This window comes from Mixophyes fleayi, chromosome 4 (genome assembly GCF_038048845.1).
Source record: "Mixophyes fleayi isolate aMixFle1 chromosome 4, aMixFle1.hap1, whole genome shotgun sequence".
Classification (NCBI taxonomy): Eukaryota; Metazoa; Chordata; class Amphibia; order Anura; family Limnodynastidae; genus Mixophyes; species Mixophyes fleayi.
Window position 1 is genome coordinate 127,715,848 of NC_134405.1, and position 288,358 is coordinate 128,004,205.

At 41.8% G+C, this 288,358-nt stretch overlaps 4 protein-coding genes and 2 long non-coding RNA genes across 11 annotated transcripts; 3 read left to right on the forward strand and 3 right to left on the reverse strand.

Annotated features, from left to right (window-relative positions):
* Positions 1–23,397: 23,397 nt before the first annotated feature.
* On the reverse strand, positions 23,398–60,532 carry PPCDC (phosphopantothenoylcysteine decarboxylase). Of its 4 annotated transcripts, none has more exons than XM_075208182.1 (6): positions 60,290–60,532; positions 59,269–59,437; positions 58,772–58,872; positions 55,774–55,902; positions 49,174–49,257; positions 23,398–23,813 (listed from the first exon to the last, which is right to left on the reverse strand). In XM_075208182.1, the coding sequence occupies exons 2-6, from the start codon at positions 59,425–59,427 to the stop codon at positions 23,642–23,644; spliced, it is 645 nt and encodes a 214-aa protein (XP_075064283.1). In that variant the 5' UTR covers positions 59,428–59,437; positions 60,290–60,532; the 3' UTR covers positions 23,398–23,641. The 4 variants fall into 4 exon arrangements, with proteins under 4 accessions (XP_075064283.1, XP_075064284.1, XP_075064285.1 ...); XM_075208183.1 differs by lacking the exon at positions 49,174–49,257 and adding an exon at positions 41,066–41,234 and having other exon boundaries at positions 58,777–58,872; positions 60,290–60,528; XM_075208184.1 differs by lacking the exon at positions 49,174–49,257 and having other exon boundaries at positions 60,290–60,531.
* Positions 60,508–65,796, forward strand: LOC142152005 (uncharacterized). Its single transcript, XR_012691278.1, has 2 exons — positions 60,508–60,621; positions 65,430–65,796. It is a non-coding gene; the product is annotated as an uncharacterized LOC142152005 (long non-coding RNA).
* Positions 65,797–84,408: 18,612 nt separating this feature from the next.
* Positions 84,409–212,868, reverse strand: SCAMP5 (secretory carrier membrane protein 5). 3 transcript variants are annotated; one of them, XM_075208189.1, is made up of 7 exons: positions 212,859–212,868; positions 95,838–95,893; positions 95,572–95,700; positions 89,138–89,294; positions 88,234–88,335; positions 87,362–87,479; positions 84,409–87,235 (listed from the first exon to the last, which is right to left on the reverse strand). In XM_075208189.1, the coding sequence occupies exons 2-7, from the start codon at positions 95,842–95,844 to the stop codon at positions 87,041–87,043; spliced, it is 708 nt and encodes a 235-aa protein (XP_075064290.1). In that variant the 5' UTR covers positions 95,845–95,893; positions 212,859–212,868; the 3' UTR covers positions 84,409–87,040. The 3 variants fall into 3 exon arrangements, with proteins under 3 accessions (XP_075064290.1, XP_075064289.1, XP_075064291.1); XM_075208188.1 differs by lacking the exon at positions 212,859–212,868 and adding an exon at positions 102,605–102,714; XM_075208190.1 differs by lacking the exon at positions 212,859–212,868 and adding an exon at positions 102,477–102,584.
* Positions 102,779–121,776, forward strand: LOC142152009 (uncharacterized). The gene is made up of 2 exons (XR_012691279.1): positions 102,779–102,963; positions 121,463–121,776. It is a non-coding gene; the product is annotated as an uncharacterized LOC142152009 (long non-coding RNA).
* LOC142152006 (uncharacterized) lies at positions 144,149–154,399 on the forward strand. Its single transcript, XM_075208187.1, has 5 exons — positions 144,149–144,297; positions 148,092–148,203; positions 148,309–148,435; positions 150,283–150,387; positions 153,280–154,399. Exons 2-5 carry the CDS (start codon positions 148,123–148,125, stop codon positions 154,269–154,271), a joined length of 1,305 nt encoding a protein of 434 aa, XP_075064288.1. The 5' UTR covers positions 144,149–144,297; positions 148,092–148,122; the 3' UTR covers positions 154,272–154,399.
* TERB2 (telomere repeat binding bouquet formation protein 2) lies at positions 156,298–181,698 on the reverse strand. The gene is made up of 7 exons (XM_075208191.1): positions 181,607–181,698; positions 178,921–179,002; positions 177,359–177,498; positions 161,232–161,293; positions 158,816–158,877; positions 158,219–158,307; positions 156,298–157,220 (listed from the first exon to the last, which is right to left on the reverse strand). The coding sequence occupies exons 1-7, from the start codon at positions 181,668–181,670 to the stop codon at positions 157,123–157,125; spliced, it is 597 nt and encodes a 198-aa protein (XP_075064292.1). The 5' UTR covers positions 181,671–181,698; the 3' UTR covers positions 156,298–157,122.
* Positions 212,869–288,358: the final 75,490 nt, after the last annotated feature.

The window sequence follows — 288,358 nt, forward strand, 5'->3', positions numbered from 1 at the left end:
CACTGCCAATATAGAAAGTCTCTAGAAGGAATCCAGCACGAGATAACACAGTCAATGATGGCAATAGACTCAGCGGATAGCACACTCCAGAGAAGAACCAACACAGTCCAGCAAGGTATGCAATACACAGCACAGTCAATGGGAAGTATGCATACCGTGGTTCAGGAGAAGGCAGTCAGACAGGAGTGCAGAGATACCTGAACGGCAGGAGGCCGGCAGGATGCAAAGTCCCTGGATGGGTGAAGCGGTGGTCTAGCAGGTGCAGAGCACAGGTAGGTAGACCAGCAGGGAACACAGGAAGGCGTGGAGAGCGGATCAGCAGTAGATGGATGAGTAGCGCTGAGGAGTAACAGCAGCGGGTCTCTGCGGGAACACGGAGGTAGCCAATAGCAACCAGCAGGTGCAGTAACGATGGGACACGGGAGAGCAGAGTTGAACTGGAACTGTTGATCACGGAGAATAGCGGGTAGCAATAGTGGCAGCAGACTCAAGGAAACACGGGAGAGTTGACAAGGACTGAAGACTGAAGCGCACAGAGGCAGCGGATAGGAATCAGCCAAACAGTCACGATGAAACACAGACGGGATGCAGGTTGAAGACTGTAGTGCACGGAGGCAGCGGATAGGAATCAGCTAGCAGTCACGATGATGAAACACAGACGAGTTGCAGGTTGAAGACTGTAGTGCACGGGGGCAGCGGATAGGAATCAGCTAGCAGTCACGATGATGAAACACAGACGAGTTGCAGGTTGAAGACTGTAGTGCACGGAGGCAGCGGATAGGAATCAGCTAGCAGTCACGATGATGAAACACAGACGAGTTGCAGGTTGAAGACTGTAGTGCACGGGGGCAGCGGATAGGAATCAGCTAGCAGTCACGATGATGAAACACAGACGAGTTGCAGGTTGAAGACTGTAGTGCACGGAGGCAGCGGATAGGAATCAGCTAGCAGTCACGATGATGAAACACAGACGAGTTGCAGGTTGAAGACTGTAGTGCACGGAGGCAGCGGATAGGAATCAGCTGGCAGTCACAATCATGAACAGGTGAGTGGATGTGAATGAAAGACTGTAGTGCACGGGGGCAGCGGATAGGCATCAGCTAACAGTCCCAATAATACATGGTAGAGTTGAAGTGGTTAGAAGACTGTAGTGCACGGAGGCAGCGGATAGGAATCAGCTCACAGTCACGATGATACAGTAGATGGTAGAAGTGGTATGGGAACCACAGTAGTAGAAGTGGTTTGGAAACCACAGAGGTAGAAGTGGTTTGGAAACCACAGGAATCAGCTGGGCTGAATAAACGAGGAAACACAGGAACACCTTTAGAGACTCATGGGGAATGAGACTCCAAGATCAGGCAACGTGGTGTTGACCACAGGTGCTTAATATAGGGAGGTTGCCTGATCTGCCAATTAAGTTAAAGGAACATACACTGAAGGTTTAGAAAGGGCTGCGCATGCGCAGTCCCTCAGGATGGAGGACGGCCACGGTTCCTAAATGTCCGGGAAGAAGCACTCACAGTCCGGTGAGTGACACTAGTCTTAGCAGCCCCTATCCCGCAAGTCGCGGTCCCCTGAGAGAGTACTGTGCAAAGTGGTAGGAGGAGCCAGAAGCGGAGGAGACAGGTGATAGCTGGACACTAGGAGGTAAGTTGGAATAGTGGCAATAGAATCACTGGTACAGCGGTGGTTCAATATAGGCAGCGAAGAGGAGAAGTACTACTATAGCTGACACTCTGATGGTAACTCAGGATAATAGCAATAGAGTCACTGGAGCATCGGTAGTTCAATATAGGCCGGGGCATGGAGAGGTAGAACCGTAGCTGACACGATGGCAGTAACTCAGGAGTAGTAATGGAGTCACTGGGACAAAAGTAGTTCAATATAGGCTGCGGCGTAAAGAGGTAGATCCGTAGCTGACACAATAGGAGTGACTCAGGAGTAGTAGTGGAGTCACTGGAACAGCAGAAGTTCTATATAGACAGAAGAGAGCCAGGTCCTTACTACTGCAGGAGTGAGCATGAAGAACAGGCATCTGACAGGAAAACCAGGTGATTTAAGTACCCCTCCATGATACTGTGACCAATGAGGAGCGAGTGGCAGGTCTGAAGAAAGAAGCGCAGATCTGCACATGCGCAGACCTGACGGCAAGATGGCGGACGCCATCCAAGGATGTAGCCAGAACACCGGATTCACCGCCTGACAATCCTGCAGACGTGGCAACACCTCTAAATGTATTGATTATCTGAGTGTATTAACTGTCAAACTGTTTAGCCTTATATAGCTGATGCCTTACAGAGCTAATGTACACAGATAAGGTCTCATCTATTATCTGTTATGTGACCTGGTCATATTCTACCCTAAGCTATATAAGCTGTAGGAGACTCACATTATGTGTCTCTGTTACCGAGACAGGGACCCATGCTGCATGATTAAATAAAATGTCTTGCTTTCATGTGATCTGAGCAAAGATGTTTTATTGCTATATAAGTTGGTGTTTCTGCTTGGTTTGGATACTCTGTGACCTAGGGATTTGATGATTATTGGAAATCTCCATGCAGAAACTGATGTGGCGACTACGGTAAGACTTTTAACTTGTACTTTCTGGATGATGGGACAGTACTGTAATTATTCCCAATCTCTGATGGAGTCGGCTCCAATCACTGACTCGTTTAAGGGGCAGATATCCCTAACGCTATTTCAGTTGTTGAATCAGGACACATTATCTTTGCCTCCTTTGTTGGTCTGCCGGCCCAGCAAAAGAACAAGATAGAGAAAAGCCATTTTCCCATAAATGTAAAAGACAAATTATGCCCACTGTATAGAAGAGTGTGTTAAGTGTGTTTGTTTCAAGGAGATGCGCTTACTGGACTCAGTTACAAGGGTGCACCAAAGTGTATAATTTTCTTTTATCCCTGACTCTAGTTTCACAAAAGTTGTCAGGTAGAAGGATAAATAGAAATGCAACAAAGGGCAGAATCAGTGGAAATCCCAAAGGATACACTGCACAGCGTTATATATTACAAACAGTCTGATTACTGTCAAGTATTTTAAAAAATGGAATAAGACAACACAAGATTATTTAACTTTTCCCCTTACTGAATATTTGATAGGCATATTTCAAACAAATTAGAAAATCATTTTTAGGTAAAGATATTAATAAATGGAAGTCATATTGTTTATGGATCTCAGAATCAGTGACTATATCCCCACAGTTCGAATAATCCCCCCCCTATGGTCATAAAAAGAGACATAGAAAAAAATGAATCAAGGGCAAATTGCCTAAATCCTTTATTACCGCAACTACCTGCACACACTCTTAATCCACAAGTGCGTCATCCTCCACTACCACCTGTGTTAATAGCAAAATGAAATAGCCTTATTTGTACCTAACAATCTTATTATTCAGCATTGCACGGTTTTAAACCCTGCTACACCTCTCCCTTTAAATGATGAGACTTTACAGCAGGGGTATCCAACCTTTTAGCTTCCCTGGGCCACATTGGAAGACGACGAGTTGGTTTGGGCCGCACATAAGATACACTGACAATAACGATAGCTGATCATCCAAAAAAACCATAGAAAACATAGTTAACATATATATATGAGAAAAAAAGTGATATATATATATATATATATATATATATATATATATATATATATATCACTTTTTTTTTCAAATCCCCCTATACTTACCTTTCAATCGCCATGTTCAAAAAATCCTCTCTAGTTATTATACTATAATCACTTTTTGTATTGTTTCGATGCAATATCTATAAAGTGCATTTAAGCCAGGCATTGTATATCAGGGTGCCCTGACCAGGCCTGCGGTACCTGACATATACATCACTGTGACCCCAAATTGTGACCTGTTTTGCTAATTACACCACTATGTTAGTTAAGGGATACAAACTTATAATGGGCCAAAGAGAATAATATATAATGCCCCATTAGTATTACAAGTAGAAGTATGTAGCAGGGAGATAAGGTCCATGATGCTCCAGGACCAGGTGACTTTTATTCACTGGTCAGCGTCCCTTGAAATAATAAAAAAAATCCCCCTTAACTTACCTTTTAATCGGCTTGTTCTCCTGTCCTCTTCTCTTCTTTTCTCCAATTCTGTGCTGCTGATTGTTCTTCTCACGCGGGTGACTCCTCTGTGCTGCGCTCCGCAATGGATGTTGGGCGCGATGACATCACACCCGCATTCACTGCGAGCACCGCACGGAGGAGGAGACAAGGGAGGGAGCCGGAGTACCAGCTGACGTGACCGCGTGATCGCAAGATAAGTATTTTCTTTTCTTTTTTTTTGCAGGATTTTTTTTTTCCATTAACAGTGCTGCCCCCTTGCCACAACACAAACTCCTTCTGGGCCACATTTACAGGCGTGCTGGGCCTCATGCGGCCCGCGGGCCGCGGGTTGGACAACCCTGCTTTACAGTCTCAGAGGGAGGAAGGTGAGGAGGGGAGTCACATGACTGTCTTTCTGTTGTTCTATAAAAAGTTTTCCCCACAACCTGATCTGACAGATGAACCTCGAATTAAAAACTGATCTGGTTCTATTTGTAGATAGCATTGGCCTACAATGGGAAGATAGCAGCCTAGAGTGTGCATATGCTGTATGCACAATCACTGACACTATAGAAGTTACCATTGTCACATTCAGGTAGCTAAAATTACAGCCCTATAGGGTCTTTGACATAGCAGAAGGAAAAACTGCTCATATCTATTACCAGTCTTTTAACAGTCAGTTACGCTTTTGGGATATTATGGAAAATTAGGCATTTTTCACATCCAGTACCATACCTGCTGCTAGATGCTTTTGAATGCACTAATGAAACCTACACAGTTAGCAGTTATTAAATGTCAGACACACAGTACTGGCAATGATGAAATTAAAATAGGAAATGCAAGGTCTGAAGAGCCAGCTAAATAGGCTACAATGATTATTTCAAAGGATAACAATGAAATGTATATAATGTCTGTCACTTGTATACCTGAACATATGATATTATATATGCAATCACCCTCTTGTCCACAGAAAATCTCCACCTGGAAGCAGGAAGGATGTCAACCTGATGGTGAAGTTTGTGGCACAGTAAAGAAGCTTAACCAGTCCCACCAAAGTCAATTTTACCTGCATTGACACAAGTGGCGCATACTTGTACACCGCTGGGATTACTTCCAAAACAGCCAAATTTTACCAGAGCTGCCTGAGTTGCCAACCCAGGATGACCAGTCCCAACCATATCCTCACACCTTCCTGATACACAGGGACCATTTCAGGTGGTATAAATTGATTTCCGTTTCAGACAGGTATGACAGTTACAATATGTGTTGGCTTATGTGGATTTATTTTCAGGATGGGTAGAGGCCCGGCCACAGCCATAACTGAAATTATGGCTAAACAGATTGTACAGAACTGGTTTGGAAATACAGGTTGCCACAAGTTATATCCTCTGATCAAGGAGCATATTTTAAGGTGTTCAGGGACACGAGTGATAAGATGGGTATAAAACAACAATTGCCAGTCCAGTGGTAAGGTTGAAAGGTATTATCCAAATATAAAAACAGACAGGTATGAAACAAACTGGACTTGTTTGAACAGATGCCCTGCCCTTGGTTTTGAAATTAATTCAAACTACACCCAGTATAACGTACTATCCAAATTTTGTTTGGAAAATGTCCCAACCTTATGTTAACACTGGCTCCTGACCTCCCCAAAGCACGGGAAGTTACTGTCAAGTATTTAGTCACCACGAGTAGGCAAATTAAGTAAATACATGAAGCTGTAGCCTCCACCCAACCTAACAATCCAGTGGCCTGTCATGATTTAATGCCTGGTGCCTTTGTGCTGATAAAGAACTTTTTGTATTCCAGCTCCTTGTTGGGGCGGTGGGAAGGACCCCACCAGGTGCTACTCACAACCTCTACAGCTGTCAAGGTGGGATAAAATCCACCTGAATCTCACATTGTAAGAAAGTGCTTGGATGGATCTTCCATCCAAACACCAACCAGAGAATATTTTACAGACAATCGCAGCTTATCCATGCCCAAATTCCCAGTGAGCACACTCACCCTTTACTCACTAGAACACAATAATGCCACTGTGTGCATCACTACCTAAGCAGCAAATGAGTACTTTCTGTGACGATGAGTCTACTTTGAGTACTGTTCACTTTGTTAGCCTTAATTGCTGCAGAGAAATAAAGTATGCACATTGGAATAGAGCCAGAGAAGAATGCAGTTTACAGTATTCACAAGACCTTTGCAAAGGTCAACAATGAGACTAATTGTTGGCTATGTACCCATACACCCATGGATTTAAGGTAGTGTTGCCCGTGACCTGGGATGGGACTATCTGGTTCAACTGGCAAGAGAGAACAGTGCAACCAACCAGAAATGTTACTTTTAAAAGTCTATTCAGCTCACCCCAAAAAAAAATATTTGCCAGGTTTTGCCTTCCTAAAATATGTACACGTTAATATGACACCTACACCAAGGGAGTATCAGTATATGAGGCAGTGGTAGTCAGTTTAACGGTACTGACTATCCGGACAAAGAACGACAGGAGGACACCAACTTGATACTACAGCGACCTGAAAAAAAAACTACTTGCCAGGGTGCAGATGTCTTCATGGGACAACTCGCTGTGTTGCCTATATATAGTGACATAATTAGGGGATACAGGTACCATCTCCTGGGAAAGATGGCCACTCTCTTTGCGGTTACCAGAGCTTTTGCCTGCTCTGTCCTCAGATTATCTTGTAGCTCATTTATTTCTCTTCCCATTTTCTCCATATGCTGCTGGTATTTAAAGCATTTTACTTGTGCGGCTTCAAACTTTGTTTCCGCAGTTTCATTTTCTTGTTTTAGCATTTCTATGGCTTGATCCTGAGACTTTTCTTTCGCTTTAATAGAGCTCACGTTTTTACGGAGGGCTTCAAGGTCTTGTTGCTGTTCCCTCTGAGACTCCTGCTATTGCCTCTGGGTCTCGCCAATATCCAACTGCTGTTGCCTTATGGCTGATTGCTGGGCCATAGCAGAGTGTAGTAAGTTTTTAAGCATGTCCTTCTTTTCAGGGCATTGCAACACCACCTCTTCCAAAAGTCCAGACAAATGTGTATCCAGCCCTTTATCAGACATAAATACAGCATCTTGTAACAGCGGTTGCCTAACGGCTGTCTGCTGGGCCATAGCAGTTTGTAGTAAGTCTTTATCAGAAGCATCCTCCTCTTTTAACCTAGCACAATGATAAGGGTCATAAACTACCGCCACACCAAGTTCCGATTTTTGTCTCTCTCCATATCGACACTTCGACACCCCTGTATGCACTCTTTCTGGTTTGACACAGTAGGCTTCTGCTTTTTCTTGCTCATTGTAGCTTAAGACGCAGCCACTTTTATTTTTATATGGACAAAGCACTTTCTTTATAGAAGGAGCACCTTACTTGACTTAAGATGTGTGGCACTACAACACCCAGTATACGTCTTAAACTTTTCCTTGCAGAGCAAAATGTTTGTTTTGGGTTTTTCTTCTTCTTTAAAACTGCTGCTCAATAGTTTTGCAAACACATTTGCATACTTCTGTTTCAACACAGAAACATCCACTTTACACTGACAAAAAAATCTCAAACTTCTTCTTTGCTTATGCACAGAACAAGGCCACACCCAACTTGAGCTTTGCAGAAATACACATTTCCTGGACTTCAGCAACATAAACTTGGTTTTTTTTCTTAGTCTTAATGAACACACCTGCTTTAGAGCACTTAACAGACTCAGTCCATGAAAACACTTGATTTCTTTGCCTTTAATCTGTCTCTCACTGGCCTTTGCATATAACTTCTGTTTTTCCAACACAAATAGCCAGTTTTCACTGACAACATTTAACTTCTCTCAAATCTTATACACTCAGCAAATCTGTTTAAACAGTATTTCATAGTAGGATTTATTACTCACATCAACGTGGTTCTCTGTTTCTTACTGTTGCTGTGCACAAACACTCCAATTTATTGTTGCTTTTATCCACATGACAAGACATGCACGTATTTCTCCACGGTGTCTAACCCTTTTAAACTTTCCAAGCACACACACAGAGTTGGTTTCTTCAAGTATCTCCAAAACTGCTGCTATTCTTGACATGTGCAGATCTTTGCAAGCCAATTCTCCACCATATGTGACATAATCAGTTTGAACTTCATCAGTTCAACTGAACGAAACACGCTGAGGCCCACAACTGTACTATCTGAGACCCTGTTTCACTGATCTACCCTGGGAGTAACAAATTAAGATATCACCCTTTCCTGAGCTTTTGTATGGAGCCTATAGAGGGACATCTTTAACTAGCTCCAGGGATATGACTACCAGTGATCTCGCCTGTATATTATACAGATAAGCTTATATTTATTATCTTCATTGTGAGTTTGCATTTTATATTTTTAATCTGCTGAATAAATTGTTTGCAAAATCACTACACCATATGGCTTTCTTATATCTTTCCTACTATTGAGCGGTGATGCAGCAGTTATTAATAGAACATACTATATTTGCATCTTGTCTCTGCGAGCAAAGGAAATCACCACCTGGGATGACTGAGGAGCCTATATACAGATAAGCTGTTATTTTACTTATTTCTGGTACGCACACTACTACACTATTAATCTGCACAGTGTCTCACCTGATTTGCTGATATATGCTGCTATATGCTGATATCCACCTGCATTACTATTTTTCTCAGGATTTTATGTTCTCTGGACTTTCTGAGCTTACTGACTATATATACACAATTATCTGTTTGTACACCTGAAGGCGCCGTCCTTCCATAACTTATCATTTTGATATATATATATATATATATATATATATATATATATATATATATATGTATATGTGTGTGTGTGTGTGTGTATATATATATATATATATATATATATATATATATATACACATATACACACACACACACACATATTTATATATATATATCATACTTGCCAACTCTCCCGCATTTTGCAAGAGTCTCCCGGACGAGTGTGGCAATCTCCCTGATAGGAAGGGGGAAAAATTTAGTTTAAACGCCGCGATTCACCCGGAATCGCGGCGTTTAGCCCCGCCCCCACTGTAAAATGACGCGATTTGCGTTATTCCGTCACGGGGGCGGGGCCAAAATGACGCGATTTCGCAGCCCCGCCCCCTGCACGCCCACGTCCCAGCCGGCATCTCCCTGAAAAAGAAAAAAAAATGTTGGCAAGTATGATATATATATATATATATATATATATATATATATATATATAATTTTATATTTGTCATAAAAGTTCCAGAGAAAGGAAATTTGTGTTACAAAGTTCCAGAGAAAGGTTTACATAAACATGTACGTCGTATGTACCTAAAGAGCGAATATTATTACTAGTAAGATGGGGTTTTTTGACAATAATCCATAAGAACACACAATTAAAAACATATATAAATAATAAAATAAAAACTCAGGAAAAATCTGCAGCCTCTTCGTATCCAGTTTTTGTGTATTGTAGTTAAAGCTGTTTATTTATTATCTATTATACACTTTGTCTAATGCCTGAGACAAATTTCTAAAAACATGTAAAAAGCTTGCATACCAGGAAGGGACACAATAACACATAGTATTTTGTGATTCATGGTGGTTGATGTATTAAGACCTTGAGGTTTATAACTTTTAACGTGTAGTCCCTCTGCTCTCTAGTCTCATGTGTAATGATCACATATTGTATGCATAGGTAGCTTTATACTGCTATCTTAGAGGTCTTGTTATCAGTAAAAAAAAAAAAAAAGACTGGCCCAAACAGATGTTATTTAAAATCTCTCCAGTGGACTTAAATACAAGTGTCCTGGTGCCCTTTTGCTAAAAGGTCCTGGAGCATTTTGGTTGAATTGTCTGGCATCTCCAGCACTGGTTTTGGATGATTGTACCTGTTTGATAACCTGTGATGGATGCTAAGCAAATAATTTATCTCTGTAATCATTACCTCTGTGTCTGTTATCATTCTTTCTCTGTGTCAACATATCATGATTGTTCAGTCGAACCGAAGTTCAAGTGAAACTAAAAAATACACTTACAAAAAATAACCCACAAACCACAAACTATATACACTGACTACAGGGTGAATGTTCTTTGACTCTGCTATAAGTCTTAACAGCTCTAAAGATATCACTACCATGCTTGGACATACTCTGAAGATATTAATCCCATTACTATATGTTCTACATTACTAGAGATTAACACTTACCTTTATAATAAATACTTATCTATGGCGTGCAGATGGCAGTTCTAGATAGCTGCATGTTTAGATCAGATATATGCCTTACCTCCCACTTAATACTAGTCTTAAAAATGATGATAAATTTCACAGTAGCATCTTGTCTCTGTTTGCCTGCTGATCTCCCAACATCATGAACCATGTGGTGGAGGTTGCATACACCATTATCCCAGGCAAGGGTTGGCAAAGGACCACCTACCTTCCAAACCTCCCTGCACTAACCTGGATTAAATGCCCCCCCCCCCCCCCCCCCAAAAAAAAAATCTCTCAACACCTATCCCAACATTTACTAAATGTAGTGGTGTTAATCGCTTCATCGATGACGAGAGATCCGACACAGACAAGACCTACAAAAAAAACGATTTCAGGAAAAAACGACTGCAATATACACAGACTTACCTGAAAACCGACTCTGCAGATATCCGATGGCAGCAGAAGGCTGACAGGACCTCCTTCCGAATGGACAGCTCTCCGGCAGTAGTATCTGACGTCAGTGCAACCTGAATGAAGTTTAATTTAAAGCAGCAATGTCGAGACCTCGTAGATTAACTGTAATCTGCGGGGTCCCGACATTGCATACTGGTCACCCTGCAGTCTGTTTCCTGGGAATCTCCTAACTGGACCACTACACACATTGCATTGTGTAGCCCTGGACATACAGTTTCTGGATATTAACCCCTGCAGGCTGTACTCTCTCAAAGTCTCCTCAGTATTGCCAAACCGGCTGGGACTTTGGACAGTGACTTTATTATCGTGACATTAAGCCTTCAGCTTTCCTTCACATCTGTTTCTGTGTCTGGATAATGCCTTCTTGGGATCATCACTTCTACAGCCTCAAGGATCACTTTCAGCTAAGCTTCATCAGGAACTCCTTTCTGACAAGCCAACTTGCAGCCTGTGGGAATACGATTGTCAGAATAAGGTAACAGATAATATTACTTATACTGTTATTGTGACACACACCTTATTTAATGCAGTACTGCAAGGAGATCAGTTTCCTAGATCTATGCTGAAAGCCCGTATAATGGTCATCCACAAAGAAGGGAATGACCCCTGTGATCCTTCTTAACGTGGATATTAGGTTGTATTCCAAGATCTTTGCCACCCACTTAAACACGGTTCTCCCGTAACTGGTTCAATATGACCATGTGGGATTCATTCCAGGACACCAGAGACAACACCTGTAGGGTGATTGACCTCATACAGATTATCAACCACTTGGGCTCCCTAGCGATATTGCTTTCTCTAGATGTCAGCTCTCCTGGAACTTCATGTTTCAGGTTTTGAAGGCTTATTGCTTCTCTTCAAAATATCTAACAGGTGTATCGGCTTTACATGACTCCCATCGGGCAGGGTCCTAATTAATGGCGCTTTATCTGACCCACTTTCCCTCTTCAACGGCGGAAAACAGGGCTGCCCTCTGTCACCACTAGCTTTCACATTGGTTATTTGGTGGCACTGATCCGGCAGACGGCCTCAACACGGGGTGAGGTGATGGGGCCACAGGTATTAAAGATCTCTCTCTTCACAGACGATATCCTGTTGCCTCTCACGTATCCCCAGGAATCTCTGCATTTCCTATACCAGCTTATGGATGAATACGCCACATACGTGAATGGGAAAGGGACTTGGGTTCCCCACTCGATGAGTCATGTTGGGAGGTTAGAGAGTGGATAGCCAAAAGTTCCATCTCCACGCAAATGAAAGAAACAGTCTACAAATTGTACTACAGATGGTAATACACCTGACAGGCTCTCCAAGATGTTCCCCATATCCACTCCAAGTTGCTGGTGGAACTGTGGTCGGAGGCACACTTCTCCACATTTGGTGAACATGCCTGCGTATAGTCTCCTTCTGGAACATGGTGCTCCCATCAACTTAACTCTCCAAGCAACAACCAGGACTATTAAAAACTATAAAAGGATCCCAGGACTATTCTTCTCCCTTGCCCTCTACCTGATGAAAGTGCCGCCTCATCTAATAAGTTGATTTCCATATCCTAGCAGCTGCAAAATTTCTGATAGGCAGTCATTTGAAGAACCCCGACCGTCCATGTATGCAGGCTTTATGAAATTATGTATGGAGAACATCACCAATTCCTACATTACAAACTCCACAATTTTGACCAAGTCTGGGCTCCTTGGTACCTTTGGGAGAGCTGTAGCTGTCTCACCACTTCTGACACAAAACCAGAGGAAAAACAAGCCTGCGCTCGACATAATATTATATATGGTACCAGCTGCGTGGCAATATAAATGCCCATTTATGTATATAAAACAAAAAGATAGTTGTCAGGTATTAGTTCATATATTGATTAAAACTTTTAAGCCTGCATCCCAGCGTCAAGGGTACCTCATTATATGCAGGTCCTACACTGACCTATATGCTTTAAACACCATTAAATTTCAGCTAAAATCAGATGCACTCGCCTCCCAGGTATAGGGGTTTATATCTAGCAAGGGCTAGCTTGTGAGCCAAACCCAAATGTGCTTTAAAATGGCTTTATGGACTGCTGCTATGACAATAAGGCAATATTTTGAAACAAAACCAGAGATAAAACAATCCCGTGCTTGATATATCCCATACAAGGGCAGATCCCCCTAGCACACTGCTGCCTCCAGAGTTTTAACAAAAATCCAGAGCAAAGTAAAAAAAAAAACGGAAAGGTACAAACTGGAAATGACAAACCGGAATGGACATCAATCTGAAAACCCTCTATACAACTAATAGAGGTCAGTTATACTAGAAACAGCAGGCAGACAATACAAATGGCATACTTTTGTTTAGTTTTATCATCACAATTAGCTTGTGTTGCTTGCACACCTGACAATAACATTGGAGAGGTGCAAACATTTCATATATGGATAATTGGATTTCCTTTTTTAAGGAAAATTTCCCAGACAAAAATATTGTCATTCATTTTAATGAAAGAAATCGTAAGCATTTGTCCTTTTATTAGTTTTTAAATAAACTTAAGAAATCCTATAGTAATACAAATCTAAATACAAAGAATAAAATTAAATGTACAATATGAAAATAATATATATATCTAAGGCTCATTAACATGCATCCACAGTGCTTTTGCAATCCAGCACATAGATTTTAACTTGCATTTCACCTATTTGAAATAAAAATTTGATGAATTAATAACGCATTGGGAGCACATTTTCAGTGTATTTGATGGGACCCATGTAACTTTGGTGTGACCTAGAGATCTTGGCTGCTTATTACCAGAGAGAGCAGAAACACAGCTCCTGGATTTGACTTGCTTTAATTGCAATATTTAACAGCCAAATAGGCATCAATAATAGTTGTTCTTTATCTATATATTGTTAAAGAAAAGGCATTATTGGGTCCATCCAGTTCTGCCGCTAAGCCCCAGCAAGGGTCACTTAAAGCTCATTTGTGGGTGGTTAAGGAATTTGTAATGGAAATTGATGGATTACATCTGGATCATCATCATCTATTTATATATTGCCACTAATTCCGCAGCGCTGTGCAGAGACTCACTCACATCAGTCCCCGCCCCGTTGGAGCTTACAGTCTAAATTCCCTAACATACACACACGACAGAGAGAGAGAAAGAGAGAAACTAGGGTAAATTTGATAGCAGCCAATTAATCTACTAGTATGTTTTTGGAGTGTGGGAGGAAACACCAGTGTGATGAAGGTGGGAGCAGCGTGATGAAGGTAGAAGCAGTGTGATGAGGGGGACAGTGTGGTGAAGGTGGGATGAAAGGGGCAGAAGTGTGATGAAGGTGGGATGAAAGGGGCAGCAGTGTGATGATGGGGCGTACATATCTGTTATTTGTTGCGATTTTATAGCTATATAGTGTTTTATTTAAAATAAAGCAATGAACAAACCTGACTGTTACTACGGTAACAATTACTACGGTAATAGTGCTCATTATTACTGTTAGTACGGTAATCTTTAACGCTGACTTTTGCAGGAGCCGAAATCTGGGTTAAAATTACTGTATAAACGTTAATACTGCTAGCGTTGCGTTATTCCTAGAATAACGTGGCTGAATTGAATCAGCCCCATAGTGTTGTAGGGCACAGGGCCTACAGGAATTGAGACTGGAGAGGGGGAGGAGTTGGGACTGGAGAAGGGAGGGGCTGAGACTGTAGAGGGGGATGGGTCAGGGATAATCTATAAACCGTACCCCCTAAAAGAAGAAGAGTCTAGATCCGCCCCTGATCCCATATCATATATGATACCAGCTGCATTACAATAAGCCCGTGCTCGGTATATCCCATATTGTATATGGTACCAGCGACATGGCAATATAAATGCCCATATATGTATACAAAACAAAAAGACAGTTGTCAGCGCTTATCCTTTACACTGCATATGTGTGTGTATGTAGCAAATTGAAAACATGAGGTATTAGTTCATATTTTGATCATGCAGCTGGTACCATATATAATATGAGATATACCAAGTGTGGGCTTGTTTTTTTTCTCTGGTTTTGTTTCAAAATATTGCCTTATTGTCATAGCACCTGTCCACAAAGCCTATTTAAGGCACATTTGGGTGCCTTAAATAGACAAGCATTTTATAAGTGTCAAAAGCTTTTATTGACAATTACATTAATTTTATGCAAAGAGTCAGTATTTGCAGTGTTGACCCTTCTTTTTGAAGACCCCGGCAACTTGCCCTGGCATGCTGTCAATCAACTTCTGGGCCACATACTGACTGATGGCCGCCCATTCTTGCCTAATCAATGTTTGGAGTTTGTCAGAATTTTTGTGTTTTTGTTTGTCCACCCGCCTCTTGAGAATTGACCACAAGTTCTCAATGGGATTAAGGTCTGGGGAGTTTCCTTGCCATGGAACCATTTGATGATTTGATACCCGAGCCACTTAGTTATCACTTTTGCCTTATGGCAAGGTGCTCCATCATTCTGGAAGCGCATTGTTTGTCACCAAACTGTTCTTGGATGGTTAGGAGAAATGGCTCTTGGAGCATGGTTTGGTACCATTCTTAATTCATGGCTGTTGTTAGGCAAAATTGTGAGTGAGCCCACTCCCTTGGCTGAGAAACAACCCCACACATGAATGGTCTCAGGATGCTTTACTGTTTGCATGACACAGAACTGATGGTAGCACTCACCTTTCCTTCCCCAGACAAGCGTTTTTCCAGATGCCCCAAACAATCTGATAGGGGATTCATCAGAGAAAATTACTTTACCCCAGTCCTTAGCAGTCCAATCCCTGTACCTGTTGCAGAATATTAGTCTATCCCTGATGTTTTTTGTGGAGAGAAGTGGCTTCTTTACTGGCCTTCTTGACACCAGGCCATCCTCCAAAAGGCTTTGCCTCACTGCGCGTGCAGATGCACTCACACCTGCCTGCTGCAATTTCTGAGCAAGATCTGCACTGGTTGTGTCATTCTTAAAACTTTTGCCCAAAACTGTATATACTCTTCATTATGTAATTTCACATATATATTTTTGGGCTGCCTTCCCAGAGCAGTATATACTATCCCAACAAACAAGAGACAACAAATTCTAATTTGGAGGCACTCTTAAAACCTACACCACTATTATAGATTCAAAAATTATTCTTTTTTAATTACTAGTTAAAAACAATCTTTTCAGACTTTTATTTTCCCTATCAAAATATTAGCTTACAATTAATATAGAAGTTATACAAAAAACAAAATATTGTGTATTAAAAAAGGTATAACCAAAAGCCCTTTAAGGGTCCTCAACACCTAGTCAGGGTACAAACAGACTAAAAAATTTCATAATTGTTCAATTGTGTATGTTATATATTATATTTCCATGTATATAGTCAGTATTTGTCATGGGTTAATACCAAATATTGACTCAATTATTTTATCAATTGTCATTCTGTATAATCTTTTGTGTAGGTTGGTGGTATCACATTGAATTCTTTCCCTCTAACATATTTATTCACATATCTATTTTGTATGGACAAAAACCTCAGCCTACAAATAAAAGGAACAAAAAAGGCAGAAGTTGTCAAGGTTAATTTCTTTACCCTTCTTTCTTCTGTAACAACTTTATTGCAGTTTGTCATTGATTGCATATATATATCTCTCTTGAACAAAAAAAGGAGGTTCACCAAACACAAATTAACTGTGAGCCTATTCCAATTGTTATGGATATATGTATGAATTTAACACATTTATTTTCCCCATAAGTATTATCCCATTGTTGTGCAGATCCACATCCAGGGCCGGACTGGCCTCTGGCCCTTCTGGCAAATGCCAGAAGGGCCGATGGGCAGAGGGGCCGGTCTGGTCCTGGGCAGTCAGTGCACGGTGTACTGACAGCATTCACCATGCACTGACACAGCATGCACTGACAGCCTGGTGGCTAGCTCCTCCCAGGAACCAGCCACCAGATCACATGTGCAGCGCTGGGCGCTGCATTGTCAAGTTGGCCGGGTCAGAGGAGCGGAGAACAGAAAAAGAAAGAAGGCAGAAACAAGAAGAGAAAGAAGATGAAAAGGTAAGTACAGTAAATCGAGAAGGCGGGGGGGATAAAGGGTGAAGGATGCCACACAGAAAAAGGGAAAGGGGGAGAACGAATGGCACACAGAAAACAGGAAAAGGGGGGAGAGAATGGCACACAGAAAAGGGGAAAAGGGGGGGAAAGAATGGCATACAGAAAACAGGAAAAGGGGGGAGAGAATGGCACACAGAAAAAGGGTAAGGGGGGGGACAGAATGGCACACATAAAATGGGAAAGGGGGGGAAAGAATGGCACACAGAAAATAGGAAAAGAGGGGGGGGAGAATGGCACACAGAAGAAGGGAAAGAGTGGGAAAAAATGGCACAGAAAGAGGTGAAACGGGGGGGGTGGGGGGAAGTATGGCACACCGAAAACAGGGGGGAAAGAAAAGTGAGGATGCCACACAGGAAAGGGGGGGAGAGAAGTGAAAGGATGCCACCCGAGGGGGGTGCTGTATATTCCTACTGGATATTTATATAAACTCATTTTATGCAAGTATAATTTAGTGTTGTTAATATGTTTACTATGTGGTATAATAAGATTTGGGGCACTATTATGGCATATTATGATTTTTGGGCACTACTGTATAGCATAATATGATTTGGGGCACTACTGTACGGCATAATATAATTTGGGGACACTATTGTGGCATAATATCAACTGGGGCAGTATAATATAATTTGGGGGCTGTATTGTATGAACTGGGGCACTAGTGTGGCATAATATGATTTGGGGGCTATTAATTTAAAGTGGGACTGTTTGGGAAAAAAATAACATCTATTTATTAAATGTGAATAGGATTTTTTAATGGCAGTGATGGTTGCGAGAAATAGGTATATTTCTTAAACGTAAATGCGATTTAATTTATTGCTGGGGTTGTTTGGAGGGAGGTATATAGGTTTATTTATTAAACGTGAATACTAGTATTTTACTGTTGAGGCTGGAGGGAGGCCTAATTATAAAACATGGGTTGCATTGATTAAACACCAGGGGGTAAATGTATGAACCTCCGATTTTTTCAACTTGCAGGAAATCGGCGACTTTGCAGGTAAAATTTAAAGCGGCGATGGCTTGTAAAGGCAAATTCAATTTTATCTGAGTACTGGTGAGCAATAATTGTCATTAAGATACAATGCTGAATTTGTAATAATCCCACCTGTGACCCCTTACTAATTGACAACCAGAGTGTTATTGTATATGTGCTTTGAATAAGTTGCCTCTCATTCATGCCCTTTCCTACCCCATTCAAAAATATATTATATGTTATTCAAAATATTGGCACTGCGACCAGGGCAGCCTATTCTATAAATTTGTTTCCATCTCCAAATCCCATAGTGATTCCTATTAAGCAGTACCTGCTATTAGGGACTGTGTGTGTCCTAGACTTACAGTGATCACACTTGCACTGCTTGACTAACTAGGTGTTGAGCTGTCAGATTGTATGAAAAATGATGTGCCCAATGTACATTTCACCATGAGAAGTTCAGAAGTGATCAGCAACCAGCACTGCAGTAGCAGCTGTCTCTCCCCTAGGGACCTCTAAAAGCCAATCAGAGTTAATGTAGTACAGGGCTTTACATTTTAGACCAGTGATGGGCTGTATGTGGACCTGCAATCCTCAGATCCTTCCTGATTTATTGTCAAATTTGTTTGTTATAGCTTGTAACACTTTGTGACAGGATGGACCGCCTTTGCCACCCTGTCTGTTGTTGCTTGGAACCAGCTGTGCTTACTTTGCCACCGTGCCCTTTCGTTATTCCGAATATGCCCCTACTGCCGTAGTAGGAGGATCCTGCTGCCACCACTGGGCTCCTTTATGGCGTCCAGAACCACGTTCCTTCTGGGTAACTGTCACTGCTAGTGTACTCCTGTGCTGGTACACTTGGGCTGGTATCCCTGACCGCTTTCTATGGATCAGAACAGAACTGAGTGTTGGCCCAGGTACTTTAAATAGTGACGTGACGACAGGCTGGACGAATGGGAGCAGAGAGAAGGAGTTCTATCTGACAGGACACATCTGCGCATGCGCAGATCTGGAATCAAGATGGCCGCCACCATCGGACGGACGCTGCGTCCGACGCTCGCGGGGATCCTCAATTTAGCAGGTGAGAGTATCGAGCCCCTTGTATTAGGGCAATATGTGATATGCATGCTGATGTGTTATTGCTTATATGTCTCTTTCTTTGATTAAATATATTGCTTTAACATATTAATGAGATTAAAGATAATGTGCAGCCCTTTTATTTTTTTTACTTCAATAAATTTTCATTGAGTTTTTCAAAGTTAAATGGGGTACAGAAAAAAGAAAGGGTAACAAACACAGTTGGGGGAACAAACAAAAGGGTAATAAAAAAAAATAAAAAAAAAGTGGGTGGGGGGACCCCCACGCAGGGAGGGGTGGGGTTCACTCAATTGAAACAGCGATCTTATAGCATGCACATTACTTTGAGAAACAGAAATAAAATATACACATTGGTCTTTCTCATGGTACACCAGATGGGGAGATATTAATACCTAGGTAGCTCAGATAACACACAGGCAGAGCCTATTCGTTAGGCTGGGGTTCCTCCATGAGGGCTGCTGGGGAGGGAGGGAGTGAAGTAGTTGAAGCTACTCGTGCTATACCGGAGCCCTCTGTAACATATTCGTGCCAGCTAAACCATTTGAAAATTGGATTGGAGGCGGATGACATATAGGGCACATCCGTTGTTTCCATTTCAAAACGATACTGGATCTTAGACACGACCTTAGTGATGCTGGGGGGAGCAGGGGACTTCCAGTTCTGAGCTATTGCTGCTCTAGCGGCTATTAGTATGTGTCCTAATACATAGCGCTTATAGCTAGGAATCACAGGCTGATATATATGTAGGAGGGCTACCTTCGGGTCAAGAGAGACAGAAACTCGCAGGACCTCCGAAATCAAAGCGGATACCTCGCCCCAGAACGTCTGGATCAATGTGCAGCCCTTTTAAAGCTTAGAGGACCGCCGTCAAGGCTGACCCAGAATTGTAACAGGTTGCCAATCACTGTTGTAAACAGATATAAAGCGTCTGTAAGTATAAGATGTGAAAATGCCAGTGGCTTTACTTGAGAACGTTTTGCTGATCAAGATTATTAAAACAGTGTCAATATACAATGGACATGTGGTTTCTCTTAGGTTGGCCTCCTGAAATTCCAACACAGTTCCTTATTAAATGAAAAGGTCAATAATTTATATTCATGGCTAGCAGTTGTAAAATGTATCTGCATTATATAAAATTATGATTAAAATATAATTTATCACTTATCACATTGAAGCATTTCTTAAATAAGCTATAGAAAATGCAAAACATTGCATATGTGTTTGGCTCTAGCCTTTAAAAATCGGTCAAGGCCAAGCTTGTGACAGTGTTTATTCTTTCAAAAAAAATAATAATAAGATATTTTCAAAACCCAAACATTAGTACAGCCCTGGCATTGGAGGCATTTTTACAGAACAAACAGGTAAAAAGCTATAGAATAGACTTCTATAAATGTTATGCAGATAAGAGTACCCTTTTCAAAAAAAATCTGTCTGCCCTACATCTTCTATGCCAGTTTAATTATAACAATTATATCGTATCTGTGGGAACAGAGCACTTCTGTGGGTATATTTACTGAACCGCGGGTTTGAAAAAGTGAAGATGTTGCTTATAGCAACCAATCAGAATTTAGTTATTTGTTCAGTACATTCTACAAAATGACAGCTAGAATCTTATTGGTTGCTATAGGCAACATCTCAACTTTTTCAAACCCCCAGTTTAGTAAATATACACCGTGGTCTTAAATGCCCTACAACTTAAAAGTAGGCTTTAAAAACATGTTCATTGTAGACTGTCTCTTTGCTTACGTTTTTTTTTTGTCTGTATCATCCTGCCATGCCCCAGGGCCATCAGTTGAAGAAATGTTTGTTTTTTAGGAGATGTTTTGGAACTATTCCTGTACCAATTATATAAAAAGCTCATTCAAAAACTGTATCCTGGACTTAGTGCCAGGTTATTAAATCAAGACACTAAGCCACTATAGACAATACATGCAAATATGAGAGCTCAAAAGAGAAGTTTGCAACAGCAACTTAGGTATGGCTAAATGGATCACAATGCAATGTAAAACAAACCAGTAGCACTGTGTTCAGCATTGCTACTTTACAGGAATGTTGCCTTGTGTTCAATTTTAGCTCAGTACATTCTTTACTATATGTTCACCTATGTTTCCTCCAGTTTTCTCTGACAGTCCAAAGAAATATTGGTAGGTTAATTGGTTTCTGACTGTACAGGCCCTGATGTATTTGTGTGTCTGCAAAATCCATGAGGAATGGAAGAATGTGCCTACATTAATCAATCTTATTGTAGGCACTGTGAAATATGTTGGCGCTACATACATTATAAAGACAATATAACCCACTGACCATTTTTACTCAAACTAAACTTTCCATTTTTAAATAGAAAACTGAAGTATTTTTTCCTATGTGTATGTGACCATGATATTTATTTTTATTGGCATAAATTACATAAGTGTGTAAATAAAACAAAGTTTACTCCTGTCTCCTTACGACAGGAGTGATTTTATACAGTGAGCATAGCGGTTATTCAATATGATAACTGATATATGGGATGAACACTGAACACAATTTATACAAGCATACAATACATGAATTCCTGGTTCCTTTTTAGGGCCACCATCAGGGAGTATGGGAACCGGACAGACCTGGGGACCCGCCCTCCAAGGACAGCGGTTTTTTTTTTTATGTTCAATAAACTGATGAGGCACTCACTTGTTTTGAGTGGGGTTCCTGGTTTGAAGAAGACTGTGCAGGACCTAAAAGTCCTGGTCTGGGAGGTGCAGCATTATCAGAGCCAGCCTGACAGCAGTCCTGCTTACAAGAGGTTGAATCAGAAGGACTGGTTTTAGTCTGGAATGACTTCAAAGCTATGACCAAGACCCCTTCTACTTGTATTCTATAGCCCTAATGAGGCAGCAATAGATGGCCTACTTGTTGTAGCATGTTGACAGAATCATTTTTTTAAAAATGTGCACACCAAGGCAAGAATTTTTCTTAAACACAGGAAAACATATAATATAGACTATATTCTCTACAGCCTTCATTGCCCAAGTGGATTAGTATGTGCGCAAAACTTTGTATCTTCTGATAGGAGTGTCTGGACAAATCTAGGGTAATCCTTGCTAAGTGCTTGCTAGTTCTGAACCCACATGCAAAAAGTAAGTATTTATTTCGAGGGATAAGATTATTTAAATGTGGGTCAGAGGGTAGAGCATTTAAAACCAAGCAATATTTTAAGAGAAAAAGTGAAAAATTGTTCTGAATAAAAATGGAGTTTAAGGTGACGTTTTACTCTTTTAATCATGCACATATTCAGTCTGAGCTGCAAATTGATGCAATACAAAAAAAAACAAGCATTGATGTTTCAAAGAGATGATAAAACACACAGTGCAAATCCACCTCTCTATGTAGAGAAGACTATCACTATATAAATCCAGAATATTAAAATCATCTCTGATTTTGATTAAAAGTTGTGAATTCCAGTTACATTGGCAGCAGTCCTATACAATTATTTGGGTATTGACGAGTGAAGTAATGCACTGAATGTAATTTTTGTTATTATATTATTATTGATGTTTCAAAGGCAGTTACAAAAACGGGGATGAGTGTGTGCACCTCTAGATGTGCATGGATAATAAGGCAAAGTTTGTGCAAATAACAAAGCTCTGCACCCTGCATTTTCAGAAATGACCTTTATTATATTCCTTTTAATACTGTAACTACTGTTGATATGTTTACTTTAATTTGATTTTTCAAAGGTTTTTTTTGGACAATTAGGTTACATAAAAGGTAATAACTGCCCAGAAAATGTGCCTGTTTCTGTTTTATTATAGTGACCCCTGAAATCGAGAGAAGGGCAACCTGTGGTGGTATCACTGTGTGCAATAATTGTGGGAAGAAATTATACCTCACATAACCTACTGGAAACATGCTTCCAAGAGCAGTAATAAACCAGGCTACCTTTAGCATGGTTACATCAGCTGGTGTTTGACTCCTCCACAGCACTAACTACTACAAAGTAGATAACTCCCAAGGCTGAACAGTAGTATCTGTTACAGAGAACAATGCTCACTTATAGTACTTTGTACTTGCAAATATGTGTTTTGACCTAGTAGAATTGAAGCCACATGCTTGAAAACAAAGATATACTTAAACATTGCAAACTGCAGTAAGTTGATGAGATAGAGTCATCGTCCAAGTTTTGTCCTGCGTTGCTTTCACAATAAATACTACAATGGTGTTCTTAAAGATTCACTTATAAATATGTTGCAGCATTTTTTTTACACTTTGCTTTCCAGCCCAGAAGCTCTAATATCTGTCCTCCCTAATGCGGTCAATGAGTAAAAACATAACTTTACCTTTTGATTATTTACCATACTTCCACCTTTACTCACACTCTGACTCACTTGAATGGAAAGTGAATAGGGAAGGGTCATTAACACCAGCAAAACTTATTTTAAGCAGTTGGAGTTATCCTTTCAATTGCAGCTTACGCTGTTAGTCAAAGAGCAGGTAGGGAAAATAAATCTTCTAGACGGTTTACTTTACTTACTTTTCATTTATTTAGAATATGACCCACTGTACAATTAGGAAAGAACTGCCACACTAATACAGACTGATACATGTAGAAAGGTCCCTTTTTGTGAGATCTCCTAGTTTAACGCAGCCATAATAATATTCTCAGAGACAGGGCTGCCCTAGGCTCTAAAACAACAATATATCTTCTCTTACTTACTGTTTGTTTTAGGATTATATAATTAATGCCATTAATCATGTCTGAAATCACTCATTAACCCTATTTTGTCTGCTAGGTAGTGAGAGTGTGATGTAAACATAACATAAGCCGCACAGTGTTGTTCTGCCCATCATGGACTTCTTTTCTGCAGCTGGTGTTTGGAAAGGACTTCCCTGACCTTGTCTAGGATCGTGCCAACCTCTGCCATGGCGCCAAGTCCTGTGGATAGAAGGGGAGGCCTTATATATTTACAAAATGAAAACATTTACGTAATCATATAATTACATATATGCAATTACATAAAATTACCAAACTTTATATAAGAAAAAGATCCCTTTATGATGAAATGTAAGGGCTACAGCCAGGGGCACTAGAGTAAACAGAACAGAGACTGTACGTAGGAATTTCACACTGTATCTGAAAGACAAGGACATAGCAAAGAACATGACAGAAGCCAGATAGGACTGATGTGACCAAGGTAGTAAATCAAATGGAACGGTTCGTAGACACATCAGTGTCACTAATGCTAGTAGAGGCAGTCAAATATGGCAAACCAGAACATAAAGGTATAGACACAACATATACAGAAGCAGCACAGGTACTAGGAATGAAGAATGGCCGGCTATTCAAACCACTGCTAGAGAGCCAAATTCCTGATATCAAAGTGCATTTGAGCCTCCTTTCCCTTTATGATGTTGTTTTGGATATTCCCACAGGGCTCAACTGCACAAGAAACTCTGAACTATAAGAGGCGAGTAAAGACCAGGACTAGGAAATAAAATAAGGACGGTAAGACCGTCCAGGTGGCAGTATAAAATTTGGTGATGTGGCATTTGCATTTGATGTCAGAGTGGGAGGCAATGCTTTGCCTGAGCTTATGCTTTTCTGCTTCCTTGTGCTTTAAAACCCCAATTAATGATCAAGTAGGCCTGGGCCCAAGAGAAGAAGTCCAGAGCCAATCCCTGACCTCCATCATGCAATCAGGCTCTAGGTTTAAAAAAAAAAAAAAAAAAGCTTGGGGACCAGCGCAGAGAAAAAGTCCTGCCTCACCTCACTAGAGCACAGGCTAAGGTGCAGCAATCCAGTCACAGGTTCTAAAATTAAGCAAGACGTCTGAAGCCCAGTCACCAGTGAACCGATGACTCAGTGTACATTCTAAGGAATATTTCCTCACCTGATTTAAGTGCTGGTGAGGTAGCTAGTAGTCCAGATAAAATGCAATTATATTATTAAGTGATAATAAGACAGGGAGCATGTAATAAAAGCCTACAACAGACAATGTGTGGTAAATAAAAAATACCTTAAAAATGTAAGTGATATAAATAAAAAAAACAAAAAAACACACACAACAAGAGAAAAGAAATGAGGGTAACAAAAATACGGTGGCAAAAAATCTAATCTTGCAATGGTTTCTCAAATTTAGCCAATTTCAACTACTCCCAGCAAAATCTCAAGTGTGGGATTATTCACAGCAGCAAATCACCAGAGACTTTTTATTGGAAGTGATCCAGAATCTGGAGTCATCGAGGTTAAATGAACATTTTTTTCCCTTTGAAGGTGAGAACTTAAAAAGACTCCACATAACTGAAAGGTACAATGAAAATTTTATTTTTCTCCCTTTGTCTAGTCTTCCATGCTCCAATAGTCTAATGTCTTCTGCTACAACATGGCAGTGACAAAATGTGCTTCCAAAATCTCCAAGTGGGTCACATCATGTGGAGAATATGAGTGGAAGTGTTAAGAAGCTCTATGAAACACAAACTATCTGGTAGAGTAATCCATGATTAGTGGTATGGAAAGGGGATATATCTAATCCCCACTACATCGATAGGATAACCAGTCGGCCTGATTTTGAGTACCATCTATACTACACGTTTCCCCTTTTCATTGGGCTAATAATACTCCGGAAATCATGTGTGAGGAGTCCAGTCCTATATACATATATTCCATATGTTATATGAATTTTCCACCTCTCTCCAATACCTTCTATCCCCTATCTCTACATTCTCATCCCCTGAGATGGCAGTACCCCATTTTCACCAAACCTTAGCAACGGCCCTTGATAAAGTGGCTCCAGCGACACTACATACTACACGTCGACTTCAATGTCAGCCGTGGCACACTAAAGCAACACGAAATCTTCAAAAACTGTCCCGTAAAGCAGAACGTCACTGGCGTAAATCTCGAAGCTCTAATGACTTCTTCACATATACTTCTGTCTACCACTCCTATCGGAATGCTATGGACACTGCAAAACAAACATACTTCCAATCTCTTATCTATGCTCAGGCTTCTAACCCCAAACGCCTTTTCAATACATTTAAATATCTTCTCAATCCTCCCACCCCCAACCCTCCATCTACTATCAGTGCTCAGGATCTTGCTTCCTACTTCAAGGACAAGATCAGACTAGAAATGATATTCTCTTCCTCGACAAGCAATCAGATCAATTCCTTCCCACTACCCTCTGACACCCTCTCTTCATTTGACCCCACAAATGAAGAGGAAATTTCTACGCTCTTCTAATCTTCCTACCCTACCTCCTGTCCTCTTGATCCTATTCCCTCGCAAATTGGTAGATCCCTGTCTTCTGTGCTTATTTCACCTCTAACTCAAATCTGTAATCTCTCGCTCTCTACTGGCATCTTTCCATCACTATACAATCATGCAGTGATTACTCCTATTCTAAAAAAACAAGATTCCGACCCAAACTCTCTATCAAATTACCGTCCCATCTCTCAGCTGCCGTGTCCCTCCAAGCTTCTAGAGAGACTTGCTTACACTCGCCTCACACGCTTCCTTTCCGCTAACAACCTGTTGGATCCTCTTCAGTCTGGCTTTCGTTCTCAACACTCCACAGAGACTGCGTTGACCAAGGTTGTCAATGATCTGATCACTGCTAAAACTGAACGCCATTACTCTCTCCTAATTCTCCTGGATCTCTCGACTGCATTTGACACCGTTGACCACTCTCTTCTCCTACAAACGCTGCAATCCCTAGGTCTTCAAGACACTGTTCTATCCTGGTTCTCATCTTACCTTTTAATTGCTCTTTCACTGTTAATTTCTTTGGAGCCACCTCTGCTCCGCTTCCCCTATCAGTTGGAGTACCACAAGGCTCGGTGCTAGGTCCTCTGCTGTTCTCTATCTATACCGCTTCTCTTGGAAATCTAATAAGTTCCTTTGGCTTTCAGTATCATCTCTATGCGGATGATACCCCATTCTATCTATTCTCTCCTGATCTCTCGACATATGTGTTGTCCCGTGTAACTGACTGTCTTTCTGCCATTTCATCTTGGATGTCCTCTCGCCAACTCAAACTTAATCTTTCTAAAACAGTTAATAATATTCCCACCCACCAACAAGAGCATACATGACTTTTCTATCTCTGTTGATAACATGACCATAAATCCCACACCTATCCTTTGTTCCCCACATTGACTCTATATCTAAATCCTGCTACATACATCTAAAGAACATTTCCAGAATTCGCACATATCTCACGCAAGACACTGCAAAAACCTTAATTCATGCACTCATCTCCCGCATTGACTATTGTAATTCCCTCCTTACTGGTCTTCCCAAGAACGGACTCAAACCTCTACAATCTATTTTGCACGCTGCGGCAAGACTGATTTTCCTTGCAAATCGTTCTTCCTGTTGAATCACTCTGTATGTCTCTACACTGGCTACCTGTTTTGTACCGAATCCAATATAAAATACTTTTACTAACCTACAAGGCCATCAACAAAGCTGCACCAACATATATCTCCTCTCTTGTCTCAAAATATCTCCCAACTCGGCAACTCCGTTCTACACAAGATCTGCGTCTCTCATCCACCCTCATTACTTCCTCCCATTCCCGGTTACAGGACTTTTTTTGGGCTGCACCCACTCTATGGAATGCTCTCCCTCGCACAGTAAGACTCTCCTCTGGTCTACAAACTTTCAAGCGTTCTCTGAAAACCTACCTCTTCAGACAAGCTTATAATATTCCTCAGCCATCCTCTTAACCTCGCTACCTTTAGCCTGTTACACAATTTCACACAAGACAACTACCCCCTGACCAACAGTGTTGTGTGACGGGATCATTTAGCTTATGAGTCACTTTTACCTTTGCAGTCTGGCTGGGCCAAAATGCATAATCTAGACTTAACCTCATGTGTCAATCTCCCATTGTCCCATAGATTGTAAGCTTGCGAGCAGGGCCTTCTCACCTCTTTGTCTGTTTTACCCAGTTTGTTTATTAGTTTTTTATGTTTGTCCCAAATTGTAAAGCGCTACGGAATATGTTTGCGCTATATAAATAAATGATGATGATGATGATGATCACAATTCAATTATAATACAATCAATTATAAAGACATACAAATATCTTTCCAAAACATTTACATTTTCAAAAAGCAGAGCGAAATCAAAATAATCATTAAACTTTTGGGGGAGATTCAATTAGCCGCTATGTTCTTCAGAACATCGTGGCCATGGGATTTTTACAAGAAATCTCCACTGATATTTCCTTGCGCCCCATAGAGGTGCAAGGAAGAAAAAAAAAAAATCACTGAAGAATTTACTGCAGTAACTGTAACAATGGTAAAAATGCACAGCCGCAATGTTCTGAGGAACATCGCAGCTAACGGAATCTCCTCCTTGGTTTCAACATTAACGATCCATTATGTCTCACATTTTTTATTTTATTTTTAAATAATGAATATATCCCTCCCCTCAACTCTTGTTTAACCCTTAATTACCAAATCATGTCATAAGTTAAAGATACCCATTATGTATCTCATTAAAGTGCCTATATATCCCATGGGTTGTGGCTTTAACCGTAAAACACATTTGATGGTCGTAGATCCATCTTTTAAAAAAAAGGCCTGCTTGTCAACTGAATATATTGTGTTCCAAAATAGGTATAAGCATACTGTATATACTACACATTCAGTGTAACCTGTTATCTCCTTTAATGTTGAACACTTAACTGTAGGATTTAATTTCAGTGGCAGTGTCAATATTTACATATAGTGCACTTATAATAGGAGAGGGAATTAATATGTGGAAAAATTTAATAAGGAGCAATTATCCTTTTAAGATTTGCAGTCTTATTGTACATGAGAAGCTTCCTGTACAAGGTTGGGTGATTTTACCCATGTTATAGAATAGTCAATTAATATTTTATAAATTAAGTAAATTAGACGATAACATTTTGTATTCAAGACAATCAAAATAACTGTAGGTATACTCTCTATGTAATATCTCTGGCATTCTAGTTTAATTCAACAGGGGATATCCTGTAACATTTATTGATAACATTTTTCTTTAAAGAGGTTAAACAATATTTAAGAAGGCAAGCCTGTATACTATAATCCTTCTATTGTGCACACTTCTTTTATATTTGTATTAATAGACTTTTAGGGATACTTCTAATTCATTAGAAGTAATAAACGGATTGGGACACTCCTTTTATTATATAAAAGCATAATACAATAAAATAATAACAAACAGATTTATTTTGGATCTATGAAACATGATCTAACTCTAGTATAAAAAAACAAACAAAAAAAATGGGAGTTTCTATGTATTAGAAGATAATCATGTGTCTAGTTCGGCGGTTCCCAAAGTGTGCGCCGCAGCTCCCAGGGGTGCCACGGCGCTGTCACTGGGGTGCCGCGGGCCAGCTCTAGAAAAAATAAAGCAAACAGAAACTTACCAATCCGCGCGGCGCTAGGACCCAGCAGCCTCCTCTCTCCCACAGCTGTCACTGAATATCTACGTCAGTGACAGCTGGAGGAGGGGGACAGAGGGCAGAGGAGGAGGGTGACGGTGTGCGAGAGGGCAGAGGAGGGTGACGGCGTGCGAGAGGGCAGAGGAGGGTGACGGCGTGCGAGAGGGCAGAGGAGGGTGACGGCGTGCGAGAGGGCAGAGGAGGGTGACGGCGTGCGAGAGGGCAGACAGTTGAGGACACAAAGGAGTCTGTAGCGGGTATGGGAACCCCAGGTGAGCAGAGCAGGTAATCCAGCAGGAAGCTGAGGACACTAGCAGAACACAGGAGACACTTTCAGAGACTCACAGGGAATGAGACTCAAGATCAGGCAACGAGGTAATGAGCACAGGTGCCTTAAATAGGGAGAGGTGCCTGATTCACCAATGAGATTAAAAGCAAAGGTCATAAGTTCTTGGATGCTGCGCATGCGCAGTGCATCAAGATGGCGGACGGCCGCGGTTCAGGACAGGCGCCGGCAGGGAGGCTAGAGAACCACGCACCAGTGCAGAGGCACTCACCGTCCGGTGAGTGACAGTACCCCCCCTTTTAAAGGTGGGCACAGAACACTTGGAGCCGGGTTTGCCCGGATACTTGGAGTAGAATTTTTTTAGAAGAGCTGGAGCGTTGAGATCATCTGCGCGGATTCAAGAACGTTCCTCTGGACCAAAGCCCTTCCAATGCACAAGAAAACGAAGAACTCCTCGCGAAATTTTAGCATCTAAAATATGAATAATTTCAAACGCTTCCTCTTGATGAACTTGTACTGGCCGAGGTGCTAAAGGAGGAACAGAGAAACGGTTGATGATAAGAGGCTTGAGTAATGACACGTGGAAGGCGTTGGAGATACGAAGGTTCTTAGGTAATAGTAGTTTGAAGCACACCGGATTTATCACCTGAGTGATCTTGTAAGGACCAATGAAACGGGGAGCGAACTTCATGGACGGAACCTTAAGGCGAATATTTTTGGTAGAAAGCCATACGCGGTCTCCAATCTTAAGTGGTGGAATAGCTCGCTTCTTTTTATCAGCAAAACACTTGTATTTGGCAGATGTCTTCTTTAGGCAGGATTTAACCTGAGACCAGATATTTTTGAAACTCTGACAAACACTCTCCACTGCAGGAACTTGGGTGGGAGGGAGGGCAGGAAATTCTGGGAAAGACGGATGGTGACCGTATACCACAAAGAATGGACTTTTTGAAGATGACTCGTGATACATGTTGTTATGGGCGAATTCAGCCCATGGAAGTAAATCTACCCAGTTGTCTTGGTTGGCTGAGGAGAACATCCTTATGAAAGTCTCAAGATCTTGGTTGACTCTCTCGGTCTGTCCTTTTGATTGAGGATGGTAGGAGGATGATGGCGACAATCGAATACCCAAGGACTTGCAAAGGACTCGCCAGAATCTGGAGACGAATTGCACTCCTCTATCCGAAACAATCTCAGATGGACATCCATGAATTCGTAAAATCTCCTTGATAAAATGGTCAGCCAGAGTAGATGAGGAAGGTAAACCGGTCAAAGGAACGAAATGTGCCATTTTCGAAAATCTATCCACCACTACCCAGATGGTATTGCACTTTTTACTCGGAGGAAGATCAGTGACAAAGTCCATACTAATATGGGTCCAAGGCTTGGAAGGAATGGGTAGTGGTTGAAGTAATCCCGCCGGTGTTCTGCGGGGAGTTTTAAACTGGGAACACACCTCACATGCGGCCACAAATTCTTTGACATCTCTCCTCATAGAGGACCACCAGTAGCTTCGAGAAAGGACTTCTAAGGTCTTGTGTTCATCCGAATGTCCAGAAAAGCGTGAGGAATGATACCAGAACAGTATTTTCCTCCGTAGAGATGGAGGCACGAGGGTTCTCCCAAATGTTAGCACCTTGGTGGAAGAAGTGGCCAGAGTCACACATTTGGGATCTAATATAGGATGATTAGGACCATCTTCAACGTCTGAGGATGCCACAAACGCCCGAGACAAGGCATCTGCTTTTCTATTCTTGAAAGCTGGTTTGAAGGTTATGATAAGCTCAAAACGGGAAAAGAAAAGAGACCAACCATCTTGCTTGACGAGGATTCAAACATTGGGCTGACTGCAAATATGACAGGTTTTTGTGATCCGTAAAAATAGTTACAGGATGACGAGCTCCCTCCAGCAGATATCTCCACTCCTCTAATGCTGCTTTTATGGCCAACAACTCCTTGTCCCCGATCGTGTAATTTCTCTCCGCAGGTAGAAGACCTCGAGAGTAGAAGGCACAAGGATGGAATTTTTGTTGCTCCGATCTTTGGGATAGTATGGCCCCTAGGCCAACATAAGAGGCGTCTACCTCCAGGAAGAAAGGAAGGGTCACGTCAGGCTGTCGAAGAACAGGAGCGGAAGAGAAGGACTCCTTGAGGAACTGGAAAGCTTGAAGGGCCCTGGAGGACCATTGTTTAGTGTTAGCTCCCTTCCGGGTCAGAGCCACTATTGGAGAGGCGATGGATGAAAAACTTTGAATGAAACGTCTGTAGTAGTTTGCAAAACCTAAAAAGCGTTGGATTGCTCTGATAGTAGTTGGCTGGGGCCAACGTAGTACAGCGTTCACCTTTTCAGGATACATCTTGAGACAAAGTCCGGACACAATATATCCCAAGAATGGAATCTGGGATAACATAAAGGAACATTTTTCTAACTTGCAGAATAAAGAGTTTCTCCGGAGTCTGGAAAGGACCTCTGCCACATGTTGATGATGAGTGGGCAGATCCTGGGAAAAGATTAATATATCGTCCAGGTAGACGACGACACAGACATACAACAAGTCCCGGAAGATCTCATTCACGAAACCCTGGAAGACAGCGGGCGCGTTACACAACCCGAAGGGCATAACTAGATATTCATAATGGCCATCCCTGGTGTTAAAAGCTGTCTTCCATTCGTCTCCAGACTTGATCCGGATTAAGTTATAAGCGCCTCGAAGATCAAGCTTGGTGAAGATCCGGGCTCCCTTGATGCGATCAAAGAGCTCGGTAATTAGTGGAATAGGATACCGATTTTTGATGGTAATGCCATTGAGTCCACGATAATCTATACAGGGTCGTAATGATCCATCCTTCTTCACAAAAAAGAACCCGGCTCCAGCGAGAGAGGTGGAAGGTCGGATAAATCATCGCTGGAGGTTCTCCTTGATATACTCAGATGTTGCTTGAGTTTCTGGTAGCGAGAGTGGATACACACGACCCCTAGGAGGGTTCTTGCCAGGTTGTAAGTCAATCGGACAATCCCACGCCCGATTGGGAGGAAGGCGTTCAGACTGAACCTTATCGAATACATCCGCGAAGGAAGCATACTGTGGAGGAAGACCCGGCGGGCAAGGTGAAATGGAAGACTTATGTATTTTGAGTGGAACAACTTGAGAGAGACATCTATGACGACATTCGGGACCCCAGGAAGTGACTTGAGGAGTGTTTCAGTCAATCTGAGGGGAATGAAGTTGAAGCCATGGAAGGCCAAGTACGATGGGACTGGTGGTAACAGGAAGGACCAATAAAGAAATTTTCTATTGGTGTAAGGCTCCAATTTGAAGGGTCAATGGAGACGTACTTTGAGTAAGGAGTCCATTAATTATATGTGACCCATCGATAGCAGTAACAGCTATAGGTGCTTTTAAAGGAATCACTGGTAGGGACCATTGATTCACTAGGGAACTAGAGATAAAATTTCCAGCAGCTCCAGAATCTAGAAGTGCTTGAGACATAAATGATTTGGTAGCAAAGGAAACGGTAACATCAAAAGCACAGACTTTAGCATCTGTAGAACATGGAGAGGACTCCAGGGACCCTTACCTTACCTCTCCAGAACTGGTTAGGGCCTGGCATTTCCCGACCTTCTAGGGCATGAGTTCAGCATATGAGTAGAGTCAGCGCAATAGATACAGAGTCTATTCTTCACTCGTCGCTCTCTCTCTTCAGATGTTAATTTAGAGCGACCTACCTCCATGGGTTCTACTGGAGGTGGAAGATGACGAACTTGGGATACTGAGCGAACAGGCGCTTTGGAGGAAGTTACTCTTTCGGAATCTCTCTCACGAAACCTCATGTCTACACGATGGCATAGAGAAATCAAATCGTCCAAGGAGGAGGGTAACTCTTGTGAGGTCAGTGCGTCTTTGATCTTGTCGGCAAGCCCCTGCCAGAAGGCGGCTATCAGCGCCTCAGTGGTCCACTGAAGCTCAGAGGCAAGAATCCGAAATTGTATGACGTACTGAGCTACAGACCAAGATCCTTGGCGTAGTAGGAGAATACTGGAAGCTGCAGAGATAAGACGACCAGGTTCGTCAAAAATTCTTCGAAACGTAGAAATAAACATGGCACTATCTTCCAGTAAGGGGTCATTTCTTTCCCAGAGAGGGGAGGCCCATGCGAGAGCCTGTCCGGACAACAAAGAGATGAGATAGGCCACTTTGGAACGATGAGTAGAAAAGTTATGAGGTTGGAGTTCGAAATGAATGGAACATTGGTTAAGAAAACCCCTACAGGTTTTGGGGTCTCCATCATACTTAGAAGAAGGAGTAGGCAGGTGTAGCGTGGAAGCGGCAGACACCTGGGATGGCACTCGGGAAGAAGATGGAGGTACTGGAGGATAAACAGTAGCTGCTACATTTTGCTCAGGGATTCCTCGGGCGGCTAAAGCCTGACAACATTGAAACAACTGTTGCTGTCGAACATCTTGTTGTTCAATCCGAGTAACCAGGTACAGCAGTATCTCTTTAGCTGTTGGTTCCGATCCTGGGTCTGTTATGGCCTGATCTTACTGTCACAGGCACTAGGAGTCTTGCCCAGGATTTCACCAGTTGACTATGCTTACCAGAGAGGCGGAGTTTGCACAGCGGTCCTCTGGCAGCAGGGTGAATAGTGGAACGTATATAACAACAGATGGAGAGAGGATGCCAATGGAATTGATGATAGTCAATGACTTGCAGCTATACTGGTAAATGAGTCAGCGACTTGCATCTATAGTGGAAAGGCAGGTTTGAACCACGAAGACCAGGGTGGACGTGAGCAGGTGAAGGAAGGTAACAGGAGAGTCAGTGGTCTGCGGATAGCAAGTTGTACCACTGCTGTGAAGGGAAGACTTGTCCAGGTGCAGGTGGGTAGCGGGGAAGTCAGTGGTCTGCGTACAGCAAGTTGTACCACTGCTGTGATGAGAAGACTTGTCCAGGTGCAGGTAGGTAGCGGGGAAGTCAGTGGTCTGCGTATAGCAAGTTGTACCACTGCTGTGATGAGAAGACTTGTCCAGGTGCAGGTAGGTAGCGGGGAAGTCAGTGGTCTGCGTATAGAAAGTTGTACCACTGCTAGTAAGTGAGGAGTAGTTCAGGTGCGGATGAGTGGAGGCATGAAAAGAGTCAATAACGGTATGAAGACACTGAGAGCACAGAGGAACTTGTTCCAAACAGATATGCAGCGTTTACAGCTAATAGTCTATAACGGTATGCATACCGCTGCTGAGTAGAGAGGCTTGCACAAAGCAGATATGCGGGATAATAACTGATAGTCAATCACAAGTATGCATATCTCTGCTGAGTAGAGAAGCTTGTTCCAAACTGATATGCAGCATAACAACAAATAGTCTATAGCGGGTATGGATACTGCTGCTGAGTAGAGAAGCTTGTCCACGAGGATATGCAGGTACAGCGGGAGCGCTGAACGGCTGTAGCAGGTATGGGAACCACAGGTGAGCAGAGCAGGTAATCCAGCAGACAGCTGAGGACACGAGCAGAATACAGGAGTCTGTAGCGGGTATGGGAAACCCAGGTGAGCAGAGCAGGTAATCAGCAGGAAGCTGAGGACACTAGCAGAACACAGGAGAGACACCTTCAGAGACTCACAGGGAATGAGACGCAAGATCAGGTAACGAGGTAATGAGCACAGGTGCCTTAAATAGGGAGAGGTGCCTGATCCACCAATGAGATTAAAAGCAAAGGTCATAAGTTCTTGGATGCTGCGCATGCGCAGTGCATCAAGATGGCGGACGGCCGCGGTTCAGGACAGGCGCCGGCAGGAAGGCTAGAGAACCACGCACCAGCGCAGAGGCACTCACGGTCCGGTGAGTGACAGGTTTATTTATTTTCTTGTCTATGTTCAGCGAAGTAGGAATGTAACCCATTGATGAGGGCTGCCAGGGGGTTGGAGGAGGAAATAGGCATTTTGCTTCTTACACTGAGAGGTTTTGACGCTGGAACAAACTAAGAAAGAACATAACCAACTAAAAAATCTGCATGTTCTTCCCATATGTCCAAAAAGCCTTTGAACTTATTTCCATTTGTTTTAATTAAACACATTTTGCTGATAATCGGTTGCCCATCAAACTGGATTTGGTTGTCATTATAGTGATGCCAATTGTTAATCTCAATAGACATATTTGGATTCACATAGAATATCCAATTGTCATATGTTCGTTATATATCAAATTCCATCAAACCAGAACGGCTTAGTACAATAGCAAGACCAAACAAGATGCATAAAAGGTATCGCCACCTTTCTCACATTTTGGGCATAGTGAGGATTTTCTTACTATGCTCTTAAATATTTGCATAGAAATCAAATAAGTCCTGTTTATAAATGCTAAATATAGATTTTTCATAGACACTAATCTTGGGAGTTTGGTCAATGGTCTAGTATTTATACTTATTCCAAAATGTCCCCCACGTGTACCCTCAAAGTCTAACAGCTGGGATGTTCTTCAACCCCCCAGTAGAACACCGCTTCCAATAGATTCTAGGAATTTCCTTTTGGCCAAGGCATTGCAGATAGCATATATTTAAGTGCAGCGTTCGAAGTGGGAATTTAGAAGTGCTGGTACAGATATGTAAAGAGGGGGGCTAGGCACCCAGAAGCTTTAGAGATTTTGATCATGTGAAATTAATTTTAGATACTTTTTAGCATTATATAGTATAGTATAAAATATATTAAATTATGTAAGGCTTATCTGCCCTGTGCCACCCTCCTCCCCTCTGTCCACCTCCAAGTATACTGTGTTAACCAACCTTTCCTTAATCTCCTGATTTCCTACATTTCTTTAATGTCTCCCTTGTTTTCCTTATGTCTTCCATGTGGCCCTTCTCCTTCCCCTTATTCCTCTGGCCACACTCCCCCATACACCGCATCTCTCCCTCCCCGCCAGCTCTCCTTTGTGCCTGGTCACCTGCTTCTCTCTCTTCCTTACTTACCCTGCTCGCATACAGTTCAAACTAATTTGAACCCACACCAACCCAAATCAACCTAGGGTTAAGCAGTAAAAAGCAATACAAAAACATTTTGTACATAATTTGGTGTTTAATTGTACTGGAACCCTAGACACCGTTGTAATTCAAAAACAAGTTTCAAGTGTATAAAGAACTTATACAAAAATAGTTGAAAACAAATTAGACACTTACTGCTTCCATTTTAGCGCCACAAAGCAGCAGACCATGGATTGCAATAACCTAACAGGACTGTCCCTGGACTGGCATGGCAACAGGGAACACCAGTGACAGGACTGTCTGAGTGGCACCCTGGTAAGTAAGCCTGCGTTCAACATGCTCCATCCAGGAAAGTGTGGCGTCCTTCATCCGACACTCACATGTACCGTATTTGCCGGCGTATAAGACGACTTTTTGGACCTGAAAAACATGCCTCCAAGTGGGGGGGTCGTCTTATACGCCGGGTGCCAAACTCAGGGGTCTCAGGGGTGCCGCGGGCCAGCCATAAAAAAAAAAAAAATAGAAACACTTACCAATCGCGCGGCGCCGGGACCCAGCATCCTCCTCTCTCACGCAGCCTGTCATCAGTGACAGGCTGCGTGAGAGAGGAGGATGCTGGGTCCCGGCGCCGCGCGGATTGGTAAGTGTTTCTGTTTTGTTTTTTTTATGGCTGGGGCGCGGCAGAGGGGGCAAAGTGAGAGAGGGAGAGAGGGACAGATGAGAGTGACAGGAGGGGGACAGAGGAGAGTGACAGCAGAAGAAGGTAAGTGTTATTAGTATGTGTTATGTTATGTTTGTTTTATGTTATGTCATGTCAATGCAGAGTGTGTGATCAGCATATATGAGTGTGTGTGTGATCAGCATATATGAGTGTGTGTGTGTGTGTGTGGGGGCCAGTGACTTCATGCAGTGTGTGTGTGGGGGGCAGTGACTTCATGCAGTGTGTGTGGGGGCCAGTGACTTCATGCAGTGTGTGTGTGTGGGCCAGTGACTTCATGCAGTGTGTGTGTGTGGGCCAGTGACTTCATGCAGTGTGTGTGTGGGGGCCAGTGACTTCATGCAGTGTGTGTGGGGGCCAGTGACTTCATGCAGTGTGTGTGTGTGGGCCAGTGACTTCATGCAGTGTGTGTGTGGGGGCCAGTGACTTAATGCAGTGTGTGTGGGGGCCAGTGACTTCATGCAGTGTGTTTGTGGGGGCCAGTGATTTAATACAGCGTGTGTGGGGGCCAGTGATTTAATACAGTGTGTGTGGGGGCCAGTGATTTAATACAGTGTGTGTGGGGGCCAGTGATTTAATACAGTGTGTGTGGGGGCCAGTGATTTAATACAGTGTGTGTGTGGAAGGTGTGTAGAAGGTGTGCGGAAGAGGGGGTAGTCTTATACGGCGAGTATATAACAAACTCTATAATTTTGAGTGGAAATGTTGGGGGTCGTCTTATACGCCCAGTCGTCTTATACGCCGGCAAATACGGTAGTTATTCTTAATGACTGGAGAGGAGTAGACAAGAACTCACTGCACTCCGCTTATTGTGCTCAGTCATCTGTTAACGCACTAGTTTTGATCCAGACACCTCCGATCAATGTCACCACAGAAGCACTGCTACTTTCCCTCATCAGTCCCGGATCACCAAATACTGCTCATAGTGGGATGAAGTAGTGCTGGTATTTCATACAGGCACACATTGCCCCACTTATAGCATTGTTTGAGTCGGTATGTGACTAAATCTGAACCTCCAGGGTGTCTGTCAAATTAGGGTAACAACAGATTTTTGAATTCCATTAATTCCACTATGAATTCCATTAAGCTTCCAAAGCCCCTCTGCTTCTACATCTTTAAATTTCCTTAAGTTATTTGTGTAATATTGTGTGTGTGTCAGAGGAAGCAGGAATTCTTGGTAAAGCCATACAGTCTGACAATGAACCCAAGAATGGAAATGCTGATGAATGTGGGAAGAGCATGGTTTGAAAAATTTGGAGACAGGTTAATACTGATCTATATCTCTATAATATATCAAGCTTCACTAGTACACCCTTATGTGTGGCCTTTTTGCAGGACTAAAAAAGCCATCCTCGATCATTTCCCATTTAAAAGATGTTAAGGAGGAATATAATTTTTTAAATCTTCCTACAGAATACTGTTACTGGAGGGTGAAGACATACAGGGGGAATTTAATTCCCATCAAAAACAGCTGTGAAGGCTCTTTGCAGCAATGTAACAGCACAGATTTTTCTTTGCACCCCATAGAGGTGCACAGGACAATCAGAGATGTTCGTGTAACGTAGTACATGGAAATGAGCAGGGGCGGATCTAAAAATGTATTGTACAGGGGGTGAATTAGGGAAGGGGGAGGGGGGGGGCGCTTTAGCCTCCTTTTTGATTGTTTAGGCTGCCTGCGGCTGCACACTGTTTGCGGGTCCGTTCGGTAGAGACAGGCAGGGAGAGTGTGCTGCCCTGTGGCTCCAATTGTATTTAAACACAATCAGAGTGGCCGGGCAGCACACTCTCCCTTGCCTGTCTCTGCCGAACGGACCTGCAAACAGTGTGCAGCCGCCGGCAGCAAGCCCCTGTTAGAGGAGGGGGAGATCGCCCCGATGCTTTCCCCCCCCCTTCCCGGGTCCGCCACTGGAGATGAGTGAAGCCGGAATATCACGGTGATTTCTGGTGGCTCACTGCAGGTAACGGAAGTCCCCCCGTAGTGATTGTGGCAAAATACCACATTTTTATATGACACTGCAAAAGAGTTAGCAGAAGAAAGTGCCAAACCTTCGTCTTATAGGCAATGGTCCCAACTATTGGGATATTAGGGTTTTTTTGTATATGGAAAACTATTATAATGGATTTCCAGAAAAAATACTAGATTTCTCAATGAGCACAAAGCCAGTTAATTTAATTTCCCTGTCTTGACTTATAACGTTATCCTGTCCCCAATGTGATAGACATGTGGAACGTAGGCGGTATAAAACTTTTCCAAGAAGAAGAAAGAGTCCTTACATACTTCATACTATAGAAACAGATATAGTCCTTGTCAGGATGAGGGCCGAAATAGATGATTAAATGTCAGGGCCCCAAATAAAATATCAAATTGATAAGCAGAAATGTACAGTACATGCCTTCCCCCAAGATATACGTTTTTTTTTTCTTCTTTCTTTAGTCCAGTGGGAGCTAATTAGGTTCAGCAGACACTCTTTCAGGAAGTCAACTTAAAATATGCAGATCACAGCCATGTTGATCCTGTATTTCCTATTTAGAGGAGACTGTCTAATTAGGCAAGGTAAAAACAAAAGGTGCAAGGTGTAAATTAGGAAAGATATGTGCTAGGAGAACTGTTTAAAGTTAATATTTCTATATTTTGTATTGGCCTAAAGAGAATGCCTTCAAATTTGGGAAAGAAGTCAATGGTTCGCTTAGAGCTATATTAATATGCAGCTTGAGAAAGTGGTAATGATCTCCACATTAAAACATATAGGTTTACATAGGAAAAGCTTCAAATATAATCTGCTTAGCTATAAGAAATATAGAAGTGTTTGTACTTCAAGGCTAAGGTTTCCTGAGAAATTCGAGAACATGTTCTTGCAGGATTGACTAAGAAAGAAAGCCTTGAGCAGATATGTTTAAGAACTTATAAAGGTCATAGGGGTCTATGGATTAAGCTAATTTGACACTTAAAGATGCAGAAACGGCAGTTTCCGCGTCTTAAGTATAGTTGCCATGCATTAACTGTCTAATAGAGGAGACTTCACAGAATTCTCCTACGTTTAGGCAAATGCAGTGCAGCATCACAGTCTCCTTAGATTAATATGGGGACAGCGATGTTCTGCAATGCGAAAAGTTTTTTATTGCGCAGATAAGTAACACCGCCGTAGGATACAGTGAAAGTGCTGTGCGCATGCGCACAGGTAAAATGCTTGGCAACACAGGGGTTTTGCGCAAGTCTTGAAAAGGAGGGGGAAGCTTGCTGGTTTCAGTCAAATCATCAATATGTAGTGCAGCATTCTGATGCAATAAATATTGATAGATTCTGCATCCCCACTATCACCAAATGATGCATAGACCCCATAGTGTGGAAAGTGCCAATTGTCGCAAAGATATGAAACCAGGTGTGAGCAAGATATGTCAAAAACGCACAATCTGTATAAATAACTGTTTTGTCAGCTCAATAAACAGAACTGATTTTGACAGAAAACTGCTGTGCGACTTTTTAATTTTCCAGCAGATGAATATAGCTGAATCAGAAGGTGAACTTAAAAGGTGGCCAGTGGTCATCTTTGACAAGCTCCAGTTAGGGAAAGGTTGAAGAACTACACATCCTGATGATAGAGAATACCTTTGTCTTTCAAAATATATTCTAGTCTGGATATAGAGCCATTCATTTTTCCTAGTGTCTAAAATTGGTTCAGGCTACAAAAATGGTGTATAGGTGATTGGTGCACTTATTTATATACATCAAAGTCTGCATGCTAGAAACTGTTGTCTGGATCTTTTACTGACCTTTATCTCCACACACCAGTGTTTTTTCAATGCATGCAATTTCCATATAGCCAAAATTGCCAAGACGTTCAATCTGCTCTGCTGTGATTGGATTGTTCCACATGGCTGTGTTCATAGCTGGGCAGAACAGCAATGGCTTTTGTAAGTCCCATGCACGGACTACGCAGGTCTGCAAAATTAAATATATATTAAGATGGAGTCTACAACACATAAGAGTGGTGTATGTGTGTAGACCCTCCAATAATTCAACATGGTGAGTGCTAAATATGTATCACAAGGATCAAGAGAAATAAAAGCAAAAATAGCTAAATTAAAATAGATTTATATAATGTGATCTCATATACACTGCAGAAAGATCACATTTATGAAATTACTTCTCTCTATACTTTATCATACCAGGATACTGTTAATAAGGGGTTTATTATACAGCATCACATGTTAACTTAAAGGATAACTCCATGTAGTAGTATGACATTACATTAATTTTCCTGAAGCTCCTGCCATCTTCAGTGGGATGGTTGTAGGAACTGCTCGACTTTCTGTCAGCCACCTCCATCGCTTTGGCTTACCAGTAGCTTTGTATTTCAACATAGTCGTCCAAAAAGTATACAATTCAAACCCCATGTAGTCAGGTTTGAGATGCAGCAGAGGGGGCCAGCTGTAGACTGAGTACTCATTACATTACCCCTGAAGATGGCAGGAGTTTCAGAGCAGGTAAGGGGGTCTATATAGAAAACAATTAGATAAGGTTATATTTGTAAAATAGACATTTATTCCCCTTTTTATTCATATAACCTCTAAATGCTTGTTTCTCAGGTGGCAGTTCTTATTACAATTAATAAATTAGATATATTACCAATATGAAACCCAACAAGACATGCTATTTATAGAATTAATAGATTCAGAGCAGTGAGTCACACTATCATTTTGATGAATGATCTCACTAAAATATTCTTCGTTCCCCACATCAACTCTATATTTACAACATGCTGCATAAGTCTAAAAAATATTTCCAAAATACGTACATATCTCACACAACACACTGCAGAAACGTTAATTCATGCACTCATCTCCCTGACTATTGTAATTTCCTCCTTACTGGTCTTCCCAAAATCAGACTAGAAACACTACAATCTATTTTGCACGCAGCGGCTAGATTGATTTTCCTTGCAAATCATTTTTCTTCTGCCGAGTCCCTCTGTCAGTCTCTACATTGGTTGCCTGTTTTCCAACAAATCCAATATAAAACTCTTTTACGAACATAAAAAGGCAAGACAACATAATTGCACCGACATATATCTCCTTACTTGTCTCAAGATATCTCCATTCTGCACAAGAGCTGCGTCTCTCTTCCACTGTCATTACTTTCTCCCATTCTCGGTTACAGGACTTTTTTCAGGCTGCTTCCTCTAGTCTTCAAACGTTCTCTGAAAACCCATCTCTTCAGACAAGCTTATAATATTCCTCAACCGCCCTCTTAATTGCCCTAGGTTACCCTATTACCACCCTTTACACAGCTAACACAAGACAACAACCCTCTGACCAACACAGTTGTGGGACTGAACATACAGCCCATTAAATACTTTGTAACCTTTGCATTCTAGCTGGACAAATATTCAATATGATGTAGCACTTACCCTTGTGTAACTATTAAACCATTGCCCCACTGATTGTAAGCTTGCGAGCAGAGTCTTCTAACCTCTCTTTATGTATGTATTACCTAGTATTGTTTTATTACACTTTACAATTGGGAACAAGCAGTAATGGAATCTGCTGGCGCTATATAAATAAATAATGATGAATCGGTTTGGTTGCACACACACGCACACACACGTCACAGCATCTAGTGGTTTTATTACCTGAAACCACTGCTATTGTTTGACAAGTGAAGCTGCATAGTTTGATGTAGAATGTTTTGGTTTTGTTTGTTTTTTAATACTTCCTTTTAGAATGTATTCTACTTCTCATTAAATTAGCAAATTAGGAGAATGTCTGTGAGAAGACGACTACAGGAAAGTTTGTGTGGGTTTAATGAGTTTAGAGAGTGAGACATTCTGAGGAGTTGTCCGAGAAAGTTAAAATAGGGAGTCAAATAGTCTATTGAACTGAAAACTAAGCAGATGCATGAAAAAAATAAAAAAATAAAATAAAAAAAAGATAAATACGAATCTCATATACGCTATGATTTTTCCACCATAGTTTAGAGATAAATATCAGCACAAATTTCTTTGATGTACTGCAGACCACATTACCTGGCTAGAGGGTCTACCTGACAAATATGGAGTCTACAAACATTGGCAGATGCCATAAGTGAAGCATTTATATTATATTCACTCTGTCCCATAACAAATCCAACATGTGTGGTAATGTAAAACTTCTCCAGTCTTATTTTTGTATGAAACTACACTATGCACATAGGGTGAGGATGTGTGTTGTGGGAATAGTTTCTGTTTATTGTACTATTTTGCTATCTGCTGCATTTATGTCATTGAGGTCAAGATTACTAGAACAATGAGATGCTCCACTAAGTTATTTGCTAGTTTAAACATCTGCATCTGTATTAAATTTAAGTTGCATGACAAATATAAACAGAGGATAAAGCAAGGAGACTTGTGGAGTCCAAGTTTCCACTCTGAGAATACGCTCATGGAATGTAAGAGGTTTGTGTTTTTTAGTATACTAAAACTTACTCTCCTGATATAGCAGGCCTACAAGAAACACATTTGATAGAAAGACAGGATAAAACATTCAAGAGGCCATGGGTAGGATATGCATTCCATTTCTCCAATTATAACATAGGGGTCTCTATTTTGATTTTAAAAAAAATAATCACTTAGTGTATCAGATTTTGCAACATTAAATAGATATTACAGGGCGATATGTGACTTTGCATCTCACAGTCCAGGATAAAAAAAAAGTACTATTTGGAAAATATGTGTCTCCTCAATTTGCCAACAGGATCTCAGAATTTGCTGCCTGTTCTCCCTGCTACTCTGATACAGGTTATAGACTCTATATCAGTGTTGGCTAACCTGTGGCACTCCAGGTGTTGTGAAACTACAAGCCCCAGCATGCTTTTGTTAATATATAGCAGCTTATTGCTGGAAGGGTATGCTGGGACTTATAGTTTCACAACACCTGGAGTGCCACAGGTCAGCCAACACTGCTCTATATGATCTCTAATAGCAGTACCTATTTATTGGCACAGTAGCAACAGTGAACGTAGTTTGAGTTTTAAATAGCAGTACCTATTTTTTGGTACAGTAGCAACAGTGAACGTAGTTTGACTTTTAAATAGCAGTACCTATTTTTTGGTACAGTAGCAACAATGAACGTAGTTTGACTTCGAAATAGCAGTACCTATTTTTTGGTACCTATTCATATATTGCAGTCGAAATTTTTATAGATTTCTTTTTTTAAAAAATTTTTTTAATACTTTTGGTATTATTTTTTTAATTATTTTTTAAAAATTTTAAAATAACTATGGACTCAGCAGGACACAGCACAGGACACAGCACCACAGGACTCAGCAGGACACAGCACAGGACACAGCACCACTGGACTCAGCAGGACACAGCACAGGACACAGCACCACTGGACTCAGCAGGACACAGCACAGGACACAGCACCACTGGACTCAGCAGGACACAGCACAGGACACAGCACCACTGGACTCAGCAGGACACAGCACAGGACACAGCACCACTGGACTCAGCAGGACACAGCACAGGACACAGCACCACTGGACTCAGCAGGACACAGCACAGGACACAGCACCACTGGACTCAGCAGGACACAGCACAGGACACAGCACCACTGGACTCAGCAGGACACAGCACAGGACACAGCACCACTGGACTCAGCAGGACACAGCACAGGACACAGCACCACTGGACTCAGCAGGACACAGCACAGGACACAGCACCACTGGACTCAGCAGGACACAGCACAGGACACAGCACCACTGGACTCAGCAGGACACAGCACAGGACACAGCACCACTGGACTCAGCAGGACACAGCACAGGACACAGCACCACTGGACTCAGCAGGACACAGCACAGGACACAGCACCACTGGACTCAGCAGGACACAGCACAGGACACAGCACCACTGGACTCAGCAGGACACAGCACAGGACACAGCACCACTGGACTCAGCAGGACACAGCACAGGACACAGCACCACTGGACTCAGCAGGACACAGCACAGGACACAGCACCACTGGACTCAGCAGGACACAGCACAGGACACAGCACCACTGGACTCAGCAGGACACAGCACAGGACACAGCACCACTGGACTCAGCAGGACACAGCACAGGACACAGCACCACTGGACTCAGCAGGACACAGCACAGGACACAGCACCACTGGACTCAGCAGGACACAGCACAGGACACAGCACCACTGGACTCAGCAGGACACAGCACAGGACACAGCACCACTGGACATAGCAGGACACAGCACAGGACACAGCACCACTGGACTCAGCAGGACACAGCACAGGACACAGCACCACTGGACTCAGCAGGACACAGCACAGGACACAGCACCACTGGACTCAGCAGGACACAGCACAGGACACAGCACAGGACACAGCACAGGACACAGCACAGGACACAGCACAGGACACAGCACAGGACACAGCACAGGACACAGCACAGGACACAGCACAGGACACAGCACAGCACAGCACGAGAAAGAGCAGGACAGAGGACCACCTAACACACCCTCCCTCTTCCATGATCAATGCCCGAGTGAAGATGGCGGCGGCAAGCGGGGGAATTTATAGAATCAGAGTATCGCGAGATCCGACAGCGGGATTATGACGAAAAGCCTCGTTTTGAGTTTTGAAATCGGCGGGAATACCCGAACAGTGCTCGGATCAGGCTTGTATCCGCACTGTTCGGGGGGGCTCGGATTCAGGAAATCCGAGCCCGCTCATCCTTACAAAGTACATTGATACATGAAGAGTTTCTTGTGAAGGAAGTACGAAAAGCAGGGGTAATTTACATTTCAAACAAAAATTCTTAGGGGCAGATTCAATTCAGCACCAGGCGACATGAACAGTCCGCAGAGACACATCGAGTCTGACTATTTACAGAAATTTCTGCTCATTTTTCTTGCACGTCCCATAGAGGGGCGCATAGAAATGAGCGGAGATTTCTTACGTAATTGCCGCCAATATGCACATCTGAACACACACACAAATATAAACTATTTGAACATAAGAGTATAAATGGGCAAATGGCTCATGTATGTATGTATAGGGAACACTAGTTTTTAAACTGAGTGGCATTAACAAATGTTTTAAGACATTTTATGAGATTATGACATTATATGCTACCACTATACCAGATATGCCGTTAGACCTAATATAGGCCAGAAGGCCTATATCTTTTCCAAGACTATCTGAAGATAATGTAACACCATTAGATACCCCTTTGACAATAAATGAAGTCTTGGGGGTAAATGTATTAACCAGTAGATTCTGCAAGTTGCTAATATTCTGCGACTTTGCAGAGGAAATTTAAAAAACGGCAACATCTTTTAAGGTAACACTTGCCTTGAAAGCCATTGCAGTTTTAATTTCCCCTCAAAGTTACTGAATCTCGTCGACTTGCAGAATCCGAAGGTTAATATTGTGGAAATAATAATTCACAATAATCTATATTATTCCAATAAGTATTCATTATGTACATTAATATATTAACAAGCACGGAAAACATCATGTTATAATACTGGCACTTTAAGAAATAGTTTGCTAATCTTAACTAAGGTCAATATGACCCAAGCTGAAAACAAACAACATAATAAATAATGAGATAAATGTCAAAGAGAATAGCAGGATAAGGGCCTAAGGACAGGAATAAGGAGTATAGACAGGATAGGGGGGTAGAAATACAAAAATGTCAGCATAATAAGTCTGACAAAGCCAGTTAAAGAAATAGCGTGACACCTGGTCAATGCCTAAATTAGACGTGGAACTTTACCAAAATTGCTGAAACAAACATTATACGTAATTAAGAAGATGCTTGATTGGTTTAGAAAATTCATTATGTCACTTTCAGTATAAAAGATATGTGTGCTAATAATAGACTCTGTATCTTATAAAATACCAGCTGATTCTGACACCTTTAGGACAATCACACTGTAACCTGTACCGAATAAACAACAACAACTTTGCATCAAAGACTGTTCATCGCCTTTAATCGATATCGTTCGAATACAACAATATATATTTTCCCCACTGGATGCAATAAAAGAATTTTCAACAATTAAGGTACCAGGACTGGATGGGATCCCTAAACAAAAAGTATGCAGTGGATCTAGCCCCTCAGCTCGTAACCAGCTTTCATGCTGCATTTTAATTGGTTTCTTATGTCTGAAGCTTTTACATTTTTTCTCTAAAGCCACATAAGGATACTACAGAATGTGAATCATAAGGACCCATTTCACTGATTAATTCAGATACAAAAATCATTGATAATAATCTGTCCATCTTCCTAAATAAAGTCATTCAAACCATTATACACAGTTATTAAACAGGCTTTATGCCAGGTGAGACAATGGCAATACATATTAGGCATTTTATGAGTAATAAGCAAATCCCCCACGACAATACATGAACAAGGGTAATCCCATCATTAGATGCGGCCAAAGCCTTGATATCTGTTGAATGGCAATACCTGTAGGGGGTTATGGAGAGATCACTGAAAGGAGTGGTATTGACAAGAAAAAATACATTTTTACATGAATAAAAAAAAACCTTTAATAGGTTGGCAACACTATCATATACCTCATAAGTGGTTTTATACATACTTGCAGTTATGACAGGCTGTATTTGTCCAATGTGATCCTGCAGGCTCAAATATTGCTATGTCCCTACTGGTATCCTTATCGTCCGAATGTAATTGCTAGAATATACTATACTAATTATTTATGCTTTAAAAGATATTTCAAAGAGGAGAAGCTCCCCCGTATATTCTAAATGTAGTGAGGAGCATACATTCTTTCATCTTATCTCCAACAGCTTTTGGAACAAAATGATTGACTACTTAAATGATTTGCTGCAAATGGCCCTTACTTATTACTCTAATTATGTATATTGGGTTCTGACCTTTCTAGTTTGCATACTCATAATTTGATTCAAGAAGCAAGAAAATGTATTGCTCATGTTTGAAAAGCTCTAGTGAAACACAATAGATGATGTACTGCTACTTACTAAATAGCTATACAAAATAGGAGCACTCTTTCTAAATTTGAGGACTGCTGGACCAGACGGTCTCTGACTATACAGGCCTACACTACTCCTCCACCATACTTTCCCCCGCCTGGATCCTCACCAAGCCTGTTGCCTTTCCATCGGATGTTCCACTGACTCCCCAGATGCCTTAGTGACCCCCCCCCCCCTCCTTCTTAAATTTTTATCATTACACTGCGGCCCCTCATTACTGTCCCTCTCATCGCACTGTGCTCTCCTTTATCATTACACTGCATCACACTGTGGTCCCAGCAGTTAAAGAATAATGTCCATGGACCCCATATTTTGTCAAAGGATCTAGCAGAATTTGGAATTATACTGGTCATATACTCCATACGATGAATATTAAGCTCAGTGGTCGAAGTGGAAATTTAGAAGTGGCGGTATGAAAAATGTAATGAGAATGTAAACAAGTCAATAGAATTTTATTATTTTACAATGAAGGCAGTATGAGAAGTAGCGGTATGGCCTACTACCATATACACCCCACTTCCACCACTGCTTACCTTTCAAATCACACAAATTGTACTTTATCTTTAACTAAACTTAGGTATTAATCATAATTAACATGTCAAGAAACTTCAGTTCATGGTTAGCAAGCCCAGTAATAAAAAAACAGCAGTCTCCTATCACTACCACGTCACAGACTGTCCGCCACTAAAGTTACTGACTGCAGCCCTCTACCTACAGAAACATGAAAAAGTGCTGGAATGCAATAAACATGTTAATATGTCAGTCTTATGCATGAATCCCATAGTGCAACATTTAAAGCAGTCAGACCTCCTCATTATATAAATCCCACCAGATTCAGGATAGTTGGCAGACTGCCCTGCTCTCTCCTACCTGTTCTCGTCACTTTCACGGCTTGTGGCTGCTGGTGTCTTTAGATCAGCTGCCGCTTGTCTGGATCCTGGAATGACGGAGGCCCTATTTGGAAAAAAAATGGGTACACGAAATTTAGTAAACTCCAACCAGCCCCAGTGTTAAATCAATATAGCACCCACATTTTATAAGTACACCTCCCTCCAACCAAAACATTAAATAGCATACGCATTTAATAAATAGCCCTATTTCCCTCCAACCAGCTCAAACATTAAATTAATAGTGTTACTATTTAAAAAATTAACCATTTCCCTCCCACAAACAGCCCCTCATACACACACATAATATAAATACACTGGCCCCTCACACACACATATTATATTAATATAAAGGGTGCCTCTTTTCATTTTGAGGTAAGAGAGGTGTCAGGATTGAGGCAGCGGGTCATGTGAGGGAATAGATAATGAGCATGTGTCATGGGGAATATCAAAGAAAAGCTGGTGAGTGTTGTAAGGGTATTGTTGGCTGCGGATGGGCCGTGTGGGGAACAGACTTATAACTCACATGCCCCCTCTCTGCCCAGCACCTTTAGCCACACATGCCCCCTCTATGCCCTGCAGCTTCCATCACACATGCCCCCCCTGTGCCAGAGCAGCTTCCATCACACATGCCCCCCTTGTGCCAGAGCAGCTTCCATCACACATGCCCCCCTTATGCCAGAGCAACTTCCATCACACATGCCCCCCCTTGTGCCAGAGCAACTTCCATCACACATGCCCCCCCTTGTGCCAGAGCAACTTCCATCACACATGCCCCCCCTTGTGCCAGAGCAACTTCCATCACACATGCCCCCCCTTGTGCCAGAGCAACTTCCATCACACATGCCCCCTGCAGCTTCCATCACACAAGCCCCCCCTGTGCCAGAGCAACTTCCATCACACATGCCCCCTGTGCCCTGCAGCTTCCATCACAAATGCCCCCTCTATGCCCTGCAGCTTCCAGCACAAATGCCCCCCCTGTGCCCTGCAGCTTCCATCCCACATGCCCCCCCTGTGCCCTGCAGCTTCCATCCCACATGCCCCCCCTGTGCCGTGCAGCTTCCATCCCACATGCCCCCCCTGTGCCGTGCAGCTTCCATCCCACATGCCCCCCCTGTGCCGTGCAGCTTCCATCCCACATGCCCCCCCTGTGCCGTGCAGCTTCCATCACACATGCCTTCCCCCGTGCCAGAGCAGCTTCTATCACACATGCCCCCCCTTGTGCCAGAGCAGCTTCCATCACACATGCCCCCCCTGTGCCAGAGCAACTGCCATCATACATACCCCCCTTGTGCCCTGCAGCTATACACACACACGCACTTCTTACCTTTTTTTTACAGGAACCGAAAGAAGTGATGGAGCTCCTGTACCATGTGACCGGTGCGACCACATGACCCTGTGATGTCATATTGAGGTGCCTACAGTTACAGTGCCACTACAGCTTCTACACCTAGGTCTAACACTGTGCCCCTCACCTGATTCGCGGCAAGACCCCGAAAACCCCCCACCCCCCCGAGTCGAGGGAGGGGCCAAAAAGTTTTGTTGGGTTTTTTTTTTCCTCTTTTGTCCCCCCCCCCCATCTGGGCCCCCAGAGAGCCGCTATGCCCTAGGCAGGTGCCTAGGTTGCCTAGCGGTAAATTAGGCCCTGGGTGTCGAGTAGGGAGATATTTTGAGACAAGTGAGATGTATGTCGGTGCAATTTTGTTGACGGCCTTGTATGTTAGTAGAAGAATTTTATATTGGATTCTGAAATACAGGCAACCAATGTAGAGACTGACAAAGTGGCTCAGCAGAGGAAGAACGGTTTGCAAGGAAAATCAATCTAGCCGCTGCGTGCATAATAGATTGTAGGAGTTCAAGTCTGATTTTGGGAAGACCAGTAAGGAGGGAATTACAATAGTCGATGCGGGAGATGATGAGTACATGAATTAACGTTTTTTCGGTGTCTTGTGTGAGATATGTGCGTATTCTGGAAATGTTCTTTAGATGTATGTAACATGATTTAGATAGATATGGAGTTGATGTGGGGAATAAATGATAGTTGTAAGTCAAGGATTACACCTAGGCAGCGAGCTTGCGTGGTGGGATTTATGGTCATGTTATCAACAGAAATAGAAATGTCAGGCAGGAAGCTTCTGTTTTTTGGTGGGAATATTATTAATTCAGTTTTTGAAAGATTGAGTTTGAGGGAGGGGCCAAAAAGTTTTGTTGGGTTTTAAATGGCAGAAATGGCAGAAAGACAGTCAGTAACGTGAGCTAACACAGATGGTGAAAGATCAGGAGAGGATAGATAGATTTGTGTATCAACCACATAGAGAGGATACTGAAATCCAAAGGAGCTTATTAGTTTTCCAAGAGAAGTCGTGTAAATAGAGAATAGCAGAGGACCTAGGACTGAGCCTTGGGGTACTCCAACTGATAAAGGAAGCGGAGCAGAGGTGGAAGCGCGATTAGAGAGATAGGATGAGAACCAGGATAGGAGAGTGCCTTCAAGACCTAGGGATTATAGCGTTTGTATGTGGTCAACAGTGTCAAATGCAGCAGAGAGATCCAGGAGAATTAGAAGAGAGTAATGGTTTTTACTTTTTGCTGTGATCAAATCATTGACAACCTTGGTCAGCGCAGTCTCTGTGGAGTGTTGAGAGCGAGAGCCTGACTGAAGAGGATCCAATAGGTTGTTTGCTGTAAGAAAGTGTGTGAGGCGAGTTTAGGCAATTCTCTTGAGAAGCTTGGAGGGGCATGGGAGCTGAGAGATGGGGCGGTAATTTGCGAGAGAGTTTGGGTCAGAATTTTGTTTTTTTAAAATGGAAGTAATCACTGCATGCTTGAATATTGATGGAAAAATACCAGTAGAAAAGAGATAGATTACAGATTTTAGTTAGAGGGGGAATGAGCACAGGAGACAAGGACCTACTAATTTGTGAGGGAATGGGATCAAGAGGACAAGAGGTAGAGTAGGAAGATGAGAACAGAGTAGAAACTCTCTCTTCATTTGTGGGATCAAATGAAGAGAGAGTGTTAAAGGGTGCTATAAAGGAATTGAGCTGATTGCTTGTCGAGGGAGATGATACCATTTCAAGTGATATGGTTTTTAGATTTGCTGGATTTCTGTAGTGTTCAGATATATGCGTGTGGGAGAAGTGAGGGGGACCTGGATTAGGTGACATATCATCAGCTAATAGAAGCAGGGAGTAAGAAAGGTAGGAAAGAGGATTGTAAGATGTGTGTCTTTTTAGTTTCTGGCGACAGGCTGTTAAAGTTATTGAATTTAAATAGGAAAAGAGTTCATGAGTGTTCACTAGAGGTGAGTGAAGTAATGATGGGGCAATGTGGACAGAGGTGTGTGTTGCAGGATGGGTGAGGGATGATATAGTCCTAAGATAATGCCATGAAAAGAGAGAAAGAAAAATATTTTGGCAAGCATTGGGATTTAAGAGTAAAATTGCAAAAATTAGGAAATTAAAAGAATTATCTAATTGCAATGTCCTGTGTAATCAGAGAATTAGTGCAGAGTGAGGCTGCAGCAAATGTAGTTTATTCATGGATGTCTGGATAGTATAGAGCAATGATGTGGGAACCATGTGGGGGAGGGGGTGAAAGTGTTGAATGTAGAGAAATAAAGAGCAGGTGATTGAGTAGCTAAGTTTCTGGAGGGTCATGAGAGAGGAGAGTGGTTCAAAATCAGTATAATTTCTTCCTACTTGTGATGGCAGACAAAGCATTAAGTAGAATTTAAAGCACAGTGATGAGAAAGGGGACTGAAATAACTCTAGCATGGGTAGGGAGTGGCTGAGCAAGAAGTACAGCAGGCTGATTAAACAGAGGCAATGATGCAGGTAAAATAAACTGATGGAAATCTCGCTCCCTGGCAGATTTCCTTCCTTTTAATTTTATCCTCTCCTCCTACAGCTCTACCCTTTCCCTTGACAAACAATCCTTGTTTAAGTGCCTCATTTCTTCTCAGTCCTCCAATCCCTGCCACCTCTTTGCCATGTTCAACTCTCTCCCCCCCTCCTCCCTCTGACTTTTCCTTCTTTTTCTCCCCCAAAACTGAGGCTACCAGACTCGAAATCTCCTCCTGGCCTCACCCTTATGATTTACCTTCCTCTAACAACCAATTCTGGAGCTCTTTCCACCCTACTTTGGGTGAAGAAGTTCACTCCATGGATCCCATCCCTTCGCACCTCGTTCACTCCGTCTCCACCACTCCCTGCTCCTACCTTGCACACCTCTTCAATCTGTCACTCTCCACTGGCATTGATCCCTCTTCCTTTAAACATGCCCTTACCTTCCCCATTCTTAAGAAACCTTCTCTCGGCTAAATGCAGGAGTCACTTCTCCCTGCTCATCCTCCTGGACCGCCCTGTGGCCTTCGATATCGTGGACCACTCCCTCCTGTTGCAGACCCTTCTTTCTCTCTGCTTCTTTGGCTCTGTCCTTGCTTGGTTCCCCTCATATCTCTCCAACCACTCCTTCTCTGTTTCCACTTCTGATTCCTTCCCCCCCTCCCGGTAAGAGTCCCTCAGGGCTCTTGGCCCTTTACTCTTTTCACTGTACACTACCTGGGTGATCTCATCACTTCAATCAGTCTCCAGTGGTACATTTACACCAATGACAATCAACTCTACATCTCTTCTCCCGATCCCCTCCCCTCGTATATCGGACTGCCTTTCTGCCACCACCTCTAAGATGTCCTCACGTTTTCTTAAAATAAACATCATTCTTCCCTCCTTATAATCTTCATACCACTTTGATCTCTCGATCACTGTTAACGACACTACCCTCTCTTCTGTTCCCCAACTCAGTTGCCTGGGTGTCACCCTCTACTCCTCCCTCTCATTTGCCCACCCACATGGCTTCCAACTACGCAACAGCACCCACATCTGGCCCTTACTAACTCAGGCTGCCATCAAAACCATTATCCATGCACTCATTTCCAGTCTTGATTACTGTAACCTTCTTCTCACCAGCCTCCCCCACTTCGATCTCGCCCTCCTTCATTCTATACTCAACGCGGCTGCAAGATTTATCTTCCTTTCACACCGCTCGTCTTCTGCCTTGAACTACATCGGCTCCCCTTTCCCTACAGAATCCTTTTCAGACTCCTCACCTACAAGGCCCCCTCCCACTCCACTGCCCCATAGGTCTCCAACCTCCTCTCCATTCACGTACCCCCCCCCCCCCCCGCTTTTCCTTCGATTGGCCAAGGACCATCGCCGCTCCTCCATTCTGATCACCTCTTCCTAACCAAAATCGAAGACTTCTCCTGGGCTGCCCCCCTACACTGGAACAACCTCCTGGGCTCTATCCGACTATCCCCGTCCCCTAATCTGTGCACCTTCAAACAGGCACTTTATACTCATCTGTTCCTCAAAGCCTACAGCCATCCACCTAACCATCGCCTCACCTCCCTCTTCTCCTGTCCTTGCTGCTCTTGCGCGTGATCTCCTCGACTGACTCCCGTTGTCTGCAGTCTGTTTGCTCTCCCTTTAGTATGTAAGCTCTTACAAGCAGAGCCCTCTCCCCTCCTGTTTCCTACCATTTATTCTCCTCCAACTTCACTGTACTAGCTATGCTTGGGGCTATTGAAGTCTTGGTCTTACTTGTTTATTGTTCTGTACTATTTTACCCTGTATGGTTTACTGTTTGTATTCTGCGCTGTAGAAATCTTATGGCACCTTATAAATAAAGGATGATAATAATAATAATGTCCAAAAATATTCAAAATATGTTTAACCCTTTCACTGCTAAGGACGAGTGGGTCTCACCTTGCAGATATGTCCCATTACTGCTCACTTGTGATCAACAGATAACATAACCAATACATTAAGAAAATAACAAAGAGCCCAGGGATGAAGGGAGGCTCTAAAGAGTACTCAGTCTCCCCTTGGCTTTTGTGATCACAGACAATAGAACCCCACTACATTACAGCAAATAAAAAAAGCATATATAAAACACAATTTTGCTTTGCTTCTGCTATTCAAGATGAATTGTGAGTTAAATGCACTGAATATTACTAACACTGCTGTTGGAATGTGACCAGCCAAATAAAGGCCAAATAGGTAAAGGACAATAAAGACAAAAAGCCACATTAGATAAAGAGGTAAAAATGCTGTTTCTGTTCTCTCTCTGCAACGAACAGCAGAAATTAGAGGCTACACAGAACAACCAGTACAGCAATACAAAAAGTTACAGAAACTGTTCTTATATTACATTCTACATCAAATAGAACTTATAAAATGAAAATTGTCAACATTAAAAATTAATGCATGGAAATTCTAAGAAAGAATTTCAACTCATGTGAACTAAAGATGGTTTGCATGTGCAGGATGTGTAAGGCTACTTTACTTAAGAAGCCACTAAAATCCTCCTCCCTACTAAAAAAAAATATTTATTTTATTTTTTTAAATAAAAAAGAAAAGTTAAACCACTAATTTCAGTATAACTATAAAGTACCTACTCTAACCAGACAAAAGCCCTCGTGTCCTCTACACAAGTGTCTAGGTCTGTTTATGTAGGTTATAATTATTTGACATTTACCAATATTGTACACTGTTCAAATTAACCATAGATGAATTCTCACCAGTAAATTGTCGCAAATCCCACTGGAAATTTTCCCCAAAGTGTTGGCATCGAGAGGAGCGAGGAGCATGAGATCTGCCCAGCGGCGCAGTTCAATGTGTAGCACAGGGTCAGAGCGCTGGTTCCACATCTGTGTATGGAAAGTGTAAACAGTTGGTGACACATAGGTCCATGCACTCAGTGAGAAATCAACACCCAGTTCCTGCAGTTGTAAATATGGTATGATCCAAATACATATGTATGTACTGTATAGAAAATTGCACAGGACATTCTGAGGCTTTTGTATTGTATCTAAAAAGAAAAAGAATAATATGTTGCACTAGTACATTGTACGAGTAGACTTTTGCTATTTAATTATTATTTATTATTTCACAGACTATTCGGTTTGATCATTACATTAGCATTAGGTGCAACCGCCAGTGTAATTGATGATATTGTTACAAAAGCAAGAAAAAGAACGCTGGGTTTACATTGGTGTAGTCTAAGTGCACTTTGAGTGCACCAATGTAAACCCAGCATTCATTTTCTTGCTCTTGTATTATAATCAGTTATTAGTTGAATAAAATGCTGGCTGGCTAACTAAAAATAATGGACATCTTAATGCTAATGTGCTTCTATAACAAATCTATAAACCAGTAAAATTGCCTCTGTAGAGTTCCAAGAATGTCTGGATGCATCCAGCCCACCTGCAGTGCACTGTAGTTTGTACAATGTGGTCGTACTCTGAACATTGAACCAACATCATAGATAATAGACCTTTTTTCTAATAAAGTAGTTTTCAGTGGTCCAATAATGAATTTGTACTAGACGCAATACCTCTGCCTGTTTTTATAATTTGTCTCTTTTCCTTTGTAAATGTTATTAGCTCAAAATTGAATTGCTCTGTCTTTTTAAATCAGAAGATCATACATGATGAAGGCAGTCATGGTTTCAAGCAGCTGACTGTAGAAATATTAACACCATGACCAATTTACCTCATGTCTCCAACTAATGCCGTCTCTCCTCAATTTAAGTCAGTCGCTATTGGTTGTTTTAATATTGATGACTGATAAGGCTTCTGCTTTACAGTAGTGAAACATACTTTCCCCACTACCAGCTACAATTGTAATTCCAGTACTTGATGCATCAGTTGTTCCTGACAGCACTTAGATATTGAAGTTTGTTTGGGCAGGGTCATCTTTACCTTCTGTTGTGTGTCATAATATTATTTGTATGTATCATGATCCCCTCAATGTACAGCACTGCATAACATGTTGGAGCTTTAAAAAAACTAAAGGATAATTATACCACTTTAACCAGCTTTAAAATGAAGTGAACATGGCAGTGGGGGGGGATATCCATGAAAACTGGTGTAATAGACAAATGCGGTGTTGCCAACTGCAACCAATAAATTTGGCTTTTTTATAAAGCCGACAATAACATTAAACCTCTCATTCAGTCTTATTCTCTACTTTACAAAGGCAAAGAATAAGTTATGGTGGCTTCTATGTCACATGACCTCTGCACGCTGCTGGGAGATCATATGCGGTATATGGATGACATGTTGGGAGGTCTGAGTGGAATGTGAGGAGGCCTGGTTGGTATGCGAGGAAGTTTTGTAGTACAGGTAGACTCTGAAGACATGGGGGGGGGGGGCGGGCATTTTATGGCAAGTTGGGATTTGAGAGCTTGTAGGAGCATATTGTGGCAGATGGTGGAATTTTCAAGCAAGAGACATGCGGAGGCAGACCCTTCGACAGTTGGAAGGCCGCACAAGCAGCCCTTGAAGTATGTATGGTTGCCCACTGCTAAGTGCACCTAAAATTAAATTGTTTTACACGTGAATACTGGACATACAGATGACAAATAGTAAATATAGAGGTCTTACCAAAAGACTTGCCCGACTTAAACAAAAATCATATTTCGGAAAATAAATGTTTCCATGACTCAGTAGGGTCTAATCACTAACAAAGTAAAAAAAGTGCAAAGGTCCATAGCAAGCAAACAGACATATACTTTCAATATCTGTCCAAATTGCATTAGATCAATCAAAGCTAAAGACTGGTTACTATGGGTTAAGTCACATTTGCACTTTGCTAGTAAATAACCCCTAATGTGTTTAACTGTTTCAGTTCACTTTCAATCATATCGAACGCATGTTCGTACTAGCATTTTAGACTGTTTTAGTTCACAGTCAGTCCTACACAATACAACTATAGCATATTCATACTGGCATTTTTAGTGACTTGCCAAGTTTGAAGAAAACATTTTAAATGGACCTGTTTTTCCCAGATAAATTGATATTGGTGTACAAATCCAAAGGGTATTATTTCAAATATTTTTTACAGCATCTGCACACAGATTCATGTATCTGCTTATTTTCATTTTATAACATAAGACGGTGCAGACATGCTGCTTCATTGGGCACAGGTAGAGTAAAATATAACTCAAACTGCCGTGGAACAGGGTTCCCAGTTATCAGCAAAAAATGTAGGAGCGCTTACTTGACTTTACTAAACTTATTTAACAAATTTTTTATGTCATTAGACTCCATTTGGTTTACCAGCAAGTGTGCTACACAACCCCATGCTGTGGATAAGTAAACATTGCTATCCATAAATCCATCACTATCTGTCACCAGAAAAAGGCTATTTCTACTCATAGGGGGGTATTTAATTGTTCGGCTTGACGGCCGAAAAACTCGCGCTCTAAAACTTTTACCGTTAATACGGTAAAATTGCTCTTAAAAACCGTTCATACAGTAATTTACTCGCTGAATTTCAGCTCGCAGCTCAGGGAGCTGCGAGCTGAAATTCAGCGAGTAATTACCGTATTAACGGTAATAGTTTTAGAGCGGGAGTTTTTCGGCCGTCAAGGCGAACAATTGAATACCCCCCATAGTCTCTATTGAATAAATAATGTTTTATTAAAATGTCTGAAACCAGGATGAACACCTATGTTTTCACATTGTCTTTAGTCCCTCAATATACAGACATTAACAAGACGTAGAACCTCCTCACCTTACCTTCCATTCATCCTCGTCACTATAAACTGGCACAGAGATGTCCTGCACGTTGTAGAAGTGTTTTGCTTTCTCTGTGCTTACAACCTGCACCTGTACCTATAGAGAAGGGAGCATTAGTCACATATACAGGATATGTAGGATTTGACACTTATACAGAGACATATGCAGTGGCATAGATTTACGGAAACCAGTCTTTAAATAAACAGTCATACAACAAAGAGAGCAGCATTTGGAACTACACATATAATATGTAGGTACATACAAAAATACTTTATGAAAATTATATATTGTGCATTTGCAAACCTTAATTAAATGGATAACTACAAATACTTTGTTAAAACCCCTTACATTTACAGCACTAATCAACTATACTCATGTCAATTTTTATTTCATTGGTAATAAAAGAAGAATTTGTGCTAAACTTGAAAAATGTCAGTGTGTGCTTAGTAATTTCTTAGTGTGGATATATACAGTTTGCAGGTATAAACCTACTCCAGGTATTTGTAGAAGGCCAGACACTAGAAGTGGCAACTTCAGAGCTGCCACACTGCCTGTGACTCCCACAAGCACATGGGCTCCACAAGATATGGGTGAAGTCATGTCCCCAGCAGATTCACTGTCAGAATTGGTCCTCTTGGTAGAGATATCCATTGTTCACAACCTGTACAAAAATATAATAAATACAGTCCAATACAAGAGCTCACATAATGACAGTTAACAAAAATTGTGTTGGGATATAATGGTCAACTCTTCGTTAACTCAAATTGGGTATTAAATGTGTCATTTTGCATATTTAAGGGGTCTATTTATAACCCATTGCATACTGGTCATGTTCATTAAATTTTCTTATTGCAGTGATCAGAATTTAATTAATGTGGCAATTTATTAAAATAGATTAGCAGGGACAGTGGTTCTGACAAATAATCTATAGTAAAGTGATCACAATCCGAAGATCCCTCTCCTGTCCTCTCTCCTCATAGTACAGAACAGGTAACTGAACAAATTTTTGAGCTTGATAATAGACACCAATGGGGATTCCATTTCTGATCGAAGATCCCCCAATAATAAATTGCCTTGTTACATTAAAATGTGGTAATCAGCCAAAAACTGCAGTTTTCAGGGCATGTACTGTGATAAAAATCTTGGAGGTTCAAAAAATAGACCCCATAGAACTACTAAAGATCATGTGCTGCATGACAACAGAAATAACAAAGTAGACACAAACTGTAATAAATTATTATATACCAATTCCCCCTTCACTTGACTGCAAAATACACCAGCGCCTTTAACTACTGCTTCTCCAGACACGACAGCCTGGAGACGTCTACATGTGAGGGTTATCATTCCCTGCAGCCATTCAATAAGTCTCCCGTGTTGACAACCTTACACTGAGCTAGGTGGACTTCCCAACTTCTGAAGAGTGTCTTGCACGCAGGGGCTCTAGGAATCAACAGGGCAATCTCCTAAACCACCATCCGAGTATCCTCGCTGATAGGATAGTCATAGCGCTTACCTGAGAGTAAAGATGTTGCTTTACATACTTAAGCCCGTTTGAATCCCCCGAGCCCATTCACCTTCCTCAATTATTTTCACGGGCCAAAATTAGTAGTTGGTGACAACCAGAGAGCAAAGTATTCAGAGGGAACAGAATTACTAAATTTACATGGAATCAGCTCTACGCTGCTCTCTATACTGAGGGAAGTAGCTAAATCCTCTTCAGATAAGGTACCTTCCGACGTCATTGTGACATCATCAGGTCATGTGACTGCAGCGGTCACATGACACAGTGCATTCGCTGCTGCTGCTACTGGATATCTTCCTGTCTGCTGTGCAGTGGAGAAAAAGGTGAGAAGGGGTGATGTGATTGGGGGGGGGGTATGTGTGAATAGAAGTGCTGGAAAGAGAGGGGGCACGTGTGACTAAAGGTGTTGGGCAGAGAAGGGGCACCTGTGGCTAAAGGTGCTGAGCAGAGAGGGGGCACCTGTGGCTAAAGGTCCTGGGTAGAGACGGGGCACGTGTGACTAAAGGTGTTGGGCAGAGAGGGGACACCTGTGGCTAAAGGTGCTGAGCAGAGAGGGGGCACATGTGACTAAAGGTGCTGGGCAGAGAGGGGGCACCTGTGGCTAAAGGTCCTGGGTAGAGATGGGGCACGTGTGACTAAAGGTGTTGGGCAGAGAGGGGGCACCTGTGGCTAAAGGTGCTGAGCAGAGAGGGGGCACATGTGACTAAAGGTGCTGGGCAGAGAGGGGGCACCTGTGGCTAAAGGTGCTGAGCAGAGAGGGGGCACGTGTGACTAAAGGTCCAGGGCAGAGAGAGAGGACACATGTGACTAAAGGTCCTGGGCAGAGACGGGGCACCTGTGACTAAAGGTCCTGGGCAGAGAGGGGGCATGTGTGAGTAAAGCATGTGGGCATAGGGGGGGGCATGTGTGAGTTAAGCATGTGGGCGGAGGGGGGGAGGAATGTGTGAGTAAAGCATGTGGGCGCAGGGGGGGGGGGCATGTTGTGACTGGATGGACCGCCTATGCCACCCTGTCTGTTGTTCCTGGGAACTGTCTGGGCTTACTTTGCCACCGTTCCCTTTTGTTATCCCAAATGCACCCTCTTGCCGTAGTAGGAGGGGCTTACACGTGCTGCCACCACTGGACTCCTTACCGGCATCCAGTACCGGGTTTCTTCTGGGTAACTGACACTGCGAGTGTACCCCGTTACTGGTGTACCTGGGCTGGTACTCCTGACCTCTTACTATGGATCAGGGTTTCTGTGGATGGATCCCCCCTGGCCTATCACACTGACCAGGGCTGCATGGGTAGCAGGCAGAGCAGTGGTACTGGAAAAGCTTGGATCCAAACCTTAGAGACAGCCGGAGAACAGATTAGATTTAGGGTCTAATCTGCAGGTCACAGGAATACAGCAATATTGAAGATGTTTTCAAGCAGGTCTTTGAAGCAAGATGTTTATTTGCTCTTCACTGGTTAAAGGTACCAGTGAGCAGGTCAGATGAAATCAGAAGAACAAGTTTTCAATACAAGCAAGTGTCTTTTATACAGTTCAGACACAGCCTATTTTTAGAATCAGGATATAACCTGTTTACACAAACACGGATTTACATACATTGCAAAGCCAACCATATTTACAGTTATCTATGAAATTCTTAAAAACATTGCTGTGATATTCTGCATCTTGTTTCCGAGGCAGAAGACCTACTAACAAGTTAAAAGGTCTAACTGGCATGAATACTTCAGACAGTCGCAAAATACACGTTCCCAAAGAAAAAGTACAACCCTCAAACAAGTCAGTTCCCCACATATCCATACACAAAAGACTTTGTAAACAAAGGCACATTATATCAGATATACATCAGAAATGAGACATTTGCTTTAGAAAGGTTAAACAGAAAAACAAATTTTCTACCCTGGTCTCAGAAATAACGATATCATATCTCAATATACTCAATATCAAACATAAGTGTTTGTGCAATTATATAAATAAGCACCCTGCACTATTTCCTTTAAATAAATTCATACCATAACTTATTTATGAGTGATCCAGTCACACATGTGTGAGTAAAGCATGTGGGCAGAGGGGGGGCATGTTTGGGTAAAGCATGTGGGCGGGGGGGGCCATGTGTGAGTAAAGCATGTGGGCAGAGGGGGGCATGGAAACATGTGAGGGAGAAACCTCTTTTATCTAGTCAGATGATATCATTACAGGTAATGAGTATAATTCCTTTTGTCAAAACACCGTACATAAAGTACTTATCTCAATTATCTCACAAAAAAACAATACATCCAGGTTTCTACACACTTTTTTTAGGTGGCATACTTCAGACTTCTCACTTATGCATAACTTTAAATATTGCTATTTTTCAGGCATTTATTGCAGGCCACCTGGAACCATTGGAGGACAGTGTAGGGACCAGACGAAAGAGCAGTTTAAGACATCCTAAAAGTTCACCGACACTCCTGCTCTATACCCCTCTTCTGTTAGGCCTTCAGATTAGATTTATTGCCCGACATGGCAGGGCATATTTTTTATTACTGGGGTGGTCTCCAAAGTCGGTGACTGATGTGTCACAGCGCGGATGACTGTGCAACCCTCGGAGCTATAGATCGGAGGTAACGAGGTGGTGCTTACGCTAATGCTCCCCCACTCACAATGCTGGATTCCACTGCAGGACCCGGCCATAGTCACTACAGGGGTTCCCAAGCAGTGATTCCAGGAATATCAGTCACTGCTTCATAGTGCTCTGTAGGATGGCAAGACTGTGAGTGTTAACCTTTATCTGTCACTCCACGTGTACATTCACCAGAACAGCAGCCATCTCGAATCACCAGCACACCTTTTCTCTCTTCATCCATCTTAAGGTAATATGTTTTTTCGTGGTTTACTAACTGGTTAGTCCCAAAGATTTATTGGGCTCTAGGGCTGCCTTGCAGGCTTATTTTATCATATTTTTTTTGTGATTGTGTGTTGCTTCTGACTGTTCTTGTATTTTTTTCTCCTATCTGTGCTTATCATGTCAGATTGGGGGTTGATCCTCGAGGGCTGTGGCTGGGGTAACTTATATGACGAGGTTTACCTGTCCCAGCTGAAACTCTTAATCATACTTGCCAACTCTCTCGCAATGTCCGGGAGACTCCCAAAATTCGGGTAGGTCTCCCGGACTCCTGGGAGAGCAGACAAGTATCCCGCATACTGCTATTTGATGGCCAAAATGATGCGATTTGCAGTGAATCGCGTCATTTTGGCTCCACCCCCGCGACAAAATGACAGTTTTGTCGCTGGGGTGGGGCCAAAATGACGCTTTGACCGCGTCCCGCCCTCCAACCATGCCACCTGCCCGGGATCTCCCGGAATTCACTGTTCAGAGGTAGGCAAGTATGCTCTTAATGCCTGGGCTAGGTCACTAACCAACTCTATGGCTTTGATTGCTCAGCTAGTCAGTTCCCTTTGGTTCTTCAGGGAGTCTGGCTTGTTCCATGCCTGTATTGCTTTGCCAAGGTCCTGTGGCAGTAGCCTGGTTTTGGTTTCCTCCTCTGTGGAGAGGATGTTGGAATCCGCTAAGTGTAAGTGCAGAAGAGTGGGGACACCCCAACCTGAGAATGAGTCAGACTCCGACTGTTCTTCCCAGGAGGAGGGCAAAGTGCTAGATAAGGAGGACCTCTGCTTTGTGCAGGAAGTCACCACTTACTGTCATGGGGTGAAGGAGCTGATACATGCTGTGTGCCAGGTGTTAGATATCCTAGAGATAGCAGTCCCTGAGACTGCAAAGCCTTCTCTGTTTAAGCGGAGGTTGAAAAGCACATGGTTTTTTTTACCTTTATCTTCCACTGGATGATTTGTTGGGTGAGGTTTGTAACTTGCCGAATCGGAGGTTCCAAGTTTCCCCGAAGGGTACAGTTCTGTTATCTTCTCTCCTCTGAGGATATTGGTAAATCGTAAAACGCCTCCTAAGGTGGGTGCACCTGTCCAAGACAACTACCATTCTAAGTCCTAATGCAGCAATGCTTAAGGATGGTGCGAACCATAAGGTCGAGGGCAACCTTAAGTACTTTTTTGGGACAGAAGGAGCCTTCTTAAGGCCCACTTTGGCCTCAGCTTGGGTGAACAAGATTGTGAATTGCTGGTCCGAGCAGCTTACTATGGGCTTCTTAGCTGGCAATCCATAATCTGAATTGCTCCTGTTGGTGGAGCAGATTGAGAGAGCTACGGAGTATCTGGAAGAGGTGGTCCTAGGCAATGGATTGATTAGGGCATGGATATCTGCCTCTGTGATTTTAGCTTGTTGGACTCTCTGGCTTTACTCCTGGGAGGCTGATATGGAGTCTAAGAATACTTTTGAGTCACTTTCTTTTTCTGTGGGTGTCCTGTTTGGACCGTAGCTAGACAATATTATTAGTTAGGCGACAGGAGGAAAAATAGCTTTTGAAACATTAACAGGAAGGAAAGCAAAGGTTTCTCTCCTTTTGTTTTTCTCGTCTGCACCCAGGCGTGGTTTGCAGCGTGGATTGCAAGCGTAATCTGCTCGGCACCCAGTCTGCTGATACGAAATTGGCATGATGGTGTTCTGCCCACCCACAATCGTTGACGTTTGAGCCTGTCTACTCCTCTTCAGGGTTGAACATAAATTGAAAGCCTATCAGGAGAGTTGTATAGAGGGGGTAGAGCTACGGTGAACGTCTAGAATGTCGTAAAGTGCCTGCATGACAGGTCCCTACACTATACCCCAATGTTTCCCAGTGTCTCCCAGTGGACCAAAATAAAAGGATTTATCGGATGTATAAAAATCCTATTATTTCTTCTGATTTCTTTCCCTGATTATTCTTTCAGATATAAAACATTTTTTCTTGTACTGCAAAGTAATTTTTGTTACATGCTGTCCAGTCGTCTGCAATCTCCATCTTGCTGCAATGATATCTTGGTCCCCTACAATCCATTCAAATAGCTGCTGCAGGAATAACCTGTCTATTCTCCATCATTAATTACTGTTCTCCTACTGAAATCATCTTGTCTTCCATTTTAATTATTACTTTTCACTGCAAAAGTATTTTGTGCTTTCCAATCCATTTCCACGTGTTATTTCTATTGTTACAATCTCTGTACATACCAACCCAGTGCTCACGATGATGCTTTTTTTTTTTTTTTTTACAGGTTACCTCCGCTCTCAGGACTACGACCCTACTTGCATGTTGCCTGGAAATCTTCAACAAAATGTCTCTGTCAAGTATCGTCTCTAACTGCAGGACCCTGCTGAAAGTTCACCTGTTTAACGAACAGTTCAAATAGTGTCTGTGATTTGCTTCTATCCGAGTTGCACTCCAGAGAGTAAAAGGACACGTGTTGGAGGACTGTTATGTGTTTTCTTCTTTAAAGTCTCCGTTCATCAAGCAATATTAATGATGGAGAACGCAAGAAACATAATACATACAGTTTTACTTATTTTATTTCTAAAATACAAACAAAACATACTGAATATAAAGTAGTTATTTCTTTCACCATTAAAATGACTACATCTTTATTGTTGTTTTGCCTGTTCTACTTTCTCAAAAACATCCCAATTTTTAGTATATCAAGTCTATTTGTTATCTGTAATTGCTATGCCAACCAAGGCCGGACCATCATCATCAACATTTATTTATATAGCGCCAGCAGATTCCGTAGCGCTTTACAATTAGGAGCAAACAGTAATAAAACAATACTGGGTAATACATACAGAGAGGTAAGAGGGCCCTGCTCGCAAGCTTATAATCTATGGGACAATGGTTTGATACACAAGGGTAAGTGATACATCATATTGAATATTTGTCCAGCTAGAATGAAGGTTGCAAAGTATTTAGTGGGCGGTATGCTTAGTCACACAACTATGTTGGTCAGCGGGTTGTTGTCTTGTGTTAGCTGTGTAAAGGGTGGTAATAGGGTAACCTAGGGAGATTAAAAGGGTGGTATAGGAATATTATAGGCTTGTCTGAAGACGTGGGTTTTCAGAGAACGCTTGAAGGTTTGAAGACTAGAGGAAAGTCTTGTGGTGCGATGTAGTGAATTCAATAAAGTGGGTGCAGTCCGAAAGAAGTCCTGTAACAGAGAATGGGAGGAAGTAATGACAGTGAAAGAGAGACGCAGATCTTGTGCAGAAAAGAGGTGTCTATTTGGGAGATATTTTGAGACAAGTGAGGAGATGTATGTTGGTGCAATTTTGTTGATGGCCTTGTATGTTAGTAGAAGAATTTTATATTGGATTCATTGAAAAACAGGCAACCAATGTAGAGACTGACAGAGGGACTCAGCAGAGGAACAATTTGCAAGGAAATTCAGTCTAGCCGCTGCGTGCAATAGATTGTAGGGTCTCAAGTCTGATTTTGGGAAGACCAGTATGGAGGAAATTACAATAGTCAATGCGGGAGATGAGTGCATGAATTAAAGTTTTTGCAGTGTCTTGTGTGAGATATGTACGCATTTTGGAAATATTTTTTAGAAACCGAATTGGTTGCGGGAGCAGAGCAGTCAGCTGGCTAAACGCAAAGCCAAACAGTGGAAGGTCATACCATGGCCCACTGGTCCCAGGAGCAAACTCCTTTACAATTGACTTGCTGTTAAATTTGGGCTAATGAGGCGGCTGCGGCCCTCCTGGACTCGACATTGGCGCCCGCTCAAAGCCTGCCAAGGGGTCCTTCACTCAGGAGGATGATTCATGATTCTTCGGAGGGGGGCAATGACCCCAGCCATACTGGTAACCCCATCTGCTTATTAACCCGCTGACTGCCCGCTCTCCTACCTCATTACCTTAGCAAATGAGTAAAACCTGCTGTAATGGATTGTTAAACCAGCCGGGCGGGAGGGTGGAAAGCGATGCAGGAAATGAGAGACACGCCCGCCCACAGAGAGAGGATATATACTGGGGACTTTGACCCTCTCTGTGCCTTCATTGGCTGGCGACTGCATTGTCATCATTAACCCCCTTTTAATGTTAAGTCCCTGCCAGACCATATACCATTAGGTTAGGCTCGTTCAGCCTATTACCTCACTCAGCATAATGAGCTTTTTTTGGTGATATGTTTTAGAGCCTGCAAACATAGATGTGACCTTTCCATGGAAACTCTTCACCATCATGGTCAAAAATAATGAGGTTCCTTGTATTCATTAAAAGGAAAACACGCTACTTTCTTAGAGTTTGGGGATAGACCCTATGGTTTATTTTGCAAATGTAACCACTATCTGTAAGTATTTCCTATATAAACGCTCTAGTATAGTATACATAGCACTAATGTCCCTGCAACTCCTGCCATCTTTAAAAGTGCGGCCGCTATGAGTCCTTGTATGGCTATCCCCGCCACTACGTCATCTCAACATAATACAATCGAGGAAGTAATTTGTGCCATTCAGTTCAACCCTGATGACATCGAGTTATGACAAGGGGGAGAGGGACCATCATAGACAAAGTACCTACTACATCTGAAAATGGCAGGAGAGGAAGGTATTATATAACTGCTAGAGAGTCTATTTAGCACATCTAGTAAAAAATAAAGCAAACAATTTAGTCTTTCATTTTGTTCGGAGATATATATATATATATATATATATATATATATATATATATATATATATATATATACTGTTTATTGAGAGCACAACAAATAGCTGAAACAGTAAGAAGGATATAGCCACTATGGACAAGAGAAGTTAGCAGCAATGCTTAAGGTTATGAGAACAAAATAAGTAACAATAACTGTAAAGATAAAATAGAGACTACAAACTACAGCGAGGGCTAGAAACCTTTTTTGGGAGGTAGAATAATAATGGGGGATAGGTATAAAGAATGGTTAGTGGGATCAGTAACATCTTGGTAAAACATGGAGGTATGCTTCTGCGTATTTTGCTGCCACTACAAAAAAGTTGTTTACATCAATAAATACAACAGACCTTATTTTGAGAATTCATGGCTAGGACACAAGAGGGATTTGAATGGCGCAGGTTTTCAGCTAGTAACCAGTCGTGTTCCACAAGTGCCCCTTTCCCTGACAAATAAAATCATTTTGCTACCAAAGCACTTAATAATAAGACACACTGAAAGTGCTTGTGTGTGATTGGACCAGATTTCTCCAAAGTAATGTGTACCCGTCTCGCTCCTCTTCAGTCCATGCTCAATGCTTCAGTGAGCCTAATCTTCCTCTCTCGTCGGTCTACATATGCCTCCCCTCTCTGTCTGCTCCCCCTCCAATCTTGTTACAGAATCCTCTTCAAACTCCTCACCCTCACCTACAAAGCCCTCTCCAACTCCTCTGCTGCTTACGTCTCCAACCTCATCTCCATTTATAGTCGCTCTCGCCCTCTATGGTCAGTCAACGGTCGCCGCCTCACCTCCCATCTGGCTACTACGTCTCACTCCCGTATTCAAGATTTCTCCTGTGCTGACACCCTTCGTATCTTCTAGATTGCAAACTTCAAATGTTCCCTTAAAACCCACCTTCCTATGTCTAACCTGTCCCCTGCCCTCCACAACCCGCCTCTTCATGACCATTCTTCACTAATTATAGTACACCTCTCCCTCATTCTTCCTCAGCTCCTCATGCTACACATTCTAGTTCATATCTCCCTTCAAATTTCTACTCCCTTCACCTGGACTCTCCACTTTGTGTTTCTGCCAGGAACATGTGGGATAATGACTGATTCAATCAAATGCATTAGTTCATCTTTGCATAAAAAATAAAAGTAAAAGAGAGTGCTCAAAATATGGTCTGATGGTGGTACTTGAGGGAGGGTGAATGTACTTTGGTTTACAGCATCATTACTTCCAACATCATTAACTTAGGAGACCATCAGAGATTACACAATTCAGGAAGAGGAAATAACTTTATCCCTCTAACATAGAGCCAGCCTGGTCATATATTTTTGGGTTTAAATATTATAATTTTTGTATTTTTTGGACTTACTGATTCTGGGTAACAAAGTGTCACAAATGAGAGCAAGAAGTATGTCAATAAATGTCAGCTCTTACAAAGCTGTGATTTTGGAGACAACACCAACTGAAACAGCCATTCAGCTGCTTCCAGCTCTTAGTTACAGTGATAGTTAAGTTGTTAGCACCCAGCACTTTTTGATGAACGGCCTAGACTGATAAAGTACATGCAGGGCCGGATTAAGGGAATGGAGGCCCCTGGGCTAAGGGGGCCTCCATTCCACCGTGAGGGCCCCCCCCCTCCCCGTGATCAGAGCTGCCCGCGCCCCCCCCCCCCCCGACACTTACCTCCTTCTCCGGCGCGCTGTACTCTCTTTACTGGGGAGATCCCGTGAGAGTGAGACTCACGAGATCTCCTCAGTAAGGAGACTACAGCGCGCTGGAGAAGGACTGCAGGGAAAGTGCTCAGCAGCACTGATCGCGCCGGGGGCGCCCCCGCCCCCGACCGTTTAATACTGCTGCTGAGCACTTTCAAGGGCCCCCTGGATGCCCGAGGCCCCTGGGCTGTAGCCCAGTTAGCCCTATGGTTAATCCGGCCCTGCGTACATGGTAAGACTATGGAACTGCTTACCCTGACGTATACATAAACCTGTATTTCTGATTTTCAAATGGATGGCCTATAATCTGTGTAATGTTTGGCTTACCCAGTTGCAGGAAGCCCTACGTTGAAAGAGCAGTAAGTCATCACATTAAGGATATGAAGAACCGAGCATTAGGGTCACCCCTATACCTTGCACATAGGCTCAGGATAACAATAGGGAAATAAGAACAAACCACATATATAATCCTCATCTTATAATACACAGGATGAAAGTGACCTCGGGTAGACTGACTGCTGTAGTCACATGGTACAAAGTGGGGGCATGCTGCTGCAAATGTACTTGTTCCTATGTAGCTACTGAAAGTAATGGAGAATTAGGTAAGAAGATGTGGTAATGTGGAGCACACTGGTAGAAAATGATCTGTTGGTCCAGGGGCATAACATGCCCCTCTTCCCACCATTCTCTGTCTCATGTGCCACCCTTGTACACCAGCTTTTCTCTCACATACACTCTACTCAACAGGCAATATTCTGTGTCACTCACATGCCCTCCGCCCAATACCCTCTATAACGCTCCCCCACTCCCTCTGTGTAGCGTGCCGCCTCCACCCACCACCATCTCTGTCACGCGCATGTACCCTCTGCCCACCACCCTCTATGTCGCTCCTTCTCTTCCTAGGTTACTACAGCTCTCAGGACTACAACCCTTCTCGTAAGCAGCATGTCACTCGTCAGGTCTCTGGTTCCTCTAAACCGAGACCCGGTTCACTCACCCGCCATCTTAGGTACGGGTCTGCGCATGCGAATGAGGGTTAAAGACTCCCCTCTCTCCTCATTGGTCTGTAGACTGCCTCTCCCTATGTAAGGCACCCTCTACCTACACCCAGTGCCTGTTCTTGGTCCTCACTCTGCTCAGGTAGCTGTGGTTCATTCACCTCCTGGTTACCTTACCTGCAGTCCACAGACCTTCCTAGCGTCTCCTGTTACCTTACATGCAGTCCGCAGGCCATCTCAGCGTTTCCTGTTTACCTTACCTGCTGTCCGCAGAACATCTCCACCATTCCAGTGGTGATAACCTGCCACGCGCAGATCATCTCAGCATCTCCTGTTGCCTTACCTGCAGTCTGCAGATCATCTCAGCAACTCCTGTTACCTTACCTGCTGTCCGCAGAATATCTCCACCATTCCAGGGGTAATAACCTGCAGTCCGCAGATCATATCAGCATCTCCTGTTACCTTACCTGCAGTCCGCAGATCATCTCAGCATCTCCTGTTACCTTACCTGCTGTCCGCAGAACATCTCCACCATTCCAGTGGTAATAACCTGCAGTCCGCAGTTCATCTCAGCATCTCCTGTTACCTTACATGCAGTCCGCAGATCATCTCAGCATATCCTGTTACCTTACCTTCTGTCCGCAGAACATCTCCACCATTCCACTGGTAATAGCCTGCAGTCTGCAGACTTTCTCAACATCTCCTATTCATCTCTCCGTGTAGCTGAACGTCCGCAGATCCTACCATACTCTCCCGAGGGCCGCGACCTGTGTAGCGGAAGCCGCTAAACCCATACCCTCTTGCGGGGGTCGCTGGAGAAGACCAGCCACGGTGTTAGACTCCGCGTCTCAGATGAGCAAACAACTATTGGCAGGAACTAGGTCGAGACTCCTAATGCCCGTGACAGTAAGAACAGGCCATGACGGACCTTCAGCTAAGGATCTACTGCAACATCTGGTTGCTCGAGTGGAACAACAGGATGCCATTCAGCGGCAGTTATTGCAGTGCTTCCAATCTTTAGTCTCTCGAGTGGACTCCCTGCAAATTGCAACTCCGCCTCCTGCTCAGAACCCCCCGTGGTTCCTCAGCTCGCAGAGCAACCCCTGGTGCCTGCACCTTCTACGTTACATCTGCCCACTCCCTCCAAGTTTGATGGAGACCCGAAGTCCTGTAGGGGCTTTCTCAATCAATGCTCCATTCACTTTGAGCTCCAGTCTCAAAATTTTCCTATCCCTCGTTCCAAGGTAGCATATATTATCTCTCTACTCTCTGGACAGGCTCCAGCATGGGCCTCTCCTCTTTGGGAGAGGAACGATCCACTTTTAAATGATAGTGCTGCCTTCATAGCCACCTTTCGGAGAATATTCGATTAACCCTGGTGGGTCACTTCAGCTACTTCCAGCATTCTCCGTTTACGACAGGGGTCTCATTCAGTAGCGCAGTATGTGATCTAATTTCGCACTTTATCTTCGGAACTCCAGTGGAATAACGAGGCACTAGTGGCTGACTTCTGGCAAGGTCTTTCGAATAAAATCAAAGATGTGCTGGCCTCGCGAGAATTACCCTCCACTCTGGACGCATTAATTTCTTTGTGTAACCCCGTGGACCTCAGGTTTCCGGAGAGGACCTCTTCTGTACACTCACCAGTCAGGTCGGCACCCCACTTTCATCACCCCCCTTCGCCGGCATCACCCCTCTACGCCGGCAGAACCCATGGAGGTGGGGCGTTCAGAACTAATGGCTGAGGAGCGAGAAGGTCGTTTGAAGAATAAATTGTGCGTCTATTGTGCTGACCCTGGCCATATGCTTAATTCTTGTCCCAGGAGGTCAGGAAACGCAATGCCCTAACCTGCTCCGGAGAGGTCAGGCTGGGGTCTTTAGAACCCTATCCACTCTGTTTGGGCTCTAAAACTTTGTTCCTTCCCTGTTACCATCTCCACTACTACCGGATCTCGTACATCTTGGGCACTTTTGGAATCCAGGGCTGCTGGAAACTTAATTTCTCATTCTCTAGTTGTCCAGTGGTCTCTAGCGTTCATTCCCTTGGAAAGGGCCATCGTCATCACGGCCATTGATGATTCACGAATTCCCAACGGAGTCATCACTGAACGTACCACTCCCCTCTCTCTCCAAATAGGGGCATTACATCGAGAACAAATCTCCCTTTTGGTTCTTCCCTCAGCCACTAGTCCTCTTGTTCTGGGCCTTCCCTGGCTCCAACTCGACTCACCACAAATGGATTGGAGTTCACCTCAAGTCCTATCATGGGGGCCTGCCTGTCATCACAGATGTCTTTCCCGGGTCCTTCCAGTCAAATTGTCTAACTCATCTCAGAACCCTTCTGTGACAGGATGGACCGCCTATGCCACCCTGTCTGTTGTTGCTGGGAACTGGCTGGGCATGCTTTGCCACCATTCCCTTTCGTTATCCCAAATGCGCCCTCTTTCCGCAGTAGGAGGGGTTTATAATGCTCCCACCACTGAACTCCTTTATGGCTCTCAGAACCACGTTCCTTCTGGTTAACTGTCACTGCTAGTGTACTCCTGTGCAGGTACACTTGGGCTGGTAACTTCGGACCTCTTACTATGGATCTGGGTTGCTGTGGATAGATCACACTGACCAGAGCTGCAGGTAGCAGGCAGAGCAGTGGTACTGGAAACGCTTGGGTCCAAACCTCAGAATCAGCCGGAGAACGGATTAGATTTTAGGGTCTAATCGGCAGGTCACATGATTACAGCGATATTTAAGAAGTTGTCAAGCAGGTCTTTGAAGCAGAGTGATGTTTATTGCTCAAGTGTCCTGACAGGGACAGTCCCACTGATTTAAGGTATGAGTGGTCAGGTCAGATGGAACATCAGAATGATACATTTCAGTGTACAAGTCAGAGTATTTATACTTTTCAGACACATGCTATTTTTAGCATTAGGATATACTCTATTTACACAAACATAGATTTACATGCATTGCAAAGCCACTAATATTTATACTTAGCTATGAAATTCTTAAAACCCTTGCTGTGATTTCCTGGATCTTATTTCAGAAGCAGGAGACCCACTAGCAATTCAAAATGTCTGACTGACATGAATACTTCAGACAGTCGCCGAATACCCATTCCCACAGAACAACAAAAAAAACCAAGACAAGCTACTTCCCCACATCACAATACACCAAAGGTTTGGTAAACACAGGCTCATTGTATCAGATATATACATCAGAAATAGGCATATCCTATAGCAAGGTTAAACAAGAGACAAATTTCTTCCCCTGGTCTCAGAAATAACGATTTCCTATCTCACAATATCAAAAAATAAGTCCACGTGCAATTACATAAATAAGTGCCCTTGCTTTAAATACATTTTTACCAAAAGTTATTTAATAGTGATCCAAACACACCTTCTCTGCCTGCTCTTCCTCCCCAGTACGCTCTCTTCGCTGATGTATTTGATAAGCTACGTTCGGAACGGCTTCCTCCCCATCAAGCCTGGGACTGTCCCGTGGATCTGCAACCCGGTAAAATTCCATCTAGAGCTCGGATGTACCCCCTTTCTGTGCCCGAGACTCAGGCTATGTCTGACTACATTAAAGAGAATCTCCAGCGTGGGTTTATCAGACCTTCTACTTCTCCCGCCGGAGTGGGCTTATTCTTCGTTAACAAGAAAGACGGCACGTTAAGACCCTGTATCAATTACCGAGGCCTTAACGCCTAAACAAAAAACGCTACCCGATTCCCTTAATTACGGAGCTCTTCGATTGCATCAGGGGCACCCGGATTTTCAGCAAACTGGACCTCCGCAGTGCCTACAGCCTTATTAGGATTGAGGCCGGGGATGAGTGGAAGACAGCCTTTAACACCCGGGACGGACACTACGAATATCTTGTCATGCCTTTTGGTTTGTGTAATGCCTCAGCTGTCTTCCAAGGTTTTGTGAACGAGATCTTCCAGGACCTGCTCTACGTTTGTGTGGTTGTCTATCTGGATGATATCCTGATCTTCTCTCAAGACCTCTTTTCACACCGACAACACGTTGCAGAAGTTCTCTCAAGACTCTGTAGGAATCAGCTATTCTGTAAATTGGAGAAGTGCTTCTTTGAACTTCCTCAAATTCCCTTCTTGGGTTACATAGTGTATGGTATAGGCCTCAAATTGGATCCTGAGAGAGTAAGGGCAGTCCTGCACTTGCCCTTGCCCATTTGCCTCAAAGCTATCCAGCGCTTTTTGGGCTTCGCCAATTACTATTGGTGTTTCATCCAATGGTTCTTCTCCATTGTTGCGCCCATAGTAGCCCTTACTGGCAAAGGTTCCAACACCAAGCAATGGCCTCCTGGCACCCTTCAGTATTCCAGTTTCTCAAAGAAGCATTCTCTACTGCCCCTATTCTGCAACAACCCGACATTGCTCTTCCTTTCTTTCTTGAGGTTGACGCCTCCAACATCGGTATAGGAGCCGTCCTGTCTCAAAAATCTGTACGGAATAAACTCCATCTCTGTGCCTTCTATTCCCGGAGCCTACTGCCAGGGGAGAAGAATTATACAATCGGTGACATGGAGTTGTTGGCTATAAAAGTGGCTTTGGAGGAATGGAGATACCTGCTGGAGTGTGCCCGCCATCCAATTACTATATTCACCGATCATAAAATTTACTCTACCTGCATTCTGCTCCATATATGAACCCCCATCAAGCCAGATGGTCACTATTTTTATCTCTCTTTGACCTCATTATCACTTTCAAACCTGCCTCTAAGAACAGGAAAGCAGATGCGCTATCTCGGGCCTTCAGTCTCACCTCAGACTCTGAAGACCAACAGGAGCGTCCAGTTCTTGATTCCAAATGTGTCCTTTTATCTGCCTCTACCTCCACTACTCCACCTCCGGGCAAAAGATTTTTGCCTCCCCTGCTTCAGGAAAAAATCCTCTTCTGGCACCAATCTTCTCGCTTTACTGGTCATGTTGTAATCCGAAAAACTCTAGAGATCATTTCTCTGTGTTATTGGTGGCCTACCATCTGAAACGATGTCAAGGATTATGTCTCTGCTTGTGATATTTGCACCCGATTCAAATCCTCCCATCAAGCTCCGGCTGGCCTTCTTCAACCTCTGCCTATTCCTCTCAAGCCATGGACTCACATTAGAATGAACTTTATTACGGATCTTCCACCCAGCAGAAGATTTAACACCATTTGGGTAATCATGGACAGGTTCTTCAAAATGGCCCATTTTGTCCCCCTGTTGGGCCTGCCCTCCTCCTCCACATTGGCAGATCATTTCATTAAAGAAATTTTCCGACTTCACGGATGTCCTTCAGAGATCGACTCGGACAGGGGAGTACAGTTCATCTCCAGGTTCTGGCGTTCCTTATGCAAGATCCTGGGCATTCGCTTGTGCTTGTCCTCCTCCTACCATCCTCAGTCTAATGGCCAGACCGAGAGGATCAACCAGGATCTTGAGACCTTCTTAAATATCTTTTTGTCTGCCAACCAGGATGACTTGGTATATCTACTCCCTTGGGCTGAGTTTGCCAACAAAAACACGCACCACAAATCCTCATCCGCTTCTCCACGCTTTGTTGTGTATGGTCTCCACCCTCCTCTCCCAGAATTTCCCTCCCTCCCTCCCACCCAGGTTCCTGCAGTCAATTCCTTATGGCGGAAATTCCACACTCGATCCCCAACATTGAAGGCGGGAATGGTCCGCCTCTTCTTGTCGGCAAAAAAATTATATCTGGAGGATGTTCTCTTGAGGGAGGATCGGACTTGCCATGCTATAAGGTGTTGTAACATATCTTTAGCGGAAGGCTCCACCGGGGGATCAGACATTCTGGCCTGTTCTTACTGTCACGGATCCTATGGATATTTAGTGGATCCCTTGTAGCTGCCAGGCGATATTACTTATTCAGGGGTACGGAGTCTAACGGGTAGGTGTTTTTCGCCATTGACCCCCGCACGGAGGTTTTGACTTTGCTGCCCCTATTCCGCAGGTCGCACTCCTCCCGATGAGTGTCGGCAGAGTAGTAGGCGGAGCCTGACACAGAGGAGAGATGATGGCAACTCAGAGGAGTACTGGAGTAGTAGCACTGAAGCTGGCCCAATAGTAGTGCAGAGCAGCAGCAGGAGAGTTTCTGGGACAGCGGAAACTTAATGATAGAATGGTAGCTTAGGCGATGATAGCCAGTACAGAGCAATTGGAGAGTTATTGGTACTGTGGTGGTAGTATAATGAAGGCAATAGAGGAGAGGCACTATAGCGATCTGGAGAAGAAAACTCTGTGCAACAGCAGATGAGTCAGTGTTAGAACGGCAGTTCAACAGAGGCAATAGTGGGGTAGAACTAGCTGATCCGAGGATGGTAACTCAGAGCAACAGCAGGTGAGTCACTGGTACAGCGGCAGTTCAAATAGAGGCAGTAGTGGAGTAGAAATTAGCTGATCCGAATATGGTAACTCAGAGCAACAGCAGGGCAGTTACTGGTATAGCAGCAGTTCAAATAGAGGCAGAGGTGGTGTAGAACTTAGCTGATCCGCAAATGGTAATTCAGAGCAACAGCAGGTTAGTCACTAGTACAGCGGAAGTTCAACAGAGGCAGTAGCGGAGTAGAACTAGCTGGTCCGTGGATGGTAACTCAAAGCACGGCAGGAGAGTCACTGGTACAGCGGAAGTTCAATAGAGGCAGTAGCGGAGTAGAACTAGCTGGTCCGTAGATGGTAACTCAGAGCATGACAGGAGAGTCAGACCAAAGGGAGCCAGGTCCTTACAGAGATTGAATGAACTCGCAGAACAGGCATTGGACAGGAGGAAGTGGGAGGTTTAAATAGTGCTCCAAAATGCCAGAACCAATGGGGAACAAGTAGAACTTTATGAGAGAGGGGAGTAGGCTTGCACATGCGCAAAACAGATGGTAGATGCATCCAAAGATGTGATCAGGATACCGGAATCACCGCTTACAGGAAAAAGGTAACAGTGCCGGTGCCCGTCCACGGGGCCGGCGTGTGATATATATATATATATATTAGTCATAAGATCATTGGGAATACCATCTCCTGGGGTCAGACGGCTGTACTTCCCACAATTCAGCCATATAAATCACACCAGTGTTTTCATTCTACTAGCCCCAGCTAGATTTATTTTCCAGGCCTAAAAATAAACAAGCAGAAACAAAGGTCCAAGCCTGTCCATCTTGTAATGTAACACACAGGAACACCCTCTCTCATGTAATGGACTTGTTTTCCACGCACATACAAAATACAGAACTGGTCACCATTTGCAGTGTCTCTCAGAAAGCATCAAACCTCCTCCCCAGATCTGAGAGCCTTTTACCAGCACCATGCAGGTGTAACTCCTGATTACCAGCAGAGTGAACTACAACATACTCTGGTACATTGAAAGACCCGGAATGGGCCTCCTGAATGGAGCCACCCTTCTCTCTCCATTTATACCCCAGGAGCCCATAGTGGCTTTTCGTAAAGCTGAAGACAATCTCTGGAAAGTTTTTGGCAAACACCAAACATATCCCTGGGGCTTAAAAGCAGATAAGACAGAAAGCCTGGAACATATATATCTGTCATTTTCCACTTCCTCAGTGTTTCTGTCACAATTATATATATTCATAGTTAAATTCTTGAACATATTATCACCGTTATCAAACAAATGGTCAAGTCCAGTGCACCTGTGTACACCCTGCATCTGTACCACAACACGTTAACTGTTTTGGCCTTTTTGCTGGCATACAGTGAAAGCTTGGGGTAAAAGCTGCTATGTACTTGAGATCAGCCAGTAGCTAAAAGAATAGCAACCAGTGTCTGCTCTGCAAATATGGGGCCTATTAATGCCTTTAGGACCTCAAGCAGCACTTCCACTGTATGCTGGCATAGAGTGTAAGTGCTCATAAAATATACACATAGGTTTATATATGTATATATTTTTATGTTTGAGTTTTTTTCTTTTTATGTTTTGTTCACGATATATATATATATATATATATATATATATATATATATATATATATATATACTATATAAATGCCTAGTGGCGTGTGTGAAAAAAAAACAACAAGCTGCAGCGCCACCTGCTGGGCAGAGTTATACAATGACCTATATATTTCTTGAAGGAGAAGTGACAGTTGGGAGTGGTTGGTGGTTGCCAGGGGTGACAGTGGGGAGTTTTTAACACCTTAAGTAGCTTGATGAAGGATGTGGCGATGAAGATGAAGGATGAGGTGATGGAGAAAAATGATGAGGTAGTGACATGTGGACAAAACCACGTTAAAAAAGGGCGCTTGCGTCGGGAAGTAACGCTCTTCCCCTGAGGAGGCCTGGGCTAGGCCCAAATGCATGACAAGAACCTTTTTAACACCTTAAGTAGCTTGATTTGACTAGAATGCATGAGTATCATGCACGGGTTAACTTGTATATATATATATATGTTTATATGTTCAGCTCCTATTTTAATAAAACAAATTTCTATAAAATCTGAGTGTAACCTTCATATATTGTCACTGGAGGACTTGATGATGTCCTCACAGTGTTCAGGTATGATCAGACCCAGAGCTTGCTGTGAAATAGCTGTGCTGTACTTGAGATCAACAAGTGTCCTTCCAGTGGCTAAAAATGTGAGGGTAGCAACTAGTCTCTGCAGATATTGGTCTCCTCATTTTGGATAAGTGGGGTGACCAATTGAAGCAGTTCCTGGAACATAGGATCATTCATTTGCAGTGAATTCCTGAAGTCATCAGGATTCCTGTCCAATATCTTCTGTAGCAGCAGTATATGTGAAAAGGAGTCTCTCCTCAGCAACCAGACCAATTTTTTCTTCTTCTTTTCCTATAGTTCAGTGTTTGCAGCATTGTTGCCATGGCAATAAGCAACAAAGCACAATATTTTTGTTTATTTCAGCATCTCATTATACTATATTACAATAAATCATAAGTTGTGAACGGAGTTGCCAAACGTAAACTATACACAAAGCAGAACAAAGTAATGAATGACGATAATGTATTTCCTTTTCCAGGATCTTTGTTTGCGGGTGTTGTGTGTGCTGAGTATTAACCCTTTATTTAAATGTTTGCATATTGCTGCAGGGACGCCAGATATTTGTAGAGTGTGTATGGAGTCACAAACGTTTGAGCAGATGGTTATGACAGACAAAAATCACAGATCTGACAGTAAATCGTGCAAGTGTGTATACATGAATTGGCATGCTGATCGAGACTTTCAGCCAGTAAAAACAGAAGAAATTTTCTGTAATGTGTACCCAGTTTTAGCCTCAGACACAGTCACAGAATGTATAGAAAGCTTGTCTTTACAATTTATTTGTACATACAATAAAGATCAAACTTTATTTATATGGCACTAACATGCAGCATTGCTTTAGGAAGAATGTTTAATCAGTCATATCAGTCATTTCCACGGTTTAAATTATCTACCATGCACACACACTGAGCCTGAGTTATTAAGGAGTGAAGGCAAGAAAAAAAAAAGGAGTAAATTTTATCCTTAACACACCATGTTACAATGCAAGAGGTGCAAATTAGTTTATATTTTTGCTTGTAAGGAAAATACTGGCTGCGTTTTAATGTAGCACACAAATACTTGATAACTTTATTTTTACACTGAAATTTAAAGTTGATCTAGGACATGCCCTACACCCAACTATAAATCTGTCCCCACATTTTAAATTTACCTCCACCTCCAATGCAACATTGTTTTGGCAAGGTGCAAAGTTACTTTTTATTTTTGTGCTTTGCTCTCCTTAATGACTCGGGCCCACTAATGTTAATCTCACTAAAAGTCAATTAACCTATCAGTATGTTTTAAGATTGCGGGTTGAAACTAGAGCTTCCGGAGGAAACCCACACAAACAAACTTTCATCTTGAAATAGAGTGCAGTGATATAACTGTGCTTTTCTCTTTTTTAACCTATTATATATATATATTTTTTTTTCACAATGAATTGAAGGCAATACCGCCATCTACTGACTTAAAAGCTACATGTCTTTTCATGTCTGTACGTTTTTTACTAATAAAGTTTTTTTAAATTTTAATTGGCTGCAGAGGGTATTTATAACATCAGTATCAGCTACAAGTCGATCCTTGAAAAAGTCAGCGTAGGATTATACCATTGCAATACTCCCCCTCATCTTCTTCCTTTTTCTCAAGCTGCGATCCATCCACTTCCGGTTTGCGGTCTACATGCATTCCATCATCAGAGTTTACAGCCACGTTAGAACCTACAGCCTGTCTTCACAAGCGGACCACTTTGACATCTAGGGATAGCGTTAGGGTAAGTTTTTATCTGCCCCAGTGGCCTTTCTTACATATGCCCGACGCCTCCCTGCATTTTTTCCTAAAAGAGCTGTAAACATTACTTTTGTATACTAGTCCAGTGTTGTTCTTTATATTACATCTATACCAGTGGTTCCCAAACCTTTGCAGTTCGCGGCACCCTTAGAGTCTCCATAATTTTTCAAGGCACCCCTCCAAAATAATTACTGAGCAGTCCTGTTTTAGAAGTAGTTGGGTCAAAAAAATGTAATAAGTATTTAGGTCAGGACAGAAAAACTTATTTAGTTGTATGCAAAAATGTCCCCTCTGCATCCAGACACGCTGCCCCCTCTGCCCCCTGTCACGCTGTCCTCCTCCTCTGTCACGATGTCCCCCTACTCTGCCCTCTCTCACGCTCTCCTCCTCCTGTCACAATGTCCCCCTACTCTGCCCTCTCTCACGCTCTCCTCCTCCTGTCACAATGTCCCCCTCCTCTGTCACAATTGTCACTGACAAGCTGCGTGAGAAAGGAGGATGCTGGGTCCCAGCGCCGCGCAGATTGGTAAGTTTTATGTGTTTGTTTTTTCTATGGCTGCACACTTTGAGAACCGCGGATCTATACAATTTGTTCTGCGCTTCCTCTCCTATTGTCTATTATAACTGTGCTTTCGTCTGATCAGTCGGTCTAGTATCCAGTTTAGTGGCCTCATTACTACACTATAAATATATATTTGCGTTCCTGGATCTTTTTAATATTCATATGTATTTTTTTTACCAACAAAGTGACTGCCTTCAAAAAGAAATGTTACTAACCTATGTTTTGATTGATGATTTGCTATCCAAGGGTGCAACCAAAGTGCTCTACAGGCTAACACCGTTGAGGCTATGGTTCTGGCTGAAAGCATATTTGTGTCCAGGGATGCTTCACATAGGAAAAAAACTCCTTACTAGAACAGATGTTTTTAGGCTACTTTGGGGTGAGTTCCAGATCACCACTGCAGGCTATGTACTTAGACTCAGCGATGCTGTTTGCAAGAATCACAGTATGAAGCAGCTTTCACTATCAATCTTGTTAATAGTGTGTGCCTCTAATCCTATTCCATACATGACCTGGTTTTAGTAGAAGTACGCCCAAAGGTAATGTAGCTTGTAACATCACAACCTGCAAGCCCCTGCAAACAGTTCACATTTAATCTTCAAATGGCATATTCTACTGTCTTACAAAGTTAAGCATCCTTCATCCTTTCTAAAGAGCTGTATCTTTTTAGTTTTTTTCTGTAATTTAAAATATTTATTAGAAGGGATATTGGCAACTGATTGGTAGTTAGTCTATTATGAAACTATAAAATGATACACCTTGAAAAAGACCCCTGGCGGGTCAAAACGCATTGGTGGGGACCTGAAGTGTGACTCTAACTGCCATATCCGATGTAGAGATTCTTATCTTCTCAGAGGTGATCCAGCTCAAAGATCTTGTTACATGCACAGATCGCCAGTTTGTTCTGGTAGGCAGCCAATACTTACTTTTTCAGGATCCATGTTTGTCATGTTTTTATATATCTACAATAAATTCTTATTAAGGATAACACACTATGGGATTCTATATGTCTTTCTCTTTTTCCACATGCTTTGCTGCTATGAATATGGAGGAGGAATGAAATCATCTACATGAGAAAAATCCCTTAAGTGTGATGGACTGAATACCATTGATCTCTCTTAATCCATTTCATAATTCTTACTTTTTTGGGACATTATACTGTATATAATATATATTGCATATATCCATGTGTCTACCATTAGCGCCTATTTGAAGTGTTATTTTTTGGAATTCTGCTTTGTATGTGATGTAGTTGGTGACATCCTATTTCACTTCTGAGGCAGTTTTTGCTGGAGCGCTCTACTATAGCTTAATTTACAACTCCAACAAGTGATTATAAGGCATAGTTTGAAGTAGACTTGCAAGGCTGCATAGTTACAGACAAGTATTCTGAGGGTGATACTGCTTCAACGCTAAGAGATAGTACAGAATCCACATTACAGGATGTTCTTACCACAGACACAAGAGATCATCAGGCAGGGGACCTAGAACATGTATTTTGCAGAAACTTGAATGTGTGTCTGGAGCACTTAAAAATAACATATTGTATAAATATATTTAAATTATTAGCGCAGTGTGTCAATTTATATCATTGCAAATTTACTGATTTTTGATATCGCGTATTAGAAATGTACCGATTTCTGATGTATTGATTTCTGAGAGAGTATGTCACGTTTGGGTTTTGCAACTTTTCTATAGGAAATCCCAAGTAAGCATATGTGTGGAAGGGCTCTCTGGAGACAGGCACTCATATTAAGTAGACCTTTTCATCGCTGAGTGACCAACACATCTGCTGAGCCTGAAAGCACAGGACTTGATGGTAGATATCCTATGTGAGTAAGACTCGGGATGCAAGTGATCACAGATTAATATGAATTTTGCAAGTTAAATTGCGTTAAAAGCAAGATTAGGGAAAATGTTATATCCTGATGGTAAACATTCAATATAAACCCTCAGACATTGTGGTGCAGCTAGCAGCACTGTAAAAAGGTGTTAAACCCCTCCAGACTCATTTATGTGCAGGCTGCATGAAGCAGCCTGGATAAGTTAAAGGGCCCGGAGGCTAGATTACAGCCTGCCAGGGTATGTGTGTAAATCTGTATAAAAAAGAGAACTGTTTGACCATTTAAAGTATTATTCCATCTGTACTTTCTGAGATCACTATTACCACAAACTAGTGTAACTGTCCTTATTAGGACACTTGAGCTAATAAAACATCGCTGCTTCAAGGTCCTGTTTTGACGCCTACTTACCTGCAGAATTCCTGTGACCTACAGATGAGACCAATCTAATCCGTTATCCGGCTGTTCTGAGTTGGGACCCAGCATTTCAGTACCAACGCTCTGCCACTACCCTGCAACTCTGTACACTAGCAGCGAAAGTTACTCCGAAGGAACTGGTTCTAGGTGTCTAGTGGTGGCAGTAGGCCCCTCCTACTGCAGTTAGAGGGGCGCAATTTGGGATAAAGAAAGGGGACGGTGGCAAGACAAGCCCAGCCAGTCCCCAGCAACACACGTACAGTGTGGCATAGGCATGCCATCCTGTCACAATGTGCTCTTACACAAAACATGCAACCACTATGAAAAGTAGGAATGTGACCTTCTGTATAAATAATAGTGCTTAGGCAGCAATAAAGCAGAACTGATTTGACAGACAACTGTGTGTGACCGATCGCTTCTCCAGCGTTGTATTTGTACCTGAACCAGAAGGGGTCTTATAGGTGGCAAGGCTTGACATCATCTTTTAAAGGGCATCACTATTGCTATATTAAATTCAAAACAAATACCAAAATTTAGTGGTTTAGAAGCTGTGAAGCACTTCCAGTGGGGCAAGGAACGGATTTGATTTTGGGTCATCACTCGGGTTGAGAATAGCAGGTATAGCAGCTGAAAAACTGCCTGTTTGACAGTACCACTTGCGAGTATATTGGCTTATGTTCATTATGGACTTGTGCCCAAATGTTTTATTGTGACACTGTTTTTATCATGAGTTTATTAAAATAATTCAGAAGATACTAGTTTGAAAGCTTTCTTTATTTTTGAATTTAAATCACACAATTCATTTTGCACAACTCTTCTCACCAGACGTCAATAATTTAAGAGAAACTACACAAACAATGATAAAATACCAGAACTCATCATTGGGTCTGAACAGAATACCTCAGGAATCCCTTGAGCAGAACTATACATGGAAATTGTGTAACCTATGTAAGAGTGTAACCTATGTAAGAGTTTCAAGGGAATGAAGTTCACTGAGCATCTAGACTCGCCTGTAATTCTGTGTATTTTCCCAGATATAATTTAGTGGATTGAGAAGGCAGAGGTAAAGCATCAGCTAGGGAATGTTCACTAATAACTGCACAATACTGAGATCTTTGAAATTTACATTAACGGCTAATTGAAGCTCTCAGTTGTAGATGTGTTTGATGGCATCTGAACAGCTTATCTACAAAAAGAGCCAGGAAAGCATCAAAGAGCATGACCCCCATAGTGACCAAGCATCTGGAGCCATATAAAATCCTGGCCAAAGCATGGAGGAAGGAGAAAGATAAAAACAAAAACAAAACACCCAGGTAATAAAAGAAGCTTTCCACACATTTAGAATACAGAAATATAAATAGGCAGCAGTCACTGAAACTGCATGTATAGGGTTAAGAGAACCAAATTAACAGATATTGAAAAGGATATATCTATGCTGCATTAGCTAAATGGTCTTCACAACACAGGAGTATTGCAATTTGACATTAACATGAATAGGAGTGTCCGTGATTTCACTTTTATAAGAAATCTACTAAAGAGATAAAAAATGCTTTGAAGTCTAGAACAATCAGTATTATATATTTTATGCCTCACTCATTAACATGAAATAGCGGTAAAGAAAAAAAATAAAAAAATAAATAAATCACATAGCTGCCAATATATCTACAGAAAGACCGATTTCATCATAGCTGTTTTGGCTCTTTTGCAAGTAAACTATTTTAAAGGTGTAGGTCTGGAAACCATGACATTAAAAGTAGACCGCGTCATTTTAATGTTAAATTAAGACTTTTTTATAGCCTCCTTCCTAAACCAGTTTTAGAATGTAAACAAGTGCAGCAAATGGCACCAAATTATATTTTAGGGGAGGTTTGTGAATAGCGGGAAGTCAACATTTTTCACATTGGAGTCATTGTCATTATTATCATTATTCCAGTTCTGTCCTTTAGAAGCTGCCCATTTAACATTTCAAGATCTAACAATATTATATAATACATAATTACACATTGTGTCAATATTCAGTTGGTCCCACAAATATTAGTGTACTAAACATTACGATATATTACTTGACTTTATACCCACAGATGCTGTCTTACATGAACATGTAAAAAGATATGGAAAGATAGCTGTATATACACACAGACAGGTTTATTTATTAACAGGTGAAAAGATAAAAACCACACAAGCTAAGTAATCTTGTATGAATGCAAGATGCTATATTGGTTCAGTCTGGTTTTTGCAAGCGGAGGTTCTGGAGCTGCACTTGCAAGGTTTCATGGTTTTCATCCATTAATAAACTTAGACAAAGAGTGTGCACAGCCTAGTCAGCATTTCTATGACCTATGTACATCAGAGTGCATTATATAAATGTCATACTCTGCATCACACTTTCTATTAGGTCTAGAGTAAGAACAATGTAGTGTGTACTTTTCTTTTTAAATCCAAAAAACTGACAACATGATTCTCTCTGCTTTTACTTAGCCTCAAAACCTGTGTGTTAAAGGAGTGCAAAAATATAGAGTAGAGTTATGTAGTATAAATAAACAATGTAACATACATAAGTACTGTACAGATAGGCTGTATACTTCTATAGTTCAGCATTATCAGTACGTACACATAATTATATTAGGAGTTATTACACAGTAGTGTTCAAAAACCAACAAAACACCATATTCCGTACAAACAAATATGAAGAGCTCCTGAACCGGTCTTGACCATCTATTGCTGCAATATAATCCAAAGACAAATTTTGATCATAAAATGAAATATGCGGTGTGGAGTACAGAAACAAATGAGGTATAGTAAGCATACATTTAAGATGTAAGTCTTCCACTGAAACCATGTACTATTTGACAATAATATCAAAAATGTACACAATAGATGGTCAGCAAAACTAATCTGACAAGATCAGCATTTAACATTTCTCATCTTCAGTCCCTAGCAGACAGTACAATAAGATGAACCTTTCTCTGCCAGCTTGTTAGACTCACACTGCTTGATGCTACATATTTATGACATGTACTTGAATGGCCATCTGTTGTCACGTATCTACTTTTATCTATATGCATTTCTATATTTATACCAAAATCACCTTTATTTATCTCTTGCTCCTTAAGAGTCTTTTTTTTAAATTTAATGCAGTGTTTCCAAGCTGTAGCTCCAAGCACTGCTGTGCTGTATGTATATGTATGGAACTCAATTAAACACATTACCCCTGTTAATGAGGGGCTGGATTCTCTCTGGGACACCACATACACACTACAATCAATTATGCACCATATCAAAGGGAAATGGGTAGAAAGTTGGAGACAACCAAACATGAGAGGACAACAGGAATCAGAGGTCGTTGCGACCCCAGGGAATGTACTTCTCACAGTTCCCAAGGAAACCCTCACATCTGATTGGAGTAGCCATAGTTTGGTGTTGCAGAGTACTGAGGTTCATGTTGTGTCATAGCACCTTGTGCAGCCCCAACGGCTGCGTTTTGAGCCGCTTCCTGAACATGAGGGTTTTTCCAAGCACCTGAGGTCCACTCCTCCTGCGCTTTGCTCAGGCTGCCTCCAGTACCACGGTAAAATTTATGTACCTGCATAGGAAAGGCAAAACAACATTGACCTTTGTTCTGTGGCTTGCAATGCATTTTCATCCACGCCCCCCCCCCCCCCCATATCAAATCACAATGTAAACTGAAGGGTCAGAGTTTTCACTATACCTTGGTTAATGCCACGAAAGAGAAGACAGCCACAACTGTAAACATAATGGTGGGAATCAGCATCACCACTGCAGCACCTACATCTGTTCCAAAGAAGGAGATTGTTGCAATCCACCCACTAAAAGACCAAACATAAAATGAGAATGAGCAGATGAAGAACAAAGTGGACTGAGAGGTATGGTTTGTATAGTCAGCCATCTTATTTCATCTGTTATTCTATTCCTTTACGGTCAAATGATATTCCAGATAAATACACTATACTATTACAGAAATACTAATATTCAACAGCTACAGATCAGCAGGAAATATGTCAGGATGCTGCAACTTGTTGCATAGAGCAGTTGGTTCCTGATCTTTGAGAAAACCTTTGAGTCCATATCATTCTCTGTTCAGCTATCATGGTCAATGTTCAGTTGTTCATGTTGATGAAAAATGGAAGAGGCAAAATTGACTCTACTTTAGAATAGATCATTTCAATGCAAATTTTTCTTGTGTCCAATTGAGTATAGAGGTATAGTTTATAGTGCTTTTAAGACTAAGTGTCATTCTTGATGAAAACAAAAAAAGTTCTTGTTTACTGGAGTGTTAATGCCATTGTCCTATTTTATAATCCTGTCTGAGCTAAACACTGACAATCCTGCCCCATCCACTTTATTGGGGGTGATAAACTGCATTAATAAGATGGATCATGTTCAATCAGTCCATCAACATACAGGGCCAAAATTGGTTTTAATTGACGCAGTCTGTCCTATTTATGCTCTCTTCTTTAATACTAGCCTAGACCTGTGTATGTACCACCTGGCCAGGCTCCTACATTTTTCTCCCAGGTGACACTTGTTTACTGCTGCTGACAAATCTGTATTTATACTCACCAGACTCCCCATCCAGAAATACCAACAGCTTGTATTATGCTGATGACCAACTGTGCCATAAATGTGAAGAAAAAAGCCATGAAGTTAAAGGAACTGTCTGTCCTGTGAAAAGAGAAAGCCACATTTCAGACACAGATACCACTCTACACAGTACAAGTATACATGGTGGTTAAAATGGACACAAATCTGACTCTATATCATGTAAAGCAATGTAAGTATAATACATAAATGTTACTAAAGGCTGTACATTCAACGCGGTTTAGTAAACAACAGGGTAATGTAGTAAAAGAAAGACATAAGCAAAAAAAAGGAGAGATTAAAAATGACTGAAAAAATGTGTACAAAACAATGTAAAATTAAAGCAGCAGTCCCATGAAAAAAAAATGCGTTTGTTTTTTACATAACTCACTGTGGCAGGCTATAAAAAGAAGCTTGGTAATTACCATTTTTCTTATTTCTGGTCAGCTGTCTGCCATTTATGATTTATAGTTCTCATGTGATTACCATGACAACCACAATCACATGATGTTGTGAGCAGATAGGCCATTTGGAACACCCCAGTGAGCTTAGTCAGCAATGTAAAATCCTCCCCCTCATCCTCCCCTCTCTGCCATCACATGGACATAAGGGCTTCCTACACAGTATACAACTATGAGAAGGGAGCATATGAGCGTGACTGGCAGCCATTATTTGTCTACCCTCCCGAGAGATTTTGAAAAGGAGATAATGATTTGTAGGACAGTTAAGAAGAATTACTATCAGATGCATGTTTAAAATGTACTTAAGTTGCTATTTAAAGGAAATAAACTTTACGTGGGATTGCTGCTTTAAAACGCAGTATGTATGAATAAAAAACAGAAGGATGGTAAATTGTCACTTCAATTAGATAGACAGAGATACTTACTTGAAAGCTTTATAAATAGGTCTGAACCAGCACACATAGGAGCAGGGAGTGAAAAGAATGAGCCATAGAAATGCCAGGCCGAAATTAGTGGCTGAGCCTCCTCCAATCAACCATGCCAGGCAGCCAATGAGATTCACCGCCAGCGTGATGCTGTTCACTGCACGCACACGGGGTCACGCAGAGGCACACAGTGCAACAAGGAGAAGAGAGCCAAAGATCACAGTGAGATTGAGGAAAGCCAGAGTAATTAAATTGGAATCTTGTACCCTCCCACCAAAGGAATTCCATATTAAGCTATATCAAAATATATGGAGTATGAGTTTTATATTCAAAGCTTTTTAGAAAAGATCATAAAATAAACAATTGGATGTATAACTGTGAAAAGTTCATATGAGATGTGTATTATATCTAAATTTATCTTGTGATGTCAAAGGTCGAAGTAAGCAATTATTATTTTTCTCTAGAGCCAACAATATAACAGCACTTTTCAGAGAATTATCATCATCCGTACAGTAGGGAAAACAGGACATACAAGGTAGACCAAAAAATAAAATAAAAAAAAATAAATGCAGACATGAAAACAAAGGATATGGAGGACCCTGCTCATTAGAGAGCTTACATTCTAAGTGGAGGAGGACACAGCTGAAACAAGAGGAGTTAATGTGTCTCAGAGTGGAGATTGGGATATTTGTGAGGGTGCATTAGTGAATGTTTAATCATTCAGTCCCTGTCTCAGTGGACTTCATTGTCTAAATTCTCTACCTTACAAACATTAATTTACCAAAATGTTTTGTTTTTCTTCCTTATACTCCATGGCAGCCCTAACAAAGGGGTTAATCCTTAATCAGCTGGATACAGACAGGAACATTATTATTAATTGTTTTGTATTTAAGCCTTGGAAACATTTTTCGGATTAAATACATTTAATCTAGCATATTCTCCATGATTCTTTGTGAATTTACGAAGCCAAGTGAGGCTCATGCTACATGTATATGGGATTTAAATGTGAATATTACATTAATAAGTAGATTTGGTGAACGCAAGGAATCCATAGTAAATCCTTTGTGGTATTCGAAAAGGTGTATTCATTGGTGAATGACTAAGGTGACTCCAGTCACGGCCAGCTGTTTGATTGCTGTATCTGGAGCAGGCTGGGTGTTCGTGACAAACAATCTGCTTCTTCCTCAAGACACTCGTACTTATCATCCTTGCAAATAGTATGCTAGACAGTATGTGGCAAATACAGCCATGTGGGCCATTTGTTCCTTTAGAGGACAGAAGAAAAATTCTCATTAACTATTCACCAACTCAACCACCAGCTGGTTTGGTAGGTGGTAGGATTGTGAGGTATGCTGACACCCGGATGATTATTACGCAACATCGCTGGGTTCGGGACACTATAAACAAATGATACAAAATAGAGTTTCAAGTGATACCTGTGACAAAACAAGTTTGACAACATCTTAACCAGCCTGCCCTCGTTTCTTATAAAATATGGAGTATAACAAAACGTACAGGTACTGGTTATACTTCCTTGGCATAGTAAGGCACCCCTGGGTGGATGGCCAGCCAGGGGCAATAGCCATTTGTTGGAGGAAATCTGTTTTGCAATTTCTAAAAGGAAGCCTCATGCCAATTAGACTTTATTCCGACTGGGTGACAGACACTTTTTTAGCCTGAATACACAGCAAAGTCATTACCTTGTCATCCTATATGTTAGAATCTGCCTCAACAATGTAAACAGCAAGTGATTTGGGAAGTCCCAGATTGATGTATATTGTGTTAAAGTTGAAAATTGTGTTCTCAAGTCTAGAGAATATTATATCCGGATGTTAAATATCTGATGTAATATTTCAGACGTTGTGGCGCCACTAGCACCAATGTAAAAATGTGTTAACCCCTCCAGGCTGATTTTTATGTGCAGGCTGCATGATGCAGCCTGGATTGGTTAAAAGGGCAGGAGGTTGGATTACATCCTGCCAAGGTATATGTGTAAAACTGTACATAAAGAGCTATGCCTTACCATGTAGATTATTCCATCTGTAACTTCTAGATGATCACCACTACCACTAACTGCTGTGTAAAAGTCCTGGTCAGGACTCTTGAGCAAGAAAATATCACTGCTTGAAGATTTTGCCTGCAACTATTATCTGCTGGATCCGGTGACCAACAGATAAGAGTTTATACTCTAATCCGTTCCACGACTGTCCTGTCTGTGTCAATGCTCTGCCCGCTACCCAGAAGTCCTGATCCATAGTAAGCGGTCATGAGGTACCAGCCAGCCCACAACAAAGAGGCATTGATTGCAGTAGCTATACCAGATACTCAGAAGTGGTTCTAGATGCCGCAAAGGAGCCGAGTGGTGGCAGCAAGTTCCTCCTACAACTATTGTGCAGATGGCATTCGCAGTTGGCGAGTGTCTGGTGGCTAGGTGACACCAGTAGGAGTGGTCAGTAAGAGTCGTTTACCAACAGTGAGAAAGAAACCCAGCTAAACTGTGCAGAAAGAACATACCTCCATTCCAAATCCACCAAGGGAACATTACAACAAGTCAAATTATGATTCTAGTTGCGCCACAGAGATTTCAGAGCAGAGGGAATAGAATCTCTGACAAAATCTTGGAACTACAAACTTGGGTAGGCATTCCCTCCGGTTCCTCTCTTTGCACACATGCTGAAGAAGATCAAGAGAGAAGCAGTAGAGGTAATATTGTTTTTTTTGTTCTAGCCTTGCCAGCCTATGTTCACAGGGGCATGGGAGATGCTCTTTGCCTCTACTTCTGCAGCCAGATTTGCATAAATTACCTATTGTTCATCTGAATTCAAAGACTCTCTCTCCCTGATTATTTGGAGATTGAGTGATAAAGGAAACTGACAAAGTTATTGATGTATTATTCAAAGCAAGAAAGAAAAGTTCTTCTATAGTGCATTACAGAATTTGAAAGACATTCATACTCTAATGCAAGCCCAGATTGATCAATCCTGTTACTGCTAACATATTTAATGTGCTTGACTTCATTCAAGAGGGTTTCCAGAAGGGCTTGGCCCTAAGTAAATTGAAGGTACAGGTTTCGACACTGTGTATTCCTGGACACAAAGACTGATGTCAGATGATCTGGTAGAAAAATTATTTTAAGTAGCTAAAATGATTTGGCAGTGAATCAAATCTTTTCTGGCACTGTGGGATCTGAATCTCATTTTGGAGCCTCTAACATCCGAATCGTTTCAAACTTAACATGAAGTTTCAATTAAATGGCTCACACTCTACTATTCTTACTGGCAATCAGAGGGATACTCTAGCAAGGTGGAGTTGAGGAGTTATTTTACAGGCTTCAGAGGGGAATGGACGCGAGGTGCCAAAGGTATTGAGGAGGCTTTCCACAAGGGTAGCGATTGCCTCCTGGGCATACAGGGCTCAGGCTTCAGCAAATAAACAACACAAAGCAGCATGCTGGTCATCTTTTCATGCCATCTCCTGGCATTATCTTCTGGATGCCGTTGCTTTAGTTTAGAAGGAATATTCATTAAACAGCTGGCCAATAAAATATTCTGTAGGCATTGATTGATCAGTGTTGGCTTCATTTTGTGGACCAGTCATGTGCGTTATTGCTTAGGCACATCCCATTCGTGAGGGCTGCCATGTAACCTGAAGAGGAAAAAGGCATTTTACACTCATTTTTTAAAAGTACTCCATGGTAGCCTTAATATCCCCTCCCATTTTATCTATAGGTTTCAGAGACAGGTTGGTAAATTACTCAAGGACAACGAAGAGAGGAAGAGTCACACTGTACAACTTCTGGGGGTGTCATATTTTTCTACTGTCTCTACTCTGATTAAAATGAACCTAATTTATGAGGGCTGCCATGGAGTACTTCAAGAAGATGAAATTATTGGCAAATATAATTTACTCTTGTTTTTTGTGGGTGAGGGCACTGTGGGCATAAACCAATGTTAGACTGTGATTTAAATGGTACAGGTTTACCAAATTCACCTTTGCACTCCTTGATTTGATAGCTCTAGGTTACAAACCTCTGAAATGGCCATACATAAATACATAAGGATTAAAATAAGGTGCCAAAATGTACAACAAAATTCCACGCAGTGTTCATACGGCTACTTGCACTCTTGCAAAAGTAATACACTTCCACAATGCCAACTCTGTAAAAACAAACAAAATATTTAAGGCTAACAACCTATAATTACAAATACTATTTTCAACACAAAAATATATATATATATATATATCTCCAAAGAAACAATGTTGCAAAACTCCCTGCTGATTTCATACACCGGTGTGACCTGAAACGCTTGTTCCAGCAAGAACAGATTTGGACAACACAAAGTTTCAACTAGAAATCCAGGAAACAAATGAAGGAGTGAAAAGATAGTAACAAAACTACGTACACAAGGGCAATTTTGCTCCACAGGTTTCTTTCTGTCTCTTGTGCACAGTGGAGAGGAGGTGCAAAATAAGCTCACATAGATGAAATACATTAGCAAGAACACAACACTAACAAAATTAATTATGAACATGATTAGAAAGTGGAACTTGCTTGAATTTCGTGCACGTTGAACCATTTTGATAAAAACACTGGGCCTAGTTCATCAATAAACGTAAATGCCGTGTGTATAATCCTCAAATTTAATCTGCGCATGCCCAGAACTGGATCATACGAAAACTAAACACAGTAACATTCAATTCATCTTCGTAGGCAAAGGACACTTACTACAGCTTACAATTTCTGGGAAGGAATAAGACAGGGAAGGGGCGTTCGCCTGTAGTCAATGTACAGTAAGTGTGTTGTTGTTTTTTTAGATTATATATTGCACCTAATCACCGATAGTTACTTTTCCCCTGAACATTCATTTATGACCATATGTAATTTGTATATAACCTTATAAAATAATTTCAAAGTGTGCTTTGCTGAATGACATGAGTTTGACCTGTGAAAGTGACAAGAGTCTTTTGAAAGTAACCAGGCCCAGGGACAGATAACATCTCTGAGGCTTTACAGAGGGTGTGTAAACAGCCTGGACAGCCAGGCGAGTCCTGCCCTTCCAAGCCTATATCTCAGGAAATATACAACTCATTTATAAAAACCTGTCATTCTGGGAACCAGTCTGCCCTGACATTAGGAGAATTAAATTTCCAAAGGTGAGGGCGAGAGCAGTGTGAGGAAGGTTAAAATCAGCTGCGTCACCCAGTAATGATGTTCAATCTGTATGGGGACCTGCCCAGGTTGAAGTGTGCCAGTTTTCCCCCAAAGTGTACTCCTCTCCCACCAAGTCTTAAACTAGTAAGTTAGTGACTCTGGTTTTATTTCTGAAACTTATTGGTACACCCTATTTTGTATGTTTTGTTATGAACCGTTTTGTTCTTAAGCCTTGGAAACATTTTTCTGATTAAATACATTTAATCCAGCATATGCTACGTGATTCTTTGTGAACTTACAAAGCCAAGTGAGGCTCATGCTTCATGTGTATGTGATTTAGTGTGAAATATTAATAAGTGGATTTGGTGAATGCAAGGACTCCATAGTAAGCCCTTTCTGGTGGCAGAAAAGGTGTATTCATTGGTAAGCGACTAAAGTGACAAAGGGGACTCCAGCCATTGCAAGCGGTTTCAGAATGCTGTATCTGAGGCAGGTTGGGTGTTCGTGACAGGCGTGCCAAACTGTACGCAGCCATGCCCAATTTAAGCTTTGGGCATCTCAAAGGTACTTGCATATCTGACAGCAACTATAATAAAGATAGAGGCAAAACAATGTAAATGATACGAAGAATAAAAAAGGGGAAAAAAAATAAAAATAATTGAGGAAAAACAATGGAAGTGTTAACACTGGATTCTCATTTAACATTTTCAGAATCAGCCTGTACAGGATCCAGTAATGCATGACTGCAAAACTATACCGTAGAAATTAAATAAGATTCATGTCTATATTGATTGTATAATTCCACCTAAAACTGAAAATGTAGTTTAGGTGGAATGACATAAGTAAAACCCAGTCTCAAAAGATTACTTACCTGGGTAATCTTTTCAGTCCAGATTTTACTAATCCCAAACAAAACAGCATTGGTTTTTAGTTTAGAGTACAAAACAAATAGTACAACAGTGAAAAAAAATAATGGGTAGCATCATTTTTTCACAAATCTGACACAAAATGGCCTTCGTTCCTTCAAAATGTATTTTGGTTCTCAGTTCAGTTACCTAACAAAAGGAATCACGTTTAAAACACATTAGAATTTCCCTTCATTTTGTTGGAATGCTCTCTTTACAATATAGAATTACATAAAATGTCTTCACTTTTTAAGGAAATCTTATTCATCTTAACATACATAGATGCCACTTTTCCATGCCAACTGCGCATCACACAAGTAGCATGGAAAACACTGACTGACAGATATAATGACAGTTAGCCCAGGATCCATACTCACACATCCATAGATAGTAAAGGCGTTTGACTGTAGTACGATGCTGGTCTGGGATATCTGTCTCAAAATCCTGGTAAAAGCATGGCTTCAGTGGTATGAAACGAGGCAGAGGGGGGAAGTTATTCTGTTTCTCTGTGTGGAGATCAAATAAATAAATCATATTTAAAAAGCATGCACAATGAGAAGAGATATTGATATTCATTGAAATAGATTTAGTTTAAGTCATGAAATTGCATTAACATTCTTAAGTATTGTTTCCAATTTCTCACCAGACATGGTCACTGCGGATCTGTAGCTGGGATCCCTTCCTAAGTCTCAGATAAACCTAGGGAGAGAGAAAAATACAGATTTAAAGGTTAGTGAGCACATTACACCTCTATCTCTCTTCTCTCTCTCTCTCTCTGTCTGTCTTTCTGTCTGTCTGTGTGTGAGTGTGTGTCTATAGTAGGGAATTTAGACTGTAAGCTCCAATGGGGCAGGGACTGATGTGAATGAGTTCTCTGTACAGCGCTGCGGAATTAGTGGCGCTATATAAATAAATGATGATGATGATGATGATATCTCCATTCAAATTGGGAGAACTGGCATTTAGGCAGTTCTCTGACTATCAAGTGTCTACTGTGGTGCATAAGTTACCCAATATGCTTTATGAGGACTCAAACCTTGGATGAATACATCTATCTACCTACACACATCGATCAGCCACAACATTAAAACCAGACAAGTGAAGTGAATAACATTGATTATCTCATTACAATGGCACCTGTCAAGGAGTGGGATATATTAGGAAGCAAGTGAACAGTCAGCTCTTGAAGTTAAGGGGCTGAAAATTGGAAAAATGGCCGTAAGGACCTGAACGATTAGTATAAGGGCCAAATTGAGATGGCTAGACAACTGAATCAGAGCATCTCCAAAATGGCAGGTACTGTGGGGAGTTCCCAGCGTGTAGCTGTTAGGGTCTACCAAAAGTGGTCCAAGGAAGGACACGTGGTGAAGCACCGACAGACTCATGGATGTGCGTGGGGAGCAAAGACTAACCCGTCTTGTCCAATCCCACAGAAGGGCTACTATAGCACACACTGCTGAAAAAGTTAATGCTGGCTATGATAGACCGGTGTCAGAACACAGTGTATATCTTGCTATGTATGGAGCTGCATAGCAGCAGACCAGTCAGGGTGCCCATGCCGACCCCTGTCCACTGCCGAAATCACCAGGGTTTAGTTTACTAAATCCTGGAAAGTGTAGGGTATATTATAAATAAGGAACCAGAAAAGAGATATATAATAAAATATATATATATATATATATATATATATATATATATATATATATATATATATATATATATATATATATATATATATATATATATACACATACATATATACATATATATACATATACATATATATACATACACACACACACACACACACACACACACACACGTAGGCATATAGCAATGGATGAGTATATGATTATATATGAATTTTTTTTATAATCCAAAATTATTTTTTTTTGTAAAAAATAATAATATATTATATTATTAATATATACACACTACACATAAAATAATAAGTACCACTGAGAGTTTATATACACATCTGAACCACCAGTGCAAATATAAGTAAGTATAGGGAAGTAGGCAGGGTGGATCTGCTACCCAGATAATAGTTACACTCCAAATGCAAAATAAACTATCTGTTATTGCAGTTGGATTATCTAGAAATAACTTATTGTATAAATTGTTTTTAATTAGTGGCGCAGAGTGCCAATTCATATCATTGCAAATGTACCAATTTTTGTATTGGCAATGTATTGATTTTTGAGACAGTATGTCGGACAGCAATGATCCATAACACAATAAATAATACATGAAAAACAAAATACAAAGACACAAGTAAAAAAAAACAGCAACAAAAAAAACAACACCACACAGATAACATTGTGTTGTAGATAAATTTACAGGACAGTGGGGGGCGGGGAAATTAAAATCTCCCCAAAGTAGCGCCGCAATAACTCTAGTACTGTTATAACGGTAAAGTTAACCCTGCTTTCAGCTCTCTGAAAAAAAAAAAAAAAAGCAAATGTTGAAACTACCATAATATCAGTATTTCAGCTCACTATTACCGTAATAATGGTAATAGTGCGCAGGCCGCGTTACTGTAAAAAGTAACGTGGCCAATTGAATTCCCCCCAGTGAGTGAGAGTGATGATAATGTCAAACATGAAGTAGGCCTGAACTCAAGAAAACAGAGGTAGGGAAGCAGGCCTAGAGGTACAGAGGGTGATTGAATAGTAGGAGAACACGAGGAAAGAGGGCCCTGCTTATGATAGCTTATATCCTAAAATGGAAGGGGAAGACACAAATAGGGTGGTACCAAGTGAGGAAGTGAAGATGATAGCTTAGACAAGGGAGTTAGGAGGAGGGCTGATATTTCTTTATTCAAGCCTAAGTCTTAATGGCATGTATGAAGCCTTAGATAGTAGAGGGTAGCCTGACAGGGCGTGGCATACCGTTCCACAGCTGGGGGGCAGCACGGGCAGAGTCCAGGAGACGGGAGTGGGAAGAGGTAAATCAGTGAAGTGGCGAGACAGTGGTCATTGGCAGAGCAAAGGGAGGCAGCAAAGAGTGTGTGTAGAGATGAAGTTGGAGATGTATGTGTGGGGCCTGGTTGAGAGCTTTGTAGGTTAAGGTGAGGAGTTTAAATTTTATTCTGTAGGCTACAGGGAGCCAACTCAGCGACCAGCAGAGGGGGACGCTAGAAATAGTGCGGTGGGAGCAGCATAAACATAAGAGGTGCAAGGTGGTGGGAGCTGGGTAGGCCAGAGAGAAGGAGGGTACAATTATCAAGGTAAGAGATTACAAGGGAATGAGTACGTTTTGGCTGGCTTCCATGGTGAGAAATGCCCAGATCTTAGACATATTCAGGAGGTGGAAGTAGCAGGATTTTGAGGGACAGAATGTGAGGTTTGAAAGAGAGGCTAGAAAGCGGTGAAATTTCGAGGTAAAAAGGAAGGATGGAGATAGGGCAAAAATTAGAGCAAAAGACAGGGTCAAAGGACTTTTTTTTCCCTCCTTTGAGTATTGGTGGGGGGGGGGGGGGGGGGACAAATGCATGTTTGAAGGAGGAGGGGAAGGTACCAGGGGAGAGGGATAGATTGAGTAGGTGAACAAGGTGGTAGGAGGCGAGAGGCGATGGGGTCAAGTGGGCAGGTGTAGGAGGATGAGGAGGATAGAAGGTTGTGAACTTCATTGTAGATACTGGAGTAAAGGAAGAGGAGGGTGGGCTAGCAAGTGGGGGCGACAGTGGGGAGCAAAGGATGAGATAATGTCTACAGACGAAGGTGGGGAGAGAAAGAAGAGATATCATGAAGTATTTACTCAATTTTGGAAGTGAAGTGGGCAGCAGAGATGAGGACAGAGAGTGAGGGAGGAGGGGGAGGCGCAGGGTAGAAGGTGAGAAAAAAAGTGATAGGGTTTGGAGGTTCGGAGGAAAGGAGAGCCTTGAAGTAGCACTACTTAGAGCAGGCATGTCAAACTCATAACCCCAATTGGGTCAAATAATCAAAGTCTAAGATTGTGTGGGCCGCAAGAAAACTAAAGAGAAATAACCATTGTCAGCAGAAAAGGGTAATACATTTGATAAACAAACAATCGACAAGTTGTCATATAAATGTACTTGGACCAAATGAACAATGATAATGTTTTGAGCACAAACAGTCACAGATTACCAAATATCAAGCAGTTCGCTTGAATTACGAAAGTGTACTGCTCTGACTGTGTGCAATAACATACAGCGTGGGTGGAGGTGTGGGGTCTAGGTTCATATAAAGTAAGGAAAATGATGGAAAAGTTATCCTATTACTTAGGGCCTTAGGTTAATCAGAAATGAAGCTTTGAGCCATTATCAAATATAGTGCTTGGTATGCTTCAATACACACAATGTTTTTGTTAAATCAATTTAAGATGGTTTATTTCTTTAAATTTAATTCAGATATTTTGTGTTAATATCCTGTCTGGAATCAAGCAGCCAACCTCAAAAGGAACAAAGGAAGTGACCAGAGCATCTGCTAAATCAAGAAGTTATGCCAACCTCAAGGATCCTGATTCAAGAATTAATAAGGAACTTAATGATATTTAGCAATCTTTTGAAATCACTAAATTGACCGCTACAGTGTTTCATACTTATTTTTAGGATATAGAAACTTTTAATTTCCTTATTAATATTTCCACTGGCGTGGTTAATATTTTCCATTGACGTGATTGATAGGACGTGATTAATGTTTATAAAATATGAGCTATCTCAATTAGTAAAGCCAGTTCAATTTGGACACCAGACACTCTGGGGCATATTCAATTGTTGAATATTCCCGCGACGTTAAAACTATTACAGTGAGAAAACTATCATAATAACGTTTTTTATGCAAACTATTACCGTAACAACGGTAATAGTGCTCGGAGCGTGAGATTTTTGGCGTTTCCGCCAACAATTCAATATGCCCCTCTGTGTGGTATTTTATTTCTGAGCTCTGGTCGATCAATACATCAACCCTGCTGCTACTACATTTGATATATACACTAACATTGACTTGTCAATTGCAGGTAATTATACATCTGTATAGCAATACAGAAGGTCACCCCGACAGAGGGACACAAGCGGAATTGGCAAGAGCAAGTGTCACTGATGGAGATGGTTGACTGAACTCGGACGCAAACTGTTCTGTTGTATTCAGTGAACTTTTAAGCCATTTAACTGAATAAAATAAAACGCGGACTGCAAGTTTGACACGTCTAGTTTACAGAGTGATAGGGCAGTACAATAAGAGGCGAGTACGAACTTAAAGTGAAGGATGTCAGAGCCGTTCCACGCTATGGGAGCATTTTTGAAGATAGCATGCAAGTTTGGAGTGCCACGGTTGAGGCGGGAACCAACAAAGATTGATAGTGACAGCTGGGGCAACAGAATCAAGTGCAGTGGTAAGGATGTGATTATAGAAGGAGACTGCCTTATCAAGGCAAGACAGCGAGATGATGGAGGAGAGGAGCGAGACTGGGGAGGAGGAGAAAGTGGTATGAACAATAATGTCCAGGTTACACCTGGTGAGCGTAAGGAAAGTGGGAGAAGTGGGAAGATACTTGGAGAGGAGAAGGTGGTCAGAGAGGGAGAGGTGAATTGTTGAAGTCAAAGACCGTATAGAGGTGGGAAAACACCAGATCAAGGGAGTGGCCACTGCAGTGGGAGGGAGAAGAGGTCCATTGAGACTAACAAGGGAGGAGGAAAAAATGTTTGGAATCTGTAGGGTCTGAGGAATATTAAAGTTCCCATAGATGATGGAGGGAAGGTTAGGGGAGAGAAAGTGAGAGATCCAGGTGGCGAAGTGATAAAGGAATTGAGAAACAGGACCAGGAGGATGGTAAATAACGGTAACACACAGGTGGGCGGGGTGGAAGAGACAGATGGAATGTACCTCGAAGGAGGAGAGTACAGGGGGAATAACCCGGAAAAAGCAGCAGGGGGAAAGAAGTATTCCAACACCACCGCATGCCAGTCACAGTCTGGGTGTGTGGTAGAAGGACAAGCCCCCAAAAGAATGAACAGCGGGAGAGGATGTGTCCTCAGGGGATAGCCAGGTTTCAGTGATGGCAGGCGGTTAAAGGAGCTAGATATATCCTACCCAAACTGTAAATCTGTACCCAAATTTTAAATTTACCTCCCCCTCCAATGCAGCATGGTTTTGCCAAGGTTCAAAGGAATTAATTTTTTTATTTATTTTTTGCTTTACTTTCCTTCATCACCATTTATTTATATAGCGCCACTGATTCCGCAGCGCTGTACAGAGAACTCACTCACATCAGTCCCTGCCCCAGTGGAGCTTACAGTCTAAATTGCCTAACATACACACACACACACACAGACACACAGACAGACACACAGGGAGAGAATAGGGTCAATTTTTGATAGCAGCCAATTAACCTACTGGTATGTTTTTGGAGTGTGGGAGGAAACCGGAGCACCCGATGGAAACCCACGCAAGCACAGGGAGAACATACAAACTCCACACAGATAAGGCCATGGTCGGGATTTGAACTCATGACCCCAGCGCTGTGAGGCAGAAGTGCTAACCACTTCGCCACCGTACTGAATCAGGCACACTGCTTGGTTGAAATAGTTGTAAGCAAAATAACCAATGACAAGCTGCAATCTCTTTCCTAAGTGATAGCACAAACTAACATGATTCGAACACAGAGGGCTTTTACAGTTCTTAATAAAGCACTTCTTACAAAGCCTGTAATCATTTTAAGTACAATACAAAATATATATTTAAACACTTGCTTTGAACTGTCCCAATCTCTAAACAACCCTTCAATTAGGTTGGATAAGAATTCTGCAATGACAGGCTGGCACTATATATACACCAATTTTTATTGATATTGATCTTAGATATTTAATTACAATTAGCATCTGTATACAAAGGCTGCATATTTGTTACAACTTGTTACAATAAAGGGACATTCTGTAAGGTTGCACATTTGGGAACAGAAACAAATGTTACTGCAATAATGGCAGAAAATGCAAGCATAATCCATTGAAATCATAAATGATATTTAATCATGAAAAATCAGCAACTGTAAAGATGCCCTTATATTAGTTGTTTTAATTCACGTGTACATGTCATACTAAAACAAAATAAATAATATTACACAAACGGATTTAAAATGGTAAACCAGGAGTCCTTCAATGTCAACAAATGTCATTATAGCGAAAACATCTCGTGGTGTCACGATCTCCCACTGACACCCACACTGAGTGATGCAGCTTTGCATTCTCTCACACAAATCTCACCATACACAACACTCCTTGTGAACCTCACATCACACCAAATCAGCCTAATATGCACCATACCCGCTAATTATATATATATCATGACAGGGCCACCAGCACACCCGAGTAATGCACGTCGTGATCACAGCTAGAACATATAAGAAGATCATTACACGATGGACTCTCCCACGGGTCTAGCACTGACTCACCGGGAAGAGACGTCGCTCAGGCTGCTGCGGTACCCGGACACCGGTCACAATCTGGGTTTACCTCCCGGATCTGTCCACGTCCAACTCTCGCGAGATTTTCAAACGCTGCCTAACTCCTGTGAGTGTATGTGAAAACTGTCAATAAAGTTTATTCAATAAATACTTCAGTTACGTATGATACGTCCTCTGATGTGATTTGCACCAACCCCCAGGGTAGTAGCTAAATCTCCTTCAGCTAAGGTGCTTTCAGACGTCACGGTGACATCACCAGGTCATGTGACTGCAGCGTGAACATGATACACAGTGTGGGTGGGCTGCTGGCTATCTTTCTGTTCCTGTGCTATGCAGTGGAGATAAAGGTAAGAAGAGGTTGTGATGGAGAAGGGGCACGCGCGGCTACAGCTGCTGGGCAGAGAGGGGGCACGCGCGACTACAGCTGCTGGGCAGAGAGGGGGCACGCGCGACTACAGCTGCTGGGCAGAGAGGGGGCACGCGCGGCTACAGCTGCTGGGCAGAGAGGGGGCACGCGCGGCTACAGCTGCTGGGCAGAGAGGGGGCACGCGCGACTACAGCTGCTGGGCAGAGAGGGGGCACGGGCGACTACAGCTGCTGGGCAGAGAGGGGGCACGGGCGACTACAGCTGCTGGGCAGAGAGGGGGCACGCGCGACTACAGCTGCTGGGCAGAGAGGGGGCACGCGCGACTACAGCTGCTGGGCAGAGAGGGGGCACGCGCGACTACAGCTGCTGGGCAGAGAGGGGGCACGCGCGACTACAGCTGCTGGGCAGAGAGGGGGCACGCGCGACTACAGCTGCTGGGCAGAGAGGGGGCACGCGCGACTACAGCTGCTGGGCAGAGAGGGGGCACGCGCGACTACAGCTGCTGGGCAGAGAGGGGGCACTCGCGGCTACAGCTGCTGGGCAGAGAGGGGGCACGCGCGGCTACAGCTGCTGGGCAGAGAGGGGGGCACGCGCGGCTACAGCTGCTGGGCAGAGAGGGGGCACGCGCGGCTACAGCTGCTGGGCAGAGAGGGGGCACGCGCGGCTACAGCTGCTGGGCAGAGAGGGGGCACGCGCGACTACAGCTGCTGGGCAGAGAGGGGGCACGCGCGACTACAACTGCAGGGCCATAACTAGGGCTGTACGATAGGGGTGACCGCCCAGGGTGCAACGCTGAAGGGAGGTGCAGTTTAGGAATATTTTAGATTTATTTGGTTAAAATTGAGGGCTAGGGGGTGGCATTTGTCTTTCTTGCCCCAGGCGCTATAATTCTAAGCTACAGTAGGCACATGTGCAATTAAAGGTGTCGGGCGCTTTGGGGGCATGAGCGATTAAAGGTGCTGGGCATTTGCGATAAGAATAGAGACCATTACTGTCATAGATGTTGTGGTTTTGTTTCTTAAAAATACTGTATCCAGTCAGATGATATCATTATAGGCCATGAGTAGAATTGCTTTTGTCACAACACCGTACATAAAAGATTTATCTCAATTATGTCACAAAAATAACAATACATCCAATTTTCTATGTACTTCTTTTAGGTGGCATACTTCAGCCTTCTCACTTGTCCATAACTTTAATTTTTGTTATTTTTCAGACATTCTTTGCGGGACACCAGAAACCATTAGAGGATAGTGTAGGACCAGGAGTAAGAGCAACTTAAGGCATCCTAGAAGTTCACCAACACTCCTCCTGCTCTATGCCACTCTCCTGTTAGGCCCTCAGTTTATATTAAGTGGCCAGCAGGATTGGCAGTCACTGCTTCACAGTGGTCTGTAGAACGGCAGGACTGTGAGTTAACTTTCCCATCACAGTGCTGGAAGATAGGTTTAGCAAGTTGCTGTGGGCCACAGGAATGGCTACCACTTAGTGTTGGGGCAGGCTTCATGTTTCCTTAAGGGGCCTGGGTCAGGTGAGGGTTACTGGATATATGTAAGTCCCCACTAGGCACTGGACTGGTGGAGGGTGCTTCCTTTTGAACAGTTACCAATGCATTTCTGGGGGGAGGTGCTTCTTTCATTTCCCTGCACTTTCTCTCCTGTGGTCTGTCACTCCACGTGTGTGTCACCAGAACAGCAGCCATCTTGGATCACCAGCACTTCCTTTCTCTGTTCTTCCAACTTAAGGTAATAGGATTTTCCGGTTTTACTAAGTGGTTAGAGCCCAAAGATTTATTGGGCTCTAGGGCTGCCTTGCGGACTCACATTTTTTTTTTTGTATGTGTGCATGTATGCTGCTTCTGACTGTTCTTGTATTTTTTTTCTTCTGTTTGTGCTTATGTCAGATTGGGGGTTGATCCTTGAGGGCTATGGCTGGGGTAACTTATATGACGAAGTTTACCTGTCCCAGCTGATACTAAATGCCTAGGCTATGTCACTAACCAACTCTATGGCTTAGATTGCTCAGCTAGTCAGTTCCCTTTGGCTCTTCAGGGAGTCTGGCGTGTTGCGTGCATGTATTGCTGGGCCAAGGTCCTGTGGCAGGAGCCTGGTTTTGGTTTCCTCCTTTTAGGGGAGGATGTTGGAATCTGCTAATTGTAAGTGCAGTAGGGTGGTGACACCCCAACCTGTGTGAGTCAGATTCTGACTGTTCTTCCCAGGAGGAGGGTAAAGTGCTAGATATGGAGGACTCCTGCTTTGTGCAGGAAGTCACCACTTACTGTCATGGGGTGAAGGAGCTGATACATGCTGTGCGCCAGGTGTTAGATATCCTAGAGATAGCAGTCCCTGAGACTGCAAAGCCTTCTCTGTTTAAGCAGAGGTTGAAAAGCACAGGGTTTTAATTTCCTTTTTTCTTCCACTGGATGATTTGTTGGGTGAGGTTTGTAACTTGCTGGATCGGAAGTTCCAGATTTCTCTGTAGGTTACAGTTCTGTTATCTTCTTCCCTCTGAGGATATTGTTAAATGGGAAACATCCCCTAAGGTGGGCGCACCTGTAACGCAGTTGTCCAAGACAACTACCATCCCAAGTTTTAATGTAGCATTGTTTTAAGGATGGTGCGAACCATAAGGTCAAGGGCACTCCCTCCCGCTCACTGCGATCGTCCAACGATCGTCGCCTCTCTTCCCCTCTGATTACCTCCTCTCACGCACGTATCCAAGACTTCTCCCGCGCCGCTCCCCTTCATTGGAACAAGCTCCCCCGCTCCATCAGAACTTCCCGTAATCTGTCCTCTTTCAAACGAACATTAAAAACCCACCTTTTCCTTAAAGCCTTCCAGTCTCATGCCTAAACTCCCACCGGTCGGCTACCTCTCTTTCTCATCCCTTCTTCCCTTCTCCCCCTTCCTCCCGTCTCTTCGTCTCATCCATGTGTCTGTCTGTCTTCCCCTCCCTTTAGATTGTTCGCTCCTTTGAGCAGGGATCTCCTACCTTCTGTTTCCATCACTTTTAACTGCGCTCTCCAGCTACTCAGCTCACCTCCTCTCAGTCCCTCTGCCCTCTGTCTCCTCTCGCTTCTCTCCGCTCCCCTCAGTGACTCTCAACCTGTCATCCGTGCCCACCCTCTTGGGCCATAGTTACCTGCCTGTACTCACTTTTCCCCTCCCTCCCTCTCTTTCATACTGTGCTTGAGCCCCCAGAGTTATAGTGCTTACTGTTACTTGTACTGTGCTGTTTCACCTTGTACTGTGCCATTGTTTGTCCTTGTACGGCGCTACGGATACTTTGTGGCGCCCTATAAATAAAAATTAATAATAAAAATAATAACCTTAAGTCCTTTTTTGAGACAGCAGGAACCTCCTTAAGGCCCACTTTGGCCTTCGCTTGGGTGGCCAAGGTTGTGAAATGCTGGTCCAGAGCAACTTACTGAGGGCTTCTTAGATGGCAATCCGTGATCTGAATTGCTACTATTGGTGGAGCAGATTCAGAGAGCTACGGAGTATCTGGGAGAGGTGGTCCTAGACAATGGATTGATTGGGGCATGGATATCTGCCTCTGTGATTTTGGCTTGTTGGACTCTCTGGTTTTACTCCCGGGAGACTGATATGGAGTCTAAAAAGATGCCTGAGTCACTTCCTTTTTCTGTGGGTGTCCGCTTTGGGCTGTAGCTAGACAATATTATTAGTTAGGTGACAGGAGGAAAAAGTGCTTTTCTTACTGTTAATGTACCAAAATCTAAGGTGCCCAGGTTTCCCTCGTCTGCACCCAGGCCATGGTTTGCAGCGTGGACTGCAAGCCTGATCTGCTAGGTGCCCAGTTGCCAAGTCTGCTGATAAGAAATTGGCATGATGGTGTTCTGCCCACCCACGATCGTTGACGTTTGAGCTTGTCTACTCCTCTTCAGGGTTAAACATAAATTGAAGGCCTATCAGGAGAGTGGTATAGAGGGGGGTAGAGCTACAGTGAACTTCAAGAATGGCTTAAAGTGCCTGCATGACTGGTCCCTACACTATACCCCAATGTTTCCCAGTGAACTAAGATAAAAGGATTTATCGAATGTATAAAAATCCTATTATTTCTTCTGTGTTTTCTTTCCCTGGTTACTCTTTCAGAAATAAAACCTTTTTCTTGTACTACAAAGCAATTTTTTTTTCCATACTGTTCAGACTGCTCCAACCTCCATCTTGCTGTTATGATATCTTGGTGCCCTGCAATCCATTCAAATAGCTGGTGCAGGAATAACCTCTCTACTCTCCATCATTAATTACTGTTCTCCTATTGCAATCATCTTGTCTCCCATTTTAATTATTGTCGAATCTATATCAGATTGTTCACCTGTAAGTGTCAGTTTATCAGTTATGAGCTCATCAGCCGGAGAGAATTAAATACACTGCATGGTTTGAGTGTACAAATAAACTCTGCTTTATTAGTTACAAGTCCCTATCTATATAGCAAAAATCACGTATTACAGAAAACTACGCCCCAAAAGGTTTTAACCACTCATGTTCCCTTCAAACAGACGTTAGTATATTCTCTCATTATCAACAAGAGAACTCCACAGGGGGGGGCTGGCTTATCTCCTGTCTGGTATGTCCAAGGTTATAAGCATAGCCTTGCAAATAATGAATTACTCCTACAAAACAGGTGCATCTAATAGTATTTAAGCTATAACAGAACAAAATAGCTATAAGGCAACAAGATGGCATCAGCTTAGCAAAATCACATTTCTCATTTCCCATCTTTTTATTCATTATTTGCCCTAACACTACCTATCAGAGATTACATTCTTGCTGTCGCTTTTAATGGGTACTTATATGCATACACCCTTCTAACAGAACATATGAATAAGATTGCCTAAAATTGGATACATAGAACAACCCATCCCCCATCAGTAACAAGTCCATGATCCCTCTTCTAGCTGATAGATGGTCAATGAGTCGACAACCGTCTTGCACCCGACACATGTCCTGATGTCAGATCTTCACATATATCAGTGAACATGAGAAACTCTGGGGCCTCTTATGCTTCCTTTTTGTCTTTTAACTATGGATTTTTTTAGGGAAGGAAAAAATGAAAGGGAGGGAGAAAATACACAGTGCGCTCGGCAAGTGCTGTATGTCACTTATTTCACAATAGAAGGGATTGTCCATTGTGCTGTATATCTTCATAAGGATAGGCTTCAGTAACAAGCATGTGGATTCCAAGGAAAAGGTTCTTGGTTTCTGCACTGATCACAACTAGCAGTAGTACTGAGAGTTCCACAAGGTTCACACACATTAGATGGGGTGTACAGTACAGCGGTTAAGACAGATGTGGTAACTTAAATTTTTCTGGAAGAGAAACACTTAGCTTTAATAGACTTGCTAATAAGCCACATCATCAGTTTTATTAGAATATATATATAATAATAAGTATTAGTAACAGTCCTTGAAGTACAACATGTATAAAACCTGATAACCATCCTCCTATACCCTTGAACCAATCGGCCAGGTACAGCCATGAAAACTATCCTTCTAGATAAGCATCTCCAGTGTACTCCTTTAAAAATTTATATTTCATGTCTTAAATTTTTGTAAGTGTTCATCAAACATTTTCTCTGGATCATCTGCGTCACTAGTTAAAAAGGTGCAACCCTGGGCTTCAATTTATATATTTAGGGTCAGGCAGTACCCTCCAGACTAAAATGTCAGGTAGTCCAATATTAACCTATTGTCTTGTATAATTGTAATAATGTGTTGGACCACAATACTCACAAATACATTTCTGTATTGGGTGTAAACCCCTACAGTCATGGGTTGCTATTTTCTTATTTGGTTGGGTTAAACTTTCATATTAGAATTTTTCTCATTATGTATAATGATCTCTACATTACTATTGGCATGAGTCTGGTTCTTCCAGACCTAGCTTTCCTTTCTAGACTAGTACACATCTACAGCGTACAGCAAAGGAACATAATGTGCAATCAATATTCCTCCTGCTAATATCAATGAACACCACTCTCTGGTCTCCCTTGGACCTTTAAAAAACGTGTAAAATATATTTTACTCAGACTCCCCTTGTCTGAAGATCTTGCAGTGGGATGCATGTATTCAGGTGTCATTTCCCTGTACTTCCACTACCATGGGCGTCGTCAATAAGACCTGGAAAGGACTCTCATATCTGGGTTCAAAACTCTTCCTGACGTGCTTTTTCACGACCATCCAGTCCCCTGGTTGCAGTTTATGGGTACCTGCATCAAAATTAGGGCCTGGAATGGAAGAAATCACTTGACCATGTATTTCAGTTAGTTGTTTCTATAATAAAGCAACATAGTTCAACAAATCACCATGTACATGCTGTAGTTGCTATGGAAAGTAACAGCCTGTTCTGTGTGCTGTGCCAAACAGTAACTCATTTGGTGCTAAACCAGTGTCTTTCCTAGGAGTGTTTCTTACTGAGTGCAGGTAAACATGAGATCCATGGCAGACCTGTTTCAGCCATTATTTTCTGCATTTTCAATTGCAGTGTACCATTAAGGCGCTCCACACATCCCGAACTTTGGGGTCTGTGAAGGGCAGATATGATTCCCATGTCTTTTAACAGTTCCTTGAATCCTTGCCCCGTAAAGTGTGTCCCTCTGTCACTTTCAATGACCTCTGGTACCCCATATCTGCAGATTACCTCACTCGTAAATTTCATGGCTACTGCTTTAGCATTTGCTTTTTTATACAGCCATGTCTCCAGCCAGTGACTAAAGAAGTCAAGACAGACTAGCACATTCCCAAAGCCCGAGCATTTGGGAACTTGTATAAAGTCTATTTGTATCCTCTTATAGGGATAGGGATATTATGTCTGGGGTGTGGTTTTCCATAGGACAGACTTACCCGGGTTATTCTATGCACAGATTAAGCATCCTGCTACTAACACCTGTGCTGCTTGGACAAACCCTGCTGCTATCCATAACCTGTTAGTGAGTACAACCATAGCATCTTCCCCCAGATGCACTTTCTTGTGTGCTATATTGGCCATAATCGTGCACAATTACAAACGCATAACTTGAATCAATGTAAATGTTTATTCTTTGTCCTTTTGCATATATGCATGCAAGTGTCAGGGCCTTTAATTCAGCTTCTTGTGCTGACATGTGACTCAGTAGATTCTGTTGAATCACTCTTTCTGTGTGTGTGGTTACAGCACACCCTGTATAAGAAACACCATCTATGTGGTAGCGTAAGATGTCTGCATTTGGTAGCAGTGTATCTATGTCAGATAAAACCAAAGATCCTTGTCTCATTAGTTCTACACAATCATTCAGTTCAAGCTGGGATGGGAATCCCCCAAATCCCTAGGGGAACCCCGATATATACAGGTACTTCTCCCATCTTTTGAAACTTGCTGCAATAAGGCAGCAGGATTCAACATTGTGCACCACTTAAGTGTAACGCTACAGGGAGTTAGCAGTGCTACTTAGTCTGGCTGCTGAGAAGTGTTTTGTTTGTGCTTGATTTAAAATTTCTGTTACTGCATGTGGCACCATTAGGGTTACTGGGTGCACTAGCACAATATCTGTACTTTTTCCAAACACCATGGCCGCTGCAGCCATTGCTCATATGACTGGGTCTAATTGTGCAGAGTAGTATGCAAGTGACCTTAGCCTGCGACCATGTATCTGTGTCAGTACTCCTTGTGCATGAGCACTTACTTTATAACAAAATAATGTGAAAAGCTTGTCATAATCTGGCAAAGTCAGTGCTGGCGCTGAAGTTACTTCAACTTATAATTGGTTAAACATTTGGCTCTGCTCAGAGGAGAGTATAAATGGCTTGCTATCATCCAAAAGTGCTATTGCAGGCGCACAGATAATAGCTCATAAAGTCTTAAGGCTTTTTCATTTATGCACAGACATTGAATTCCCATCAATGCATTACCATACCCATGATACAAAGAGGTATTTACAGTATATGATGATTATAGCACAGTAAATAAGGGCAGTGAATGTCTTTTCAACACTGATTGACTCAAAACTATTATGAGGATAAAAGAATAAAAACCTTTGTTATCTACCATAATTTGACATTACATTGCATTACTTTCTTTCAAACCATCTGATATAAAATTTGGTTAACAAAAAACCCAAAAATAAACCTAAACACTATTTCATATTCAATTATGTTAGTCCATTTCTCCTTATCTCTTTAAAAACATCTCACCTTCTACGACTTACAGAAAAACCACCTAGTTCGTGCATTTGCTATGCGAATAGCCCATAAACTCTAATATCTCTTTCCAAAACAAGGTAATCATTACTCAGCAGAATCTACGTTCTTTAAATCCTTTATTAGTTTATACTTATGTTTGTTGTGGCTGTAGACCAAAACATATTGCAACTTCTATTCATTGGAAGTTGGATCAATGCAATCTGGATTGAAAGGGTGCTTTGTAGCTGGAGAGCTTCTGTGAAGACAAAAACTTTTGCATAGAGATTAACATTTATTCACTAGGAATTACAGTAACTGTTAATAATTCACATTTCCCAATTAGTGTGTGTTACTGCATGTAATACGCTTGTACACCATTATCAGGAAACCAGTAAACATTTTTGTGCATTGAACAGCTGCTAATACGACACTTGTTTAAAAGTTTCTCTTTATAGCTTAACTGTGACGCTATGCGTTCCATGCAATGAAAAACTGATTTCCTCAAAGGGGTAGTCCCTAATCTCACAAACAGGGAATGTCAAAGTGACGAGACCTGGGCGAGTGTTCAAAGCCACTCCTTTCTTCACTTAGTACAACCTCCTTGAATGACTCCACTGAAATTCAGGAAGAAACAATCATTCACCACCAGGAAAACTTTATAAGCATTCAGCCATTTTAAAAGCAACATTGTCTCATAAATCAGAGTACTCTCGTTAGACACCACACATTGTGTCTGTAAATCACTCAATATTTTCTCAACAAAATCTCCCGTGACCAAATATTCACACATATTTCCAGATTCTGTGATTTCCATGTTTAAAGTACAAATATATATTTACATTTCTCGCTCACAGACGACATTTTATCTCGTAACATTTCTTTATGGGCATAACAAACCCTCCTGATTTCTGAGAACATTCATCAGTGCCATTTTAACACAGATAAAAACAGCTTGTAATATATCTCTGCATGTAAAGCTCACTTCCACAATTCTCAACTTCATTAAAGAGAAAGCTATTTTTCTCAACTTCAGAAACAAAATTACTTTGTTTAAATACAGAAAACGACTTGTTGGACCCCTGCCAACTTTGTTCTGACACCAGTAATAATAGTGATAATGTACATTATTTACAGTCTTGTGACGGACCAAAGATTTTAAAACTTCTTTTGCATCTCTTCAAAAGCATTACATTTACAACTGTACAGCTTTTTCAACCTTGAAACATGTCTCTTGTAAAACGGTCAAGACAGACAAACACGGATCTCCCTCACACGTAGTAAGACGGAGATAAAACTCACATACAGAGAGAGAAAAATTAACTGTTATATTCCAGTCTATTGCTGTGGAACTACATGTCCCAGCATTAGACTAAATACACATTAGCTTCAACATGTTACTATCAATCAGCACTCCGGACATATTTTTTCTCTTGAAATATTGAAGCATACTTGGAAGAACCTTTTTATCAATGTTACATACATTGTCAGATAACAAAAAACAGCGTGCTTATCTCAACAAACTGAAATCTTTTACACAGAATAAGGGAGGGGCACATCTCACTCTTTAAGCTGCGCAGCATCAAACATACATTTTTAGTACACAACCTACTTGATTCATTGTTTTATTCATTATATCATTTAGCTTGTGATACATTTAGCCTATCTACATATTTTGCGACTTTCTAGATCTCTTAACTTTCCTTTGCCACCTCAAACTATCTCTTGGGGTTTGGGCTCAATACCCCTTTGTTCTTGTCACATTACCACTTGCAACACCCTTGTTTCTCCATTAACACATGTCAATTCCTTATTAAAGTAATTTTATTGTTTTAAAATAAGCATTGCCTAATCAATTGTATGTGTGTCCAAAGCACAAAGTAATTTATTTTAGCAGATGTAAATAGTCAACAATTCAATACATTATTATATTATGATAAAGTACAGTACAGCACAGCAAATACCAAAAGATAAATACATACCGCTGCAATCGCATGCGCTTGCTGCGCACCCACGGGACCCGATGGACAATATTCTGTATAGAATATTGTGTCAGAGTTGACTGAGGCCCCAGTGAGATGCAGCTATTATATATACAGTCAGTGTTTCATTGTGAACAATAGAGATGACGTAGATTGTTTCTATAGGTCCAGACGTTGGGTGGGTCCAGGCCAGACAGGTAATAGGTTGATTCAATCTAAGGAATCCAAAGGTGGGGGTCTTCTCTCCAGGGGTCTGCTCCTTTTCATAGCCAGTATCATACAAAGGTTTACTCTCTAATATCAATAACTAAAGTATGCAATGTGCGATCTCTTCGCCGACTGCACCGGACAGCTGCTGATGATTAGGGCTTCAATATGATATCAGGCATGACACCTTTCCTATTACCTAAACCTTTAATAACACTACAATGTACGTATAATCACTATATATATATATATATATATATATGACTAATAGTAAACCGAATACTATCTGCTCCTGAATTACAGTGTAACAGAACCAATATGAAATTATATAAAAACTAACTGTTGTAATGCGAGTGTGTGCGTGCGTAGTTTACCGTGCGAATGCACCACGTCACGTAACACGTGGCGTACGCTTCGCAATACGCACGGTAAACCAATATTAAACCAATATACTTTCGTTCATCCAATTATACAACTTTGACAGTCCACCCTTTGATAGTATGATAAACTATCACCTTAAAGATGTTATATGCAGGATCTCAGTACCACGTTTCATTGTTATGTAATACAAATCCCCCTTGGTGTATGTCCACGCTGTTTGTAGATCTAAACAAGTTATCATAAGAGAGAGTCTTAATCCTCTAAACGACTTCTTCTTTTACTATAAACCGTACACTTCTGGAGCTTGGAGATAACCTTTTGTATGCCCTTCAAGGGTGCAATAAAACACTTAATACATTATTTGGAAAGGTACAGGGTACAGTAGAACGTGTATCAGCTATACAGAATTCTCTACTACAGTTCTTCAAGTTTAACAGGTTCTTCTGTCCAACGCATGTCTTTAAGCTCAGAATACATTTAAACACTTCATGTTCATCAATACCATCATCCTATGTCTATCAATAATGTCATATACAATCTCCTTCAGCTTGCGTTAATATACATACATCTAATAATGTCACCAGTTCTTTTCATCAACACTTGTGGGCGGGCTATTGTCTGCTCGTTCTTCCCAGTCTCTCAATACTCAGATTTAACAGTGATCGGCTTGCAAAGCATTGGGAGACTTCAGACTAAGGGACCTAGGTGTTCTACTTTTTCCCTTAGTGACCTCCCGCCTATAGTTCGGGTACCTCAAGAATATTTAGTGGAAAGAGAACTTATCCTACTTGATATAATCACTGAGGCACGTGTGAGCACGCCCAGCACTTTGTTTGGTCTAAAACCTTACCCTCCCAAGAATGATAATCATTCTCAAGGATGCCTGCTCAAGTCCGAATATTACTGGACCGGCATCGCTGGGTGTGTCTCTTTTCTAACCATGGGGTACGGATGTAATGCTACTCAGACAATAGCCCCTCGCACTTTCTCCAAGCTCCAAGGTTTCTAAATTTACCTTTACCCCTGAATTGAATAGAGTAATTGGCTGGACTGATTATGCTACTAACTTCTTCCTCCCCAATACCTCCTTATCACTACCTGAACCAGTCTCTGTCACCTGCCAATAATCAAAAGAATTAACCGTCCTGAGAAGAGTGAAATGAGAGAACACAAAACAGGAAAAACTACAACTTCATGCTGGACAACAGTCTTAGCCTTTGGCTCAGGTGCTACTAACTGCATTTGAGGCCTTCCAGTACAGACTCATGAGTGCCCTTGGACCCTTCTCTGAGTGTTTGCCCCTCTGCAGTGGGTGGTATGGGCACCAGTGTGTCTCTGCTACCCTTGAAGCCGTGAGGCTGGTAGCCTACACCTGGTACCTGTCTGTCAAATAACCTAAGCTTAAGAGATTTCTGTTCCACAACTTACTCTCCCGATCCAACATCCTGACAGTTAGTGTGACCTTTCAGGAAACAGTGTTTTGGACGTTCTCGGTTACTGTCTCACTATTTACCTTCTCTCAAGGTCTAACCTAGCCTCCCAGTTACAATCTCATCTCACGAGGGGTCAAGAACATTTCAAAAACTGACAGGTTAGGAGTCTGCCCAGGAGTGATCTTTTGGTAGCGGGAAAGGACTAGTGGCACTTCAATCAAGTTCCAACTCTTATTCTATTCAATTCATTCTACCGAGTACCACTACTTTATGTTCACACTGGTTTATGGCTAACTGAAAGTATGTGATTTGTTACCACTACTCATACATTATACATCTATTATCAATAACATGAATACCCCTATCATCTATTATAACTCTAGGACTATCACATTAAATAACAAAAGCTTTGAGTATGAAACAGTAATACATTAGACACATTTCAGTACACCTCTACCTAGACATATTTCATTGGTACACCTGTGTATACTTGAGGATCCTGCATGGTGGTAATTGGATGACGTGTATTTGTTTTACCTGGAGGAAAACCCATCAGCAGGAGGGATATGGGATGGCTCTATTGGTCTACCTTGTCCATCTCTCCAGAGTCCACCAGACTCCTCACCACATCTCTTCACCTTCCAGACAGTTTATCCCTCGGGTAACACAAATCTTCCTATATCAAACCAATATGTGTATGCGTGCATGTGTGTGTGTGTTCACCTTTTTAAAACTAAAACAATACAACGAAAAACAAACAAAACATAGATTTGTTAGCTGTCACATAAAACCCTGTTGTCTATTTGACAGCTATGTTCTCCCTGGTGTGACAGCCCTGTATGGTTGTGCGTGTAAGTGTGGACCTTACTAGCAGCTACTTCAGTTGGTAACTGTGTCACTGTCTAAAGTCCTCTATGTAGTGTCCTAATCATGTGCTGGTATTGCTATAAAACGATTTCTCAGTCACCTCAACATCACCCTCTAGACTAGTAAATGCTAAAGACCAATGTATAGCAATCGATTTTCCCTCTGCCAACTCACATGTCATTCTCAGTACCTCATATTCAGCTACTTGACTAAGTGGGAAAGGCAAAGGGGTCTCTTTCTATAACACTTTCTTCAAATATAACAGTATCCAGTACATGCCTGTCTAACAGTGAAAAATATAAAACATGAAAATTCTACATTTTCTAGGGGTTCACATTATGTCGTATCTTGTGGTAAAAATCACACTGCAGTGTTCTACACAGAGATGCATATCTGTATGCCTATCCTCTAGCAATCTCCTGTCTCCACCCTTTGTGCATCCATAAAAAGGCACATTTTTGTACAGGAGGCACGAATTATAAAAAAAAAAAAAAAAACAGATATGCAATCTATAAAACATGAATCGTATTTCCACAACAGAACCTTTCTGCTTAAAATCAGCAGTTTCTATACACATGAAAACAAAACCCCTGACTGTTTCTGTAACTCATGTCAATTTAGTGTGTGTATCTCTGAATTTGTCTTATGTAAAAAAATAAAATATGTTTTAGCCCCATTTTTGGGACTGTGTCTGATTTTATCTCTACCAGAGCAGAGAGAGAGAGAGAGCGAGGGAGAGAGAGAGAGGGGGAGAGGGAGAGAGACTAGCGTTTGTGTAAAGAATGAGAAATAGGAAAGCAATGAATGATGGGAATACAAAGGTTTGAATACAAACATACATGTAGAAAGGGAGATTTTTACAACAAAATGACAGCTGGATTGGACTCTGACTCTATGGGGAAATTGCTGTATTCATTCCACTGTTCCCCTTAGCTATTTGCTAACTATGACCCCTCCCCATACTTGACTAGGGGATCTTAACAGTGCCTTCCAGTGTCGTCCGTCATTTGTTCAGTAAGAACTCGGTATCTCATTGACTACATACCTTTTCAACGGACTTTCCTAACTTATAATAGAGAAATTTAAAAATGTACTCTTAGTGACTCATATTTTCTCTGAAATACATAAAACGATATTTTGGAGCAAAGTATGTACATTGTTGGATAATGATTCCCAAACAAATTATCATGAGACACTGCAGCCTAAAACAAAAGAGTGTTCCAATTGTCTATTGTTACTCTGTCTTTCAAGAGTGATTCTTCTATTTCTCTATCTCCCCTTTTGATCACTAAGTCTATACTCCTTTTGTGTCCCCTTTACCTGTGAGAAGAAAAACAAGATAGTTATCTTAAAACAGCAAACAAAACAAACATTTCTATTCTTTGCCACCGGTCAGCGATTTAGGAAAACAAACATGTGACAACATAAAACGAACAAACAAAATCAACAAAGATTACCTTTTTAAATCCGTTCCCTGCACACTAATACTTACCACCGTTTAACTCTAGAGTCGGCTATATTTCTCCCCCCGAATTTTAGTTGTTACAGAGTGTGCAATCAATTGTAGGGGAACCTCTGAGAGAAGTGTACGCCTCCTTTGTGGATGTCCATGTGATTTCCAACCCAGGTATCCATTCTTCTCTCTACACAGTTCCTACTCATGTGTGTCTTCTTATGGCAGTAGAAGCACATCCCTGTCATGTCTGCACAATGTTTTGCTAGATGTCCTATTTTATTGCCTTGAAAACACTTCCTCAACTCATGTTGTTTCTCTTCCTTTTTACAATCTCTTGCGAAATGGCCTTCTTCGTTACACTTAAAACACCTGATTTTTCTATGTTTCTTATTATGTGGGTTGTATGCTAGTGGTCGTGTGTGCAGTCCCTCTAGTGCTGGGATACTTACTATCATTACCCTATCACTTAGTGCTTTTTCCTCTTTACATATATTTTTATCCTGTCCTATAGCTGACTCCCTGAGAACACTTACAGTGATTCCTTTCCAGTTTGGTAATGAAGTTTGCACCCTTCTTTTCAAGTTTTCCCTGAGGCCATCCATTAGAACTTTAACAGCAACCTCCCTGTAATATACATTATCTTTTATGTCTGGTACCCCAGTATATTTGCCCATTGCTATCAAAGCTCTGCAAAAATAGTCTGTTGCATTTTCACTATCTTTTTGCTGGATACTAAACATTTTACTCCAGTTCACTATCACTGGGAAATATATGGCCAACTGTGTGATTATATGTCTAATATTGTCCTGATTATCATCCTCGGTTAAGGATTCATCCTCCTCCAACATACAATCCTTAATGAACTTTTGTATATCAGTATTGAGAGGAAGACAGGCCTTCAATAATACTCGTTTTTAGTTGGCTCATACACATTACCATAATATCTAATAAACTGCTGACATTTGGTCAAATCTTTCCTAGGATCAGGGAAATCAGACAAAATTGAAAATGTTTCAGACCTAGTGCATGGATCATGCTTTGCTACATGTTTTAAGGGAACATCACTATTCCTGTCTGCTTTCCCATTGGGAACTGCTGCTGTGCAGACAGGATGTAAGTCTACCAAATCACTAAAACTAGTTGCTGAAATTGCTGCTGCAGTACAATGGATGTCTCCCCCTTTGTTAACCTTTTCATTATTCTCACCACTTTCAGCAGCTGCCCCTGCTGGTGGGACCGTTCCTCTTCTTTGTCCTGAAACATTACTTTTAACGTTACTTAAAACAACATACAACTTACTAGTTACAGTTTTCACATTTTTGGTATTGGCTGTACTATCCGCCCCGACCGAATTTGTCGGGGGCGTGTTTGCGCTCAGTTCGCCACGCTTTGCAACGCACACTTCCGGAATGCTTGTTTCCGGTACGCTTACTTCCGCTGAACACGCGTTTTTCGCTACACTCACTTCCGCTGTGCGTTCGCTGCTCTGCCACGTGTTACCTTCCATTTGCCACAATTTTAAACAGTCATCATGTTCAATTCTCGTTTTTGTTGATTTAATCAACCGCACTTTATCTCTAACATTATTTAACACCTCTGAGTCAAGAGTACCTATGTTTGGGAAAGGTTTCACACACTCCCGGGTCATCTTGACCCATTTGTCGCAATATGCCGTGGCATACGCACCGTATTTATTATACATAACATATTTTGCCGAACCAACCGGCAATTCATTAGGCAGCACAACATGAACTATCTCTAGCGTTTGCTTCATATCCATTGTGAAAACAACCTATTTCTCAACGCTACACAAAAAGACTTTTACCTGTTCTCTTTTGAAACAGAACTTACTAGAGATTTTTTTTTTTATTCCTGGACGTTTTCAACAGGCACGTCCCCTTAAAGATATCAATGCCCTTCCTAGTTTGAGTACTTTACCACTGTCAGCACCAGATATCAATCAAGAATATCAGTGGTTGCAGCGTATTTCCTCTCACATCTCCCAAGTCGCAATCACGGCTGCACTAAATCAACCATGCAGTCCGATCGCACGGCTTACGGATACTAACTATCGGTAAGCTTTGCGATTAATATTTGGGAATGCCGCGAAAACCTGTTATTTTCGCTTCGAGTATACCTGCCGAGTATACTCTGTGGTGTCTCTTTATCACCTGCTCTTTGTTAGAACAGAACACCACTCACACAAAGGTTTCTTTATATCCTGCTCAGCCCTAGAACAGAACCTTTGTTGTCAGGTCACCTTTTTTTAACATGCCCCGTCAGACACACCTGAACTACAGCGCTATGAATTTTTAAATAGTACCACACTGCCCTCCCAATACTCAATCACGGCCTTGCCATGCGGTCGATTTGCACAGCTCAATGATTCATTATGCGGACCACAGATAACACTGCAATGCTCTGTCCTTTCCAGCAAACAATACCCTTTATCAGTGAATGTCGTGATTAGTATTAGGTGCGTGTGCGAAAACCTATAGTTGCCTATAGTTACCAGTATATTTTTGCCTTTATGTATTTATTCACATACACACACATAACCTTTGTTTTCTGTACAGAAAATTACTTTCCCAAACAATGGCACTATCTTTTCAGAGACTTTACCAAGTGCTTACAGTATGCATATAACAACTATCAAAACTATTGTTCAACCACGTGGAAAATCTACCGGAAGTTCGCGTACGCACAGCAGGAACTACACATATGCACAGCAATGCAATACACTTTAAAACATAAAACGACAATAAAAAGAAACATTTTTCTTTCTTGTCCCTAGATTCTAATTAGCGTTCCTTCAGTCTATGCAATTATCATATTAATGATAATGATATCAGGCATGACACCTTTCCTATTACCTAAACCTTTAATAACACTACAATGTACATATAATCACTATATATATATATATATATATATATATATATATATATATATATATATATATATATACTAATAATAAACCGAATACTATCTGCTCCTGAATTACAGTGTAACAGAACCAATATGAAATTATATAAATAACTAACTGTTGTAATGCGAGTGTGTGCGTGCGTAGTTTACCGTGCGAACGCACCACGTCACGTAACACGTGGCGTACGCTTCGCAATACGCACGGCAAATCAATATTAAACCAATATACTTTCGTTCATCCAATTATACGACTTTGACATCCTTCTTTGGCTATCCCTGCTTTCTTGATTAATTACTTGCAGACCTTCTACTCCCCACACATCCTATAAATCTGCGCATCATTTTTATGGGGGGGGGGGGGTTGCTGTCATCTGCTTACTGTCTATATTCCCCTATATTGACAGTACTTTTGAGTCCCATTAGAGACTCTGGTCTAGTTTCTGTGGGTTGTCCCAATAGTGGACGTCCCGTTCTGTGGACTCCCAACAGTGAATGTCTGGGTCTGTGGGCTCCGTACACTAGATTCCCCTTTTGGGCTCCATACACTAGATGTCCATTTTTGGACTCCTTATACTGGATGTCCGGTTCGGTGGGCTCTGTGCACTAGATCCCCTTTGGACTCCTTACACTGGATGTCCCTTTTGGACTTTTTACACTGAGTGTCCGTGCAGAATAGCCTGACAGCATCTGGGAAACCACTCATGTTCCCTTCACACAGATGTTAGTATATTCTCTCATTATCAACAAGAGAACTCCACGGGGGGGGCTGGCTTATCTCCTGTCTGGTATGTCCAAGGTTATAAGCATAGCCTTGCAAATAATGAATTACTCCTACAAAACAGGTGCATCTACTTGTATTTAAGCTATAACAGAACAAAATGGCTATAGGGCAACAAGATGGCATCAGCTTAGCAAAATCACATTTCTCATTATCTTTTGACTAGAAAAGTATTCAGTGCTGTCCAATCCATTTCCAATTCTATCTACTATTACAATCTCTCTACATACCAACTGTCTGCTCACACTGATGCTTTTTTTTTTTACTTCCCAGGTTAACTCTGCTTTTAGGACTATGCCCCTTCTTGAATGCTGCCCCTGGAAATCTTCAACAGAATGTCTCTGTCAAGTATCGTCTCTAACTGCAGGACCCTGCTGAAAGATCACCTGTTTAACAAACAGTTCAAATAGTGCTTGTGATTTGCTTCTCCCAGAGTTGCGCTCCAGCGGTTGAAAAACCTGGAGTGTGTACCCTGCTTTATAGTCAACTCCTGTAATCAAATCGCCGGGGCGGCTTTTCATATATGTCTAATGTATGCTGATGTGCATTAAGGTTCTAGCACACAGTAAAAACTATAAATAACTTGTCTCCTGGGCTGATATCTACACATTATCCTTTACTTTGAGTTGACCCTTGCATTTTTTGCTTTCACTTCCAGCAATTTATGGGCCTGTAGCTTCAGTTTCTCAATTTGTCACTCTAAAGGGGTAATTCAATTGGCTACGTTGCTCTCGAAAGTAATGCAGCCTGCGCACTTTTACTGTTACTACGGTAATAGTACGTAATATTGCCATTCGTACATTAATTATTAATGCTGATTTTTGCTTGCGTCTTGGAGCAGAAATCCGGGTTAAAATTACCATATGAATGGGGATAGTGCACGCTCCGTGTTACTCTTAGATACCCCCCTAAGATGATCTTGTTTTTAGATGTGTACACAACCACATGAATCATTGAGTAACCACTAGAGAAATTAACTCTTAAAAGTTTGTCCTAATATGTACATTTTATCAAAATAAATGGCTAAATAAATATTATTTTGTTAGGGTGACTTGGAACACACTGCCCATATTATACTATCATGTTATTTTGTACTGATACTACCATCACTCTAAATAACCTCAGTAATATAAGACGGTACAAGTGTGGCTAAGAGCTTATCAATGCCATGAGGATTGAAAACTATCTTTCTTATTAAGCGGTGCATCTTAAATATGCCCCAGAGTGTGATATTTCCCATGCAGTAAATGTACCAGGTACTTTAGCTGAAGGGAATATAGACACACATCACTGTGAGCTGGTTAAATCCCCTTCCGATTAATTACCTGGCCAGCAGGGCACCTAAAAGGTACCTTCAGTGAAGGGGATTTTGCTGGCTCACACAAAGTGTGCTCTTTCCCATGTAGTGAATGTATCAGGTACCTACGCTGAAGGGGATCTAGTCATAACCATTTTCCCAGGGTAATACTAATGTGAGTCATGCTGCTAAAGTCCGGCTACTGCAGTATGTGATGAACAAGAGGTATTACATAGGCCCTAGCTGAATACTTGCTCTTATGCGCAGTTTATGTGGACCAAAAACATGCAATCTTGCGTGGTCCCCAGCACAGCCGATAACCAGGAGTCCGTTCTCATCCCAGCTTCCAGCACATATGTACTTTGTTATGTTATAGGTCACTGGCAAGACCTCATCTGTGTATATTTCTTCTCTCCAATAAGATAGTGATGGACTACTGATGGTGCATGGGCTGCATAACAAAACTCAGGGGAGACTTCAGGGACTGGACATGTACAGCTTAGAGGAGAGAAGGGACAGCGGTAATAAGATAGGAACATTCTATTGTATTCAAGGTATTAATATCATTCATGAAGGTATTATTTAAAAATAAATAAATAAGGATTTCTAGAATAAGGAAGGAAAGATAAAGTGTGATAGATCCACAGAATCACATCCCATAATTTGAAGTGGGGACTTATACTGTAAAAAAATGGGTATTATTGTTATTCTAAATATATTAAAAAATAAAAAATACATGATAAAACAAACACAAAAAAGGCAGACTAGATGGCCAAGTAGGTTTTTTTTTGCTTATAATTTTTTCATGTAAGCCAAACCATTTATGACTTCTCATCCACCAATGTTAATATGTAGATATTAAAGAACAAGTTAACACAACAATCAAAAGAATCATATATAATTAACAAATTCTTCCAACAGCAAGGATATTATAAATATAGTCTAGTGCAAAGCTGTGATTTGACCCATCTGCTCCTGAATAATTATATATCTACTCTGGTTCATTTATATCACAACACTATTTAATAAAATACAAAGACATATAGACTGGCCTGCGTTCTGAGATAGATGCATTGTGTTGAGGAATGAAGAAATTTGTAGAATTCTGGGAAGTTTCTAAATAAAGTTTTGCCAGATTGATTAGTTTCAGGGGAAATAACTTCTATTTTTCAATGTGTCTCAATTATTGACTAAATTAAACAATCAGCAGCCAGTTAACTGTAGACAAAAATGCACAGAAGCCTATGTAAATTGCCCACTATGGCTTCTGCATAGGAGATCAATGCAATTGTGACAACTGATGATTATGAATACTGACCCACTTCGACCATTGTATTGAATGAAAAAAATAAATAAAAATGCAAAATAACAATACATAATTTCTCTTAGTAACATTAATTTATTATAAACAAAAACATCAATTAGACATTAAGAGGGTCCAAGGTATATCTGGAACGGGTAGTGGCAATAGAGGACCAAGATGGCTTTGTCAGGGCACCTTGCATTGGGCACAAATGGATAAGGCCATAATGAATTCTCATTTCCTGATGCAGTTTGGGTCACTAATAATTTTTGGGTCTTCTTAATTCCCGCATGTTCAGTAAGTCAAAAGGCCTAGAGTAATAATTTGGGATGGAGAGACCAAAGTTTTTCAAGGAGCAGGAGTGGCAGGTAGAGAAGGCTTAATAGTAAAATGCAGTTGTCGTCCAAAATAGGTATTACTTCAGAGGTATCGAAAGACCATAGACAGGGCATCAGCCTTGTTTTTAGAGTCCAACCAATAGGTGATGGACCACTTGCCTGTCCAGAAGCCGCTGACATCCAGGATCTTGTACGGGTCCTTGATTATGGTGCCAAATGGGTTCAAGAAGGTAGCAATGTCCTTGTCAGGTGTGTGAGGATTTCTCATGGAGACTGTCACCCTTCTTTCCTCTCTCTGGATGGGACAGTTATCATAGATCTGTAAGGCCCCGCACCACCATACAGTAGGGAAAACAAAAAGGTATACAAGGCAGACAAAATAAATAGAGACATTAAAACAAAGAGTATGGAGGACCCAGCTCATTAGAGAGCTTACATTCTAAGTGGAAGAGGGCACAGCTGAAACAAGTGTGACTTAGAGTTCAGATTCAGACAATAATCAGGTATAAGTTAAGCATTAAAAGAGAGATGTGTTTTTAGAGAACGTCTAAAGTTTTAAAGGCTGTGGGAAAGCATGATTGGGCGTGGTAGGATATTCCATAAGCGGTGAGCAGCACGGGAGAAGTCTTGTAGGCGCGAGCGAGAGGTGGTTACCAGAGGCGAGACTGCTAGAACCACTTTGCGGGTTCTTAACCTTTAGTAGCCTCTCTTGTTACAGAATGCTAGGTGTTCGTCAATACTTAGTTGACCCCAGGAAGTAAATTAAAGTGCAGATTTTGCAAGTTTATTCGACAACTTTGCAGGGAAAATTTAAAACGGCAATGGTTTTAAAGGCAAGTTTTGCCTTTAAAGCCATGGCCACTTTAAATTTTCTCTGCAAAGTCGCCGAATAGCGGCAACTTGCAAAATCTACACTTAAATACATTTACCCCCAGGACTTCAGACTTCATCCATAGTAATTGTCACGGTCGTCTGAATTTCTTGATCCGATTCGGGACCCTTGGGACTAGCTGGAGCAGGAGTGAAACAGAACTTAGCAGCCTGGATGAACTTCTTGCTCATGTTCGTGCTGATTGTAGAATATAGCAGGGGAATTAGCAGTCTGGAAATGTAGACAGGAACACTGCACTTGTAATGCAGTCAGGAACACTGCACTTGTAATGCAGTCAGGAACACTGCACTTGTAATGCAGTCAGGAACACTGCACTTAGGAGTGCAGACAGGATTACTGCACTTGTAATGCAGTCAGGAACACTGGAGCCAAGAACTATCCTCTGGAGAGAAGTGTGTTGTTCTGGCAATGAACAGATCACAGCAGCAGGTTTAAATAGGATGTCCCAAACAACTATTGGCTGATCAGTTCATGTGATCACAGCTTCTGAATCTGGTTGGTTTGGAATGATCACCTGACTGCATCCAAGATGGCCACGCCCATGCTGCAGGACAGACAGTATGTGTTTATTTACAAATGAAGGTGTGGAGAACGGGAATGCTGCAGATGACCAGAAGGGACCCAGGTAGCCGTGATATGACAGCGGCGGATGAGGTAAGTGCGGCTAAGATCCCGATTTGTGACAGTACCCCCTCCCTTACGAGTGGCCACTGGACACTTAGATTGGGGCTTAGTTGGAAACTTGCGGTGAAATTTTTTGATGAGAGATGGAGCGTGAACATCAGAAGCTTTGATCCAGGCCCTCTCTTCTGGACGATAGCCTTTCCAGTCGACTAGATATTGTAAGATTTTATGTCGAAACCGAGAGTCCAAGATCTCTTTAATTTCATATTCGTCACCATGTTCAGTCTGCACTTCAGGAGAAACCAGTTTGGGTGTATAAAACCGATTTAGCACCAGTGGTTTCAAGAGAGAGATATGGAAGGTGTTGGGTACCCTGAGGTAAGATGGTAGATGTAATTTGTAGGACACTGGATTGATGACTCGGGAGATGTTAAACGGTCCAATAAAGCGAGGAGCGAATTTCATAGATGGAACTCTGAGGCGTAGATTGCGAGTAGACAGCCAGACTCTGTCTCCGGGTTTCAAGCTTGGAATGGCTCGTCGCTTTTTGTCGGCCTGAATTTTGTAGCGTTGGGACGCTTTAAGTAGAGATTCCCGTACCTGGCGCCAGTGGCCTGAAAAATTCTTTAGGAAAACTTCAGAGGCAGGTACTGAGGCTGTAGGAAGTGGAGTAAACAAGGGTACCCTGGGGTGTAGGCCATAGACCGTATGAAATGGAGTGGAAGCAGAGGATTCGTGATAATGATTATTATGAGCAAATTCTGCCCAAGGAAGCAGATCTACCCAGTCGTCTTGAGAAGAGGATATGTACAAACGGAGAAATGTTTCTAGGTCTTGATTAACTCTTTCCGTTTGCCCGTTGGATTGGGGATGATAGGCCGAAGAGAAGTTTAGTTTGATCTGTAGTGCTTGGCACAAGGATCTCCAGAATTTCGCCACAAACTGAACTCCTCTATCTGAGACGATTTCTTCAGGACACCCATGCAAACGGAAGATCTCCTTTATAAATTGCTGAGCCAGGATAGGTGCTGATGGGAGTCCACGGAGAGGAACAAAATGCGCCATTTTAGAGAATCGGTCAACGATGACCCAGATGGTATTGAAATTATTAGAATTGGGCAAATCGGAAACAAAGTCCATAGAAATATGGGTCCAGGGTTTGGTGGGAATAGGCAGAGGCAAAAGTTGACCAGCTGAAGATTGTCTTGAACTTTTATGTTGGGCACAGCTGCCACATGCGGAAACAAATTGCTGAACATCCTGATGAAGCGTAGGCCACCAGTAGCTTCTCAATATGAAAGATTGAGTTTTGCGGATGCCAGCATGACCGGCAAATCTGGAACAATGTGCCCATTGAAGCAATTTTTTCCGCAGATTCTCAGGAACAAAAGTTTTCCCCTGGGGAGGTGTATTGTCGGGTCTACTGACTGCGATGCTGAGTGGGCTGATAATAGGCCGTGGATCCACAATGATGGAATCTTCTTCTTTTACCATAGAACGTGACAGAGCATCGGCCTTGCGATTTTTGGAACCGGGACGGAAGGTGACATGGATATCAAATCGAGAAAAGAATAGTGCCCATCGGGCCTGACGTGGATTCATGCACTGTGCAGTTTTAAGGTAGAGCAGATTCTTGTGATCCGTGTATATTGTGACAGGATAACGAGCTCCCTCAAGTAAATGTCTCCACTCTTCAAGCGCCAATTTGATGGCAAGCAGCTCTTTGTCCCCTATGGCATAATTTCGTTCAGCTGGTAAAAATTTTCGGGAGAAGAACCCGCAGGGATGCCATTGCTCATCAGCTGGTTTTTGGGAGAGAACTGCCCCTACTCCGACAGATGAGGCATCAACTTTCAAGTAGAATGGACAGGTTAAATCTGGTTGCCTCAGTATGGGAGCAGAAATAAATGCTTGTTTCAGAAGTTGAAAAGCAGATTGGGCTTCTTCAGACCACTTGGCAGGATTAGCTCCTTTTTTGGTGAGGGCGGTGAGTGGTGCTACTACAGTAGAGTAGCCACGAATAAATTTTCGATAGTAGTTAGCAAATCCCAGAAATCGCTGTACTGCCTTTAGTGTAGATGGTTGAGGCCAGTTAAGAATAGCTTGCACCTTCTCTGGGTCCATACGGAGACCGGTGCCCGAGATGATATACCCCAAGAATGGAATGGATTCAACTTCGAAGGTGCATTTTTCAAGCTTGCAATACAGTTTATTCCTTCTGAGACGGCTGAGGACCTCTTTAACATGTCTGCGATGGGACTGGATATCAGAGGAGAAAACGAGGATATCGTCCAAATATACCACAATAGTATGGTACAGTAAGTCCCGAAAGATTTCGTTTATGAAATTCTGAAAAACCGCTGGGGCATTGCTCAGACCGAATGGCATGACAAGATATTCGTAGTGCCCATCCCTGGTGTTAAAGGCGGTTTTCCATTCATCGCCACGCCTGATACGGATCAAATTGTAGGCCCCGCGGAGATCCAACTTCGTAAATATATGCGCACCTTTGACTCTGTCAAATAACTCTGTGATGAGGGGCAGAGGATACCGGTTCTTGATGGTAATGTCGTTGAGACCTCGGTAATCGATGCAGGGACGTAATCCACCATCTTTTTTTTTTACAAAAAAGAACCCGGCTCCTGCCGGTGAAGAGGATGGGCGAATAAAGCCCCTTTCCAAGTTCTCTTTTACATATTCAGACATAGATTTTGTCTCAGGGATAGAAAGAGGGTAGACTCTGCCACGCGGTGGGGTTTTACCCGGAACAAGATCAATGGGACAGTCCCAATCCCGATGAGGTGGTAGAGTTTCAGCGGCCTGCTTACTGAAAACGTCTGTGAACTCTTGGTAGGCAGAAGGAACTGGCAAAACGTCCTTATCAGAGGTGGAGCAATGTGGAAGAACACGTTGTAAACAGGACCCGAAACAAGTTGGAGCCCACGCCAGGATTTGTGGAGTCGACCAGTCAATATGGGGGTTATGCGTTTGAAGCCATGGAAACCCGAGAACCACAGGGCTAGTGGCTTCTGGGATGACCAAAAAGGTAAGAGACTCGGAATGCAGAACTCCTATTTGGAGCGTCACTGGAGAAGTCTGATGCGTAATGGTACCCCCTGGAATACGGCTACCGTCAACCGCAGAGAGAAAGATGGTCACTGGAATTTTCTCTAGTGGAATGGCTAGTTCAGCAGCTAATCTGGCAGACATGAAATTCCCAGCTGCTCCAGAATCCAGCAGGGCTGAAATGTATTGGGAGCCTTGAGCGTGTTTCAGAGTGACTGGGATAATACAGTCCTTGCCTTGTGGGGAGCGAAGAGCCACTCCTAGGCTCACTTCCTCATTGTCAGCTAGGAGGTTGTGTTTACCCGGCTTACGAGGACAATGATGTAACAGATGTCCGGAACTGGCACAGTATAAGCAAAGTTTCTCTCTAACTCGCCGTTCTCGCTCGGTGGGTAAAAGACGTGCTTTGCCTAATTGCATGGGTCCTTCAGGGAAAGGAGACGGTACACGGACCCGTTCAATAGGGTGGAACTTGGGGTGTTTCAGCTTCCTCTTTTCTAGAGTTCTTTCTCTGAACCGAAGATCAACCCGATTGCAGGTGGTAATCAATTGGTCTAGCGTTGTAGGTAAGTCCCGAGACGCTAATACATCCTTAATGTGGTCAGACAGGCCCTGCCAGAAAACCGCAACAAGAGCATCGTTATTCCAAGATAGTTCAGAGGAAAGTGTTTGAAATTGAACGGCATATTGGCCCACAGACTGCTGCCCTTGCCGAAGGCGCAGAATATCTAAAGCGGCTGACGTTGTTCTTCCAGGCTCGTCGAATATTCTGCGGAAGGTAGACAGGAAGCTATCAATGTCAAATAAAATTGGGTCAGATTTTTCCCAGAGCGGTGATGCCCATGCCAGAGCTTGCCCTGATAGTAGCGAAACAATATAAGCAGTTTTGGTACGTGCAGTGGGGAAATTTCCGGGTTGTAATTCAAAGTGTATACTACACTGGTTGAGAAACCCGCGGCAATTCTTCGGATCGCCATTGTATTTAGCTGGCATGGGAAGATGGAGTCTGGATGAAGTAAGTAGTGAAGCAGGTATTACTGGCTCAGGCGGAGTATGGGATGGTTGACTGCGGAATAACTGCAAGGTATCCATACGTGTAGAAACATCCTGCAGCAATCTCAAAATTTGCCCCTGGTTAGTTTCTTGTCTCTCAATGCGTTCAGCTAATATTTGGACAGAGTCCTCCCTCGGGGTATGTTCCCCTAGCGGATCCATTAGGCCAGAACAAACTGTCACGGTCGTCTGAATTTCTTGATCCGATTCGGGACCCTTGGGACTAGCTGGAGCAGGAGTGAAACAGAACTTAGCAGCCTGGATGAACTTCTTGCTCATGTTCGTGCTGATTGTAGAATATAGCAGGGGAATTAGCAGTCTGGAAATGTAGACAGGAACACTGCACTTGTAATGCAGTCAGGAACACTGCACTTGTAATGCAGTCAGGAACACTGCACTTGTAATGCAGTCAGGAACACTGCACTTAGGAGTGCAGACAGGATTACTGCACTTGTAATGCAGTCAGGAACACTGGAGCCAAGAACTATCCTCTGGAGAGAAGTGTGTTGTTCTGGCAATGAACAGATCACAGCAGCAGGTTTAAATAGGATGTCCCAAACAACTATTGGCTGATCAGTTCATTTGATCACAGCTTCTGAATCTGGTTGGTTTGGAATGATCACCTGACTGCATCCAAGATGGCCGCGCCCATGCTGCAGGACAGACAGTATGTGTTTATTTACAAATGAAGGTGTGGAGAACGGGAATGCTGCAGATGACCAGAAGGGACCCAGGTAGCCGTGATATGACAGCGGCGGATGAGGTAAGTGCGGCTAAGATCCCGATTTGTGACAGTAATAAAGCTTATCAGCTTAATGTATTTGTGGGTGTGCATGGAACACAGTAGGATAAAGACAGTGAAAAATGCAGGGACACTGAGGCAACACAAAGACACGGACAACAGACTGAGGACAGAGACTGACAGTAAAGTGAGACAGTTGTAGTATTGGTTATGGGCAGAACAAGGTTGTGGAACAAGCTGGGGTCAGGGATGGAAGCAGACTAAGTACAATCCAGGAAAAAGCCAACAGTCAAAAGCAGAGTAAGTAAATGGTCCATATCAAACACAGGGAGTCAGTAAAATATTCAGCAGATTTGCAGGAACAACACACACTGGACCAAACAAAGCAATGCCCAGCACAGATGGTAGGGAGTGAGAGGTATATAAAGGTTAAACAACCAATAGGAATCAAACACTGCCATATATTAAATTAGCCTTTTGCTGAATAGAAAGACTAAACAGCTGCTGCTTAGCAACTAGGTAGATACAGGAAAATCAGTGAGCGGAGCTCACATTACCTAACACCTTGTAATGTATTACTCTCTAATAACCTCATTACAAACATGGCCACTTCCCTAGGCAGCTCCCATTTGGTGGAACTTTCAAACCCCATCCTATCTGCAAACTTCAAAATATTTCAACATCCCATGAAGACTCTTCTTTTCAAAGATGCCTATTCCACTACCTTTTCTCCATAACCACTGTTCTTACAATTGTGCCTTATAATAACCATTAACACTTTTGTCTGTTATTTCATCCACTAATATTTTGTTTATAGTAGTGGCATAAAAATCCTTATAATATTACCCAAACCTGCCATTAATGTCTCTGGAAAAGTTTAAAGAATGCTTGTATTTTATATATAAAACAGCCCTCTTTTTTAATCACTCAAAATTAGTACTATATCTTTAACTGCATCCACTCAGTGCATGCTGTTTGTGATTTTATGGAGTATATAATTATTCGGTACACCAGCTAATTTAGAGCCCATATCTAATATCTCTTGTTCTGCATTCCTACAATAAAATGCTATACAAGAAATAAATGAGCCCCTTTTATATAATTTTCATTTTTACAGACCAGGACGGTGACTCTTCTAGAGTATGTATTTCCCACCCAAGGACTTTTGAGATAATCTTTTACCCAGTGATATGCATTTCTAAGAATAGTAAAATTATTGGATTATATTTGTGTTAATGTTCCCAAATTGTACAGAATGCTTGAAATTATCATTAAAGCCCTATACGTTCCACAACATTACAAAAATATTATCCCTTCCAGCCAACCGGAATATAATTAAAGTAACTTAAATATGGGACATTTAAAGGCCCTTTTCACTCTATGTAGATTATTATGGCATTAGATACCATATTGGTGATAACATAAAAAACAAATCTAAAAGCATTAACAAATCCTGCAACCCCCACCCCTGATTTCCCCCTTCCTCCACCCTGCTATCTTGTCCACAATCCCAGAAGCTTGTTCCCTAATCATGAACTTAATTGTCTGGAACTTAACTAATCACCTGAGAGAGGGCCACAGAGCAGTCCCAATGTGCAAAGTGGGTAGAGCTTACACCTTAGGGTGATCAATCCACTTCGTTGGTCCCTGCAGAAACAGGATCATCTTCTCTCTTTTTAGGAATCTTACAGTTGGTTCGCTCAAGTGTCCATAATGCAACAATTCTAAGCTTTGCAGGATAAAGCAAAGAATATTTTCTATTCATTTAGCTTTGCCCATCATGAGATATGTAGTTTATGGTAAATACATTTTTTCTCTTGCCATCGCCAGTACGTTGTCCAGATCTTTATAATTCAGGAGTCTCATAAAAATTGGTCTGGAAAGGAAGCAAGCTGGTAAGACCTTCATGGGGACTTTGTGGCCAAGCATTAGGAAAAAGTATTTGACACAAAAGTATTTGTTAGCCTTCTTTCTAGAAACTCCTCTGGCACACAGCATTCTGCTTTCAGGGAGGCGTATGCTGTTACGTCTCATACTCTAGATAATCAGATTGCCTCTGAGACAAAAGGGATTGCTGTCTAAGTTCAGATACCTTTCTCACCAAGGTTGTACACGTCTTCCACCACTCTTATGTGTGATTCGTTAGTTTAGAGGGTGTTTCAGAGTACATTTGGCATCTGAGGGCATTTTGTGACAACTGGGCATCTGGGGCTATTTTGGAGCAAGTGGCAGATCTTGGGGGCATGTTGGTACATTTGGAATAGGGTACATGGGTGTCGAGGTTGGCTTTTTATTGTTCAAATTAATGTGTGGCCTTTTTGGAGAGCCGCATATGCAGTCTTTTGAAGTATATTGGGTTGCCCATGCCTGGTTTAGAAACATGACTGCAAATTGCTTTCTCAGCTCATCAATTTTTCCAGTTGAGACCATTTGGCAGTTATTGATTGCCATCAGCAGGTGTGCTAGTTGGGATCAGTAGCCAGTGCAGCTGTTTGTGCTGTGGTATCTGCTGCAGGCTCTTGATCCAAGCTGGTAGTGCTTTTTTCTTGGTCAGTCCTACAAATATATGTCGCGAGCCATAAGTAATAAGTACTCCATCTTTTACACGGGGGGCTCACTTGTATTTAATGTAATTGACAATCAGCATTGAATCAAGATATTATGCAGGATAATGACTATGACTGCTCAAATGCCCCTCTCCTGGATGCCACAATAGCAGAATTTTAAGGAAATATTTGTGAGGCAGAACTTAGTATGTACAAATAAATTGTGGAACCATGGTTTAGTGCATTTTTTCCAGTTCCCTTTTCCCTATATGGTCCAAAATAAAATAGTATTTCTTCCAATCAGTTACCATAAGCTGAAATAATATACAGTTTACATGGATAGATTAAGTACCTAAAATGTACAATTAGAATTACCAGTAATTCTCTTTCCAGGCATACTCTATGGGGCAGATTCAATTTGGCACAAGGTGACACAATGTGTCTCTGAAACAGTTCCATTAGACACATCACATCAGAGTTTTTACTAAAATCTCCTCTCATTGTCCCTCACGTCCCATAGACATGAGAGGAAAAATGAGCTGAGATTTCTGTACTGTTTCACACGGCAAGGTTCACAGCCGGACATTGTCAGGCAGCACCTTGCAGAATATGCCCCAATGATAGAACCACCACTGAGAAATCCACCTGCCTATTGGGACTGGACGTAGAGTTCTAAAAGCCCTACATGACCACAACTTCTTAGTGTATTTCTAAAGAACAACTTCAAATATTAAAAATGAAATGATCTTAGCAAGGGAAAATACAGTATATAGTGTCACAGAGGATTTCCGGAAATAAATTTCTCCCATTAAATCTGAGCTTGATTTCATTTACTTGCATTAGTTTTGTAGTGCAAAACGCTCCGATTTTGCAACAGTGCATCTAAGAATTGCATATTCGGATGAAGGCTTACTCGCTGCTCTGGGGAGAAACCCACACAAAGTACAAGTGCTCTTAGGTCTACTGAGAGGTATTAAAATATGAAAATGTACACTGTGCAAAAATCACGGGCCTCATTTAGAGTTAGTTGCAAAGCAAATCAAGGTTTAAATTACTCCTGTCCAAACCATGTTGCAATGCAAGGGGTGTAACTGCATTTACTATTTGCTTTTGTATGCACTGTACCACAGAAGCACCTTAATACGGGACAGCTTTATTTTTACACTGCAATTGAGAGTTGAGCTAGGAAACACCCCCTCCCAACTCTAAATCTGCCAGAACATTTTAAATTTAACTAACCACAGTCCAAGGTGCAAATTTGCTACTTTTTTCCACTTTGCTTCTAAATGAAGCCCCACATATCCAACCTCCTACCACTTTAGATCCACTCCTTTCATTAAATAAGTTTCAGTTTTTCTCCTAAAACACTTTTTGGTTTAGCGTCCTTTATTTTGTAAATGAAGCATTAGAGTAAAAGGATGTCTGTATTTTATTTATTAACATTATTTATAAAGCACCAATACATTACATATTGTTTTATAGAGTATAATTAATCATTCACATGAATCCCTGTCCCAGAGTAGATTACATTCTGTATTCCCGATCACAAAGACACAAACTAGGGTTAATTTATTCAGAAGCCAATTAACCTACCAGTATATTAGGCTTGATATTATACTCTTCGAATAAGAGTACCAAAAAAAAAAAAAAAAGGTTTAAGTAGCACCACAATCATATAATATATGCACAATCAATGCAGAAAGTACCTATTGAGGTGAATCCTCAATCAGCCAATCTGATACAGCTAGCTAGTGCTACCGACCGTCATCATCGGTGTGTACTTGCAAGAACATAATTTGACCGACCACACTAGAAAGTGAGGAATACAGTTATCTTATTTCAAATCCCATAATCAAGACCTAGGGATTGTAGTGTTTGTATGAGGAGAGAGTAGTCAACAGTGTCAAATGCAGCAGAGAGATCCAAGAAAATTAGAAGAGAGTAATGGTTATTTTTTGCTGTGATCAATCATTGACAACCTTGGTCAGCGCAGTCTCTGTGGAGTGTTGAGAGCGAAAGCCTGACTGAAGAGGATCCAATAGGTTGTTTGGTGTAAGAAAGTGTGTGAGGCGAGTGTAGGCAATTCTCTCGAGAAGCTTGGAGGGGCATGGGAGATAGGGCGGTAATTACGAGATAGTTAGGGTCAGAATTCAGTTTTTTTAAAATGGGAGTATTCACTGTATGCTTAAATAGTGAAGGAAAAATACCAGTAGAAAGAGATAGATTACAGATTTTAGTTAGAGGGGGAATGAGCACAGGAGACAGGGACATACTATTGTGAGGGAATGGGATCGAGAGGACAGGAGGTAGAGTAGGAAGATGAGAAGAGAGTAGAAACATCCTCTTCGTTTGTGGGATCAAATGAAGAGAGTGTCAGAGGGTGCTACAAAGGAATTGAGCCGATTGCTTGTCAAGGGAGATGATATCATTTCAAGTCTGATCTTATCAATTTTGTCCTTGACATAGGAAGCAAGATTCTGTGCACTGATGATAGTTGGAGGATTTGGGGCAGGAGGATTCAGAAGAGATTTAAATGTGTTAAAGAGGCGTTTGGGGTTAGAAGCCTGAGCATAGATGAGAGATTGGAAATAGTTTTGTTTAGCAATGTCCAGAGCATTTCTATAGGAGTGGTAGATATCAGTATATGTGATGAAATCATTAGAGGTACAAGATTTACGCCAGTGACGTTCTGCTTTACGAGGTTTTTGTAGAGTTTGTGTTACTGTAGTGTGTCACGGTTGACAAGGGATTTTACGCAAAGTATGTAGTGTCGCTGGAGTCATTGATCCAGGGTAGTTGATAGGTTTTGATGAAAATGGGGTACTGCCCGATCAGGGGAGGAGAGTGTAGAAATTGGGGAGAGAAGGTGTTGGAGAGAGGTGGAAAACTGTTGAAAATCAATAGAGTTGAAATTTCTGCGGTTGTGAGGAGGCTTGGAAGAGTTAGACACTAGGGAGGGTAAGGAACTGGGGGTGAGCGAGTAGCTAATGAGGTGATGATCGGAGGGGGAAAGGAGTGTTAAGGAAATGAGAAACTGAGCATAGTCTAGAGAAAACAAGATCAAGACAGTGGCCATCCTGATGAGTAGCGGATTCAATCCACTGGGAGAGGTCAAGTGAGGATGTTAGAGAGAGTAGTTTGGAAGCAGCATTGGAACGTGGATTAAAAATAGGGATATTGTACCAAAGAAAACGCCAATATATTGCTGCATAGATGGTACTATGTTCCCTTTAGGCTTCATATTATATACCCTCAAACAAGTCCAACATGTTGGAGCGATTGTGGCCATACTGGCACCTTCATACACACATGGAGGGATTGTTCTAAACTGCGCTCATTCTGGACAGAAGTTCTCGCATTAGCAACAGCTGTTCTCGATACTCCTGTGCCTTCTGATCCTAAGCACATATTATTGCCTCTACCCCTTCCAGACCTTCCAACACACATCCATAAGCTTTTTCGGCATATAATCAGCGCAGCTACCTGTCAAATAGCTGCCCATTGGAAGAACCCCATGCCTCCAACGCTCCAAATGGTCTGTATTTGGATCTGGCACACTTATCAGATGGAATACATCACCAGTGTGCTTAGGGGCTCCTCCTTGTCCTTTAACAAAGTCTGGTCTCCTTGGGCTTCGTATTACAACCAGTCTCTGCTCCAATTTTAGTCAAACCCGATCCGTTACTGGAAATACCAGATTGAACTATTATCTTCTGCTAAAAACATAAAAGCGTGAATTCCTCTTCCCTTCCCCTAACCCTCCCAACCTGTTCTTTCCCCTTCCCCGATTTTTCCCTGTACCACCCCTTTACCCCTTCTTCTTTCTCTTCTCCCCCTTATTTGTATAATTTAAAACAAAATAACATCTCCATGGTACCATGTTCATATGAAGCTGAATTTGTTTTATAAAAGCTCTGTGAGAGAGTGTCATACATACTGTTAAATTTGTATGTGCATTTGTCATCTCACTAATGTACCTTTCAAGAGTTTTATATTTTGTAATGCTGTTCAAGATAAGATGTTACTAATAAAACGTATTTAAAAAATAAAATAAAAAAATAGGGATGTTGAAATCACCCATGACGACGGTGGGAATGTCAGTAGATGAGAAGTGAGGGAGCCATGCAGAGAAGTGTTCAAGAAATTGTTGGTGTGGACCAGGGGGGCGATAGACGACAGCAACACGCATAGAGAACGGGTTAAAAATCCTAACAGCATGTACTTCAAAAGATGTGATGGGACATTTGGTAGAAATGTGAATGTGCACTGTGAGAAGAGAAGTAGTCCAACCTCCCCTCCTTGTCTGCCTCCCAGTCTAGGGGTGTGGGTGAAGTGGAGGCCACCATGTGAAAGGGCTGCAGGTGAGGCAGTGTCTGATTGCGTGAGCCATGTTTCTGTTATTGCTAGAAGGTTGAGGTTGTTTGAGAGAAAGAGATCATGAATGGAGGCAAGTTTGTGACAAACAGAACGTGCATTCCAAAGGGCACATTTAAAGGACTTTGGAAGAGAGTGGAGACAGGTGATACATTTGAGGTTTTCTGGTTTTCTGTAGTGTTTAGATATATGCGTGCGTGAGAATTGAGGGGGACCTGGACTAGGTGATATATCACCGGCTAATAGAAGCAGGGAGGAAGAAAGGTAGGAAAGAGGATTGTAAGATGTGTGTCCTTTTAGTTTCTGGCGGCAGGCTTAGGCTGTTAAAGTTATTGAATTTAAATAGGAAAAGAGTTCATGAGTGTTCACTAGAGGTGAGTGAAGTAATGAAGGGGCAATGTGGACAGAGGTGTGTGTTGCAGGATGGGTGAGGGATGATATAGTCCTAAAGATAATGCCATGAAAGGAGAGGAAGAAAATTATTTAGGCAAGCATTGGGATTTATGAGTCAAGTAGCAAAAATGAGGGAATTAAAGGAATTACCTAATTGCAATCTCCAGTGTAATAGCTCTAAGGTGTTTGTCTGACAGATTTCCAAGTATGTGCATACAGAAAAGAGGAAAGACGACGAAAGAGGAACAATCCCTATAAGGACAACTACAATACATAATAATTGCTGTGGCCGGGTACCTGCCTTTACCGGCCACCGTACGTGTGTGGCGACCATCTTGAACTGAACTCCAGCGCTGGGAGGGTTAATAAACGGCGCTAGGTGCTTGGAGTGTAAGTATGTGTATATTAAGTGTAAAAATGTGTGTAAAATGTGTATTTCAATGCACGATGTATGTGTATAACAAACAAAGGTACTTGTCCCTGGTGGTCCAGTGGGAACCAGGGCTGATCCTTCACCCCCCGGAAGCCAGCTTTCAGTGGCTTCCGGAGGGACTTTCACACCAGCCTCCTGAAATCAAATAGTCCCAGAAGGTGCAGCGCCTTCTGGGGGTGCCAGGAGACTAAGTCGCTTGTTGGAGTTCAGAGCATCAACTAGCGACAGGGCAGGGACTGCTGCCCCAGGATCTGGCTGCTCGCCCGTGTTACAGAGGGGAGAGCCAGACCTCTGTACAGGGTCCCTGGAAGTAGATTTAGGCGGGAGATTTAAAAAATAAATCTCTCTCCTTGGACAGACCGGCACGTGGGAGGAGAGTGGGCTGAGCCCCACTCTCCCTGGCAGCTCGTGGATAGGGGGGGGGGAAGTACACTCCCCCTGTCACTAGCATCAATGTAAAAGGTGTTAACCTCTCTGGGCTGATTCACGTGCAGGCTCGGTACTTTTGCACACCCTCTGTACTGAAAACGAGGTTAAACGTCATTGTTGCGTTGTCGGATCTCGCAAGTTTTTGATCCTATAAGTACCACCCTCCACTTTGATCCAGTGCCATTTCACAGAGAGACAGAAGGGGTAGTACAGTTCTTGTCAGTCTCTAGTGCAGTTGGGCAGCGTCATATCTAAAACAGAAAGAGGGGTGGCAGTTTTCTTAAAAGTCTCCAGTAACACTCCAAAAACATACTAGTAGGTTAATTGTCTGCTATCAAATTGACCCTAGTTTCTCTCTATGTCTGTGTGTTAGGAAATTTAGACTGTAAGCTCCAACGGGGCAGGGACTGATGTGAACGAGTTCTCTGTACAGCACTGCGGAATTAGTGGCGCTATATAAATAAATGGTGATGATGATTTTACTGAGTTATAGCTGACACAGAAACAGGAGAGGTCCCAGTTTTGTTGCCAGTCTACGTGGCATTGCTCCATTGCTAATTGTCATTGCTAAAATAGAAATAATAGGGCTGTCAGTGTTCTTCAATCTCTACAGTCACATTGTACTGTGCCATAGCTCACCCAGAGATAGGAGAGGTGGCAGTGTTTAGTGCTGAAACAGAAATTCAAATATTAATGCTGGCAGTGTTTTTAAAACTCCCCAGTGACGTTCTACTGTGCCATAGCTCATACAGAAACAGGAGGGGTGGCAGTGTCCTTGTCACTCTCCAGTCCTCAGTAACATTGTTCTTGTCACTCTTCAAAAATCATGACAGCTCTGTCGTAAAATGAACTACAAGTTCCACAAGGAAGGCCTTTACTGGCATTTAGATCAAAGTACAGATATTCTGTAATGGTGGATTCCAGCTGGGATTAATTAGTTGTGAGTGGTGATGATGTACACACTGATTAGGGTGAGGATGATGACAATGTAGATTGCAGGTGCTGGGATCTAGCTGAGAAAAGGAAGCTAGCTGATGCTGGAATGCTTATTAATATTTGAGCAAAATGACATATTGGCAATTTTATGTTTTTCTACAGTAAAGTTTCACCTTTATTAAAGCTTTTTTTCTTTAAAAAGATAAAAGGTTTTTTTATATTTTTGTTTTTGATATTTATGTTACAGAAATTTCTGCAATGAGGGTTTACTACAGGGTTGAATTAGTATTGTGTTAGGATGATGTACGCACTGATGAGGGCGAGGATGAGGCTGCAGATGACAACAACATCTTGCCACTGTAGAATTAATTGACAACATCTTAGCTTCCTCAAGCCCATTGTTACTTTGTTTTGTGGGGGTCCAAAACAAACCAAGCACTTCAGCCACAAAATTGGCACTCCTTGTCGCTGAAGTGCTTGATTTTTTAAAGTGTGCATGTCCTTTATAAGATCCATTATAAGGGTGGGTGGGAGAGTCCCAAGGACAATTTCATCTTGCACCACTTTTCCTTTCAGCCACTGCTGTGTGCCAATGTTACCTACATGTGCTGTAAGTATTGAAGTTTGTTTTCAATCATCCTTTCAATTGCTTCTCTCTCATACGTGTAATCACATACTTTTTTACTGGGTTCACCATCTCCAGGGGCACCCCAGATTGGTCTTGGTCTGATAAATGCACGCATCCTGGGGGGGTCGGTGCTCATCGCCATGTATTAGTTGTAGAATTACCATAGTTATCCAAGTAACGGATGGAGCACTCAAAGGAACCATAACTGATTTAATGAGCCATTCGCAGTTTTACTGTACCGGCTGTGTGCTCTGGGTGACGGCGATCTCCTCGTCTTCATCTTACAAATCTTCGTCTGCAGGGGCTGGAGACACAGCCAATTGTTTTCTCAGGTGTCTTAGCTGTTCTTTAAACTGTACATATTTATCATCCTGTCTCCTCTGTATTATTCTTCTAAAGCGCAGTGTATCTCTCGTGTACAAGCTCTCTTAAATCCAGGATCTCATCCGGTGGGTCACATTTTAATTTAAGTACGGTCTCAACTGCATCTATATATTGGTTTAAATCTCTGTTCAATGCAACATATTCCAACATGACGGATTCCATGCTGCCCAAATGTTCAGTGTCACAGTCTGTCTAAAGCAGATGTAATGCCACTCCAGTTGTAATATCCATTCCTGCGTCTTCATAAGTTTGGCAGTTCTTCAGGGATGAGAGGGAGGTATCCAGAGAGGAGAAAGAGATTAAAGATGCAGTACGAGCAGTCATGGTTTAATACTGTAGAGTTCATTGACAGCACTGTTGGGCTTGAGGCAGCTAAGCTATTAGTAGCTTGTTTTGTGGGGGCCCAAACAAACCAAGCACTACAGCCACAAAAGTGGCACTCCTTGTCGTGGGAGTGCTTGCTTTGTTAAAACGTACATGTCCTTTTCAATATCATACATAAGGGTGGGTGGGAGTCCCCAAGGACGATTCCATCTTGCACCACTTTTCTTTTTGGCCACTGCTGTGACAATGTTTCCTAGATATGCTATGAATTGCCGTGTATTTGTGCCGTTGCTGTCACTTGGCATTCAGTCACGTCGCTGCAGTCTTTGTCCAAAAGTGGATGAAAATAATATTGTGTGGTGTGACTGTAACTATGAGGTGGTCAAAATTGACTGGAAATTACTGTAATTGAGGTTAATAATAATGTAAGAACAAAAAAAGAGCAAAATGATGTGATTTTAGCATATTTTTCCAAAAAATACAGATCTAAAACCAAAATCAAAACACGCTAGGGGCGCTTTTGCCAAAACCAAAACACGAACTTAATCTAGATCCAAAACCAAAGCACAGGGGGCAGTGAACATCTCTAATAAAAAGAGACCTGTTTTGCACTTAAATGTATTATTGTTCCATCTGACCTTCTGATCACTGGTACCATAAACCAGTGCGAACTGTCCTTATTAGGACACTTGAGCTAATGAACATCATTTGCTTCAAGAGCCTGCTTGACGACTACTTCCCTGCATGTAATTCCTGTGACCTGCAGATTATACCCAACTCTAATCAGCTGTTCTGAGGTTTGGACCCCGTGTTTAGTACCACCGCTCTGTCCGCTACCCAGCAGCTCTGGATAGTATGTTAGGCCAGGGGGAACTATCCACAGCAACCCTGATCTACAGGAATAGGTCAGTGGTACCAGTCCAAATGCCCAGTGAAGGGGTACACTAGCAGTGACAGTTACCCAGAAGGACGCGGTTCTGGATGCTGCTAAAGAGTCCAGTGGTTACAGCAGCTTAAGCCCCTCATACTGCAGCTAGAGGGCGCATTTGGGAGAAAGAAAGGGGATGATGGCAAGGCAATCCCAACCAGTCCTCAGCACCCCAAAAGACAGGGTGGCATTGGCGGTCTATGCTGTCACAGATTATTATTATTATTAATTTTTATTTATAAGGCGCCACTAGGTGTCCGTAGCGCCGTACAGGGACAAACGAAATTACAATACAAGGAGAGACAGCACAGTACAGTAAACAATAAACACAGTAACTCAGTGAGCTTAAAGCACAGCAAGGGCGGAGGAGGGGAGAGGGGAAGGTCTTCGTACAACGGAGCCCAAGAGGGAGGGCACGGATAATAGGGAGACCCCCGGGGGGGGGGGGGGAGAGGAGGGAGGGGACAGGGGGAAGAGGGTCCTCGAGGAGGACGACCAGGTTGCTGGAGAGCAGAGTTAACAGTGGTGAGACAGGAGGAGGGGTGACCCTGCTCAAAGGAGCGTACAATCTAAGGGGTAAGGTAGACAGACAGAAAGACACGGGGGAGAGATTGCATTATCACAAGGATTTGCATTCTTTCTTGGATATTGATACACTAATTCCTTATCCAATAAGTAAAGTTTTTAAGTAGTATATAATTGACACTAGTGAAACAAACTGATACATATATTAATCAAAAGTACACATGCAGCTGTGCCTGATTTTTTTTAATCTTGTTTTAAGTTGTACCTAAGGGTGATGGCCTTTATACAGAATTGGGCAACAGTTGTCCTTAAAGCACCTGTATAAAGTTTGATCTATCATGAGGTATATCTTAAGTGTTTACAATACTGTAAAATATTTGTGTAGATATTAGCTTGTTTGACAAAGTGAATAAAAACAAAATTGTTCAATATTGTAAAAAATTAATTTAAAGTAATATGAATTTTATATTTGTTTTAGTATTTCACTACATGCATATAATTAAATATATAGTAATATATTGTCTTCTCTCAAAGTGAGTGCTATAGATAGTATTACTAACAGAGGTGCAAAAAAATAAAGCTCCTAACAGGCATATATGTTTCCATTCTGATCTGCCACATTTGCCCTTACTGTACTAGGCCTACGTTAGACAGCCCTCCTAATCATAAGGGGCTGCACATGTCAGACGCACACAACTCTACAAGCGCACATGTGCTTTTTGTGGATAATGACCTGGTAAGAGTCCACTAACTAACCTCACCAGTATTCCCTTCATTACATGTGGTACTTTGTGTGTTTGAAGGTTTGTTTTACACTGGGTGAAGTGTGCCTAGAAATTCACTTCTCCACCTACAGTAGCAGAAAGTAGTTGGTGCAATATATGTCCCGTTCAAAGCATACCATGAGCTCAGAGAAAGGGTAAAAGTTTTTACAAGATCAAAATGACCATGTACTTTTTTCGAAACGCAAGCAACACATAAAAATGTGCCCTCAACCACTTACCTAGTTTCAATAAACTTGCTCTGCAAAATTAAATCTCATTTTGCAGTTCCACAAAACAAGGCACACTGGTGGGCCAACTATATACACTCATACTTCCTAGCTTCTCCCATTTGCTGCTACAAACATATGCCCCTCCGCAAACACCGCCATTGTGCTCACCAAGCCCACACTTCGGTGTTCCCAAACGCCACAATTTCCACCAAAGCAGAATTTGCATAGCAGTGAACCCTATTCACTTTGTGCTTCACAAATGAGGCGCAAATATGGTGGTGTCAGAAGGCAGCTTGTTTTCACATAGAGAAGTGCAGTGCCTCCAAGTCATATTTCTTCATTTAGGACTGCAGCGTTCTGAAGGGATTTTAGGGGCTGTACTACACCGCCGACTATATTTATGAATGGCCTGTGTACTTTGTCCCATCGAGCACTGATGTAGGCAGGAATAATCCAGCAGCCATTGCCCGTCAGCTACACACACTCTATACTGTGAGGAGTGAGAGACCTGCGGGTGACACTCAGTGCAGGACCAATAGCCCCCGCAGAAATACTACACAGGTGGGGGAAGGTAACAGGGGTGCACCAGCTGCCGCCTGGGGGAAGCAGATTGGCATTGAACACTACTGGACGTCACGCATAGTAATCCTATTACTATGAAAAGGAAGACAACAAACGTCGCCCCAATATGACGTCAGAGCCACGCCTCTTTCTGTGTAAAGGTTTTCATAGGATTCTGTTGAACACCACCTGACAGAGCTGGCCCATGGCGTGCTCAGAGGGCTAGAGTACCCATAATGCCCGGATGTGTCAGGTATTGTATTGGAAATAACCCCCCCACCCCTGTTATATCAACTGCTTACATAGGAGAGTGATTTGCAGTCCTGGGCAATACTGAGGTAAGAGTATTATATTACTTTCAGTCATTCATACATGTAGTGTCTGAATGATCCTTAGTATTTACAGATCAATTGAAAAGCTGAATGTTTATAGCTTTTGCTTTCTCTGTATTGGAAGGGATGTATGAGGAGATGCTAATAACTGTTTGTTTATGTTGGTTTAATTGTGCATATAAAACATAAGGGCATGTGTTTTTCTACACAGCATTTTTTTCCATGTTCTATCTGCATTTCTTAATGTTTGTAGAAAGTGTCTATGCCAAGGACGTAAAAATATCTGAGCCCCATAGCAAGGTTGTGACACACCATTATAAGGTCTTACTCATCAATGTCTGTTCCATTTTTAGCGAGTATTCAATAGGGCACAGTACTAACTGCGTCATTCTAAATTATATATACATTTATTTCACCCTTGTTATTTTTCAAAGCATACACTGATCAACCTCAACATTAAAAACACTGACAAGTGAAGCCCTATTAAGTTTGTACTTTAAGGCATATTTTTTTCATGGATCAGGGGAAGGAAATATTCAAGCATGCTTTTAAAAATGCCTCTAACTATAAATTGTAAGTTATTCCAACATGAGAGCACATGTTGTAACATTGATATAGTGCACTTACACAAAGATTATGGGCCTGATGCCAAGTTGGATTTATGCCATTTTGTGTAGAGTGAAATCAGCAATTTGGTCTGTATATACCCACAAAAAAAGCTGCACACCCATGCAGATTTGTCCGCATATGACACTTGCTTGCAACTAGAGAAGCGAAACGGTGAAGGGATGGTCTAACGTAGGCCAAGTACAATAAGAACATAACTGTGACTAAAATACTAGAGATGGGCGGGCTCGGTTCCCCGAGAACCGAACCCGACCGAACTTCACCTATCCTAGTACTGAGCCGAGCAGGTTCGGTACTCTCCCGCCCATTCGGATTAGAAATCGAGGCAAAACGTCATTGTGACATCGTTGGATCTCAGTGCTCGGTTCTCGCGATATTTGAAATGCATAAATACCCACCTTCACAGCAATTCATCGTCATTTGACAGAGGGAGAGAGCAGGGTTAGGTCGCAGGCAGCATTAGAGCAGGGACAGAGCAATATTGTATAACTTATTCTTTCAATTATTATTGAAATTCTTCTAGCAATTGTTATAGCAGGAAGAGAGGAGGATAGAGGGGGCATTTTTTTTTTTTTTATATTTTTGCACTACAAGTGCTTTGGGGTGTCCCATATTCCCCAGTATGAAACAATAATTTTTCTGGCTGCAAAAAGTGTTATCTAGCAGCAGTATCTATTGAATATTTTGCACTACAAGTGCTTTGGGCTCATTAAAATGGATTCAAAGCAGTCCACATATGAGCAGGATCAGCAAGCAGGTGCTGGCACCAGTCCTGATGGTAGTCTTCCCTGTATGTCATCTGGTAAAGCCTATGAAAAAGTACATAGTCTTTTTAAATCAGGGAAAAAAACACACACCAAAAAAAAATAAGTATACTTCTAAGTATAAGTGTAGGGTGCAATCTACCCCCAAATAGGAAAGGGACTTGGGGCATTTCTATATCACGTACAGTCTTGAAAGGCTGCTGTTTTGTCAATTTCACGATAAGGGTAGGGTATCGTACACAGACAGAGACCAAACTGCCTTTGTCCATTTCTTTTTATATTTAACTATAAGTGTAGGGTGTAATATACACCCAAAGACGATGGCTGCATTGCCAATCGGCTAAGATGGAAGACAATCAGGTTTGTGTGCAGAATTAAGGACGGCCTACCAGGGATTAAACTGTTTTTTTCCTAGTTGATTAGCTTTAGAATTACCTTACTTATCCAAGAAACAGGTGGAGAACTAAATTAGGTTAATTTAGGCCAAAAAAATTGATTTTTAAACAAATTTGCAAAACAAAACCAAAACACGCAAGGGTGGTTTCGCCAAAACCTGAAGGTAACCCAGATCCAAAACCAAAACCAAAACACGGGGGTCAGTGACCATCTCTACTAAATACAGACCAGCATGGGTACTCATATTTGCTTGTAATTAGCCGTATCAATTGCCTGTGCCTAAGGGCACTCTGATGACGGTTCACAGCACTAGCTAGACTGCTTCTGTTTGTCAGACTGCTAATTCTGAAGCTGATAGGTGCTTTCTTCATTGATTGTGCATATATTACTATGTGGAAATATTTTAAAATTAATTTTTGTTACTTTTACTTGTACACCCCCAAAAAAATATTGGATCTGCTGTTTATAGAAGGTTTTATATTTAAATCAAACCAAATGGGGAATGTGTTTTTCGTTATCGAAACAAATGTTAAATATGCTTATGAAATGGTGTATCTGGGTGCATGATGTGAACCTGGCATATATGCTACTGATGCAGAGGTGGATGCATACACCACAGCATATGGGTGTAAATACACTAATAGTGCAGCTGTTAAATTATATTTTTGGGTGCATTTTCGGTCAACTCAGCATGAGTCCCTATGTGTTCTCAAACCATTATCTCATGTTTATTTTTAGGAATATTCTGAAAATTTTACTTACATATTTGTGAATGCAGGATCAGGTGGTAGGGTCTCTTTTTGGTGAGCTTACCTTGGGCGTCTGCGCTTGGCAGGAGTGTCTTTTGGGATCGGTGCTGCCGAATTTGTTGTTTGCCTTCTTGTTTTTGCCGTGGCGCAGCCTGGGGAGAGAAAAGAAAAAGAAGAAGGGAGGGAGGGGGGGGGGGGAGGAGGAAGGTAGGGGTGGTGTGTTGAGAACACAGTAGAGGTGGTACCACCAATATACTTCTGGGGCTTTAAATGTTATAGCTCTTTTGCTGGTGTTGTTTTATAGCTTTTTGCCCTGTTTATAGCCCTAAATGCAATGAATATTGGGGTGGATTGGTACCTCCTGTATGGGGTGTGACTAGTGTATCTGTAGGGGTGTTAAAAGCTCTTAGTTGGCTAGAGCTATTAATAGAGGCAGTTAGTGTTGTGTTGTGAATGCTTACTATTGGTAATATATACTAAGGGGCATATTCAGTTGTTGAATATCCCGCGGTGTTAGAACTATTACGGTTTTTACGCGCACTATTACCGTAATAACGGTAATAGAGCGCGGAGCGTGAGATTTTCGGCGTTTCCGCCAACAATTGAATATGCCCCTAAGAGTGAAAGTTATTGGTTGTTTTTTTTGTTGTTTTTTAAATCTCATTGCTTTTATACATGAAAACATCTTTTTAAGGAGATGGGAAGAAGTTGTCTTTGAGACCCTTAAACTACATGTACTGTTATATCTTTTACAACACTTAAGTGGTGTTGCAGGCATCATTTTTCACATGGGATTGCAGTGTATGTTAAAGAAAAAAATTGACACAAACTTTAAAGGAGCCTTTGTTAAGATGCCTATAAACAAATGCACATTTTAAGTGCATCTTTACAGCATAGATTAAGTGCTTTTTATACTGTAATTTTTCTTAGCAGATCACTATAAATGTCCAATCAAGATGGTTGTGACATGCATTGCTATTTCTGGACCAGTTCAGTCCATAAACGCTGGATTCAGTTTAATATGGGTTCCTGATTGTTAACCACAGTCTGTCAATTGAAGAGATATACTTAATTCATCGTTCTTCATATTCTCAAGGAATCATCCCTATCTTTTTTAAGTGACAAGACCTTGTGAAAATTACACACATAATACAATGTAATATGGTTAGTAAGATTAAAATATATTGGGAATATGCCATGTAACTAGTACTTTTTTACTGTCTGGCCAATTTTTTAGCTAATTTAATGTTTTCATTTTTAAAAGGACTTTATATCCTCAACACAATTTTCTTGACATGACTCAGCAGGATTGTGAGAGAAAATATGTCAGAAAATGTAAACAAGCAAAGATTTACAGAACAAGAAAGTCACTGAAGGTGAGAGATTCATGGGGCAAGGTGAAACCTTTTTGTGACAGCAGTTATCTGCTGCTTGTAGACTTTTTTACTCTTTTTCTGACCATCTTCAGTTCTGTGTTTCAGGAACCAATGCTCTTCGAAGATGTGGCCATCTATTTCTCTGAGGAGGAATGGAACTGTTTAGATGAAGAGCAGAAGAATCTCTACAAGAATGTAATGCTAGAAAACTATCATGCTCTCAGGTCACTTGGTGAGTACGCGGAGTACATCTTTTTAAATCGGTCCATTTCACGAGTCCATAAAGAAATTTCAGCAGTTCTGTAAGCACATTTTGATTGGCTACTGTATACCAGGAGACTCACCTGTAAACATTTTTGAGCCATATTTTGTGGCCCTTCCTTGATTGGTAATTGCCTAGAGCAGTATAATAATGTGGATGAAGCCATAAGAGGAGCAGGTTGAAAAAGAAGGTCCTGTGATTTGTTGAATATCTCTCCTTAAGCAAGTGGTACTTTGTCTTCTTGGGTTTCGGTAAAACAGAGTTTTGGGATTATGTACAAACAAGGGGCTGGCTACATGAGTTTGTATCAGAAGTTTATATCCATTATTACTTGTGTTTTAATATGCGTAAAATAACACATTGCCAATGCCAGTCTGTATGCATGGTAAGACATTTCAGTTTGGTAACTGTTTAATAACTCAATTTAAAAAAACATATATCAGAACTTACTAAAATTCTTATACTCACTGTTCACAGTATAGCTATATTTATTATGATGATGGTACAGTTGTTAGAATGTATCAAATCTAACACCAGCAACTGCATTGTCAAGTTCTAAATATAGGAATTTGTGTACACTGGTGAATTGCACATTATTATTAATTATTATTGTCTGAACAGATAGGGTTTTTAGCAGTATAATAAATCACTATACATTATACAGAGTAAGTCAAAAATAACAAATACACTTTTCCACGATTCTTCCCATTGTAATTAGAAGGGAGTTAAATTGATCATCAGTAATACTATACAATATATGTGTACTCTATGTAAAGTGTGATGCTGTTGGATCTAGAAATAATATTAGATTAATTTTTTTGCACATTTTTTGTTTAACTCTATTTTAACAAGAGAAAACTGGTTATTGAGCTGAAGCTGAACAACGGACATTAAATAACTAGTGTTTTTACCTAACTAAATATGTCCATCATACCCTAATAAGGAAAAGGGGAGCTACTACTCTCTGGTAGAAGTGAGGTTCTAATAGTGTGGCATATATGTGTGTGGGGGATGGCTGTATACAAACTCATGTTGTCCTCCATCTTGCCTAACTCATGTGAACAGAAACTTCAACAGCCTCAACATATAGATCATTGAAACTTCTGCATATATGACAAAAACTTCACAACACTATGCTGCCATTTAGAACACACAGTCCTATATCAATGCATATCATTTATTCATATTGCATACAATTACACAGACAAATCCCTATAACTTCATTCTTATCACATACAATCACAAACTATACATCTTCCATTGAAACACAGATACACAATCTCAGCCACGCATAGAGCCAAGCTGCGCTATCTCAGCCACGCATAGAGCCAAGCTGCGCTATCTCAGCCACGCATAGAGCCAAGCTGCGCTATCTCAGCCACGCATAGAGCCAAGCTGCGCTATCTCAGCCACGCATAGAGCCAAGCTGCGCTATCTCAGCCACGCATAGAGCCAAGCTGCGCTATCTCAGCCACGCATAGAGCCAAGCTGCACTGCCTCACACTCCACTAATCATTATCTATCTATCTATATCATCATCATCATCAAAAGCCACTTAAAAGAGAATGAGCCACCATATATATTGTATGTAATGGCTCTTCAATTAATTTCTGGTGTAATTATACTTTTACACATTGGGCATAATCACCGAGAAGTGAACAGTGGCATGATGTATGTAAGCTCATAATGTGCACTCGTATAATGTACTTCAAACCTTGATTAGTAAAATATTAATGAAATGCTTGAACAAATACTAGCATTGCACTCTTACTAGCATTGTACTCCTATTAAAACCAATGCTCTACTATTATTTTCAGGTTATGTCAATGGAAAGCCAAAGATAGTCTCAAAAATCCAACATGGGGAGAAACCTTGTTTAAGAGTTCAAGTTCAGCCGAAGAATCCTCAATATTTTGCTAAAGGTAAATAAGTCACATATGTGTGTGTGTGTGTGTGTGTGTGTGTGTGTGTGTCTCTATGTAAATATAGATAATTTCTTACTTTAATTTTTAAAGGGGATGTTTTCTCTACAACATATTTTTCTAACTTCCAGCTAAAACGTCCCATGACAAATGTCTCCATATTGCACTTGTCAGCTCCACCCTCTTTACAGTTTTGCAAATATCTAGATAAACCGCTTGAAAAGCCAATCAGAAAGAGACTTGAAAAGGAAGGTGCTGTCAACTACATTGCCAATACTGCTGCCGACGAACACTGTAGCTGAAAGTCAGGGATGCCAAACATGCTGAAGATGTCTCTATTTATCGTGCATGTGAGGGAATCTGTAATTTTTTGACTCCATTGGAACAGTGCTTCTCATAACTAAATGATTGTGTGAAAGAAAACATAATGGTTTTTACCAAGCAATATGTCTGTAATTAAATATCTCTCAGACATTAGAGCAATGATGGGCAATAGGCAGTCCCCCGAGCCTTTACTTGAGGTCCCCAACTCCTTCCTGCATTATTGTCCGATTTGTTTGTTATAGCTTGTAACACTTGTTTAAAATGTTTATATGTTACAGATAAGTGTCTGGCTTTTGATGGTTAGAGGGCCACCATTGCAGTCCCTGAAGTATACCAGGTTGCCTAACATTGAATTAAAGAATAATTTTTTCTAATATGTTTAGTTTGCCTTGTGTTTTTTATTAGGATATTTGGTTAGAATTGCATTAGGATAGAAGACATCTTTCTGAAAATAAAAGTACCGTGAGGGCTCATATACACCAGCTATTTTTAACAAAGCACTAATATTGCTAATAAAAAGCAATGCCACTACAGTAAATCACCTTTAATCTAGAATTAAAAAATATCCTAAAGTTTAGGAGTATAGCAGCTAGGGAGTGTTTCTGATGAAGTGTTAGCTCTATAGTGGCCATGGGTAGTAGTGTGTTTTTTGTTTTTTTTTGGTTTTTTTAGTAGGAACAATGTGAGTGGTTTACAGCTTCTTCCTTTTTTTTTTTTTTTTTTTTTACTTTAAGCATTATTTTATCTTTTAATCATTTATTAATATTTTGTTTGCAACTTTTTAAAAAAACAAACAAAAAAAACCATTCCTGTCTTCACTTGCCCTGGTTAAGAAAATCGTATGCCACATGTTGATTTCCACTTGTTGTGGAACTACAATGCCCTACCAACCTCTGATAGGCTGTACATTTTGGGACCTGTAGTTCCACAACAACTGGAAAGCCAGTAAAAGCTTCTAAAAACCTCACCACCACCCCAGTAATCTTCTATGCCGAGAGGAAAGCAGGAACTTGTTTCAACGTGTCCATGGTCATATCCACATTGCACTTCATGTACCTGGAGGTCTCCACATGTCACTACTTATTTCGGGGAGATTCCAGTAGTAGCAACCCCTCTTAATATTCTTCCTAGAGTGATGGCTGTTACCAGAACATCTACTGGGTCAGTCCTGGGTACACAAAGAACGGTGCTCCCCTGGCTCTTGACGCATTGGACAAGCTACCTACATCCTGGTGCAGAGATATTGTTCGCTAGAGTGGAGGGGTGTTAAGAAGCTTTTCATGGCTGTTGGGGTACTTAAACTATTGTTATGTTTGTCTGACAATGGGCTTTTTGCATCAAGTTCATGCTTCAGTGACATCAATGAAACATACGACATTGAGGAAAATTTTATGCAAGTGATTTCTTTAAATGCATTGTCTGGATGAGTCCTACTACTACTAAATATATATTTATCGAGTATTTTAAAATGAGGTCTTCAACAATCTTATTTCACCACTATTATTAATAGATATGACACAATTTCAGTCGTGTCCATTACACATGGTGTTGGCTGTCTTAACTGTGTGTTCCCAAGTTTGACAATCCCTTTAAAGGTAATTAAGACTAATGTTGGCCACACATGCTGCTGTGTTGTTGTTAATATTGGCCCAACATGAGCATGGTACTTGATGATCACTGGAAAGTAATTGTTTGGATTGTTATCACACATTCCCATACATTTAATGAAAACATAAGTGATTTACAGGCTTTGTCTGCTCTAACAAGCAATTTTGTTCCTGATGTCGTGAACATCAATATCTCGTCCAGTTTGTCCATATCTGTGTGACAAAATTTGAACAGTGATTCTGACAATTTGCACACACGTCCACTCTTGCAGATCTGTTTGGCCAAACTAGCTAACCGTAAAAAAAAAAGTGTGGACCATCATATTTGTTCTTATAGAAAAATAAACCAACTGCTAATGATCCCATTTAAACATGTGTGCGGATTTATCAGTTGTTTCAGAAACAGAAGTTTATTTCTGAATTGATCCCTTTAACCAGTAATCCGACATGCCCATATCTATGCTGTTTGGTACTCCCAATTGTTTGGTCATTGGGCTGAATTAGTAAATTGCATAGTGTGGTCAGAAAAAAATAATTTGTGTAACTATCATTTTACTTGTACCAATAACTTTTTTTTGTTTGTTTGTTTTTGTTAAAATTTCGAGATTGTTCCCATAACACTTTAACTATTACCCTAGTTTTCAGAAAGACTCGGTAGGTTAGCCTAGCTGTTGCATACAATCTAGATCCATGCTTTATCTTCTTGAAAGGGTTTAGTCTATTACTTCTCAATTCTTCCTTCACGTGCCAGACCAAGCCTGTAATTAATCAAGCCCTAATAGGGGATTTCATAATTTTTGCATAGGTATTGGACTATTTCTATACATTGTTTGGGTGAATATTTTCTATCAGGGACAATTCATTTCAAAGTTTCCAACCTGTTACACTACAACTGCCAGCATACTGTATCAACTGTACATTTCAGATATTTATGCTTCATTTATGCTTTATTTCTTTTTAGCGGATTCTCAAGATCTGTATTCGTTTCTGAATAAAATAGAAAACAAGTTTGTAAATGTTATGGAAAATCACAAAGCGTCAGACAGAATAGAGAACCCGATTGGACCCATAACGTTGAAGGAAGAAATGTTCTCGCCTTTATTTGTCAAGACCTATAATCTCAGAAGACGTGTAAAGATAAAGTACACATCTGATTCTGAAGATGAGGGGAAACCATTTGAAAACCTACACCTGGATGTCTCCACATATGGAAAACCTGCTATAATATTAACCAAGGTCTCTAAAGTTGGCAGGCGCACTCAGAGATCTCATTCAGGAGAGACCTCATATAGTTGCAATGAATGTGGTAAAAACTTTGTTTCCCCCTCATATTTAGTCAATCACCAGAAGTTCCACACAGGAGAATCTCCTTACGAATGCTCTGAATGTGGGAAGTGTTTCAAAAAGAACTCTCTTCTAAGCAGACATCAGGTAACACATACAGGGGAGAAGCCCTATGCCTGTAGTGAGTGCAGAAAATGTTTTACGCACAGCTCGACTTTAATGAAACATCAGCGAATCCACACAGGAGAAAAACCATACAAATGTGCTGAATGTGGGAAGAGATTTAGTATCAGCACTTACCTTATTGTACACCAAAGAACTCACACAGGAGAAAGACCCTACACGTGTAATGAGTGTGGTAAAACATTTACTCAGAGCTCAGCCCTGGTTATTCACCAGCGATCACATACAGGAGAAAAACCGTACATATGTGCAGAGTGTGGCAAAGGTTTCACTCATAGATCACACCTTGTCACACACCGGAGGTTTCACACTGGTGAGAGACCATATGCCTGCAAGGACTGCGGCAAAACATTTAAGCACAGCTCCTACCTTATAGTGCACAGGAGGTCCCACACTGGAGAAAGACCATACACATGTGGTGATTGTGGGAGAAAGTTTGCACAAAGTTCACAGCTAGCAACACACAAAAAAATCTCACATGTTTAAGAAGATTATGTAAAATTGTCTCCGTCAGTATAGCAATGTTTTGGGATAATTTACTGCTAGATCTGTTTTTCATTACATTCTCTTTTTAATTCCCATCAAGTAATTGCAATACAATATGAATTTACATTGACCCTATTCTCCGTTTTTATTGGACCACTGTCTGCGGGAGTATGTATTTTTCTTTTGTCTGTTCCTAGTTTAGCGCACATTAAAGTCCAACATAATGGAAATGTTTCATGCAGTATTTTAGTCTTGTTACTTTAATGTAAGTTTATGTTTGTGGCAGGCAAACAGCAATCCCTATTTTGCAGTCTTTGTCAAGGCAGTCTTATGTAAATGATCCCTTACTGTTATGTAAAAGAGTCTTTCTACTTACTGCCAGCTTACAAATTAGTAACCAAATTAATAGAGTAGTATACATTAATAAAGCCAGGGGGTTCGATCTATCAAAACTTCTAAAAAGGAAATGTGGATGTGTTGCCCACAGCAACTAATCAGATTCTAGCTATCATTTTCTACAATGTATTAGATAAATGATAGCTAGAATATGTTTAATTGCTATAGGCAAAACATCCACTCTTCCTTTGATAAATATACCCCAAAGTTTCATATAATGTCAGCACTATCCAAGCATTAGAAGCATTATCACGATTCTGATGATATTTTTAGTTTCACCCTTATTTCAAACGGACTGTAGCATTCATTGAGAGTGAGGTTGTGTGAGGGCCACTTTATTTAGCCCTTTGTGTTATAAAACGACAGAAACACAGTGCCATAATAACCATACTGCTTTTTTTTGAAAAATAACTCCGGAATCATCTATTATTTTACATTTTCCAAATACATGTAGCCAAAGATCTGGATAATATTCATATTAAAAAAAAAAAAATTGTTTTTTTATGTGCATAATATAAAACAATATTTATATATAATTGTATCCTATTTAGTAAGTAAATAGTATTTTCCTTTAAAGCTGCACTATCGCTTAGTAAAAGGCGTTTGTGCAGAACCCCTCTCTCCCACCTTCCTTGCTCCAGCTTTTTACAACCCTGACTGAGAATGGGGAAGGTTGCAAATCAGGAGGAGATTGCAGCTTGTGATTGGAACTCCTGCTCACACCATCCAATTAAGTTGGTTAACAAAATTAATTTGCCTGTTCTGTAATACTCAAGCGGTAGAGCCCCAGTAAAAAACTGCCTGCCTGCAGCAGCTCCAGGGAGCAGTGTGTGTTTAAGTGGAGGGTGGAGTGGGGTAAGGACAGCCCTTTTCACTAGGTGATGGTGCAGCTTTAAGTAGGCAATCATACCACATTTAAGTAAAAAGATAAACTTAGACTAGTGTCACAAAGGCTAGAAAAGAACACAACACCAATGTGACTGACACTAGCTATATTCTGCTGTGTCTCAAGTTGCTTGCATATAGACAATATAACCACACACTCTTTAAAATAACAGTAATATGCATTTATTAAACCGTTAAGCCAGTCATTACTATTATTATTAGCTGAATTTGGGTTTTTTAATGTCTATGTGCACTCCAGACAGACATCTACATGTTAGAAAAAAAAATATTAATTTATAAAATGATTTTCATTTGTAATTAAGCTGGTCTAGTGACAATGTATTTGTTAGTGTTTGAAGTTGTGTATTGCTAATACATTTGCCTATGATCAAGTTGACGTATGTTGTTGTTATTACTAATATGGAGCGCCTCAGGATATATTGGTGCAATATAAATAAAGGAAACTTATAAATAACAATAAATGAATTTCAAATATAAATACAGAACTATGTTTGTGTTTCTGTGCTTTGGCTTTGTCAGGGTATTAACTAAGCAAATTTTATATTGTATTTTTTTTCCAGAAGAGAGCGGGCTTTTTTGATAGGGTATAGGATTCCACTTATTTTATGTTATGTGTACTTTTTTCTGAATTCTTCCGATAATTACTATTATGCAGATGGAAACAGCTCCAAATAATTGATGACTTAACACTTACAACAATATACATTTTATTATTGCGAGTCATAATAAAGTGCATATGTTAAACATTTTTTATTTTACATTTCTTTTCATACATTTTTGTGGGGTGTTTATTTGCTAGAGTATGTGTTAGAATGCAGCAACAGAGCCTAGTTGTCCCTTTTGGCCTTTTATTAACAACCATGAAGTAGTGATGCAAAATATATTTGTAACTGTTGCGAATATTCTTTCTTAAGGGAGTAAATTAATTTTATTGAAAACCAGACACATATGAAATATACATTCTGCAATGGAGTATGGTCTATGCCTACTGTTACTATAAGCCATACACTATAACTAAGTCAACTGAGACCGGAGCTGGTTTTACATCATTGGCACCTGTCCTAATACCTGCCTTATCTGACAACCACAACTCTTTTACGCAGAACATGTATATAACTTTGTTGGTCACAGAACATGATATTTGTACCATTACCCTGCAGAAATCATTCGCTGTTCATTTCAGCCAATTCCTCACATAAACTTTTTTCTCTATCCAGATAATTTTGACTTATCCCACCTAATTTAAACTCGCATCAGTTTTTTTTTCTAATTTCCTAATTTGATTTTTTTTTTTTTTCATTTAATGTTAATGGGCGGCTTGACATAAACACTGTTGAGGAAATAAGACACTACTCAGCCTCTGCACTGGGTACAGACCTATTGTACTATCTGTTTCATTCAGGCATTCAGTCAGTACTATGTATTTTAGTATTTTATTAGTAGTGTACATGCATGTTATGTACTCGCATTATATAAAGCAGCTGAATAATGTAATAATTAAGCATTTTTATTGTTTACTACGGTGTTAATCCCTGAAAAATTGTTCCTTTCACCTTGAATGCAAAAAAACAAGATATTGTGACGCATTAGGTGTGAAATCATGCAGCTCTCCTGAGAATTTCTTCATTTGATCAATGGAAATGTAACCTATAGGAAGAGAAATTCCAGAAAGAACTCTAATAAATGTACCTTAATACACAGTTCTTTACAAAATTAAGTCTGATCTATTGAACGTTTCCAAATATTGATAAATTACAACTGACAGATATACTTTTTTTTTATTTTTTCAAACCTACATTTAAAAAAGTTTTTAAGAAAAAATGTAACTGAAATATGCCATTACATGCTTGTTTAAAGGTCACAAAGTACATCCAGCTTTTGCCATGAAAATATATTTTAAAGTATTTCAATGTAGGACAGCACAGTGGCTAACACAGCACTGTTTGCATGAGTTTCCTCTGGGTGCTCCTGTTTTCTCCCACACTCCAAAAACCAATTAGTAAGTTAGTTGGCTGTGTGTGTGTGACAAATATTCTTTGTAAGCGCTGTGGAATTGGTGGCGCTATATAAATAAATGGTGATGATGATGATGGGCGTCTAGCAGCTCTGCACACTCTTCAGGAGTGATGTCCAGGTTTGCTTCAGCTCACTCAAATGAAACCTGACGCAGAGTGGAAATGGCTGCGTACTCTTTCACACAGCAAGGAATGCCCCAACTATGCCCCCTCCACTCCTTTTATCTCGTATAAATAATCTTACTCAGTAATATGAAATCTAGTTTTTGCACTGTTCCGCAAAGCTAAGCACACTACTGCACTTACTCCATTCAGCCATTGCAAAGCTTTACTCCTCTGCAGACGGCAGATGCATAGTTCCTACCAGCAGAAATGTTGCATGCATATTACATGTTCGCTCACCTATTGTTTCTATCCTTGCTCCTTTTAGATTAGAAGTACTTTTAAGCAGTGTTTTTATTATTGGGTCTGTGTGTAAATGTTATATTTATGTCATTCTTATAATGCTCCGTATATACCACTTACATTTTACAGCGCTGTGTAAGATATTAACACTGTTTAAGTAATAATAATAACTTAAAATGAATAAAAAATATTGACAATAAAAAGTCAATAATCAAAGCAATTTACCTGTGCACATGTTATTTACAGGGTAACTGTGAAGGGTGTGGCACATCGCATCATCCGACAGCTCACTGCCAGACTTCAAAACCTCTTTCCTGTACCACAACAGAAAACCACCGTATTATTCAGTGATCGTTTGCTAACATTAAAACTTACACAGGGCATTGTATCTACATTAGTGCAATAGTACATACTTTTACAGGTTAAGCGCGGATAAGCACACACATTTCTGTGTTCTGGACTTCCAGACTTTTCTGGGATAGCATAAAAAGTGAGGTAATAGTGGGTGCACATCTTTATACGCATCACATGGATCAGTAACACTGTCATCAGAATCAAATGAGTTACAAGGATCCCAAAAGTCCAAGGGCTAGATTTACTAAGCTGCGGGTTTGAAAAAGTGGGAATGTTGCCTATAGCAACCAATCAGATTCTAGCTTTCATTTATTTAGTACCTTCTACAAAATGACAGCTAGAATCTGATTGGTTGCTATAGGCAGCATCTCCACTTTTTCAAACCCGCAGCTTAGTAAATCTAGCCCCAAGTGTGTTCACAGGGCAAATAAACTTGAATTATACTGATGTTGAACATTCTGTTCCTACCTTATGTCACATCCAGGACTCATGTTGTCATTTTCTTTATCTCTAAATGGTGTTCTTACATGCTGAAAGTATTAAAATCGTATATTTAATGACAGAGCCTGTTATTTGCTGTAACACACCAAAACAAATGTGTGTGAGCATGCCAAAATGAGGGTAAAACATGATTACATGCTTTGAGTGGCATATTAAATTATGGAATGCTTAGTATTTATATGGTTGTGTATATGTTGTGGTTACAGGGTCATCAGCCAAATAGTCATAAAAAAAAAAAGGAAATATGTCACACAATAGTCTAACAGGTCATTGGAGAGAGTGGAGAGTGGAGGCCACAATTGGTCTACCAATTCATCAGCTCCAAACCAGGGGATATATTTACTAAACTACTACTTTGAAAAAGTGGAGATGTTGCCTATAGCAACCAATCAGATTCTAGTTGTCATTTTGTAGAATGTACTAAATAAATGCTAACTAGAATCTGGTTGCTATATGCAACATCTCCACTTTTTCAAACCCGCAGTTTAGTAAATATACCCCAAAGACACTGTTTCTACCCTTGTTTTTTTTTTTTTTATTCCACTTTTATACTATTCATATAGTACAAGTGAGATTAATAATGGGTAGTATTATAGCATGTGTTTTACCAATGGTTTTTTCCATACACATAATGCACAAACGATTAATCTCACAAACAGTTGTGTCAAAAACATTTTCAAATTTAGAAGTTTCCTGTTTTCTATATTAATTTAACTTTGTTTCCAAACTTTTAAAAAAAAATTCCTTTAAATCCTGTTTTGAATTGTTTTTTTTAAAAAAAACAAAATTGAATGAGAGGAGCAAGGTAAAATATTTTGAACCTATCATTTTATTCTATGAAACTATTTATATAAACCACGATGCACAAATCAGATTCAAACTGTCATTATTCTAGTACAGTTTAGAAAATAAAATTAAACATTGTTGCTATAGATTAGACCTTTGCTGTCGTGCAGCCCCTCAATAACTTTGTGTTCTGATACAAGCAATATAGTATCAGAACACATACGGCTAGATTTACTAAACTGTGGGTTTGAAAAAGTGGAGATGTTGCCTATAGCATCCAATCAGATTCTAGGGGGTAAATGTATTAACCTCCGGTTTCTTCAACTCCCGCGAGTTCGGCGCTTAAATTTAAGCGCCGAAGACGCCAAACTCGCGGGAGTTGAAAAAACCGGAGGTTAATACATTTACCCCCAGATGTCATTTTGTAGAATGTACTGAACAAATAAGAACTAAATTCTGATTGGTTGCTATAGGCAACATCTCCATTTTTTTCAAACCTGCAGTTTAGTAAATATACCCCATAGTGTTACAAGATTATTTCACAATTATTATTATTATTTTTTATTTATAGGGCGCCACAAAGTATCCGTAGCGCCGTACAAGGACAAACAATGGCACAGTACAAGGTGAAACAGCACAGTACAAGTAACAATAAGCACTATAACTCTGGGAGCTCAGGCACAGCAAGAAAGAGAGGGAGGGGAAAAGTGAGTACAGGCAGGTAACTATCGCCCAAGAGGGTGGGCACGGATGACGGGTTAAGAGTCACTGAGGGGAGCGGAGAGAAGCGAGAGGAGACAGAGGTCAGAGGGACCGAGAGGAGGTGAGCTGAGTAGCTGGAGAGCGCAGTTAAAAGTGATGGAAACAGGAGGTAGGAGAGCCCTGCTCAAAGGAGCGTACAATCTAAAGGGAGGGGAAGACACACACATGGATGAGATGGAGAGACGGGAGAAATGGAGACGGAGTCGAGGAAGGGGGAGAAGGGATGAGAAAGAGAGGTAGCCGACCGGTGGGAGTTTAGGCATGAGACTGGAAGGCTTTTAGGAAATGGTGGGTTTTTAATGTTCGTTTGAAAGAGGACAGATTAGGGGAAGAGTGGGGGAGCTTGTTCCAATGGAGGGGAGCGGCACGGGAGAAGTCTTGGATACGAGCGTGAGAGGAGGTAATCAGAGGGGAGAGGCGACGATCGTTGGACGATCGCAGTGGGCGGGAGGGAGTGTGAATAGAGATAAGGTTAGAGATGTAGGGAGCAGTGGAGTTGGCGAGGGCCTTGTAAGTCAGAGTGAGGAGCTTGAAAAGGATTCTGTAGGGGAAGGGGAGCCAGTGAAGGGCTTGGTAGAGTGGGGAGACAGAGGTGGAATGGCGAGAGAGGAAAATAAGCCTAGCAGCGGCGTTAAGTACAGATCTAAGAGGAGCGAGATGAGAGAGGGGAAGGCCGATAAGGAGAAGGTTGCAGTAGTCCAAGCGGGTGATAATCAGAGAGTGGACGAGAGATTTAAGCCTATAAGAGACAATAAGCCTAATATGGCACAAAAGACTGAGTTTAACTTTCACAAAAATCTGTGATCCAGTGGACACTTTTTAGCATTATACTGACCTGTTCTACATCCAGACGGTTGTCTTGCTCCCAAATAAAGCTGCCAATTTCTCTTCTGATTTCTGTTATGTATAAATAAATCTTTATTTTAGTAGCAACATTTTACAATTCACAAAGTAAAACAGAAGCGATACACAATAAAGTGCAAGTTTTCTTCCGTTTCAGTGCATACTTTACATAGGGACCATCAATCTAGGGTAGAAGATGTGAAAAAGGCAGCAAACAGCACCAAATTCTTTTTTTATAGTTTATTTTAAAGTAAGCTTTGTAAATTGAAAATGTGTTTCGATCTAGCTGTTAACGATTCATTGCAATTTATTTCATGCTCTGATTGATATACGCTATATGGACAAAAATATTTGGATGCTTGACCAACAGAGATGTAATAAAATTGTATCCAAATTCATATACCTTAATATGGAATGGATCCCCCTTTTGCAGTGATAACAGCTTCCACTCTTCTTGGAAGGCTTTCCACAAGATGTTGGAGTGTTTCTGTGGGAATTTCATCCCAAAGGTGTTTGAGGGGTGTCAGTCGCCGTTCTGCTTCTGCTCCAGACGGGAGCCTGCCTCCACGCGATGTCTGCATCCCGTTCCTTAGGTACACTCATTCCCCGTTCTATTCGCATGCATACGCTGAGCTTGGCAACCGTTGCATAGCAACTTGACGCTGTTCCTATTTACCATCTGTACACATGCGCAAGGCACCACGGTCCATCGCACTGTGACAAGTCGGCGATTGGTTGCGGCTTTCCCGCCAATTGTGGCAGCACCTATCAGAGATCTCTTTCCTCTATTTAAGGAGCACACTGACGCCATTTGCTTGCCAGAGTATACTGTCACAATCACGAAGCTGGAGTTGGTGATACCTGCCAGCAGTTGGCGCTACTGAGGCGCGGAGTCTAACACGCCCCTGGTTTTCACCAGGGACCCCCACAAGGAGGTATGGACTTTGCTGCAAGAGACGTGCAGGTTGCGGGCCTCAGTATCTCTTAGCTGGCAAGGTAACAAATGAGGCAGCGGTGACAAAACACCAGGATGCAGCAGAACGAAGAATAGCCAGCAAGCCAGGTCAATACCAGAGAGACGAACACAGCCAAATCAGAAGCAGGAGAATGGTCAGGAAGCCGGGTCAGAACCAAGAATCACTCTAAGCCAAAATCAGGAACTAAAGGAGAGAGAAGTCAGGGACAAGCCAGGGTCAGAATCCAAATAGGTAATAACACAGGAACAAATGCTGGAGCAAGGCTGAAGACCAAATACTCTGGCAAGCAAATTGCATCAGTGTGCTCCTTAAATAGAGGAAAGAGATTCCTGATAGGTGCTGCCACAATTGGCTGGAAAACTGCAACCAATCGCTGACTTGTTGCAGTGCAATGGACCGTGGTGCCTTGCGCATGCGTATGGATGGTAAACAGGAACAGCGTCAATTTGCTATTCAACGGTTACCAAGATCAGCGTACGCATGTGCATAGAACGGGGAATGAGCATACCTAAGCAACGGGACACAGACACTGCGTAGAGGCAGGCACCCATCTGGAGACAGAAGCAGGACGGCGCCTGACAATGGGAATGAGGTCAGGGCTCTGTGCGGGCCAGTCAAATTCTTCCACACCGAACTCCTCAAATCATGTCTTTGTAGTCCTTGCTTTGTGCACAGGGGCACAGTCATGTTGGAATAGAAAAGGGCCTTCCCCAAACTGTTGTCACAAAGTTGAAGGCATAACATTGTCTAAAATGACTAGGTAAGCTGAAGCATTAAGATTGCCCATCACTGGAGATAAGGGCCCTAGCCCAAACCCTGAAAAACAGCCCCATACCATTATATATCCTCCACTAAACTTCACAGTTGGCATAATGCAGTCAGGCAAGTAACGTTCTACTGGCATCTGGGGCAGCACGGTGGCTAAGTGGTTAGCACTTCTGCCTCACAGCGCTGGGGTCATGAGTTCAACTCCCGACCATGGCCTTATCTGTGTGTAGTTTGTATGTTCTCCCCGTGTTTGCTTGGGTTTCCTCCGGGTGCTCCGGTTTCCTCCCACACTTCAAAAATACATACTAGTAGGTTAATTTGGCTGCAATCAAAAATTGACCCTAGTCCCCTCTCTGTCTGTCTGTGTGTGTATGTTAGGGAATTTAGACTGTAAGCTCCTATGAGGCAGGCACTGATGTGAATGAGTTCTCTGTACAGCACTGCAGAATCAGTGGCGCTATATAAATAAATGGTGATGATGACGATGATGATCTGGCAAACCCAGACTCGCTCATTTGTCATTCCACAGAACACGTTTCCACTGCTCCACAGTCCAGTTTTGGTGTGCTTCACACCACTCCATCTGACGCTTGGCATTGGTCTTGGTGATGTGAGGCTTGCATGCAACTGCTTGGCCATTTAAACCGATTCCATTAAGCGCGCAGTTTTTGTGCTTACATTAATGCCAGTGGAAGTTCAGAACTGTTCAGCTATTGAATCAGCATAGAGTTGGAAACTTTTTTTACGCACCATACACCTGAGCATTCGTTGATCCCGCTCTGTGATTTTACGTGGTCTTCTGCTTCATGGCTGAGTTGCTGTTGTTCCTAAACAATTCCACTTTCTAATAATATCACTTACAGTTGACCGTGGAATATCCAGCAGGGATGAAATTTCGCGAACCGTTTTATTGCAAATGTGGCATCCTATCGCAGTACCACGTTTGAAGTCACTGAGCTTTTCAGAACGACCCATTTTGTATCACAAATGTTTGCAAATGGAGACTCCATGGCTAGATGCTTGATTTTATACACCTCTGGGAACGGGTCTGATTGAAACACCTCAATTCAATAATTAATGGGTGTGGCCAAATACATTTGTCCATATAGTGTATAAGTAGAACACAGCTCACTTGGCCAGTGAAGTCACATGAATGAATATTTATAGATATACTGTATATTTATATTTCAAATGCTGATACAATTTGCATAAAAACATTTTACAAAAATGTATTGAGTCACATAAAAGCCAAGACCAGCAGTATTTTACTTTCATCATGAAGTGCAGACGAGTATTGGTAATTCTCCTATTAGGCCAATCATCTACTATGTATCGACAGCTTTTTTTAAAGAGGTATGTCTCCAATTTACCATCACATATAAAAGATACCACAATTTTAGAGCACTGTGAATAAAAATGACACCTTTTTTATTGGCATAGTTAATATTACATCCATAAACTCATTAATAGATAAACATTTAGCCTGCATAGCTGGATATTTCTTATAAACAGAAAGGTAACACATACTGAGCGCAACCTGCGTTCAGTAATTAAACACGTATTTTGACATGGTCGTATCTCTGAGTTCTGGGCATGCACAGAGTGATTTTGAGTACAATACGCTCAAAATTGGCAATTATATGCCTTGATGAATCAGGCTCAATGGGGGATATTTAATTAGAATGAAATAAAACAAATTTAATAGCATAAGTAATAAAGTTATCCCCTAAATACTATTAATTATGACAATAATTATTTTTTATAGTGTCACACTGAAATATGCATATTTATTACTGGGATATTGGAAACATAATATTATTGATCCTAGAGTGTTTTGGTGGGTACCCAGTGGTCGGGAAGTTATATATCTTTATATATATTATCATTATCCTCCACATCACTGTTGTCCCCGACAACATCATTATCTCCTTCCTCTTCACTCTCCTCGCCATCATCCTCCAGAAATACTTTCTCAGATAGTTTGTGCAGCTTGCTGTTTATTTGGAGTAAGACCAGGGGAGGGCTGGCAAATTTTAGCCCGGGAAGGGGGGGGGGGGCAAAATTTGACTCAGCAGACTATTAGGAGTGAGTGAGACTAATTCTTATTTACAGGATTTCTTAATTAAATAATAATACATATAATCTTGTGTTTGCACTTACCTATAATAATAATAATTGAATTAACTTTGTATATCTTACTAGAGATGTTCACTGACCCTGTGTTCTGATTTTGGATCCCTGTTTTTTTTCTAAATCCCTATTTTTTTTTGCTAAAATCACGTAATTTTGCTCCTTTTTTCCCCTGCATTAATATTAACCTCAATAGCACTAACTTCAAGTTATTTGCAGTCAGATTTGACCACATCGCAGGTCACAATATTATTTTCATACACTTTCAAACAAAGACTGCCGTGACCTGGCTGGATGCTAAGCGACCGAGCAATGACACAAACACTCGACAGTTCATAGCACATCTAGGAAACATTGCCACACAGAAGTGGCAGAAAAGAAAAGTGGTGCAAGATGGAATTGTGCCTCCCAGCCACCCTTATGTAAGATATTGAAAAGGACAAATGCAGATTAACAAAGCAAGCACTCCAGTGACAAGCTTTGCCACTTTTGTGGCTGAAGTGCTTGGTTTGTTTGGGCCCCCACAAAAAAAGCTAACAATGGGCTTAAGGCACCTAAGCAAACAGTGCTGTTAATGAACTCTACTGTTGCAAATCATGCACCAGTGGAAGCAATTCTTGCCAGTGATAAGGCCATTGTCATGCCTGGGCATAAGACCAAAAAATCCACCTCTTAGGTGTGGAATTATTTTTACACAAATCCTGACAAAAGTTATCTAGCCATTTGTAGCACTGTAAAGCCACAGTCAGTAGAGGTAGGGACCTTAACTATCTAGGAACCTCATCCATGTTACGCTATATGAAGCGAGTTCATGGAAAGCTTTTGTGAAAATCAGAAACTTATGCTAAAAAATAACAACAAGCAGTCTAGCATCAGCTACCTCCCTTCTCTCAGCTAGATCCCAGCACCTACAACCCCAAGACCTTCATCATCAGTATCCTCACAAGCGATCGGAGTTAGTCCTGCATCCAAGTTTCTAAGGTGAGATGACTCCTCCCATATACAGGATTCCTCAGAAGAATCCTTGAGCGTTAGGCCCACTGCTGCTGCTGGGGGTGGATCGTCAACCCAGAAGCAAACTAAGAATATTACTAGTAGTTTACAACAATTGACTGTTAAACAATCCTTTGCAAGGGGAAAAGCTGTCACCCAGTCGCAAAGCGGATCACAGACGCCATGGCGACAATGAGAATATTAGATCTGCATCCAATATCCACTATTAATCCAGCTAGTTTTAGACAGTTACTTGAGGTCTTCTGTCCCCGTTACCAAATTCCATCACAACACCATTTTACTAGAAAAGCTATTCCTGACCTCTACCAGTAGGTTCGCAAAAAATTTAATTATTGGGCTACAAAATGCCATTCTACCCACTGTACACATAACCACAGATATGTGAACAAGCGGAACTGGGCAAACTAAAGATTATATGATTGTGACAGCCCACTGGGTTGGTGATTCGTCTTCACCAGCAGGGACAGCAGCAGCATGTACCCAAGTACGTCACATTTTTCAGTGGCAGGCTACTCTGTGTATCGTCTGCTTCACTAAGAGGCATATTATTATTAGTATTATTATTATCATAGATTTGAAAGGCACCACAGTGCTCCACAGCGCCATACAGTAGGGAAGACAAGGACATACATAAAACAGAACATACGTAAAGCAAGAACATACAAGGCAGACAAAATGAATGGAGACATGAAAACAAAGGGTATGGAGGACCCTGCTCATTAGAGAGCTTACATTTTTAATGGAAGAGGGCACAGCTGAAACAAGAGGAGCAAGTGTGGCTCAGAGCGGAGATTGGGATAGTCGTGAGGGTGCATTAGTGTGAATAGTATCGAGGATAAGGTCACTTCTAAAAAAAAGAGATGTGTTTTCAAAGAGCATCTAAAGATTTGAAGGCTGTGGGAAAGTTTGATTGAGCGGGGTAGGGAATTCCATAAGTGGGGACCAGCACAGGAGAAGTCTTGAAGGCGGGAGTGAGAGGAGGTTATCAGAGACAAGACAAGGCGCAGGTCAGAGGTAATACCGCTGACAACCTGTTTGAAAAACTAAGGGATGTCATGGCTTATCCTGCTTGGACTCTCCTGAGGATATGTGATTTCTGATAATGCCACCAATATTGTTAAAGCATTACAGTGTGGGGAATTCCATCACATTCCCTGTTTTGCTCACACAATCAACTTGGTGGTACAGAACTTTTTAAAAAATGACAATGACATGCAGGAGATGCTGTCTGTGTCCCGAAATATTTTCAGGATTCTGCAACAGCATCTAGGAAAATGCAGCAGCTGCAAGAAGAATAGAATTTAGGGGGAATGTACTTTAGTCCAGCACAGTGGAGAATACTTTCCGTGTTGTGCAAGGTGCTGAAATCACTGGAAGTAGTCACCTGTGAAAAGAGTGCAGACACTGTTAGCTTGCGTCAAGTAATTCCTCTAATTAGACCTTTTGAAAAGCAGCAAGTGGTACATGCACAATGTTGTGCAGATGAGTCTGCACAACATTTTTTGACATTTGGTCTGGTCTAAAAGAATTGCCCAAAAATCATGACAGCTCTTCCTTAATATGAGCTACAAATTCGATGAGGAAGGCCATTACCGGCAATTACATCAAAGCACACAAACTTCTGTGATGGTGGATTCCAGCAGAGATGAATTAATATTGTTTGAGGATGATGTACACACTGATGAGGGTGAATATGATGCAAGTGTAGATTGCAGGTGCTGAGATCTAGCTGTGAGAAGGGAGTTAGCTGATGCTGGTATGCTTGGCAATATTTTGGGTAGAATGGCATGTTGGCAATTTTATGTTTTTCTACAGTAAACTTTCACCTTTATTAGAGAGGTGTTTTTTTAAAAAGGTACAAGCTTTTTATTTACATTTTTGTTTCCCTGACCACTATGCACTTGAACATAGGCTTTAGAACATGAGGTAGAGGGATTAGTATCATGACTGAGACTGAAGAGTGACAAGAACAATACCACCCTGCCTGTTTCTGTTTGAGCTATGGTACAGTAGAATGTCACTGGAGACTTTTAAGAACACTGACAGCCCTATTATTACAATTTCTGTTTCAGCACTGAACTCTGCCACATCTCCTCTTTCTGTGTGAGCTATGGCACAGTAAGATGTAACTGCAGATTTTGAAGAACACTGCCAGCCCTATTATTTCTATATCAGCAATGACAATTAGCAATGGAGCTCTCCTGTTTGTATGTTACCTATATAACACCGTACAATTTGACTGCAGATTTAGACCAAGACTGCCAGCCCTATTATTTCTATTTCAGCAATGGCAATTAGCAATGGAGCTCTCCTGTTTGTATGTTACCTAAATAACACAGTACAATGTGACTGCAGATTTAGACCAAGACTGCCAGCCCTATTATTTATATTTCAGCAAATACAATTAGCAATGGAGTTCTCCTCTTTGTGTGCTACCTATATAACACAGTACAATCTGACTGCAGATTTAGAAAACCAAGACTGCCAGCCCTATTATTTATATTTCAGCATCCTATTAGCAAAAGCGCCTTGGCGTGGCAGGATGGCTTAAACATACATTTGCAAATGTGTGCAACAAAGACTTTTGCATTTTTATCTACAGTAGAAATGGCAGATCTGTTGCTGGCTATAGCAGTGTGCTGGGGGAAAAAATGTTGTGTGTATGTTCCTTGCAGGATAACCCCACCCTTTCAAGCACCTGTTATGGCCTATAAATTGATTTGAGCAGCTTCCACTTTTGTATTTGTCTGAGAGGCATGTTGGTGTCAGTAGCTGAGAGGGGGTACTGGCACTGAATTGCTGTTTGGAGGCTTCTGGGGTACCTCTTTGGTAAGTTGGCTCTCAATTTAAAAACACATATGTATGGCCCAAATATATGGGACTCTCATTGTTTAGAGTAGGACCATCCTATTAGCAAAAGCGCCTTGGCGTGGCAGGATAGCTTAAACATACATTTGCAAATGTGTGCAACAAAGACTTTTGCATTTTTATCTACAGTAGAAATGGCAGATCTGTTGCTGGCTATAGCAGTGTGCTGGGGGAAAAAATGTTGTGTGTATGTTCCTTGCAGGATAACCCCACCCTTTCAAGCACCTGTTATGGCCTATAAATTGATTTGAGCAGCTTCCCCTTTTGTATTTGTCTGAGAGGCATGTTGGTGTCAGTAGCTGAGAGGGGGTACTGGCACTGAATTGCTGTTTGGAGGCTTCTGGGGTACCTCTTTGGTAAGTTGGCTCTCAATTTAAAAACACATATGTATGGCCCAAATATATGGGACTCTCATTGTTTAGAGTAGGACCATCCTATTAGCAAAAGCGCCTTGGCGTGGCAGGATGGCTTAAACATACATTTGCAAATGTGTGCAACAAAGACTTTTGCATTTTTATCTACAGTAGAAATGGCAGATCTGTTGCTGGCTATAGCAGTGTGCTGGGGGAAAAAATGTTGTGTGTATGTTCCTTGCAGGATAACCCCACCCTTTCAAGCACCTGTTATGGCCTATAAATTGATTTTAACAGCTTCCCCTTTTGTATTTGTCTGAGAGGCATGTTGGTGTCAGTAGCTGAGAGGGGGTACTGGCACTGAATTGCTGTTTGGAGGCTTCTGGGGTACCTCTTTGGTAAGTTGGCTCTCAATTTAAAAACACATATGTATGGCCCAAATATATGGGACTCTCATTGTTTAGAGTAGGACCATCCTATTAGCAAAAGCGCCTTGGCGTGGCAGGATGGCTTAAACATACATTTGCAAATGTGTGCAACAAAGACTTTTGCATTTTTATCTACAGTAGAAATGGCAGATCTGTTGCTGGCTATAGCAGTGTGCTGGGGGAAAAAATGTTGTGTGTATGTTCCTTGCAGGATAACCCCACCCTTTCAAGCACCTGTTATGGCCTATAAATTGATTTGAGCAGCTTCCACTTTTGTATTTGTCTGAGAGGCATGTTGGTGTCAGTAGCTGAGAGGGGGTACTGGTACTGAATTGCTGTTTGGAGGCTTCTGGGGTACCTCTTTGGTAAGTTGGCTCTCAATTTAAAAACACATATGTATGGCCCAAATATATAGGACTCTCATTGTTTAGAGTAGGACCATCCTATTAGCAAAAGCGCCTTGGCGTGGCAGGATGGCTTAAACATACATTTGCAAATGTGTGCAACAAAGACTTTTGCATTTTTATCTACAGTAGAAATGGCAGATCTGTTGCTGGCTATAGCAGTGTGCTGGGGGAAAAAATGTTGTGTGTATGTTCCTTGCAGGATAACCCCACCCTTTCAAGCACCTGTTATGGCCTATAAATTGATTTGAGCAGCTTCCACTTTTGTATTTGTCTGAGAGGCATGTTGGTGTCAGTAGCTGAGAGGGGGTACTGGCACTGAATTGCTGTTTGGAGGCTTCTGGGGTACCTCTTTGGTAAGTTGGCTCTCAATTTAAAAACACATATGTATGGCCCAAATATATGGGACTCTCATTGTTTAGAGTAGGACCATCCTATTAGCAAAAGCGCCTTGGCGTGGCAGGATGGCTTAAACATACATTTGCAAATGTGTGCAACAAAGACTTTTGCATTTTTATCTACAGTAGAAATGGCAGATCTGTTGCTGGCTATAGCAGTGTGCTGGGGGAAAAAATGTTGTGTGTATGTTCCTTGCAGGATAACCCCACCCTTTCAAGCACCTGTTATGGCCTATAAATTGATTTGAGCAGCTTCCCCTTTTGTATTTGTCTGAGAGGCATGTTGGTGTCAGTAGCTGAGAGGGGGTACTGGCACTGAATTGCTGTTTGGAGGCTTCTGGGGTACCTCTTTGGTAAGTTGGCTCTCAATTTAAAAACACATATGTATGGCCCAAATATATGGGACTCTCATTGTTTAGAGTAGGACCATCCTATTAGCAAAAGCGCCTTGGCGTGGCAGGATGGCTTAAACATACATTTGCAAATGTGTGCAACAAAGACTTTTGCATTTTTATCTACAGTAGAAATGGCAGATCTGTTGCTGGCTATAGCAGTGTGCTGGGGGAAAAAATGTTGTGTGTATGTTCCTTGCAGGATAACCCCACCCTTTCAAGCACCTGTTATGGCCTATAAATTGATTTGAGCAGCTTCCACTTTTGTATTTGTCTGAGAGGCATGTTGGTGTCAGTAGCTGAGAGGGGGTACTGGCACTGAATTGCTGTTTGGAGGCTTCTGGGGTACCTCTTTGGTAAGTTGGCTCTCAATTTAAAAACACATATGTATGGCCCAAATATATGGGACTCTCATTGTTTAGAGTAGGACCATCCTATTAGCAAAAGCGCCTTGGCGTGGCAGGATGGCTTAAACATACATTTGCAAATGTGTGCAACAAAGACTTTTGCATTTTTATCTACAGTAGAAATGGCAGATCTGTTGCTGGCTATAGCAGTGTGCTGGGGGGAAAAATGTTGTGTGTATGTTCCTTGCAGGATAACCCCACCCTTTCAAGCACCTGTTATGGCCTATAAATTGATTTGAGCAGCTTCCACTTTTGTATTTGTCTGAGAGGCATGTTGGTGTCAGTAGCTGAGAGGGGGTACTGGCACTGAATTGCTGTTTGGAGGCTTCTGGGGTACCTCTTTGGTAAGTTGACTCTCAATTTAAAAACACATATGTATGGCCCAAATATATGGGACTCTCATTGTTTAGAGTAGGACCATCCTATTAGCAAAAGCGCCTTGGCGTGGCAGGATGGCTTAAACATACATTTGCAAATGTGTGCAACAAAGACTTTTGCATTTTTATCTACAGTAGAAATGGCAGATCTGTTGCTGGCTATAGCAGTGTGCTGGGGGAAAAAATGTTGTGTGTATGTTCCTTGCAGGATAACCCCACCCTTTCAAGCACCTGTTATGGCCTATAAATTGATTTGAGCAGCTTCCCCTTTTGTATTTGTCTGAGAGGCATGTTGGTGTCAGTAGCTGAGAGGGGGTACTGGCACTGAATTGCTGTTTGGAGGCTTCTGGGGTACCTCTTTGGTAAGTTGGCTCTCAATTTAAAAACACATATGTATGGCCCAAATATATGGGACTCTCATTGTTTAGAGTAGGACCATCCTATTAGCAAAAGCGCCTTGGCGTGGCAGGATGGCTTAAACATACATTTGCAAATGTGTGCAACAAAGACTTTTGCATTTTTATCTACAGTAGAAATGGCAGATCTGTTGCTGGCTATAGCAGTGTGCTGGGGGAAAAAATGTTGTGTGTATGTTCCTTGCAGGATAACCCCACCCTTTCAAGCACCTGTTATGGCCTATAAATTGATTTGAGCAGCTTCCACTTTTGTATTTGTCTGAGAGGCATGTTGGTGTCAGTAGCTGAGAGGGGGTACTGGTACTGAATTGCTGTTTGGAGGCTTCTGGGGTACCTCTTTGGTAAGTTGGCTCTCAATTTAAAAACACATATGTATGGCCCAAATATATGGGACTCTCATTGTTTAGAGTAGGACCATCCTATTAGCAAAAGCGCCTTGGCGTGGCAGGATGGCTTAAACATACATTTGCAAATGTGTGCAACAAAGACTTTTGCATTTTTATCTACAGTAGAAATGGCAGATCTGTTGCTGGCTATAGCAGTGTGCTGGGGGAAAAAATGTTGTGTGTATGTTCCTTGCAGGATAACCCCACCCTTTCAAGCACCTGTTATGGCCTATAAATTGATTTGAGCAGCTTCCACTTTTGTATTTGTCTGAGAGGCATGTTGGTGTCAGTAGCTGAGAGGGGGTACTGGCACTGAATTGCTGTTTGGAGGCTTCTGGGGTACCTCTTTGGTAAGTTGGCTCTCAATTTAAAAACACATATGTATGGCCCAAATATATGGGACTCTCATTGTTTAGAGTAGGACCATCCTATTAGCAAAAGCGCCTTGGCGTGGCAGGATGGCTTAAACATACATTTGCAAATGTGTGCAACAAAGACTTTTGCATTTTTATCTACAGTAGAAATGGCAGATCTGTTGCTGGCTATAGCAGTGTGCTGGGGGAAAAAATGTTGTGTGTATGTTCCTTGCAGGATAACCCCACCCTTTCAAGCACCTGTTATGGCCTATAAATTGATTTGAGCAGCTTCCACTTTTGTATTTGTCTGAGAGGCATGTTGGTGTCAGTAGCTGAGAGGGGGTACTGGCACTGAATTGCTGTTTGGAGGCTTCTGGGGTACCTCTTTGGTAAGTTGGCTCTCAATTTAAAAACACATATGTATGGCCCAAATATATGGGACTCTCATTGTTTAGAGTAGGACCATCCTATTAGCAAAAGCGCCTTGGCGTGGCAGGATGGCTTAAACATACATTTGCAAATGTGTGCAACAAAGACTTTTGCATTTTTATCTACAGTAGAAATGGCAGATCTGTTGCTGGCTATAGCAGTGTGCTGGGGGAAAAAATGTTGTGTGTATGTTCCTTGCAGGATAACCCCACCCTTTCAAGCACCTGTTATGGCCTATAAATTGATTTGAGCAGCTTCCACTTTTGTATTAGCAATGACAATTAGCAATGGAGCAATGGAGCTCTCCTGAATGTCACTGGAGACTTTGAAGAACACTACTACCCCTCGTCTTTCTTTTCTACCCATGACACTGCCCAACTGCACTAGAGACTGCCAAGAACCGTGCTACCCCTTCTGTGTCCCTCTGTGAAATGGAGCTGGATCGCCATGGAGAGCGGTACTTATAGAATCCAAAACTAGCGAGATCCGACAACGTAACGATAACATTTGGACTCTTTCAATTCCGAGGGTGCCAAAAGTACAGAGCCAAGCCGGCACGGTACTGGAATCTGCTAAGTTCGGGTGTGCTCGGTTCTCGGGGAACTGTGCCTGAGCATCTCTATATCTTAATATTTTCATTGCGCAAGAAATGATTCTGACTAAATCACATATACAGCTAGTTGATGCATATAATTATATACTGTTTTTCAGTTGTTTTGGGTTATTTAATATTCCGTCAGGAGAGTTCTACTGTACTAGACAGAACTGCTCAAAACCGAATTTAATGATTATGATATATCATTGTTAGGGGCAGATTCAATTAATAAAACAAAACGCACAAGGACACCACACACAGAATTTTCTGTACAGAAGTAACGTCATTCTTTTTGCGAGCAAAAAGCTATGTTAACTTTTACTGTAATGTCGGTAAAAAAGTGCGTCCGCGATGACAATTGAATATGCCCCTTAGATTCATGATTAATAAGCTTAAAGGGATAGACAATTTCTTATATTATCTAAGAATTCTTTTCAACATAATATGTTTTGTTTTTTATGTCTACTTACAGTGACAACAGGCTTTTAAAGGTAATATTCATAAACACTAGAATTTACTGAAAAAATATTGTCAACATATACTTACAAGAGAAACTAAAATGTATTTACCAATAAGCTCCCAATTTAAAAATTCTAGTGGGTCCTACTGTAAAAAAAAATTAAATTAACAATAATAATAAAAAAATAATTTCCCCTTTGTGGTATGCACCAGGTGTTTAAACTCACACTAAGGAGCATATTTAGGACGCACCGCTTAATATAAAAGATAGTTTTCAATCCTCATCGCATTAATAAGGATTGAACTATCTTTCATATTTATCAATAAACTTCAGCAGGGATAGCAGTAACATTACACTGCTGTCCCTGTGAAGTTTATCACTTACATTTTCACAGCCTCTTCAGTGTGAAGAGAAAAGTCATCACGGTATCTTCCCTAAAACCCTAGCGCGCATGCGCCGATCGATAGTATGCGCACTGAGAGACATTGCAGTGTGACCGGGACTCGTGACAGGGAGTGAACATGTGATCCCTCCACACATGCGCTGTGCAGTTCTGCTCTTCGGAGCAGAGCTCACAATAATGAAAACTTTCAATTACGTTAATGTACGCCGGCTGAAGCATGATGTAAAAGAAAATGTGATTCATCAGACCAGGTCATTATTCTTCCATTGCTCCTTGGTTCAGTTCTGGTGCTTATCATTGAAACCACACCACTTGGGACATCAAAACCTAGAACTTCCACAGCAAAGTGAGTTCACCCATTGCTCCACTATAATGATCAGCTAAAACAGCTTTTTAGCCAAGGAGTTGAAAACAATGCAATGTTCATTCCACACACTACCCCCTCTACAACTTGCAAATATAATAATATTTTTTTTGGTTAGCCAATAAAGGTATCACTCCTTTAATACTTTTGTCCTTTTTGACACGAAAGTATTTAACATCACATATCATTTTCCCCAGCAAGAAATAGAAGTGTGTAAGGTTGGTGTGTAGAACAAAACACTCAATACAAGAATGTTTAAAAACACTGGGACGAGAAGAAAAAGCTTTGTATATTGAAAGCATATCTTACAAGTCGAAGTGTTTGAAGACCAAATGCGATGAAGTCCATACTCTTCTGCTGTCCTCTCCCACATCAACCTTGGATGCCATCCCCTTTCACTTTTGTCAACCCCTCTCCCCATTGCCTGCTCCCAACTTGCCCACCTCTTTAACTTATCTCTCTCCATTGATATGTTCTCCAAATCCTTCAAACATGCTCGCCTCACCCATTCTTAAAAAAAAAACAATCTTGACCCCACATCCTTGTCTAACTACCACCCTATCTCTCTCCTCCCTTTTACCTCGAAAATACTCAAGAGGCTCATCAACAACCTCCTAACCAGCTACCTCTCTAACATCTCCCTAGTCAATCTTCTCCAATCTTACTTCTGACCTCTTCGCTCCACAGCATCTGCCCTAACTAGAATCACAAATGATCCTTTTTCTGCCAAGTCAAAATGCCATTTCTCCCTGCTTATCCCCTTGGACCACCCTGTGGCATTTGACACAGTAGACCATCCTCTCCAACTGCTCAACCTTCACATCGTTGGCCTTTCTGACATTGTCCTATCTTGGTTCACCTCCTACATCTGTTTCTCTGTTTCTACCTCTGAATTCTCTTCCCATCTATCCTCTCTTCCCATAGGAGTCCCTCAGGGATCCGTCCTTGGCCTCCTGCTCTTCTCTTTGTACACCTCCTCTGTGGGTGAAGTTATCAGCTTCTTTGGCCTCTAGTGTCACCCTTATGCCGACGACACCCAAATCTACCTTTTATCTCCCGACATCTCTCCTTCCGTCCTCACAGGTGTCCTGCCATATCCTCCTGGAGGTCTCAACGTTTTCTTAATCTCAACATACCCAAAACTGAACTTATTGTCTTCCCTCCCTCAGGAGTTTCTTCCCCTCCCCACCACTGTTGACAACACCACCATCGCCTCTCTTCCCCAAATCTGATGTCTTGGTGTCTTCCTTTACTCTTCCCTTCCCTTCACCCTCCACATTCAATCTCTCGCTCCAATCCTGTCGCTATTATCTCCGCAACATCGCTGGTGTCAGACCCTTCCTCTCCCACCAAAACTGTTATCCATTCTCTGATCATTTCTTACCTTTATTACTGCAACCTTCCCTTGATTGGCCTTACCCACAACCCTCACGCACCTCTTCAATCTATTCTCAATGCTGCGGCAGGACTGATCTTCTGCTTTCATTCCTGTCTGAAATGCTATGTAATGTCTTTTGTTGTACATGCTCTGTACAGCGTTGCAGACCCCTGTCAGGCCCTATAAATAAAGAATAAGAAGATGGAGTAGAATATTGTCCCAAGCAGATGGTCCTCAGGGGTTATGGTTGCCTCAGCCAAATATGTTCCCTTGAGAGCAGGACACAGAATTTGCAGCAACTCATCAATGGGCCAGACAAACATCCTAGTAAACTTGAAGATCTGAAAAAAGCTCCTGTCAGACGATGAGAAGGCCAGGGATGTACCCAATGCCTCCTACTTGTCTGTCTTCTGGATAACACTCTTCTGCAATTCAAGAGAGCTGCTACAGCCACAGTCTGCAGCATCAATCAGAGTCACATGGGTCACAAACATAATTATCTCTCACCAGTAAACAGGATAGAGAATTAAGTAACCAGAATATAGAATGGAATTGTCGTAAAAAATCTAGGAAGACCTAAACCAGATGCTTGGTATCACTTGCCTAAAAAACAAATATTAAAAGCATTTGCAAACTTGTCAACAAATCCTGCCCATATCAACTATATATGAACCGCATATAAAACGCCATTGACATGGCGTTGACATATATTTTCAATAGTGGTTTTTAATGAAAAGAAATTGCCAATGGGTATGAGGCCTAAGGCATTACAATCTTAACATAAATCTCAGGGCATGTATTACATCCGTTACAAACCTTCATGAAGAGAGGCTGGGGGGAGAATGAAGTGCCCAAGTGACACCAGATTTTTGGTTTTAGAATTGATATATGATTTCAGGAAGCTGGCATGGAAAATGGTGACTTTGTTTTCAACATAATCCAGACTGTTATATATTCTGAAAAAAACAAAACAAAGTACTACATACTGTCATATGTACATTACTGTTTTCCGTACAATTCCACATGTAACTTTAATCTCCAGTAATAAGTTAAAATAATACATTTAATGAAAGAAAGCGACATCTCTCTCTCTAATAAAATATCACCAGGCATTTTAAATAAGTGTTACAAGCTATAACAAACCAATCTGACAATAAAGCAGGATTGATCTGGTGCTACAGGTCACACCTTGGAGGGCCGGCTGTTGCCCACCACTGCATTAGGGTCCATTTTTTTCACTAGCCAATTAACCTACCAGTATGAGTTTGGACTGTTCCAAGATTGTATATTCCATTGGAATCTAATTATATACCAAGTATTGCCTAAACTATAATTCTACCCTTTCTAAACTTCTGCCTGTTCCCCTTGCCAAGTTACCCATCTGAAACCCAAGGCGTTTGTGTTGAAGTCCTGGTCCTACTATTCTATGATAACTCTCGAAATGAAAGATGTCTGTGATCGGTTAATCCACAACCCTGTCTGGGCTCAGCTGCTGTTGTCTTCTGGTAGTATGGGGATTTAGACATACTAAACTGTGCAGTCAGTGCACTATACGTAATTGCATATATGTACATTTTTATACACATTAAAATAATACAGAGAAAACTCCCCCAGCCCACCGCTGTTAATCAGTAACAAAGCTGCTATTTCTACTTGTACATAAAAATGCAGAATTCTTAGTTTCACACATTTGCAAATGCATAACAAGCCAGCTGCCACATCACGGGACTTCTGCTAATAGGGTGGTCCTAACTCTAATCAATAAAAGTCCCTATTTTTGAGTCATACATATATGCGTTTTTACATTGAAAGCTAATTTACCCATGAACCTCCAAATGGCCGTATAAAACCAGAACTCCCCATCAGCTACTGATACCACATGCCTCCCAAACAAACAAAACAGAAAGGAAAGTTGCTCAATCAATTTATAGATTAACAGCAGATGCTTGAAAGGGCGGGGTTATCCTGAAAGGCGCAAATACAGAGAAAAATGCCCCAGCACTCTGCTTTAACTAGCAAAGGAGCTGCTATTTCTACTTGTACATAAAAATGCAGAATACTTTGAAATAATACCGACTTTATGTTAGCTACTAGAAATACCATGAAAAATGGTGGTTCATTAGAACAAAAACATGACACAATGCAAGTAACTGTTTCAACAACACTCAATGGGGCATATTCAATTGACGGCGGGATCGTCGAAAATCCCGCACTCAAAAAATATTACCATTAATACGGTAATATCTCTCTGGATTTCAGCTCGCAGCTCCCTGAGCTGCGAGCTGAAATCCAGCGAGTAAATGCAGGATTACCGTAATAACGGTAATATTTTTTGATCCCGCCGTCAATTGAATATGCCCCATTAAATCAAAACACACCTCTGGGTATCCCGATGAGACGCATCACTGCTAAAGAGATAATTGGCATGATGATGAGTTGTGATGACTCCACCTTCAGATTCTACAAAGTAAACAGATTATTATGAATTATTTAACTGGAGTACGCAGCACATTAAGGGGGTCATGTTGCGTTGGACGCATATAGCATTTTCGGTGTGTATAATACACTTCTTTACTTTGACTATGCACACAAACCAGTAGTTTCAGACCTATATGCTGGGCCTGAGTCATTAAGGAAAGTAAGGCACAAAAAAAGGAGTAAATGTTCTCCAGAACAAACCATATTACATTGCAAGAGGTGCAAATTAGTTATTATTTTGCACAGAAGTTAAATACTGGCTGTTTTTTCATCTAGCACACAAATACTTGATAGCTTTATTTGTACACTGAAATATAAAGTTGATCTAGGACATGCCCTATCCCAACTATAAATCTGTCCCAACATTTTAAATTTACCACCCCCTCCAATGTAACATGGTTTTGCTCAGGTGCAAAGATACTCCTTTTTATGCTTTGCTCTCCTTAATGACTCAGGCCCAGTATACGTTCAACTCAACATGACCTCTTAAATATACAAACCATTTCAATGCATTTTTGCTCTGGCTTTCCCTAGTTACTTTGTTCTTACAATAATTCAAGCTAAATTTGTTAACTGATTAAAAAAAAACAAAAAAACAATAGCCATTTCGCATTTAGATATTTGCACGTTGGCTTAGTGGTTAGCACTTCTGTCTCACGACACTGGGGTCATGAGTTCAATTCCTGACCATGGTCTTATCTATGTGGAGATTGTATGTTCTCTCCGTGTTTGTGTGGGTTTCCTCTGAGTGCTCTGGTTTCTCCCCACACTCCAAAGAACATACTAGTAGGTTAATTGGTTGCTATTAAATTGATCTTAGTGTCTCTCTTTCTGTGTGTATGTTAGGGAATTTAGACTGTTTGCTCCAATAGGGCAAGGACTGATGTGAGTGAGTTCTTTGTGGCGCTATATAAATAACTGATGATGACAAAGCAATAATTATAATCTGCTGTATGTATTGTACAACATACTAGTAACTCATTAGACTATGTATTTGTTTTTGATTACTGGGTGGTTGCATTAGACACAGAAATGCCTCTAATATTTTGTGTTTTTCTCAATGGGTCATTTACTAAAACTTACATGGTACAGACAGGCAGACTATTATTTTACAATGTGTCCTAGTGCCCATGGGGCCTTAATCAGGCTCTGCTGTAAATCGGTGCAGTTTCACAAAGCTAGGCATTGCGGAAATTATATTTCATTGAAATGTCTTTCCATAAAAGTGAAAATGTGGTTTTACGCATCGGGAATATCTTGATGACTATCTTGTGCCATGCCCAATGCACCAAGAAAAACGGATAACCCCAACCAGGACTGCCCATCAGATTTATACATTTATAGGTAATGGTTGGCCCAAAAATCCAAGTGCAGCACAAAACATCTATTTAGTCTGTAAATATTATTTTGTAATATCACAATGACATTTTGTGGGGATGAAGCACTAATACTCAGCTTTGTAAATTACCCTGATAAAATTATTTAAATGCATAATTCATCAAAAACATTGAAAATGTAAATAAACATTAAGATAATTAAATGTGACATGTGATCCGTTCAGTCAGACATGACATTATAGGGATTACACTTCAGTGGCACATCTCATGGTTTCTATAACAAAACTACTTTCTATCATGACATGAATTTCTTGGAGATGTCGTAATCCGGCCGCTAATCACGAGTGAAAGCCGATATATTCATATGCAATAACACTGCGACCTCAGTCTGCTCTATGTGCAGAGGTCAGTACGGGTTATTAGACATCCCCAAGTGCTGCTTGTGATGAAGGGAACAAGTCACCGCTGCACTCTGCAAGGGCGCACCTTGGGCTACCTGACTATACTGCGGGGCAGTCTGCAAGGGCGCACCTCGGGCTACCTGACTATACCTATACCCTATACCTGACTATACTGCTGGGCAGTCTGCATGGGCGCATCTCGGGCTACCTGACTATACTATGGGGCACTCTGCAAGGGCGCATCTCGGGCTACCTGACTATACTATGGGGCACTCTGCAAGGGCGCACCTCGGGCTACCTGACTATACTGCGGGGCAGTCTGCAAGGGCGCATCTCGGGCTACCTGACTATACTATGGGGCACTCTGCAAGGGCGCATCTCGGGCTACCTGACTATACTGCGGGGCAGTCTGCATGGGCGCATCTCGGGCTACCTGACTATACTATGGGGCACTCTGCAAGGGCGCACCTCGGGCTACCTGACTATACTGCGGGGCAGTCTGCATGGGCGCATCTCGGGCTACCTGACTATACTATGGGGCACTCTGCAAGGGCGCATCTCGGGCTACCTGACTATACTATGGGGCACTCTGCAAGGGCGCACCTCGGGCTACCTGACTATACTGCGGGGCAGTCTGCAAGGGCGCATCTCGGGCTACCTGACTATACCTGTACCCTATACCTGACTATACTGCTGGGCAGTCTGCATGGGCGCATCTCGGGCTACCTGACTATACTATGGGGCACTCTGCAAGGGCGCATCTCGGGCTACCTCACTATACTGCCGGGCAGTCTGCAAGCGCCTAATAACAGCGCAATAATACCAATGATGGAGGTGTATTTTCTAACCCCAAAGGTTGGTCAGGTCGCTGTGTACGCTCTGGGAAAACCAGGCCTTCAAGTCCCGAAACATTGCGCGTCACCTGGGAGCCCAGTCACTCCTGCTGCCACAAGAAGAGGAGACAACATGGCGGCCACAGGGGGCGCCCTTATTTGTCCAGCTTGATGTCCCTTCTTCATGCTGGGGCATGATCTTACTATCGGGGACAGTGAGTGTTGTGGTGAATATTGTTGATCATCTGTGTCCACAGTTGAAAGAATACATGTGTTTGTACTGTGGAACATTCAAAGGGTAAAATGTAGACCAAAATGTAATAAACTATACTGGGGATCAGTCCAGAGATATGATAGTCTTACTCGATATGCCAGAATCTCTTATATTTATGGAAAGTTTAAGTAAACAGGCAATGAAATGTATGCTCTAAAGCTAAATACTTTCAATTTATACAATGAAATACGATTCAATTTATCCCAAAATTATTCCCTCCCACACAAAAAATATATTGTCAATATAATGATTCCACGTAACTAGGTTAGGCCCCAGTTCGACTCATTCCAAATTATACAGCTTTCCCAAAATCCCATAAAAATAGCTGAGTAACTGGGGATGGACCTAGTATATATATATATATATATATATATATATATATATATATATATATGTATGTATATATGTCACTCACCGGACCGTGAGTGCCTCTACGATGGTGCGTGGCTCCCTAGCCTTCCTGCCGGCACCTATCTTGAACCGCGGCCGTCCGCCATCCTGAGGGACTGCGCATGCGCAGCACCCAAGAACTCTTGTGACTGTTGCTTTTAATCTAATTGGTTGATCAGGCAACTCTCCCTATTTAAGGCACCTGTGCTCATTACTAGGGATGAGCGCACTCGGATTTATGAAATCCGAGCCCACCCGAACGTTGCGGATCCGAGTCGGATCCGAGACAGATCCGGGTATTGGCGCCAAATTCAAATGTGAAACTGAGGCTCTGACTCATAATCCCGTTGTCGGATCTCGCGATACTCGGATCCTATAAATTCCCCGCTAGTCGCCGCCATCTTCACTCGGGCATTGATCAGGGTAGAGGGAGGGTGTGTTAGGTGGTCCTCTGTCCTGGTAGATCTCGTGCTGTGCTGTTTAGTTCTGTGCTGTGCTGTTTAGTTCTGTGCTGTGCTGTGCTGTGCTGTGTTCTGCAGTATCAGTCCAGTGGTGCTGTGTGCTGTGCTCTGTCCTTCTGAGGTCAGTGGTGCTGCTGGGTCCTGTGCTGTGTCCTGTTCAGTCCAGTGGTGCTGTGTCCTGTGCTCTGTGCTTCTAAGGGCATAGTTATTTCCCCAATTTTCCCCTGTGTTTAAAAAAATAAAAAAAAGTTTTTTAAAAAAATACCAAAAACTACTTTCATTTTTTTTAATTACCACAAAATTTGCACAACCAATCCTGCAGCATAAGCCCATTGGTACTGCAATATTACCAAGTTCACACATTCAGCAGTAAAAGTCCAGTGGTACTGCAATATTACAAAGTTCACACATTCTGCAGTATCAGTCCAGTGGTGCTGTGTCCTGTGCTCTGTCCTGCTGAGTTCCGTAGTGCTGCTGGGTCCTGTGCCGTGTCCTGTTCAGTCCAGTGGTGCTGTGTCCTGTGCTCTGTGCTTCTAAGGGCATAGTTATTTCCCCATTATTCCCAAGTTTTTAAAAAGTAAAAAAAAATAAAAAATTTAAAAAAAAAAAAAATATATAATAATTATAACCAAATTTGCAAAACCAATCCAGCAGTATAAGTCCATTGGTACTGCAATATTACAAAGTTCACACATTCTGCAGTATCAGTCCAGTGGTGCTGTGTCCTGTGCTCTGTCCTGCTGAGTTCCTTAGTGCTGCTGGGTCCTGTGCCGTGTCCTGTTCAGTCCAGTGGTGCTGTGTCCTGTGCTCTGTGCTTCTAAGGGCATAGTTATTTCCCCATTATTCCCAAGTTTTTAAAAAATAAAAAAAAAGTAAAAAAAAATAAAAAATTTAAAAAAAAAAAAAATATATAATAATTATAACCAAATTTGCAAAACCAATACAGCAGTATAAGTCCATTGGTACTGCAATATTACCAAGTTCACACATTCTGCAGTATCTTGTGCTACATATAATGGAGACCAAAAATTTGGAGGATAAAGTAGGGAAAGATCAAGACCCACTTCCTCCTAATGCTGAAGCTGCTGCCACTAGTCATGACATAGACGATGAAATGCCATCAACGTCGTCTTCCAAGCCCGATGCCCAATCTCGTAGTACCGGGCATGTAAAATCCAAAATGCCCAAGTTAAGAAAAAGTAGCAAAAAGAGAAACTTAAAATCATCTGAGGAGAAACGTAAAGTTGCCAATATGCCATTTACGACACGGAGTGGCAAGGAACGGCTTAGGCCCTGGCCCGTGTTCATGACTAGTGGTTCAGCTTCACCCACGGATCTTAGCCCTCCTCCTCCTCCCCCCCCCTACAAAAAATTGAAGAGAGTTATGCTGTCAGCAACAAAACAGCAAACAACTCTGCCTTCTAAAGAGAAATTATCACAAATCCACAAGGCGAGTCCAAGGATGTTGGTGGTTGTCAAGCCTGACCTTCCCATCACTGTACGGGAAGAGGTGGCTCGGGAGGAGGCTATTGATGATGTAGCTGGCGCTGTGGAGGAACTTGATGATGAGGATGGTGATGTGGTTATTGTAAATGAGGCACCAGGGGGGGAAACAGCTGATGTCCATGGGATGAAAAAGCCCATCATCATGCCTGGCCAGAAGACCAAAAAATGCACCTCTTCGGTCTGGAGTTATTTTTATCCAAATCCAGACAACCAATGTATGGCCATATGTAGCTTATGTAAAGCTCAAATAAGCAGGGGTAAGGATCTTGCCCACCTAGGAACATCCTCCCTTATACGTCACCTGAATAACCTTCATAGTTCTGTGGTTAGTTCAGGAACTGGGGCTAGGACCCTCATCGGTACAGGGACACCTAAATCCCGTGGTCCAGTTGGATACACACCAGCAACACCCTCCTCGTCAACTTCCTCCACAATCTCCATCAGATTCAGTCCTGCAGCCCAAGTCAGCAGCCAGACTGAGTCCTCCTCAATACGGGATTCATCCGAGGAATCCTGCAGCGGTACGCCTACTACTGCCACTGCTGCTGTTGCTGCTGTTAGTCGGTCATCTTCCCAGAGGGGAAGTCGTAAGACCGCTAAGTCTTTCACAAAACAATTGACCGTCCAACAGTCGTTTGCCATGACCACAAAATACGATAGTAGTCACCCTATTGCAAAGCGTATAACTGCGGCTGTAACTGCAATGTTGGTGTTAGACGTGCGCCCGGTGTCCGCCATCAGTGGAGTGGGATTTAGAGGGTTGATGGAGGTATTGTGGCCCCGGCACCAAATTTACTACCGGGGCCACTCCACTGTGCAGTCCATATTTAGGTGTATCAGATATTAAACAACGGTGACAGTTGATGCCCAATTTTTTAATTATATTGTGGCCTCGGTACCAAATTGTGTACCGGGGCCACCACACTACGCAGTCCAGATACTTGTTTGGTGGAATTCAGACCAGTTGAGGGTTTTATTATTATATTGTGGGGACCACTCTATCTATACCACACTACAACTCTATACCACTCTATTTAATACTTTAATTCTATTTAATACTTTAATTCTATTTCATACTTTAATTCTATTTAATACTTTAATTATATTACTAATTACCATAAAGAGGAACTGCCGCTTCTATTTAATACTTTAATTCTATTAGTAGTTACCATAAAGAGGAACAAAATAAACCAATTTTACCAAAAGTATAATATGACTTAGACTTACAAACACTACACTTGAAAGATGGTGCCTTTAAATGAAAAAGTCAGTCTTCATTGCACGACTATGTGCAACAGGGACAGTTTTTTGGTTTACAAAGTCAACCAATAACACTTGGACCCTGTCTGTCTTTAACATACTTGATGGGATCTCAATGACGAATTGTCTGTACCATGTTTGGAGGAGGTATTGTGGCCCCGGTATCAAATTGTGTACCGGGGCCACCACACTACGCAGTCCATACCCTTTTTTGGTGGAATTCTGACACGTGGAGGGTTTTTTAATTATATTGTGGCCTCGGTTTCAAATTGTGTACCGGGGCCACCACACTACGCAGTCAAGATAGATAGATGCGTATCATAGATAAAGTACATTCAGTGGTGTGGGGCAAATTGAAAAATATTCAAAATGCACTGACATTATCAAAAACAAGAGGTTGTCACACGCTAAAACTCCAACATGTATATGATGGAGAGGATGGAGGAGCAGCCGTATGTGCAGTGTAATGCAGACCTGTTGAAGGTTTTTTATATATTTTATTGTGGTGCCCAGTGCCCACTCCTCTACACAGTCCAGATACATTTATTGGTGCGAATCATAAAAGTTCAGGGTTTTTAATATATATTGTGGTGACCCACTCCTCCACGCAGTCCAGGTACATTTATTGGTGCGAATCATACAAGTTCAGGGTTTTTAATATATATTGTGGTGACCCACTCCTCTACGCAGTCCAGGTACATTTATTGGTGCGAATCATAAAAGTTCAGGGTTTTTAATATATATTGTGGTGACCCACTCCTCTACGCAGTCCAGGTACATTTATTGGTGCGAATCATAAAAGTTCAGGGTTTTTAATATATATTGTGGTGACCCACTCCTCTACGCAGTCCAGAAAGATACCTTGTTGCAACGTTTTGGACTAATAACTATATTGTGAGGTGTTCAGAATACACTGTAAATTAGTGGAAATGCTTGTTATTGAATGTTATTGAGGTTAATAATAGCCTAGGAGTGAAAATAAGCCCAAAAACTTGATTTTTAAACTTTTTATGTTTTTTTCAAAAAAAATCCGAATCCAAAACCTTAAATCCGAACCGAGACCTTTCGTCAAGTGTTTTGCGAGACAAATCCGAACCCCAAAAATAACGAAAATCCGGATCCAAAACACAAAACACGAGACCTCAAAAGTCGCCGGTGCACATCCCTACTCATTACCTCATTGCCTGATCTTGAGTCTCATTACCTGTGAGTCTCTGAAGGTGTCTCCTGTGTTCTACTAGTGTCTTCAGTTTCCTGCTGATTCCTGTTCTACTCATCGCTGGTCTCCATACCCGCTACTGTCTCCTGTGTACCCCTAGTGTCTTCAGTTCCTGTGGATTCCCTGTGCTACTCATCGCTGGTTTCCATACCTGCTTCAGTCTCCTGTTTCCTGCCTGTGCCCTCAGCTGGACTCTGATTACCGGATCTACTCACCTGTGGTTCCTACACTCGTCTCTGCCGTTCAGCGTCTCTGCAGTCCCTGCATCTTCCTGTGGACAGACTGTTCTACTGAATAGCGGTATGCCTATCTGTTATTGATTTCTACGTTTACTCTGCATATCCGCTAGGACAAGTTTCCGCTCTCAGCAGCGGTATCCATACCCGCTATAGACTGTTATTGTTACGCTGCATATCTGTTTGGAATTAACCGTACTACTCAGTCGTTATCCTTTATTGGCCTGCATATCTGTGCTGAGCAAGTCTCTACCAAGCAGCGCCACATACCGTTATAGACTTTGCTGGATACGCTGCATATCTATTGGGATCAAGTTCCTCTGTGCTCTCAGTGTCTGCATCCTATTATCCTTTGTATGCCTCCACTCATCGACACCTGTACACATCCTCACCTATTAAGCAGTGGTACAACTTGCTGTACGCAGACCACTGACTTCCCCGCTACCTACCTGCACCTGGATAAGTCTTCTCACCATAAGCAGTGTTACAACTTGCTGTACGCAGACCACTGACTTCCCCGCTACCTACTTGCACCTGGACAAGTCTTCTCACCATAGCAGTGGTACAACTTGCTGTACGCAGACCACTAACTTCCCTACTACCTCCCCGCATCTGCTCACGTCCATCCTGATCTCCGTGTTCAAATCTGCCTTTCCTCAATATCAGCTAGCCGCTGACTCATTGACCAAGATTGCTGCAAGTCACTGACTTTCCTATTCTTTATTGGCATTCTCTCTCCCTCTGCTGTGATATATGTTCCGCTAGTCACCCTGCTACCAGTGGACCGTTGTGTTAACTTCACCACTCTGGTAAGCCCAGTCATCTGGTGACTTCCTGGGCAAGACTCCTAGTGCCCGTGACAATATATATATCATCCATTAATCCAAATGTCGGTTTTCAATGAAAAACTAGCATTTCATATGCGTCCGCATCTTTGATGTTATAGACTTTCAAGCTTCAGGTGTCAATAAGACTCCTTTGTATGTCAGTTTAGGTCAGTGTTAATCCTATGGCTATGTACAATCCCACTTTATGTGTCAGCTGTATTGAGTATTAAATATGTTGCTAAAATTTTATGCAGTGGTTCAGTATGAGATAAGTCTATTATATATTGAGTTTATTATTAGAGTTTTGAACAATTTATATGTATTTTAAAAGTTTTTAGAAAATATGGGTAGCAAGATTATTGACTGTTCAAGTCTTGAAATACTAGGATGGATTTTAATTCCCTTCCACCTTAATAAAGATACTCTGGTATTGAAAAGCGTTGATGGTTACGGACCTCCTTCAGGTGGACCTCTTCTTCCATTTGGAATTCTCGAATGTGTGTCTACAACCCGGGTTTCTTTACATCTACACACCCTTTTGAGAGGAGAGCTACATGCTGATTTCTATCTCCTATCTGATAGGGGTCCTAATATACTTGAGAAAAAAAGAGTCTTTTGTTCTTAATTGTATTTTTCTGTTATTAAAGTGTAATATATTAAATGTCATTTTAAAACGTAATACACAAGGGGATTTTTCTTTTTTGCCTTTCCATCACATGTTACTGGAGTTCAATATTGTGTGACAACAAAGAAGCAAACAGAAAAAGAGAAAAGATTGACTACTTACTCTGATTCATCCTTGTATTTATGTGAGTGCAAAATTGGCAGCTGTTTCTACTTTTGATCCCATACCTAAACAAAATTACACTCGTTTATATTATTTTATTTTTTTGGATTACTTCAAAGACTTATTCAGATATTGCTACATCAATGCAAGTAGCACTGGATGCATGTTTATTGTACTATTTCTTATTTATGGAGGGGGGAACTCTGCACAGATAATACAAAAGTGTTTTTTTTGCTTATATATGACAGATGAACTGGCATTTGATTTATATATTTCTTTATACATTTTTATTTTTTCTTTATATTTTTTGAGATATTCACAAACAATAAAAGCATCATCATGAAAAGAAGAGAAGACTTTGGAGAGTGGACATTAACTTTATATTGAAAGGAGACTTTTTTTCACGTTTTTGCTAGATACATTAGTGCCATTATTCTCCTATTTTGTGTGTATAAGTGGTTAGTTAGATCACACACCGAACAGGAGAAATTGAACTTTAAAAAGCAGGGAACTCATTCATAAAAGAGATCAGAAGGGGAGCATTTTAAAGTCAGGTTAGAAAAATTGGGTTAGTTAACTTTGGTGGGGAAAGCACATTTGAGGTGACCTAATTATTAAGTTTAAAGATTTGGCAATCAAATGTTTTGTACCAAGGTATACCCAGGGGACAAGGAGTCATCAATTATGAATGACAGAAAGTGAGCACAGGCAGGGGCTGGGGGGCAGGGGGCATCTGCCCCTGGGCCGGTCCTTTAGTGGGCTACCTTGGGCTGTGTCACTGGGCCATCTGCATTTTTTTCCTTTAAAATAACTGATGAGTCGAGTCTTGCCCCCTGGGCATAAAATTGCCTGAGCACTGGAAGGGTTCTTTTCTGTAAAGATGGTTAAGCTTTGATATTCCTTTCTTTCCACATGATTACTAAAATGGATTGGACACCTTCCTTACAAGAAATGGTTTACCTGTAGCTATAGTTATTAGTGGACATTAGGGAGATGTGGAGGGGATTTATTCAAGGAATGTATGCCCTAGTGCAAGGGTCAGGGAACTTTTTTACCTTTTACTCCAAAATATAACGCCAACGTTACCCCCTTGATTTGAAAGGAAGGAAATCATATATTATTAATTATTCAAAATTTTATTGAATCTATTCACAATTTCTTTGAAAGCTTGAATTTCAAAACTTCAGGTTTTGGAGAAATGATGTTGCTTAATTTTTGATATAAGAGCATCAATATTGGGGAATTTTGATGTCAGAGCAATTTGGATACAGTCTTCAGCGTCCAATCGATTTCACTGCTTTGTTTTTATGCTCGTTAGAGTGGAAAATCCTTGTTCGCAAAGGTAGGTAGTTGCAAAAGGCAGCAACTTTGACTGTCTCCTCATGTGCAATTTTGAATGCCTTTGCAGCTGTTGACATCCAAGAATATGACAGATCTGCTTTATTTTCAAATGCAATACGTGCTTCATTATTGCATCGAAGCTCAAGAAGTGCCTCTGCCAACCCTTGAGGCTCTTCTGGTACAACAGCAATTTCACATTTAAAGGGGTCTACAATCCAACTGACAGCATGTGAATCGGCAGCATTACCCCCAGGAATTTCATATTTACCCCATTTGAGTTAATTTACCCCTGTTCTCTGACCACTGGCCTAGTGTGTTGCCTACCACTTGATTAATACCATTAGTATCTATAGAAGGTTGAACTTAATGGACCTGTGTCTTTTTTCAAACATGATTAGTTGCTTCATAAATCAATCCAAAGCAAATGTTAATTTTGAATGCAGTTATACTTTAATGTTGTTGTGTAAAATATTCCACTTGCGACAAAGGAATCCACAGTATTGCCTTGGTGGTCCAATGAGAACTTAGATTTCATTTAAGGTATGTAAGTTAAAGTGAATAATATGGTTCAAGAGTAACAACAATGGTTCAAGAGTTCAACAATAATTTCAGTCCCAGTTCCTCCATTCGTCTCTCAGGGAGACTTTCTCAAAGGATGTCAGTGATGGATTATTAGCGATTTTTATATATTTTCGTGTACCCAGTGGCAATCAAGTTAGAATAATTAAATTTTCTTGGTGGTACAATGATGACCTATTGTCACTCACCGGACTGTGAGTGCTACTTCTAAGGTAGCTAGGAACCGTGTCCGTCCATTATAATGAGGTACTGCGCATGTGCAGTCCCTTTTAACCTTCAGTTCTGTTCCTTTAACTTAATTGGCTGATCAGGCAACACTCCCTATATTAAGCACCTGTGGTCAATACCACGTTGCCTGATCTTGGAGTCTCATTCCTCATGAGTCTCTGAAGGTGTTCCAGTGCCTCCTCGTGTGTTCAGCTTATGCTGATTCCTGTTTGCCGTTTGTGGTTTCCAGACCACTTCTACTCCTCGTGTTCCTAGTGACTTCAGCAGCTGATTCCTATCCGCTGTCTCCGTATATCTACAGTTACAGATTACTTCAAACTCTCCTGTGTTTCATCGTGACTCCAGCAGCTGATTCCTATCCGCTGCCTCCGTGTATCTACAGTTACAGATTACTGCAAACTCTCCTGTGTTTCATCGTGACTCCAGCAGCTGATTCCTATCCGCTGCCTCCGTGTGTCTAACAATTTACAGATCTCTCCAACTCTCCTGTGTTACATCGCTACTGTTCCAGCTGATTCCTGTTAGCTACTTCAGCATGTCTACAGAGTCCTGCTCGTCTCAGCGCTCCAGTCTGCATTCTACCTGCCGTCAGCTGACCCGCTGCCTACTGCTTCTACAGTGTGTCCATTTGTGTCAACTTGCCTGTTAGCATCGAGTCTACGCTCCTCGGCTTCCAGCTCTGCTACATCGCTTCAGCTCTCCCGTGGTCTCCTGCTGTTCAATTCGATATACTACTGCTTCCTGAGTATTTTGTCGTCCTTGCTGGCCTACCTACAGTGCGCTGCACCTACCTGCCGCTTCCATTCTGCAAGGACTTCTCATCTCGTCAGTTCCCTGCCGCTCAGGTATCCCTGCAGCTATCTCTAACTGCCTGCTCATCTGAACTACGGTATGCATACTTCTCATTGACTGTGCTGGTGCATTGCATATCCATCTGGACTGAGTTGTTCTCCTCCGGAGTTTCCATCCTCTGAGACTATTGCTATTATTGACTGTGTTTCCTTTTGCTGGACTATTCTAGTGACTTTGTTTATCTGTGCAGTGCTGTTCATTCATTATTATTATTGTGTGCAGTTCAACGTGGGATCAAGTTCAGTGTACCCGTGTAGACTCTGCATTACATTTATCTCCTCGTGTCCTTCCTCACATATATATTCAGTGGTACAACTTGCTAGAGGCAGACCACTGATTCCTGTTTCCCTGTGTCACCAGTTGCATATATCCTCTCACATAAGCAGTGGTACAACTTGCTACACGCAGACCACTGACTTCCCCGTTACCTTCACCTGGATTCCATTCCTTCACTACAGACAGCGGTACAACTTGCTATACACAGACCGCTGACTTCCACCTCCTTATTACTCCTGGACATTCTTTCTCACTATAGCAGTGGTACAACTTGCCGTGCGCAGACCACTGACTACCCTCACGTGTCCTTGTCCATCCAGATCCTCGTGTTCAGTTACCTATTGTTTACCAGTGCTGCTAGTCATAGACTTTCTGAGCATTCTCTAACCATCTGCTGTTTCCAGTTCCATTATCACCCTGCCACCAGAGTATCATATACCAACTCTACTGCTCTGATAAGACCATCAGCGGGTGATACTGGGTAAAGACTCCTAGTGCCCGTGACAGTAAGATCAGGCCATGACAGACCCAGATTCGGAACCCACAGCTAAAGAGATGCTGCAGCATCTGGTCACCCGTGTGGAACAACAGGATGTTCGTCAACAACTATTACTACAATGTTACCAGACGTTAGTCTCCCAAAGAACGTCTGAGCAGAATATTACAGCTTCTGTTGATGCTCCTGTGCTTTCCTCCGTTTCCCCAGTGCCATGCCAGGTGTCTACGGCTTCCACGCTTCACCTGCCAACTCCGTCAAAGTATGATGGAGATCCCAAAACATGTAGAGGTTTCCTCAACCAATGCTCAGTACATTTTGAGCTCCAACCTCAAAACTTTTCTACTCATCGTTCCAGAGTGGCCTATCTAATCTCATTATTTTCCGGACAAGCTCTCGCATGGGCTTCCCCTCTGTGGGAAAGAAATGATCCGTTGTTACAGGATAGTGCCAAATTTATTTCCATGTTTCGTAATGTATTCGATGAACCAGGTCGTGTTATTTCCGCTGCCTCCAGCATTCTTCGTTTACGACAGGGTTCTCGTACAGTAGGACAGTACGTCATTCAATTTAGGATCTTAGCCTCTGAGCTTCAGTGGAACACTGAAGCGTTAATTGCCGCCTTCTGGCAGGGGCTCTCGGATAAAATTAAAGATGCACTGACTACTCAAGAACTCCCTACGTCTTTAGAAGATTTGATTTCTCTTTGTCATCGTGTGGATCTCAGATTTCGTGAGAGGGACTCTGAGAGAACTACTTCAGCTAAAACATCTCTTCGTCCCACTTCTCAAATTCGTCCTGCTTCACCTCCGGTAATACCGGTGGAGATTGGACGTTCCAAACTAACCTCTGCAGAGAGGAATCGAAGAATTAAGAATAGACTTTGTATCTATTGTGCTGATGCCACACATATGCTTCAGTCATGCCCCAAAAAATCGGGAAATGCCACGCCCTAACTAGTTCTGGAGAGGTGAAGTTAGGGTCCCTGGAGTCCTCTCCATCTTCTACGAAATCAAAAATCTGTGCATTTGACGTTACCATTTAATTTGCTACTAAGTCTTTTGAGTCCCAAGCTCTGATTGATTCAGGAGCTGCGGGAAATTTCATTTCTGAATCCCTTGTAAATCAATGGTCCCTACCAGTGATTACCCTGAAGACTCCTATTACGGTGACTGCTATCGATGGATCACGTATTATCAGCGGTCTCATCACCCAAAGTACGTCTTCAGTGACCCTTCAGATTGGTGTTCTACACCGAGAAGAAATTTTGTTTTTAATCCTTCCTGTTACTACAAGTTCGATTGTTTTAGGCCTTCCATGGCTTCAATGTCATTCTCCCCAGATTGACTGGCGCACTCCTCAAGTTACGTCTTGGGGACCTGAATGTCACCAACATTGTCTTTCTCGTGTTGTTCCTCGTAAAATACAGCAAACCTCCATTTCACCTTCCTCACCTGGACTTCCTCCTCAGTATGCTTCATTTGCCGACGTCTTTGATAAAGCTCAGTCTGAACGTCTTCCCCCTCATCATTCATGGGATTGTCCGATTGACCTGTTACCTGGCAAGAATCCACCTAGGGGTCGTGTGTATCCACTTTCATTACCTGAGACTCAGGCTACTGCTGAATACATCCAAGAGAATCTCCAGCGAGGATTTATTCGACCTTCTACTTCTCCCGCTGGAGCTGGGTTCTTCTTCGTGAAGAAGAAAGATGGATCATTACGCCCTTGCATAGATTTTCGTGGACTTAATGCTATCACTATCAAAAATCGGTATCCCATTCCTCTGATTACTGAGTTGTTTGATCGGATCAAGGGAGCCCGGATTTTTACTAAGTTGGATCTTCGTGGTGCCTACAACTTGATTAGAATCAGGTCCGGTGACGAATGGAAAACAGCTTTTAACACCAGAGATGGGCATTATGAATACGTAGTAATGCCCTTCGGGTTATGTAATGCCCCTGCTGTTTTCCAGGGCTTCATTAACGAGATCTTTCGGGACTTGTTATATGTATGTGTCGTAGTATATCTGGACGACATACTCATCTTTTCCCAAGACCTGCCTTCACATCACCAACAAGTGGCCGAAGTTCTTTCCAGACTCCGGAAAAATTAATTATTCTGTAAATTAGAAAAATGTTCATTTGAGTTGCCCCAGATTCCATTTTTGGGTTATATTTTTTCCGGAGTTGGTCTACAAATGGATCCAGAAAAGGTGAACGCTGTGTTACTTTGGCCTCAGCCAACTACTCTTCGTGCCATTCAGCGTTTTTTAGGCTTTGCCAACTACTATAGACGCTTCATTCAAGACTTCTCTTCAATTGCATCTCCCATTGTGGCTCTAACTCGCAAAGGGGCCAATACTAAGCAATGGTCATCTGAGGCTCTCCAAGCCTTTCAATTTCTTAAAGAGTCCTTCTACTCTGCTCCCATCCTTCGACAACCTGATGTGACACTTCCCTTCTTCCTAGAAGTAGACGCCTCTAATGTTGGTTTAGGAGCCATTCTCTCCCAGAAATCGGAGCAACAAAAATTCCATCCTTGTGCCTTTTACTCTCGGGGTCTTCTGCCTGCGCAGAAGAATTACACCATCGGGGACAAGGAGTTGCTGGCTATTAAAGTAGCATTGGAGGAGTGGAGATATTTGTTAGAGGGAGCTCGTCATCCGGTGACAATTTTTACGGATCATAAAAATTTGTCATACCTACAGTCTGCTCAATGTTTAAATCCTCGTCAGGCAAGATGGTCTCTTTTCTTTTCCCGTTTTGATCTAATCATAACCTTCAAACCAGCTGCAAAGAATAAAAAAGCAGACGCTCTATCTCGAGCCTTTGTGGCGTCCTCAGACGTTGAAGAGATTCCTAACCACTTTATATTAGACCCCAAATGTGTTTCTCTGGCTACTTCTTCCACTAAAGTGCTACCATTTGGGAAGACCCTCGTGCCTCCTGCTCTTAGGAAAAAAATCCTTTCATGGTTTCACTCTTCTCGTTTCTCTGGACACGCTGGTGAACGCAAGACCTTTGAAATCCTCTCTCGAAGTTATTGGTGGCCTTCTATGAGGAGAGATGTCAAAGAGTTTATCGCGGCATGCGATTTATGCTCCCAGTTCAAGACCCCCCGCAGAACTCCAGCGGGGTTGCTTCAGCCACTACCCATTCCATCTAAGCCTTGGACCCATATTAGTATTGACTTTGTTACTGAGCTTCCTCCTAGTAAGAATTGCAACACCATTTGGGTAGTGGTGGATAGATTTTCGAAGATGGCGCATTTCGTTCCCTTGTCTGGTTTACCTTCTTCTTCTACCCTGGCTGAACATTTCATTAGAGAAATTTTCCGTATTCATGGATGTCCGTCCGAGATCGTGTCAGATAGAGGAGTACAATTCGTTTCCAGATTCTGGCGGGCCCTTTGCAAGACCTTGGGCATACGATTAGCACTCTCATCTTCCTACCATCCTCAATCGAACGGACAAACTGAAAGAGTCAACCAAGATCTTGAGACTTTCTTAAGGATGTTCTCGTCAGCCAATCAAGACAACTGGGTAGAATTACTTCCTTGGGCTGAATTCGCTCATAACAACATGTACCATGAGTCATCGTCTAGAACTCCATTCTTTGTGGTTTACGGTCACCATCCGTCTTTCCCGGAATTTCCTGCCCTCCCGCCCACCCAAGTTCCTGCTGTTGAGACTTTGTGTCAAACCTTCAAAAATATTTGGGCTCAGGTAAAAACCTGTTTAAAGAAGACATCTGCCAGATATAAGTCTTTTGCGGACAAAAAGAGACGGGCTATTCCACCATTGAAAGTCGGAGACCGGGTGTGGCTATCTACTAAGAATATTCGTTTGAAGGTTCCATCCATGAAATTTGCTCCCCGTTTTATTGGTCCATATAGGATCATTCAAGTTATAAATCCAGTTTGCTTCAAACTTTTACTTCCCAAGAGTCTTCGTATTTCCAACGCCTTCCATGTTTCCTTGCTCAAACCTCTCATCATCAACCGTTTCTCGGTCCCTCCTTCAGCACCTCGGCCACTTCAAGTTCATCAGGAGGAAGACTTTGAGATTACTCAGGTTTTGGATGCTAAAATTTTGCGAGGAGTTCTTCGTTTCCTCGTGCATTGGAAATGCTTTGGTCCTGAGGAGCGTTCATGGATCAAAGCTGAAGATCTCAACGCTCCAGCCCTCTTGAAAAAGTTCTATACCAAATTTCCGGACAAACCCGGTTCCAGGTGTTCTGTGCCCACCTTTAAAAGGGGGGGTACTGTCACTCACCGGACTGTGAGTGCTACTTCTAAGGTAGCTAGGAACCGTGTCCGTCCATTATAATGAGGTACTGCGCATGTGCAGTCCCTTTTAACCTTCAGTTCTGTTCCTTTAACTTAATTGGCTGATCAGGCAACACTCCCTATATTAAGCACCTGTGGTCAATACCACGTTGCCTGATCTTGGAGTCTCATTCCTCATGAGTCTCTGAAGGTGTTCCAGTGCCTCCTCGTGTGTTCAGCTTATGCTGATTCCTGTTTGCCGTTTGTGGTTTCCAGACCACTTCTACTCCTCGTGTTCCTAATGACTTCAGCAGCTGATTCCTATCCGCTGTCTCCGTATATCTACAGTTACAGATTACTTCAAACTCTCCTGTGTTTCATCGTGACTCCAGCAGCTGATTCCTATCCGCTGCCTCCGTGTATCTACAGTTACAGATTACTGCAAACTCTCCTGTGTTTCATCGTGACTCCAGCAGCTGATTCCTATCCGCTGCCTCCGTGTGTCTAACAAGTTACAGATCTCTCCAACTCTCCTGTGTTACATCGCTACTGTTCCAGCTGATTCCTGTTAGCTACTTCAGAGTCCTGCTCGTCTCAGCGCTCCAGTCTGCATTCTACCTGCCGTCAGCTGACCCGCTGCCTACTGCTTCTACAGTGTGTCCATTTGTGTCAACTTGCCTGTTAGCATCGAGTCTACGCTCCTCGGCTTCCAGCTCTGCTACATCGCTTCAGCTCTCCCGTGGTCTTCTGCTGTTCAATTCGATATACTACTGCTTCCTGAGTATTTTGTCGTCCTTGCTGGCCTACCTACAGTGCGCTGCACCTACCTGCCGCTTCCATTCTGCAAGGACTTCTCATCTCGTCAGTTCCCTGCCGCTCAGGTATCCCTGCAGCTATCTCTAACAGCCTGCTCATCTGAACCACGGTATGCATACTTCTCATTGACTGTGCTGGTGTATTGCATATCCATCTGGACTGAGTTGTTCTCCTCCGGAGTTTCCATCCTCTGAGACTATTGCTATTATTGACTGTGTTTCCTTTTGCTGGACTATTCTAGTGACTTTGTTTATCTGTGCAGTGCTGTTCATTCATTATTATTATTGTGTGCAGTTCAACGTGGGATCAAGTTCAGTGTACCCGTGTAGACTCTGCATTGCATTTATCTCCTCGTGTCCTTCCTCACATATATATTCAGTGGTACAACTTGCTAGAGGCAGACCACTGATTCCTGTTTCCCTGTGTCACCAGTTGCATATATCCTCTCACATAAGCAGTGGTACAACTTGCTACACGCAGACCACTGACTTCCCCGTTACCTTCACCTGGATTCCATTCCTTCACTACAGACAGCGGTACAACTTGCTATACACAGACCGCTGACTTCCACCTCCTTATTACTCCTGGACATTCTTTCTCACTATAGCAGTGGTACAACTTGCCGTGCGCAGACCACTGACTACCCTCACGTGTCCTTGTCCATCCAGATCCTCGTGTTCAGTTACCTATTGTTTACCAGTGCTGCTAGTCATAGACTTTCTGAGCATTCTCTAACCATCTGCTGTTTCCAGTTCCATTATCACCCTGCCACCAGAGTATCATATACCAACTCTACTGCTCTGATAAGACCATCAGCGGGTGATACTGGGTAAAGACTCCTAGTGCCCGTGACACCTATATTTAATTTAATGCATGTTTGTTTAAGTGAATAATATGGTTCAAGAGGGGGTATATTCCGAAATAAACTGTTTTCTAGAATAAGAGGATACAATATTAAACTAATGGCAAGTAGGTTTGTAGTAATTTTGTAAAATAGCTACTGCAGACAGCATATGTATGTCTGCAGAAATTCAGGTGCAGATTACTCACCACAAAAGTGGTAAAATGTTACAGTGATAGAATTTCAGTCCATTGACTTGTGAAAATTAGCTTCAGGGTAATTAATTGGGTTTGTTTTGAAAAAGCCACCCTAACTTAGAAACTATAAGTAATATATTAACATATACCCTGCATTAAGTTTTCTAATAATAGATATGGAAAAAAAACAACTAGAAGGCACTGGCAATATAAAAAAAAAAAAACCATTTATTACAATAGTTCAAATAAAACAAAATTGTTACACTACAAACCTCTAAAATTGAATGGACTGATAAATTATACAAACAATCTCCACCTTTTTATAATAATAATAATGTGCAGTAATAGTGCATCCTTAATAAAAGGTAATATCCAAACCTTATTACACTCGCTTATAAGACAGATATTCCATTTCCAAATCCACTTTAATCCTGAAAAACTGCTAAATATTTCTATGATGCCAATATTTGATCCAAACAACAGAGTGTTTAGCTGATAAAGAAGACGAGCACTGTCAGACCTCCATTCGATCTGTGCTTTGCAGATATGCATTACTCACAGAGCTTTATGGTGGTGGCCACCTGTAAAGAGCAGTTTCCAGGTAAGTATCCTTTCACTGTCTGCAGTGAAGAGGCGAGGTATATCCTACAAGTGCGTCTGCGCTACTGCTCGAACTGTTACTGTACTGTCGGTGGAGTGCTTGCGGTGACAATGATTTTAGCCCCATTTCCTCTATTCGTCTCTCAGGGATACTTTTTTAAAGAGTGTCAGTGATGGATTGTTAGTGTTTTTTTAGATATTCATGTAACCATTCATGTAACCCGCTCTCCCCTCCCTCCTCCCGTCCCCTCTTCTCTCCTTTACATCATCTGGCCCCCTTTGTACCTGAGTCTTGTTTACCCTCCCTTAGGATGTAAGCTCATTTGAGCAGGGCCCTCTTCCTTCGTGTGTCCCTACCTACTCTTCTGCTCCGTCTTTTCTGCATTAGCCTGCCTGGAGCTTCTGAAGTGTTGGTATTTTTGTTTACTGCTCAGTAATATTTTACCCTGTACTGTCTATTGTTTGTGCATTGTACGGCGCTGCGGAACTCTTGTGGCGCCTAACAAATAAAGGATAATAATAATAACCAATGGCAATCGAGTGAAAATAATTGAGTCAATTAGTTCACACTTGTGTAGCTGTTCTAACACAAGTCAACAGAAAAATGTCTTGGCCAGGGATATAAATAACATTCATTAAATTATGATCTCTACATATAACATGCAGAAGATAATTTAGTTACATTTCATTTAAATATACCATAATAAGAGCAAAATCTGCATGCGTATATACAGATAAAATATACAGTACACCTTCCTATTGTTACTCTGTTATATCAGCAACAAAAATGTATATAATTAGTAGAGATGGTCACTGACCCCTGTGTTTTGGTTTTGGATTCGGTTTTGGATCTGGATTACCGTCGTGTTTTGGTTTTGGTTTTGGTTTTGCAAAACCGCCATTGCGTGTTTTGGTTTTGGTTTTGGTTTTGTTTGGTTTTGTTTTGCTATTTTTTTGGAAAATCCATGTTTTTGGGCCTAAATTAACCCAATTTAGTGCTCCAACTGTTTTAGAGACAAGTAATCTAATTGTTGAGGTAATAAATCATCCAAAAAAAAACAGTTTAATTCTTCGTTGGTAGGCCTATTCTACACACAAACAGATTGTCTTCCTCTCCATCTATGCATATTGGCAATGCAGCCATCGTCTTTGAATGTATATTACACCCTACACTTATAGTTAAATATGTAAAGAAATGGAAAAAGCCAGTTTGGTTTCTGTCTCTCAAGGCCCCCCTCCACTTGTATAAAATACCAAAACATTCAGCCATTATAGACTGTACAATATTAATTGACATGGAGAAAGCCAGTTTGGTTTCTGTCTCTCTAGGCCCCCCTCCACTTGTATAAAATACTAAAAAATTCAGCCATTATAGACTGTACAATATTAATTGAGATGGAGAAAGACAGTTTGGTTTCTGTCTCTCTAGGCCCCCCTCCACTTGTATAAAATACCAAAAAATTCAGCCATTATAGACTGTACAATATTAATTGACATGGAAAAAGCCAGTTTGGTTTCTGTCTCTCTAGGCCCCCCTCCACTTGTATAAAATACCCAAAAATTCAGCCATTATAGACTGTACAATATTATGAAAAATGGACAAAGCCAGTTTAGGGTCACTCTGTCTATGACACCCTACCCTTAAGGATAAATTGCCCTAACAGCAGCCTTTCAAGATGGTATGTGATATGGAAATGCCACAAGTCCCTTTCCTCTTTGGGGGTAGATTGCACCCTACACTTACATAGAAAGTTTTAAAAAGATGTTATCGGCATCATCTTCAGCTTAATCCTCACCCTCATCAGTGTGTACGTCATCATCACAGACTATCAATTCATCGCCGCTTGAATCCGCCATTAGAGAACAGTCAGTGCTTGGATGTCTTGGATGGTGAAGGCCTTCCTCGTGGAAGATGTAGTTCATTTTTATAAACATCATTTTCTCCACATTTTTGGGAAGTAACCTTCTACGGCGATCACTGACTAAGTTCCCTGCTGTGCTGAACACTCGTTCAGAGTACACACTGGAGGGTGGGCAGCTTAGGTATTGCAAAGCAAGTTTGTACATGGGTTTCCAAATGGCCTGCTTTTCTTCCCAGTAAGGAAAGGGACTGTCTGACATTTCCATATCAACTACCTCTTGAAAGTAATCCTCCACCATCCTTTGCATGTTTATACTCATATTGGATGGCGTTATGGGCAAAGTGACACATTTTTTTGAAAAATCCTTCAAACCAGCCCAGATGTTAAATTGTTCTGGTCTGCCCCCTGTGTCTTCCCTGCTTCTTTTTTGGAAATTTAATTTTTTACGAGCAACAGCTTGAGAAAGTGAAGGAGGACACGTCGTCAAGCCGAGGCCCAGTTCAGCGGCCAACTTGCTGAGCAATAGCTCCTTGCAAAAGTTCACATCTCGCTCATTTACAAGTAAAGACTCAATGTAGGTTTTAAACCTTGGATCAAGCACAGTGGCCAAAACGTACTGATCCGAGTTCAAGATCTTAATAACTCGAGGATCATTGTGAAGCGAATTAAGTACTTGATCGACAAGGCCAACATACTTTGCTGAATTGCTTGCTTTCAGCTCCTCCTTCATTTTCTCAAGCTGCTTTTCCAATAGTCTAATTAAAGGAATGACTTGGCTCAAACTAGCAGAGTCTGCACTGACCTCACATGTCACAACTTCAAATGGTTTCAGCACCTTGCACAGCACTGAAAGGATTCCCCACTGTGCAAGAGTGAAATACATCCCCCCTCCTTTCCCAATGTCATGACTTGTGCAATATGCTTGGATGGCTTTGCGCTGTTCCTCCATCCTCTGAAGCATGTACAGGGTGGAATTCCACCGAGTTACCACCTCTTGCTTAAGTTGGTGGCAGGGCAAGTTAAACTGCTCTTGGAGCTGCTGTAATCTCCTACATGCTGTGGCTGAATGCCTGAAATGGCCTGAAATTTTACGGGCCACCGAAAGCATCTCCTGCACCTCACGGTTATTTCGTAGGAAGCTCTGCACCACCAAGTTGATGGTGTGAGCAAAACAGGGAATATGTTGGAAATCACCCAGTTGTAATGCTCGCACTATATTGTTGGCGTTATCTGAAATGACATACCCTGGGGAGAGTTCGAGTGGTATAAGCCATGCATCAATCACATCTCTCAGTTTGCGTAACAAATTGTCAGCCGTATGCCTGTTAGTGAAGCCGGTGATACAAAGAGTGGCCTGCCTGTGACAAATGTTACGTAGTGGTGTACATGCTGCTGCTGTTCCTGCTGGTGAAGGTGAATGACCAACCCAGTGGGCTGTCACAGTCATATAGTCTTTGGTTTGGCCACTTCCACTTGTCCACATATCTGTGGTTAAGTGAACAGTGGGCAGAATGGCATTTTTCAGCGCAATCTCTACATTTTTACACACTTTTTGGTATAGTTGTGGAATAGCTTTACGGGAGAAATGGTGTCGCGATGGAATTCTGTAACGCGGACACAAAACCTCAATTAACTGTGAAAAACCAGCTGCGTTTATTGTGGAGATTGGACGCAGATCTAACACTAACATTGCAGCCATGGCGTCTGTGATTCGCTTGGCGACTGGGTGACTGCTGTCATATTTGCTTCCCCTCGCAAATGATTGTTTCACAGTTAATTGCTGAAATGTAGGACTGCTCATTTTATTAACCTGCCTCTGGGATGACGATTCACCCCCAGCAGCAGCAACAGCAGCAGCAGGACTAACGCTTTCTTCAGAGGAATCAATAATAGTGCCGGAGTCATCCAGCCTTAAGTGGGATGCCGGGCTAACTCCGAGCGCTACTGAGGATATTGATGAGGATGGTGTGGTGGGTGTATTTTGTAGCCGTCGGTATGTCGGTGAGCGGAGGGTCTTAGCTGATGAGGGAGTGCTTCTATTCTTTTGGGAAGAACTTTCAGCTTTTCCCAACACTTTGCCATGAACTCTCGTTAAATGGCGTAACATAGACGAGGTTCCAAGATGGTTAAGGTCCCTCCCTCGACTGACTGTGGCTTGACATACACTACAAATGGCTATACAATTGTTGTCTGGATTTGGGTAGAAATAATTCCACACATAAGAAGTGGATTTTTTTGTTTTATGCCCAGGCATGGCAATGGCCTTTTTCTTGTCACGTGCCAGAACTGCTGCCACTGGTGCAGGACTTACACAAACAACCTCATCCTCATCAACATCCTCATTAGCGCCCTCGTCGCCTACGCAAATCTCCCCCTCATCCTCTTCTAATTCCAAAGAGGCATCCTCAATTTGGGTATCACCGGCTACACTCGGGCTATTAAGGCACACATCAGCAGAATGCTCACGATTAGACATCCCACTGTTGGATGGACTCTCCACAGGGATTGTTGTCATTTGTGAATCAGAGCAAATATTCTCCTGTAATGCCTCACTGTTATCTTGCAGCTCGGCTTTGACGCGTAACAGTAGTTGTGCCCCAATAGTAGGCTGGGTAACTTTTTGGGATCTGCCACTAATAGCCAAAGGTGAAGGCCTCATTCTCTCTTTGCCACTGCGTGTGTAGAATGGCATGCTTGCAATTTTTTTTTTATCGTCACTTAACTTTTGCTCAGTTACACTTCTTTTTCGCTTCAATACAGTAAATTTTTTTTTGTTTTTGTTTTTTGCACTAATTTGAAAACACTCTGTTGTTTGACATCGCCTTGGCCAGATGACGTACTGGGAACACTAATATCAGGACTGGTGACAGAACCTGGTTGCTCATTCAGATCATATGTGGACTGCTTTGAATCCATTCTGAGCGCAAACAACTGGGGAGTGCTAAAAATTATTTAGTAGATACTGCTGACAGTTATGACTTTTGACAGCCAGAAATATTAATGCACAATTAGGGAGGACACCCCAAAAGCACTGAGGAGTGCTAAAAATTATTTGGTAGATACTGCTGACAGATATGACTTTTGACAGCCAGAAATATTAATGCACAATTAGGGAGGACACCCCAAAAGCACTGAGGAGTGCTAAAAATTATTTAGTAGATACTGCTGACAGAAATGACTTTTGACAGCCAGAAATATTAATGCACAATTAGGGAGGACACCCCAAAAGCACTGAGGAGTGCTAAAAATTATTTGGTAGATACTGCTGACAGATATGACTTTTGACAGCCAGAAATATTAATGCACAATTAGGGAGGACACCCCAAAAGCACTGAGGAGTGCTAAAAATTATTTAGTAGATACTGCTGACAGAAATGACTTTTGACAGCCAGAAATATTAATGCACAATTAGGGAGGACACCCCAAAAGCACTGAGGAGTGCTAAAAATTATTTAGTAGATACTGCTGACAGATATGACTTTTGACAGCCAGAAATATTAATGCACAATTAGGGAGGACACCCCAAAAGCACTGAGGAGTGCTAAAAATTATTTAGTAGATACTGCTGACAGATATGACTTTTGACAGCCAGAAATATTAATGCACAATTAGGGAGGACACCCCAAAAGCACTGAGGAGTGCTAAAAATTATTTAGTAGATACTGCTGACAGATATGACTTTTGACAGCCAGAAATATTAATGCACAATTAGGGAGGACACCCCAAAAGCACTGAGGAGTGCTAAAAATTATTTAGTAGATACTGCTGACAGATATGACTTTTGACAGCCAGAAATATTAATGCACAATTAGGGAGGACACCCCAAAAGCACTGAGGAGTGCTAAAAATTATTTAGTAGATACTGCTGACAGATATGACTTTTGACAGCCAGAAATATTAATGCACAATTAGGGAGGACACCCCAAAAGCACTGAGGAGTGCTAAAAATTATTTAGTAGATACTGCTGACAGATATGACTTTTGACAGCCAGAAATATTAATGCACAATTAGGGAGGACACCCCAAAAGCACTGAGGAGTGCTAAAAATTATTTAGTAGATACTGCTGACAGATATGACTTTTGACAGCCAGAAATATTTATGTACAATTATGGGGGACACCCCAAAAGCGCTGGGGAGTGCCAAATATGAAGAAAAAATAATAAACCTCTATCCTCCTCTCTGCACTAGCGATTTTGGTTAGAGCAATTGCAAGAACAATATTGTATTCTCTGTCCCTGCTCTAATTAGCCTATGACTACACCCTGCTCTCTCCCTCTGTCAAATGGCGATGGATTGCTGTGGAGGCGTGTATTTATAAAGTTGAAGTATCGCGAGAACCGAGCCCCGAGATCCGACGACGTCACAATGACGTTCGGCCTCGATTTGGATTCGGAATGGGCGGGAGAGTACCGAGCTGCTCAGCTCGGTACTCGGATACCCAAAGTTCGGGTGGGTTCGGTTCTCGGAGAACCGGACCCGCCCATCTCTAATAATTAGAAACTTTTATATGGTATTAATTTTCCATGTATTTAACAGCAGTTATCCAATCATAGCAACCAATATGGTTATGTGACCTAAGAATAAAGGATACATATAACCAATTGCTATAAATACAGAAAGGGAGACAAAGACATACTTCATTTTTACTCTCTAACTTCCCTATACCTAGCCTGCTATAATATGAATAGCACTATATATACACTGTTACTGCACATTATTATTATAAAAAGGTGGAGATTGCTTATACTATATTAGTCCAGTTAATTTAGAGGGTTTTAGTGTTATTCCACATCAAATCAAAACAACTTTCGAAAAAATTCCAAATTACATTCTCTAATTTCAATTAAACTTAGTATAATAAATGCTGCCATGGGTGTAAAGAAAACCCCCAAATCTTAGGCTGATATGTACACTGATTTTGTAGTTTTATGCCTTTAAAGCTGCAATTTTTTAATGAAAAATTTGCTTTCAACATTATCTTAAATTGCTTTTGTAGCTCACCTAATTGAGCTAGATAATTGGTTGAGGTCTTTAAACCTCTTTTTTATGGGCTTTCATATGATATATAGCACAGCAGTATGTTTCAATAAAAATTAAAAATGTAAAATTTTTAAATTTTATTACATTCTAAAACGGCCAGTTTAAAACCCTGTGTTGATTTGATGTGGAATGACCTGAATTTTATGTTTAATTTGTGCTATTGTAATTAATGGTTTTTTTTTATTGTTTTTTTTATAGTTGTTTTTTGCCATATCTATTGCTACAATACTCAGCACATGGTATATGTTAATATATTACCTGGTGTAATTTTATAAAATATTATTTTCTGAAAGAGTAGTAGATGCTTGGAACACATTTACAGCCGATATTGTCTAGAGACAGCAGTTAAGGAATATAACTTGGGTGGCTTTACACAGCTTTGCTTCAAGAATAAACACTGTAGACAGCAACTCTTTATATTCTGTGAATGTTTGAGGTTTATATTTTACTACCAGCCTGCTGTTAAAAAAAAATATTCTGCTACCTTAAATACAATGAAGTTGAAAGATAAAGTAACATGCTGCTTTGCAGGCCCTCCTATAACTCCAGAGTAGTTTCTATTTTCTTGCTATTGAAACAACAGCCAGATGGAAATCCTAAACTTTTCAAGTTGACATACAAAATAGAATGTTTTGCCCAACTGCATGTTTTCCTTTTTCCACTGGATGGCAGCACAAGAGCTATTTTCCTTAAGGCCAATCTGTATGCAAATAATGAATTTACTTAGTGCTGTTGTACAGTGCTATTATGGCTCATGTAGAGTTAGACGTATGTATCTTTGTTTTGTGTAAAATATGCAGATTCGGTTGCATCTTGTTCTTACGACTCCTTATGCTAACAGAGGTGGAATGGCAGTGAGAAAGGGTGGGTAAGGTAGGCCAAACACAGTAATGGTACGTTCACCTAATTATGACCAATGTAGACCTGGATCTCGATGCAAATGTCAGGAGATGTGTCTCTAGCAGTTGCTTGATTCCTGGTGCAAAATGTGCACTGATGATGATGACAATCGACAGCTGCTTCTGATTGGCTGATTGCGTCTGGATCCCACCTACTAATAGTAAATAAAGCATTAGTATATTATATAAAGTCGCGTCCATATATTCACATTATTTAATTGATAACAGCAGGAAATATTTTCATTTGATTTGTAAAGGGGAAGACAGCAGATGTTTGTGTTTAATTTAAACTTACTTTTATTTTGTATTTGCGTCTATTTAGGTGGCAAATGCAATGTGTGCAATGTGTACAAATCGAATAATGTAACTTTAGCATTTACTACTAACACTGCCATCTCTGAACTTTTATTACTCCTTATGTAAAACAGGCACATATGTTACTGATGCAGAGCTGGGCTTGTCTTGAGATGCATACACTCAGAATTGCACCTTTTTGATTAGGCACATTTTATGCATTTTATGTTTTTTATGTAAAATGTGACCAACTATGCATGAGTCCTATTATGTGCAAAATTATTTAATAGTAGAAAGAAACAAAATAAACTTGTATAAAGCAAGTTGTTAATATAAGCACTGCATTTCCTTCTGCAGGCAGTTACAATTTTCTGAATAAGCCTTTGCTTGAGTTTGATTTGCTATTGTTATCTAAACCGGATTCCGTGCCACTGTGTGTAACCTGGCTTATTTCTGACTACATGCTTTGTGTGCTGGCCCTTCTTATGTCTGACTACCTGTTGTGTGTGCCAACCTGGTTTACATCTGATTACCCACTTGGGTATCAACCTGGCATATGTCTGGCTACCCACTTATTACTACCCGGTTTGCATGTTGAGTATCTGCTACTCTATGCAACTAGTTTATATTTGAATACTCTTGAGTTTCTTCAATGTACTTAGTCTGTTTGAAATTGGTTCTATCAGCCATTGAACATCAGTTAAACTCACCAGCATCATGACACCATCATGCCGCAAGAAAAGTTACTCAACTGAGGCTTGGTGGATGGTGAAGGAAAATGCTGGTTTAGCTGTCATTCTCTGTGGACGGGGAATTGTCATCCTGGAGTCTGTAAGTATGATGGTAAAGATGATCACTCAGTGCCATTAAGTAAGGATTAGCATTGACCTTAATAAGTAGGGATTGGCATTGGCAATCTTAAGTGAATGACTTCACCAAAATCATACCACAGCATTATGGCACCATCTGAACCATTCACTGTTGGAAACAGGGACTTATAGCTGAAAAGTTCTTTAGGTTGGTGCCACATGTACCATCCATTTGACAAGAACTTGGTGAAGGATTATTCTTCTGACCACCATCTTCCACTATTCGGTAGTCCATTGTCTGTGATCTTTGTACTGGACTTCCAAACATACATTGCCAGCTATGATGACTGGTTTATGTTTTACAGTCCTGCTTTGTGGGGTTCTAGTTGGACCATTTTTGATTAAACTGGCTGCTTACGCCACCAATTTAAATTTGCAGTCAGGTGGTCTGCAGTTGGTTGCCTGTTTTACCTTGCACTTAAAATTAATGAACTTCTGCCCACTGCTGCCGTTTGGTAATTATATTTTTCCCTCAGAGTTCCATGCTGATATCACTCTTTGTTCATGACTCTAGCAATTTGAGCTGTCTTGGTCACTGAAGCTCCTGCAAAAATGCATATATATAGTTATATATATAGTGACACGTGCACCCTTATAGTTATGCCCACACAACCACTTTCTTGCTTTTTTACTGTTTTTACAGTTCTTCTATTGTCAGTATGGTAAAGTAAGTTGATATCATAGAGTTCCACACTGTAACACCAGATAGACAAGTACCGACTCCCTAGCTACCGGCCACTATCTGGCATCGGTCATCTTGCACAAGTACACTATACAGGTTTATATAATTGACACTCCTCCCACAGTCCTAGCTTGATCCACAGGTGACACTCCCACTTTACCTTTAATGGGAGTTCTCTGCATGTGTTTTGTTATATATATATATGTGTTATATATATATAATGTAGGGATGGGGCCTCTTCCCTGAGTATAATCCTAGTGGCTCCAAAAACCTGTCACCGTCCAAACCTTTTTTTTGCTGAGATCTGAAGTTTCAGCACCTGGGTGAGGCTCTGGCAAGGTAGTAATGTAATACGCTTTTCATCTTTAGAGGGTGACTGGGAGATCCTTGCTCCCACAGCACTTCTTAAACTTTTAAGTACAGTAGCACTGGATGAACCTCAGCTTAGGCCTTCAAAGAAAAACAAATCAGTAAATTTAATCATAACAGTCTTTTTGTGTCACTGCCCATAATGAGGCAGTAACTTTGAGGTCCTCAAAATGAATGGATTTCATGTAATCAGTAGATCTAATAATGCTTTAACATTGCAATATGTGTCCAATAAAGTGCAAACAAGTCATTTACAGAGGTTTATTGTAGGTTGCATAAGAGATGAGAGGGATGCCATTTCAATTGCCATCTCAAGCAGCAGAATGGCTAGGCACACCTCTGTATGTTTGCCAAAGAAATTTAAATACTACTGCTAACCACACAACAATGCCAGTGCCGTATTAATTTCCATGAGAAATGTACAATTTCCCATAGTGAAAATGGTGGTGACATTTTAGAACAGGAGTATAGTTTCATGTGAAAGGGCAAAATGCAGCCTAATATGTCCAAATTACCTAATCAGGAAAATTTGTAAAAAAAAATGCATACTTTACTGCCAAGTGACGTGCAATCAAAGACATTCATATGCTCCCAACATTTCCACACAGAGCCAACATAAATAGATTCAGTCAAAGGTCGTGTTCACCTTATATTCGTATACATTTTCTACACCATGATTAAACAATCTGCATTAACAGTCTGCAGTTATTCTAAATGTTATTTTTTTAAATCCAGGCTAGTTATTTTAATATTTTTTAATACTTGTGAATGTTCCATGCTGAGTAGGATATTAAACCGTAAGCAAAATAGAGTGTGGGTGGGCTTATGTTCATTTGTCTGGGAAGGGAGGGAGGCATAGCTCTGAAAATGGTCTGTCATCTAAAAAAAAATTAAGAGCCACTGCTTTAAAATAATATCTCATTAATATTTTATATGGATTGTGTAGGCAAACTGCAGCTTTTCGGCTGTTCCACAACTTGCAAGAGTAGCAGTTCACTACAGCTGGAGTGCTTTAGATTGCCTAAGCCTGCCTTAAAGAGCTACTATATAAATGTATATTATATCATATGTTATTATATGCCTTTGGCGCCCATGCTGTAATTTGCCTAAAGCCTACCTTTTAACCTACCTTTAAAATATATTAGTAACATACTATATATGTCCTTATGAGCCCAATGCTTGCAGTGCCCTGCAGTGCTGATCTGTCCGGCCGCCCACTCACCAGCAGTCTTCTGCCACAAACAATAGCCTGCCCACTGTTGATGGACTGCTCAGTTCTAAATTATTTTTACCCTTTCTCAGAACCAGTATCCTCTGATAATGCTGGCACCCTGACTGCTTGCGGTCTGACTGGGTATAGCCACCTACATCAAGCCAGCAGATCCACCATCATTGAGTTCTCCTGATCCAACTGTACTAGACCATGCCTGCAACACTTCTCTCATATTCCTCTGGTCCAATATCTCTCCTGAAGCCTTCCCTGACATCATGCTCCAGTACTCCACATAACTCTTAGGTCTACACTACATGAGTGCTCTACCTTCCAACCTTCCTTCACTCTTCCTGGACTGCTTCAGAACCATCTTCCACTATACTATAATGACTGTGTACTTATTACTTTAGCGAACTGCTCCACCGAACTGCTCCACCGCTATGCCCCTCTACTTCACTCATCACCCTCTATGTCTGCCGCATCACCAGGTCAATAGTCCAAACGTAACCTTTCCACTTAATCCTACTGTCTCTCTTCACACCCCCTCTAGAATGTTATCTCTCATGGGCAGGGTCCTGTCTACCTTCTGTCTTACGTTTGTCCCCCATTCGTCTAACTTGTACGTCCCTTATCATGTCTGATGCTGTCCTTTGTCATGTCTGCAGAATTGCAGAATGTTTCTGTATGCCTGCACTTTGTTTTTTCAATTTCTTCCGTGCATTTATTATTCTGCTCAACTGTTCCCAAGTACCTGTTATTATGCTTTCTATTTCTTGTATGTCAATTATGTCATGTCATGGCCGAGTGAATCTGTGGTGCCATACAATTAATGATGATGATGAAACTTAGGTGACTAGTTAGATGGTGTATGCCACAAAGGCAGTAGTTTGGTTCAATTTGTATAGTATTCTGTATATTTCTAATAAGTTTTACATGACCCTTTTTTTAGGGCTTGGCTGACTCCATCTGCCTCTGCCTACCGGAGCACACCAGCCCTCTGAGGGAGGAGGCGGTAGAATCTTCATAAAATATTTAGCAGCTGAGAAAGCTTCACACAGGCTGCTGCTGATCGGATGTGAAAGGTGGTTCTGTAACACATAGTCCCAAGAGAAGTGGGAGTTCAGAAACACACACATACTTATTGCCATTTTAACTATTTTTTTACATTGACAATAGTTTGTAATGCAGTTAAGGAGAACTTAACCCTTAAGTTAGGCTTTAAAGAGTGAGCACTAGACTTTGGATATTTATTAAATCACTGACATACATGTAGTTTGCAATCTACAGCTAAGCAATTTAGTGCTTTTATGTGATAAAGTTTTAGTCAAGCAGGGATCGAGTTTATGTCATTTACATTTTGGGGCTATATTGTTCGTAGTGCATTTAATCAAATAACAACTATTTTACTAGATACACAACACACTACGAGTTGAAAGTTCACATTTGAATTTCAAGAAAATGCAGTTTTGATGCCTCCAACGTAAGAAGTACTTTAATTTGCCTTACCCAAAATGTTGCCAGTCTGGTGTTTTTTGCGTTACTACAATTTATAATGTTAAATATTTATAGGCTATATTAAGGCAAGTAATGTACTTTGTTGAAGTCTAATTATAGATCATTTTTATTAACATCATTATTTAGTATTTATAAGTATTAACATATTCCAAAACACAATAAGGGAAATTGCAATATGAACAAATCACAAAAAATAAGAATACATTGCACAATAAGTATATAACATAGATCCTTACCCATATGAGCTCACAATCTAAACCTAGAGGCACATGGGCACTTTGCTTGGCTATCTGCACTCTTAGGAATTCAGCACTTACACTCTTTGCCTATACATAACTGGCTGTGTAAGCAGCCAGCTCATGCAAAATGAATGCTGATGTCCTTTATGAATGATGCTAAGCACCAATAGGCTCAATAAACACTGCATTTATATTGTTTGCAGCATGTAGACAATTAAAGAGTATTTCCAAACAAAACAAAAATCATGATTTTCATTTGGAACAAACGTGGCCTAGCATCAGCAACTACACTACAATCTGGTTTTTTGCACCACTGCAGATGCCAACATCTCCATAAATTCATTCGCTCCCCCATACTAACAGGTGAATTTGCTCAAAAATAGGTGCTTGACATCACCAAAAGTGAATTTGCACTGTGGGCCCGATTGTTTGCAGTTTTGTACATTACCTTTATTGTGTAAGAACCAGGCTCCTGGGGGCATAGATACAGGAAAACTCAATGGGCATGAGTCATTAAGGCACGCATACTAGACACATCGGGCCTGAGTCATTAAGGAAAGTAAGGCAAAAAAAGTAAATGTTCTCCGGGACAAACCATGCTACAATGCTATGGGTACAAATTAGTTTTTTATTTTGCACATAAGTTAAATACTGGCTGTTTTTTCATCTAGCACACAAATACTTGATAGCTTTAGTTGTACACTGAACTTTAAAGATGATCTAGGACATGCCCTATCCCAACTATAAATCTGTCCTCACATTTTAAATTTACTTCCCCCTCTAATGTAACATGGGTTTGTCAAGCTTTCATCACAGTTATACCAAAACCGGGAAGAGATTCCTCTACATTGCTGAAAGTTTTGCCCAATAACCCTTCTGATTTCAAACTTCAAAAATTTAAACTAACATAAAGAGCTGAACTGGAGCTATACTTATCAATAAAAATCATGTCGACTTATGGCAAGCTGAAGATACCACAGCTGGCTATTTACTTTACAAATGTTTTGAATAAGACATGGGATCGGGCACTTGTTCTTAGTCTATATTCCGAAAGTTAATACAATATAGTAGTCTTCTGAAAGGTGTTAGCCAAGTTAGGTTGATGCAATAAAATCTCTGTATTATTGGCCTTTAGCACATGTTAAATGCCTGCATGCTTCTTCCCCTCATTTTGCTGTAGCCAATTGTACAAGGCAAGGTTGCCCCATGTCCCATTTTATGTATTATTTGTATAGAACTCTTGGCAGCGATGAAACATTTATTTGTAGTTGATGTACTATTACCAAGGCCCTTTCCTAATTTGCAGAGAATTGATGATTATAGCAGGCTGTCAGGGTAAAACAAAAACAACAAAACAAATCAATGCTAATCACCCACCTTTTACTTAAATTGCTGGAACAATCAATTAAGTAGCTGACATTCTACTCCCCAATACACGCATAACTTCCCCAGTTCATTTTCAAGAAATACACTACTTGTTGCATACTGAACAATTTCTTATCCTCTTTCATTTGTGGGGTGTATAGCTTAAATCAGTATTTTACCAAAATTGATATTTTCTTTTAAAAACTCACCTAAAAGCTGTGGGAAAAAAAGGGAGAATCCCAAGAGAAAAATTGTAATACAGAAAAATAAATAAAAATGAATTATAAGGGTTTCGCAAAAAATAAATTATATACCCCCTCTCATAATTCCAATCTGATTAAACTGTAAAATACATATGAAATATCGGATTCTGGTCAACCAAAATATATATTTTTTACAAAATTCACAACAACAAAAACCGTAAGATTTTAAAAACTGCAGATTCGCCTCCACCGCTTTCGCCAATAAAGAGCAGCCCCTTTACCAGAAAAAGGACTATGCATTTAGAGAAGGAAGGGGCACACATAAATCCTCCACAAAAAGTAATTTATTGAACAAAAACAGGATCCAAATGGTTGTAAAACCTTTCTTCTGTATAATTATCAATTGATCAGGATGCGTTACTTTTTAATATGTGTAATTTTGTATTAATTTAATATATTTAATTTATATTAGAATTTTTGAATAATAGAATGAAAAATGTGGCCCTACTATACTATTGGGATTTGTACAGTTAGGACTAATTTGAGAATTTTAGCTATATTTTGCAATTTAGTTTTGGACATCGTTTTCCACAGTTGCAGTTATTTTGGTGCCAAAGGCTTGTGTGTAATTTTTATGTGGAGGAGGTTTTTCACATGCTTCCTTTTGTCAGGGCCAGGACTGGTGTGTAATTTTGTGGGGAGATATGCTGTTGTAATCGGCACACAGGCTTGTGCAATAATTTTGTGGTGGCAAAGCCTGGTGTAATGTAGGCACAGGTTCAAACAATTACCTATGGACTGAGACTGGTTATGAGTTGGGAACAGGCTGCGGTAGAGTGATGTATGAAATGTTGGGCACAGTCTGTATATGTTATGCCTATAGCTCCGGCCCTAAAAAGTTTACACGGTTTGCAGATTTTTAATGACAGTTACTGATTGCTAAATTATGCCTGTGTCGCCTAATTTTTGGGTAAATTTACTAAGACCTATTTTAATATGGATTGTGCCCTCCTACTTCTATAGAGACAGCAATATAGGGTTGTAGGAGGAGAGTGAATGATGACAGGTCCTTGTGAGAGCAGACATGAGAGTGATCAGGCGGGGTGACGTGGGTAGAAAGAGGGTAGCTTGATGAGATAAAATGTGCAAGAAGACAGACAATTAGCTATGGACAGGTATGTGATTGAAGGAAGATTGTCTTTAAAGTTTGAAAATTTGCTGTAAATAGTTTAAAAATGTCAAGCTAAAATTAAACAAAGACAACAGGTTTGTTCGATTTTTAGAAGATTCAAACATATTCAAGCTGAAGTAGCTATAATATATATTATTTTTTTATGGTTTTTCATGCAAATTGCAAGCCCGACTATCTGAGGATTCGGTGGATGATCCCTCCTAGGCGCCCGGTCTGGTTGTTTTCTCTGCTTATTGCTGTACTTGTCATGTTCCTTATTTACATACCATGTATATATATGCTTTCATTGGGTCAGGATGTTGTATATGATGGTTGTAATATGTGAAGTTTATTTCAATGTGTACTGAGCTTCATATGCTTATTTCATTGTTGTCTACTTGGGCCTATGTACTGTACATGAAATTTCAATAAAATAAATTGTTTAAAAAAAAAAAAGGCAAGCCCAAACTTTGAACTCCAACTGAAACACACTATCCAAATAAAATACTATAAGGCACAGTCATTTAAGCTTGTACATGCAACATTTATACGTTGTTTTATTGTCTTCTTTTAATTGAACTCAAACTATTGAACTTGAACATCAGAATTTGAACCACAAATTTGGCTGCTTCAGTCGAATCCAAATCAAACTGGCCCATTTGATTTTGATTTACTTTTGAACAGGTTCAAATAAATTGAGAATCTACCTGGCTACAAGCAAATTAGCACATAGATCCTGTGATTCCTAAAATAATATTGATCTCTTCTGTAGCCATCAGATCAATAAATAGTTTGTATTTTAATCCAGAGAGTAAGAAGGATTGGTCATTAAAATAAAAAGAAAACCCCAGATATAAACAATGTATGATAAAATTACAATATTCTAAAGAAATAATTATGTTCCTTATTTCTATATATGAGAATGAGAGAATGAGAAAATGGTTATTGGCAGCATTTGCTCCTATCTCTTCTGAGCTGAACCGTGGCGTGATAACTGATTACATTCCTGATTGCTTTACAGGGGTCAGTGCAGGGCAGAAGCAGCTCTTTCACTCAATGATGATGTCAGGCGCCGTCCTGCTTCTGCCTCTAGACGGACGCCTGTCTCCATGCGATGTCGGCGTCCCGTTGCTTAGGTACTCTAGTACCCGTTCTATTCTCATGCGTACGCCGAGCTTGGAATCCATTGCATAGCAACTTGACGCTGTTCCTGTTTACCGTCCGTACACATGTGCAAGGCACTACGGTCTGTCACCCTGCGACAAGTCGGCGATTGGTTGCGGATTCCCCGCCAATTGTTGGAGCACCTATCAGAGATCTCTTTCCTCTATTTAAGGAGCTCACTGACGCCATTTGCTTGCCAGAGTATTTGGTCTTCAGCCTTGCTCCGGTGTTAGTTCCTGTGTTATTACCTATTTGGATTCTGACCTCGGCTTATTCCTGGATTCCTGACCATTCTCCTGCTCCTGATTTGGCTGTGTTCATCTCTCTCATTTTGACTCAGCTTGCTGACTATTCTTCATTCTGCTGCATCCTGGTGTTCCGTTACCGCTGCCTCATTTGTTACCTTGCCAGCTAACTGATACTGAGGGCCGCAACCTGTACGTCCCTTGCAGGGAAGTCCATACCTCCTTGTGGGGGTCCCTGGTGAAAACCAGGGGCGTGTTAGACTCCGCGACTCAATACTCACTAGCGCCAACTGCTGGCAGGTATCACCAACTCCATCTTCGTGATTGTGACATATGAAAGCCGCTGTGAGTGGGATCGCATTGTTGGATAGAACCACAAGTTATATGTGAAAAACAGGAGAGGTCAGCACAGCAGGTAAGTATATTTGGCACCATATAAAGTTCTGTATATTAGTCTTGGCCCCAATAATAGCTCTGCACATTAGTCTTTGCACTAGAAATGGCTCTGCACATTCGTCTTAGTACAAAATATGGCCCTGTACATTAGTCTCACACCAGATATGGTCTCCTGTAGTCAGATCCAGTAGAACATGAGCAAGGCAGGCTCTGTGAGTCAATCAGGGAAATAGGAGGCAGGATCTATAACATTATTTCAAGTAACATGTTAAGATACCCTTTAAAACCATGTACCAATAAACTACACATGGTTAGGGCTCTGCTTAATAGGGTTCATTGTGTTAAGTTAAGCAGGTTTACCATTGCTTGCCATAAATTTACTTTAGAACTATACTCTCCCTTTTCTTCAGCAAATAGGTATTTTTTGCTGACGCAAGATATATGATACTTAACGTAATTTTCCTTTCTCTTTCTATGCTGTTCCTCCAGGTATAGAATAGGCTCCTCCCAAAACTGTAAGAGGTTATCTGGCAGGCATAGTTAATATGTGTTGAAATACATCATCCGCCCAATTGCTAAATAAGTGTGGAAAAATGTTCTTGACCCTCATTTATTCTCATTGCTTTAGAACATGTGAAATTAACATTTCCTCATCTTCAGGACTTTCTGAAGATATACAGGTAGTGGACAAAAAAAAATTAAACACCAATATGAAGCCAATTAATAGGTGTTAGGCAATACAGCTTGTATGCACCATGACATTCAGTCTACCAATGTCTGGAATTCTGTATTCCACATAAAAACTCCCTCAACTGGCACCTGGTTGATGGTCTAACCGTTTGCTGATTATGGTTTTCACTCTTATTTTCACACTGACATCGTCTGCTGTTCATGAAACATTAGTAAGTTGAACTGTCACTGAAGCTCCTGCCAAGTGTGCCCTAAAAATCACCCCTCTTTCAAATTCAGCGACTACTCATCTTGCAGCCATAGCACTCATTATTACTGGGATCCGAGTCTGCTAAAAAATTCTTAATTTGAGCTTGGCCAGGTCTTCCTATATTTTTGTATAAAAATATTACATTTTTTAACTTTAACTTATTTAAATGAATCTTTTGCTACTTGTTAACTATACAGATGCTTTTATTTCCACAAGCAGTTTCCAAGTAGAAGAAGTGGCACAGCGTCCATGGAACATATTTATAGTTTAAATATTTTGCATCTCAAAGTCTATTTTTATTTCATGGTCTGACCATGCCTCTTTAGTAGCCAGCCTTGCCTCTCTGGTGGCTAGCCACATTGATTCAGTGGTGCACACACAATATTTCATGGGCCCCAACCATAGCATTGCCCTTGGGGTGCCATTGATGCCATATTTAACAACTTACTAAACAGCATAACACAGGGGAAATACATACAATAATATATGATTCTCATCTCACCACTCTGGATCTCCCAAGGTCCATTTACAAAGACTGCTTTTGTGTTTCACTTGTTCCAGCTGCCAGCAAGGTAGTGATCAAGCCCCACTGTTATCCTGCTTTTGGTGGACACATAAAAGCACATCTAAAGTATAGTAGAATAAAGTAATGCAGAACTTTACGCCTTCCCATAGTAGTCACAGCTCGGTCAAGAATAGCATATTTTCATACATAAACATTTACTCCAAGCCACGTCACAAACACTTTTCATTATAGGATTTTGTCGGGAGGGTGGCTTGGAGTATCCCAGTGTAAGTTTATATAGGAGACAAATTGAAAATGTGCATACTTCTCAATTATGCAGAATTGCACACACAGTTTTAACAAATAAAATCTCAATACACATTTAATCATCTCTATACTTAAACATAGTATTTACTATCAGACAGTATTCACTATTTCATCACAGCTCGTGTATCAAAACTTCACCGAACTGTACCAAACAGGCTAGGGCTAGCTGACACCATGGCTATGTCAACAGCCCAGCCTGTCATGGTGCTGGTAGCAGCTTTTTCAGGGGAGGGGGGACCCCACTCTGTTTTGCTGTTAAGAGCCCAAACTATGAGTATTGATGTTGATGGGTGAGAGGGAACCACGCTATTGTTTTAAAGAAATTATTAATTTTTTTGCACACCGTGCTGATGATAATCTTTGTCCCTTAGAGACCAGCAAGAGATACGCCTACTGAAAGGCATATCTGCATGTCCCTGCAGAACAGCATAATTTGTAATTACACAAACATGCCTTTACTGTACTTCTCCTGCGTGTGCATGCCTCTTCCCCGTTCTACTTCTCCAGTCATAAGGAGGCACAGCTGTCTTATACTACTGACTCTGCAGATAGACATATGCTTACAAAATTGTGACAGGGAGAGAGAGGTATAAACTGAAATTAATTTTAAAATATAAGAGAATAGTTGTTCTACAAAGTAAAAAGAAAACATAAAGAAAAATGTAGTAAGATTTTAATTGTGATATATTCCCATGGTGGAGGATGAAGACAATGGGCCTGATTCATCTTCAGACATAAGTCTCTGCATGCTGCACATCTTTTTTAGCTATTTAATTTGCACCAGCTCCAGGACAGGTATAAGTGCTGACTGTCAGTGATGACTGTCGCGGCATTGTCTTTGTTTTAAAAGTTTTAAAAACTATAGGTATGCCTGTCACTAGGTAGCACAAAACATGTGTTTGCAAGGAACAGAGACTAAAAATGGATTGTATGTACAGTATGCATTAAGAACATCCTGATTCCTATATTTAATGTAAAACACATTTTTATTAATGATTATAGTATTATGAGTTGGTCATTTCTTCTATAATTTTTTTTTTCCGCATGCATTCTGATGAGACTTGATATTGCATGTGCTTATTTTGCTGTCTTTTCCCTCTGTTAACATATGTCAGGTACTGTTTAGGCAGAGCGTACCTATACCCATATTCAAATGGAAATGTATCTTGAGGTCCACTTAGATTTCAATACTGGCACATGTATGCTCGTTTTAAAAATGCAACTTGCATGCAAGTTGTGTGGTAAGTAAGCCTTATTTTAAATTAAGGGCTAGTTCATTTTTACCTACTGTGTAGTAGTCTGGCATGGAAAACGAAGACGGTGCTACAAGGGTGTTAGGCTAGGGTGGCCTGAACTCTTAATCAGACCCTGGGTACCCCCATCTCATCACAAGTAATGCTGAAATCAACAGTATTTAGATATCACCGGTTTACCTTAAAGATCAGCCTGACACAGTTAAAAGGCACAGACACTTCCCAGTTCCCACAGAAACTCATACTGGACTGAGAACATGGAAGTCTTCACTTTGAAGCCTCAAACTGAAATAGAGAGCACATTTATCTTGGTAACATAGAGATTCTGTGTGACTAATGTGAGGGGTGTATCCTGTTGCCTTTAAATATATCATCTCCTCATTGGAGGTGTCAGCCTTGTACCCACATTTGTGAAGTTTCTCTTGAGAGATTTGTTCAGAAGTGTGACGTTCTAATATCCAGCAAGTACAAATTTTATAATAATAATGACCACTGGGGAATGCTGTTCTATTTAAATATGTGGCTGCTTTTTCATTTTACCATGACAGCATTTTTTTTAAAAAAGTTTTACTTATTTTAGAAAATATAAACCCTGACTGCTTTTCGCCATGTGTTAATAGTTTGGTTCTGTTTTTCCAGTTTGCTTTTCAACTGCAAAAACTTGACTGAATTAGTTCATTTATGTTATTTAACATCTGTTAACACATTTTGAAAACTAGTCAGGCTGGCAGGTATGTAAATGCAAGTATAAGGATTTCTGGTCAGGATGTATGCATTTATTGTATGCTTTATTGGCTAGACAAAGTGAGAATACATCCTACGGTAGATTTCCCTTTAATACTGGGATATGAACTGCCCACTTCATGTTGATTGTCTCTGCTCTTGTATTTACAAGAAGAAAATAAAATTCTCACAGTCTCAGAAAAGCTCTGCTCCCTTCCTCCATGCCTCTTGTCATTCTAATTACAAACTTTGTTTGTTTATCCTACCCCCATATCTGCCAGAAAAAGGCCAGCTTGAGGTCTTCAGTGTGTAAAAAAGAAACTTTGTCCCTAGAGGCTGTGTTTCCATGGAATGCTGAGATCACTGTGAATTGCTATATATACTGTATATCGTCTTTTTTCATGTAAACGCACAAAATAAACTTGTATGAAATTGTATTCAGATATACAGTTTATTAGCAACATTCTGTACAGTTTTCACTTGTTATAATCCCTTGGGTCCTTTTATGTATTTATAGTTTCTTACATTTCTACAAAGAGTCTATCCCAGGGGTCACACATTTTCCCAGAATCTATTACTTATCCATTTTTTACATTAAATCTTGTGTTATGCTAATTGTACATCCTTATTTTTCTCTTAGACACTGTGCCTTACATAACTTCTAAAGAACTGACTTTACATGTCCAATATACACATTTTTCATGATTATTTCATATTGCTTCCAAACATTTCTCATGAATAGTATGTGCTACATACAGTATTGCTCCCGAGTGTAACTTCATCGTATTTCTCCAGTCCACTGCGTATTTTGTATTTCTGCTGAGTACTATTTGCTAGGTATTTCTTCCAATTATATCTCATGATTACATCCTCTCATTTATCTTGAGTTCTATATACTAAAGCAGGGGTAGGCAACCTGCGGCTCTCCAGGTGTTGTGAAACTACAAGTCCCAGCATGCTTTGCCAGTAGATAACCAGCAGATATGTGGCAAGGCATGCTGGGATTTGTAGTTTCACAACACCTGGAGAGCCGCAGGTTGCCTACCTCTGTACTAAAGGGTGGTTTCACATGGGAGGTATAAATGCTAGTGTTTTCCCTGTTAGCAGAGCACAGCGTTCATAGGAGGATTCAATTAGCTGCGGGAATTTTACAAGAAATCTCTGCTGATTTTTTCTTGTGCCTCATAGAGGTGCGAGGAAATATGAGCGGAAAATTTACCGTAGGAAATTTGATGTTTTTTAATGAGGAATCTGATGTTCCTCAGAACTTCGCGGTTAATTGAATCTCCCCCATAAGCTCTCAGTCGTTTCCATGGTAACAGTTTGAAGGACATGAAACTCACACCCCATGTCACACCACAGCGATGAATCAAGACACTACATGCAACATTCTCTGAGCTTAATCTCTCTCATGTGATAAGAGGAGGAGCAATCCCCTTTACTTCAATCTGTCACCAAGGCATTCCAACATTTGAAAATAATATTAAGGAACACTTTGTTAATAAACAGGTAAAAGTGTCATGTATAGTTCAGGTTAGGTTATCCTCAGTGAATTACAATCCCCATTATGCAGGGGTGTAACTAGACATTAGTGGGTCCATAGCAAATTTTTGTGACGACCCCTATGTACATAAGTCCAGCAATCTTTCACCACATGTTACTGACTCTCCTTCTACTGATTCCGGTTACTGTTATAGAGACCCATAGAAATCAGCCTACACCGTTAACCAATCACATGTTTACTTTTGGTTAGTATGGCAGCAGACACAGTCTGATCACTAATGGGAGCTTCCTTGAGATGGAGGAGGTGAGAAATTGTCTGCAGGTCCACTGCTTAGTAACCCCATCCCTGACATCATGTTATGTGTACTGAGCTTTGTTTTTTTGACATTTTAAAGACCCTTCATCAATAAATGTAAATGTATAAAGCCAAGATGTTAGCAATAGATAATGGGAATCGCATTCAATATATTGTTATCCTTCATTCATATAGCACCTACATATTGCAAAATGCTTTACAGAGAATGGTTATTCGTTCACATAAGACCAATTAACCTACTAGCATGTCTTTGTACTGTGAGAAGAAGCCAGAGAACCATGAGGAAACCCACACAAACATATAAACTTCACACAGATACAAGGCCATTTTAGCAACATTATAGGCCCCCGGGCAAAGCAGTGCACTGGGGCCCTAGCTACACAAGCACTCACAGGAATAAAAATTCTCAATAAAATTAATCTTATATTTATTGGTACCTCAACAAAATCAGTGTTTTAACATTAAAAACATACTGTACAGCAGATAGTAAGCCACACAAAGGTTTGGACAATATAACATGAGCTGACATGGACTGTTAAAAATATTAGAAGAACTTTATTATAGCTTTACGGCTTCAAAAAATGATGTTTGTGGATTTTGTCTTGCTTATCGACAATTAGTTTGTGTACATTGTTTTCTTCAAGGTCAATATGTATTCGCAACAGCAAAATTGCATGTACAGATAACAGCTGATACTGAGGTGATGAGTCCACCTAAACGTTTTAATAAAGAGGGTTTGTAGGTTCTGAATAAATCTCCCGGAATAATATACTGAAAAGTTGGTAAGTCTATGAGGCCCCTTTGCTTGTGGGGCCCTGGTAACTGCCCAGCATGCCCACTGTGACACTGTACTGCGCTATACAAATTGTAACAATTACAAAAGTGGAAGCTGCTCAAATCAATTTATAGGCCATAACAGGTGCTTGAAAGGGTGGGGTTATCCTGCAAGGAACATACACACAACATTTTTTCCCCCAGCACACTGCTATAGCCAGCAACAGATCTGCCATTTCTACTGTAGATAAAAATGCAAAAGTCTTTGTTGAGAGGCATGTTGGTGTCAGTAGCTGAGAGGGGGCACTGGCACTGAATTGCTGTTTGGAGGCTTCTGGGGTACCTCTTTGGTAAGTTGGCTCTCAATTTAAAAACACATATGTATTGCCCAAATATATGGGACTCTCATTGTTTAGAGTAGGACCATCCTATTAGCAAAAGCGCCTTGGCGTGGCGGATGGCTTAAACATACATTTGCAAATGTGTGCAACAAAGACTTTTGCATTTTTATCTACAGTAGAAATGGCAGATCTGTTGCTGGCTATAGCAGTGTGCTGGGGGAAAAAATGTTGTGTGTATGTTCCTTGCAGGATAACCCCACCCTTTCAAGCACCTGTTATGGCCTATAAATTGATTTGAGCAGCTTCCACTTTTGTATTTGTCTGAGAGGCATGTTGGTGTCAGTAGCTGAGAGGGGGTACTGGCACTGAATTGCTGTTTGGAGGCTTCTGGGGTACCTCTTTGGTAAGTTGGCTCTCAATTTAAAAACACATATGTATTGCCCAAATATATGGGACTCTCATTGTTTAGAGTAGGACCATCCTATTAGCAAAAGCGCCTTGGCGTGGCGGATGGCTTAAACATACATTTGCAAATGTGTGCAACAAAGACTTTTGCATTTTTATCTACAGTAGAAATGGCAGATCTGTTGCTGGCTATAGCAGTGTGCTGGGGGAAAAAATGTTGTGTGTATGTTCCTTGATGGTGAATACTACTCAGATGGGACTGTTAGATGTTCTTTTTTATATAGCTCTATGCATTTTGATTTGTAAAATACCTTGGGCCTCTTTCATATGATTCCCCCAGTCCAAAAGTTGGTAGCCCTAGCCTGCTTATCATCCAGCAACCACAGATATTCCATGTGAGCTTATACAGACTGTATGTAATAAATATACTGTATCTTATATTATAATGTATGTATTATATACCATATGATCTGTGTTACGTATGGAGTTCACGTATTACTTGGCTTTCCATATTTTATGTACCTATTGTGACAAAGTTTTCACCAGGCTTCTATTAGAGAAGATAGATATTTAGCTGGCAATCTGCAGAGAAAGGCTGGAAATAGAGTTACACATTCGTACAGTTGTTCACCCAAGTTAAAGAGATACAGGTGGAGGACATATATGTGACAGAATAATAGTAAAGAGTGTGATTTAACTTCAAGATTTTCAAGTGGTTTAAAAAGCCTCCTTTCCACAGCAAACTGCAGGCTCACGGGGTTGTCTGCAATTAAACAGAGCACCTGCAAAGATCTCCCTTTTAAAGGCAATGTGGGAGTGTCATCTGTCCATCAAGTTAGGGCTGTGGGAGGAGTGTAAACAATTTAAAGCTGTCTTTTATGTGTGTGATGTATGCCAGACAGTGGCCGATGTACTAGGGAGCTGGTCTCTGTTCCTTTAGCGTTAGGGTCACAAGAAAAGTGTGTGCAACTTTGTTATAAATTACTTTGCCATCTTGACAATAAACCCAAAGATAAAAAGCAAGAAGGTGTTCGTCTGTGCATAACCCGAAGTGTGTCTGTGTCACACTATACAATTTCCATATAGGGCCCCAATATTCTAGGATCCAGATAAGAAACCGGTAGATACTTGTAAAAGCTGCAATAACAGGGAGGACAGAGAAACACAGTTTTAATATGTACATCCCCTTAAGCAGTGCACAATATCTGTCTTAATAATATATGTAGGGGGTCCCAAGAAGTTGCTGTACTGAATCCTCAAATTTCTCCTGCTGCTTTCTCATACCTGTTCTTGCAGCTTTCACTATCTGCTGCTGCATGTGTCTTTAGCTCGTTTACCGTTTGTCTGGCTCCCTGTTTGGAAAAAGATTGTCCCAGACATTAAATTAATAGTGTTCAGGTTTAATAAATAGACCTAATTCCCCCCAACCAGCCCTGACATTAAATTAACAATGAATTCATTAACATACTTATTTACCCCCAAACAGCCCCATGTCATGCTTCAATGCAGAAATCACAGCTAAGGAGCCTGGAATATGGTGAAACACACAATGTTTATTGCAGTATGGTACAAACCGGATAGTGTAGATATAGGACATGGATTGCAGGGAGATGCAGAAAGCATATGCCAGGAACACGGCTGTTGCAGGGGAACAGGTAGTATGAAGAAATCCCTGGGAACAGGTGAACCAGGAGCACAGCAGGGTACAGCACAGCAACATAAACAACAATGACCAGCAAGGTATACTGGGAGTGGCAGGTATAAATACAGAGAGAGTAGACAGAGAATCAGATGCAAGAGATAATAGTGCAACAAGAACCCCTAGTGGTGAAAGGAAAGGCACAATAGCGGCACCTCTGGTGAACAGAGGCACTGCAGATAAAACATAAAAGCACAAGTCCAAGGTCCAGGAGGCAGGAGCTGCCAATGCAAGCAGCATGCAATGCAGAGGGCTGCAGGCATGTCCTGACACCCCAACATTAAATAATTAGTGGTCACTTTTAATAAATAGCACTCTTTCTCCCCAAACTGAATCCACTTACCAAACTGAACCCGTTTTTCCCCAAACTGAACCCCACATTCAATTTTATGTCCCTTCTCCCACCTTAAATTAATAGTCCACACCATGACCCCACTATTAAATAGCCTCCACTATAATCCCACAGATAAATAAATAGCCTCCATCTACCACTAAATGATTAACTCCCACCCTCACCCCACCATTGAATTAATAGTAATCAATTAAAATGAATTATAATAGTATACCTAAACTACAGGCCATTTTGAGTGTTTATGCTTCCCCCAAGTAATGCATATGTTGTAGTTATCCAAGATATTACTTTCTCACATTAATCATGTGTGTTGCATGCTTTTATTAATATTTCCTTACATTTCTCTTGGGAATTGTGTGCTACTTATTTTACTTGATTATTACTTCCTCACATTTCTCTTGAGTACTGTGTGCTACATATTTTCCCTGCTTATTACTTCCTCACATTTCTCTTGAGTATTGTGTGCTACATATTTTCCCTGATTATTACTTCCTCAAATTTCTCTTGAGTACTGTGTGCTACATATTTATCCTTATTATTTCTTCCTCACATTTCTCTTGAGTACTGTGTGCTACATATTTTTCCTGATTATTACTACCTCATAATTGTCTTGAGTACTTCGGACCTCCACTGAAATGCCATTTTAAGTTTTGAATGGAATTAGTTTTTAGTATATTGTTTGTTCCTAATGCACAAACTCTTAGTGAATCACCCTGAAGAAAACACATACTTGCCCACTTTTAGGCAGTGATGTCCGGGAGAGTGGTGTGACTAGAGTGGGTGGGGCACTGTCAATCATGTAATTTGACCCACCCCACAGGGGCGGGGCCAAAATGACACGATTCACTGCGAATTGCATTATTTTTACCAGGGAATTGCGGGATGCAGCTAGACTTGCCTGCTCTCCCGGGAGTCCGGGAGACAGACCCGGATTTCGGGAGTCTCCCAGACCTTCTGGGTAAGTTGGCAAGTATGTAAGCTCAGAGTAGTCTTGCATTTACCTCACTGTTAGCGAATTGCAATATGTCAGAGATTTGAGCGTGTCAAATTTAATTATTAGAACTTGATAAGTAGTGGCAGATTAAAATAGGGCAGAATGGGACAGCCTCCCAGGACCCAGAGCAATAAGTAGCCTATGGCTTTTGCCCAACCCACCCTGAATTATAGGCAAGGAAAGTAGAGGCGCTAACCTCAGAGTCAATCATATGTTTGGCTACAGCATCTAAGGGGAGATATGATTACTATGTACAAATACATTAAGGGTCAATACAGAGAACTTTCATGGGAATTTTTTACCCCAAGGACTATACACAGGACACGCGGTCACCCCCTAAGGTTAGAGGAGAGGAAATTTCACAACCAGCAAAGAAACGGGTTCTTTACAGTAACGGCAGTCAAGATATGAAATTTATTGCCAGGGAAGGTTGTGATAGCAGATTTAATGTTTAAGAAAGGGTTAGACAAATTTTTAGCGGAAAAGTGTATCCAGGGATACGACAGTTAATTATAATGAAGGATAGTAGTGGATATAAGGTAAAAATAGGACTGCAATATTAGATCTGGGGGAATTTTCACAATTGAAACAGATTGGCGGTTGCTTACTCTGGATCAATTTCAAATATAAGTGCAGAATCGCAGGAAATCCAAAATAGGTTGAACTTGATGGACTGGTGTCTTTTTTCAACCTCATCAACTATGTTACTATGTATATGTGCAGTTTGAAAAGCACTTTTTGTTTTAAACTAAGACTTATGTCTGATTTTACATAACCTCCTTAGAGCAAAGAAAGCAAGAATATGTCTGCAGAGAATAATAGGTAGCTTGCACTAACCAAAATCTACCAATTTATTCTTATTTTAATGCCCTTTTATGTTAAAAAGTGTCTGTATTGTGAACTGTTCTAAAAGTATGAAACCTGCATTTTACCTTTAATGTACTGTATTTCTGAGCGGGCCGTATGTTTTTTGATAGGTTTGGGTTCCGTATTACCTAGTTTGATACTTACCTTACATAAATACAATACTGAGCATGCATCATATTTCTGAACGTGCTTTCTGTTGAAGTTTTAGTCCATTAGCATAAATTGTTTTGGGAATTCTATATTTTTTTATTTTCTACAGTACAGTGAAGGGCAATTTGCACACATGTTATTTGAGCCAAGGGGAGATGTTCAGTAAATCAATGTCTCCTTAACTGGTAACAAATCATAAATAGTTTATATTTCAGAATGAGAGCCTTATTTTAAAGTCACTTCTGATTGGCTAAGAGCTCAGTGGCCCGTGGTAGAAATCTTACACATGAACAGATTCATTTGAAGCTCATGGTTGCCTGTGTCAGCGCACGGCAGGAGGAGCAGCTAGGGCTGTAATTTTTCATGTTAAGAAAAAGTAGGACAAAAAGAAAAAATAAGCATGTCTTATAATGTTGGGGTGATTTCAGTAAACTGATTACTTGATTAATGCATATCACAACAAATGTAGAAATTTGACTCACTAATTGTAATGTCTTCTGGAAGAAATATTGTTTTATATATGTTTTATATAGCAATACATTTAACTTTTGTTTTTTTAAATACTAAGGCACAAGACAAAGAGTTCTTACAAAATATATCTATATACATTTTTGTACTACAGAATTGTGAAAATATAAACCTTCAGGGTATAGGTGTATGCAGCACATTTCATTAGGGTGTGCATCCAGGAAATCTAGAGAGGGATGCTATGCACCACAAAAGGAGCGTGTCTAGCAGCACTTACATGCTCATCAGGCCTCCCCTCATGCCCATTAGACTGTCATGAGAGCCAGATAATGGGAATGGTCTTGATCTCTGCTCGAGTGATAGCCTACCCCCAGAGAGGTGCGTAACGGAGAATAGGTATTCACCAGGGATTCCCGCAATGGAATATGGTCTTAGATGCTCTCAAACGCAGGTCGCAGTCCTCTAGGGGGGCGCAGAGCAGATCACCAAGTAGCTGTTAGGCAGAATAGGTGTAGCATTGAGGAGATGAACTGCAGAGAGCAGAAGCACTGAGATCCACACAGGTGTTTGCAACTCAGGAACAGGACCGATGATGAGCGATGCTCTGCAATAAATCCACAGGTCTTGACTGTGAGATAAGCTGAACAGGTAATGCTGAGAAGCGATGAGCTGCAGAGAGCAAAAGCACTGAAATCCACACAGGTGTTATAACTCTGGAACAGGACCGATGATGAGCAATGATATGCAGTGAAGCCACAAGTCTTGACTGTGAGATAAGCTGAACAGGTAATGCTGAGAAGCGATGAGCTGCACAGGTAATGCTGAGAAGCGATGAGCTGCACAGGTAATGCTGAGAAGCGATGAGCTGCACAGGTAATGCTAAGAAGCGATGAGCTGCACCGGTAATGCTGAGAGGCGATGAGCTGCATGTCACGATAATGACCTTAGAGGATGCCACTGCCTAATATTAACGCAATTAATCTGGAAGGTGCGGAGTCTAACACACCCCCGGTATTCACCAGGGACCCCCGCAAGGAGGTATGGGCTTGACTGCGTGAGGTGCGCAGGCCGCAGTTCTCTCAGTTAGTAATCAGGGCAGCAGGAGAAACAGGAATGGTCGTGTGGTCCGGGTCAAAAAGTCAAATGTTGGTACAGTACAAAAGGGCGATCAAAAGGAGAGGTCAGAGGCAAGCCGAGAGTCAAATTCCAGGTAACAACAGAGCCAATTCGCAGGGCAGAGAATAGTTAGAAACGAAGCCAAAAAGTCAGGAACCGAATAACAAATTACAGGAGGAAGCAGGAAACAGAACACTGGAGCTGATGAAACCAAAAATCTGGTACCAGACTGATGGAGAGAGGTGCCAGAAATTATTATTATTATTATCTTTGACTTATAGGGCGCCACAAAGGGTCCGCAGCGCCGTACATTACATATACAGAAAACAGAACCAAGACACAACATGATACACAAGTATATACAAACACAGGTGACAGGGTAAAGCAAATCAGATAATATCTGACAGATAGTGAAAGGGATAATAGAAATCAGCAAGAAGAAGGCCGAAGCCTAATAAAACAGGGCTAGCGAAGCAGGCCAAGAGGTACAGAGGGTGAAGGAACAGTAGAAGGAGCACACAAGGAAAGAGAGCCCTGCTCATGAGAGCTTACAACCCTATTAGTGGCTCCTGATTGGTGGCAGTAGATTTTGGGGGTCAGATGCACCTGACCACCGTCAAACAGAGGGAAAAAGTGTCCCGCTGCCTAGCAACGGGACGCGGGTCTACTGCGCATGCAGCGAAAGCCCAGAAGTTTGTCCAATGGGACATGAGTCATTCGGGCATGTATGGACAGTGCAGCGGCGGCGCCTGACAGTACCCACCTCCCTTCTCTCCAGACTGGAGGCTTCTCTTTTCAGAAACTGGGCGAGAAGACGGGGAGCATGAAGATAATTTTTGTTGACCCAGGATCTCTCCTCAGGACCATAGCCCTTCTAGTGGACCAAAACTTGTGGTTTGCCTCGGAGAGTACGCTTTTTTAGAATGCGTTCAATTTCAAACTCTTCACCAGACGTGGTCTTGACAGGAGGAGGTGGGGGACAATTTCTTGGAGAACTCATTGATAACAAGAGGTTTGAGAAGGGAAATATGAAAAGAGTTGTGCACTGAAAGAGAAGGGGGTAACTGAAGTTTGTAGATAACGGGATTCAACACCTGAACAATAGGGTCCGATGTACCGAGGTGCAAATCTAATGGACGGTACACTGAGTTTAAGACTTCGAGTAGAAAGCCACACTTTATCCCCAATATGAAGTAGAGGGATGTTTTTTCGATGGCAAACTGCAAAGATCTTATAACGGTCCTGAGCCTGTTGTAACTTGGTTTGTACCTGGGACCAGATTACAGAAAAATTGTGAACGAGATCTTGAGCTGCAGGTACCGTGGAGTCAGGTAAATCTGAGAAGGAAGTCAAAATCGTGTGTCTCCTGAATAAAGTTAAAAATGGAGAGGTACCTGTGGATTCATGCAGATGATTATTGTGAGAGAATTCTGCCCAAGAGAGAATTTTACTCCAAATAGAAACATTGAATGTAAGACTTCAAATCCTGGTTCACCTGCTCAGTTTGGTCGTTCGTCTGGGGTTGATATCCAGAGGAAAATTTTAACTTCATTCCCAGAAGTTTGCAGAAGGCCCTTCAGAAACTAGAAACAAACTGCACCCCACGGTCAGAGATTATCTCCCGAGCACAGCCATGCAAACGAAAGATGTGATGAATGAATAAGGATGCCAATTCTGATGCGGAAGGTAGCCCCTTGAGAGGGATAAAATGAGCGAATTTGGAAAATCTGTCAACTACCCATATGCAAGTGTGGCCATGACTGGGGAGATCCGTAATAAAGTCCATGCTCATGCTGGACCAGAGATGTTCTGCCACAGGAAGCGGGAGTAAAAGTCCAGTGGGAGATTGTCTCGGAGTCTTATGTCTGGCACATATTTCACAGGCCTGAATAAACTTTTTTGCATCAGAGACTAGGAAGGGCCATCAATAAGAATGGGAGAGGAGTGCCACTGTTTTCCTAATACCAGCGTGTCCTGCAATTACAACTATGAGCCCATTTTAGCAATTTGCTGCGCAAACGGACGTCAACAAAGGAACGTCCAACAGGAGGAGTTTTGATGGAGGCTTGGGTTAATGCCATAATTTTCTCAAGGCTGATAATGGGTTTGGCGGGCATGGAAGTCTTACAATCCAAAGGGTCAAAGGATCGTGAAAGAGCATCCTCCCTAAAATTTGTGTAACCTGGCCGAAGGGTCAAGATGAGCTGGAAGCGACTGAAGAATAGAGACCAACAAGCCTGCCGAGAATTTAAACATTGAGCGGATTGTAAATAGGTGAGATTTTTATGATCAGTGAAACCGGTGACCGGAAAGCCAGCTCCCTCCAATAAGTACCGCCATTCTTCCAGTGAGAGTTTAATAACAAGGAGTTCTTTGTCTCCAATACTGTAGTTGGATTCTGTGGAAGAAAAGTTTTTAGAGTAAAAGCCACAAGGTCTGAGGGTACCCGAGGAATTCTTCAGGGACAAGACAGCCACTACGCCTACAGAGGATGCATCAACCTCCAGAAAAAAAGGGTTTGTGTAGGTCAGGCTAAATCAAAGTCTTCTTTGATGGTATTAAATGCAAGAACTGCTTCATAAGACCAAGACTTGACTTGGCCTCCCTTTCGTGTAAGAGAGGTAATGGGAGTAATAAGGATAGAAAATCCCTGGATAAATTGCCGGTAATAATTTGTGAAACCGATGAAACGTTGAGTAGCTTTTAACCCTGCTGGCTGGGGCCAGTCAAGGATGGCCCTCACTTTATCGGGGTCCATTTGGAGAACAAATCCGAACACAATGTATCCTAGAAAGGGTACCTGGAACTGATGAAAGAGGTATTTCTCCATTTTGCAATATAAGTGATTGTCCCGTAAGCGATGAAGCACTTTCACATGGAGATGATGGGAAGAAAGATCCTGGGAAAATATTAAAATATCGTCTAAAGCGACAACCACGGACTGGTACAATAAATCTCATAAATTTCATTGACAAATTCTTGGAATACGGCTGGGGCATTACATAGCCCAAATGGCATTACAAGGTACTCGTAGTGGCCATTTCTGATGTTGTACGCCGTCTTCCTTTCACTCAGCTTCCTAATCCTGATTAGATTGTAGGCGCCTCTAAGGTCCAATTTTGTGGATTTGAACTTCACGGATATGGTCAATCAATTTGGGAATGAGTGGAAGGGGCTACCGGCTTTTCACCGTGATGGCATTAGGCTTGCGATAGTCAATACATGGTCCAAGGAACCCATCTTTCTTCTTAACAAAAAAAATATACGCGCCATTGGGAGGAAAAGATTTGCAAATAAATCCTCGTTTGAGGTTCTCCGAGATGTAATCTGACATAGCTTGAGTCTATGTCAGCTGCACAGGTAATGCTAAGAAGCAGTGAGCTGCAGCAGTAATGCTGAGAAGCGGTGAGCTGCTTCGGTAATGCTGAGAAGCGGTGAGCTGCACCGTAATGCTGAGAAGCAGTGACGGAAGTATATGAACAGGAGTCAGTGGAGATGCTTCCTATCAGGTAGGGAGACCTAATGATCTGACACCCATTAAATGGAGGGGGGCCCTCGAAAAGGGAACTAGCTGAAGACGATCCAATCACTGAGGTTTTAAAGGTTCCCGGTGTAGACCACTAGGTAAGATGGTGTCCGATGATAGAGAAACGCCAGGCTGAACAGCAGATAGCGGTAACCAAGGGAAACCAATGAACACAATGAACCGCACAAAACTATACTGGTGAGATGTGTGATACAGACCTTCCAACATGCCCCTTACATGCCATCAGACATCCGCATATGCAATCAGAATGTCCTGCATTCAGACCTTCCTGAGATAGCGATAGGAGGACAGCAGCGGTACTTATACTGCCACTGTCTATGGTAAATAGGCTTCCCTCTACTTAGCATGGGGAAGTTTTAACCAGACCCTGTGATAGCTATCATCAGCAGTGGGGAGATGTCCTATCTCCAGTGATGACACAAGTTTTTCCTGGAGTAATGGGTTTTCTCCCTATAATAAATAGGCCCAATAGTATCATTACATTCTTGGAAACCAAGTTTAAGCATACATTATACATAACATAAACAAACATACTTATCGGATCTATTGATGCTGAAGGAACAGAAAGCCAGCTATCAGTAGACATCCTAAACTGCACAATTTCAGAGTCAGAATCAATCACATTATTAATAGCAGGTTCCAAAGTTGGGATACTGAATATATATTGTGCCTAAAAGAAATAAGGAAAGCCACAAGCCACATACAAACTTCATTGACCTCTTATGCAAGCCACTAATTTCTCTCTACATTTAAAAAATGTACAACCCTAATCTTCTTTTGAGCTCCTGAAGGTTTCCGGCAATAAGTGGCCTCCTTTATAATCTCTGGGCTCCATCTATCTAGAGGCCTGGCCTAGGCTGCCTTTCTCTGGCTCTTCGATCATGTCTACTGGAAGAAGTTTTTTAGTGGCATTCTTAGTGTCATCTATTTTTTTAGGTGCTGCCTGTGGACTGACAATAGACAAGTCAATGAAAAATCTGGAATGAGGGAGTCAAATTCTCCCTACCACGTGAGGTACCTATTATCCTGACTTTAACTGTCTCTGCCTCAAAATTACTTGACTGCAAATAGGGCGAAAAAGGAGAACTCCTACCCCCAGTAAAGTCTACTACTACTAGTCTGGCCCATGTGATGCAGCTGTGCCAATGGGAAGTATAAATGTCTTACTTGCCTGCCTAGTTTAGGTTGGCCCCTTTTGCCTGTCATCCATGTCTATTATTTTCTTACATGTAGTCTTTTTTTTCTGAGCCGGTGCAAATTGAAGCCCTCTTTTATTTCAAACCTCTTGTTATTTGATTTCATGCCAGTTCCCCTTTGTCCCATTGTTATTTGACTCCCTCTTAGCTATTGCACCTTGTCTTTTACCACAGACTTTTTGCTCCTATTCTTCACTGTCCACTTTTCACATCCTTACCTCAATATATTAGTCTATAGATAATAAAGGATTATAATAATACATGCTTACAAAATTGTTCATTTTCTTCAGTCCATGAGGTGGACTTTTAAGGAATCCCCAGGCTAGTCAACACAGGGCAGGGGCCTCTATAGGGAAATGCTAAAAACAGTGTGCTCTTTCCTCCCAGAGTCAATCAATCCCAGTGCTTCTTTACTGTGCACCCCCCCGCCCCCTCCTCCAGGCTGTGGAGTCTGTGTAACAAGATTGGGACGGGACTCAGGGAATGGAAACTTTGCCCCACAGTGCTTCCAGTATGTATAATGGACATGGGTCTGTAAGACCCATACTCATTGTACCAAAAAAAATAACAAAATGTTTAAAACAACTATACCCATGAAAACATAACCACTCCACACATTACCATCAACCAAAACAAAATTATGAAAGCCAGTGGTCCGAAGTACCCCCTTACTGACCAGCCTCGGGCTTCTTTTCACTATTTTAGTGGAAGCCCGATACTTGTAGTCTCCCTGTTATAGTGGAAACCAGCCATACTGTCTAGTACTGGTACTGAAGGATTTTGAGGGGTGAGTGATGGTACCATTTTTTATTTTTTTTTAATTGCACAATAAGGGCTGTTAGGTGACAGGTGAGAATGTTGTATATGATGTATTGTATTACATTACTGGGAGTGTGCTTATCCACGAAGTTCAACATGCAAGGCCCCATTAAAAATATAGGATGAGAACCGATCTCTGAAAGCTCTGAACTGGATCCTAAAAATTAAAGTCCTTTCGTGGAGAGAGAATGGGCATTTTTAACCAGGAACACATAGAACAGCAGCACATGCAGGAATCTGGCTTTGCAAAATATACTTCTGTTTACTCAGAGACAGAAAGTGCAGGTAATAACATAATGTGAAAATATGTCCTCTCCACTCCACTAGTGCTCTTACTGCGTACTTCGTTACACCTTCACTTCAACCAATTTCTCCCCTTTACCTGTGTAAACTGCTCTCTATTAAAAATGTGGCAATCTTGCTCCAAAGACCTATGAGCCCTGAGAGAAATATAAGCTCAATTGAGCAAATTGAGGTAAGCACTGGGTCCTAAGATGTATTTTCGCTGCAGTGCAGCCACTTTACGCTTTGTGAGGTGACCTCCACTGTAACACACACTGTGCATGCAATTATGGGAAAAACTTAACATTTATAATTATGTACGGTCCTCTATACTTGGTGCCAGCATGCACTGCATATCTGTCAGCTGAGCCTCTGTTACCACTGGTAGATCTGTAACTAAGACACAAACCCTAGTTAGAGCCCTATGGATGCAAAACCACCAATTTATATTTCAGAACAATGTTAAATTTTCCAGCTTACATAAAGTGCCAAATAGTAAAGTATATACTATGGGAGAGATCTATCACAGTTCGATTGTGACCAAATCTATTTTATCGTGATTTACATAATCATTTGCAATACCCCTAATCTACTAAAGGCAAATTGATATGTTAAGCTCCATTTTTTTAAACCTACAATCACAATAATCATTTATTTTTGCACCATGCAATGTAGTGCAGGGGGAATCTACTAAAGGGCGATTTGCAAAATCACAGTGGAAATCTCCAAAAATAATCTATGGTTTCGAGATTGCTTGCAAACCAGTGAGTTGAGAGAGATTTCGTATTCATTTGAATTTACAGTAGATTTCAATGGGTGCCGAAGCCCATAAAAATGCATTAACAATTGAAATTAATGGGATGATGCTAAGTTAAGTGAGCAAATAACAAAAAAATATTTGGAAAGTAAAGTTAAATAATTTTCTGTCATAAGAACGGCAAGCAAGCCATGCCAGCCATTGATTCCTTGGACATACTAGAGCAATTACTGGGAACTGTGGAAATACACCCACCAGAATGTCGTTCTAGCCCAGGCATTCTGGTACAGTACCAGAGTATTATTTCCTTGCTTTCCCACCAGACACATTTTTGCCTTGATGTCAATTTTAATTCGCCCTCTGCTTTATTTCTTACATCCAGTCTCTATCCCAGTGCTGTTGTCTACACTTTTGAAGGGTGCTAGAATACACCCTTTTCTTACCCAAGTTGCAACAAAAACTCATCCATTCTCTAACCATCTCCCACCTAGACTACTACAACTTTCTCCTAACGGCATTCCACTAACCCATCTATCCCTGCTTCAACCCATCAGAAATGCCACTGATCCACATCTGCCACACCACTCTGGAAATGCCTACACTGGCTCCCCATATCTTCCAGATCAATATCAAATACTCACTTACAAAGCCCTCAACATCACCAGCCCACTATTGAAAATGCATTTCAAAATGCTTTCCTATTGAATGAATTGTCTGTTCAAATGAATGGGAAAACTGATCTGTTCAATAATATAAAAACATTTTTTTTCACTATAAAGCCGTCTCTTTAAAACCCCATATTGCCAGTATGCAGTCCACAATACAACCCATTTTGTTCACTATAAAAGCACCTTTTGTATACATCCCATTTGTCTAATATAAAGCTTCCTTTTGTCTAGAATGGAGGTTTTTTTACTTATTCCCATTATTATTATTATATATTATGGTGATTTTTGGTGTCTTATGTTACATCAGCGTCATTGTCACGCTATGGGATAACTACTAGCTGGCATCTGCGCTGCTGAGCAGGGAAGCGCGAAGTTAACACACCCCCTGGAATTCACCAGGGACTGGTCCTTGAGAAACTTGGAAAGAAGACAAGGTGCATATAAGTCCTTCTTGTCGACCCAAGATCTCTCTTCTGGGCTGTAACCCTTCCAGTGGACAAGAAACTGTTCTCTGCCATGAATAGAACAAGAATCCAAGATACGTTCTAACTCATACTCGTCACCCAGGACCGACTTGATGGAAGGAGGTGGAAGATGATGTTTAGAAAATTTGTTGAGAATTAAAGGTTTGAGCAGAGAGATATGAAAGGAGTTGTGCGCATGAAGAGAGGAAGGCAGACAAAGTTTGTAAGTGACTGCATTAAATAACATGCAAGATGCTGAAGGGGCCAATGTAGTGTGGTGCAAACTTCATAGATGGTACTCTGAGTTTGAAGTTACGGGTGGATAACCACACCTTGTCCCCTACATGGAAAACTGGATGGCTCCTGCGATGGTGATTCACAAAGTGTTCGAAGCTTGTAGTAATGTATTCTGTACCTTGGTCCAAATCTTGGAGAAGTCACGGATTATTTTTTAAACGGCAGGTACGGATAACCTGGATTCGTCAGAGAAGGAAGGTAAAATAACATGTCTGCCAAAGATGATAAAGAAAGGAGATGCTCCGGTTGATTCGTGCTGATGATTATTATGCGAAAATTCCGCCCAAGAGATCATTCCAGGAGGCGTGGTGATCGGAGCAATAACAACGGAGAAAAGTCTCCAAATCCTGGTTGACCCGCTCAGTTTGACCATTGGTCTGTGGGTGATATCCCAAACAGAATTTTAACTGGATACCAGAAAATGATCTCCAAAACTTGGAGATAAATTGTACACCCCAATCAGAAATGATTTCCTAAGGGCAACCATGAAGACGAAAGATATTCTTGATGAAAAGAAGAGCAAGTTCTGAAGCAGAAGGTAACTTCTTAAGAGGGACGAAGTGTGCCCATTTAGAAAAGTGGTCCACTATCACCCAAATAGTATTAAAACCATGACTATTAGGGAGGTCCGTATTAAAATCCATAGAAATGCTGGTCCATGGTGATTCTTGGACCGGAAGAGGTAGAAGAAGACTGGAAGGGGACCGCCTGGGGGTCTTATGACGTGCACAAATGTCACAGGCAGCGACAAACTTATGAACATCGGAGCTTAAGGAAGGCCACCAATAATTGTGGGACAGAAGATCAATAGTTTCCCTGGTGTCAGCGTGACAGGCAAATTTGGAGTCGTGAACCCAAGCTAAAACTTTGGGGCAAAGGTGAACATCCACGAAGGAACGCCCAACAGGAGGAGTCTTCCATGAGGACTTGGTCAAAGCTAGGTAGAATCTTGAGTGGGCTAATAACAGGTTTAGGATCTGGAGGGCAGGAATCAGACGGATCAAAAGACCTAGAAAGGGCATCAGCCTTGGCATTCTTGGACCCTGCACCAAAGGTCAAGATTAGTTGGAATTGAGAGAAATAACGTGACCAACGGGCCTGTCAAGGATTCAGACATTGCGCTGACTGTAAATATGTAAGATTCTTATGATCCGTGAATACAGTAACAGGATGGAGGGTTCCTTCTAGAAGATACTGCCACTCCTCCAAAGCTATCTTGATAGCGAGAAGTTCCTTATTACCAATGCCATAGTTAGTTTCGCAAGGAGATAATTTCTTGGAGAGGAATCCACAGGGAGTGAAGGTTCCAGCGGGATTCTTCTGTGAAAGAATGGCCCCCACACCTACAGAGGAAGCGTCCACTTCAAGAAAAACCGGTTGAAGCTGATCCGGTTGTCTCAGAATAGGAGCATCTCGAAAGACTTCTTTAAGGGTTTTAAAGGCAGAAATTGCTTCTTGAGGCCAGTTTTTAGTATGTTACCCCTTGCGGGTGAGAGAAGTGATTGGTGCGATTAAGGAGGAAACAGCTCATCGAAAACCTTCCAAAGATTCTCGATAGAGAGGAGTTCTGCAACATAGAATCATCCCTTTCCCAAAGAGAAGAAGCCCAGGCTAGAGCTTGGCCTGTGAGAAGGGAAATAACGTATGCCACCTTGATGCGTTCAGAACTGAAATTCTTGGGAACCAGTTCGAATTGGATGGCGCATTGGTTAAGAAACCCTCAGCATCTCTTGGGGTCACCGTTGAATTTTTCAGGTGAGGGAATGCGCAGACCCCTGGAGGTAGACATACTGACCGTAGAAGCAGCGACAGTAGTGGAGACTGTGACCGCCACAGCTGCTGGACTTGCTGGCAAGGATCCTTGAAAGGTGTCTAAGCAAGATACGACCCCCTGGAGGTACTGTAGTAGCTGGGCCTGATTGGACTCTTCCTGGTCCACTTGTTGAGCAAGATGGAGCAGAAGATCTCGAGTGGAGGGTTCATCCTGGCCACTCATTTTCTTGGCCAGAGTATACTGTTATGCTGTCACATGCTGTGGGATAGCTACTAGCTGGTATCTGCGCTGTTGAGCAGGGAGCCGCAGAGTCTAACACACCCCCAGTGATCACCAGGGACCCCCACAAGGGAGTTTTGCCTAGCAACGGGACGCAAAGCATCTCTGTGCATGCGCACACAGAGTGACCCCTAGCATGAACCCGGAAGAGTCCCAATTCTAGGCAACGGAACGCAGGGTTCGGGGCGCATCAGGCGGCCGTCTCTGGCACTTAGTGAAAGTGCAGAGACAACCCTGACAGTCATCCTGTGTATAATTTGTATTTGCTGTATGATTATGTTCAATATTCATTTTGTCAGTATGAGCATTATTTTATACTGGTCATTGCTGGGTATGATTTGTTATTTGCTGAATATGGAATGGATATTTATGTAAAAACATGGACAATCCAACACAGCCAGAATTTTACATAGCCAAATCTACAGCTCTTTGCACAAAAGTGATCCAATGCAAAGATGACTGCATTAGGGATGTCCAAATATAGCCCTTCATATGAACAGTGGGTAGAGACTGTTCCTATTTGGAGGCATCCTCAATTTAGTGAGAGCTGCTAAATCCTTTTCAAAATTAAATATTTGTATGCCACCTTTGTGGTGACAGTGGAACCTAGTTTTATAATGTCCTATCAAATAAAGAACATTACAGTATATTAGAAAGGTAAATGAGTTACAATGAAACCCTGGTCTATTACTAAATAGTATCTATCCAGGGACAGTGCTGCACTGATAATAATGATATATGTTATAGGGAGTCATAAATATTTGAGGATGCGCATACCTCAATCTTAAAAGAAGAAATGTAGCACTAGACTCTGCATATACAGTATGTGCCAAATGGTAATACTGGCTACAATAGAGACACAATCTTTGGACAGGGGGAAGCCTAAATATATATAAGCTCCACTACATCCATAAAAAGGAGAGAAGAAAAATGCAAATTAAGTGAAGGTTGTGAAACACGTGGAGCATGAAAGGAAACAAGTTCCCAATGAGGGAAATTTCTGTTCCTCAGCTTGCCTATCATGCATGCATGTATCAGCAGAAGAGCCTAGGCAATTGAGCCAATCTCCTGGCAATATATTGTAAAATAAAATTTTTAACCCTCAACATCCCTCTGTCCAATTAGTAGAAGTATGGGTCATATACACCACTCTTTGTAGGTACAAACCCTTTATACCTAATAAAAGATCTGTGATTACACAGCTCATCTCAAATAGCACTGTCAATATTCAAGATTCTTCAAGCTGCCATTTTTGAAACCCACTTGTTACTGTAGTGGCAGGGGTGAGTGACTCCTGTTCTTAGAGTTTGGGGGCAGGGTTAAAAAAAAGTTGTCCTTTAATAGGGATCAATAATGTGACAGCTTTGCCAAAAATTGAGTAGTAGCAAAGACCTTCAAACTGAAATCATTGAAGACCTTCTTAAAGATAGCCAAACTTTCTGCACGTGCCTTCAAAATATAGTTACTCTGAAACGATGAAAGTTGAACTGGTATAGCTGGAGGTAAAATTGCAGTTGCTCACTCAAAACTATTAAAATCTCCCCAATAGTACTATGCTGAATCATGTGTAGGTTCTTTATACATAATTGATAGCATTTAGAAAGCATTAATGCTGTAGAAAGACATTTTGCATTCTTCTGGGCTGTAAGATCACCAGTTTATGTTTTATTACTCATTATGAAAACACAGTCCCTGCCTCTCCTTCCCCAGTCATCCCTAAGCCATATCTCTGGAAGCATGCTCCACTGCACCCGTCACTATTTGTAACTGTGAGAGAGGAGACTAAGCACTCAAACCATCACTTAACATCTTAATGTATGCTACATCATCAGCAGGACTGTCTAGTGGATAGTGCAATGCACTCTTTTGCTGTTTTGTACCTGTAGATTCTTATTTCTATATTTTTTGCTGTTTAAGATTGTATGGGATGTTTTTTGCCTGAATAAAACTGCAGGAAAACAGTTTCACATCCAGGTACCTGTTAAGAAAGTCAGCTTGAGATTAATTCGGAACCCTTTTAACAAGCAGCTCAGTTATTTTCACAGAGAAATTTGCTGGTATGCTGCCGCAGTTTCTCTTTATGAACTGAGCAATCCATATTGTTGTTATCATCTTTTATTTATATAGTGCCAACACACATTCATTGCTTTACAGATAATGCTTTAGAATTCAAATCAGTCCCTGCCCCAATTGAGCTTACAGTCTTAATTCTCTACCACACACAGACATTAGGGTTCAATTTGTCAGAAGCCACTTAACCTACCAGTATGTTTTTGCACTGTGGGATGAAACTAGAGATGGGCGGGTCCGGTTCTCCGAGAACCGAACCCACCCGAACTTTGGGTATCCGAGTACCGAGCTGAGCAGCTCGGTACTCTCCCGCCCATTCCGAATCCAAATCGAGGCCGAACGTCATTGTGACGTCGTCGGATCTCGGGACTCGGTTCTCGCGATACTTCAACTTTATAAATACACGCCTCCACAGCAATCCATCGCCATTTGACAGAGGGAGAGAGCAGGGTGTAGTCATAGGCTAATTAGAGCAGGGACAGAGAATACCATATTGTTCTTGCAATTGCTCTAACCAAAATCGCTAGTGCAGAGAGGAGGATAGAGGTTTATTATTTTTTCTTCATATTTGGCACTCCCCAGCGCTTTTGGGGTGTCCCCCATAATTGTGCATTAATATTTCTGGCTGTCAAAAGTCATATCTGTCAGCAGTATCTACTAAATAATTTGTAGCACACCTCAGTGTTTTTGGGGTGTCCTCCCTAATTGTGCATTAATATTTCTGGCTGTCAAAAGTCATATCTGTCAGCAGTATCTACTCAATAATTTTTAGCACTCCTCAGTGTTTTTGGGGTGTCCTCCCTAATTGTGCATTAATATTTCTGGCTGTCAAAAGTCATATCTGTCAGCAGTATCTACTCAATAATTTGTAGCACTCCTCAGTGTTTTTGGGGTGTCCTCCCTAATTGTGCATTAATATTTCTGGCTGTCAAAAGTCATATCTGTCAGCAGTATCTACTCAATAATTTTTAGCACTCCTCAGTGTTTTTGGGGTGTCCTCCCTAATTGTGCATTAATATTTCTGGCTGTCAAAAGTCATATCTGTCAGCAGTATCTACTCAATAATTTTTAGCACTCCTCAGTGTTTTTGGGGTGTCCTCCCTAATTGTGCATTAATATTTCTGGCTGTCAAAAGTCATATCTGTCAGCAGTATCTACTCAATAATTTGTAGCACTCCTCAGTGTTTTTGGGGTGTCCTCCCTAATTGTGCATTAATATTTCTGGCTGTCAAAAGTCATATCTGTCAGCAGTATCTACTCAATAATTTTTAGCACTCCTCAGTGTTTTTGGGGTGTCCTCCCTAATTGTGCATTAATATTTCTGGCTGTCAAAAGTCATATCTGTCAGCAGTATCTACTCAATAATTTGTAGCACTCCTCAGTGTTTTTGGGGTGTCCTCCCTAATTGTGCATTAATATTTCTGGCTGTCAAAAGTCATATCTGTCAGCAGTATCTACTCAATAATTTTTAGCACTCCTCAGTGTTTTTGGGGTGTCCTCCCTAATTGTGCATTAATATTTCTGGCTGTCAAAAGTCATATCTGTCAGCAGTATCTACTCAATAATTTGTAGCACTCCTCAGTGTTTTTGGGGTGTCCTCCCTAATTGTGCATTAATATTTCTGGCTGTCAAAAGTCATATCTGTCAGCAGTATCTACTCAATAATTTTTAGCACTCCTCAGTGTTTTTGGGGTGTCCTCCCTAATTGTGCATTAATATTTCTGGCTGTCAAAAGTCATATCTGTCAGCAGTATCTACTCAATAATTTGTAGCACTCCTCAGTGTTTTTGGGGTGTCCTCCCTAATTGTGCATTAATATTTCTGGCTGTCAAAAGTCATATCTGTCAGCAGTATCTACTCAATAATTTGTAGCACTCCTCAGTGTTTTTGGGGTGTCCTCCCTAATTGTGCATTAATATTTCTGGCTGTCAAAAGTCATATCTGTCAGCAGTATCTACTCAATAATTTTTAGCACTCCTCAGTGGTTTGCGCTCAGAATGGATTCAAAGCAGTCCACATATGATCTAAATGAGCAACCAGGTTCTGTCACCAGTCCTGATGTTAGTGTTCCCAGTACGTCATCTGGCCAAGGCGATGTCAAACAACAGAGTGTTTTCAAATTAGTGCAAAAAACAAAAACCAAAAAAAAATTTACTGTATTGAAGCGAAAAAGAAGTGTAACTGAGCAAAAGTTAAGTGACGATAAAAAAAAAATTGCAAGCATGCCATTCTACACACGCAGTGGCAAAGAGAGAATGAGGCCTTCACCTTTGGCTATTAGTGGCAGATCCCAAAAAGTTACCCAGGCTACAATTGGTGCACAACTACTGTTACGCGTCAAAGCTGAGCTGCAAGATACCAGTGAGGCATTACAGGAGAATATTTGCTCTGATTCACAAATGACAACAATCCCTGTGGAGAGTCCATCCAACAGTGGGATGTCTAATCGTGAGCATTCTGCTGATGTGTGCCTTAATAGCCCGAGTGTAGCCGGTGATACCCAAATTGAGGATGCCACTTTGGAATTAGAAGAGGATGAGGGGGAGATTTGTGTAGGCGACGAGGGCGCTAATGAGGATGTTGATGAGGATGAGGTTGTTTGTGTAAGTCCTGCACCAGTGGCAGCAGTTCTGGCACGTGACAAGAAAAAGGCCATTGTCATGCCTGGGCATAAAACAAAAAAATCCACTTCTTATGTGTGGAATTATTTCTACCCAAATCCAGACAACAATTGTATAGCCATTTGTAGTGTATGTGAAGCCACAGTCAGTCGAGGGAGGGACCTTAACCATCTTGGAACCTCGTCTATGTTACGCCATTTAACGAGAGTTCATGGCAAAGTGTTGGGAAAAGCTGAAAGTTCTTCCCAAAAGAATACAAGCACTCCCTCATCAGCTAAGACCCTCCGCTCACCGACATACCGACGGCTACAAAATACACCCACCACACCATCCTCATCAATATCCTCAGTAGCGCTCGGAGTTAGCCCGGCATCCCACTTAAGGCTGGATGACTCCGGCACTATTATTGATTCCTCTGAAGAAAGCGTTAGTCCTGCTGCTGCTGTTGCTGCTGCTGGGGGTGAATCGTCATCCCAGAGGCAGGTGAATAAAATGAGCAGTCCTACATTTCAGCAATTAACTGTGAAACAATCATTTGCGAGGGGAAGCAAATATGACAGCAGTCACCCAGTCGCCAAGCGAATCACAGACGCCATGGCTGCAATGTTAGTGTTAGATCTGCGTCCAATCTCCACAATAAACGCAGCTGGTTTTTCACAGTTAATTGAGGTTTTGTGTCCGCGTTACAGAATTCCATCGCGACACCATTTCTCCCGTAAAGCTATTCCACAACTATACCAAAAAGTGTGTAAAAATGTAGAGATTGCGCTGAAAAATGCCATTCTGCCCACTGTTCACTTAACCACAGATATGTGGACAAGTGGAAGTGGCCAAACCAAAGACTATATGACTGTGACAGCCCACTGGGTTGGTCATTCACCTTCACCAGCAGGAACAGCAGCAGCATGTACACCACTACGTAACATTTGTCACAGGCAGGCCACTCTTTGTATCACCGGCTTCACTAACAGGCATACGGCTGACAATTTGTTACGCAAACTGAGAGATGTGATTGATGCATGGCTTATACCACTCGGACTCTCCCCAGGGTATGTCATTTCAGATAACGCCAACAATATAGTGCGAGCATTACAGCTGGGTGATTTCCAACATATTCCCTGTTTTGCTCACACCATCAACTTGGTGGTGCAGAGCTTCCTACGAAATAACCGTGAGGTGCAGGAGATGCTTTCGGTGGCCCGTAAAATTTCAGGCCATTTCAGGCATTCAGCCACAGCATGTAGGAGATTACAACAGCTCCAAGAGCAGTTTAACTTGCCCTGCCACCAACTTAAGCAAGAGGTGGTAACTCGGTGGAATTCCACCCTGTACATGCTTCAGAGGATGGAGGAACAGCGCAAAGCCATCCAAGCATATTGCACAAGTCATGACATTGGGAAAGGAGGGGGGATGTATTTCACTCTTGCACAGTGGGGAATCCTTTCAGTGCTGTGCAAGGTGCTGAAACCATTTGAAGTTGTGACATGTGAGGTCAGTGCAGACTCTGCTAGTTTGAGCCAAGTCATTCCTTTAATTAGACTATTGGAAAAGCAGCTTGAGAAAATGAAGGAGGAGCTGAAAGCAAGCAATTCAGCAAAGTATGTTGGCCTTGTCGATCAAGTACTTAATTCGCTTCACAATGATCCTCGAGTTATTAAGATCTTGAACTCGGATCAGTACGTTTTGGCCACTGTGCTTGATCCAAGGTTTAAAACCTACATTGAGTCTTTACTTGTAAATGAGCGAGATGTGAACTTTTGCAAGGAGCTATTGCTCAGCAAGTTGGCCGCTGAACTGGGCCTCGGCTTGACGACGAGTCCTCCTTCACTTTCTCAAGCTGTTGCTCGTAAAAAATTAAATTTCCAAAAAAGAAGCAGGGAAGACACAGGGGGCAGACGAGAACAATTTAACATCTGGGCTGGTTTGAAGGATTTTTCAAAAAAAAGTGTCACTTTGCCCATAAGTCCATCCAATATGAGTATAAACATGCAAAGGATGGTGGAGGATTACTTTCAAGAGGTAGTTGATATGGAAATGTCAGACAGTCCCTTTCCTTACTGGGAAGAAAAGCAAGCCATTTGGAAACCCATGTACAAACTTGCTTTGCAATACCTAAGCTGCCCACCCTCCAGTGTGTACTCTGAACGAGTGTTCAGCACAGCAGGGAACTTAGTCAGTGATCGCCGTAGAAGGTTACTTCCCAAAAATGTGGAGAAAATGATGTTTATAAAAATGAACTACATCTTCCACGAGGAAGGCCTTCACCATCCAAGACATCCAAGCACTGACTGTTCTCTAATGGCGGATTCAAGCGGCGATGAATTGATAGTCTGTGATGATGACGTACACACTGATGAGGGTGAGGATGAAGCTGAAGATGATGCCGATAACATCTTTTTAAAACTTTCTATGTAAGTGTAGGGTGCAATCTACCCCCAAAGAGGAAAGGGACTTGTGGCATTTCCATATCACATACCATCTTGAAAGGCTGCTGTTAGGGCAATTTATCCTTAAGGGTAGGGTGTCATAGACAGAGTGACCCTAAACTGGCTTTGTCCATTTTTCATAATATTGTACAGTCTATAATGGCTGAATTTTTTAGTATTTTATACAAGTGGAGGGGGGCCTAGAGAGACAGAAACCAAACTGGCTTTCTCCATGTCAATTAATATTGTACAGTCTATAATGGCTGAATTTTTTGGTATTTTATACAAGTGGAGGGGGGCCTAGAGAGACAGAGTGACCCCAAACTGTCTTTCTCCATGTCAATTAATATTGTACAGTCTATAATGGCTGAATTTTTTAGTATTTTATACAAGTGGAGGGGGGCCTAGAGAGACAGAAACCAAACTGGCTTTCTCCATGTCAATTAATATTGTACAGTCTATAATGGCTGAATTTTTTGGTATTTTATACAAGTGGAGGGGGGCCTAGAGAGACAGAGTGACCCCAAACTGTCTTTCTCCATGTCAATTAATATTGTACAGTCTATAATGGCTGAATTTTTTAGTATTTTATACAAGTGGAGGGGGGCCTAGAGAGACAGAAACCAAACTGGCTTTCTCCATGTCAATTAATATTGTACAGTCTATAATGGCTGAATTTTTTGGTATTTTATACAAGTGGAGGGGGGCCTAGAGAGACAGAGTGACCCCAAACTGTCTTTCTCCATGTCAATTAATATTGTACAGTCTATAATGGCTGAATTTTTTAGTATTTTATACAAGTGGAGGGGGGGCTAGAGAGACAGAAACCAAACTGGCTTTCTCCATGTCAATTAATATTGTACAGTCTATAATGGCTGAATTTTTTGGTATTTTATACAAGTGGAGGGGGGCCTAGAGAGACAGAGTGACCCCAAACTGTCTTTCTCCATGTCAATTAATATTGTACAGTCTATAATGGCTGAATTTTTTAGTATTTTATACAAGTGGAGGGGGGCCTAGAGAGACAGAAACCAAACTGGCTTTCTCCATGTCAATTAATATTGTACAGTCTATAATGGCTGAATTTTTTGCTATTTTATACAAGTGGAGGGGGGCCTTGAGAGACAGAAAGCAAACTGGCTTTTTCCATTTCTTTACATATTTAACTATAAGTGTAGGGTGTAATATACATTCAAAGACGATGGCTGCATTGCCAATATGCATAGATGGAGAGGAAGACAATCTGTTTTGTGTGTAGAATAGGCCTACCAACGAAGAATTAAACTGTTTTTTTGGATGATTTATTACCTCAACAATTAGATTACTTGTCTCTAAAACAGTTGGAGCACTAAATTGGGTTAATTTAGGCCCAAAAACATGGATTTTCCCAAAAAATAGCAAAACAAAACCAAACAAAACCAAAACCAAAACCAAAACACGCAATGGCGGTTTTGCAAAACCAAAACCAAAACCAAAACACGACGGTAATCCAGATCCAAAACCGAATCCAAAACCAAAACACGGGGGTCAGTGACCATCTCTAGATGAAACAGAAGTATCTGGAAGAAACCCACAAATTTGAGGAATACATACAAGCTCCCCACAGGTAATGTATACCTGTCCTAATTCTAGAGGACTGTCCTGCTGTGTTGTACGCAGGACATTTGTTCTGACTGCGGGAAACGTTGGGAGGTTTGCCTCTCCATTTCAGGCAGCAAAATGAGGGATTTATCCAGGGGAGTGGTGCTGGGGGCAGCCTTGACATGCCCTGGATGATGTGTCCACAACCCGAGCATGACACAATGACAGTGTAGCCATGCCCTGATGCTAGAAAGTATGGATAGTGTTCTGGTTGGAATGGTATCCACAGCCCCACTGCTGTGAGGCATCTAGGTTAACCACTGATCCACCCAAAAATTATTATTATCTTATAGTGCTGTGTACTGACTGCTGACAGAATGGCTTCTGAAACCCACTTGGATTTATAAAGCTTATAAAGTTCTTTGTTTAGTAGGGCCCAAAAACAGGTCCTTTTTATTTTGTGTTTTATTACAAAATTATGTCTTAACAAACTGTGTGTTAGAGTCGTAATTAGAGCCGTGCAAGAGGAGCAACCACCCAGGGAGCAAAGCCGAAGGGTGCACAGGATAATTAATATTTTAGCTTCATTTAATTACAGTTGATTGCTAGGGGGCATAATTTTTCCTCCTTTCCCTGGGCACTAAAACTTCTAGTAGTACCCCCATTCACACTGCCTCAACAACCCGGGTTATTGCCTGAACGATCCCCGACGACCCGGGCCGAGGGTGAGTGTGAACGGGGTCCCCTGCATCTACCCAGGTCAGATGACCCAGGAATTGAACCCGGGTCTTTTGAAGGGTTATTCCTGGCTCCGACCCGGGTAGATGCCAGTCTGAGCGGTGAGACCCGGGTTTTTCCAACCCGGGTCTCACTGAAAACTATTGAAAGGTAAAAAAAAAAATCAACATCACAAGAGGAGCCAATCAAAGCTCCTCTTGTGATGTTGCCATGGAGACCTGGGAATCTGCCAGGGTGAGAGGCTCTATCACCTGGCAATATCCCGAATTCATATACCCAGAATATTGCAGGGGCAACAGTGTGAACGATGTATTACTGCTCTGGTTATAGTGCTGATGCTCTTAATGTATTTTCTGCATACTATTTACTCAAGTCTCATTTTGTAGGTGGTTGAAAGTATACTGTTTTGTGATACAATGTGATACCCCAACACCCTACAACACATAATTATATCACAGTTGCTAACTGTCTCTAATATCCAAGGGCAGTCCCAAGTTTTAATAGTTTGTCTTTAGAGATCTTGGTCCATGGAATGTCTCTGTATAAATGCAAAATAAAATTAATCTTTTTCTGCATGTTAGATGCAAATCTTATTATTTATACTCATCAGTTACCATTTAAAATTGAGAAAAGTGCATTATATTCAAACTCAGTGAACATAACATGATGGAGACCATATTGCTCTAACATTGCTAAGATAATATCATGTGTGATGTACATTTATATACCAGGTCATCAATGTCCCTGGAAATGTTTTAAAATATAAAGGGCCTGAGTCATTATAGAACATAAATGCCAATACATGCCGTATTTTGCATAAAATCGTTCTGTGCATGCTCAGAACCGGACCATATACCAGTGAACACAGCAATATCCAATTTATCTTCGAACGCAAAGGACCCTTACTACAGCCTACGATCTCATGGGCGGAACAGGGATTGCGTATGCACATAGTGAGTAATATAGTAATGGCGTGCCAAACTCGAGTGCACACAGCAGTGGCGGATCCAGGGGGGGCGATCGGGGCATTCGCCCCCCCTAGCAGCAAAAAGCTAGGTCCCAGCTGCCGATCAAAACGGGAGGGGCGGGGCTAAATGTGGGCCAGCCAATCAGAGTGGTCCAGCCGGCGATCACAATGGGAGGGGGCGGGGCCAATCGTGGGCGGAAGGCGGGGGGTTTAACGCGGGCCAGCCAATCAGAGCAAAGGAGGGGCGTGATTATGCAAAATCGCCCCCCCAAACATAAAGTCTAGATCCGCCCCCTGGCACACACCAACGTCTGATTCAAGATTTGGGCATCTCAAAGGAATGTTTTTTCTTTCGTATCACTTGCACCAGCTAGAGGGCAGGTGTAAGTGCCGAGTGATAGTGATGATGGTCACGTATGCATGCTATGCTAGGACATGTGTTTACAATCAGCAGCAACTGTATAAATGCATTTTATGTACAGTAGACATTAATAACATCCAAGTAGTTTACGGGGAGAGGGGGAATGAAAAAAAAAAACATTTTGGTTTTAAATGTTTTGTCATTAATGACAGTATTAACAGGTGACAGTAATTATATATTTTTTTATTCTGTGCATTCCTTTGGGATTTTGTATTCCACATATGTATTTGACGTATCCTGCAGTGCCAGAGCAGAGCGTATCTAGACCTGTGTTCAACAAGACACGTTTCTTCAGGTCTGCTCCTTTTTGAATACGGATGAGCGTATGCCCATTTTACGTGCGTTTTCAAAAAACAACAAATCAATTTTAGTTTTGCATGCCTTAATGAATCAGGCCAAACATTTTAAATCAGATAGATATAGACTAAAGATAAATACATCATTGGTTATCTATGTTGAAATTGATTTCTTGATTTCAGAATGAAACAAGTATTTTATAATACACGTCAATCGAAATTGTACATTTATGTTTCTGCAAATAATATTTGAATAAATTATGTATTCTGATGTTAGGCTCAAAACAATATCACGAAAGATAATTTAAGAAAATGCAGAAAACTAGCAGAACATGAGTCAGTTAAAAATAACTAGTGGCCCACTCTTCTTCAAAATGTCCAACAATATATCTAGGCTTGTACCATCCGTGCTTGGCATACGGTTCCCCGCAGGCTTCCTTGGGTCCCCTCGACCATCACTTATCACTGGCAAACTTTGGTCCAGCATCTCCATTGACTTTATTACAGACCTGCCTGACAGTAAAGGCTGTAGCACTGTCTCGGTAAAGGTAGACCGCTTTTCCAAAATGGTTCACTTTGAACCACTCAAAAGACTACCCTCTGCATCAACCCTGGCCACTATTTTTATTAAAGAGATCTTCCGTCTTCATGGCTGTAGTCAGGAAATCATTTCTGACTGGGATACAGAAAGGGTGAATCAGAACCTAGATCTCATCCTGAGTGTTTTCACTTCCCGATAATTGGAGTGACTTACTTGTATAGGCAGAATTTGCCCACAATAACCATCTGCCTGAGTTCTCTGGCTCCACTCCCTTCTTCATTGTCTTTGGTACCCATCCCATATTGTCTGTAGTTTCTTCCCTCAAGAACTCTGCCATTCCCGCTGTGGAGTCCCTGGTCTGTGGCTTCTCGCATTTGGTCCCAAACCAAGAATAACTGTTGGGAGACATCTCTTTGCTATAAAAAGGCTGCTGATAAGAAATGATGACCAGTTCCAGCAATGCAAGTAGGAGACAGGGATTGGTTATCCACAAAGAATCCAAGGATCTGGGTATTCACAAGGAAATTGGATTCTTGCAATTTTGGACCCAGTGGTGGAACTACCATTGGTGCAGCAGGTGGTGGCCCATGGAGATAATGGAGCCCACTGCACAGGGGACTAGTAAGATGTGGGTCTCTGTTCCCTCCTCCCCGCTTCCCTGTACCGGGGCCCACAGCTCACTAGTTCCGCCTATGATTGGACCCTTCTGCATCTTACAAGTAATTAATCCAGTGAATGTCAAACTGGAGTTAACTTCTTCTTTTAGAGCCGACGATGTAGTCTATATTTCCCTGTTAAAACTGCTGTTGCTAAATAAATTCTTTAAGGAGCCTGCTTGTTCCTCTCCTATCGAGACCCAGTTTTGAAAGGAGTTTGAAATTAAACAACTATTGGATCCCTGCATTTTCAAAAGAAGATTTCAGTACTTAGTTGATTGGAAGGGCTACGGCCCCCAAAGAAAGTTTCAATGCTGAAGAGGTTCATGCCCTGCGTCTTTTGCAGACCAATTTCTCATAATCAGCCAATTATAAGCTGCTAGCTAGTGCTGGAGACTGTCATAACCATTATTGCATATTTGCACCAGCAAGAGCTATAGCTACTGACAAGCGTATCTGTGGCACTGAGCAGGTCTGCCAAGTTCACAAGTATGCAAACATGCCCTAACTGTTCTCAGACTGCGTTTATACAGCCCTTCCCTCCCCCGAACCACCTCTCCAAGGGTAACCAGATGCAAGTGTTAGATCTGCAAATTGACATAAACATAAACTATTTTTGGTATGCACAGTACAAATTTGCATATTTTACACCAAGCAAGTAGGCATATGCCCAATCAGCATAAGCCCTGCTGTATGTAGTATTTTTACAGTATGAATATTTTAGCACAAAGCAAATCTGGAATCCCTTCTATCAAAAACATTTAGTTGCCCCTGTAACTGAATGTACTGTACTACTGTAGTGCCAGTACTTACCCATGCTAGATACCATGGTGCTCATGTAAAATGAAGTGCAATTTGTGGATCAAAACTACACGAAAATGCAGGCTTCAAAAATTGTACTCTTATGTGGTTATGTTGAGTTGAATGTATTTTGGCATACATGCAACTTAGCATACATAGGGCCTGATGTAGAGTCGGACGCAATTTACACTTAACTCATAAGTGTAAATTGCATCCTGTATTTTACACAGTATTCCAAGTCAAACAGATCTTTAGATCCGTGCAACTCAGAATACTATCCAAATTGTACAAACACACCTCTTTATCTGCCTCATAGGCCGGTGTGCATGATACACTTGAGTGTATCAGTCACAGCATCCCTGTAAAGCAAATTACTGAATAAATAAATTAATGTTAAAAAAAAATTGTGCTTCTTCACCCAAAATAGCACATGATGTTTGGGAGGGGTGCACACCTTAATCCCTGTTCCACCTCTCTAAGTGCAGAGAGCTGCAAGAGGGAGATTCATCTCAGCCTGAATGAAAATTGGGGCAGCACGGTGGCTTAGTGGTTAGCACTTCTGCCTTACAGCACTGGGGTCATGAGTTCAATTCCCGTCCATGGCCTTATCTGTGAGGAGTTTGTATGTTCTCCCCGTGTTTGCGTGGGTTTCCTCCAGGTGCTCCGGTTTCCTCCCACACTCCAAAAATCATACTGGTAGGTTTATTGGCTGCTAACAAAATTGATCCTCTCCTGTATGTCTGTGTGTGTGTTAGGGAATTTAGACTGTAAGCCCCAATGGGGCAGGGACTGATGTGAGTGAGTTCTCTGTACAGTGCTGCGGAATTAGTGGCGCTATATAAATAAATGGTGATGATGATGATGGATCTGTGGCTAAAAGTGCTTTCTGCACTGTTTAGTTGGACTTGCGTCCGACTCTACATCAGGCCCATACTGTGTTAGAATGTGGCAGCATCAAGATACATTTAAGTGCATCATGATGTGGCCGCATACTAAATATACCAGTCATAATCATCAACTTGATGATGACTGTCGTTTTAATGTATATTTAAACATAAGTAAATAAAAAGGTAGAGTGCCAAAAAAGTGAACTAAGCATCAGCATGTGGAGGGACAGAAGATGCCGGAGCCGGTGCCCGTGAAGAGGGCGAAGATGTCCGGCAGCGCTGTGCCCCTGGAGGGGCTGAAGAGGTCCCCGATGGTGCCCAGCAGGAAGAAAGAAGAGAAGAAGAACTTACCCGTCCATCGATCCAGCGGCGGTGAGTATAACTTCTTTCTTGCAGGTCCTGTGCGCGGGGGAAGGATGAGCCAATCAGGGCTCATCTTTCCCCGCTGGCCAATCAGCGGCCGGATGCGCGAGCCAATCGCGGCTCGCGCCCGGCCATTCAAAAGATTGGCGCCGACGCGAGCCAATCAGCGCTCGCGCCGGCTAATGACGTCACGCCGGCGACTATATAAGTCGCCGGGTGGCGCCATTTTGGCAGAAGTCCGTCGGCGGAGAAGAGAGAGGACGTCTCTTCAAGACGTCCATCAACAGAGCCAGCAGCAGCGGCGGCAGGGGGCCCTTGTAAGGGCCGTGAGCTACCCTGCCGCCAGAAGACTTCAATCAAGCCGCCGGAGCGGAGATCGTCGGCGGGGAGCCCTTGTAAGGGCTGAGAGCGCCCCCGCCAAGCAGCTCTCAACAGCGCCGAACCGGAGAAGAGGCGCCGCCGGTTGGAGGGTCTGGAAGACCCGGAGAAGGCGGAAGAAGACGGCGTGGCAAGCTGAGTATCCTGCGCAGAGCAGGTAAGTATACTCAGCGTTAATTCGGGCACTAGGCTCGTGGCACAGTCGGGCACAAGGCCCGTGGCACTGTAAATTAGGGGCACAAGGCCCAGGGACCTGGGCACTAGGCCCCAACGAAGTAGTGGGCCAGTAGGCCATATATATGATAAAGGGGACAAGCCCCAGTTAGTTAGTGAGGGGGACTCTGAGCCCCAGGTATACAAGGGCACAAGGCCCTTAGGTAGTTAGTGGCCTAGAGGCCATAGGAAGGCCAGAGGGCCTGGTTAGAGGCTGGTAGCCTGTAGGCTATTAAGGGCACAAGGCCCTCAGTTAGTTAGGGAGGCCACAGGCCTCAGGCAGGGGCTAGGACCCTCTAGGTAGTAGGGCATAAGGCCCTAGTGAGTGGGCTCAGAGCCCTGAGGTAGAGAGGGGGCTGAGGCCCATGAAACAGAGCAGAAGGCTCTGGGTGTAGCTGGGCAGAGACCCATGGTGTGTAGGGCATAAGGCCCTGGTGGTGTGTGGTAGAGGCGTGAGAGCCTTGTGAGAGTAGGCGCGGTCCGGTGTGAGGTGAGCACACGTGGTTAGGAGGTACAGTAGAGCGGAGGCTCCTGTGGTGCTGTAGCAACCTGCTGGTTGGCTAATAGCGGTGTGTTCGGGTAAGTAGCGGGCAAAGTACTGTAGACTGTATTTATTCTGTCTGTGTGGCGAGTGTAGTTTACGTTACAGTATTTTGGTGTGCTATATAACTGTGTCCAGGGGCAAGACGTCAGGCCCCCATTAAAGGTAGGCTTTTGTTTCGAGTGGTTTTCCTGTGCTAACCCGTGCTGTGGGGGACAAGTGTAAGTACCAGCATACACATAGTCAGGGGAGAACACACGTAGTTTTCCTGTCCCTTAGGTCCCCGGGGTCACACTGGTACCCAGAGGGGGGTGGCTGAGTGAGTTGGTGGCAGTACAGCACACCTTGAGGCAGTTCCAGGGGCGGCCGTGGTTCTGATCAAGGGTCCTCAAGGCCGGTTCCGTGCAGGTGGACCTGTGGTTCCGGACGTAGGGACACGTGTGAGATACCCGAGTACAGGCAGTCGGGCGGTTCAGTTCGATCGGCTGTTCCGTGCGGCAGTCGGCCCGCGGGTTAGTGTGCTGTTCTACTGAGCCTCAGCCGGGCTTAAAGAACCCGTACTTAGGGCCTGTGTGTGACTCCATAGCAAGAAGGCAGCTTCTTGGTACGACCTGGGTGAGGGGGTTAGGAACCGCCCTCCGGTTTAGGCTGTGAACACCGGCTGGTGTTCCCCGTAGCGTGTAACTGAGTAGTTCCGTTAGTGCACCACACCTGGTTAGTCCTAGTGTTTTGACTAGTTGCGTTGCCGACCATTAGAACGTTGTTAGGGTCGGGTCGCCGTTGTAGTCAGTTCAGTTTTGTGGGTGCCATCTTAGGCTCACGGAGAGAGTAGAGGGAGGCTGTGTGTTCTTGTCATCCGCAGGAGTCGGGAAGGTGCAGGAGAACCGGATCGGAAGTGGGAGTGTCCCGGTGAGTATCACGCTCGATTCCCCCTTTCGGTTAGGCCCTCACCGGCAGGTGTGTGAGGTACTTGAGGCGGGATTAGTCCTCGGATTAGTCTTGGCCTTCAGTGCCTGTAGTCCCCCGCGTCTTGGCAAGAACAAAGTGAGGAGGCGGCAAGGAGCTTGGACTGACTGTGCCCTTGTTCTTTGCCGTAGTCTCGGACAGCCCTTACCTGGTAGGCACGGCCGTAATCCCTGTCTCTATCTTAGAGGGACGTGATTGGAGGTGACTGCGGCTGCGGATCTGCTGGGATTAGATCGCAGCTGGGAAATCGGAAGCGGACTGGAGGTGACCATCGTTTACAAGGTGAGTTCTTTTCTGTTGCGTCCGTCCCTGTCTTTCCCCGCAGGGGGCGTTACAAGCACTCATAGCCTGAGGTAGTTATTATTATATTTTATTTATAACTCACCATAAAAGGTCCTCAGCGGATCGGTAGTTTTCAGTAGGATAAACTACTTACTATAATATAGTGGTTCCCAAACTGTGCGCCTAGGTTCCCTGGGGTGCCTTGGAGATCTCACAGGGGTGCCTCGGCCAGGGCCAGTGGTAAGCAAGGCCGGGGACTACTAGGTAACTATTTTGGCTTAGGGGTGCCTTGAAAATTTTTTGGAGACCCTAAGGGTGCCTTGATCTGAAAAAGTTTGGAATCCACTGCATACAACAAAGAAAATTATGATAATTTCCCTTTAAAGAAAAATACTAGTTACCTGCTATCCATTACTTTGACATTCTATGTAATAAAATTATTTCCAAAAAAAGAGAAATACTAGTAAACAATAGGATAATATTCAGTAAGAGAAAAGCATGAACACATTTGGCAGTGGCAGTATTAGCAGTAATCAGTAGTCTCTGAGAGAGGAGAGAGTTATTCACATGTCAGTGTCATTGTCACCATGCTACCACCTGAAAAGACAATGTAGATAAGTGAAGCCGGCTTTCTAGGATACCCTTATAAGGAAGCACAGACCTTAGAATGCTGCCTGTTATCTGGCTCTCACAGACACAGTGTGCTCCCTGTTCTGAGATAGTGGCCTACTACAAATAAGTGCATTTATCTATTAACTGGCCCTTTCCCCTCTCATTGCTAATTTCTATTTTGTCTTTGCTATATTACCAGTTCTCCCTACCTCAGCACAGCAATATTTGTTTCTCTGTATGCATCCTGCAGCAGCTGACTGAGTAGTTTTAGATACTAGCTATAAAACATACCTCATTAAATATTAGGGCTGTAGAGTAAATGACTTATGTTTGTGTTGTACTTGGTAAATAATTGCCAACACTCACTAATTTCCAGAGAGAATGAGAAGTCTTAATACAATTAACTTATCTCCAAATCACCTATCACCCCATATAACCTCAGTAGTGTCTAAGGGCCTGATACATTAAGGAAAGTTAAGCAAAAATTTAGTTTTTTACTCAACTGTTCTGGATAAAACCATGGGTTGTAAATGAGTTTATTATTTTGCACATAAAGAAAATACTGGCTGTTTTTTCATGTAGCACACACTTACTTGATAGCTTATTTGTTCACTGAAATTTAAAGTTGATCTAGGACATGCCCTACCCCAAATATAAATCTTTTAAATTTACCTCCCCCTACATTGCAACATGGTTTTGCCTTACTTAATTACTTTTGCTTAACTTCCCTTAATGAATCGGGCCAATGTAACTATGGAGACAGATCTTCCATACTGTTGTCTGACAGGGCCATTCATTGAATCTACTCCTATTTTTGCTGCACTTTTTATAATTTGTTGTAATAAATAATTCATAATCTATTATTTAAATGTAGTTTCATCCATGATTTAAATAATAGCTCAGCAATGAATAATTGCTCAAATAAGGACGAAAGAGCTACTATTAATTGAGTAACAGTCATAACGCATTTCCATTTGTTGTGTATCACACTGGTTGTAGGGCCAACAGACCGGTCATATTGCAGCCTCTTGATGTAACTCAGACAATTGCAGTCTAATACTTACTTATGCTGTGTTCACATTGCGGCCCCGGGAATATCCTGGGTTTATGAACCCGGTAAATTGCCAGGTAAAAGAGCCTCCCACCCCAGCAAATTCCTGGTTCGACCGGATTCACATTGAATCCGGGTCTGCCTGGGTTTCCCTGACAACATCACAAGAGGAGCTCTGATTGACTCCTCTTGAGATGTTGATTTATTTATTTTTATTTTATTTTTTTTACTATACAAAACAATAGTTTTCGGTGAGACCCGAGTTTTTCAACCCGTGTCTCACCATTCAGACTGGCATCTACCTGGGTTGGACCTGGGAATAACCCTGCAAAGGATCCGGGTCTAATTCCCGGGTCATCCAACCCGGGTAGATGCAGGGGACCCATTCACACTTGACCCGGTTGTCGGGGTATTAGAAAAAAGACTTATACACATTTTAAATCCCTGTGTCTAACACTTAGCTTATAGGGCATATACTTGCATTTAATATTGTTGTGTTTCTGGGACATGACTTATGAATTTAATGAAAATATATTAAATATGTTTTTTCTCATAACAATATTTCAGAATTCTAGAAAATAAAGGTAATAGAATAACTAGAATAACTACATGTACTGTATGTGATTCATATATTGGAAAGTGCATGATAAAAAGTAAACTAATCCAAAGCATTGCTGCCTACAGAGGTCTATAGATGTATATCATGTGCAGTATGTTTATCCTATATAAGGTGAAATCATATAGCAGTAAAATCCCTCCTCTTTTTATTATACACACAACCCCATAATTCTGACATCTTGACGTAGTTTATAGAGAACACAGTGAACTGACAAAACTTGCATTGGAAAATGTTTCAACAGAAACGAATTTAGAAGTGTTTTGACAAGTGAATGCCTATGATGTCTCCTCTCTGCTGCTGCTGCTGCACAGACTGTTTCTCCTATTAAGGAATTGTGCTTTTTCTCATGCGAAGTCACATACCAGGTACACAAATAAGTCATGGTTGGTGAATATGTGGCTCCCCCCCCCCCACCACCTCACACACAGATTGCACAGCAAACTGTAATGAAACAAAGAACCCGTTAGCAAAATTAACTTGCCTCTGATAAGTCAAAAATATGTTTCTACACAGTAATAAGCACAGAGCTTGCTTTTCAGTCATGTACTTTGTCTGGGCTGAGAGTTTCAGAAAACGCAAACACCCGGTTTCATTGGCCATAGGACTTTTGGTCCTTTGATAAATATACCTCTGTGTAGAAGCTGTGGTAATCCTGATAAATTCAGTTTTACTGTATATATTTTGCAGTACACATTTGACAGTGGGGGGCAGGGCCAAACGCTGCGATTCACCGGGAATCGCGGCATTTGGGAGCTAATTATGCCCACTTCACTAGGAAGTGGGTAGATCCGGGAGATTGCCACACTCGTCCGGGAGACTCTTGCAAAATTCAGGAGTCTCCCGGACATTCCGGGAGAGTTGGCAAGCATGCTGTAGCTATACTAATCATAAAATGTAAACATTTATGTAGGACATTGCTTACATGGTTTAAATTGGTTCTATCATTCCCAGATAAAACCTCAATGGTGCTTTAAAACATCAAATAATCATTTGTTTACTACATAAAAATGTATTTATTATTTATTTAATTTTGTTTATTTATACACTGCTGCCATGTTTTCTAGCACTCTGCAGAGAATATTATTAATCATTCACACCAGTCCCTGTCTCACTATCTATCTCACTATTATCAGCAGCCAATTAACTTATTAGAATGTTTGTGCAAAGGCATAGGGAAGGCTTCATCAGCAAAGGCCTGAGTTTCTTACCACCGGCAGGGTTATCAACAGTGATAGCAGTATTGTGCAGGATGAGTATTTTCACTCATATAAATCTGCTCCTGAGTTGCCAAAGGTGTAGGATTCCCCCAGCTTGGTACACATAGAGGGCCTGATTCATGTTTGGACATACGTCCATTCGTGTAGGATATCTTGCTGAAATAGCTCTGAGCCTGCTTAGAAACGGACATTATACCAATGGATGCAATTTATTTCCTAACGCAAATGACAAAACGGAACAGGGCAGAGAAGGACTAATGTAGGCATCCCTATGCGTGTCAAAAGCTAGCACAGAACATGTATATGCAATTAAGACAGACTATAAAAATGCATTGTGGGCCTGATTCATTAAGGCACGAAAAATGAATGGATTGCGCGTTGTTTTTTTTAGAGATGAGCGCACTCGGATTTCGTGAATCCGAGCCCACCCTGACCTTTCCGATCCGAGCCGGATCCGAGACAGATCCGGGTATTGGCGCCAAATGAAAACCTGAAACCGAGGCTCGGAGTCATAATCCCGCTGTCGGATCTCGCGATACTCGGATCCTATAAATTCCCCGCTAGTCGCCGCCATCTTCACTCGGGCATTGATCAGGGTAGAGGGAGGGTGTGTTAGGTGGTCCTCTGTCCTGGTAGATCTCGTGCTGTGCTGTTTAGTTCTGTGCTGTGCTGTGCTGTTCTGTTTACTGCAGTATCAGTCCAGTGGTGCTGTGTGCTGTGCTCTGTCAATTTTGAGTTCAGTGGTGCTGCTGGGTCCTGTGCTGTGTCCTGTTCAGTCCAGTGGTGCTGTGTCCTGTGCTCTGTCCTTCTAAGGGCATAGTTATTTCCCCATTATTCCCCATTTTCCCAAAAATTAAAAAAAAGTTATAAAAAAAAATACAAAAAAATAATTTAAAAAAAAATTAATTACAACAAAATTTGCAAAACCAATCCTGCAGTATAAGCCCATTGGTACTGCAATATTACCAAGTTCACACATTCAGCAGTAAAAGTCCAGTGGTACTGCAATATTACAAAGTTCACACATTCTGCAGTATCAGTCCAGTGGTGCTGTGTCCTGTGCTCTGTCCTTCTGAGTTCAGTGGTGCTGCTGGGTCCTGTGCTGTGTCCTGTTCAGTCCAGTGGTGCTGTGTCCTGTGCTCTGTGCTTCTAAGGGCATAGTTATTTCCCCATTATTTCCAAGTTTTTAAAAAATAAAAAAAAACTTATAAAAAAATAAATAAAAAAAAAAAGGAATTATAACAAAATTTGCAAAACCAATCCAGCAGTATAAGTCCATTGGTACTGCAATATTACCAAGTTCACACATTCTGCAGTATCTTGTGCTACATATAATGGAGACCAAAAATTTGGAGGATAAAGTAGGGAAAGATCAAGACCCACTTCCTCCTAATGCTGAAGCTGCTGCCACTAGTCATGACATAGACGATGAAATGCCATCAACGTCGTCTTCCAAGCCCGATGCCCAATCTCCTAGTACAGGGCATGTAAAATCCAAAAAGCCCAAGTTAAGTAAAAGTAGCAAAAAGAGAAACTTAAAATCATCTGCGGAGAAACGTAAAGTTACCAATATGCCATTTAAGGCACAGAGTGGCAAGGAACGGATTAGCCCCTGGCCCGTGTTCATGACTAGTGGTTCAGCTTCACCCAAGGAACTAAGCCCTCCTCCTCCCCCCCTACAAAAAATTTAAGAGTTATGCTCTCAGCAACAACACAACAAACAACTCTGCCTTCTAAAGAGACATTATCACAAATCCCCAAGGCGAGTCCAAGGGTGTTGGTGGTTGTCAAGCCTGACCTTCCCATCACTGTACGGGAAGAGGTGGCTTGGGAGGAGGCTATTGATGTAGCTGGCGGTGTGGAGGAACTTGATGATGATGATGCTGATGTGGTTATTGTAAATGAGGCAGCAGTGGGGGAAACAGCTGATGTCCATGGGATTAAAAAGCCCATTGTCATGCCGGGTCAGAAGACCAAAAAATGCACCTCTTCGGTCTTGAGTTATTTCTATCCCAATCCGGACAACAATTGTATTGCCATATGTAGCTTATGTAACTTTCAAATAAGCAGGGGTAAGGATCTTGCCCACCTAGGGACATCCTTCCTTATACGTCACCTGAATAACCTTCATAGTTCAGTGGTTAGTTCAGGAACTGGGGCTAGGACCGTCATCGGTACAGGGACACCTAAATCCCGTGGTCCAGTTGGATACACACCAGCAACACCCTCCTCGTCAACTTCCTCCACGATCTCCATCAGATTCAGTCCTGCAGCCCAAGTCAGCAGCCAGACTGAGTCCTCTTCAATACGGGATTCATCCGAGGAATCCTGCAGCGGTACGCCTACTACTGCCACTGCTGCTGTTAGTCGGTCATCTTCCCAGAGGGGAAGTCGTAAGACCGCTAAGTCTTTCACAAAACAATTGACCGTCCAACAGTCGTTTGCCATGACCACAAAATACGATAGTAGTCACCCTATTGCAAAGCGTATAACTGCGGCTGTAACTGCTATGTTGGTGTTAGACGTGCGCCCGGTGTCCGCCATCAGTGGAGTGGGATTTAGAGGGTTGATGGAGGTATTGTGTCCCCGGTACCAAATCCCGTCGAGATTCCACTTCACTAGGCAGGCGATACCAAAAATGTACAGAGAAGTACGATCAAGTGTCCTCAGTGCTCTAAAAAATGCGGTTGTACCGACTGTCCACTTATCCACGGACATGTGGACAAGTGGTTCTGGGCAAACGAAGGACTATATGACTGTGACAGCCCACTGGGTAGATGCATCCCCTTCCGCAGCAACAGCAACAGCTGCATCAGTAACAGCATCTACAAAATGGCTGCTCGTGCAAAGGCAGGCAACATTGTGTATTACAGGCTTTAATAAGAGGCACAACGCTGACAACATATTAGAGAAACTGAGGGAAATTATCTCCCAGTGGCTTACCCCACTTAGACTCTCATGGGGATTTGTGGTGTCAGACAATGCCAGTAACATTGTGCGGGCATTAAATATGGGCAATTTCCAGCACGTCCCATGTTTTGCCCACACCATTAATTTGGTGGTGCAGCATTACCTCAAGAGTGACAGGGTGTCACTCACCGGACTGTGAGTGCCATTTCTCCTGTGTTCAGGAACCGTGGCCGTCCGCCATCCTGAGGGTCTGCGCATGTGCAGCCCTTATGAAACCTTCAGTACTTGTTGCTTTTTATTGATTGGATGATCAGGCAACCCTCCCTATTTAAACCACCTGTGATTATTACCTGGTTGCCTGATCTTGGAGTCTCATTCCCCATGAGCCTCTGAAGGTGTTCCTGTGTTTCCTCGTGTATTCAGCTCCAGCTGATTCCTGTCTACTACGATTGTGGTTTTCAGACCACTTCAACTCTCCTGTGTTCATCGTGTCTGCACTCAGCTGATTCCTATCTGCTACTGCTGCCGGATTCCAGTCCGCCTCAACTCTCCTGTGTTCAGCGTGTCTGCTCTCCGCTGCCTCCGTTACTACTGCCGGGTTCCAGACCGTCTCAACTCTCCTGTGTTCATCGTGTCAGCTCTCCACTGATTCCTATCTGCTACTGGTGCCGGATTCCAGACTGTCTCTACTCTCCTGTGTTCAGCGTACCTTCCCTCCGCTGCCTCCGCTACTCTGCCGGATTCCAGACAGCCTCAACTCTCCCGTGTTCATCATGTTTCCAGTTTTACTTACTACTGCTTCCTGAGTATTGCTCCGTTGATTACCGGTTACCTTCCGTGCGCTGCACCAACCTGATTACCGCTTCCATCCTCCAGTGGTCTCTCCTCCTGCCGGCGTTCAGCCGTTCAGGTATCCCTGCACGTCTCCTTGACAGCCTGCTCTCCTGAACCGCGGTATGCATACTTTCCATTGACTTTGCTATTGTATTGCATATCCGTCTGGACTGTGTTGTGTTCATCTCCAGAGTCTTCTATCTACTGAAGCTATTGTTACTATTGACTTTGTTTCCTATTACCTGGATCGCTATAGTGACTTTGTATACTTCAAGCAGCGCTTGTCAGTTATTATTGTATTGTGGATATCATCGTGGGATCAAGTTCCGTGTGCCCTGTGTATCCTCTGCATTACATTCATCTCCTCGTGCCCCTCCTCACATATATATAGCAGTGGTACAACTTGCTGACACAGACTACTGACTCCTGTTTCCCATAGGCACCAGTTTCAAGTATTCTCTCACATAGCGGTGGTACAACTTGCTGTACGCAGACCACTGACTTCCCCGTTACCTACTTGCACCTGGAATCCATTCCTTCACTATAGACAGTGGTACAACTTGCTATACGCAGACCACTGACTCTCACTACCTCCTCTCTACTCGTGGACATTCCTCCTCACTATAGCAGTGGTACAACTTGCTGTACGCAGACCACTGACTCCCCTCACGTTTCCTTGTCCATCTGGTTCCTCGTGTACATACATGTAGTCATTACCAGTTGCTGCTAGTCATAGACTTTCCTTGAGCATTCTCTCACCATCTGCTGATTCTCCTGTTCCGTTGTCACCCTGCTACCAGAGGACCATAGTACCAGCTATATTACTCTGGTAAGAACATCATCTGGTGATATCCTGGGCAAAGACTCCTAGTGCCCGTGACACAGGGGTGTGCAGGAGATGCTTGCGGTGGCGCGCAAAATTGCTGGACACTTTCGGCATTCAGCCAGTGCCTACCGCAGACTAGAGGCACATCAAAAAAACCATGAACCTGCCCTGCCATCACCTCAAACAAGAGGTTGTGATGCGCTGGAACTCCACCCTCTATATGCTGCAGAGGATGGAGGAGCAGCAAAAGGCCATTCAGGCCTACACAGCCACCTACAACATAGGCAAAGGAGTGGGGATGCGCCTGAGTCAAGCGCAGTGGAGACTGATTTCCGTGTTGTGCAAGATTCTCCAGCCGTTTGAACTTGCCACACGAGAAGTCAGTTCCGACACTGCCAGCTTGAGTCAGGTCATTCCCCTGATCAGGCTGTTGCAGAAGCAGCTGGAGAAAGTGAGGGAGGAGCTGGTAAGCCATTGCGATTACACCAAGCATGTAGCTCTTGTGGATGTAGCCCTTCGTACGCTTTGCCAGGATCTGAGGGTGGTCACTCTTTTAAAGTCAGAGGAATACATTCTGGCCACCGTGCTCGATCCTCGGTTTAAAGCGTATTTTGTGTCTCTGTTTCCGTCGGACACAAGTCTACAGCGGTGCAAAGACCTGCTGGTCAGGAGATTGTCCTCTGAAGAGGACCGTGACATGCCAACAGCGCCACCCTCATTTTCTTCCACATCTATGGTTGCGAGGAAAAAGCTCAGTTTTCCTAAAAGACCCGCTGGCAGGGATGCTGATAACATCTAGTCCGGACTGAAGGACCTGCCAACCATTGCAGACATGTCTACTGTCGCTGCAATGGATGCTGTCACAATTGAAAAAATGGTGGAGGATTATTTTGCTGACACCATCCAAATAGACATGTCAGACAGTCCATATTGTTACTGGCAGGAAAAAAAGGCAGTTTGGAAGCCCCTGTACAAACTGTCTCTTTTTTACCTGAGTTGTCCCCCCTCCAGTGTGTACTCGGAAAGAGTTTTTAGTGCAGCGGGGAACCTGGTCAGTGAGCGGCGAAGGAGGTTGCTTCCTCACAACGTTGAAAAAATGATGTTTATAAAAATGAATAATCAATTCCTCAATGAAGTACAGCACTGCCCTCCAGATAGTATAGAGGGACCTGTGGTTGTGGAGTCCAGCGGGGACGAATTGATAATGTGTGAGGAGGAGGAAGTACACACTGTAGGGGGAGAGGAATCAGAGGTTGAGGATGAGGACGACATCTTTCCTCAGTAGAGCCTGTTTAGTTTGTACAGGGAGAGATGAATTGTTTTTTTGGTGTGGGGGCCCAAACAAACCAATCATTTCAGCCACAGTTGTTTGGTAGGCCCTGTCGCTGAAATGATTGGTTTGTTAAAGTGTGCATGTCCTATTTCAACAACATAAGGGTGGGTGGGAGGGCCCAAGGACAATTCCATTTTGCAACTCTTTTTTTGGCATTATGTGACCATTCAACAGTCGTTTGCCATGTTCAAAAAGTAAAACAAAATGTCAACAAATTCAAAAAATTAAACCAAAAGTAAAATGCCCTGTCATAATTTAAAACAAGAGGTATTGACGTGCTAGAACTACTGTAGTGTTTATATGTTATAAACACTACACTTGGAAGTTGGAGGAGGTATTGTGGCCCTGGTACCAAATTTAGTACCGGGGCCACTCCACTATGCAGTCCAGATAGAGGTGTATCAGATATTAAACAACGTTGACTGTTGCTGCAAAATTTTTAAATAATATTGTGGGAAACACTACACTATGCAGTCCATAAACTTTTTTGGTAGAATTCAGACCCGTGGAGGGTTTTTTAATTATATTGTGGCCCCGGTAAAAAATTGTGTACCGGGGCCACCCCACTACGCAGTCAAGAAACTTTTTTTTTGGAATTCAGACCCGTGGAGGGTTTTTTAATTATATTGTAGGGACCCCTCCTCTACGCAGTCCAGATACAATTTTTGGTGTAATTAAGACCAGTTGATGCCGGTTTTCTTATTATATTGTGGGGACCACTCCTCTACGCAGTCCAGGTACAATTTTTGGTGGGATTCAGACCATTTGAGGGTTTTTAAATTATATTGTGGTGACCACTCCTCTATGCAGTCCAGGTACAATTTTTGGTGTAATTAAGAGCAGTTGATGGTTTTCTTATTATATTGTGGGGACCACTCCTCTACGCAGTCCAGGTACAATTTTTGGTGTAATTAAGAGCAGTTGATGGTTTTCTTATTATATTGTAGGGACCACTCCTCTACGCAGTCCAGATACAATTTTTGGTGTAATTAAGACCAGTTGATGGTTTTCTTATTATATTGTGGGGACCACTCCACTATGCAGTCCAGAAAGATACCTCGTTGCAACGTTTTGGACTAATAACAATATTGTGAGGTGTTCAGGAATACACTGTAAATTAGAGGAAATGATTGTTATTGAATGTTATTGAGGTTAATAATAGCGTAGGAGTGAAAATAAGCCCAAAAACTTGATTTTTGAACTTTTTATGCTTTTTTTCAAAAAAAATCTGAATCCAAAACCTTAAATCCGAACCAAAACCTTTCGGCAGGTGTTTTGCGAAACAAATCCGAACCCAAAACCTCAAGCAAATCCGAATCCAAAACACAAAACACGAGACACCAAAAGTCGCCGATGCACATCCCTAGTTTTTTTATAACCACGTAAATCGGGCATACGCACATAAAGATACATCTGTTGTTGTATATGGGTCTAGGTGCTCCCTGCAATGACAGATAATACACTGCAGGATAAGTCCAATATATATGTGGAATATAAAGTCTTAAAAGAACGTACAGAAAAAAATAAAGTGTTTTTTTTATCCAAAAATAAATTTATCATGATGTTATTAATGTTTACTGTACATAAAATGCATTTTTACAGTTGCTTCTATTTACAAAGACATGTTCTAGCTTGCATATGCGACTGTCATCTCTACAAATCGGCACTTACACCTGCCCCTAGTGCAAGTTATATGACAGGAAAACACATACCTTAGAGATGTCCAAAGCGTGAATTGGATGCTGCTGCATGCACTTGAGCTTTGCACACCCTTACTGTACACTGACTAGGTGCATACCCCCATTCCCCTCCTCATTCCACTCATGAAATTGCAGGTTGTCCTTTGCGCTCGCAGATGAATTGGATGTTTCTGCATTCACTGGCGTATGATCTGATTCTCGCCCTACACAGAGCAATTTTGCGCAAAACACGGAATATTAATTTGATAAATGTAAATGTACAGTATTTTCCCTCAGACACAAGTATTTAAAAAACATTTGGTCTGTCAGCTCAGAGGGAGGTATTTAAATTAAACTCAGACATTCTTTTTAGAAAACTCATTTAACATTTGCAGATCACAGCCATGCATTCCCTCTGATTATTTATATCCTTTCCTACTTAGAGTAGAATGTCTAATTAAGGCATTGTAAAAATAAAGTAGCATACATGGGGGTAAATGTATCAATCTGCGGGTTCTTCAACACCCGCGTGTTCAGCCTCTTCCGCGATTAAATTTCAAGCGGCGCTGCATTGTAAAGGGTTAACTTCCCTTTACAATGCAGCGCTGCTTGAAATTTAATCGCGGAAGAGGCTGAACACGCGGGTGTTGAAGAACCCGCAGATTGATACATTTACCCCTAGGTGTAAATTAGAGAACCTTTTGTAAGAAAATGTACCTGATCCTCACTCCACCTACCATCCGTCTGACTTCTGGACGAGCGGCTCTGTTTCTAACTGCGGATACTGAATCAGTGTCAGAGCAACAGGTTTTGCCTTGGTGTCTGATTCCTACCTTCCCTCCTCCCAGTGCTATATTCTGCCTCTCCGTGTATGACCATTTGCCAGACTGACCACGATCTTGGATTCTCCCCGGTACATTGTTATTTATTCCATTCCTGCATTGACTCAGCTATCCCTCTGACTACGGCACCAGATGATACCTTGTACCGCACTAATCTTCTGACCACGGTTCCTGATTCTCCCTTGTACCGCAATGACACCAGTGTACCAGATCCCAGCTATCCTCCTGACCACGTCTCTGGATTCCCCTTGTGTACTGCTTTGCCTGACTGTGTACCAACCTCAGACTGCAGACTACATTTTCATCCACAGCCTCTCATCCTCCAGCCTATTATGTCAGTGAGCTGATCTGAGGACCGCAACCTGTGAATCTCCGGCAGCGAAGTCCATCCCACATTGCGGCGATGCTTAGTGAAGACCAGGGGGTTCATTAGACTCTGTACCTTGGTAAAGCCGGTGCCAACTCTGACTTATAGTCTTCCTTACCTTCGTTGGTGTAACACCTTTTTGGCGAATGCAAAAGATAAAAGCAACCTATGCATGTATATAGGAAATAATAACTTCAAAGAACATGCCTTCATATTTCATATTTTTGGAAATCTTTAGGATGGAACTCATGAGCAGGGCCTTCTTTCCTCATGTGCTGCTACTATTGCATCAACTCTAGGCCAGCTTCCCTAGCCCTGTTTTCTTGAGCCGAGGCTTACTTCACTTTGGTCATTACCATCACTCTCATTCACTATCACGTAAATAATTTGATCTACATTAACATGTTATCTGTATATTATATGTTTGTTCTGTATGTCTGGACTTTTTATTTTGTTTTTCATGTATCATATAATATGTTATGAGTTGCATTCTGTATATGTCATATACGGCACTACTGACCTTTTGGGCGCCTTATAAATAAAAGATAATAATAATAAAAATCAGTGTGCCTCTCTGTACTTAGGGGCAAACATCACACAAGGGTTGTGAAACAGATAACTGTACAGGAAAACCACAGAGTCACATATCTTTTGTTTTTGATATTGTTGTAATTCCCTCATATTTGATATGTAAATGTGTGGAAGGTTATTACTGGTTTATTTAAGGGGGTAATCATCATCATCATCATCACCATCATTTATTTATATAGCGCCAACATATTCTATAGCGCTTTACAATTGGGATATGGTATATGTGTGAGAGAAGTTATGTAAGGTTAAAACTTTTGGACTATTTTTGGACAAACTATAATTAACACCCAGGGAACATTTCGTCCCCCACATTAGCATATACACAGCCCCTCTGAATGCCCTCCCAGTGTGAGAGGACAGATTGTCAGCTCTTGGGACTCAATCTAATTGAAGGTCTGTCCATTTATTTCTGAGTTGTTCCAGGCATACAGATTATAATAATACATAAGTTTTATTCTCTGTAATTTCATCCCGTTTGTTTTTATAACTGTATTGGATTTATTTTTTCTATATCATTTTTTATATTGTATTTTGTTATTATATCCAAATGCCCTGTATCTTTGTATATTAAATCAAAAATGTAATAAGTTTTGTCCTTGATACTGTCACAGTTCCAATCATTGTTGGATCTTTGAGGTCTGCCTAGCTAGTCGCTACCCAGCCCAGAGGTGCAGAGTCCAACGAGGCAGATGGTTTTCGCTAGGGACCCCCGCAAGAAGATATGGACTCTGCGGCCTCTGCCCCACATGTCACATTGCTTTGAGTGAGTGCTAGGCGAGAACCAGTAGAGAAAACCCAGAGCCCCGGAAAGGAGAGGATCCAGAAGTAGTGATCACTGTGGATAGCTCAGCTACTCTGTAGCTATCCACAGTGATCACTACTTCTGGATCCTAGGCCTAGGAAATGGCCGGGACAACCCCCGGAAGGGACGGAAGCGACAGCCGGGACACGGAAGGGAGAGTCACGGCGGCTGGTCACCGCCGCGGCTCGTAACAGTACCCCCCCTTGAGGAGGGGTCCAGGAACCCCGACAACCAGGTTTTCCAGGGAACCGTTTAAAGAATTCCTTGAGAAGTTTGTTGGCATGTAGGCGTTTCCAGGGGACCCAAGAACGTTCTTCTGGGCCGTAGCCCTGCCAATGTACAAGAAAGTGGACTTGTCCCTGAACCCACTTGGAGTCGAGAATTTTCTCTACAATAAATTCCTTGGAACCATGCAAATTAACTGGTCGAGGTCTGGGTTCTTCTGGAGTCGCAAACTTAGAGGATAAGACAACAGGTTTCAGAAGGGAACAGTGGAACGTATTAGGTATTTTCAAGGAAGATGGAATCTTCAGCCTGAAGGCAACAGGATTGACTTTTTTAATAATAGAAAAGAGTCCAATGAACCTAGGTCCCAACTTTTTGCAGGTTTGTTTAAGCCTAATATTCCGGGTGGACAGCCAGACTTTGTCTACCACCTTAAGAGAACAGTTCTTGCGATGACGATCTGCAAAAAATTTGGACCGAGCAGAGGCCTGAAGCAAGGCGGCATGGACTTTTTTCCATATGCTTTTGAGACGAGAAGCTGTTTGGCATACCCCAGGAGACCCAGAAGCTTTGATTGCAGCAAGAGAGTTAGACCTAGGATGAAGGCCGTAGTTACAAAAGAAAGGGGATGTGCGGGTGGAAGAATGGCAGGAGTTATTGAAGGCGAATTCGGCCCATGAGAGGAAGGACGACCAATTGTTATGGAAATTTAGAAATGTAGAATCGAAGAAACTGTTCCAATGATTGGTTGACTCTTTTTGTTTGTCCATTTGATTGTGGATGATAAGCAGAGGACAGACTGACATTGATGCCAAGGTGCTTACAGAAAGATCTCCAAAACTGAGCAATGAACTGAGAGCACCGATCAGAGACAATATCTTCAGGCAAGCCGTGGAGACGGAAAATATGGTGAATAAATAAAGATGCCAGAGTTTGGGCGTTGGGTAGCCCTGCCAAAGCGATGAAATGAGCCATCTTACTAAAGTGATCGACCACAACCCAGATAGTATTGTGACCGGACGACCAAGGTAAGTCTACAACGAAATCCATAGATAGATGTGACCAAGGTTTACTTGGAGTAGATAAGGGCATAAGTTGACCTGAGAACTTCTGGTGGTCTTGGTCCTAGCACAATCCTTACATGAGAGTACAAATTCTTTAACATCAGTGGTCAAGGAAGTCCACCACACTGTGCGTAAGAGAATTTCAGTGGTCTTGAGTACTCCAGGATGTCCGGCAGCCTTGTTGTCATGAGCCTCAGACAGTACAGCCCTCCTGAGGTTGGACCGGTACAAACAATTTACCCGACAGGGTCTCAGAGGGAGCGATCTTTTGGAAATTCTGGAGAACAGCACCCAAATCCTGGGTCAATCCAGAATGAATGGAGGATGGAGGCACAATAGGCAGCGGCGTAGTGGAAGGAACGCGAGAGGACACAAAGCTGCGAGAGAGAGCATCCGCTTTAACATTTTTCGAACCTGGTCTGTAGGAAATAATAAAGTTGAAGCGGGTAAAGAACAAGGCCCAGTGTGCCTGTCTGGAGTTAAGACGTTTGGCCGATTCAATAAATTACAAATTTTTATGGTCTGTGAATACTGAGATGATATGAACAGCACCCTCCAGCCAATGTCGCCATTCCTCAAATGCCCATTTAATAGCCAAAAGTTCCCGGTTACCTATATCGTAATTTCTCTCAGCGGCCGAGAATTTCCGTGAGAAGTATGCACACGGGTGTAGTTTATGATCCTGTGGATCCTTCTGGGACAGGACCACACCAGCACCCGTATCTGAGGCATCTACCTCGACAATAAACGGTAATTCAGGGTTAGGATGTCTTAATACTGGAGCGGAGTCAAAGGCAGACTTCAGAGCTTCAAACGAGGCAATAGCATCAGAGGTCCAATTAGTAGCATCAGCCCCTTTATGGGTTAGGGCCGTAAAAGGCGCTACAATGTCAGAGAAGGAATAAATAAATCTGCGGTAGTAATTCGCAAAGCCCAAGAATCTTTGTAGAGCCTTCATATTGGTCAGCCGTACCCAATCTAGGACTGCTTGGATCTTGCTGGGATCCATGAAGAAAACCTCCGGGGAGATTATATATCCTAAGAACGAGACCTTTTGGACCTCGAATTCGCACTTCTCTAACTTGCCGAAGAGTTGATGTTGTCAAAGTTTAGTAAGAACCTGTTTCACGTGGAGGCGGTGCTGTTGCATGGAAGAAGAGTATATCAGGATATCATCCAGGTATACTACAACGAAGCGCCCCAGAAATTCTCGTAGAACATCGTTAATTAAATCCTGGAAGACAGCAGGTACGGTGCATAGACCAAAAGGCATGACCAGGTACTCATAGTGGCCTGAATGGGTATTGAATGCAGTCTTCCATTCATCTCCGTTCTTAATGCATATAAGGTTGTATGCACCTCGTAGATCAATCTTGGTGAATATTGAGGTGCTCCTAAGTTGATCAAACAGAACCGATATGAGTGGAAGTGAGTAGGTATTCCTGATAGTGATCTTATTTAATCCACAAAAATCAATACAGGGTCGAAGAGAGCCGTCCTTTTTAGCCACAAAGAAGAACTCGGCTCCTACCGGAGATTTGGAAGGCCTAATGAAACCTTTTTTCCGATTTTCTTTAATGTACTCCTCCATGGCCTGTGTTTCCGGGATCGAGAGGGAATACAGTCTCCCCTTAGGAAGTTTAGAGTCAGGGACCAGGTCAATTGCACGTAGTCACGATGAGGAGGTAACGTATCAGCTGCCTGTATAGAGAATATGTCTTGAAACTCATGGTAGGGTGCCGGCAGCTGATCCAAGGAGACCTGGAGCAAACAAACAGGCGTAGCCAAACAGGAAGAAGAGCAAGATGGACTCCAGTGGATTATGTCTCCCTTGTTCCAATCAATGACCGGATTGTGAAGCTGTAGCCAAGGATGTCCCAGGATCACTGGAACAGAAGAGCACCTAATAAGAAAAAAAGACAAGGCTTCAGAATGAAGCGCCCCCACGGTGAGTTGTAATAGTGGTGTTTGAGAAGACACTTTCCCACCTGGAAGGGGACCTCCATCCAAACCACAGACTGTGGTAGGAGATTCAAGCTTAATGATGGGTATACCCAAGGAATGAGCCAGGTCTAGATCCAGGAAGTTTCCAGCAGCGCCACTATCTAGGAAGCCTGAGACAGGAGCAGATTGTGCACCAAAGGAGATAACCGCCGGAACCAGGAGCGTATTCTTGGAAGATATGACTTGTAAGTCTAGACGAACCTCTTCCACGTTCTCTAGGCCTGCTCTTTTCCCAATTTGTCTGATTTGTTTGGGCAAGCATGAAGGAGGTGGCCCCTGTTGCCACAATACAGACAAAGGCCTAAAGTATGTCTCCGGGTTTTTTCTTCGGAAGTGAGACGGTACGCACCCAGCTGCATAGGCTCAGCTGCTTCATAATGTACAGCAGGAGGAACAGAAAAAGAACTTGAGGGAAAAGAGGTGTCCTTCTCGGCCCTCCTTTCTTTGAATCTGTGGTCAATCTTGATGACCAGCTGCATGAGATTCTCTAATGAAGTGGGTACTGGACATTGCACCAGAGAATCTTTTATTTGTTCAGAAAGACCCAAACGGAATTGACTACGGAGTGCTGGGTCATTCCACTCGCTGTCTGTGGACCAGCGCCTGGACTCCGCGCAGTATTCCTCAGCTTTGCGGCGACCCTGTTTCAGGGCCCTGAGGTGTGTTTCAGCCGAGGCTACTCTATCAGGATCGTCATACAGGAGTCCTAGGGCATCAAAGAATGCATCCACGGTTTGGAGAGAAGGACTTGTGGGTGCCAGGCTAAATGCCCAGGATTGCGAATCACCCTGCAGGAGGGAAATAACAATGCCCACCCTTTGGAGTTCCGATCCTGAAGACCGAGGCCTGAGGCGAAAATACAGCTTACAACTTTCCTTAAAGTTGCGGAATAAGGTTCTATCTCCGGAGAACCGATCCGGCAGATTTAATTTGGGTTCAACCGTACCGGACACGGGAGCTTGCAGACAATCTATGTGACAGACTTTGGACCATCTGAGACAATGTCTGAATTTGGCCCGCCAAGACCTGAGCAGGAGAAAGAGTTGTTCCGCTTTCATCCATGGGAAGCGTGTTCCAGATTTCACTGGCCGGTTATAATGTTAGGAACCCCAGCAGCCAGCACCACAAAACCCGGAGTCTACTCCGAAAGTCTGGTTTTAACTGTTGCCCATAGTGGTGGGGACATATTTGGCTGCAGACAAACGGAGGGTCGTGAGATGGGTACTGGCTGCGGAGAACCCCAGGGATGGAGAGTAATGGCAGACCGTATATCCAGAGAATGGGCCGAGGTCAGGGGTCACTAGCAGAACAGAATAGTCAAACACGCCAAAGGGTCAGGGTCACAAGCAGGTCAGCAGAATCCGTGGTACAGGCCAAAAGGTCGGGGACACAGGCAAAATGGCAAAATCCAGTAACAGGCAAGGGGTCATACACGGGTAGTCAAAAATACAAGGCAATACACCAGCTGAAGCACGGGAGCAGGCTAGGCACAGGAGCACTGAGCTATAACCAGCAGGGAGGCTAAGCCCTCCCTGCCTTAAATACCACTACCAGCCAATAGGAGCAGGGCAGCGCTATCAGCCACAGGTGGCTGTATTAAAAAGACCAGCTGGCCATATTGCGCACTTGCCTGGCTGGACCTAATGCCGGGACGCGGCGCCATCTATAGCAGCGTCCCGACTGTTGCCTAGGCAATGGCCGGGACAACCCCCGGAAGTGATGTCCCGGTCATCATAGCGACGGCCAGGACGTGGAAGGGAGAGTCGCGGAGGCTGGTCACCGCCGCTGCTCGTAACAGACACAAGGAACAATAGTCTGCGAACCTAAGAGCAGAGGGAGCCATATTTGAGCACTGGAACAGAGCTGACTGAAAAAACAGGCACCTTACCTGTAGGACAGGTGATTTAAATATCTTGTGGGATAATCAGTCTCCCAATAAATGGGAAGAAGAGGTTATAAAAGCTGAGTCTGGCATCGTCAGGTGGAGCTGCCGTGCCACGGAGCTGTCAGGAGACTCAGGAAGCGTGGGCAGGTGAGTGCACCAGGCCCCGGGCGGTAGGTCCGCGGGTCCAATGTGTGACACTAACGAATCCATTAGTCTTTTATGAAGAATATTGCTTAACCCTGTTAACCATTTGAATGCTGGCATGTTCATTGCTAACCTCTGTGGAAGGAGCATAATGTGACAATGTATGCCAGTATATTGGGGTCCTAGATCATAGGTATATTGGCAGATCATAGGTGTGTATGGGTGTGAGAGCATTGTGTGGCAGCGATTCAGCAAATCTATAACCTGTGTGATAGGTGAGTACTGGAATTGTGTATAACTCCATAGGTAAACAAATCAAAGTCAGGGATGCTGGGAATACGTTCCAGACACTCTTAATTTTCTGTGAAATCTCCGCAGCGTGGTGTCTCCGGAACATCCATGAGACACTTTGGGGCTAATTGAATTCCCCTCTTAGATTTCACAAATCGATTATTGTGCCTTCCTAGAAACTGCCTTTCCGTACACAGTTTTCCACCACCAAATTTGTTTAGAAAATAGGGCTGAAAATAAGAATTTGCCATGATCAAAGAAGGTACCACAAAATACGTTGTTTCTATGGCAAAATGTACAAAGAAGCAAAAGGGAAAAGACAGCAAAGAAAATTCTACGGGGGTCTTCCTAATTTAATGTAGTCCAAATGCCAATGTTTTAACAAGTTTCAAATATTCATAAGCGTTCTCGGATGAGGACACCAAAGCACACTAACACGCTGTAAATATTTTATTGCAAGGCCCCAGGAAAAGCTGAGGCACCTGCACTCCTCAGTGCTGATTTTAAGAGATTTGGATAGGTCAGGTCCCAAATGTATGAGAGCTTGCAGTGCGTGGGAGTGTGGGGTGCTTCTGAGACAGCAGCTAAGTGCTTAACACCTCCATCTCTACACAGAGACTGCAGCAGATATTGCAAAGATGTGGGTAGAAGCATTCATTTTTCATACATAGTGTATGTGTGGGGGATAAAGTAATCACTCCTCATCTAGGCAAACTACAAATAGAACTTACTATATGCCAATACAGTCTATAGCTAGTACATTCCAAGCTATGGTTGGAGCAATCTCTTACTAGTACTAAAAGTGTTGCCAGAAAAGAAACAGTTCAGTCCTCAGTCCACTGTCACTAAAGCATGGACTGACCTATTTAAGATACTCTTGACTGTACTCTCATAATATTGTGTTTTTCACAGAGAAAACCCTCATAAATGTCATGTTATATATATTAAAATAAACATCTTTTTAGTATCCCATCATGTCATATGTAACAAGCATAAATAAAATGTACTAATTTACTGAATATACTAATACTTCAAAGCTTATTCCATGTTCATTAATTTGTTAATTAACATAACACACAACCACAAACAATTTTCAAATTCTATAGATATAAACAGTTGTCGAAGTGGAAATGTAGAAGTGTCGGTATGGGAAATGTAGGTGAATGTAATTTGATAGTTTTACAATGAATGAAGTAGTGGCAGTATGGCTGGCTGGGCTGGGGGGCATCTGCCCCCCCAGGCTGGTCTCATAGTGGGTTACCTTGGGCTGGGTCACTGGGCCACCGGCATTTTTGTTCCTTTAAAATAGGCTGATGAGTCCAGTCTTGACCCCTGGGGTAAATTTGCCAGCCCTCCCCTGCAGTATGGCATACCACCATGTACTAGTCACTGGATATAGACAACACAAACATCCATAGTAACCACATTCATTTTGATGTGCCAGCACTCTACAACAATACCTATACTGTGACAGGATGAACCGCCTATGCCACCTTGTCTGTTGTTGTGGGAACAGGCTGGGCTTACTGTTCCACCGTTCCCTTTCTTTATCCCAAGTGCGCCCTCTAACCACAGTAGGAGGGGCTTAAGGTGCTGCCAACACTGGACTCCTTACCGGCATAAAGAACCGGGATCCTTCTGGGTAACTACTAGTTTACCCCTTTGCTGGTGCACCTGGACTGGTACCCTGACCTCTTCCTATAGATCAGAGTTGCTGTGGATGGATCCTCCTGGTCTATCACACTGGCCAGAGCTGCTGGGTAGCTGGCAGAGTGGTGGTACTGGAAAGTATTTGACCTGTACTTTGAACTTTTGGAAATGGGCCTTATTTCGTAGAACATAAAAAGTACTTCAGAGTGATGACTAATGGATGGTGCAGTGCGTTTTGCATAGCATTCTCAAGTATTAGGAGGCCAGAGCAGATGGTTCTTTCCATTGACAAACACACCTAGGAAAGTCCATGTTAAAAAAAATATTATTACAAACAACTTTTGAATTCTATTTTTTTTTTAAAATAAATAAAAAGTGTGTATTATAAATTTTCCACAAGTTAATGACTGTGCTTTATTTCTGTCCATCGAACACAATCAATCCTTCTGTTATCAGCCGTGGGGGTAAATGTATTAACATGTGGGTTCTTCAACACCCGCGAGTTCAGCATCTTCGGCGATTAAATTTAAAGCGGCGCTGCATTGTAAAGGGAAACTTCCCTTTACAATGCAGCGCTACTTTAAATTTAATCGCCGAAGACGCTGAACTCGCGGGTGTTGAAGAACCCGCATGTTAATACATTTACCCCCTGGTCTCATAATCTCTCCAAATATCTAGACACATAGCTTTATGTGGGCTACTGCTATACATGTTAGACATGATTCATCTTGGAACGCAAAGTAAATGCAATTTGCGTTTATAATAAAAATCGGACGTATATTGCACGCACATACGCCCATATTCATGTACAATCTCAAGAAACATTTAAATTTGAAAATGGGTATAAGTACGTTTTGACTATATGTTACGTACCGTTTGCAGACAGACAGAACACAGTGCATATGTGCAATATAAAGTCATATCAGAACGCATGCAAAAAACAGTCTCTTAAATACATTTACAAGTTTTAATATTTGTTAGAACCGGAGCAGGTAGAAGAGAGCACATGCTAATCCTGTTTGGCGCTAGCAGACCAAGGGTGCAGAGTGTAACGAGTTTCCCAGTATTTACCAAGAACTGCTGCAGGGCAGGATGGACTTTACTGCTGAGAACTCGCAGATCGCAAACTCCTGAACTGCGGGTGGGAGTAAACAGGAAAATAAACAGGAACAACTGAAATCGGATACACGGTGAAAGGCAGAGAATAGACAAGGAGGCTGGGATCTGGTACACGGTGATCAGGCCAAGAATAGTCAGACAGGCTAAGATCTGGTAGACGGGTGATCAGCAGAGAAATGTCAGACAGACCGGGTTTGATACACAGGAGATCCAGCAGTGAGGGGTCAGACAAGCAGAGTTCGGTACACAGGAGATCCAGTAGCGAGGGGTAAGACAAGCAGAGTTCGGTACACAGGAGATCCAGTAGCGAGCAGTCAGACAGGTAGAGTTTGGTACACAGGAGATCCAGCAGCAAATAGTCAGACAGGCAGAGTCTGGTACACAGGAGATCTAGCAGCAACAAACACAGAGCAGGGCAGAACCACAAGCACAGGGAGCAGAAAGGGGAGTCAGAAGCATGGCAACTAAGTTTCTCTGACACAGAACAAGTGTCAGAGTGGAGTTTAAGAAGAGGCAAAACTTTGAAAAGCCTGTCCTGACAGGCAAGTCATGGTGACCCACCGGCCGTGACGCGAGCGAAGGACAGCCCTCGAACGAAGAAAGTTAAGTCTGTGAAAATACTATAATCATAAATAAAAATCCATGTTAAAAAAAGCAAATTGTTTGGTAATTTTTTACATGAAATACATAATTCAGGATGTTCTTAATGCATACTGTACATAAAATGCAATTTTGCAGTTTCTCTTACTTGCAAACACATGTTCTGCCATGCATATGCGTCAGTCATCACTATCATTTGGCACTTACACATACCTAAGAGATGCCCAAAGCTTGAATCAGACGAAAATGCATGCGCTCGACCTCAGCATGCCCTTACTGTACATTGCCTATGTGCATTTACCTCTTCGATCCTCCATTCCACCCTTCAAGTTATAGGCAGTTGGAAGTGCTATTTGTGTTTGGACTTAAATTGCAAACTGTCACACTCTACTTCCCGGGTATCTCTATCCAAGCCTCTAAACACTGAGGGCTAGATTTACTAAGCTGCGGGTTTGAAAAAGTGGGGATGTTGCCCATAACAACCAATCAGATTCTAGCTTTCATTTATTTAGTACCTTCTACAAAATGACAGCTAGAATCTGATTGGTTGCTATAGGCAACATCCCCACTTTTTCAAACCCGCAGCTTAGTAAATATACCCCTGAGTGTCACTTTAATTTCTGTTTCTAGTTCAGACTATTAGTCATGGTGTGCACCTGTGATTACTACACCTGTGTGCTGGTCAGTTTTACCATTGGTCAGTCTCCCTTTATAAGGCCTCTCCTTTCATTCTCGCATTGCTGGTTCTTCAAGTCATATCTGTTACTCTGTTGGGATGCATACCCGTGGAAACTGTGCTTGATCGCTGCTGTATGTTGGACTTCCTCGATCTCTGCATACTTGTTCCACTCAGGCCCGGCGCTCCCATTAGGCAAGGTTAGGCACTTGCCTAGGGCGCTGGGCTCTGGAGGGCGCCACAGAATGGTAAATGACTTTAAAACTGTGCGGCGACCGCTGACCATACCTGTCACGGCACAGCATTCAGATGCACGGGGAGGGGGGAAGAGGCTATTGTTCACCACCACCGCCTCTCTGCTCTGTCTCCTCCCCTCCACTCACTAGTGTCAGTGAGTGGAGGGGAGGAGACGGAGCAGAGAGGCGGCGGTGGTGAGACAAGGTAAGGAAAGACGGGGTGAGGGGGGTGGAGGGCGCTGATTTTTGCGGGGGGGCGCTGATTTTGTAAAAATGCCTAGGGCGCCATGGACCCTAGCACCGGCCCTGGTTCCACTGCTTGTGGTAATCGCTATGATCTACACCTGTTACCTACTCGGCCTGCATTGCTGATTATTGTTACCTGTTCCACAATCCGTGGTAAGCTGATGATCCATGGTAAGCTGCTATTCATCGATACTGTGTGTTCATCGCTGCTGTATGTTGGAGTTCTTCGATTTCTGCATACCTGTTCCACTGCTTGTGGTAACGCTATGATCCACATCTGTTATATACTTGCCCTGCATTTTTGACTACCATTATCAGCTCCATAACCTGTGTCTATCGTGGCTGAGTATGTCTGGACTTTATTGATTCCTGTGCCTCAATTCTACTACTAATGGAGACTGATTATTGCATGTTCAGCTTGTATTAATGAATGTTGCCGACGGTTACTATTCTTGCATGTCTTCGTGATCATCATTTGCAAATTACACAAGTCTTCATTGAACTCTTGTATTTATGTTTTATAATAAAATGGTAATCTTCATTACCACCATTTGATGACCGAATTGGATCATTCTTCTGCTATGTAATTTGTTCTCTAGCTGTCACATTGGGAACTTTCCTGGAGAGTCGCGACCTGCAAGGTGGGAGCCGCAAAAGCCCATATTCCCTTGCGGGAATCCCGGGTAAACACCTCCCATTTTGTTAGACTCCACGCCTCCAGGGAAGTTGAGTCAATACTTGTTGAGACAGCAGGATCTCACTCAATTATTTGTGAGCTAACCTGACACAAACACTTGTGTTAACTGGAATAATGTCAGTTTGTTTACAAAAATGTTGCAAATCAGCATGGTTACATTTATTACAAATTCTCACTCAACTTGATAATGAAAAACCTTGTTATTTCTACCATGTTTCTACTTTATAATTGTTAAAGGCTTAAAAAAAGAAATACACAATGCATCCTAGAATAAGGCATATTATCATAACAACTGATTACTGCCAAAACTATGGGGAGGGGGGGTAAGTACAAAGTTAGGGACTTCTTGGGGGGCCCAGTGGTGGAGGTGGGTGGGGCTCTGACCTCATACGTGCCAGGTCATAGTTGTGGGAAAATAAATGAATGGGCCAATAGCCAATTCCTCTTGGCAGCCCTGATCACAATTAATTACTATGGAATATAATACATTCTCGCTGGACAAATATTCCTGGAAGTGATCATGCAGTATTTAAGGGTGCATGTAGGTACTGGCTGCCTGCCAAAGATGTATTAACAAAATGGTTGATGAAAATGAAACTCCAGATCCCCTCTTAGATTAGGTCCAGCGACATATTAACAAAATTAATGTGTTTATAGCCATTACCTGTGATGTTACACGCCAGGACAAGACACAGCATCAATCTACATGCATAGCTGTTGGTTCTTCACTGTCTAGCTAATTAGCGAAATGACGACAGAACCTCCTGATTGGATACTCACTAGTTATAAAAATCTAAAAGCTGTGATCTAGTCTCTCAGATTCATGCATGTGGTAGGCATTCTTCTCTGCTGCAAAACAATTATGAGATCAAATTTTCTGGGATGAGGGCTGATTGTGCATATTTGAAGGCTTTTCTGAGTATGTGGTGCTCTTCGGGATGTCTTAGCCATGCACATGGACCTGAAACGTACACCATACCAGCAGTACTCCTGTACTTCTTCAATAATTTCAACTAAGTTTGCTCCGGAGTGTAACTAGACATATGTGAGTCACATAGCAAGAATTTGTGAAAATATACACAGGGGCTTTGACAGGGGAAGCGCCCCTCCTCCCTCCAACTTCAGGCCCTGTAGTATCTGCACCCACCAGTACTACGGTAGTAACCCATTTGCTTTCATCATCATCATTTATTATATAGCGCCAACATATTCCGTAGCGCTTTACAATTGGGGACAAACATAAACTAATAAACAAACTGAGTAAAACAGACAAAGGGGTGAGAAGGTCCTGTTTGCAAGCTTACAATCTATGGGCAAAGCTGCACAATGCACATTAATATGCACTGTATTCTTCAAAACAGTTCATTGAAATCTCTGTTACAATATTTGCCACTTGAAATACAGTCATGTCCTATAACTTTCATGGGTTATAAAAACACAAATTAGGACAATGAACAATATATACACTGCTGGTCTTTTCGTCTCTAGATGCTTTGGCATATATTTTACTAACACATTTTTGCCCTGAAAGGTACACACCTCTTTAGTGCCCACTTTAGAATATAGACTGCAAACAGTGCGAGTGCAGTACAGTTCACACTCCTGATACTTTAACAGCTGACACTTGCTTCATTCTATTTACTTTAATTCAACAGGGATTAGGATGTGAGAAGGAAAGCTTATAATATGAGTGTTTGCAGGATTTAACTAGGTAACCACTGCCTCCTTTTTTGGAAATGTGGTCTCAAATTGATGTTATCATGTTTCTGTAAGTCTAAAGGTATTAATGTTCCAGCCCTTTCTGATCTATTTTGACAGTAATCATCATGTGATGTCTTTCATGGAACGCTAATGCTTGAACAAAAATTATATCTCATACACAAATTGCTCACATGTGATAGAGCCTTTTTTGTACCAGTGAATATCAGTGTTTCTACATCATGACAGAACTCAGATTTTCATACTCTATTTCATAGGTTATATTTTCGGACTGTTATATAAAGCTTATAAATAGATCTTACCAGCAGACTGTTACACTAAACAAGACATTTGTAATATATATAGGCATAGTATATTGTATAGATAACAATAATGCAACAGTTTGTATTGTGTCCAATTTGCATGGTTATGGATGTTTGAATCCATGAAAATCCAGTTTGCTTGGTGAAAAGAATATATATGAGTACCTTCTTTAACTCTAAAATCTATAAGGCTCCTTAAGGCCATTGGTTGTATTTCTGGTCATTATTATTATTTATTTATTTATTTATTTATTTATTTATAAGGCGCCACAGATCCTGTAGCCCTGGATACAGAAGCAAGTAACAAATAGATGAGCTAATACACATAAGTTGCACAGATGAGTGTGAGCAATGCTATGAGCACACACACAGAGTGCAGCAAAATACATAACAGAACACACAAGAGAGTCAGACAGTAAACAGACATGGGACATTAGGTAGAGAGGACCCTGCCCGCAAGAGCTTACTGCGAGAAAATGGAGATGGCAGTGATGGATAGAATGGTTAGGAGGTGGCAGAATACAGTGGCGCACGCAGGGGGGGTTTCTGAGTCTCTAGAAACCCCCCCCTGCGCTAACTATGTGGCAACTTTCCTATAAAGCAGCCGCGGCGCTGTCAAAGTAGCGTCCGCGGCGGTGCTGTAATGTATACAGCACAGCCGCGGACGCTTCTTAGACAGCGCCGCGGCTGCTGTATAGAACAAATCTGACGAAAAGGAAGCTCTCTCTCGGGTTGTTTTCTTTTTGGGGTTTTTTTTGGGTCGGGGGCCCCTGGAATAGATGAGTTTGAAAAGGTGGGTTTTGGTCATAAGTTATATACATGAACATTGCTAAGCTCTCAAAGTAACTGGTGCTCTGGGCCCACAACAAAGCCAACCACATTCATTGTTCCATCATATGCACACTTTGGGTCTCATTAAAAGTTGGAAGCATTTCCATATAAAATGTAACGAAATATAAACACTTTCCCATCTATAATTTTCTGCTTTAAAAATAAATTGGGAACCTTCTTTTCTGAAATAGTCCAAGTTGAAATAACAAATAAGAAATTTAAATAGATGTCCATGATTTAATATATTATAACCTCAAGCCTAATGCATGAACCGCTTTAAGCTGGAGCAGCCAATCAAAAGCATTTAAATAGTACTGCAGGTATCATCCTCATCGCCTATCTTTACAACAAGCCTCCAATAAAAGATATTTTTACTAAGAAGCGTATCTGAGGATATGTCAAAGTCACATTTAAAGCTGGTGTGCTAAACTTCAGTTATACCCTTGCTGTACTCAACTTAAGCTTGCCCACCCTTCTTCCACCTATCTAATCATAAGGGGCCAAGAGTCTAAGATATGCACAAATCTAGATCCAGATGCACTGTGTTATGCATGAGCAGTAAGGAAATGCATATATTTACACTTATAATGCGTATAGTCACAAAAATTAATGTATGACCAGCTCTAAATGGGGCCCTTGTTTTACTATTACAGACAATTCCTGCATCTTGCTATTGCACTTCCTTACTCCTGTGTCTTTTGTATGTGCTATGTTTCCTTTTTTCTGATTGAATTGAATTGAATATGGGCCCCTTCCTGTGTGTTGTTATGTTCCCCACTGTATCTTGAGTAACTTGTCATTGGTTTGCAGTCACATGACTGAGAAACAACTACTGGCACTTCCTGTGTGAGACATCATATCACTAAACTTTACTCTCTCCTACACGGAACAAGAAATGGGAACCAGTTAGTGAGATAATGTCTGTCACTGCCTCTCATTAGTACGGGGCTGCCAGTGCTAGCTTATGTGAGTTTGACTGTCATCAGAGCACCTTTTGTATTTAAATCCCAGAATTGGTTACACACAGGCAAATAGGAAATGAAGTTGGCGGGCTAGAACCACCTTTCAGTGGCACAGAGTTTCCAACTGCTGCATGGTCATGAGTAAACAAGCTTGAAGTGGCAGGGACTACGTAACCAGTCCAATCATCTAAATGTTAACATCACATAGTAATGATGTAGTGCTCTTGTCAAACTGGATCTAGGAGGCAAATATTTTTAGCACACTCCTCCACATTTCATTAGCAAACTTGCTTCTAGGAGCGTGCTATTCACGTTTTTGTGCACTCAAGAAATAAGTGTAACTGTTTTGCGTTGAAAAAAAAAAGTTATATAGAAATACAACAGAGGTAAAAACATATAAAACAAATACAAAATACAAAAAATAAACAAACACCAACTGCAAAGCCCAACAATCTCATATATTAGGGCCTAAAGATTTTTGTAGGGAATAAACATATTATACCAACAATACAAAACTCTCGAATTTATTGACTGATGCCCCAGTTTATGTTACATCTGTTCACATATCAACTGCAGCCATAAAAAATGTCTTTCTCTGAGCCTATCCATATGTTCTGTGTTACACACACACTTGTATGCCACCAACACTTCCCAGATCTCTCCTTCCACTCGCTCAGCTTTCAATGGCTATTTAAGGCAAGTGTTATCAAGAGTTTAAACAAAACACAGGACATAGTCTCCCTCATACTTAAAAATAACTATCCAGCTAAAAGCTAGGGTAAACAGATATAAATCAGACAGTAGAGAGATAGGAACCATTGAATCCAATTTATAGAAACAAACCTGTCGCTCTCTCTAAAATCCAAGGAACCTGAACCTTGTGTACAACATGTGCCAATGATGTGATAGTTTTGTACATTATACCTGTTCTATACAGTATTCCTAATAGCAATGAACCTATAATAATATACGCATGGGCTACATACACACAGCACTGATTCAGCTCCATGTTATGGTAGGATTGAGCTGTGTAATAGGTTTAATTATATATATATATATATATATATATATATATATATATATATATTTATTTAGATTTAGATAAGTGCACACAAAACCTGGTCCACTGTCAGGTTAAAACATGGGGACTGTATAAGGGGTCTAGAAGAATAGTGCTGTGAGGAGGCCAAGCTCTCAAAATATAGCATTGCCCGGCTCCTGCTCCCTCATTTCTAGAGGAAAGGGTACTTTAATTTGGGGCAGTGGTACAATGAATTTTTGCAGATCATTGGAATTCACTAAATATGAAGGTTTTTGGCTGATACTGTTACCAAATCACAGAGTCAGGAGCTGTGTCCTGTATGTTAGATGGTGTCTTTCCTCACTAACAACAGATAAGTGGGTGTCCTGGGCAGTGACTGCATTTGTGAGAGGACAAATGGGTTGATTGAAACTTGATTTACACACTAGCCACCAAGTTGGAGGGCTGCTTTATATACTAGCCACACAGGTGTCTGCTATACACCAGACACCATATTATTATTATTATAATATTTTATTTATAAAGGCATCACAAAAGGTCTGCAGTGCCATACATAACATATACAGACACCATATTGGAAGAATCTTTTTTTACACTAGCCACCAGAATGGAACTCTGCAACACAGTAGCTACCAGCTTGGAGGTATCCTTTTTACACTAGGCACTAGCTTAAAAGTTTGTTGTATACTTTATCCACTCATTTGGACGTCTGCAATACATTATTCAGCAGGTTTAAGGTCTATTTTATACTATAAGCACTCAAATTAAGTCTGCTTTAAACACTTGTCACCAGATTAGAGGTCTGCTTTATACACTAGCCACTAGATTAGATTTGTTTTATATATTAGCCACCAGATTGCAGATTTGCTTTATAAAATAGCTATCAAATTGGCAGTCTTTTTTGTATACTTCCATACCAGCCACCAAATTTTAGGTTTGCTTTATACCCACACTCCAAAAACATACTGGTAGGTTAATTGGCTGCTATCAAAATTGACCCTAGTCTCTCCCTCTCTGTCTGTCTGTGTCTGTGTGTGAGTGTGTCTATATTAGGGAATTTAGACTGTAAGCTCCAATGGGGCAGGGACTGATGTGAATGAGTTCTCTGTACAGTGCTGCGAAATTAGTGGCGCTATATAAATAAATGATGATGATGATGTTTTAAATAATAGCCTTCAGATTATTGGTCTTTGTATATTAGACACCAGATTGGATGTCTGCTTTATTTACTAGCCAGGAGATTGCGAACCCAAGACCAGAGTCCTACTAAAGCTGTGAGACAGCAATGCTGGCCACTTTGTCACGTTGCTTTGTATAATAGCCACCCGAATAGATTCTATAGTCACTGCACTTATTGGAGAGGTAAGTGAGGGCCCTTTTTGTCAGATTGCATGGGATCCCAAGATTTCTGGTAATGGCCCTGCACAAACACAGAAACAGACATTGACCATAGAAAAATGACCCAGGTCAGTATTACCTGCTCCTGTATTTTGAATATACTTCACCAGAGAAATCAACCTTATTTCACAAGTATTAAACTAATATATACTACCAAGAAGGAAGGGATAGGTAAAAGGACCACTTTTCCCCTTGTTTTTGTAATGCAGAAATCCCACATTGTACATACCTGAAAACATTCCCAATTGGAAAGTTGAGACAATTTAGGCCATGCCCCAAACCAACTATACTACACCCATTTCCCATAAGGTTACATTCCACTGTCTCCCAAAAGTTAATACCGTCTTGCAAGAACTCAGACAGATGGGAGTTATGCTTGATGTTCATTAAAGCACCGGCCCAACATCAAAGTTTAAAGTAGTGGTAACTCATGTTTCACTGTCCCTTTCACTGATTTCACTTTGGTATGCAATGCTTTCACAGGCTAAGGTACTTCAGTGTGACACTAAAATGCAGATATTTCCTTGGAAGCACTGGCAAGGAGGCTGCCCCGTCCTGGAAGACTGTAAGTGAGCTGCCATCCTGTTGTAAGATAATTCAAGTTTTTAAAAAGTGGTTTCATGTGGAAACAGCACTTATAAACAAATACTACATTCTATGACAATCAGTGCCGTAACTAGACATTTCAGTGCCCTGGGCGAGACAGGGCACCGGCGCCCCCCATCAAAGTGGGAGTGACATTTGCCAAGTGGGTGTGGCCAACCTAATGTGGGGGTGTGGCTAGCACTTTAAAGAATTCTGCTACACATATTTGCAAATGCATGATATATATATCTATCAGAGCCGGATTTACACCTCATGGGGCCCTAGGCAAGATATTGGTTTGCCCCCCCCCCCTTCACACACACAGTGGCCCCTCACACACACACACAGTGGCCCCTCACACACACATAATACACACACACACACACACAGTGGCCCCTCACACACACATAATACCAGGGGCGGATTGGGAACTTAAAGTGGCCCTGGAAAAATTCTGAAAGTGGCCTCATGTAGGCGGGACCAATAAATGGTAGGCGGGGCAAATTGTAGGCGGAGTTAGCACTCCATTAGCTCGAGCCACATTGGTTTTTATACAAGGCAAATGCAATACGCTATGGTAAGCAGAGTCCGTCTATCACAGTTGACGAAGCTAACACACAAGTAGGCAAAGCATTGCACATGTAGGTGGAGCAGTCACAAGTAGACAGTCAACACACCAGTGGATGGTGTATACACATTAGTTATGTAAGTGGAGCAGCTTAATCCAGCAGCAGGGAGTTCACAGGGTTAGCATTAATGTAATAATAGTTGGGTCACCCACCGGATCAAAAAGTCTCAGTAACAATATCAAATTAAAAAAATAAAAAGTAAATCACACTGCTTCTGCATACCTGTATGCAA

Coding starts and splice junctions, on each gene's coding strand:
- LOC142152006 (XM_075208187.1), top strand. CDS start 148,123: ATGACTCAGCAGGATTGTGAGAGAAAATATGTCAGAAAATGTAAACAA. Junction 148,204..148,308: donor GAACAAGAAAGTCACTGAAG/GTGAGAGATTCA, acceptor TCTGTGTTTCAG/GAACCAATGCTCTTCGAAGA. Junction 150,388..153,279: donor TCCTCAATATTTTGCTAAAG/GTAAATAAGTCA, acceptor ATTTCTTTTTAG/CGGATTCTCAAGATCTGTAT.
- SCAMP5 (XM_075208189.1), bottom strand. Junction 89,295..95,571: donor CCTTTACTATCTATGGATGT/GTGAGTATGGAT, acceptor GTGTGCGTGCAG/TGAACAGCATCACGCTGGCG. Junction 87,236..87,361: donor CTTTCGTGGCATTAACCAAG/GTATAGTGAAAA, acceptor TTTCCTATGCAG/GTACATAAATTTTACCGTGG.
- PPCDC (XM_075208182.1), bottom strand. CDS start 59,427: ATGGATATCTCTACCAAGAGGACCAATTCTGACAGTGAATCTGCTGGG. Junction 58,873..59,268: donor GCCTTCTACAAATACCTGGA/GTAGGTTTATAC, acceptor CCTTCTCTATAG/GTACAGGTGCAGGTTGTAAG. Junction 55,903..58,771: donor GAGGATGAATGGAAGGTAAG/GTGAGGAGGTTC, acceptor TTCCATACACAG/ATGTGGAACCAGCGCTCTGA.
- TERB2 (XM_075208191.1), bottom strand. CDS start 181,670: ATGTTTCGGGACTTGAAGGCCTGGTTTTCCCAGAGCGTACACAGCGAC. Junction 177,499..178,920: donor TCTCATCGGGATACCCAGAG/GTGTGTTTTGAT, acceptor TGTTTTTTTCAG/AATATATAACAGTCTGGATT. Junction 158,308..158,815: donor AGTCCTGGATGTGACATAAG/GTAGGAACAGAA, acceptor GTTGTGGTACAG/GAAAGAGGTTTTGAAGTCTG.